General features: G+C 40.9%; 1 long non-coding RNA gene and 1 pseudogene across 1 annotated transcript, besides 8 other annotated features; one reads left to right on the plus strand and one right to left on the minus strand.

Moving 5' to 3' along the window:
* Positions 1 to 27,070: 27,070 nt before the first annotated feature.
* Positions 27,071 to 197,849, minus strand: LOC124900610 (uncharacterized). The gene is made up of 4 exons (XR_001742671.2): positions 197,756 to 197,849; positions 102,475 to 102,567; positions 31,098 to 31,221; positions 27,071 to 27,176 (listed from the first exon to the last, which is right to left on the minus strand). It is a non-coding gene; the product is annotated as an uncharacterized LOC124900610 (long non-coding RNA).
* Positions 71,216 to 71,744: an enhancer, noted in NCBI's record as "OCT4-NANOG hESC enhancer chr5:61306801-61307329 (GRCh37/hg19 assembly coordinates)". NCBI's record gives its function as "activates a minimal SCP1, AML or CMV promoter by ChIP-STARR-seq in naive H9 embryonic stem cells {active_cell/tissue: H9 hESC(naive)}" and the evidence as "EXISTENCE:reporter gene assay evidence [ECO:0000049][PMID:30033119]".
* Positions 103,423 to 103,968: an enhancer, noted in NCBI's record as "OCT4-NANOG hESC enhancer chr5:61339008-61339553 (GRCh37/hg19 assembly coordinates)". NCBI's record gives its function as "activates a minimal SCP1, AML or CMV promoter by ChIP-STARR-seq in naive H9 embryonic stem cells {active_cell/tissue: H9 hESC(naive)}" and the evidence as "EXISTENCE:reporter gene assay evidence [ECO:0000049][PMID:30033119]".
* Positions 103,969 to 104,513: an enhancer, noted in NCBI's record as "OCT4-NANOG hESC enhancer chr5:61339554-61340098 (GRCh37/hg19 assembly coordinates)". NCBI's record gives its function as "activates a minimal SCP1, AML or CMV promoter by ChIP-STARR-seq in naive and primed H9 embryonic stem cells {active_cell/tissue: H9 hESC(naive and primed)}" and the evidence as "EXISTENCE:reporter gene assay evidence [ECO:0000049][PMID:30033119]".
* Positions 134,887 to 135,854: an enhancer, noted in NCBI's record as "OCT4-NANOG hESC enhancer chr5:61370472-61371439 (GRCh37/hg19 assembly coordinates)". NCBI's record gives its function as "activates a minimal SCP1, AML or CMV promoter by ChIP-STARR-seq in naive H9 embryonic stem cells {active_cell/tissue: H9 hESC(naive)}" and the evidence as "EXISTENCE:reporter gene assay evidence [ECO:0000049][PMID:30033119]".
* RN7SKP157 (RN7SK pseudogene 157) lies at positions 206,907 to 207,188 on the plus strand (annotated as a pseudogene).
* Positions 221,641 to 222,141: an enhancer, noted in NCBI's record as "H3K4me1 hESC enhancer chr5:61457226-61457726 (GRCh37/hg19 assembly coordinates)". NCBI's record gives its function as "activates a minimal SCP1, AML or CMV promoter by ChIP-STARR-seq in naive and primed H9 embryonic stem cells {active_cell/tissue: H9 hESC(naive and primed)}" and the evidence as "EXISTENCE:reporter gene assay evidence [ECO:0000049][PMID:30033119]".
* Positions 222,142 to 222,642: an enhancer, noted in NCBI's record as "H3K4me1 hESC enhancer chr5:61457727-61458227 (GRCh37/hg19 assembly coordinates)". NCBI's record gives its function as "activates a minimal SCP1, AML or CMV promoter by ChIP-STARR-seq in naive and primed H9 embryonic stem cells {active_cell/tissue: H9 hESC(naive and primed)}" and the evidence as "EXISTENCE:reporter gene assay evidence [ECO:0000049][PMID:30033119]".
* Positions 222,693 to 223,193: an enhancer, noted in NCBI's record as "H3K4me1 hESC enhancer chr5:61458278-61458778 (GRCh37/hg19 assembly coordinates)". NCBI's record gives its function as "activates a minimal SCP1, AML or CMV promoter by ChIP-STARR-seq in naive H9 embryonic stem cells {active_cell/tissue: H9 hESC(naive)}" and the evidence as "EXISTENCE:reporter gene assay evidence [ECO:0000049][PMID:30033119]".
* Positions 283,717 to 283,866: a silencer, noted in NCBI's record as "silent region_16050". NCBI's record gives its function as "represses an Ori minimal core promoter by ATAC-STARR-seq in GM12878 lymphoblastoid cells {active_cell/tissue: GM12878}" and the evidence as "EXISTENCE:reporter gene assay evidence [ECO:0000049][PMID:35858748]".

Here is a 288,358-nt window from a genome sequence, read left to right on the forward strand (position 1 = left end):
TCAAAAGAGAAATCCAATAGGCCAAAAGAGAAAATCTGATGAATAATGAAGCACAAAGAAAGGAGAAGCTGAGAAAATGGTTTCATGGAGGAGCTCAGTATAAGAAGGGGAAATGCACAGCAAATGATGGTGGATGACAGATACAATTCTTTCTCTGGCTACTTTCACCTTTCTTTGAGATTTTTGTTTCTCTCATTCTACTTACATTCACCCTTCCTCTCATTGTGATTTCTGTCTTTTCAGTGGATTTTGAATAATCTGATCTTGAATCTCTTAAATATGACTATATCAGTAGCTCCTTTGTAGCAACTTTGTGTGTGTGCACATATAAAAGAAAATCCTATGGCATCTCAAAAGGTAATGACTGGATTCATTCAATTAGAGTCAAGAACACTGTGTTTCTCCTTTGGGAATTTCTCTGGCAGCCCCAGTGACAAAGCAAAGGGAGCAATGGGTGAGATGAAATTCCTTCTTTTGCTAAACCACAAGGGCCCTAGCTTGCCATTTCACAAGGCATTGCCTTTTCCACTCATCAGAGTAAGGCAACAGCCCCCAGAGCAATCTTGTAATTATACACAGCTTTGCTCTTACAAGGTGATATGCAGATTGAGCTCATTTATCAACTCTTCACTTATCAAGGATGATTATTTTAAAGACAGTAAAATTTGCTGCCTTTTAAAAACATGGGGGATAGTTTCTCCACTGATAGTTTCTTCTGAATAAAATTATATTGGAATATACAACTCAGCCTCTAGGCAGAAATAAGTGCTTTTCACCAGCTCTGTCTTTGTCATCCTGGAGCACAGCTATCATTTGTTTTTAGTGTGTTCTTGTAGATGAGCCACCCCTGCTCATCATTTCAGCACTGGAATCCTTTGGAATGTTCAATCTCCTGAATTTCAAATGCACTGGAAAGCCCACTGCTCATCTCCTTACAGGGAAAGTGAAGCCAAAAACAATGTATCTGCATGGAGCTGTAGAGATTATGGGCTTCCAGATGTATGTGGACTCCTGATGCCTCAGTTCCTCCACAGCTCTCGCCTATGCCCCTGCCTCTTTCAGATGGACTGCAAACTAAAGCCCCTCCTGTCAGACCTGGGACCTAGGCTCAGCCATGGCTGCTGGCTTCCAATATTGGCCTCCTATGGGGCCCTCTTTTGCAGAACAGCTCAAAATAATGCAGTGTTCCCAAGGAGCTCTGGGTTCCTGGCATGCTCTGGACTCCTGGTTGCTCACCTTCTACCCCTACCTACCACACTGGTACAGCACCAGCAACAGGCTTCAGGTTGAGGCCTTCTTCTTAGTTTTGACAATTCCCCATCACTGATGCCCCTGTAAGATGAGACAATTATTGAACCCCCCATTGGCAGGAAACTGGGATGCTGTGTCATCCTCCTGCCAGTCTTCAGGGCTGGGGTCCTGCCACTTAAATACAGATTCTCTAGAGAACAATAGCCCACCCTCTTGGCTACTGAACCTCAATTGCCATAAGAGGAAAAATAGCACACACTAGACCCTGAGCTAAGCTGGGATTTGTTCTCTTATAGCAGAGAGTCTCATACATGTTGGCTTTAATCTTCAACCTCTTAAAAACATAAATTGCAGTCAAGTGATATCGTATATTTATTTAATTTAGATAATTCAAGTATGCATCCTCTCTCAAAAATTAAAAAATATAAAATATTTCTCACATATGATTTTATATACTTTATTTAATCTATATATTTTGTTTACTCTCTATATTATACATTTATAAATATATATTATGATACAATGCAAATCCCAGGCACAGGGCCAATCACTGATAAATAGCAGGCGATCTCTTTGGACTGTCAAACCAGCCATGTCAGAACCGCACTCCACTTCGTTAGCCTGAACCACCAGGCAAATGGGTCCCCAAGTCCCTGCTCAGCCCTCTTCCTACCAAATGCCTAATACTAAGGATGCATGATGCCTGAGTTGCCAGAAGCTTTGTCAGCTGACAGTATACCAACAGGGCCATCATCTTATTCATAACACCGAGTACAGTGAAGCACACTTAGAGCAGCTGGTTTGGACACCACTTGTTTGTACTGGCCCTGGAAAGAGAGAAATATTTAGCATTTTGCCACTAACCACAAAGAGGCACTATTTGAATACTATACTTGGGAAAGGAAGAATATTCATGACTGTCATTTTCCACCCCTTTCTGGATTCTCATCCCAGCTGTACCTATAACTAATTCTCAGGAGCTAGAGCAAATCATCTAACTCTTCCAGGCCTAGGTTTCCTTATCTGCATAATAAGATGGTTGAGCCACTTGTTCTTTCTTGTTCCTTCCAACTCTGACGTTTTGTAGTTTCTTACACACTCACACAAACACACACACACACACACAAAGATTTTTCCCATCAGACACCTGGTTCCTGTAGTTTCCCTAAAGTAGAGCTTGAAACTTGCTAAAGAGCCCCAGAGCATGACTTGATGGAATGTCTTCCAGCCCAGACTTGGTGGTTTGTCCACATCAGAGCCTTAGGTGTTATCTGATATGTACCTGTGAAATCAGGGGGCTTCCTCACTGTAGGGAGATCCTGCCCAGGATGAAAGCTATGGTGGTCACATTGGGGAAGATGACCTCTTTCCTGTCAAGGGCAATGGCATGGTTATTATTAATATCTTTCTTTAATTTGTTTCACATCTTTTTGCACAAAGCCAAAATAAAGAAGGAAGGGAGGAAGGGAGAGAGGAAGGAAGGGAAAGGAAAGGAAGGGAAGGGAAGGGGAGGGAAGGCGAGGAAAGGGGAGGGGAGGGGAGGGGAGGGAAGGGGAGGGGAGGGGAGGGAAGGGGAGGGAAGGGGAGGGGAGGGGAGGGGAGGGGAGGGGAGGGAGAAGGAAGGGTGGACAAGCAGGCCCAAAAGAAGAGTAAATCTTATTGAAAGTCAATTTGAATTTCTTTCTGGGTATAAGACAGCTTCACAAATGGAAAAATTATTATCTATGAGTACAACTTTTCCACTTTAAGAGAGTCAGACAACTTAAGGCCAGAGACTCTGCACAGCAAACAGCTCCTGCATCCAGGCTTTCTGTCCCAGTAACTCCTATCCAGGTGATTTGAATGAATCTGAAGGCAAAATTTGATTGGATCATTTACTTGCTTTTCTGCATCCAAGCCACTCTGGTACTTCTCCAACTTCTCTGAACTAATGCATCTCATCAAGCCGACTTGATGTGCTGCTCTGCCCAGCCTTCAGCAGAACATCTCCTGGGACTATCTAAAAGCAGATTACCCTCTTGCTCCTTTTGAATTTGCATCAAGATGAAATCCAGTTCAAGGAAACAGCAAAGGCAGCCTTAAACAGGGAAAGCAAAGGAGATTTTGCAAGACAGCAAACAGCTCTCTGAAGACCAGAGAGAAAGAAGAGGGAATTGACTTCTGCTTTGGTTGACATTAATTGACTTCCCAGGAGTCTATAAGACCAACTGATCATCTTCTGCCCATAACATCCAGTCCAGGTGTAATTTCCCCCATAAGGTCTCTTTGGATGCCTACCTTCTTCCCCATCCTCTTGGAGACTGGAAATATTCTTTCTCTCTCCCCTCCTTCACACTCTCAGAGCACTTAATATTCCCTACTGTGTAGACTTACTAGTATTATAATATCCCCCTTCTAGATGGTAAGTTCCTTTAAGGGCAGAGATTACTTGAGAATCTGAATATAACTTAGAACTAAATATCATTTATGTAGTTATATAGCAGCTATAGATATAGAAATATGTTCCACTGTGCCTGAGCACAGTAGGGACTGGATAACTATTTGGCAAAATAAAAATGAAAGAATAAATAATAAATTCATTGAGCCTGTTTTTGACCCCCTTGCTCTTCTCTCATCATATGAGCTTTTATTTTCCTTAAAGAGATAATTTACCAAAGAGGAAAAGAAAAAAGTCTAAAATAAGGGATCTACAACTTCTCAGCCCATTTTTGACCAAGCCTGGGAGTGGTCTCACTGTCAATTTCTTGCTTTTCCTCCTCTGCTCATCTTTGCATTTGAGAAGGCAAATACAACAAGCAGGAAAGGGACAAGCTTACCTCCCTCCCTTGCATGCTCTTTGCAGCAATTACCCTCTTGCGAAAATCTCTCCACTGGCAGATTAGAAGTTCAAAAAGCCTCGCCTCATTGCTGACCTGAATAGAATTGTGGCAGCTGATAAGGCCAGGCAGCTCTGGGGTCTGCAACTGGAGGCTGGCTAGGGAAGGGTCAGGAGCCACCTCTGCTTCCCCAGCATCCCTGGGCACACAGTCTGGTGGATTATTGACAATGCTGAGTGATGTGGATGGCATTTATTAGTTTTCAATAGCTGCTATAAAATGAACTTCACGCCATCTGCAAAATTAGGATTCAGAAGCAGCCCTGGATATTAAAATATTTGTGGCTGCTTCTGCTATTATATAAGATTTTACATTTTATAGACTCCCTGTGGGACTCAAAGTGTAAATTAAGATACATATTTAGAAGGCAGTAAATAAACTTACGGAAGCAGCAGTACAATTAATGAATGGACAAAAAACTGCATATGGGAGGAAAAATAGTTATTCTACATAGAGTCAAAAGCTAAATGGGATTTAAACATTCTCCTGACACCATCGTTAAGACATAAATATCAAAAATAATATACTAGAATTTATAAGGAAGATTTTTTAGCAAAGTGAATAAACAACTCTATGTATAACAGAGAGATCCAGAGAGTAATAGGCTTCCTCTTCCTTACCATCCCACTGGACTCTGGAACTTGTCTAATTATTCAAAAGCCTTCTATAATATTATCTCCAACAGAGCAAATGTTTTGATCAAACAGATTCCATGGAAAGCATTCCAAGGCCTTATTCTAACGTCACCCAATTTTCTAGGATAATTACCATATTGTGTCACTTTCTCTTTACCCAACATTCCTAATGAAGACACAATCACAGTATGATTCAAAGATGTAATGGCAAATCACAGTCAATCACTATTAGTTTCCTAGGCATCCCGGTTTGACTTGCAGATCCCTCGTGGGCAGGACCATCACCCTTTTGAATGAGGGGTGCTCATTGTGGTGTTGGCCCTGGGGTAAGACCAGCTGCAGAGGGACAAGTCCCTGCCTCTGGTAGGATTTTAAAAAAGAAAAAAGAATAACAGTAGTTTTAGTATTTGTCTAGAAAGTTCTCTCCAACATTCCTTCCATGTGCCCTTTGAGGTAGCACAGGTAACACAGAGGAAAGCTGGTCTCTCATCTCCTCTAGCAATGCAATAGTGTGTTAGCCCATGTTCATCCATGATGGCTGTGATCATGTCTGATGCCTCAAAACAAATGTGTGTTAGGGTGCCCATCCCCATGAGACCAGCCTCACAATCAAGACCAGGAGCCCAACTGGCAGGGAAACAGGCAACAGTGGGTTACAAGAGAATAACTGATTCCATGGATATTTTCATGCTGTGGCTGCCCAGGACGAGGCCACCACCCATGCCCTCACTCTCTCTCCCAATCCGCTCTTTCCTTCTGGCCACACTTCCATTCCACATCAATCAAGCCCCAGCCTCAGGAGGCTGGCCTCTCCTGATTCGCCTCTGAAATGCTACTGGTACTAATGGCAGTTGGAGCCTTAGGAAACCATTCCCTGAAGTATCACTCAACTGAAACGTAATCCAGAGATAGAAATGGTTCTGGCCTGCTGCTTTGTATTAGAACAAAAATAATCATGGTAATAGCTTGCATTCTCCTTGATACCTTTCATTCAATAATGTCAAGCAATTTGTACGCAAGTAATTAAGAAAACACTCCTTTGTGGTAAGTTACTAATTTAGCTCCCATTTTAAAGAGAGACAGAAAGAGACTTAATGATTTTCCCCATGGGAGACCAGAGTAGGTAGCAGAAGCATTGGGTATGCAGTGATTTGTGGCATAAGATCTCTCATGTTCGTCTCTAATCCCCAATATTGGGCTCACAAAATTGCTTCGGAGCGGGAGTTGGTCTTGAGTCTCTAGGGTGGTGTTGTGTTCTATTCAAGAGCTGCCTGGTTTTGCTGTGGGGGCAGTTGCATTTCATAGCTGTTGGTGCATATTTTTGTACTCTCCTTTCATCACATGATGTATATCATTCCCCTCGCTGGCATTTCCAATCACTGAGAGCAGCAGAACCAAGGAATGAATTGGAGCACTGTAATTTTTCCCCTTCATTGATTTGCGGGGAGGAAGAGAGGGGCTGGGGAGGGGAATGGGTAAGGTGAAATGTTCTTTCAAATCTCCCACCCGCATCACAATTCTGTGTTTCTTGTACCTCAGGACTGTTCATTCAGGCTCCCCCATCTTCCCATTCCACCAGCCTCTGTCAGGCTCCCAACAGGCCAAAACTGCTTTGGTCCTCAGACCACTGGGGGCATTGGCCCAGAGGGCACCATGCAACCCCGGACCCGGCTGCTGCCTGCCTGCCTGCCTGCCTGCCTGCCCCTTCCTGCTCATAAACTTGGCTGTTTGTCAGAAAGAAGTTTAGAAGTTTAGATTTAGGGTAGGAAATGACATTTCATATTAGAAATAGCATTATTTGGTGGTGGTGGTCATTATATGTAATTATCCTTTTCATGTTGATATGCCACGTATTTTGAGCCTGTTGTTACTGGAAGATATGCCATTAAACGCCTATTTCATTCATATGAAATTTAAGCAGACAAAGGGAAAAGGACAATTACTAGATTGCTTTTAAATGCATTTTTTTACTCCAAGGCCAACCAAGAACTTGGAGAAAATTGGGTGGAGGTATAAAAATCCTTTTGTGAAGTAGACAGAACTTGGAGAGGGAAGATGGAATTTATAGTTGCTATTAAAATGGTTGTTGGTGTTCTTGAAGGTAACTATGAGCTCTGTTCTTAAATAACCTCGATAATTATAGCACTAATTAGCACAGGTAGGCACACATGAAAGTGTAAGTGTAACATGCAAATAGATAAATATACTGGCAACTGTATCGATAAAGCACTCTGCAAACATAAACTGCTATATAAATGGGAATTAATTACATAAGTAGGCATACAGGATGGGATGGTTATTCACATAACTGCAAAGATAAACAGTATGCACAAACAGGCAATGCATGCTTTTGAGAACGAAGCTTCTCCACACCTCCCATCTCCCCAGCCTCCCTTAGTAGTAAGTAAACTGTCAGGGAAAACGGAGGCTCTGGCCCTCTGTGGTCCAGTCTGATAGCCAGTGGTCACATGTACCTGAAGAGCCCTTCAAATTTTGCAAGTCCCAAATGAAATATGCAGGAGTTTAAAATAGACAACAGATTTGGGGTGGCTATTTGGTGTGGGACAGGGAAAAGAATGTAGACTACCTCATTAATAATTTTTATATTGATTACAAATGGAAATGATAATATTTTAGATATCTTGGGTTAAACAAAGTCGATTATTAAAATAGATTTTACCTGTTTCTTTTTACTTTTTTAATATGGCTACTAGAAAATTTACAATTATGTTTGTGGCTTACAGTACATTTTTATTGGACAACATGCTCTGGATTCATGAACTTAAGTCTGTGGGAGCTATAGAAGAAGTCAAAGATAAGGAGCACCAATCAGCTCCCTAGGCTATGTTCTGCCTTGTAATCTCCTGCCTGTGAAATATAAGGGAGGCTAAACGAAGGCTGTTTCTCCATGCTGCGAAGGTTGGTGGTGAACAAAATGGTCAGGCAATCCTCATCAGCCTGGGACGTGCAACTTTTGGCACCACACACATACTAAAATAAAGCAGCCAGGGGCATGACTGGCTATTTGGGCTTCTTACCTGGGCAGGTGGAAGAAAGAAAACTTCAGGTTTATCATGCCTGCATTTTGGCAGACTCCTGTCTGACTGTTAGGCATGCCAGCTGTTAGTTATTCATGAGCAGAGAACGGGGTTGGGGCAGATGTAAGGGAGACTTACTTGGGAGTGGGAGATGGAAATGCTGGTTCAGTGTAGTTGCTGGAGGAGGTCTGCCTCAGAAGCCACCATACACTGGCCTTGCAGGGCACCTATTTGTCCCAAATGAAGAGGACTTACAAGAATACATTTATGTGTCACCTGACACAGTGTTTAATTGTTAGATAAATGTTGGTAATTGTGAAGCAAACTCTAGTTATGGTGCTAACTATAACTCAGGTTATCGTGCTCTAGTCCTCTTTGAGTGGGTTATTGAAAGCACTTGAATTCTTATCTGCATGTTATTTGCATAAACTCATGTAGTAAGTTCAAAAGGCTGTAACTCCAAGAAAGCACAATTCAAGTAGATTAACTTAATTAGAACAATACCCTACAATTGAGTGCAAATCTCATATTCGAAGATCAATGCATTTGAAGAATATAACAGATTTGTAAACCACTGGATCCCATTCCAACTCATACACCACGATACACAACCTGCACAGAGCTGACAACAGGTGCCCTTTTTCTGACATCATGTCTCCTGTGGGCCATCAGGCACAGAAGAATATTTTTAAATGGTCTACCTTTCTCAGAAATGTTTATCTTCCAAGGCAGTTAATGTTCATCCAGTCCAATCTCTCCCTGATCCTGAGTGACCAGTGAGGGATCTAAGCCCAGAGAGAAAATCAATTTGTCCAAGATGACATAACCACCAGAGGCTGGCCCAGGACCAGAAAATGTCCCCTGGCCAGGCCCGCTTCTAATAATGGTGATGCGGGGGCTGGAATGGAACACTAGAGAAGGTTCACACACCCCAGGGATAGCCATCCAAATGTCACAACTCCCATTCTCCTCCCTCAACAATATACCTTCCTAACATCCCAGCAGGCCAGGTTAAATGCTATAAATCTTGCATTTCGCGGGGTATTCAGAATGTGATCCAGCCACAGGGGCATTGCAGGTGGCCCTGTAGATTCCTGTCCCCATGTGAGAGACACAGCCAGAAGAGTGCCAGAGTGAGGTCCTCCAAAGTGCAGCCCGAGCAGGACCCTGGCATCTAGCATTGAAGGAGGTTTCTTCTCTGGTCCTGACTCGCAGTCCTGCACGTCTTTCTGTCTTGCAATACACCCTTCCATACAATTCAGTGCACAGATGACTCTATTTTATTCTGATACTAATTATTATTCCTGACAAGGGAAAGAGTTCTTGGATCTCAGAAAAGAGCAAAAAAAAAAAAAAAAAGAGTAAGTTCTGATTCCCTTGGTGCATTCAGGTCTCAGTGCTTCCCTACATCTTCTCCTCTGTCACCGTGCAACCACATGCACATGCACACAGACACACACACGCACACACCTGGATGACCCTATAAGTAGGGTCAAGAATCCTCCAAGAGGCACAGGAATCACTCTTTCCTGCCATTTGTTTGTTTGTTTGTTTGTTTGGATTACCCAAAACTATACTGATTTGCATGTTGTTTTCATAAATTTGCATAGCACATTCAAGAGGCCCTCTCTCTTCAGCATCCCACACTGCTGTGGAAATGTGGCCAGTTTTCCCTGTGTTGCAAAGGCATACAAAGAAAAGCTTTATTTCTGCAAACATTTATTACAATGAAGCTTTTAAATGCTACAGAATATAGAAGGACTTTCTTTTAATTAAAGTACCAGTGTGAGGAGTTTTTATAAAGCCATCCTTTTCTTACTGTGGTCATTGGGCAGCTTGGCAGCATGAGAGTGGGTGGCCAAGGGAGGTGCAGAATGTCCTGCTCTGGGAGGGATGCATTTAAATGATCCATCTGGAACAGTCTCTAGAAATCATCTCAGCCCTGTCTGTCCTCTGAGCCTCTGAAATCCCGCTTGCCCTGTGGTTTGTGCCCCAGAACTCCCACGGTAATGTTGCCAGCAATGCTGGGCACCCCTGCCCATCTGGCTTGGCTCAGGGCTTCCTGGTCCACAAGTGAGGCTTGGAAAACTGTGTGAACTGTTGATGTGCCTTTTAGGTTTCATTTTTGGAATAATAAACACACTGTGCAGGACCACCTGATTCCAATCATTCAAAAGAAGTGGGAAAAAGGTTTTTTTTCAGCCTCATACATGAATGTGATATTATAACTCTTGTTGAAAATACGTCATATGTGTACAGCCCTCATAGTCTCTCCCATAACAGCCTTGCCTGTGTGCAGTCCTTCCCTCCCTACTCCTGCCTAATAAGTCATCCATTCACCTTTGCTGTGTTCCTCTTACCTTTTAACAATGGACATTGAATAGAAAGTCAAGAGAAAGGGGTAGAGGTTATACAACCCAATTCCTCATAGTTCTCCAGCTCTTGCACAAGGAATGGCCAAAAAAAGAAATGGAAGAGGCCTAGCATACTGCCTCACGCCTGTAATCCTAGCACTTTGGAAGGCTGAGGCAGGAAGGAAGATCACTTGAGCCCAGGAGTTCAAGACCAGGGAGGCAACATAGGGAGGTGCTGTCTCTACAAATAATAAAAGAAAAATGGCTGAGCACAGCGGCACATGCCTGTAGTCCCAGCTTCTCCAGAGGCCGAGATGGGAGGATCACTTGAGCCTGGGAGGTAGAGGCTTCAGCGAGCCATAATTGCCACTGCATGCCAGCCTGGGTGACAGAGCGAGATTCTGTCTCAAAAAGTAATAATAATAATTGAAGAAATGAAAGGTTTACCGACAGAAAGAGGGAAAGAACTGAAAAGAGAAGAAAAACAAAGAGACTGACCTTCCCCCAGGCCATGGCTATGGGAGTTGATATGGCTTGAGGTCATGAATCATGGTTTATTTCCAGTGGAGGACTGGGTAGACCACAGGCCTTCAAGCTGCCCTGGGAAACTCCTGGCACTGCCATTGAATGGCTGTGTGATCTTGGCCAACTTGTTTAGTCTTTCAATCTGAATTTCTGGATCTCTAAAGCTGGGATGATAATACTGCAACACCTCTGTTTACTCCACAGAGTAACAGAAAGGATTAATTTATTTAATGTGTTATTTTTGACAGAAACCTATGTTGGGCTTTCATGAGACTGCTTCCTTCATCCTTTACACTACTTATCACAAAGTAGCTATAAAAGGAGCTTGAATTCCAGTACATTTTTTGTTTCTTTTTTTAAAAAGTCAATCCACAAATATTTCTGGACATTCTACCGTGTGTTCAACCTGCACCATATAAACTGTGATATACAAAGGTACCAAATGTCCCCCATTCTAGGCGCCCCCAGGCCCAACTGCCCTCCTCCATGGCCGGCTGCTAAGGTCCCAGCAGGCTTCAAGGCTGAGACCATTGTGAGCAAACGTTAAGAGTGGCTCGCTCATGTTCAAGTCATTCACGTAAATTTTTTTTTTTTTTTTTTGAGACTGAGTCTCACTCCATGGCCCAGGCTGGAGTACAGTGGTGCAATCTCGGCTCACTGCAACCTCCGCCTCCCAGGTTCAAGCCATTCTCATGCCTTAGCCTCCCGAGTAGCTAGGATTACAGGCATGCATCTCGCATGCCCGGCTAATATTTGTATTTTTAGTAGAGACAGGGTTTCACCATGTTGGCCAGGCTGGTCTCAAACCTGACCTCAAGTGATCCGCCTGAATCCATCTCGCAAAGTGCTGGGATTACAGGCATGAGCCACCACGCCCCACCTCAAGTCATTCACGTGAATTTTTAATCTTTGTGAATGCACGCAAATCCATACAAATTTCAAGATAACATTTTCAATACCTAGACTATGATTCAAGTGATCTTGCCTGGTCTCCAACCATCACCATCCATGTGACCAGATTCAGTGAACACTTCTCTGCTCTCATCTTATTTGGCTGCTCAACCAATTTGTCCACTTCCTCTTTCCTGGAACACTCTCTTGGCTTTTCTCACACTGCTCTCACCCTTTCTTCACCTCAATGCATTTTTCCTTTTTCTCTCTCCTCTCTTGTCTTTACCCACCCCCACCCTCAGTTTTACATTGCTCATCACAAAGTAACTGTAAAAGGAGCTTGAACTTGAGTCTATCCTCTGAAGAGTTGATACTCCTCAGGGCTTAGTCCTACCCTCCTTCCTCCCTCCCTCCTTCCCTCCCTCCTTTCCACTCTTTCTCCTTCCCTTCTTTTCCTGTCTATACTTTTCCCCTATGTAATCTCATCATTTCCAATGTTTAATTCCATGATATACTAATGAGTGCCCAGTTTATAACTTCAGCTCATACTTCTCAGAGATCCATATTTACATATTCAACCACCTAGTTGACGTTCTTCACCTATCTCAGAAATTTCTCAGATTTAACATTTTTAACATTTTCAAAATAGAAACCTTGGTTTCTGATTCCCAAACCTGCCTTTGCTCCTCCACATATCTTCCATATACATCCACCCAGCACCCGGCACCAAACCATGGGATCACGTTTTGTTCTCCATTTCCCTCCACACCCAGCATCCGATCTATCAGCAAGTCCTTTCAAGTCAACCTGAAACATGTGTCATGAATCTGCCTCTCTCCCCCACTGCCATGCCAGTCCAAACCACCATCATTTCTCACCTGCTCCACTTTAACACTTCCCAACTTGTGTCTCTACTTGCACTGTGCCCCCCAACACAACTCAGTCCACTCTCCACACAGCAGGACTGTAAGTTATAACACAAATCAGATCAACATCAAATATAAATTGAATCGTGCCATTCCCCTGCTTCAAACTTTTAATGGCTTTCTAGTTCATGTGAATAAAATATAGTGTCTTTACCATAAGCTCAGCATGATCTAGTCTCCACCTATCTCCCCCACCTTATCTCATGCCAAGCTTTCCCCTTAATCAGTGATTTCTAGCCACACTGATCTTCTCTTAGTTCCCCAAACACATCCAACTCATTACTGATTCACGATCTTTGTATGCAGTAGTTTTTCCTACCTGTAGCCCTTCCTCCTTAAATTAGAATGCCATATCCTCAAGAGGCCTTCTCATAGAACCCTATCTGAAGACAATATCCCTCACACTTTCCTTACTTTCTGCATTGGCTCATTGTTTCTTTATTAAGCTTGTCATAAATTTAATTGTTTTTATTGAACAAGGTTCTGATAAAACTTGTTTCTTCTGTGTCTTTCAGTAAAATGTGAGCCCCATGAAGGCAAGAATGAATCATGTCTAACTTGTTCCCCATTATTGTATCCACACTGCTTAGCACGGAGGGAATGAATGAAGTAATGAAGATCAGATAATATTATCAAAAGTTTTCATAAGCCTGTTCCTCAAGCTGCAATACCAGTTTGGGACATACTTTAGCCATCTATTCCTGTGGAAACTTCTAAATAGCTGTCCTTGGTAGATGCAAGTCTCTTACACACCATAGTCTTACTGACGAAAATTAGATACCCTGGAAAATTACTAAAGTTGAAATGACACATGATTTCTAATTTGACTTTTCCAGGGAAACAGTGTTCTCAAATAGCTTTTCATAGAGCTAACCATTAGCCCAACATTTAACTAACTGAAACAGAATAACTATTGTCTAAACCAGGATACTTCTAAGAGTAAAAAGGTTTACTTTTCACTTTAAATAATTTAGGAACCATAGGTGTAAATTAAGACTATTCCAGGCAAATCAGGACAAGCCCTAACATTTAAAAATATTCTCTTTGACTATGTGGTTTATTCTTCCTAGAGCTTGCAATTAAACAAGTTAATATACTGGCAAATGATAAAATTATATTCAGATAATATGGCCTAATAACCTATTCCACAAAGTTCCTGCCTTTTTCTCCACAATGATGATCTATTTTGTATGACAACAAATCACCAGGTAAGGCAACACATTTTTAAATATGTTGGGATCCAAAAGAGTCTCTTTAGGGAGAATTTGATAGGCATCTTTGAGGGAATATTTGAAAGAGATTTGCAGTCCCTTGACAAATAACTTTTTGATAAATCAATAAATATCAAATATTTAGTAAATATTTAGTAATATTTAGTAAATTTAGTCAAAAACCAGAACCACAATGCAGTTCTCCTGATTCCCAGTTCAGTATGCAGTGATGTACAAATAAAATTCAGAATACAGTATCTTTAGAACAAAAATAATAGTTAATATTTACTGAGCCCTTATCATATGCTATATCTAATGTAAAATACACCTTACATTTCTAGGAAAATGAGTACTCAGAACAATATTCAGGGGTACCTAGTATTAATCTCATTTTGCATATAAGGGCCCAAAGTTTCAGAGGTTTTAACTAATTGCCTAAGATCACAAAATAGCGGCAAAGCCAAGATCACCCCCCAGATATGCCCTTCTCCAAAGCCCAGATTCTTAGCCATTGTTTACCTCTAAGACTGTTTATATTCCTGACTTCCTTTTCTGTTGCATTTCAGAGGTCTGGCTGCCATTCACACTGGGGTGCTCTTCTTCCACTTGGCAGGGTGCTACTTTACGTGCTATGATGGAACATTAACAAGGGTGTCTTTGACAAGTGCCCAGGGATTGCTACCGGTTGAGGCCTGCCTGTCTTGTACCTGCCTAGAGGCAATGAACCACACAGTGTTACAGCTGAAAGGGATCTTGGATATTCCCTGGTTCCACCTCCTGATTTTACACATGAGAAAATGAGAGAAGTGAATGGACTTGCCCAAGGTCACATAGCCTTGTAGTCAAAAGCCAGAACCACAATGCAGTTCTCCTGATGCCCAGTTCAGTGTGCAGTGATGTAGAAATAAAATTCAGAATACAGTATCTTTAGAACAATGATCTCATGTAAATATTTTATAGACTGTATGGTACATCTCATGTAAATATTTTATAGACTGTATGGTACATAATATACATTTAGGAAAACAGTGTAAATATTTTGTAGGCTGTGACATAATTGTCAAGTTTGGGATTAAATCCATGGTCCCAAAGCAATGCAGCACATGTATGGTACAAAACAATATGCTGGGGTCTGAGCAGCTGTCCCTAAACTGTGTTTGCATTTCCTAGAGTGGCAGAATTCAAACTGCATAGCCAGCTCTGAATTTGCACAACTGCTAGGGGAGTGCGGCCTGTGGAAAAAGAGCTAAGCAAAGGGATTGCACATCCCTAGGAGTTTCAGACTACCAAGAGGGTAAAGCCCTGGTCACACTAAAGGACCCAGATTGAAAAAGCAAGCTGTGGCCAGATATCCCAGTCCACTCTGGGATGCTGTAGTCTCACCAGTGGCCAGCTAGAGGCTGCTCCTTTAACCCAGTGTGAAAGTAAAGGTAACCATGCTGCAGCATTGGAGAAAGACCCAATGGCTCAGAACTGCTTGGGAGTATTCTTCTTTTCATCTTTTTTTAAATTTTTGTGGGCGCATAGTATTTGTCTATATTTACAGAGTACATGAGATGTTTTGATACAGGCATGTAATGTGAAACAATCACATCATGGAGACCAGGGTATCCATCCCCTCAAGCATTTATCCTTTGCATTACAAAAAATCCATTTACATTCTTTTAGTTATTTTTAAATGTACACTTAAGTTATTATTGACTGTAGTTGCCCTGTTGTGCTATTAAGTGGTAGGTCTTATTCATACTTTCTAACTGTCTTTTTGTACCTATTAACCATCCCCACCTCCCCACCCATTCTCCACTACTCTTGCCAGCCTCTGATAACCATCAGAAATTCTTGCCTAGACCAATGTCCTGGAGATTTTCCACAATGTTTACTGTAGAAGTTTCATAGTTTGAAGTCTTAGCTTTAAGTCTTTAATCCATTTTGATTTGAGTTTTCTACATGGCAAGAGATAGAGGTCTAGTTTCATTCTTCTGCATGTGGATATCCAGTTTTCCAACTACCATTTATTGAAGAGACTGTCTTTTCCCCAGTGAATGTTCTTGGCACTTTTACCGAAAATGGATTCACTGTAGGTGTGTGGATTTGTTCCAGGGTTCTCTATTCTGTTCTGTTGGTCTAAGTCTCTGTTTTTATGGCTAATGCATAAAAACATTTGGTTACTATAGCTCTGTAGTATAATTTTAAGTCAGGTAATGTGATTGCTCCAGTTCTGTTCTTTTTGCTCAGGATAATTTCAGCTATTCTCGGTCTTTTACGGTTCCATATGAATTTTAGGATTGTTATTTCTATTTCTGTGAGGAATGTCATTGGTATTTTGATAGGAATTGCAGTGAATCTGTAATAAAACCCATATATGACAGACTACAGCTAGTATCATACCAAATGGGGAAAAATTGAAAGCCTTTCCTCTAAGATCTGGAACACTACAAGGATGCTCACTGTTACCACTGCTATTCAACATAGTACTGGAAGTCCTATGCTTTGGGTAGTATGTGTTTCCACAACACAGCTATTTTGAATTCTGTCTGAAAGGTCACATATCTCTGTTTCTCCAGGATTAGTCACTGGTGCCTTATTTAATTTATTCAGGGAGGACATGTTTTCCCTGGATGCTAGTAGATGTTTTTGGTGTCTAGGCATTGAAGAGTTAGGTATTTAATGTAGTCTTCGCCGTCTGGAATTGTTTGTACCCAGTCTTCTTGGGAAGGCTTTCCAGGTATTTGAAAACACTTGGGTGTTGTGATCTAAGCTGTATCTGCCTTAGGTGGAACCCTAAGTCCAGTAATGCTGTGGTTCTTGCAGACTCGTAGAGGTACCTCCTTGGTAGTCTTAGACAAGATCTGGAGAATTCTCTGGATTACCAGACTCTTGTTCTCTTCCCTTACTTTCTCTCAGACAAATGAGGTCTCTTTCTTTTTTCTAAGCCACCTGAAGCTGGGGGTGGAGTAACACAAGCACCCCTGTGGCCATCAACACTATGACTGTGCTGGGTCAGACCTGTAGCCACCACAGTACTGGGTCTCACCCAAGGCCTGCTATAACCACTGCCTGGCTACTGCCTTTGTTTGCTGCAGGCCCTGGGACTCTCCAATCGGCAGGTGGCAAAGCCAGCCAGGCTTGTGTTCTTCCCTTCATGGCAGCAAGGTCCTGCAAGCCCTGGGTGGGTCCAGAAGTGCTGTCTAGAAGTCAGGGTCTAGAGTCAAAAATCTTAGACGTGTACCTGGTGTTCCAAAAGCAATGGCAACAAAAGCCAAAATTGACAAATGGGATCTAATTAAACTAAAGAGTTTCTGCACAGCAAAAGAAACTATCATCAGAGTGAAGAGGCAACCTACACAATGGGAGAAAATTTTTGCAATCTATCCATCTGACAAAGGGCTAATATCCAGAATCTACAAAGAACTTAAACAAATTTACAAGAAAAAAACAAACAACCCCATCAAAAAGTGGGCAAAGGATATGAACAGACACTTCTCTAAGAAGACATTTATGCAGCCAACAAACATATGAAAAAAAGCTCATCATCACTGGTCATTACTGAAATGCAAATCAAAACTACAATGAGATACCATCTCATGCCAGTTAGAATGGCGATCATTAAAAAGTCAGGAAACAACAGATGCTGGAGAGGATGTGGAGAAATAGGAATGCTTTTACACTGTTGGCAGGAGTGTAAATTAGTTCAACCATTGTGGAAGACAGTGTGGAGATTCCTCAAGGATCTAGAACCAGAAATACCATTTGACCCAGCAATTCTATTACTGGGCATATACCCAAAAGATTATAAATCATTCTACTATAAAGACACATGCACACAATATGTTTATTACAGCACTATTCACAACAGCAAAGACTTGGAACCAACCCAAATGTCCATCAATGATAGACTGGATTAAGAAAATGTGGCACATATACACCATGGAATACTATGCAGCCACAAAAAATGATGAGGTCATGTCCTTTGTAGGACATGATGAAGCTGGAAACCATCATTCTCAGCAAACTAACACAAGAACAGAAAACCAAACACCACATGTTCTCACTCATAAGTGGGAGTTGAACAATGAGAACACATGGACACAGGGAGGGCAACATCACACACTGGGGCCTGTCTTGGGGTGGGGAGCTAGGGGAGGGATAGCATTAGGAGAAATACCTAATGTAGGTGATGGATTGATGGGTGCAGCAAACCACCATGGCACGTGTATACCTATGTAACAAACCTGCACGTTCTGCACATGTATCCCAGAACTTAAAATATAATTAAAAAATTTTAAAAAGAGGTGTACCTTGTATTCTATTGCATTGCAGCTGAGCTGGCACTCAAACCACGAGACACAGTCCTTCCCACTTTTCTCTCCTCTTTCCAAAGGCAGAGGAGCCTCACCCCATAGCCACCACCACCACAGGCCACAGGGAGTACTGCCAGACTACCGCCTATGTTCCCTTAAGACCCAAGGGCTCTTCAGTCAGCTTGTGGTAAATACTGCCTGGCCTGGGACTCACCCTTCAGGGCAGTGGGTCCCCTCTGGTCCAGGGCAGGTCCAGAAATGCCATCCAAGAGCCAATCCTGGAATCAGGGACCCCAAGAATCTACTTGGTACTCTACTCCCCTGTGTTTGTGTTGGTACCTAAGGTGTAAGGCAAAGTTGCGTTTACTTTTCCTCATGCTTTTCTCAAGCGTAAGGAGTTTCACCCCATAGTCACCAAAGCTGGTAATGTGCTGAGTCTCACCTGAAGCCAACAAGTCTCAGAGGCTCACCCAAGGCCTTCAACGTAGTACATGGGAATCGCTGCTGGTTATTCAGGACCCAAGGTTTCTTCAGTTAGCAAGGGATGAATGTTGCCAGGACTGGGTCCTTTCCTTCAAGGCAGCATGTTTCCTTCTGGCTCAGGGTGTGTCTAGAAATGTCATCAATGAGCTAGGTCCTGGAACGGGGGCCTCATGACTCTGAGCAGTGCCCTATCCTGCTGTGGCTGAGCTGGTATCCAAGATGCAGGACAAAGTCCTCCCCACTCTTCCCTCGTCTCCTCAACCAGAAGGAAGGGACCTTTTTTGGAGTCACAAGCTGTGCAGCCTGGGGTTAGGGAAGGGGTAATGCCAGCATTCCCTTAGCCACCCCAGCTGGTGTGTCAGTAGGTTGTTTGCCCCCACCGTCCCCCAGTCCACTGTCTCTGGGCCTAGTTCAGCACTAGGACTTACTCAACAGTTACAGTCCTTGTGGGCCAGACTGCTTTCAAGTTTACTTAAAGACCCAGAGTACTTGATTCCTTGGTGGCAAGGTTTGTGGGAAATGGAATTCTGACCACTGTGATCCACAATTCCCCTCCGGCTAGGGCTGCTTTAAATGCTCCCCCCATGGGTGGGCATCAGCTGAGTTTGGACCAGTTTTCCTTTCTGCTCTAACAGGGCTGCATTAACTTCAGTGCCTCACAATTGCTTTGCTCCCCCTCCATTAATGTCCAGAGATGTTCTCTGAACCACCCTGTCACTGCTGAGTGGGAGCGAGGAGGGAGTGGTATCAGTGATTTAGGACTGTTTTTTCTACCATTTCAGTGCCTCTTTCAATGATGTGAACTTAAAACCAGGTACTAGGAGGGCTCACCTGATTTTTGGTTCTTATGAAGGTGATTTTTCACATAGATAGTTGTTAACTTGGTGCCCTTGCTGTGGGGATGATCAGTGGAGCTTTCTATTCTGCCATCTTGCTCTGCCTCTCTCCTGCTGACAGTATTCTTACTCTGGAAGAAATCCCCTTGCCTTACTTGTCCTTTACCCAGATCTTCTTTCTCCCTCATTCCTACTGCACTGGCCATTTCTCCATTGTTATAATGTTGGAGGGAAGTGGCCAAAAAGCATAGACAAATGGCCTTCAACAAAGAAAACAGTGTTTTATTGCTGTTAACAATTTGCAACTGAGTTCATCCTAGAACGGTAAAATGTATATCAAAAGAAACAGTAGAAACTTTTAATGACTGACAACCAGTCCGTCTCCTCCCCAAGTCCATATCATACTTCCTTCCTTGACTCTCACATTATTTCAACTTTTAACCATTGAAAGGGTATTCCTGCGGCCTGCACCCTACCCAGCTCCTGGTTCCCCATCTCCTTCTACTCTCAGCTGAGTCTTCCAAACACTCCCCTAAGAAACACCAGCCAATCTCAGGCTGTGAAACAAGCTGGTCCTTTCCCATCAGACATGGGAAGTCCACGTAGAACACACAGAGCCCAATGACATAAGCCCATCTTGCTGCTAATCCCCAAGTTTTAACCCCAGTCCATGCTGGTGGCTTGGCCTCTGCCCTCTTCCTGAGACCAAGGTCCTGCCTCCTACTCTTACTTCAGGAACCAAGCCCCTGTCTTGGTCTTTATGACTGGGTCTCTCTTGATAAACCATCATCAGGAACAGATCTAGGAATTTTTAGAGGCCTTAAGCACTCCAAATAGCATGTAATTCCTTCACTTTTCCATCCAATTTAAAATTCAAAATAAAAAATATTATATCATAAAGTTTTTGAAATGACAGAAAATTTACATAAATACTGATGTTAAAATAGCTTCTTCCTAGAGTTTCTGTCTCTCTTTGTGTATGTAAATATGTGCGTGCATGCACCAATGCTCTGCTGGGGCCTGACTGGGGCCCAGCTTCACCAGTCCTCATCCCTAACTCATAGTTTTCTTTTTCTTTCTAAACCCCAGAAACAAGGTCAAGCCTTGTGGCAGTTGACAGCAAGCATGCCTCCTGACTTGCCTCCTGTGACAGAGACTGGGCTATTCGAAACATATGCTTCCCTTCTGTCATATTCAGTTGTAAGTGGAAAGTGGCTGTCTGTCCCAGGATGCTTGCCTCCAGCTGTGGCCATGTAACTAGTTCTCCCCATCAGAATATGTGAATGCCATGTGTCTCTTCCAGGCCAAATATATAAAAGCAGGCGCACTTTCTCTGTTCTCTCTTTCTTCTTCCACTGGTTACATAAAGACAATAAGAAGGCCTTGGAGGGTAAGGGAGCCATAGATGGAGTGTCTTGCTCCCCAAATCATCCCATGTAGGAAAGCTTTAGCTGATGAGGAGAACCCAATTTGCTCTGAGATGTGGGAAGTGAACATCTATTGTGTTTGAGCCATTACCTACTTGAGGGTGCATTTGTTACAACACTTTAGCCTACCCTTACACTATCTAAATCTACACCTATCACCTGCTTTTAGACTTCTTTTTGCTTTGCTCCACAGTAATTACTTCTCAGAGTGTTGTACAAGCAGTACCGCCTTTGGAATCAGGCAAATCTGGTCCAGAGGTTTTGCTACTTCCAAGGAATATGACCTTGAGTAAATCACTTAATCTCTACAAATATAGACTTTAATCTCTAATATGAACATAATGACATAAATTTAAGTGAAGAACAAATAATGTATAATATAAAGTATATAAAGAGCCTATCAAAATGCCTACGTGATAGATACATAACAAATAGAGTTCTCTCCTCCCCCTTTCATTGGTCACTCCCATTAAATGAGGCCAATCTCCCAAACATCTACTGCCTTCCCAGATAACCACTTGTTGCTATTGGGATAATTATCTCCCTCTTTCTGATAAAACTTAGCCCATCAGTTTCAAGAAAGATGGAAATTAATGTATTAACAGATTTAAGATAATGTTCTCCAATCACCTTCCAGGCCTCAGTTGTCTTCCTCTCTCTCATGGCCTGACCATTTGCTTCAGGGTAATGAACCATGATTTTTGACAATACAGATATGATTCAACAAACATCTTAATATCAATTTGGGTGACAGCAGGGCTGTTGCCTGAAATGACAGATTTGAGGAATGGATCTGCCTCAGGTAAGTGGCACTGAGCTATGAACAGAAAATATCTCTGATGGTGCAGCATAACATGTAAAGAAGACTGCCACAACTGAGTTTTTCCCTTGTGCAACTGCTTCACTAACTTCAACTAGGGGGATCCTCATTAGTTGCTGAAGATCCCAATCCCCTTTGAGAAAGAAGTTTGTATATCTTTCTTGCAGTCTCCCGCACTGTGACTTGCCCAAAGGAATTACTAGTCCATAGAAGAGTCAGTTTCCAAATGAGAAAGAGGGAGAATTTGAAAACCCAGCCAAGCTTCTGATGCCATCATTTCTCACTACCACGTGGTGTGTTCCTGTTGATGATGGGGCCTGCACTGTGCCACAAAACACTCATTCCTTCAGCAGGGATACACTTGCTGGTCTAGACATCTGCACAAACAGATTAGCACCACACTCTGGTGGAAAAATACTCAACTAATAGTATTTGGGTCAATAGAGAAGTCTGGCCTTGGTTTTATATTACACCAGAACCAACTCACCCTCACCAAAAGAAGAGGAGGGTGAGGGAGAGAAGTTCTTATATTGAGCTAGTTTTCCTGTCTAGGCTACCTCCATCCTCCTAATAACATCTTTATTGGCGTCACTGGTTAATAGTATTGCCTGCTGGCCTCGTGTGCCTGTGTATCAGTGTATTCCCTCTCAGATCCAAAGTTACCCTCATTACCTGCTTAACAATAATGTAGCTGGACTCCGTGAATATTTCTCCCTCACTAAGCAAAACAACTTACCTTTCTCAGAAGAGGGCCCTGGAGAGACATTGGATCAGAAAATGTTTCTCCTCCTCGTTCTGGTGTCCTTTCTTGAGGCTCATGCAGCATGCATTTTTTTTTTTACAAATCCAGTTCCCATAGCATGCAGTTTCTGTAGCACCCAGCTCTTGCAGCACATAGCTTCAGCAACACTCTACTCCTACAGCATGCTATGGTCAGCAGCATATGGTAGCCAGTAGCACACACCACCTTCCTATGGGGAGCTTTCTTCCATAACCTCCCTTGGGTGGCTTCAGAGTGGAGTGATGGCAGTGGAGTGCTAGTACCTTCCCATTAAATGCTTCCCCAGGCATTTCAGAGACTATTTCTCAATGAGTGATGTGGTCTAGGCATCTTCCCTTAGAGGATTTAGCCCAGAACCCTGCAGAGTAGCTTTGCCATGAGTTCTAAGGCACAGTACCTCAGTGAACTTCTATACCATTCAATGAACCTGAGCTCTGCCCTCACCAATGAAGTCTGGATATCAGCTTTGTGGGGAAGAGGTGCCTCTCTCTGGGGCACTGTACCCCAGCTCTAGGAATAGTGGCTACTCCATATATGTTACTCTTGTATTCCTCAGCATTCTTTTTACCTCTTATTAACTAGACCCTCATTTCTCCAATCCTCTCTTGATAATTCTTTATATTGAATTTTCATTATTCAAATTACTGTATGTTTTATGTCTCAGGATTAGACCCTGATGGATATAAAATTGGTTCTAGGAATAGTTCCAACAGATAGGCCAGAAAAGATGGGATTTGGGTATTTATTTGGTCATGTCCTCAGACTTGAGTGCAGTAGTGAGCTCTTTGCCAAGGGAAATGGAATGTTAAGTAAAATGCAGCATGCAGTGAAATCATAACTAGTTAAATTAACACCTATGGTTGACTGGGATGGAGTGCCCATTAAAACAAGTGCCTTGGGAGCTCAGCTGGCTGCTACATTTGACCATAATGGCAGCAACGATGACTACAAGGACTGTGGTGCAGGATGGATATTTTTAAGTGTGCTTGAGTGCTTACAGAAAGAAAACAACAAACTCAGATTCTTTAAGCCCCAGTTCAAGTTAAAATCTGAGAACTAGAAAGCCTTCATGATATAATCCTTGAAGCCATGGTACTAACAGTAATGAAAGACAAACAAAATTTAGTTGTTCATGTTACTTAATTACAACAAGAATTCATAGTCTCACCAAGTGTCTCATGAAAGTCAGGGCATCTAATGAGAAAGATGGGACATGGAACTTGGAATAGGGATATCTGCTTGGACCCAGATGAAACTGACAATCCTGAACTCCCAAGTCCCTTCAGCCACCCTTATCAGTGGAAGTAGCTTGCCCTCTGGTGTTTGAGAAAACTAGCCTTTCTTTGCTTAAAATCATGTGCTAACTTCACTTGAGGCAGATGTCTTGGAAAGGGATCCTCATTCTCTTCAAGACCCACCACAGACCCCCTCATTGTCATTAGACCCACAACTGGGGTTAAATCTCAGCATGTTCCAGGGGCACAGATCCACACTGTGACCCATGAAGAAATAGTTTACACACCAAAATAATTACAATAATGTTCAATAATATATGGGAATGTATTAAAAAACATGTGTGGGTATGCATTATAAGGATGTTTGACCAGGAGGATGGAATACCCCACTAAAACAGGTTAAATTCATTGATATGACTGAATTTGCTAAAGATTCCAGATTTATAATGTGTCTTTTTGTGCTGAAAGTAGGTATAACACCTTGCTTCATTGGTTAACTGAAATATGGGATCAGCAGTGCCCTACAGTTGATAATATTGAGATGCCAGAGCTGCCCCAGTGTGATGTAGAAGAGGGAATTCAAACACTTAGGGAGATAGGAATGTTAAGTACCATTTATCATGCATACCCACTCCCAACTATATTCCACAAGAAGGCCAAGGGAGCACTTTCTTCACTAACAATGAGAAATAAATTAGTAAGGGGAGCATCCACATCATTGAAAAGCTGTATGGTTTTTCTGTCCTGTAGGCTAGGTATGACTGTGTGGATGCCATCATTGAGATGAGTTCCTTGATTTCAATAGGGATGATGAGATCCTGGGGTAGCAACTGCCAAAGACGAATTGGGTCCATCTTCCTTAAAGGGCTGCAGAGACACAATAGTAATCAGAATGTTTTGACCCACAAAGATCTTTGGACATAGCTAGTTATAACAACGTCCTGAGGAAGGAAATAGATGAGAAGTCTATTAGGTTATTGCTTGAGCTATGTAACTGGAAAAAAATCTAAGTCTGGCACCCAAAAACTTGATTGTAATGCCAAAATGGTGAGTCACAGCCTTACTCCCAGATTACATAGCTAATTCAGCTCACAAACCCAGAGCCCCTTGATTGAAGGAGAAGCTAGATCCCCTTGAAGGACTCTTTGCCATTACCACAAATATATACCATAAATCTTCCTACAAGCCTTCCCCCAAAAGATTGCTGCCATTTGCCAGAGTGATTACTCACCGGGAAAAGTCAATACCCAGACCTTTCAGGGACTGCTAGATACTAGCGTTGATCTGATGCTAATTCTTGGGGACCCAAAATGCCACCATGTCTCTGTAAGTGAGGCCTTGCTGTGGTCAGGTGACAGATGGAGTCTAAGCTCCAATCTGACCCACTTGTAGGCCCCACAGTGTGGTTGTTTTTCCAGGTCCTTAGTGTATAATTAGGGAAGGCATATTTGTCAACTATGAAAAACTCTACCTAGGTTCTCTTATCCATGACATGAAGGCCATAATACTGAAGGGTTAAGAGGAAACCCTTGAAACTTTGCCTTCCTCCCAAGAGAGTAAACCAGAAGTAATGCTGTATCCCTGGGAAAGGTGCAGAGATGAACACCACCATTAAAAACTTGAAAGAAGCAGAAGTGGTGGTACCCAACATATCCCCACACTTTGGCCCGTGTAAGTCAGACAAAACATGAAGAAAGACCGTGGACTATTGTTCACTTAACCGGGTGGTGACCCTAATTGCAACTGTTATCTAAAACCTACTTTTTATTATTCATATAAAAATATTATTATTATTCAAAATGTAATATATTTGCTTGAACAAACCAATTCAGACTCTGGCACTTGATACACAGCTATTGACCTTTCTATTTTTTCCTCAGATGTTGCATGTGATGCCTGGAGGTATGCCAGCTATTTTGAAATCCTGAAGATAAAAGCAACAATAAGGAAAGCAGAACAGGAAGGTTAACAGAGCCTGGGTTTTTGATCATGTCATTTATCCACCATACTAGCCCTGATTGGCTCAACCCCTCAACTTCTCATTGAGAAATAAACCTATTACTTATATATAGTTGTTTTCTGTTACTTGATGGTGAATGCAATTATAACTGACACAAAACTTCAAGAACAGAAGGCAAAAAGAGATTTCTCAAACTAAAAGGAAGATGGCTTGGCAATTTGCAGGTTCTATCAGTATAAGAGACACACACTTAGCTCCTTCCTACAGCTCCAGAAAGATAGAAAGATCTCCAGAAGAATACTTCCCCTATTAATCCCAAACGTGACAAGGATTCTTGACTCAAGTACTTAACACAGAAGCAGCTAAGCTATTTGCCTTTAAGAGGCTATGAGGTTTTGACGAGGAATGCATTAGCCAGATGACAATTACTTATGGAATACTTAGGTGGCCAGTATAGACTGAGGACCAGAAAACCTTCGCCGATGTTCCACACTGCCTGGGACCCACGGGGTCTTAAATGTCCACTGAGAAGGGAGGGAGCTCCAATAGGGATGGAATTTTCTGTCAGAGGAGTAGGATGAGGGCTCAAATTCATAATTAGAAAACTAAAGACATGTTATGTTTATTGCACAGCTGAACATGTGGAATAAAATTCATAACTATTATGACCATAAAGTAAAAATATAAATTCCTATTTATCTTTAATTCCCATTTCTGACAAAATGCTTCTAGTATTTTTCTGTTTGACATGATCAAGAAATCATTAAAATATAGTCCTCAGAATCCTAGAAATTAAGCTTTATATGGAGCACATGAAACTACCAAGCCTTACAGAAATTTTAACTTTAAAAAGATCTTTTCTACAGCCTCCTATATCCCCCAAACTTGTCACTCAGCACAAGCTGCAAGGAGATAAGTTATGAGATCTTAGTATTCTACTCTTCACCTGTAAGAATTCTGAAATAAACCATAACACAGTCGCATCTTACTTTTATATATCAGTATAATTTAAATATGTATTTATGCCAACAAACTACATATGTTATTCAGAAGTCACTTGAATACACTTCAAAATTGAGAGAGGCAGACATTTGTATTTCATGATTGTGTACCTAAATGCACACAGGCATCAGTTCTCTCTCTGAAGAATGAGTAGAAATTCCACAGGTCTTGGCAGCTTCATCTTTTGGGGGTTACCATTCCCTCCCCTGCCTCGGGTGAGTAAGACCTTTTCTGGTTTCTGTAGTGTAGTCAACTCTTGTTTGTATCCAGAATTAACTAGTTTGTGGATTAACCATGGGGAAAAAATTATAACTAGTAGATTAATTTTTAAAATGCAGCAATGTATGTCAACAAAAATATCTACATTTTAAAAGAGGCCAACTGCTTGAAACTACATACTAACAATGCAGGGCCACTCCTATCCCAGCCAACTGTAAACAGTCTTATCTGCTTGAAACCCCATGTTTACATCCTGCATATGGAAGGAAGAAGTACAAAGTCTTACCAGCAGTCTTGAGAATTCTGGTCAGTTTTAAACACATTGGTGCACAGTCCCTTTCTTTTAACTTTTTAGGGCAGCCAGAGGGTTCTTAGCCTGCTCCTCAAATGTTATATGATTTTAGTCTAGGATTAGAGAGAAAGAAGGGAGGTATGCTTTTCAGAACAAAACTCAAATTTTTTTGCAAAAAATCCAGGACCTGAAGCTTTTAATTTAGTGCAGGCACATGGAGGGACCAAGGTTGCAAAGAGCGAGGGGGCACATGAAGAATGGGAAGGAAAAGCCACTGAAGGAGCCGACATTAAGAAGTTGGGTAATTTAACTTCAGAGCTGTGTGGTTTGACGGTGATGCATGTGACCTGGGGTGTGAGACACTGAGGGATGACAAGATGGTGAGGTCGCCTTGTGGAGAGGAGGTGAGTGATCGCAGCAGTGCAGGGTAGAGGCTGCTAGCAAAATATGAACACGCTAGGGCTGCACTTTATCACCTAGACCATCTGCTGGATGCTTTAGGAAGCGGAGGACCATTTGCTAAGTGACAAACTGATGTCACTTTATTCTAATATTCAACAAAAGAAGAACTCCGCCAAGCAGCAGACAGTAACAACAGACTATTTTGCCACTTTTCATCAAGCAATTTGTGTGATGTTTTGAGTCCCTTAAGTATTATTCTTGCATTATGTTTATACTTTGATAATATCTGTAGAACAGGAAATGTGTCCCTAAATATTAGATGTCATTTTAAGTAAATTGTCGTTCATTAAATCCATTGTTGACACTGTTTTGCCTGAGTTTGCTTAGCTGCTTCTGAGGCTTCTCCATAACTCCTCCCACCTTTCTTGCTCTTATCCTCTCATGCACATTATCATAAACACCCAACAACTGATAGACCATGAGTACATCTCACAACGGTGCCCGTGACTTTGACTTCACATTAGAGCTGGGCATCTGGAGCTTCAGACTGGTGGTCTGCACATCTCAAAACAGAAGCCAAGTCCTTAGAAATTCCACAGGACTTGTACATGCTGTATTTTTTGTCTTTGAGAAATATATGCTTACTCTGCTATAAATGAAGAATATTGCTTCAGAAGAAGACGGCTTTTCCTCTGTATTCTGATTGATATTACTGTTGACCACACATATTTTTACACCACATATACACACACACACACACACACACTTCCACACTTCTAAATGGTCATTTCTTTTTTTTTTTTTTTTCAGATGGAGTCTCACTCTGTTGCCCAGGCTGGAGTGCAGTGATGTGATCTCGGCTCACTGCAAGCTCTGCCTCCCGGGTTCACGCAATTCTCCTGCCTCAGCCTCCTGAGCAGCTGGGACTGCAGGTGCCCGCCACCACGCCCAGCTAATTTTTTGCATTTTTAGTAGAGACGGGGTTTCCCTGTGTTAACCAGGATGTTCTCGATCTCCTGACCTCGTGATCCACCTTCCTTGGCCTCCCAAAGTGCTGGAATTACAGGTGTGAGCCACCGCGCCTGGCCTCTAAATGGTAATTTCTTATGCAAGATGCTTTGCCCTGACCTTCTCTACTTTTACTATTGTCTTTGTCACTGAAACATCTATGTGTAGCTTATAATAGCAGATTTACAAGTGATTTAAAGATAAACTGTTATGTTTAAGCAAATGCACACTCTTTTTCTTAAAATTTAGATTTCTAGTTCTCAAGCAAATTGGTACAACTGTCAGAGCTTGTTGAGATTAATGCAATTAAAAACTTCCTGCAGACAGGCTATTCAAACATACTGCTTTGAGACAGACTCCTAGCTGTGTGGGCTACTGGACACTTGTGCTTTCTTATGGAAAGCTCCATGATGGAGCCACACTGCACCTGCACCACACAGCCCAACAACATCATGGTAATACCATGGTGAAGACAGCAGAGATCGGCCTTGGGAAAAATGCTGCTAAAACTATATTTACTGATTATTGAGAAAAGACACCCAGAGCCACCTCCCACCAAGCACCCCTAGCTCAGGCTGAGAATCCCTGCAAATGCCACCCAGTCCCAAGACAGCCTCCTCTGACCTGCTGAGAAAAACCACAGGACTTATTGATTTCTGAATGATCAATCAAGTTCCTTGATATCAGGAGAAATATTGTTTTAACAGTTCCTGGACTTCATTCTAGTGGGTTGTGGAAAGCCTACTTTTTCAAAGATAGCCCTTCTAACTTAACCAACACCTTATACCCTTGTATCTATAGGTCTTCTACAACCTGGCCAGGCCAGAGCCTGGGGTCTGAACAGATCTACAGATAATTCCTGTGTTCTACCGACTACACACTAGACTGTGAGTTCCTTGAGTTCAAGGACTGGTTTATTCATCTTTGTAGTCAGACACAAATATTTTATATGTGTATACTATAAAATATAGCGTATGTATATGGTATATAGTAGATTCTCAATAAGTATTTGCACAAGTTAAATGTTGACTCTCTTGGCAAGAACTTTATACCTGGGAATTATGGTTGAGCAATTAAGTTAGAAGTGACTTGTAACAATATATCAATTTTAATTCATCCAACGTTAGTTGTGTTCAAATTTGTGTGTTATAACCTGGGTATATAGTATGATTAAAATTAGCTTTGGTCCTAAACACTATAATTCATTTGAGGAATGTGTCATCTTACCAAGTCAAATTCATGGACATTGTAGTAAGTAGTAAATATGAGTACCACAAGTGTGAGCAACATGAGGGAGGGACACTTAGCTATTGAGACCAAATAAATGCCATTTGGGTGAGTCAGAAAGTGCTGGTGAAGTGTGCTTCATTATGAATATCATTTGCATGAAGATCCTGCAATATGTCATCTAAAATTCCCCAATTCCGATTTTGAAACACTAATAATAGCTAATATTCTTTGAGTCCATTCTACAAGCCAGGCATCATACTAGGCTGCTTTGGGAGCACATGTTACTAACCCCCCAGAGAATCCCTATGAAGGAGATATTATCACCATTTTCATTTTACAGATGGAGAAGGTAGGTAACGGAGGGATTAATGAACACGCCCAGTGTTACATAGCTAGCAAGTGGCTGAGCTGGAATTTAAATTTAGTGACCTAACTCCCTTACCAATGTGCTCATAGTTACTAGGTGGGCCTAGTAACACAGCTCTGCAATATCCTTGAATAGCCTGGCTTCCTCAGGCTTTTGATTTCATTTACAAGATTGAGATTATTGAGTGATGAGTTATAGGACTGGTAAAAAGCTGAATTCCAACAGTCTCACATATGGAATGTCTTAGCTTTAGAAGAAGTAGGAATATGGGAAGATAGGGTGATGGTAACTTCTACAAAGTGCTTTCAGCTGAAAGCCTGAATAGGTCTCCTACTCCCTCTGCTTCTGCCTACTTCCAGAGAAACCTCTTAGCTTAAGAACTACAGGGATCAGTAAAAAGATAAAACTCTTCCGAATTGGCCACAAGTGTGGGTCTGTTTCAGGACCAAGATCTGGTCTGTATTCCGTTGCTTATCAGTAATCCTCTAAAGTGGATTTACCCTAACTGCGGTTGTTTGGTACCTCGTTCTCTGTGCTAGATACTTATCTGGGGGGAAGAGATCCTCAACAACACTATTCTTTATTGCACAGGTCAGCAAACTTTCCTATAAAGAACTCTATAGTAAATATTCTAGGCATCGTAGTCCATGAGGTCTCTGTCATAACTACTCAACTCTGCAGTTACAGAGCAAAAGCAGCCATAGACAATTTGTAAACAAACGAGCATGAGGGCTGGGTTCTAATGAAACTTCATGAATGAAAACCGCATTTTGAATATCATATACTTTTCAGGTGTTCTGAATTACTACTCTTTTTTTGGATTTTTCTCCAGCCATTCAAAAATGTAAAAGCCATTCTTAGCATGTTGGCCATACCAACCATCCCAAGGTTTCAGAATACCAGCAACTTATTTGCACACATGGGAACCCCTCTTTGCAAAGTCTACTCAGCTCTCCCAAAGGCCATATAACCCATCTTGAGGCACAGTGTTTGGCACATAGGACATGTTGGAGGAGGAGGAACTTACCATCACTCTTCTTTCTGTGCTACAGTGAGCATCTCTATTAGAGGGGACATCCTGGACTGAGGTTAGCAGAGTAGTTTGTGGTAGGAAGAAATGCTCCCCGCACCAATCACTGTAGTCAGTATCCCTGAAAAGTAGGAATCACAGGTTGCTCATCTGTCAGATTAGGTTTCCATGAATCACAGATTATATTAATGAGCATCTTTGCAAAAGCTCCCTGTACTATTTGCCAAGAAATAATCTTCACCCTGACAATAGCAATTAGCAATAAATGTTCTTTCTCCTTCCTTTTAAAAAATTGGGGTTTGAAACTGATGTTTTATAGGTTAGTTATCTTTTTCTGAAAACAAAGGTGGATGCGGGTGATCTATATGTTCATCTCAAGTTTTCCCTTACAGTCTCTGAGAACTCCAGCCTATGTTTTCAGGTGGTTGTGAAGAAGAAGGAAGCTTCTTGTTTCTCCTTTCTTAGTAAAAGCCGAAGAGATAAGATTCAAAAGCATTAGAGAGAGGCTATTAACTATGTTGGTGCCTGCCCACAGGTCCATCCTTACCAACTTAGGGCATGAAACCAGCTGATTTTCAACTGCCAGGACTGACCTCTTTTTGTCTGAGGGGTCCTTGGCACCCTGGCACACTGGTACTGAAGCATTTTGTCCACCACTGCAGCAGACTAGAAATGCTAGAGAATCATTGCCCTCCCAGAAACAGCCCTCGACCGACTAGCAGGGATTGATGTATAAATATCCCAACTTCCTCACTCCTTAGATGGGATAATGCTGAGGCCAATGTCTTACACTGGCACCCAGGGTAAAGTTTCCATTGCCCCGGATAACTGGATTGATAGTGCACCCTTTATAACCCTATAATCAGCCTACTAGTTGGTTGTGAAATGTGGCCAAGGACAGTGGCTCCCTCAGTCCACTTCACGACATCCCAACATACGAGGGGAAGGAGGAACCAACAAATCCCAAACATCCAGAAAACCTTCTAGAGAAGGACGTATATTCTGCACAAAACCCACAAGGCCCGACACAATCTCAGCCTCCATGTCCTCTCTAACCTCACCTCCTCTGGCTCTTTACTTGGATGGCTCCATTCCAGCCATTCTGTCTTCTTGGCTGTTCCCAAAATATGCATGGCATAGTCCTGCCCCAAGGCTTTTGTTCTTGCTGTTGCCCTGTCTAGAACACCCTACCCCAGGTATCAGCATGGCTCCCTCCCTCACCTCCTTCCACAAGACTTTGTTCCAGTGTTACCCTCTTACTGAGGCCTTCCTGGACCACCTATGCAAAATTGCCACCATCCCACCCTAACACCCCCATTCCCCGGCTCAGCTTCATTTTTCTCCACAGCACTTACTGCTGTCCAGCTTGGCCTGCCCCAGGCTTGTCTCAGAAATTTGGTAGGCAGTGAGAAGAGCTTATATTTAGTGGGTTGCTTTTTGTTTTTAACTTTCACTAATTCTACACTATTTTTGCTTCAGGCTTTTAATTGCCTATTTAACTCAATACATTTATACACAGAGAAATTACCTTGAAACTGTTCTAGGAGGTTCTTTACAGGAAAGTTTAGACTCCAATAGAACCATTGACTTTTGTAACCTGTGTTTGAGTCCCAGCCACTTAGTAATGTGTGGACTTGAGCAAGTTCCTGACCCTCAGTTTCTGTATCTTTAAAATGGGGGCACTAATACCCACTTTGCAGTATTTTTGTAAAGATTAAATGAGATACAATAGTAAAGTGTGCTTAGCAAGTGGGCACATAGCAGGCACCCACTCAATGGCAGCTATTTTTATTATTGTTTAAAGTCATTTTGAAAAGGTGGCCCTGGCCTTTGAAACTCTGCTGTCTCTTGAAGATCATCACGGGACACAGCAGAGAGTTCAAATCTCTTCTCAAATCCTAAAGTCTTGACAAGAACCACTGAGCATTCTTTTACCTCTAAAAAACTATCAACCTAGGTGTCCAATAACAGATGACTGCATAAAAACCTGTGGGATAAATACACAGTGGAATACTCTTCAGCCATTAAAAAAAAAAAGGAATGAAATCCTGTCATTCCACAGCAACGTGGATGGAACTGGAGGATATTATGTTAAGTGAAATAAGCCAGGAACAAAAAGTTAAACACTGCATGTTCTCACTCATATGTGGAAGCTGAAAAAAAGTTGATCTCATACAAGTGAAAAGTAGAACAGAGGATACTAGGGGCTGGGAAGAGTAGAGGAAGGAAGGGATAAGGAGAGACTTATTAAAGGATACAAAATTACAGATAGGAAGAGTAAGTTTCAGGGTTCCATAGCATGGTAGGATGACTGTAGTTAACAATAATATATTAGATGGTTTCTAAACACTAAAAGGAGGATACTGAATGTCCCCAACACAAAAAAATGATAAATGTTTGAGATGATAGATATGCTAATTACCCTGATCTGATCACTATACATTATATGATCGAAACATTACTATGCTACATACCCCATGAATAATAGCACAATTATTATATTTCAATTAAAAAATTTAAAAAATTTTAAAAGATTATCAATACACTTGTGATAAAGAGAGTCATGCAAAATAGGGCAACATCCAGGGTTAAATTCTGTGGTGTGGATCCTCATGGGCTGCCAAGTAGCTCAGCAGAGGGGAAGCTTGAGAGAGCTGGACCACCCACAGAAGATGTCAAACAAGAGGGAGGAATTGCTTTGGGTCTTAAAAGATGGGCCAGACTTCATGGCAAAGAACAGTGTGGATAACATTCCAACTGAGGCAGAAGTGAGCATAATGAACTCAGGACAGGCAGTGTGGGGGTCAAGGATGCAGGGACCCCAAGGTTGAACCCATAGGACTGGGGAGGACCCAGAAGGTCAGAAATAGGAGTTTGTGACCAACCGAGAGGTGATTTGAGGTCAAAATCCATTTGAATAATGCGAGTCAGATAGCTGAAAAGGACCCAATTTGCCATCTGCCATTGTATCAAGGAATTTTTGGCCTTTCAAGCACCAAACTCTCCCTCTTTTGCCCTTTACTTCCCACATCCACTTTCTCTTTCCCTCTCCCACCCCCAGCCGCCGCGGAGCCTATATTGAAACAATGTGTACTGATTTGGTAAGATTCATTTATTTCCCCGTTTTTATTCGTCAGAAATACTGAGTTGTCCATTATGGCTTTGGGTAAACATGAGATGACCAGTGTTTTTGTACCAAGCTAATATACTTGTAACCAGGAGCCTCTAGGAGGCTGCACAGAACCCACCTCAGAGTTGTCCCACCAAAGGGTGAGGAAATTGGAATATTTATCTACCTGCTTTCCTCTGTCATTTGTGAGGGCTGCTTCTAAGGGTGTTCACTTCTGGCCTTTTCCAGGTGAGCTGAGAAAGTTCCCAACCTGTGAATGCTCGATGGAAGTTGCAGGCGTCTGTAGAAGAAAGCTGCTGCCTTGTAAGGGAGTGGTGAAAGCCAAGCAATATGAACAGGACATCAGAAGCTCCTACTATTCCTGGTGTCTCTAACAATTTGACTTTTCCCAGCATTGTCACCTTGGAGCCACAGTAATGTCCCATCAGAAGAGCTCAATCAGAGGAACACCAATGCAAACTCACAAGCGGTACTGCCAAGCTCAGAAGGAACCTTTAAGTCTGGACTGCTCCCCACTCCATGTTCCTGCTTAGCCTTCAGGTCTTTCTGTTGCTTGCTTTCTGTGGCTTCTTGTTTGTTGACACTCCTGAAGCCGTGCTTCCTTTTTAAATGGCATTTTAACACCAATGTCCCCAGATAGCCATGGTACTCCCCTCGGCTGGAATATGCAGGGTGTATGGGGTGGAAAATTGTTGCAACTTAAATTAGAAGCATGAAAACAATGCAGGAAAATTCCATCTGAGGCTGTGTCTCTTGCTTAGTAGAAATCTCAGCTTTCAGAAGAACTGATGCTCGTTTTGGTGAGCCAGTGGTGGCAAAGGTTTCACTCTGATTTCACTTTCATTGCCTTTGGAAGGTCTTAGTCAGCATCTTGCCTCTGCTCAAAGACTCAAACCAAGAGTGCGATGAGGGTTAACTGCACAGTGTCATATTTGTGTCACGACAGATCGATGAGCTCATGGTTAATTCGTTGACTGTCTGTTTCAAGCAGCCCTTTGGTTCATCTGTTCCACTCTACCAGCCAGGCTCTGCCTTGCTTCTCCTACGACAGTTACTTGGACTCTGGTTTCAACTGCTGATCATGATAAGGATTCTAGTACAGAGGATTCTCTGGCTGTTCCATATGCATTCGTTATTATTATTCAATCACATTACTGTTTATTTTTACTCTCCACTTACTTAACTCAGATGAATTGGGAGAGGTTGGTAGAGCATCCTCAAAGTTACTTCCATCCCCACCTATCGCCCTTTCTTGGCTAGGCAAGTGATCTTTGATATCTAATTTATACCATTAAATACATGAAAGTAGAAAAATGAAATAAAACCAGTATTTATATCTTCCATTCAATATTCTACCTACAAGAATTTAAAAAGTCTGAAACACAAATGTATCTAAGAGACAACTATACTATTTTGAAATGTCTTTATAATTTAATAAATTATGGGCTTCAGTAGCTTAACTGAGATATACACTCCTCCCTAATTCCTTCTATTTCCTATATGTCCTGTCCCAGAAATGCCACCCCAATGATACTACTATGTTCGATTCCCCACATGCTTTGTCTGCATGTTACCGAAGTCTTCAAGTCACTTCCTCTAACTTGAATACCTACTCCCAATTTGACTCCTCATTGTGGCCTCCTCGTTCACAACACTTCTACCTAATCTCTAGGTAGGCAACACAGAAGAGAGGTTGAAGATGTGCATTGGACTGAGATAAAACTTAGGTTAGACAGCACTAGGTTCAAATCACAGCTTTGCTGTTTGTTAGCTGCATGACCTTAAACCAGTTACTGAAAACGCTGAGCCTCAGTTTTTTCATCTATAAAATGAGACCAAATGACCCATTTATTTATTTACTATTTCCTATCTCCTAATCTCCATGCACATTCCAAAGGAGTTCTAATGTTTTCCATCTTTGGCATTAAATCAAAGATCTTACTTATTTTAGTTGTGAATGTAAACAAAAAGTTAATATCATAAAATAGGTGCTCTGACAGTCATCACTTAAGAGGAATTTGTATACTTCATGCTAAAAAGAATCAGTTTCCAAAGCAAATGCTGGTCTTCTTACTGATCATGTGCCTTGTCTTTACTTATTCTAGAAATCCCAATCAATTGACGGTTTAAGAATAAAATGTTCTACAACTTACATGGAATATATATATATACATACACACACACACACACACACATACATATATGCACGTATGTGTGTGTGTGTGTATATATATATATATATATTCATATATTCCTACTTCACAGAACTAGTCAAGACCACAAGAGGTTCAGTATCTACAAGCAATACTAGAAAAACTTGGGTAGGCCAGTCCATTCACTAGGATACCATACAGCCAGCAAAGGAGGAAGAGACCTGTTTGTTTCGGAAACTCCTGCTCCCTAAGGAACTACCAAGTCGAGGTGAAGGGAAGAACCACAGTTGTGTGTAGCAATAGCATGGTAATGAATCTAGCCTTTGACACTGACCCCAAGTTTGTGGACTAGCTGAGGTTATGAGCCCCTCTGGGTTCCTTCTTGAGCCCGGTTCTGGGTTTTCCTACCATAAAGGTCTTCAGAGCAGCCATTGCATCACCTGACACTATTTTTCATGGAGGCCCTAATCTGTAGTCAGAGATGCAACAACTCCACCATCTATTGGGGCCCTATTGGGTGCAACGAGTTGTACAGGTGCTTATGTAAAATTATGGTTCTCATCATTTTCACATCATGGTCTATGTAGAAAGTGGCAATATTTTCACAGCACTCTGGTATAAATGGATGAAGCTGCCTGGCTGGGGAAGACTGGCTCAGAGTTCCAGCCACTCTAGGCAGGAGTTTTGAAGGCTGAAAGGACAACATCTCAACTCACCTTCTTCTCTTGTACAATAAAAAAGTGTGTCATGGTTCTGATAGAGTACCTTATTTACTCCCCACAGTAACACTTGGAGGCAAACGTTATTATCTATGAGTTGCTTCTCAAGTTCACACATTTAGTAAATGGTAAAGCCAGGATATGAATCTGGATCTGCTTGATTCCAAGCTGCATTGCATCTACCATGAATTGACCTGCTTTTATAGCTGCCAGTGCTGACCTGGGCAGTCTTGGAGATGTAGATGATGGTCTTGGTAAAATGGGGGAGGACATGGGTTTTGAGAGTCAGGCTAGTTCCTAGGTCAGGCATCAAGGAGACCTTAGCCAAAAAGTAAATGCCACTGCTTTTTATGGAGGGCCACGGTCTTTCAGGGGCAGAAAGAAAACAAATAAAAGAACAGATATCCAATGTTACAATTCTTTGTCCCCGATTACTCAGTATTGCCCAGAGGTCATTAGAGTGACTTCATCTAATGCCCATGTCAAAACAACATGTGCCATCACCTGTCAACCAGCGTCCTAATATCCCAGCATCCCAGATACCTTGATAATCTTCTAGCTCAGAACAACTGAAAAAAAAAAAGTGTATTGGTAAAAACTTGCAGCCACTGGTGTGTTTAACCTTGGATGTGTTTGAGAATAATCTGGTATGCTTCTGCTTCTGGTTTTATAATTTTTTTAACCCAAAGTATAGACATTCAGCTTTAATTGGCAACAAAAAAGTAATGGACCTCACCCACATTCTCCCCCAGCCAGCTGAAAAGAGAATACCAAATATTAGATCTTTTTATTTGACTTCTGGGATTATTTATGCATAGTATAATTACCATGATGTATGATCCTGAGTCTTTTAAGGGCACCTCTCCCGTAGCCATAATTTCTTTCCTCCTTGTGGCTCGGGTACAGCTAACACAATTAACTGGGCACTGACTGGTGCTCCCTAGGGCGATTTCAATCCCTGCCTGGCTTCATTCCCTGTTGTAGAGCTTGACAGGGCCATTCATATGTGACTTGGAGTGAGACTCTCTTCACTTACACTTCTTCAGGGGGTAACTGAATTTCTTCTGGAGCAGGTTTGCTGGTTATGTAGAGAGATATGGGTAAGGCACAAGCAAGTGCACATTTCTCTCTGAACTTTAAAAAAAGCCATAGATTTCAAAAGAAAATGTGCTATTATTATTAATTTTTAGATGGAGTGAGACTCTTTCACCCAGGCTGGAGTGCAGTGGTGCGATCTTGGCTCACTGCAACCTCTGCCTCCAGGGTTCAAGCAATTCTCCTGCCTCAGCCTCCCAAGTAGCTGGGATTACAGGCTTGCACCACCATGCCCAGCTAATTTTTTTTTTTGTATTTTTAGTAGAGATAGAGTTTCACCATGTTGGCCAGGCTGGTCTCGAACTCCTGACCTCAGGTGATCCGCCCACCTTGGCCTCTCAAAGTGCTGGGATTACAGGTGTGAGCCACTGTGCCTGGCCAAAAATGTGTCTTTTAATCCCTCTACAGCTAGTCTCCCTTTTAGTAAATAACTGGCATTTAAAATGAACCGTTATTGAACATGCCTTTGAAACCCTTTTGTAATTGTTAATAAGAACTTCTCCTCAGAAGATAAGTCCCATTGTGAGTATTTAAGCAGAAGTAATTTTTAGTCAAAATAGGCAATTATTTTTATTTCCTCTTAAGCTTTGCTCACCAGAAGCAAAATGGACATTATGCCAAAATGCATTGGTAAGCACCATAGTCAGTTTCAGGCTTTGAGCACTCCTGTCAGAATCTGTTTATGGGAAAGTGGTCCAGAGAACATTATGGAGACCACCTGTCAGCACCTGCCAGTGCAGAGAGCAGGCGATGAAGTTCGAAGGATCCCAGCACCCACCTTCACCATAACCAGTTAGTTGGCACCAAAGGGAAAATTATATCAGTAACAAAACTGAACCAGAAAAAGGAAAATACAGGTACTGATGAATAACTCAAAAAGAAATATATCAAGAAAACTATCAAAGTTTACTGAGAAATATAAACAAAGGCTTAAATGTAAATACTGGACATAGTATTTCTAAGTGGTAAGACTGAATAGAGCAAAAATGTCAATTCTTTCCTCTTTCATATTTACATTTATGTAATTTTAATTAAAATAGCAATAATGTAATAGTATTAAGAGGTAAAAAAATAAAAATAGCAATCAGATCGATGGGGTAGGGGTTTACAGGAGAGACAGAGTTTAACAAAACTATACCAAAGTTTATTCAGAGAAATAGCTGAGAAAATGTGAAAGTGAACTATTCTGTCTCATCCAGTGTCAAATCGGCTAACGAAGTCACAACAATCAAAACTATGCGGGGCCAACGCAAGATGGGACAGAGAGAGTAGACTTGTATAGACAGCCCTAAAACTGAAGTCAATGTAAGACAACTTTTCAATAACGGTGTTGTGAGAATTGGCTATTTTTTTAAAAATTCAAATTCTATCTTCACATCTTACCATACACCAGAATAAATTTCACCTATAAAAACATTAAAAAGAAAATATACATGAGCATTTGACTGATAAATTGAGGACTTCTAATGCAAAAAAAAAGTATAAACAAGCATATTATTTTGACTATATACAAATTTTAAAATTTTACAGGTCTAAGTCTCTCCTCATTACCATGCTACTGTACCTAAAGTTCTATTCTTTATTTTAGAATAAGGCATATTTTTAGAATAAGAACAAGAACGCAGGAGTGTTCTGTTAAAACATAAAACCTTCAAGAGTTAGAGAAGCAACACCATGAGGTGGTATCAGTTGTTAATGTATTGAAGCACTTCTAACTGACAAAGAGCAACCTATTCCCAGACCCTTCCAGCACTTTCTCTATGCCATCTAACCCACAACAGTCCTTCCCCCAGCTCCCCCTGAATACCCCAAGAGCCAGCAACTAAAGGAGTAACACCTGGTACAAAAGGGCCATCCAAACACAGAGCCTCCACCAGTGTCCATTCTGATTCATCCATGCCTGTGCCAAGTCAATTGTTAGACCTTTAGACTATCACCTCTGCTAAGAGATATTCAAAATGGAGCCACTATCAAGGTTTGGTTGATGTAGTAACTGCCATGTTGGAAAGAAGGTAGGGCCCTGAGAGCAGAGGTAAAACGTAGATACACTTTGGCCGGGCACAGTGGCTCACGCCTGTAATCCTAGCACTTTGGGAGGCCGAGGTGGGCAGATTGCCTGAGCTCAGGAGTTCGAGACCAGCCTGGGCAACACAGTGAAACCCCGTCACTACTAAAAATACAAAAAATTAGCCAGGCGTGGTCGCATGTGCCTGTAGTCCCAGTCGCGTGCGCCTGTAGTCCCAGTCGCGTGCGCCTGTAGTCCCAGTCACGTGCACCTGTAGTCCCAGTCACGTGCGCCTGTACTCAGGAGGCTGAGGCAGGAGAATTGCTTGAACCTGGTGGGTGAAGGTTGCAATGGGCCGAGATTGGACCACTGCACTCCAGCCTAGGTGAAAGAGCAAGGTCTCCAAAAAAAAAAAAAAAAAAAAAAAAAAAGTAGATACATTTTGATGAGTGTCTGGAGAAAAAGCAGGTCTCAGCCAGAGACTTCTAGGAGTGAGGGAGGCATCCAAAGAGCAACCAGGTAGTTCAGGATTTGTAGGAAAGCCTGCAGAAAAGGAAAACATTGTGAAAAAGGAATGCTAAAAAATTCTGAGGATAGACTCCTCCAATTTCATCGTTTTACCAATGGCTAACAAGGTAACTGGGTCAACTTATAGCTTCCTACTCCAGCATTTCATTCCGGGTCAATTAAAATTTCAACAAGTCTGGAGGCCATAGTCTTTTTGGAAAGTGTGCCTTTGGAAAAAGACACAAAGTGTGGAGCCTGACCTCACCCCAGTTTGTAGGGAGAGGAGAGAGGGCAGGTAGCAGGTGCATGGGCACCAGGAACGCTAAATGTATGCCCTGCTTGGCACAGGGCACCCTGCACAGAGAAAACTGTCCCACCAAAATGCCAATATCACTCCCACTGAGAAGCATGGTGAAGGAAGTTTGATACTATTTTGGCTTTATACACCTTGATGGCTGAGGTTTGGCATTTCTTTTTTGTTGGGGTAAGGGAGAAGCATTCCTTTAATACAAAATAATAGAGTTTGAAAAGTTGGTTTTTTTTTTTAAGTAAAAGCATTTTTTTTTTACTTTCTTTGGTGTTGAAAGAAAAAGATTCCAATAATGACATTTTGTGCCAAGAGTCATTAGACTAAAGTATCTGCCTGAAGCAAAATTTTATGGCCAAGTTATGAACCTGCAAACAGAACCTTAACTATTGTGATAGGAGCTGACTGTGGTCATAAAAATGAATTTGTTAAATAAAATACGTTTATAATTCACTAGGCTTGGAATCAGGTAAGTGGGAAGAAACCTCCAGTGAGCCGTTATGATTTTGCAAAATAGTCAAAAGAACAGTTCACTCCGTAGGCAGGTAGAGGAGTGCGTGCCCTATTGTCATTATTACAGTGTGTGATTTCATTTATTCATGGGGTGCCAGGGATGCGTGGCCCTTACGAGCGGCTAAAACACAGTGGACAAAAGCAAGAAAATGAAATGAAATCCTGGTCTTAAAGAGACTACAATTGAAATGTGTGAGCCAGTCCAGTTTGGTGGATGACAAGAAACATTGGGAGAACATTAATGTAATGAGCTTTTGCAGATCCTAGTGGGGTTTAGTAATGAGTTCGAAAGAGGACAGAAAGGGGAGGATATAGATTCATTTGGAATGTGAAAGAAAACAAGCCTGGCCACGAAGTAAGAATCTCACTGGGGCATAAAGACTAGAACCAAACAAAAGAAGGGAAAAGGTTTCATGTTGGACGCAGAGCATAGAATTCAAATGCTCTTTTATTACAGGAAAAAAAATCTTGCCTAGTGTAGAAGAAAAGCTAACTCTGGCTTTTCCCAGAAATGGATGGCCCATATAATCACCATCAATAAGTGAAATGAGGATCAAACTCAGGGGAAAAGGGCATAGAAAAGAGAATCAAAACTTAGGGAAGTTTGTGCTCCAAACAAGCCCAGATATTTCTAGTTTCAGCATGTTTAATATCAAAGCAGATATAAAAAAGGAAAGAGAAAGTTATGGACTGATGGTATCCCCCCAAATTCATATGTTGAAGCATTAACCCCAAGACCTCCGAATGTGACTGTATTCAGAGATAGGGCCTTTAAACAGGTGGCTGAGTTAAAATGAGGAAGTTAGGGCGGGCTCTAATCCGACTACTGGTGTCCTTCTAAGTAAAGGAGAGTAGATCATGCAAAGAGACACCGGGAATGGGGAAGACCACGTGAAGACATGGTGAGAGGGCAGCCGTCTCCCAGCCAAGGAGAGAGGCCTCAGGAGAAACCAGCCCTGTGGATGCCTTGATCTCAGGCTTCTAGCTTTAAGAACTTTGAGAAAATAAATATCTGCTGTTTAGGTCACCCAGTCTGTGGTATTTTGTTAGGGCAATCCTAGCAAACTAAGAGAGAGAGAGAAATTTGTAAAAAGAAATTCATGTTAATAGTAGGGCTTAAAGATGACAGAGAAACAGAGCTCTATGACCTTAGAAACCACCATTTTACAAGAGGGAAAACTGAAGACCAAATTACTACGCAAAGTCATCATCAGTTGTTTGCTGTAACACCAACATTAGAACTCAGGTCTCCTGACAGTGAATCCTGAGCTCTTGTCACTCACCCTCATGGCCTTGGCCCCGTCATGGACTTGATGGGGACAGGGCTGAGAGCTGTTGCACTTTGGGTCTCCTCTACCCATTCTCCTGCTATGAGCAGGGCAATTTTTCTAAAACCCAAATATCACCTTGAAATATTCTCACTCATAGCAGCCCCCCTTTGCCCTGAAGTTCAAGTTCAAATTCCTCCACAGACCTACACCTCTTCCCAGAAGTCATTATTTTGGGTCCCCAAGCAGGGCAGTGCTGGCTCTTCCATCTAGACCTCTTATTGCCATTCTTCGGTCTGGAACACTCCTTACCCTCCCTTACCCCTCAACCCTCCATTCTTGGGATGATAAGCTCCTATTCATTTTTCACCCTTCAGCTCTTCTGTAGTGATTACTCCGTCCAAGAGCCCTAACTCTGGATTCACTGCTCTTCTAAAATTCTCCCTGAATTTCCCCCAGGTAGTGCTTATCCCATACTGCAGTTGAGACTCCAGTAGACAATAGGCTGGACAAGGGCAAACCCAGGCTTGTTTCATGCTTAACAAATATAAGTTGAGAGAATTATGTGTTATACATGTTTTGGAGATGTTAGATTTGCACTGCCTCAAGTTTCAGCAGGCATTTGTTAATCTGGCTAGCCCTTGTATCCTTGTAGATGCTTACTAAATACCAGTTGAATGAATGAAAAACAAGTTAATGCAATATGTTTTATCAGAGGTGGGGTGCAGGTGGGAGGATAGTGCAGCATATTCTAGCTGCCTCACACTTCACCAATAATTTGTTAACCTGACCCATTTTGCCCATCCTCATCCAAAAAACTGTGAGGCCACAGAACATAGGATGATGAGGGTCCTTGAAGGTCATCCAAGACATGGGCCTGCTCAGAAGGGGGTTGAAAACTCCAGGGAAAAGGTGGGAGACAAACAGCCTCTGGAAGAGATGTTTAAGGACATGTCTAGCCCCTGGCCATGTCAAGCTGTACTGACAACATCCTCTGGAGGCTCAGGGACAGGGAGCAGCAGCAGAGGTGGCCATTCACAAACAGGCTTCAAATCTAGCCAAGCCCTGAGGCGCAGAAAAGTTAGGTGACTTCCAGAAGGTCATGAAGCTAGCAAGGTAAGAGGGTGAGGACTGGGATTTGAACCCAGAAAGTGTGGCTCCAGGGTCCATGCTACTAACTGCTACGTTACATGGTAGGATGGATTTCCTGAATTATTGCTACCAATAAGAAATGGTGGTTGGGGGTCCTAGACTCAGACTTCCCCACTGGAGTTGCTGAGCTATTGCCCTGCCTTCTTGCACACTGGACATGCTGGAAAAGTCCAGCAAGCCCTTTCAGAAGGAAAGATTTTTCTTTCTGCAGGTCTGGATTCCTACCAGTGGAATGTCACCCGTCAGAATAGGCAGGTGGCAAATTTAAGCAATTAGTGAAAATCAGGACTCACAGTCTTAAGAATAATTAATGTTGTCTTCTAATCTCTTTCCTCTGGGGAAACTTTGCATGTTGCTTAAAAGAAATGTCATCTACGCCTCACTGTTCCCAGAACCTGACTGTGAATAGCAGCACTTTTATTTCAGAGCTCTGCAAAAGCATCGTTTAAAGGGTCTTTCCCTCAATTACCAGCCAAGTCCACACATTTCCCAGCAGATATGATACTAGGTAGGCCACTGTAATGGTAGAACAGCCAGGAATGGTCAGAAGAGTGCTTTCAAAGTGACAGGAAGCTTCCTGTTCCTATCACCCCATAGTGCCCCCACAGCCAGATGATACATAAAGGACAGTGATGGGGCCCAACAGAAGAATGTAGCACAAATTTCTTGAGGAAACACAAAGAACTTCATGCAAAGGACAGCTCATGGCATGCAGCAAAGGGTGGGAAGAATTTCACAGATGAAGAGGGGCAGAGATTGTAGAAAGAGGAAACAGCAAGAACAAAGGAAAAGAGGTAAAAATGCAGGGAATGGACAAGGAAGAGACAATTTGCTGTAGTGTTGGGTTTTCCAAGTTGAGAGTAGGAGGAAAAGAACTGCAAAAGTAACCTGTAGCTATTTTTCAGTAAACTTTAACATGAGCCAAAGAAATGGGTTTAATTTGGAAGGCATTGGAGAACCACTGAAAGTTTTAGAGGAGAGACTGGACAGAGTGTTATCATCTCAAAACAAGAAGGCATCTTAGAGATGATCCAACTCCCTCATTTTACTGTTGAGGAAACACAGAAGAGAGGAGACTTAGCCAAGGCACACCCAGAACTAGAGGCAAGGCCTCTTGATCACAGTCTAGTGGTCTCTATACTAACTACCTCCTCTTTGCCAATCCTTTAATCAAGTCTGATTGTGTGGTGTCTAAGTGGTGTTAGTTGGGATGACTTTCTATTTGTTTGTTTGTTTGTTTGTTTTTGAGACAAGGTCTCCCTCTCTCACCTAGGCTGAAGTACAGTGACACAATCTTGGCTGACTACAGCCTCGACCTCTCAGGCTGAAGCGATCCTCCCACCTCAGCCTCCTAAGTAGCTGGAACCACAGACGTGCTACCATGCCCAGCTAATTTTTATATTTTTTTGTAAAGACGGGGTTTATGCTGTGTTGCCCAGGCTGGTCTCAAATTCTTGAATTCAAGTGATCCTCCCACCTTGGCCTCCCAAAGTGCTAGAATTACAGGCGTGAGCTACCATGCTTGGCCTGGTTTTTTTTTGTTGTTGTTTTTATTGTACTCCTGCCTCCATCCATCACTGTACCTCATGAAAAGGGCTTGTCACACGTTTGGAGACAGCAAGAAAACTGCCATATCTTGAGTGCTTAGCATGTCCCAGGCCTTGAGCTAAATGCCTTGCATAAATGTTAATCCTCATGGCATCCCTATAATATATTATTATCTACATAATCATTGCTCACACATTTTGCCAGATATCTCACAGCCAGAAAGATGTGAGGCCAGGATTCCACCCTAGTTCTTTCTCCCCATACCAAGCTCCTTCCACGATGCTAAACGTATGTCCCACATCAGCATGTGGTTATGCCCAGGGCTCCTTGAAAACCCTTGAAATCAAAATCAGTAGACATAATTCTATGTTTCCCACAACTGAACACCAGTTGTGCCCATCTCCGACCAGAGTGGCTGCGGCAGAGTGGTGATCTGTGGCTCCCTCTTCCCTACAACATCCTGGTGAGTACACCCTGGTGATCTGAGCCTTACTCTGATCCATTCAAGCAGCAAGGCTTTTGCCAGATACAATTTACCTCCCACACTTCTGGGTATAAAGAGATTTCATCATAGGCACATTTTAACTTGAGAGAAATCAACTATGCATGCTGGGCCAAACCAAAAATTTGAATGAGGAAGGGAAGGAAGGAGAGACAAAGAGAGAATGAGATTTCTTTCTATAATTCTACTCACTGGTGGGACTGAGAGGGAAGGTAGCAAATTGCAATCCTTCAGGAAGTCTTGGTCCTGGGGTGCTTTTCATAGTGACAGCACGTCACCATATGGAGTTAATTTGAGCATTTAAAAAGATCTTTTTCATACAATATAACCCCTCAATTCAAGCCAACTTCACCGATGCTGAACAGAAGTAGGCTGTTCCAATGCTGGAAGAAACACCAGTTACGTTTTACATATCCACAACATGGTACCTTTCGAAAAAATTTTCAAGGGTAATTTGTGCTATATGACATTTGTTTTGCATTCTGCCTTTAAACCTAACTTAAATTCACTCTGTGTTTAAATGATCATGGAGAGCTCCAACCTGCTTCTCTCATCCCTCCATATAAATTCTCACTTTTTGCTCTCAAAGTCCAAAGCTACAAGGTGTGTGTGGTGGTAGGAAAGTGAGAGTTGGTGAAGGGTTGGCCAGGGTTCAGGATATATGGGTTTTTAAATGGAAAGACGGAAGGAATACCATTCTAGCACCATTCTTCATTTATTCTACTAGCATTCTTTTAGCAGTCTATTTAAGAGCCAGATTCTCTGCTAGCAACTAGATGGAAAGCTGTGACCTTCTGAAAGACTTAGTAAGTTTTATCATAGAAGGAAGTACAAAGTACTTGTTTCTCTACCTCAAAAAATGGGGTGCTGCAGGCTACATTAGCATTTTTCTCACAATACTCTTCATCAGGCAATTAAATTCATTTTAGTCTTAAGTACATTAAAACTATGGAAGATATTACTGAAGAACATGAACTTTGCTCTATGGTATTGTAAGTGCCATCTCAAGTAACTCTAGTGTTGAAATAGCTTTAGAAAAAAAGAAAAAACTCTTGCATTCTTCACATGCTCATTTGTATGAACTGAATGTGTTCTTCCAAAATGCATATTTTGAAGCCCTAACCTCCATGTGATGTTATTTGGAGATGGGGCCTTTGGGAGGCAATTAGGTTTAAATGAGGTCATGAGGGTGGGGCTCCCATGATGGGATTAGTGCCCTTATGAGCAGAGGGAGACACCTAAGTATACTCATGTTTGTTCTCTCTCTCTGTCATGTGAAGACACAGTGAGAAGATGGTTGTCTGCAAGGCAGGAAGAGGGTCCTCACCAGGAAATGAATCTGTCAACACTTTTATCTTAAACTTCTCAGCCTCCAGAACTGTTAGAAATAAATGTGTGTTGCTTAAGCTACCCAGTCTATGGTATTTTGTTACAGCAACCTGAGCTGACTAAGCTATCACTAAATTGAGGGTCTTCCAAAATCTCATGTACTGTGGGGATTGAGGGAGATTGGATCTTAAATTATTGATGCCGGAAACAGGCATTTGAGGGTTATAAGTAGGATTTGAGGGTAGAAATTGAAATTTGTCTTTGGACAAATGATGCTTTGTTTGAAAAGAACCAACTGGATGGTCTGTGGACTAGTCAGTTTCCCTACAGAAGAGAGGTGACACATAGACTCACATTACCAATCTCTCCACTGAAATTCTCTTCCTGATATCTAGCTCTGAACTTCTTTCCTGCCCTCTCCTACTTCTCTTACAGGCTGAATGTGAGTAGTCAGCTAAGTCACAAGGGGGTTCTTGTCCACCTTCTCTGAAAGTCCTCCTTGAGTGGGTCATCACCTTACTTTGGAAGGTTCGGATAAATTTTTATTTTGTACTTATTACAGTACAGAGAGGTCCCATCACCCAGCTTCCCCCAATAGTAGGATATTACACAACTGTGGCATATGAACAAATCCAGGACATTAATACTATCAGCATAATATACTTTACTAGAGTATAGATTGGGTTCTTACTCAACTTGTTATTTCAGCTTAAATATTTAAGGCCAAGATAGTTTGGGCAAGGACCTTCTACCTCATCATGAGCCTGACAGGAGGAAGGAGCCTCCAAGGCCTGGGCAAGTCAGCAGAGACTTGCCACTAAGGCCATGGAGACAGCATGAAGGATTCAGGGTCTGAGGACATACACAGGATACCATGATCCCACATAGCAGTAGAGCAGATACGGCATTTCTGCAATGACATTATGCCTCCACTTCAGGAGAGCACTGCAAAGGAATTATGAGGAACAGACAACAATCACAATTATGGCCTCTTCCCTCCTCCATAAGGTGCATCTGAATCTGCTTCAGGGACATAAAGAACTTAACAGCTGACCAGAAGATGGGCACAAACCTTCCTAGGAGTTCTCTGACAAGCCTTGGGAAAAGAAGGAGGTGTAACAAAACGAAGCATCTTGTGTTGAAATCAGAATAATATCTTCATACTGCCCCTGAGGTCCCCTCGTCCTCTCTCCCCACCAAAATGTCAGAAATCTGAATTTCAGGATAACATACAGCTTTTCCACTTCCTCCTCTTCTACCCCATGCATGAAATGAGATGATTTCTCCTCTCTGGGGAAATTGATGAGCCCTAAAAGAAAGATGTATATTTACTGGCATTTGGTGCCTCCAATAAAATGGCTGGGTCTCTTTCCTATCATCCTGGAGAAGCCATCACTTTATAAGTCCCACATTCACAACGAAAACTTCTAATCAGCTTTTAAGTTCCTTGTTGTTAAATGCATACAAATATCCAAGGACCTTTCAGTATTTAAGGAAAGCTTCTAATATGAAAGATAGAACCTGAAACAACCAGAATAGCCTTGTGACTTTCACAAAAAAGTCAAGGTGGGCAGAAAAGGAAAGCTTGCAGAAGCTGCAATCGATATATTTGAGACAATGAGAAGATAACACATTCATGAAATGGGATACTCAAAAGTCTGAGAATAAGAAAGAGTTTTGGGAAGTTAAAAAATGTTACAGAAGAAATTAAAAATCTGTAGATGGACTGAAAAACAAAGTTGAGAAAATCTCCAAAAAATTAGTATAAAAAAAAGCAAGACTTGGAAAATAAGTGACAAGATAAGAAAATTAAATCAATTCAAGTCCAAAATTCTCCATGTTACTCTCTTGCCCCAAACCCTCCAATGGTTTCCCATCTTACTAATGTAAAAGCCAAACTCTTGCACTCACAATGTCACACATGATTTGGTGCCCATCACTTTCTGATCTCATCTGGTGACTCTGTCCCCACTCACTTCACTGCAGCCTCACTCAAGAGCTCCTGTTAGGTGTGCTCCCACCTCAAGGTACTTGCAACTGAGTGTTTCCTCTGGCTGGAATATTCTTCTAACAGCCAGGAAGAAGGAGGAGAGGTCCTTGGGAATCCACAATTCTGCTGCAAGTAGACCATCAGGGCTGAACACCCCAGGCTGACACCTCAGCTAGAAGACCATAAGCAAAGTGACCTGGGCATAAACTACATCTCTCAGAGGCTCCTGGATGTTTCACCTGGGAATGAAAAAGTAAGCTGCAATCAAGAGGACAAAACAAGTGATTAAAAGTGAACTTAACCTCTGAGTAAGTGACAGACAGTACTGCCTCTCTTATTTTGCTATCTGTTCTTTTAACTTTTCACCTAAGAAAATATTAGGCATCCTATTCTCCAAGTCAGAAAGCACTGATAGCCTCTGTCTACCAAAATAATTGTATAAACTCTTCTCTTTCTAGCATTCAATGTCCTCATAAAGTGCACTCAATCTCCCTTTCTTGCCTTCTTGCCAACAGCTCTCCTGTCTTACACTTGTCTAGTTCCTGCACTCTGAGCATCCCTGCACACCTGCGTTTTTCTACCTCATACCTCCACTCTCCTGGAAAGTTTCTTCCTGGAAAGTCCTCCTGCCCACATCTACCACAATTCTATATTAATTGTCAAGGCTCATCTCAATGCCATTAATCCTTCCCTGGTCTCACCAATCAGACGTGACTTCTCCTTCCTTTGAACTTCACTTGAATATCCCTTTTGGAAGTTATATGACTTCAACCTACATTTTAGTTATGTTTGTCATGTCTTAGACTTCCCTCTAGACTGTGAGTTATTTGAAAAATGAGGGTGAAGCTTGATCACTTTTACCACTTCAGAGTGATGCCACACAATGCTTTGCCCTAAGTGGGCAATTGAAGATTCCTAGAAAAAGGTTCATTTTGTCTGGGTCATTTGAAAGACAATCTCCAACCATGCCTTTCCTTCTTGAATGTTTGGAAGCATCACCCATTCACTGTGAACATAGTACTTGTGTCCAGTTGTATGCTGGACCAGAAATAAGCTAGAGTTAAAAGTCAGAATATTTCATTCAAACATCCCTATTCCCAAATTCCCTTGAAATACTAAAAAACTGAATGACGCTGGACTTTGCCTCATAGCGACCATCAGAAAGGGCAAATGTACAGCTATCATCTATGGATGGGCATGCCTTCCACAGCCTCCACAGTCCTCTGGGCCTGCCTCTGTGACTCATGTCTCCCACTGAGCCCTCCAGGTGTTTGAATTTTGCGAGCCCTGGTCTAAATCATGTTTGGCCTTTGCCATTTTAAAAGAATCTAGCACTTGATGTTGCTCAGAACAGAAATCCTACATGTAAAACTTTGCAAGTCATTAAAAAAATACACTCCTCTGAACACTAACACTGAGAATCCTGAATGATTTCCTGATGTACTTCTTCCTTCTGAAAAGGTGTCTCCAAGCACCTTTAGAAATTGTAAATCAGCAGCACACGATGGCAGCATGAAAGTCACTTCAAGGAATATAAAAATAAAACAAAACTGTAACTTGAAAATGTCAAACCCTCATTAAAATACTAGAAATGTCATTTAATAAAGGAGGCTTGGAGGTTCACATGGTTAAACTGAGATACTGCAGAAACTTATACCCAAATTTTTAACACATAATCAAGAGAAAAAACTGAACTGGGAACTGTAAGGAAAATTATTTTGCCATATGTACCCCAAAATGTAGTAAATAAACAATGAGCAGAGATATGTTTTTATTCTTGCATACAACAGCAGGTCCCCAGAGCTGTGCTACAATTCAGCAGTGTGTATTGTATTGAGAAAAAGAACTCACTTTATTAAGCAGCAAGAACAAAATCCTCCACAAATGTCTTCTCTAATAGAAATCACCTTCACTGCTAATTTGGAATTTGGAGCAATAGCCTTTTATTAAACTATTTACAAACAGCATTTTATACCTCAGAATATATCATCATAAATCAAGCACAAACTATTGCATTAGCCTCAAATAGACTCAGTTAGAGAACCTCAATAGAGATTTTAAATGCCCGTCCTTCCAATTTTACCCATAGTACCTTGCAATGCAACTTAATTTTGGTATTGAGGCTTTCATAAAAGTTCTATCTTTACTAACTCAAATAACGCTATTACAAAATTTAAATGAAAAACAAACCATGGCAAGGGGAAAAAATTAATAGGGATAGTCAAGGGACTGCAGATACATCTTCAAGTGAAAATAGAAAACAGATGAAAAGTCAATAAAGAAGTGAGACAGAAAAGGAGGTTTCTGAGTTTAAGCAGCAAAGCAAGTGAATTTTCACCACCATGGCCTACCAGCTTGAATAAACAGAACAGAGATTATGTAAGAAACATAAACATGAGGGAGTAGCAGGAGGGCATTCAAAACAAAATAGGCATGTATCATTGAATTTTGCAATTATCTTTGAGTGCATATTTCTATCCAGGTGGTATGACTTAACGGATAAGAGCATAGCCTTTGGAGTGGGGTTTCCCGGCGACAGAGGACAAGTTACCCTTTGTTCCTCTGTATCCTTATCTGTAAATTGAACATAACAGCACCTACATCACGGGGCTGTTGTGGAGTTAAAGGAGTTAATGCACCCAACACACTTAGGGAGATGTGGTTACACTACAACCTTTGGATTGAACCAAGTCACAAAACAAAAATTCAATACTGTTAAGCAAAGACATAAAAAGATCTTCCAAGAAACAACAAAAAACAAAAACAAAAACAACTAAATGAACCACTTTAAGCCGTGATTCAGTTGATCTAAATCTATTAGGTCAGAATAAAACCAGAAACTTCAAAATGTTTTCCAAACTAATGTAGCACAATTGTTTCATTAGGATCAGTCCCTGGGAGAGAAATGAGATGGAGAAAGGAGCAAAGTCAAATGATTCATTTGTTATGAATAACAAACTGCTAGTCCCGTTTCAGTGTCTCCACTTTTCACATTCCTAAGTGTTGTTCTCAGCCTCCACATTTTGGCTTTTCCATTCAGCATCTGCCATAGCCATTCTCACTAGGGCTATTTTTACCCTTTGCTCACCTTGGATGACAATGGCTCAGAGGTGACAGCAGAAAATTTGTGATCAGAGGAGATGGGACTTGAAGGCCAAAGCAGTTTTCATAAACCACTTACTGGGGATGAAGATGTCAGGCCAGGCTTGTTAAGCAAAACCAGAGGTTTCTGATCAGAAGCAAGAGGATTAACCAAATCTAACACCCACACAGACAACAAAGATCAGAGACAGCTGAGTCAGATGTCAGACAAACAGACAACAGCCAGAAGGGAAGCAAAACAGGTGCCAAAAATTTCAGGCAATCCTGGAACGATAGCGCATACCTGTGGTCCTGGCTATTCAGGAGGCTGAGGCAGGAGGATTGCTTGAGCCCAGGAGTTCGAGACCTGCGTAGGCAACATGGTGATACTTCCATCTCTTTAAATAAATAAATAAATAAATAAATAAATAAATAAGATAATCCTTTTTTAAAAAGTTCCAGGCAGTCAGTCAAGAATCAGGATGTTCAGAATAGGGCTGGTATATAGTAGGAGTTCAATAAACAATAAATTAATGACCACGAATAAATGAATAAGAAAAAGACTCATGGAAAAGCAAGCAGTAGGACAGGTATAAGGGTAGAGGGGTGTAGTGAGCAGAGAAGACCTTGACAGCAAAAACTTGTTCGTCTCTCTGAGAGCTGCAAGGAGCCTTCTTTGAGACTAGAGAGGGTAATCTAGTGTGGCTAGCTAAATGCAAGTGTGAGCACACACAGGTGCACCTTGCTTGCTTCAGTAAGGAGTAATGAGCAGAAGAAATGGACTGCAGCTTATGACCTACAACCCCTCTTAAACCAAACAGCTCCTTTCTGCCTCCTTTTCTTCTTCTCTTTTTCAAGTGCTCTTTCATTCATGGGACTCTAAGCAGACTTTGGTAACTCCATCTCTGATGTTTCCAGCCTGGTCTCACAGGAAGCACACGCCACAGTTTGATATTCTCCAGGGCCAAAATTCTTCTGGAGTTTACCTGATTGCATTCCTGGGTTTGTTTAGGACAAAGGAAGGAAAGAAGGGAAAGGGAAAAGAAGGGTAATACGTATGTTTTTACAGATTTAAGTTGAGCTTTGTTGAGGGAGAAGAACCGAGACTGTGTATACAAGAAACATTGCTGTTCCTCCTCATCTAGTCTGTCAGTATCCCTCACCGGATATTTTTTAGAATAGGGTAGTGGATAGGCGGTGCTCCAAGATCTCCCCTTAGCACTGAGCTACTCACTTCTCCAGCTGCTGGGAATACCGACTGCGGAGAGTTTGCTGGAAACTGCCTTTGCCACAGGGCCATGCTCCACTCCAGGGAGCCACCCACAGCCAATGACTAGATGATGCGAGGATACATAGGCCCCACCCTCTTGTTTCAATTCAAGACATCTGTGGATGCTGTCCCATCTCCAGCATGCACCAGACAACTGGCTGAGACTCAGTGGCAACAGCATTGCAATTGCACTTGAGCTTGTCCCTCTACCAATCCTGACTTCCTCAAATCCCTACAGGAAGTGTACAATTCTCTGCCTCTGAGTCTGTTCCAAGGAAACCCAGTCTAAGACAAAGCACACCCTGTTTGGGGACACATGTCATATAAATTACATTCAAGGGGGAAAATATACTGACCATATGTGTTTCTTACACCAGCCACTCACTGGCTAGGAATGATGTCAAGAGACGGTTAGCCATCTCTTGGAATGCTTCTCAGCAGCAGTCTTACACTTGGAAAAAATAGACTCGTTCCTTTCCCCATGGGCAAGAATAGATAACAAAAGAAAATAAGCTATCAAAACAAGGGCAAAGTTGCTACCTAGAAATATTTTATGATTTCCCGCATTGCTATGTAATTGGGATGTTCTCTCATTAAATATAGAATAACATATAGTCCCTTATTGAATCCAAACAATTTCAGTAACATTATACCCTCAAAAACTCAGCATAAGTAGTTTATGTAAAGCAGTGGAAAGCTGGGATTTAACGACTATCTTGGGGCTTGGTAAAACTGTGTGGTGTTATTTGGATGATTGTGTCCAGGAATAATTGTTTCATTCATATTGAATACCAGGAAGGCTTTAGGAATTAAATAATTTATATTGAATTAAGTTAAATAATCTAGCCAACAAACCTAATGAATCATGAACTGCATTCTGATTGGTGGAGAAGAGACATTAGCCCCCAGAGAGTAGCTGCTTTCTCTGCATAACCATCCAGGCATACTACACATAAATTTGCAAGTTGGCCAATATAGTTGTAAAAGATGAACTGAGTGTACAAGATAGATACGGAATTCCCTGGAGCCTGAGCTGACCAGTGCAGACTTGGTGGTGAATACTAAAAAAATTATTATAGAAACAATTTAAAGTTAACCCTCAAATTTATGAAATCAATGCAAGTTATGCTGCTTGAGAAATTAACTGTGCTGTTCATTGTAAGACTACTAATTGCTATTAGGGAAAAGTGTGCTTTCAAAGCAATATACATAACGTAGGAATGTTAGATTGGCTTTTGTCAAAATATTGAGCATCTGTTTAAAAAACATAGTCAAGAATAAGACTAGGGAACATCCTATGAAATATACATATGTAAAGTCTCCTTTTATTTGCTGTATCCATTTTAAATAGGAAACAAGGGGTTACTTATCTTCAGGGGATCTTGAAGAACATCTCACAAAAGCTCAAGAATGAATAATGAAACACATTAAGAACCAGGTTCTTAACATGTTTTCAATTAAAAACTAAGTGGTTACATGAGCTCTGCATGATGCATAAGTGGAGATATGATCATTGTCATTATTTTATAAGTTGAATTTTCCAAGGTTTGTCCTTCTGAAGCTTTTTATTTCTTCTTGGAGGTTGTTTTCTCTGAGGAAAATAGAGCATCTGTACCACTGAGTTTGTGGCTATATGGTCTGGGGACACCTTCCTTGGCACCAACAACCAAGACCTATAAAGAAGCACTCTCCCTTATATTTCATTCTATTTTTTTTCTAGAGAGTTGAAATGATGAATAAAAACAATCAAGCATAATATTTACTAATCACTATGTTTACTAAAAGAATATATAACTTGAACAAAGTTTTTAGACATAAAAAGTATTCGGGCCTTTCTAATCTTTATCTAATGGTAGCAATCACTAGGTTTCCTAACCCTGATTTTTTTTCTTGAGGGCAGAACATGACGTTCCGAGTTTTTTAGTATCTAAAAGCTATTACTGTGCATGTCCACAGACTAGACTCTAGGCTTGTAGGCCACTTTTTTTACTGCTCTTTCTTTTTTAATAGAAGCCTTTACCTACTTCTCTACCATTTATCCACAGAATGACTATAATCACGCTTCCAAATGCCTGGCCCAAAGTCCAGGCTATTTCATGTTTAACAATATCTACATCTGTTTTCAGCACACATTTTTCTAATTTCATAGAGTGGATACATTTATCAGAAATTGGGTATGACAGATACATCGCCACAGGGGAAAAAATTTGAGGATGTTTCTGAAAACCACACTTAAGAAATCAGAAAAGCATTTAACATTATTTACTTAGAAACACATTCTAATAAATGTTAGTGATATTACATACTAAAATACTGCACAGTACAGAATCAGGAACTGTTGTAATTACCAGTGTCATGTGGGCAAAGAGAAAAAAAATTTCATCTCACAGGAATGCAAAGAAAAAAAGGCATTTAGTAATGGTTGCTTTGAACAGCTCTTTCTCCTGAGCTTTTCATTCCCACATTCTGGCATCTTTCTAGACAGCCTTAGAAGAGGTAACTACTTTGCAATTCTAATACTTTAGTAGTGCAGCCAAAAAATGATGTCTGTGTTCAAATGGAACCTCTACCATTCACTAGCAATGGGACTTTGGGCAAGTCGTTGTGACTCACTTGCTTCATGAAATCTTCTGCAACCTGACATTGTCTTATTTATTGGTTAATTTGCTTTATTACCTCTCTCTTTTACTAAAATGTGTGTCATTTTTGTTCCCAGCTTTATTCCAAGCACCTATAATGCGCATAGCAGGCACTAAAATCTTTGTTGAATGAATGAAGTTAATAAACCTCCCTAGGCCTCAGTATCTTCATCTGTGAAAGGAAGAAAAATAATACCAGCTACCTTAGATGGAGGAGGCAAGAATTAAGTGAGATAGCTGTACAGAAAAAAGCACAGTGCCTGGTTGACTTTTATTTGGCAAAGGCAAAGCATTCTCTTCCCTAGCTTGCTTTCTCCCCCACTGTAGTGCAAGCTGACCTCATGGGTATGTTTATAATAGTGATCCTCACCCACACCAGACCCTTCTTATGAAAGATATTTTATATAACATCCCCTGTACTATTCCACTATGCCGGTTTATCCCTAGATGGCAAAGAGTCATAAAAAATAAGAGCTAAACAAGGTGAAAGGAAGGACATCAGAACCAGCAAATAACATCAGAAAAAAAAATAAGATCCCATGGGAGGATTACAGCATGGAAGCAGGGAAAGTTATCGTAGCCCCGTGACCAGGAGGTTAGCTCCTAAGTTTTCTTGCTGCCTGGGATGCCTATAGCATAAGCTGTCATCAAACCTAACACCTCCAAATTCAGTGTGTACTCACTGACTCACAAAATGTTAGATATAAAGGGAAATCTGCAGATCATTTGGTTTAACCCCTTTGTTTTATCCACAAAGAAACGGAGCCCCAGTGAGAGTAGATAAGAAGCGCAAGTCTTCCAGTTCACCAGATCTCATCTTAGCAATACAATTAATGATGAATCCATTGAACCAAGGATACTATATTTTATTTGCACATAATTATTGAAATGAAATTTTGTGTTTGTGTTTTTAAACAGTGGTATCCTCATTATCTAAAACATGATACCTTCACACCAACGAAGGACACCAAGCAGAATGGTTCTTGAGAATCTACAAACTGCTAATAAATAAGATATTTCAAGAACATTAGGTGACTTAGCCATAGAGGGAAATTTCATTAAACAAAAAGCAGAGGGCTTCTTCTAAAATAGAATGGTCTACCTATTGACCATAGAAGATGTAATGCTGTTTGTTGAACAAAATATGCATATCTTGGAAAAATATTTTCTCCCCCAACATTCTTTCTCGCAGCCTCCCATTTTGTGCTATAACAGATGTACTTTAATCTTGTAAAAGGATATAAGTGATGAAGTCCTCAACAACATTATAAAATGACCACTTATTTACTGTGTACCATGTAGCAGGCACGCTGCTAACATGCTCATTATATACCAGTGCTTCTCTATCCTGGCTACACATTAGAATCACCTGGGAACTTAGCTTAACAGCAACAAAAGGGCACCCTAATGTGTAGCCAATGGTTGAGAAATGCTGATATACACCATCTCGGTAGAGGTATACTATTATTATACTCGTTCTTCAGATAAGAAAACTGAGATACACAGTCTAGCTATCTTGCCAAAGGTCGCACATTAACTGCCCAAGGTGCAGTCTTAACCCAGAGCAGCTGAGCAGATCCAACTATTTATTTAATAGATACTGCTATTTGCCATCACTGTGATTAATGAATGAAGACAGAGCCTAGGTTGAATAGCCACTTATTCAATAAGTCTGTTTTTAATATATATATAAATTCCCAGCCCCTCCAAAAAAGGTCTTTCAACCTGTGTTTTAAAAACAATTTTCGGCCGGGCGCGGTGGCTCACGCCTGTAATCCCAGCACTTTGGGAGGCCGAGGCGGGTGGATCATGAGGTCAGGAGATCGAGACCATCCTGGCTAACAAGGTGAAACCCCGTCTCTACTAAAAATACAAAAAATTAGCCGGGCGCGGTGGCGGGCGCCTGTAGTCCCAGCTACTCGGGAGGCTGAGGCAGGAGAATGGCGTGAACCCGGGAAGCGGAGCTTGCAGTGAGCCGAGATTGCGCCACTGCAGTCCGCAGTCCGGCCTGGGCGACAGAGCGAGACTCCGTCTCAAAAAAAAAAAAATAAAATAAAAATAAAAACAATTTTCTATTTCTTCATCTTCCAAATAGCTTTGCCCAGCATATATATTTACATATATATAAAATATCAAATGTCTTTTTGCATTTAATTTTTAAATTGAGGTAAAACTTACATAACATAAAATTCACCATTTTAAAGTGTATAATTCGGTGGCTTTTAGTACATTCATAATGTTGTGCGACCATCACCACGTCGTTTTCATCCAACTGCCATATGGTGATATCGCTCCCCTAAAATATTTTCAGCAACCCAAAGCCTGAAAACTCACTGTAAAAATTCATGGTTTAGAATCTTAAAAGTAATTATGGTTTCAAGAATATCTATTAACATTGTGAAAACTTGTATAGCTATTTGCTGTTAGCAGATCTAATCTTAAGGAAGCCTGTCTTTTGAGAACAACCCTCTACGTTCTGCCAGTTCCCATAAATCTTAAGGATAACTAAATAAGAATGGTGTGGCAAAAAGACACTTTCAAAATGGTGGTCCATACAATCAGAAAGGTATATGTATATATGTGTAGTGATGTGATTTTTTTTATCAATAAGTTTATTATGTATAAGCTCATTTTGTGGGTCCTATGTCTACACCAAGCAACATAAGCCTCTACACTTGCCTTCTATTTCCACACATCCCATAAACGGTCAGTGATTAGACACTTGACCCTGAAAAATATTAAAAGTTTGATCACTTCTTGGTCCATGCCATGTAGCAAACTTAAAAGTTCCCTGCCCACATTCTCCTTATTCTCTTCATGGAAGGTGCTAGGGAAACCTTCCTTCTCTTCAGTCTTGAATAAAAACTGGTTAGATGTTTTCCCATCTATTACATGTGTCCCATGGTCAGTGGCAACTAGACCTAGTGCTTCCAAGTGTAGTCTAAATTTCTTATGTAGACCCATAGAATTACCATATGCTAGCTAATCTGGTCATTTTTTTCCCTAAAAACATCATATCAATGACATGTGCCCCACTTGTATCTTGGACTTCCCAAGCATCATAGCATGGACATCAGTTTGGAGTCAAGTAGAATCAAGCTTGAATTCCAATTTCTCCATTCATTAGTTGAATGACCATAGGAAAATGATCTTTGTGTAAGTCTCAGACTTCTCACCTTAAAATGGGGTTGTAATTTCTACTTTATTTGATTATTGGAAAAATTGAGTTAATTTTTGGAAATTGGAAAAATTGACTTAATATATATTTGTTATGTACTTTTAAGGTTAACTTTTTTAAGCCTTTGTCAACTAACACTTTTTAAGAATTTGTTAATTTGTACTTATATAGATGTCTGACATTGAGAGGAAATGGGTGTGGTTGTGAGTGTGTCATTTATTGGTCTTTCAAAATATATTTCCCCCTTGCTAACCTCAACCAGATTTCCATTTGTAGAATTGCTTCTCTGGTATTGTGCAAGGGGTTGGTGAGTTGGTAAATGATGATGCTATCCCCCACTTGGAATCTATAGAGGCCAGATCCTGCCAGGCAGCCAGGAACTGGGCTGGTTGACTTTCAACATGACCAAGCAGATATTCTATTAGAGGATTTAATTTCTGAGCATGAGTGGAAAAGATGGCTGAATTTACCTATTCCTCATGGTAACAAAATTCCTGCCTGCTGCAACTAAAATTATTGGTGTCTCCATTTGTATGCCAGGAAAGAGTGTTGGACCTACAATCATCACACAAAAAAAAATTATTTGGTTTAGGATGGCCTGAAGCTATCTCTGAAACAATCCTTGTGGCAAGAAAGACAGGATGGTCTTTACTGGTTTAGATTAATCAGAGCCCTTTTCTGATGCTGGGGGAGGGGTACATTTCTCCTAACACAAGATTATTCATCATGGTGAAGGGATAAAATAATTGTTGAGGAACTCTCACAGTATCTACCATAGTACACCTTTGCTATCCAACATGCATAAAGACACTCCTTCTCATGCAAAAACTTTTTAAAGTGCTTGTGCATAGTTGAAACACTGTCACTCCTTGTCTAAAAGAAGACAATCCAAAAATCTAATACAGTTATTACATTCAGTTCCCATGTCCCACACCTCTGGATGATGTGCCATCTATTCTGTCAATCCAGATGTGACTTCAATGTGGATTGAAAAAGTTGTCCACCCTCAACACATGCAATATAAAGTGGTGGAGAAGAATAACAGCAATAAAAACTCACATTTGGAGCGGGGGAAGATATTGGGAAGCAATTCACGTGGTCATTAATTCATAGCACATATCAAATCCTGCTGAGACTCCTTGCTTGGACAGTAAAGTGAGAACCCAATATATGTCTTGAATATCTGTAATTAATGGAGTTTACAAGGTCACCTAATCTTGACACTCAGATCTGCTAAGATGAACTCCCTTGACTCTCATCTTTCATGGCCACATCAAAGAGGTACCTATTTTGGAAGTTATACCATTTTAGCAGCTTATTTCTTATTGGTTACATTTCTGGGGCCCAAGGAAAAAGTAAAAATAGTCACTAGCTGTTGTTACCCAAGTTTGAGATTTCTTTGGCAATATGGCTTTCTTAAAAATTTAGTAGGCTTCTGTCTTTTTGCTCCCAGTAAATTCTATGAATCTATATACAAAGAGGTCACATTTCAAGTCCAGGAAGCCTGTCTCTTGATAACAACCCTCTAGGTTCTGCCAGTTCCCATAAACCCATAAACCATGCCATTGTGCAGCATAATGACCATTAAATAACCTAAAACAATCAGATAATGAAAGTCAGATGGCCAAGGGCCATACTTGACCCTTCTATCTATGGTCAACTCTGCTCATTGCTTTTGTTTCTTTACATTGGCACACAATTGCCTGGAATACATGAGATGTGAGTAGAATTGGAGCCCAGACTAGAGAGAATGGTAGAATAAAAGACTGAGCATATCCCCCTCTATCAGTCAGTTTATGGGTACATCTTTGTCACTGCAGTTTATTTTTCTACCATGTACTTGGGCATTTGGGGGAATGTTTTTCACAGAAATGTGGTCATATAAAGCAGGTAGAACCAGGCAGCTAATGAAAATGACTACACAGTTCAGTAGGCCCACAAATGTATATGGTAGAAATAATCAAGAATTATTCAGTCTTTTAAAATTTGCTCTTACAAAGTCTCCTCAACAACAAAGTAAGTTTTCTATACTTTCAATGTATTGTCCTGGAATCCTTAGAGAAACCTCAGGAAGCTAGGCATGCAAGTTTTTTAAAAGTTGTTAATATCTGGTGCTTGAGATGGGTAAGCAATGAGTCAGTGATCATTTGAGGGACTGTATATTCTAAATGTTAATATTACTTGGGAAGGTTACTTTGTGTAGGTCATAGATAAAAGAACAAATCAGTTGGCCTTTTGGAAAAAGGAAGGTAAGAGAAGATATGTCTTGTGTATCTGTAATTAATGGAGTTTACAAATGGCTCAATCTGCTTCCTACCTGAGTCCAGGGCTTGGGGTGCATAATGATAAATGGCTGAAAGGACAATTTTAGCCAATGGCAACTTCAACATGATACAGAGGCCTATTATTGCTTTTAAAAAATTTGCAAAGAATTTAACACTTATCTGGCTTTGAGTACTATTTCTTGGTGGATGGAGGAAGGAGGTCCTGAGCAATGAGCATATCTATTACTTTCTTATCATGAAAGCTCTAGGCATCTATTTGCTGGTGATGAAATGCCTCTGCCATGATTAAGACTGTAGAATTATTAAACCACCCTGAGTCACAAAGATGATTTAGAAATGAGCCTAGGAAGAGTTGTCTAACCAGATGTTTCACAGAGGCAGTGAGATCCAGCCAGGTACACACTTACCCAGCCTTGACCTCTTTGGAATCGGCATCACTTCCCCATTAAACAAATCCTTTCACTCTCTTATTGATTTGCTTTCCAAAATACTTTCCTTTTATTTTCAACTTAGTTCTCATTTTTCGTGAAGCACATGCACACAGAATTTAAAGATACACGTTTCTACAAGACAATCACTATGATCACTCTTCCGGGATTTTTCACCCTCATTACCAAAGAACGTGCTTATATTATACTATCATTTCTTAATTTTTCCATTTTAGACATTATCTATTCACTTCCCCTGTTTCTCACCACCCCCCTCCTCCTCCCCTCTCACCCATGTGCCTTTTCATGCCTCAACACTCCCATCAGTGCTACAGAGCTGTACCACTATTTTGGTTGAAACAGTTTAACAATCACATTATTAAAACATTCACATTATTATAACTATAAAACTTCTGAGCCTTGATTTCTTTATTCTGCATAACTTTCTAACCTCCAGGAAATCAGTAACTATCTTTGTGTGTGTGTATGTGTGCTCACTCAAGTTTTCTATGTATTTACCAGTAAATCAACCCCAAACTCTCTCCAGGAATCTGAGCCTCTCCCAGAATGTTCAAATGCAGCAGATCATCAACCAATTTCATCTTGAAAAGGTCTCTCCCAGCACCTCCTGACTTGCTGCTACCCTGACTTGTTGTCCTCTTATGCCTCGGGCAGTTTTCCTTGGAATTTCTCTCCATGGCAATTGTGAAGATTTCCTTTGTCTCTTTTTCATGTTGGTCTTCTGTTTCTTGGAGCCTATCTCTTCTATCTCAACTTGCTCCCTCATTTTAGTGTTATGCCTTCTCTAGTACCCTCTTAGAAAATTGATGCATGTGAGGAAAATCGAGGCCTTGCACATCCAAAAATGTCTTTATCCTACCTTCATCCTTGATCAATGGTTTGTCTGGATATGTAATTTTCTATCTGGAATTCTTTCCCCTCTGAATTGTAAAGGTATTTCTCCATTTTCTGCTAGTTTCCAGTGTGACTATTGAGAATTCTGAAGCCAATCTAATTCTTAATCTTTTGTAAATAAATTATTTTCCTTTCCTGAAAGCTTTTATCTGTTTTTATCCTCAGTGTTCTGAAATTTTGCAAAAACATGCTTTACTACGGGTCTCGTGTTGGGCACTAGATGTATTCTTTTGATTTGGAAAATTATGTCCTCAATTCTTGGAAATATTCTAAAATTAAAAAAAAAACTTCCCTTTATTTTATTTCTTTCTTTCTAGAATTCCTGTTATTGGGATTTGGACATCCTGAAATAATATTCTGAATGTCTTTTAATTTCTCTTCAATCTTTTCTATTTTTGAAAACTTTCTAGGAGACCTAATTTTATCTGTTATCCTTCTATTGAGTTTTTATTCCTACTGTCATATTTTTTATTTTTAAGAATTCATTTTTGTTCTTTAATTTTTCATTTTTTACCTTGTTTTTCTAGTTTCATAGATACAATATCTTCTTTTAACTTTCTGAAGAGATTAGATATTGTTTCAGGTTTCCAAAACTATGCATGGTCTCTATCCTACAAGTTTCTTTTCTCTAGTGATTTTTGGCCTCTATCATTCACATTACAGACAGTCCTTCTTATGCTCCTTGTGTGTCCTTACATTTAAGGGTTGAGCACAAAAGAGTGATTTAAAGGCACAGCACATGCAAGGGCGACTGTTGGTGGTAGGCCTTCTTATGTGTAGGCTGTTCTGGCTCTGCATTTTTTGGTGAGCCCTCATGTCAGTCTCTTTTCCCTGGACTGGCTGGATTTCCCAGAGAATAATGTTCCAGCATATAAATTCAGTGTTGTCAGTTTGCAATCTCTAGTCTGTATAAAAGTCTGTAGCACAGTGTCAGGCACAAAGCAAACACACAACCAAACATGTTAGACCAGTCTTTTCCCTCACTACCTTAGCACTGTTTTGAAGATGGGACAGTTCCACCAGGTACAGAGAGGCAACAACCAGAAACAGGGACTCTTCCAGACCCTTGCAGAGTGAGATTTCTTCTCTATGGAGCAGGAATGTTGAAGGAATTATTCTCCCTTTTTGAGTTGAATTCTGTAATATCAGGTTTTTTATTTTACAAACATGATCCATATCTTATACCATCCTCTCCACATACTAATTTTTAACAATCTCTTCCACTTTTGGCCTTTACTGTGATCGTCTTTTGGTATTTGCCTTCTTCTTCCATCTCTTGAGTTTGTGATTTCCATTTGAAAAACTCTCTAGCCTTCTTTGGGGAGAGCACCATAAAAATAGAGTTGTAAGTAGTAAATGATAGGTCCCACTGACAATGTCTGTCTGATCTAAAGTGTCAATCCATTTAACAGATGCATTCAGCTATTATACATCCAGAAGATTTCAACAGTGTCAAGGTTTCTGGGGCTAATCTTACTTTTCAGAGCAAGTGTGAAAGTTGGAGTAAAGGATTATCTGGGGGCTGGGTGCGGTGGCTCACGCCTGTAATCCCAGCATTTTGGGAGGCTGAGGTGGGCAGATCATGAGGTCAGGAGTTCGAGACCAGCCTGGCCAATACAGTGAAACCCTGTCTCTACTAAAAATACAAAAATTAGCCGGGCATGGTGTGGCATGTGCCTGTAGTCCCAGCTACTCAGGAGGCTGATGCAGAAGAATTGCTTGAACCTAGGAGGCGGAGGTTGCAGTGAGCCGAGATCGTGCCACTGCCCTCCAGCCTGGGCGACAGAGGGAGACTCTGTTGTAAAAAAAAAAAAAAAAAAAAAGAAAAAAAAGGATTATCTGGGGAATCCAGCCAGCCCTGTAAAGCCTTTATACTAACTGGATTGATATTATTTTGAGAGAAATGGCCCAACAAAATGAAATTCAACATCAGACTCTATAAACCAAAGGGCATCATTATCCTAAATATTCTAATGCTGTGTGAAATCTAAAGATTTCTTAATCAAGATTATCATTCTTTTTTAAGTCTCCCATTCACCTGTCACTGAGAAGTCAACTCAAGCTTAAAATTATATACCTGGGTACAAAGTTTGTGTACACTTAATAGTTGTGCTGAAAAGTTATAATTATGCTGTTCTACCAGTCTTAAATATCTAGCTAGTGACCTTACAACCCAATTTACTTTGCCTGACATCCCCAGTGTCTGTCTCTGTTAAACCTACTCTGATTTCTCTGTTTGAAGAAGTTCAAACGAAATTGTTCTTTCAACAGTATGTTTCACACAATGTACATTGTCATCCAATAAACATACATTCAACAAACACTTATTGAGTGCCTCCACAGGCCAAGCACTGTGACAGACACTATAGCTCCAACAGTGAGCAAAAAAGGAAGAACCAAAATTGCTGTCTTTATGAGCTATCCAGTCTAGGGAAAGACAAGCTTTAGTCAAACACTCACAAAACAAAACATATCATTACAAAAAGTATGTAGCTGCTCAAGGGTGTATCATAAAGGAACCTGACTTAGGTTAGAAGAAGATCATAAAGGCAGAATTGGGGATGTCATCTAAGGAGATATAGGTGTTCACTAGGCTAAGGGAAGGAGAGGGGACTGAAGGAAATACTAGTTCAGAGCCAAATACCATGCTGTGCTGGAGGCAAGCTTGGCAGTTTCAAAGAACCAAAGAAAGAACAGTGTAGCTATAACACAGAATCAGAAAGAAAGTCCTATGAGACAGGAATCTAGTCATGGTCAGGTGGTCACCAAGCAGGACTTTCTGAGTCAAAGAAAGGATTTGGGTCCTATCCTAAAGGCAACAGGAAGTCATTAAAGAGTTTTTGCAGGTAGTGGTGCAAGATTAAAGCATACATTTTGCAGAGATTCCTCTGGCTTGTTGAGACAAGATTGAAGAGTGAATGCAAAGAGGTTGGTTAGTGAGCTACTGCTGTACTCCAAAGAAAAATGCTAAGTGATAATAGGAGCTGGGGGAAGCCCAATGGCAAGGATAGAGCCAATGAAGAGGGCGAAAGGGAGGCGGCATCTGTGTTATTGTGTTGGAGAACCAAATGGGTGCCATTCCCATTCCTGAGGTAGGAAACGCAAAAAGACAACATTTGCTTTTGGATGGGCTGAGTTCGAAGTATCTTTAAGACATTCCTTGGTTTTGATTGACATTTTGATAGATGAATCCAGAACTCAGATACATTTGGGACATAGATAGAAATCTGAGAAACATGCCACCATGAGCAAGGAAGAGATTGGTTAATTCAATGTTTCTCCAGGCATAAGAAATGCCTGCATCAGAATCTCCTGGTGCTCTCTGGTTTAAATGCAGATTTCGGAGAATATCTCAGAATTATGGAATTGTTGTTGGTGGAAGTAGAGCCCAAGAAATCTTTATTTTTTGACAAGTGCCCCAAAGTGATTTCTCAAATACTCTATATTTAAGATCCACTGGCCAGGAACAGAAATGGACCCTGAGGAGCTCCAAGATTTACTGGCTCAGTAAAAGAGGATGCCCCTGCGAAGAAGTATTCACTGGGTTTTATCCTCCTTACTTATTTTTCTTTTTAAAAGTAAAACATGGGTTTCTCTTTAGAGCTGATTAACTGTCTAGATTAATCTCACAATTCACATAAAATTAAAACTCCATCTCCCTGAAGTCCACACAACAGTCATCTCTGTGTCGGGTAACTTGTACTGGTCACCTCAGCTCAGGATCTTGTCCTTTGTCTCACACACTCCCTCCCCTCCCTCTCCTGGGCACTGACCTTTGGGCTCATCCCTTTTCCTAGAAAGACAGCATTTCCAGTGAGCAAAATGTCACATTACCTTTGCTGAACAGGACATTTCAAATAAAATATTAGCAATAACAATTACCTCTAAGCCACTAATCCCTCTGAAGCTACTTTAAACCACCAAAGGATTTAAGGCAATTCCCTGAAAATATCTCAGGCTTAATAGATTATGGTGCTGGGCAATGAAATATATTGGCTCACATGGCCTTAACTTGCATTCTGTGGCATTTTCAACTATAAAAGAAAGTCAAGACACAAACTGTTTCAACTATTATTTAATGTAAAAAAAATCAGGTCATGGAAATATAAATAATAATAATAATCCCACAGCACACATCACATTGTGGGTAAGGATATTTCCATGACTAGAGTATCATTGGCAAGAGAAGCCACTAGAAAACAAAATAAGTATTCAAATATTTATTTCCCCAGGCAGGCTGGCAGTTTGCTATGGCCCACATATACAAGAGAACTCCAAAAGAATGCTTTCCCCAGCGGTGCTGCAGGGACAGAGATTAGAGTGGGGTATTATTGCAAATGATATGCTTTCTAGGGGGAAAAAATGTGGTATGGGAGACACTGCTTATAGAGTGATTTGTGTGTATTCATTTTTTTACTCATTTACAAATAGTTATTGCATGCCCACTATTACCAGGAACTACGCTAGGAACTGGGAATTAAAAGGGAAACAAGAAACAGTGCCTGACTTCCAGAAGCCCACGTTCTAGAAGAGGAGACAGACAAGTGAACAGAAAATAGTGCAACAGGAGAAGAGTGATGAAAAGTCTAAGAAGAGGGACATGAGACCATGGAGGAGGGGCATGGGAAAGCCAGGAAAGGCTTCCCAGAGAAAGTGAAATCTAGACCAAGGTTTCTCAATCTCAACCCCATTGCTACTCAGGGAAAGATAATTCTTTGTGGTAGGAGTCTTTGATGTGAGGGGCATTATAAGATGTTTAGCAACATCCCTGGCCTCTACCGACTACATGCCAGTAGCAACCACCCCACCCTCACTCAGCTGTGACCACACAAAATGTCTCTGGACACGGCCAAATGTCCTCTGAGGGATGACATCAGCCCCAGTTGAGAAACACTGATCTAGACCAAGACTAAAGAGGAAAAGAGGAAACTGGAGTTATCTATGAAAATTAGGTTATGGAGAGGACGGTTAGGGAGGCATGTCAAACAGAGACAAGAGCATACACAAAACCCAGAAGCAAAGATGACATGGTGAGACTATAGAACTGGAAGACACTCGCCAGGGAGGAGAAGCAAAAATGGAGCTGGAAGGTTGGGGAGCCCTGTCCTGCTATGGACTTTGACTTTACCTTGACAGCAGCGGGTGCCAATGAAGAGTTGTAAGTGAAGAGGATGAAGGAGGGTTTGATTGGTTGTCAGGGGTGAGAGAGGGAGAAGTCAAGTAGGACACCTTAGTTTTTACGTGAGTAATACTAAGGGGTTATCTGTTGAGATGATGACGGTAGGAGAAGGAGCAACAGCAGGGGATGGGCAGAGGAGACGAAGTTAAGCTCATGAGAGGGACTAAGGCCATCGAATTGGAGATCCCCAGATACACAGGTTGTTGCTTCAGAGCAAAGTATGCCCGTAGATACAGCATATAAAAAGCATGTGGGTGGGGTGCAGTGGCACACGCCTGTAATCCCAGCATTTTGGGAGGCTGAAGCAGATGGATCACTTGACATCAGGAGTTCAAGACCAGCATGGCCAACATGGTGAAACCCGTCTCTACTAAAAATACAAAAAAGAAATAGCTGGGGGTGGCGGTGGGCACCTGTAATCCCAACTACTCGGGAGGCTGAGGCAGGAGAATCGCTTGAACCTGGGAGGTGGAGGTTGCAGTGAGCCGAGATCACACCAATGGATGAAACAGCCCAGGGAGGGTGGCTGCAGGGTGAGAAAAGAAGAGAATCAGGACACAACTCTGAAAAGTGTCCACATTGGAAGGACGCTCAGTCCTCACACGCAGCCTCTTGGGCCCAAAGGAGTCTTGGACCAAGCTGGGAAGTTGGTCAATCTTGCCTCTGGCGTCTAAAGGCTCTTATTCCCAACCCACTCCATCCCCATTAACACATCCTGACAGTCTTCCTTCCCCGTGCCTAGCACAGTCATGCCTACACCTTTCTGTGCAGCTGAAAGCCCACCCAACAGCCATATTCTAGCCTATAACAGGTCCATGGTCTCTGTCATTTTGGTGTTCAGGAAGCCTAAGTAAACGACATAGCAATAGAATGTTAGAAATGGCGATTAATCCCAGTTCTGCCTTTTGGGAGACGATTAAACCAAGGTTGATAAAGTGAAGAGATTTGCCTTTGGTTCCTAGGCCGTCCTGACTAGTGTCCTTGTCCAGACCTCCTGGCTGCACATCCACCATGCTGCCCAGTGTCCTAGGAAAGTCTCTTTTGATCCACTGAGCCAGGCATAAAAAATGACACATTTGTGTGCTTACACTTTCAAAAAAGAGGCTAAAGGCATTGCAAAAGCCCAGAACCACATCCCCTTGTGGAAGTGCTTCTGCAATCCATTGATCATGGCCCACCTGATGTTCATTTTCTTGGCAGCGTAACATACAAATTAGTATCTCTTGCTACTTATTCTCCAAGGAGAAACTGAATCCAGCGTTTTGTGTTCTCATCACTCACCATGTAGTAAGAGACAGGGTAGATGGTTTAGCTACATTATGTCCTTACATGACAGATGGGCAGCATACATCTTTCCTTGTGTAAAAATGTCACTGCAGCTACAGATATAGTTGGTGGCTGAAAATGGAAAGTGATGCAGATTAGCTTTAACCTTAGAGGACAGACAGGCTATTGAGCGAAATACACGGACCCACATTCGAACAGCAAAGGTCTACCAGCCTGACAAGCAACTGATAAGCAACAGGGGGAAAGTCAGAGCTAAGAATCAGGAGTATTTCCAGGTGGCTGATGTTCAATTTACTCTAATTTTTATTTACCCTAAAGAAATGGGCTTGAAAAGGGAAGGGAGTGCAACTTTTATAACTTTGTATTTAAAACAGGTGGGAGAGACTACAAATGGTTAAAAAACAATTCCACAATAAACCAAAATATATTCCTTAATGATTTTCTAATATAATTTTAAAATATTATAAAGTCCCAAGAAATTTCCCTTCCCCACCAACATAAAAGTAGATACACAGCGCTTTCATATAGTAGGCGATATATTTTGAGTGATAATAATAATGAAGTATCAGTTTTATTCTACTGCTAACAATTAAGGAAATGTAAAAGAAACATTGCACAGACTGGCACTCTCTGGGAAATAACAGGATCTGAATGGAACAAAAAAGACAGGAGGAATGAAGCCAACTAAAAAATTTTTCTACTTTCCTTTGTAAGTACCTGCCTTTTGGTCATTTTCAGTGTTATTTTAAAACAATAATAATTCACATTCACGCTAATATGATTAAGCATTAACATCCTAAAGACAAGGTTTACTCACCTTATGCAGATAATTTCTAGAGAAACTCCACCCAGGGGTGACATTTAATGGTTTGGCAGTGTTATTTCACAATTTTCACTCACATTTTATTGCTTCTTAAAATAACTTGACATATAAAAAGAAGTACTAAATAAATTGCTTCTAAAAAGAACTTGAAATATAAGATATTATTAAATAAAATATAAAAAGCACTAATCCTCCAAGTTTTGAAAGAGACATGAACAGAGAGGGAGAAATAAATAGCATGCCTAAACAAGAAGAAAATATTTAATCGTACTAGAAAAGAAAACCTGAAAACTAAAGCAAGAGCCTAGCAATACACTTTGTGGTGTATTGGTAGAACACATTTATTTGGGCATGGTTTAAAGATGACCACAGTCACTGCTGATGCAGGTTGGGCAACAGGAGCACTCCAGCACACCACTGGAGAAAGACTCAGACACCAAGAGGCAGAGCCAGGTTTCAACCCAGGCAGTCTGACCTAAAAGCCCACACTCACAACTACAGTAGGATGGAAAGATCTGCAAGATACTTGGGAATTCAGGTTAACAGGACTGGGTGAAGAATTAAATAAGGGTGATGAAGAAAGATAGTAATGGAAGAAGAGAGGAGAGGCTGCAGTGATTCCCAGATTCACGATTTAGATCGCAGAGTGGATGGTAGTGTCATTAGGCAAGAAAGGAAGTATAAGCTCTAATTCCCAAAGGCTTTCAGGTATCTTAATAAATACAACCACAATTTTTTAAAAAGATAGCTTTTAAGATGCCAGTGACTTACCACTTGAAGTCTGCACTTGCATTGCTTAGTCACTCATGACTATTGACAATGGTCTCACTTTTTGCAATCTCCAATGTATTTTTGTCACATTTTTGCTCTGTAATGAGTGTTTCCCATTACCCAGCTATTGGGGAAGTCAGCTTCAGATCACTGTAACGATGAGGCGGCTCTCCCTCCCTCCTATGAAGCCAGACTGTCTCCGACATTTCTGGATGACCAAAGGAGGTGGATAACAGGAGTATACACAGGGAAGCAGGCAGGAGCAGGGATGTGAGAATGGAAGTAATCTTCTTTGTCCTGCTCCCATCAACTGGAACAATTGGCTTAACCTTTCTAAACAGGAGTTTCCTCTTCAGTAAAACAGGGGTCTTAATCCTTTCCCCACAGGGAGTTGTGAGAGAGAACAGCACAGTGGAGAACCATTCGGTATGCGCTCTGTTCCAGGGTCAGGGATGACATTTGCCAGAGAAGGTAAGCCAGTGGTTCCCAACCAGTGTGCTGTGTCATATCTGTAAGCTTTAAATCTTCCCTGGTGCTCTGCCAAGTCTTAATCTGGGTATAAAATTGCCTTTTGCTGCAACTCACTATCTGAGCAGACATTCAGGCAGCTAACTACCTGATGGGGCATTTTGCTGAGTGGGTTGTGATGCAAGATGTAGAACTGGGAACAATTTTGCTGCACATTAGACTAGGTATGAGGGAAGGCAAGTCAGCACCAAAAGGAAGGTGATGTCCTGGAAGATGTAAAAGCATGGCTCCGTGAATGGAGAGGTATATATAATCATTAGGGCGCTTCTACTCAAAGAGTAACATTCTGCTCAGGAGAAAACTTTCAAATTAAGGCCACAAAATTCTGGGTGCCAAAAAAAAAAAGAAACACCTCTGGGTATCTTACAGACTTTGGGAAATACTGTTACACATTAGCAACTACTGCATTTTAAATATTACCAACTTTTTCCATTTCATTTTGAGTCTTTCATCTCTTCAGTTCATTGCCCCAGATTCCAATATTTGTAAGTGTACCTTCAACAAAGAGATGGGGCATCACTGTAGGAAGTACTTGCCCCCAGTCACACAGCCCTTAAGTAGCAGAAATGCCATTTCAGCTATGTCTGTCTGACTCTTAACCAGTGTTATTGTTTTTGTTTGTGTGTTTGTTTGTTTTTCTCAGCAATCCCACATGTAAAAAGGGATAGACCGTTTCTCTTGCTGCACAGTGCCTGGAGTTGAGATCCCCTGGACTCTTGGTTCATTCTCTCTAGAGGGCAAATCTGTTTTTTTCTGGACTGTGCCTTTAGGATCTAGCCATGGTATGGTGGGAAGATGTGAAATCTGAACAAAACATGTGTTCTGCCATTTGCTAAGTTTCCTGCCTTAGTTTCCTGGGCCACATACTATGTTTTTCTGCTTTCTTTTCTCCCAATACACATAAAACTCTGTGTGCATTGTCTACAGGTAAATCCTTCCTTGTACCTTCAGAAGGTGTCTCTTCATTCTTTACAATATATTTCATATATTTATATTTTTGCTATATTTATTTATAATGTTTTATAGTACATTAAACAGATTTCATTATAACACAGAAGCTCCACAAATTATCAATGGTCCCATTAGTTACTTGAATGTCATGACCAAATATTAAAGGAATAGATAACAATTGGCTTCTGTCTGGATTCTTTGTACAATTATTTTCTTTTACCCAGCTGATTATATGTATGTATGTGTTTTTAAAAATCAAATACCTCCAAAAGGTTTATGAAAAACAGCAGTCCTCTGCCCTACCCTATCTTACTTTCCATCCATCCCCCAGAGAAAACTCCTTCAATTTCATCCTATGTCAGGAACCTCTATATTTCCAAAATGTATATTTACCACTTTTATAAAGGTTAGTTGTTATTTTTCATCTCCCGTTACAGTAGAGGAGGTTTAGCATACACGCTCTCTCTCCGGTCACCACCTTGCCTCTCTCCCACTTTCCCAAAATAATTATCTACCAATTTAGAATAAATCAAGCATTAGTGTTGCCGGAATTTTGCCTATGTATATATTTTTCACTACAGAGTCAAGTATGCTATGACCGTATTTACTTTCTTGATCATCTTTTTGTTCTTCCTGAAAATTCTAATTGCCCTATTTGTTCACTGCACTACCAGGCATTTACATTCTCATTATGGAATTCTAATCCTGGAGTGCTCTGTCATCCCTGTTTATTTTGAGTTAGTTGCTCTTTAGACGGGTGCTTTCCAGTCAAATTTTCTGAGATGATGGAAATTTCTGTATCTGTACTGTCTGGTGTGATAGCCACTAACCATGTGTAGCTATCAAGTACTTGAAATGTAACAACTACAAGTAGCCATTGGATTTTTCATTTTTTTAAAACTTTAATTGGAACATTTAATTCATTTACATTTGATTTAATTTTTTAAATGTTTGAGTTAAAGTATTTCCTCTTGGTATTTGTTTTCTATTTATCCCATTTATTCTTTGCTTCTCTATTTTTTCTTTGCTGACTTCTTCTAGGTGAATTGATTATGTTTTAGTATCCATTATATTTTTTCTATTGACTTCTTTTATAGAGCTTTTCCTAATTTTATAGTGGATGATCCAGAAATTACAGTATGTATCGTTAAGTCATTAAAGTCTACCTTCAAACAGTATTGTCCTGCTTCGTGAACAGTGTAGAACTTAACAACAGTATGGCCCTCCACAAAGCATATTACTTATTTTTGCTTTAAGCAATCAAAAGTCTTTTAAAGCAATTTACAATTTTATGCAAACACACACAGACACACAAAGTTCTTTTAAAAAAAAAAGCCTTTATGAATATCCTAAATAGTTCCTTTCAGTGATCTTCATTCATTCCTAGAGGTTTGGGGTTCCCTCTCTGAGACCACTGTATTTTCCTAGTCTTGTATGTGTGCGGTGGGGATTGATGATAAACACCTCACTGTGGTATTCTTTGCATGAACTGGGGAAGAGATTGTGAGGACTGACCCTCTATAAACTAAATTTGAACCTATCTCCCTATTTTTGGCCCTATACCTGATGATGTGCTGAAGCCAGTGCTCGCCAGCCCACGTGAACCAATCCTGCACATTTCTTCCCAGTCCCTCATTCAGTGATACCACGTTGGTAGCTCAAAACAGGACACGGTGGTTGTGCTACCACCACGGAAATCAGTAAATACCATTCATAAAGCCTCCCTCCCTCCTTTCCTTCTTTCCTTCCTTCCTTCCTTCCTTCCTTCCTTCCTTCCTTCCGTCTTTCCTTCCTTCCTTCCTTCCCTCCTCCAAGCTGGTTATAAAACATTTACCAGTGGCTAGGCACAGTGGCTCACACCTGTAATCCCAGTACACTTTGAAAGGCCAAGGAAGGTGATTCACCTGAGGTCAGGAGTTCGAGACCAGCCTGGTCAACATGGTGAAACCCCATCTCTACTCAAAATACAAAAATTAGCCAGGCATGGTGGTGTGTGCCTGTAATCTCAGCTACTCGGGAGGCTGGGGCAGGAGAATCACTTGAACCAGGTAGGCGAAGGTTGTAGTGAGCCAAGATCTCGCCATTGCACTCCAGCCTGGGTGACAGAGCAAGACTTTGTCTCAAAAAAAAATTAAATAGTTACCAGCACACCACTGCCTACACCTCACACTCCCCTCTCTACTGTGCCTAATATGACCACACTGTCAGGAGGGAGAATGAATATCTCTGGCCTGTGACTCCCTTGTGATCCAAAACATGCTTCAGACTCTGGCTTCCCTTGCCCTACCATATTTGGCCCCCTCCTCTGTGTGCTGGGGGCTCATGTTCCCTTTTTCTTTGCCCTTGTGTGTTTATATACTTTTTATTGCCTTGAGAGGGGCAAGTGGAGTACATGTAGCTAATCTATCATCTTTAACCAAAAGCCCTATCTCTGTCTTTAAAAGTGGGCATTTCAAAGAAATCAAGCAACTTTAAGAACCCAAGAAGGCTTAATAATAGAATCAGGCCTAACAAAAATTCTAATAATCTCCATGTTGGTCCAGATTACATTTTAATCTTATTCTTAAGCAAAAAATTGAAAACTATAGCTATTTCTTGTCCCTAATGAGAAACAAATTAAGAAGAAAACTGGTGTTTCCCTATGGAATGAGCCATTTAGTTGTCAACAATTTGATTCAAGGCAACATTTATTGAGTGATGACCATGTGCTATACAATATGCCAGATGCAAGAGGGAAAGGAAAGAACAAGACAGAGACAGACACCCCAGCACTCAGAGAACTTACAGTGCAGCAAGGGAGGTAATCGAGTCATCTAAAACACTTAAACACATGTGACACATGCTAGAAGAGGAGAAGTACTGTCTATCCTAAGAGCGTACAGCAATGAGATGTAACGTCATCTCTAGGTCAAAGAAGACTGCTCAAAGAAAATGCGGTTCCTACCGAGACTCGAGGGATGAGGAACTGCACATCATTTGTGGCTGCAAACAACAGGCACCACAGTTTGTTTAAACAAAGATAAAATTTATTAAAGAATATTAAGTAGCCTACACAATATGCAGGAAGGTCAGAGAACCAGGCTGAAGGCTATGAAGCCATAAATAATGCCCAAATTAAACCATCAGACCACTCCAGTAAGGACCTTCCGCTGCAGTGGCTGCTGCTGGCCCAGGCTCCCTACACGAATACTGAGCAGGGCTGTGGCACTTCTCACGCTAGGCTGTTGCCAATGCTGCTTCTAAAAGATGATGCCCCCCTGGCCAGAATGGCCTTTTATTTCTTCACGTTATCTTCTTGCAAATGTAAATGCCAGACAAGGTGCTTTTCTTGTCAGATTTGACTTACCGTGAGTATGCCCTAGTTTCACTGGAGGCCAAGAAATTGAGTTTGTCCTCCATCTGTTTTGAATTATAGAAATCATAAGATGGGAAACTCCAAAACACAGAATGTTGAAAGGTGCTTAGTGTCCCAAATGCATGAAAAATGTCAATCTCAAAATGTTACCATCCCTGGTTTTGTATACTGCTTGGATTTGATCAATGTGTGGCTGGTTGTTATTTCATTGTGTCAGTATATTTGAGGTCTCGCACAGAATCACAGATCTTAAAACTGCGAGGACCTTCCAGCTGTCTGAGCACCCAACTTCTAGAAGGCAAATTGTTATTTATTCCTATAGCAACAAGGGAGGCGAGTGCATCTGTGGGAGGTCGTGTGCCCTGTCTAAGCTCACAGCCAGTAAGTGGCAGAGCCAAGACCAGAACTCATCTCCTGGATGTTCACTGTCTTCTATCTGGTGGTTTGGCACCCTTGGGTGATAGGCAGTGGATGTACACAGGGTTATAAGGACAGCTGGAGCAAGCAAAGTGCAAAACCAGTAGCTTAGACTAGGGTGGTTTCAGTGGAGATGAATCAAGGCACCCAGATGTGAGAGAGATGTAGGAGATAAAAATGGCAGGACTTTGCAATGTGACAAGTGATGGACAGGAAAGGGTAAAGGTTGGCCCCAGTATTGGGCTAAGTGGGTGGTGATGCCTTTTACTTTGATAGGTAACAGAAGTCCAGAGTGGGAGTGGAGGGTGGGCAGAGCAGGTGAGGATGAAGAAAATGATGTGTTCAGTTTGAGACATGTCAAATTTGAGGGACCAAACGTACAGCCACATGAAGATGTGAAGGCAAGAGGCTTGGGCTGGTGATACTGACATTTTGGCATTGTCAACACTTTTAAGGTAATCAAAGCAGGGGAGTGGATAAAGTCACCCAGGGAGACAGCGTCACTGGAAATGAGAAGAGGAACCAGGACATAACCCCGAGGACTAGCAGAATATAAAGGATTGGTGAAGGAAAAAAATGAACATGAAGGAGACAAAGGGGAGTGATCACAGGAGGAGAAAAAGGAGTAGAAATCAAAGAGTAGGCAGAGCAACAAAGAGCATGGTTACATCCCCTTTTCTTGAGATTTTTAACAAGTGTTCAGGATGGGATATGACGTGTCTTCTTACAGTAAGTGGTTATGGTGTATGGGACTGGATATTCTCATGAGGCTGTGCTTTAGGTCTTCAGAGCTATATTTTTAAACCTAATGTTGATATGTGGCTCAATGACCATGTGGTGGTTTGTTTAGCTTCGTTTGGCTTTGCTTTGGGTTTCAATTTTTATTTCAGTTCAGTTAGTTTATTGGTTCCCCCCACCCCAACCCAGAAAATAAATTTTATCCCCATGGCACAAGTTGGTGCTGGCTGTTTCTGATGAATACCAACTAATAGACAAGAAAAATGACACTTAGAGAAGGTATGTGGCTCTGGGGCTCTGTAGGGGCAGAATTAAACTTTGAAAGGGTTTTATACTTTTTGAAAGATTGGAAAGGCCAACAAATCAGCAGGATTGGCTTGACTCCCAGTTTTATCCATGGCTTATGTGAACTGAGAAGAGTTGCTCAACTTTTGTGTAACTCAGTGCCTCACTTTGCAAAATGAAAATAATAGAACTATGTTCTCTTGGTTTAATGAGATAATGTCCACAAATATGAGTTCCTTACAGCCAAATGGAAAAAATATAACAACAAAGTTTTATGATCGCTATCCTTGGAACTGGGGTCTTTATTACAGATCTGTATAAAATACAAAAGTAATAATCCCATGTTATTAGGTTATGTGAGCCAAAGACTGGATATTCAGGGTCAGAGTGAGCTATTTCCCATCTGTCAGACACATTAGGAAGTTCAATTAGAATATGGTCTATACACTAGGAGTATAAGAACTCTGACCTTTTTAAGCAGCTACACATAGAGCACAGAATGTGATATAGCTTATATTCTGACTGTATAATTACATGAAATTTAACATCTCTCACTGTTTTCATGATTGAAGAGGGTGCTAGAATTTTCCAAGCCATAATTTCAAGCTAACACAAACATTAGAGTTGCATGTTTTACTGCACTTTGGGGGACCGTTTCTAGGCTGAGTATTTAGTAAGAAGCATTTGGAAGTGTCTGGTCTTGCAGATCCCAGAGGAGTTTACAGTGTTCTTTCCTGACTTTCTCACCCTGGCACACTATTGCATTTCATATTGATTAATATTAGTAATATCTTATTAATACAATTTTCTTTTACATTATGCCTTTATCCAAAGGGTCATACACACTAGATCAGCAAGTCTCATAATGGCTGGAAGAAAGAGAAACTATATTCTTGATTTATTTGAATAAAGAAAATGAGACAGTGTGAAGACAAGTTCCTGGTATATGTCTTTGAATAAGCACCATCTTGCTGGTTTCTTTACAAAGGAGGAGGCATCTCATAGTGAGAAAAGGATTCAGTAATAGGAGTCTAGAGACTTGACCCCTCATTCTGGCTTGGCCACTGGCTGGCCAAGTTCCAACGGGTCCAAGCCAGACAGATTCATGTAAGTGCTGTGGACAGGTGAAAAAAGGTGATGCCCCTTCAAACCTAGACCCTTTAAATTATTGTCCAAAAGAATGAGCACTAGGTATGGGAAAAGGTAGGAGAAAAATGCACATACTCTAGTGATCATATCAAGATTGTACAGTTTCCTGGTTCCATCCTCCCAGAAGGTGGTTTTGTTACCCTCTGCTTGACCTCACATGTGCCTCTCGAGGTTATCACACCCCAAACTCATCTTCACATTCCTTCACGCAACCATGCAGAGTTCTGGCCAGCATGATTCCCTACACTGGGATACGAGGGCAGTACAGTCTCCCATGGTCTGCAAGGAAAGTTGGAAACCACCAAACTAAACTATCTCTACGTGAATCCAGCTCTCACATTTTAGAATTCTGCTTGAGTATGTTAAGGAACTCAGGGTGGACAGAAGAAAGACAGGAAATAAGTGGAAAGCTACCTAGTGGGTAATACTTCCCCAATCTTTAGTCTGTCTTGGTTGGTGATTGCCTGGAGTCATCCTCTGGCAGGGAGGGGTGAGAAGTGGGTGATGCCCCTCCTCAAAGCCAAGGGAAGAAGAAAAACAGAAAGAAAATTACTCAGACCATCTGAGAGCCTGGGCTTGACCCGCTCTACATTAGGACTGTTCATCTCCACCTGAAACCTGTGGGGCTGCAGAACACTCTAAGCTGCTAGGGTAGAAAATGAAAAGGCCAGAGGATGAATGGCAGCACTCTCATGACCCATGATGGCAAGGATACATGTGTTTCCCCCGCACAGTGTAGACACTGTGGAAGGTGCCTGGGCTTGGGCCATTTTATTGGTGCTGTGGCCTGAATGTGTATGTCCCTAAAATTCCTATGTGGAAACTTAATCCCCAATGCAATGGTAGTAAAAGGTAGGCCTTTAGGAAGTGATTAGGTCTGGAGGGCTCTTCTCTCATGAATGGGATTAGTGCGTGATATGGTTTGAATATTTGTCCCCTCCAAATCTCATGCTGAAATGTAATCCTCAGTGTTGGAGGTGGGGCCTGGCCAGAGGTGTTTGGGTCACAGGGGCAGATCCTTCATGAATGGCTTAGTGCCATCTTCTTGGTGATGAGTGAGTTCACATGAGGTCTGGTTGTTTAAAACTGTGTGGCACCTCCCCCGCTCCCCCACCCCCGCTTTCTCCTGCTCTCCCCATGTGATACACTGGCTCCCATTTTCCTTCCACCATGATTTTAAGTTTCCTGAGAAGCAGGAAGCAGATTGTAAGTTTCCTGAGAACCAGAAGCAGATGCTGATGCCTAGCTTCCTGTACGGCCTGCAGCATCATGAGCCAATTAAACCTCTTTTCTTTATAAATTACCCAGGCTCGCATACTTCTTTATAGCAGTAAAAGAACAGCCTAACACAGTGCCCTTATAAAAGAGCTTCAGAGAGCTTGTTTGTCCCTTTTTGCCCTTCCGCAATGTGAAGACACATAGAAGACATTATCTGTGTAAAATAGACCCTCACCAGACACCAAATCTACTGGCACCTTGATCTTGGACTTCCAGCCTCCAGACTTGTAAGAAATAAATTTCTGGTGTTTATAAATTACCCACTCTAAGGTGTTTTGTTATAGCAGCAGGAATGAACTAAGACAATTGGTATCCCTCAAAAGGACCCTATAAGCAAGACACTACAGACTGAGCCACCGTGGTTTCCAATACTGCCATCAATAATTACTCCCATCTCTGTGAGTACTTCCAGTCAAGAGATGAAGTCTCTTTCCCCTCTCCTTGAATCTGAACTGGCCTTGTGACTTGCTCTGACCAATAATAGAATGTGTTAGAGATGATGCTGTTTCAGACCTAGGCTTTGTCCTTACGAAACCTGGTAGCTCCCGTTTTTGCTGTCTTGGAAGCAAGTTACCACACTACACAAAAGCTCAGGCTGTACTGCTAAAGAATGAGGGGCCACATGGAGAGAACCTGGAGGATGAGAGGCCATTTTGCATGTTTGCCCTCAGCCAGGCTCCCAGCAGAATAGAGCTGCCTGAGTGACATCACCCTGCACCAGCAGAAACACTACCCAAGCCCAATTAACCCACAGAATTGGGAGAAATAATAAATCGTTGGTTTTTCTTGATTTATTTGAATAAGAAAATGAGACAGTGTGAAGACAAGTTCCTGGTGTATGTCCTTTGAAGAAGCATCATCTTGCTGGTTTCTTTACAAAGGAGAAGGCATTTCATATTGAGAAAAGGATGCAGGAATAGGAGTCTAGAGACTTGACCCCTCACTCTGGCTTGGCCACTGGCTGGCCAAGTTCCCGAGGGTACCAACCCAGGCAGATGCAGGATGGTTTTATGCCATTAAGTTTTGGTTGCTTTGTTTCACAGCAATAGATAAGTGAAACAATCAATATCAAGAGTCCAACAGCAACAGGAAAAGAGCCCAAGTCATATCTCCCCTTCTATGGGACTAGACAAAGGGAAGACCCTGTAGGACATACTGTGTAACTGATATTCATGAGAGTGTCAGTTTCCTAAGAGGTACATGTTCTGCCACCAGAACTATAGTGATATCTGAGCATTATGTTAAAATAACAGCATAATGGTAGTGACAACAAATACTTCTACAGCATTTATTATACACCAGGCACTGCTCTGAACTCTTTACATGTATTTTCTCTCTTAATTCACAAGCAACCCTGTAGGAAAAGCTCTATTATCATTTCCATTTTACAGATTAGAAAGCTGAGGCATGGGGAGATTAAATGATTTTTAATCTTTAGAGACTAAAAGACACAATCAGTATGTGGTAGGATAGACTTTCCAGTTCCAAAAACTATACTCACAACTACAAAATAATGTTGTCTCTCATAAGGACCTAAGTGTTTAATAAACATGACTAATTTACTTAAATAACACAGGATAAAATTTTCAAATTTCAATGCAAAATCCAGCTGCACATTAAAAGAAGAAAAACATCATAAACAAATAGGGTTTATTCTAGGCTAAATAATTGAATTATATACATTGTATTCATTTTCTATGGCTGCTGTCAGAAACTAGCACAAATATGGTGGCTTAAAACAACACATATTTTTTTTCTTTTATAGTTTGGGAGACCTGAAGCCTGGAATATGTTTCACTGGGCCAAAATCAATGTGTTAGCAGGGCTGCACCCTCTGGAGGCTCTTGCTTTTTCAGCCTCTAAAACTGCATTCCTTGGTTCACAGCCCCTTCCTTCATCTTCAAAGCCAGGATCATAGTATCTTGCTTAAGTTGTCATATTGCCTCCTTCTCCTTCTCTACACTATGGTATGAGCCACTGTGGTATAGTGGGTCCTCTTCCTTCTTCTTATTCCTCCTTCTCCTCCTCCTCTTCCTTCTCCTTCTTTCCTTTTTTCTTCTTCATCTTTCTCTGCCTCTCTTTTATAAGGACACATAATTACATCTAGCGCCCATCTAGGGCCTGGTAAATTATCCAAAATAATCCACCTATCTTTATATTCTGAACTTAATCACATATGCAAAGTTTCACATGAAGTAACATTCACAGGTTCCAAGAATTAGGATGTGGATATCTTTAGGAGACATTATTCAGCTTGCCACAAATATTAACATTATTAATATAATTTACCACATTAATAAGTCTAAGGAGAAAAAAATTCCTTTATCTACATAGACATTGAAAAAAGCATGGAATAAATTTCAACATCCATTCTTGATTTTTAAAAGTGATTAACACAATGGGTTAGACATATGTTATCCTTATTATGTTTTATCACTGTTAGCCCAAAGGCCAGTGTCATCTTTAATGGGAAAGCCAAGGACATTTCCATTCCCAAATGTCAGGAATAGCTTGTTTGACCACCATTATACCTAATACACCTTAATATTGTTTGGGAGGGACTGGTGAACATAGACGAAAGAAAAGGCTTAAATACTAAAAATTGGAAAAGAAGAGGAAAAAGTATTATTATAAGTATATGATTCTCCACCAGGAAAACTCAAGAGAAGCAACTGGAAAATTATTTGAGAAAATGAAAAATGTTGAGAGGTACAAAACTAATGTAGAGAAATAAGTAGCCTTTATATGTACAAACAATATCAATTAGAAGAAATAAAGGAAAAAAGGCCTTATTAGAATAGCAACAAACAAGAAATGACTATGATCTGTATAAAAACACTTCATGTGCTCCTAAGAGGCACGAAAGAAAAATTGAAAAATAAAAAGACAAGCCATGTTCCTGGAAAGGAAGATTTCACATCATAATGATGTCAAATTTCCCGAAGGTATCCAATAAATATAATGCAGTCTCAGTAAAATTACTGACAGGGTGGTTTTTGCAAGCTAGACAAGGTGGTGTTAAAGTTCAAATGGAAAAGCAAACAAATAAGAATACTCAAAGACATGTTTTAAGTTATTGGTTTCATTAAACAGATTATAAAGCTACAATAATAAGAGGACTGATGTAGTTTAGATCTGTGTCCCCACCCAAATCTCATGTTGAATTGTAATCCCCAGTGTTGGTGGAGCCTGGTAGGAGGTGACTGGATCATAGGGGTGGATTCCTCATTAATGGTTTAGCACCAACCCCTTGATGCTGTCTTCATGGTAGTGAGTGAGCTCTTGTGAGATCTCATTGTTTAAAATTGTGTGGCACTTCTCCTTGAAGAGGTCCTTCAAATCCCTTATAAGTTGTATTCCTAGGTATTTTATTCTCTTAGTAGCAATTGTGAATGGGAGTTCACTCATGATTTGGCTCTCTGTTTGTCTATTGTTGGTGTATAGGAATGCTTGTGATTTTTACACATTGATTTTGTATCCTGAGACTTTGCCGAAGTTGCTTATCAGCTTAAGGAGATTTTGGGTTGAGACAATGGGGTTTTCTAAATATGCAATCATGTCATCTACAAACACAGACAATTTGACTTCCTCTCTTGAATACCCTTTATTTGAATACCCTTTATTTCTTTCCCTTGCCTGATTGCCCTGGCCAGAACTTTCAATACTATGTTGAATAGGAGGGTGAGAGAGGGCATCCTTGTCTTGTGCCGGTTTTCAAAGGGAATGCTTCCAGTTTTTGCCCATTGAGTATAATATTGGCTGTGGGTTTGTCATAAATAGCTCGTATTATTTTGAGATCCATTCCATTGATACCTAGTTTATTGAGAGTTTTGAGCATGAAGGGGTGTTGAATTTTATCAAAGACCTTTTCTGCATCTATCGAAATAATCATGTGTTTTTTTTCCATTGGTTCTGATTATGTGATGAATTACGTTTATTGATTTGCATATGTTGAACCAGCCTTGCATCCCAGGGATGAAGCCAACTTGATCGTGGTAGATAAGCTCTTTGATGTGCTGCTGGATTCAGTTTGCCAGTATTTTATTGAGGATTTTCTCATCGATGTTCATCAGGGATATTGGCCTGAAATTTTCTTTTTTTGTTGAGTCTTTGCCAGGTTTTGGTATCAGGATGACGCTGGTCTTATAAAATGAGTTAGAGAGGATTCCCTCTTTTTCTACTGCTTGGAATAGTTTCAGAAGGAATGGTACCAGCTCCTCTTTGTACCTCTGGTAGAATTTGGCTGTGAATCCATCTGGTCCTGGACTTTTTTTGGTTGGTAAGCTATTAATTACTGCCTCAATTTCAGAACTTGTTATTGGTCTGTTCAGGGATTCGACTTGTTCCTCGTTTAGACTTGGCAGTGTGTATGTATCCAGGAATGTATCCATTTCTTCTAGATTTTCTAGTCTATTTACATAGAGCTGTGTATAGTATTCTCTGATGGTAGTTTGTATTTCTGTGGGATCAGTGGTGATATCCCCTTTATCATTTTTTATTGCATCTATTTGATTCTTCTCTCTTTTCTTCTTTATTAGTCTGGCTAGCAGTCTATCTTGTTAATGTTTTCAAAAAAACCAGCTCCTGGACTCATTGATTTTTTTGAAGGGTTTTTCGTGTCTCTAGCTCCTTAAGTTCTGCTCTGATCTTAGTTATTTCTTGTCTTCTGCTAGCTTCTGAATTTGTTTGCTCTTGCTTCTCTGGTTCTTTTCATTGTGATATTAGGGTGTTGATTTTAGATCTTTCCTGCTTTCTCCTGTGGGCATTTAGTGCTATAAATTTTCCTGTATACACTGCTGTAAATATGTCCCAGAGATTCTGGTACGTTGTGTCTTTGTTCTCATTGGTTTCAAAGAACTTATTTATTTCTGTCTTAATTTTGTTATTGACCCAGTAGTCATTCAGGAGCAGGTTGTTCAGTTTCCGTGTAATTGTGAGGTTTTCAGTGAGTTTCCTAATCCTGAGTTCTAATTTGATTGCATTGTGGTCTGACAGACTGTTTGTTATGATTTCTGTTCTTTTGCATTTGCTGAGGAGTGTTTTACTTCCACCTATGTGGTCAATTTTAGAATAACTGTGATGTAGTGCTGAGAAGAATGTATATTCTGTGGATTTGGGGTAGAGAGTTCTGTAGATGTCTATTAGGTTCGCTTGGTCCAGAGCTGAGTTCAAGTCCTGAATATCCTTGCTAATTTTCTGTTTCGTTGATCTAATATTGACAGTGGGGTGTTAAAGTCTCCCACTATTGTTGTGTGGGAGTCCAAGTCTCTTTGTAGGTCTCTAAGAACTTGCTTTATGAATCTGGATGCTCCTGTATTGGCTGCATATATATTTAGGATAGTTAGCTCTTCTTGTTGCATTGATCCCTTTACCATTATGTAATGCCCTCTTTGTCTTTTTTTAGCTTTGTTGGTTTAAAGTCTGTTTTATCAGAGACTAGCATTGGAACCCCTGCTTTTTTTTTTTGCTTTCCAGTTGCTTGGTAAATATTCCTCCATCCCTTTATTTTGAGCCTATGTGTGTCTTTGCATGTTAGATGGGTCTCCTGAATACAGCACACCAGGGGACTTGACTCTATCCAATTTGCCAGTCTGTGTCTTTCAGTTGGGGCATTTAGCCCGTTTACATTTAAGGTTAATATTGTTATGTGTGAATTTCATCTTGTCATTATGATGCTAGCTGGTTGTTTTGACCGTTAGTTGATGCAGTTTCTTCATAGTGTCGATGGTCTTTACAATTTGATGTGTTTTTGCAGTGACTGGTACCAGTTTCCATTTCCATATTTAGTGCTTCCTTCAGGAGCACAGGCCTGAAGGCAGGCCTGGTGGTGACAAAATCTCTCAGCATTTGCTTGTCTGTAAAGGATTTTATTTCTCCTTTGCTTATGAAGCTTAATTTGGCTGGACATGAAATTCTGGGTTGAAAATTCTTTTCTTTAAGAATGTTAAATATTGGTCCCCACTCTCTTGTGGCTTGTAGGGTTTCTGCAGAGAGATCCACCATTAGTCTCATGGGCTTCCCTTTGTGGGTAACCCGACATTTCTCTCTGGCTGCCCTTAACATTGTTTCCTTGATTTCAACCTTCATGAATCTGATGATTATGTGTCTTGGGGTTGCTCTTCTAGAGGAGTATCTTTGTGGCATTCTCTGTATTTCCTGTATTTGAATGTTGGCCTGTCTTGCTAGGTTGGGGAAGTTCTCCTGGATAATATCCTGAAGAGTGTTTTCCAACTTGGTTCCATTTTCCCTGTCACTTTCAGATACACCAATCAAATGTAGGTTTGGCCTTTTCACATAGTCCCATATTTCTTGGAGGCTTTGTTCGTCCCTCTTTATTCTTTTTTCTCTAATCTTGTCGTCTCGCTTTATTTCATTGTTAATCTTCAATCATTGATACCCTTTCTTCTGCTTGAAGGATTTGGCTATTGATACTTGTGTATGCTTCATGAAGTTCTCATGCTATGTTTTTCAGCTCATCAGGTGATTTATGTTCTTCTCCAAACTGGTTATTCCAGTTAGCGATTTGTCTAACCTTTTTTCAAGGTTCTTAGCTTCCTTGCATTGGGTTAGAACATGCTCCTTGACCTCAGAGGAGTTTGTTATTACCCACCTTCTGAAGCCTACTTCTGACAGTCCGTCAAACTCATTCTCCCTCCAGTTTTGTTCACTTGCTGGCGAGGAGTTGTGATTTTTTGGAGGAGAAGAGGTGTTCCGGTTTTTGGAATTTTCATCCTTTTTGCACTGGTTTTTCCTCATCTTCGTGGATTTATCTACCTTTGGTCTTTGATGTTGGTGACCTTCGGATGGGGTTTCTGTGTGGTTGTTCTTTTTGTTGATGTTGATGTTATTCCTTTCTGTTTGTTAGTTTTCCCTCTAACAGGCCCCTCAGCTGCAGTTCTGCTGGAGTTTGCTGGAGGTCCACTCCAGACCCTGTTTGCCTGCGTATCACTAGCAGATGCTGCAGAACAGCAAAGATTTCTGCCTGTTCCTTCCTCTGGAAGCTTCTTCCCAGAGGGGCACCCACCAGATGACAGCCGGAGCTCTCCTGTATGAGGTGTCTGTCAACCCCTGCTGGGAGGTGTCTCCCAGTCAGGAGGCATGGGGGTCAGGGACCCACTTGAGGAGGCAGTCTGTCCCTTAACAGAGCTTGAGCACTGTGCTGGGAGATCCACTGCTCTCTTCAGAACCAGCAGGCAGGAACTTTTTTTTTTAATTTTATTATTATTATACTTTAAGTTTTAGGGTACACGTGCACAATGTGCAGGTTTGTTACATATGTATACATGTGCCATGTTGGTGTGCTGCACCCATTAACTCATCATTTAGCAACAGGTATATCTAGTAATGCTATCCACCCCCCCCAACCACCCCACAACAGTCCCCAGTGTGTGATGTTCCCCTTCCTGTGTCCATGTGTTCTCATTGTTCAATTCCCACCTATGAGTGAGAACATGCAGTGTTTGGTTTTTTGTCCTTGCGATAGTTTGCTGAGAATGATGGTTTCCAGTTTCATCCATGTCCCTACAAAGGACATAAACTCATCATTTTTTATGGCTGCATAGTATTCCATGGTGTATATGTGCCACATTTTCTTAATCCAGTCTATCGTTGTTGGACATTTGGGTTGGTTCCAAGTCTTTGCTATTGTGAATAGTGCTGCAATAAACATACGTGTGCATGTGTCTTTATAGCAGCATGATTTATAATCCTTTGGGTATATACCCAGTAATGGGATGGCTGGGTCAAATGGTATTTCAAAAGCCAAAATTGACAAATGGGATCTAATTAAACTAAAGAGCTTCTGTACAGCAAAAGAAACTACCATCAGAGTGAACAGGCAACCTACAGAATGGGAGAACATTTTTGCAACCTACTCATCTGACAAAGGGCTAATATCCAGAATCTACAATGAACTCAAACAAATTTACAAGAAAAAAACAAACCCATCAAAAAGTGGGCAAAGGATATGAACAGACACTTCTCAAAAGAAGACACGTATGCAGCCAAAAAACACATGAAAAAATGCTCATCATCACTGGCCATCAGAGAAATGCAAATCAAAACCACAATGAGATACCATCTCACACCAGTTAGAATGGCGATCATTAAAAAGTCAGGAAACAACAGGTGCTGGAGAGGATGTGGAGGAAAAAGGAACACTTTTACACTGTTGGTGGGAGTGTAAACTAGTTCAACCATTGTGGAAGTCAGTGTGGCAATTCCTCAGGGATCTAGAACTAGGCAGGAACTTTTAAGTCTGCTGAAGCTGCACCCACAGTTGCCTCTTCCCCCAGGTGCTCTCAAGATCATTTTTTATTTATCGGTCAGGTAAAGAACAAATCGCTTAATGGTGTACAATGTTGGTGAGAGTGTGAAAAACAGGCATTCCCATACGTTTTTTATTGGAGTGTAAATTGGTACAAACTCTACAGAGTATACATTGGCAGAATATGTCAAAAGAATACACTCACATACCCTTGCTTTAGTATACTACCTCCAATAATTTATTCCACAGATATATGACACATGCAAAATGATGTATATACAAGAGAACTAATTGTAGAATTGCTTGTAAAAGCCAAAAGATTGGTAATTACCTATCAATAGATAAATGGTTAAGTAAAATATGTAATTCCACAAAGATGTATTGCTAAGATATATTGTTTTTTAAAAGGTACTTACTAGTGTATATGGGAAGATATTGTTTGAATGTTTAAAAGCCATTGTAAAAGATGTTTTTATGTATTTATTTGAATATATTTATTATATCTCTAGAATGATGCACAAGAAACTGTTAATTTTGGTTGTTTGGGGAGTTATCTCTGGGTGGCTTAGGATAAGGGTGAAAGGGAGAATTTATACCTTTTGAATTTTGAAAATATATTATAAAAAACTGTTTTAGACATCAATTTTTAAAAATAAAAGTATAGTTAAATGAGATCCTCAGCTTCAATTACAGTTTAGAAACTCGTATAAATCAAATTGAACTGGGAATCTTTCTCCTGAATGTTTCAGTTTTCAGTCGTGGCTTCATCTTTCCAGGTTCTACCTTTGAGCTTGAGAAAGCACACTCTGGTGTGTCATCTTCAACCTTTGCTGGCTTTTTTTGAACCAGCCCATGGAGCAGATCCTTTGCATACAGCGGAGGAGACCTCTATGTGGGTCTCTTCCATTTACCTCCCATCTCTGCTAGTTTCCTGGCTCTTCCTTTCTTTGTTGGTATTAAAATCTTCAAGTTTATTAATAACTCAAATCGTTTTGTCTTAGAATTTTTAACTCCTGCAGCTTCCTTCACAGCCCCCAATATCTCATATCTGTCTACTCCTGCTAATCCTAGAAAAGGGCTTAGATTGCCTTTGCCCTGTCTCCAAGAACCCAAGTTTCCTGCATCTGCCAGAGCAAGAGAAAGACTACAGTGATTAGCAACTTTTCACGTACCTGTGGATTCTCCCAAGACAAGCCCATCCCCATCCCCAAGAATAATTGCTTTCAAGCTCATCATGGTCTCCCTTCTTTCTTCCAGAAAGATGCCTTGGGATTATGTCTCCTTTTTCCCAGACAAACTTTTAAAACATAATCAAAATATAACTAGGTTTTAAGATAGACTTAAGGTAACAAAGCCTGACTTATACATATGTGCTAGAGTTAATTACAGTAGTCCCCACTTATTGGTGGTTCGCTTTCCACAATTTCTGTTACCCTAGGGTCAACAGGAGTCTGAAAATATTAAATGGAAAATTCCAGAAATACACAATTCATAAATTTTAAACTGCATGCTGTTCTAAGTAACATAATGAACTCTTGAGACATCCTGCTCTATCCTGCCTGGGATGTGAGTCATCCATTTGTCCATCAGATCCACACTGTCTGTGCTACCATTAGTCATCTTCATTGTCTGCTCCTGACATCCAACCATTGACATAATCATGGTCAATGATACGGGATCACCCAAGGCAGGTGATCCTCCTTCTGACATATGGTCAGAAGGTCAGTAGTAGCCTAACACTATGTCACAATGGCTACATCATTCACCTCACTTCATCTCACCATGTAATCTTTTCATCATCTCACATCATCACAAGAAGGGAGAGTACAGTACAGTGATACTTCTGAGAGAAAGAAAGAGAGACCACATTCACATAACTTTTATTACAGTACATTGTTACACTTGTTCTGTTACTATTAGTTATTGTTATTAATCTCTTACTGTGCCTAATTTATAAGTTAAGCTTTATGATAGGTATGTATAGGAAAAAACATAGTAAATATTGGGTTTCGTACTATCTGAGGTTTCAAGCATACAATGGGGGTCTTGGAACATATCCCCCTCAGGTAAGGCGGAACTACTGCACATATGTTATCATTTTGAGGGAAAACAGAAAGCTTCTCCACTCTCAAAAAGAACATTTTCCACACTGTTGTCCTAAATCCTAAAATTCTGCCATTATTCATGCACTCTATTGTGTTAGCATTTCCTTCTCTCTGAGGGCACTGTACTTTAACAGGAGTTGCATACTAGGTTCCCAAATGCATTAGTATGAGTGAGTTTATCAATCCTTTTTTTTTTTTTTGGACAAGTGATCAGATGGTTTCAAAGTACAATAACAGACAGTATTTGTTGTCTATTAACTGTCTATTGCTGCATAATGAATTATCCCACATCTTAGCAACCAAAATAGCTATACTTATCTCAGTTTCTGTGGGTTAGGAGCTGTGTGTGGCTTAATTGTCCTTTAGGTTTTCTTGTATGCTACAATCAAGGTCTTGGCTAAGATACAGGTTTCTCAAGGCTCAATTAGGGAAGGATCCACTTCCAAGCTCACGTAGTTGTTGGCTGGATTCAGTTTCTCCAGGTTATTGGGCTGACAGTGTCAGTTCCTCTCTGGCTGTTGGCCAGAGACACATTCATTTCCTCTCCAACAAGGCAGCTTGCTTCATTAAATCATGCAAGATGAAGACAAGAAAGAGATTCTGCCTGTGTGGAAGTCACCATTTTACAACTTAATCATGAAAGTAACATCCACTGGTTAAAATCAAATCACTCAGGGGGAAAGGATTACACAGAACATAAATACCAGGAGGCGGGAGTCATTGGCCACCATCTTGGAAGTTGGTCTACCATACACATTTGATTTACTCAGTACTCACCTACTCATGATAGGATGCTAGAGGTACAGAGTTCCCAGGTGTGAGCAATTCTCAATCTTCTGTGAGGAAACCTATTTTAGAGAAAATCCACAAGCCTCCTTTATTCAATACAATTTCTACTCTTCCCTTATGGAAGAGCCCTACCCCTCATTGACTAAGAGGTAATAATGTGGGGAAGTCTTTGTTCTTCCATTATCCCTATCCTATCTCTGGTAAAAGGTACTAATAAGCAGCAAAATCACTCTAAAATTAACAAGTCAAAGAAAGTAGAAAATAAGGGCTGAATAATCTATTGCCTTGATCATCAACCCTTAAATAGTCTACATTGACTGCAATACATATTAACCCTTCAAAGAAATGACTGAGAGCCAACCAGACCATCTCAGCCCTGCCCAAAGAAACAATACTGTGAGAAAGAAAACAAATAAATAACAAATTGGTGATTTTCATCATCATCAAGTCCTTTATCACATACATACCTAGCTACTAGTGGCACAGACTGTTAAATTTTGAAAGTCAAAATTAAATCTTCGGATCAATCTTCATTCTAGCCAAAAATAATATGTTGTAATTCAGGACTTCCTCTAAGTTTTTATCATTCAAGGTAACACACCCATCAGAAAAATAAGTTGTTGATGTTGTTTCTGATACTTTAATAATTTTAATCAACAGTTTTTCTTTAGATAACAAAAGCCATGCCTCAGATGGGAGTATCAAAAATTTAAAATATATCATATTTGTACTTCAACCCATATAATTTTTAAACTTCTCTGTGTAAATGACATAATCTTCTAAAGTCTTTCTTTTTCTCTACATGTGTTATAACAAGACTGGAATTAGGGTGTTTGTTAATCCTTTTCCCCTAGAAGTCACAAAATGTTCACATACTCTCTTTTTTATTTTTATTATTATACTTTAAGTTCTGGGGTACATGTGCAGAACGTGCAGGTTTGTTACATAGGTATACATGTGCCGTGGTGGTTTGCTGCACCCATCAACCCGTCATCTACATTAGGTATTTCTCCTAATGCTATCCCTCCCCTAGTCCCCCACCCCCGACAGGTCCCAGTGTGTGATGTTCCCCTCCCTGTGTCCATGTGTTCTCATTGTTCAACTCCCACTTACGATTGAGAACATGCAGTGTTTGGTTTTCTGTTCTTGTGATAGTTTGCTGAGAATGATGGTTTCCAGCTTCATCCATGTCCCTACAAAGGACATGAACTCATCTTTTTTATGGCTGCATACTATTCCTTGGTGTATATGTGCCACATAGTCTTTATCCAGTCTATCACTGATGGACATTTGGGTTGGTTCCAAGTCTTTGCCATTGTGAATAGTGCCACAATAAACATACATGTGCATGTGTCTTTATAGTAGAATGATTTATAATCCTTTGGGTATACACTCAGTAACAGAATTGCTGGGTCAAATGGTATTTCTAGTTCTAGATCCTTGAGGAATCACCACACTGTCTTCCACAATGGTTGAACTAATTTACACTCCCACCAACAGTGTAAAAGCATTCCTATTTCTCCACATCCTCTCCAGCATCTGTTGTTTCCTGACTTCAATGATCATCATTGTAACTGGCATGACATGGTATCTCATTGTGGTTTTGATTTGCATTTCTCTAATGACCAGTGATGAAGAGCATTTTTTCATATGTTTGTTGGCCGCTCAAATGTCTTCTTTTGAGAAGTGTCTGTTCATGTCCTTGGCCCACTTTTTGATGGGGTTGGTTTTTTTTCTTGTAAATTTACTTAAGTTCCTTGTAGATTCTGGATATTAGCCCTTTGTCAGATGGATAGATTGTAAAAATTTTCTCCCATTGTGTAGGTTGCCTATTCACTCTGATGATAGTTTGTTTTGCTGTGCAGAAGCTCTTTAGTTTAATTAGATCCCATTTGTCAATTCTGACTTTTGTTGCCATTGCTTTTGGTGTTTTAGTCGTGAAGTCTTTGCCCATGCCTATGTCCTGAATGGTATGGCTCAGGTTTTCTTCTAGGATTTTTATGGTCCTAGGTCTTACATTTAAGTCTTTAATCCATCTTGACCAGATTTTTATATAAGGTGTAAGGAAGGGGTCCAGTGTCAATTTTCTGCATATGACTAGCCACTTTTCCCAACACCATTTATTAAATAGGGAATATTTTCCCCACTGCTTTTTTGTGTCAGGTTTGTCAAAGATCAGATGGTTGTAGATGTGTGGTGTTATTTCTGAAGCCTCTGTTCTGTTCCATTGGTCTATATATCTGTTTTGGTACCAGTACCATTCTGTTTTGGTTACTATAGCCTTGTAGTATAGTTTGAAGTCAGGTAGCATGATGCCTCCAACTTTGTTCTTTTTGCTTAGGACTGACTTGGCTATGTGGGCTCTTTTTTGGTTCCATATGAAGTTTAAAGTAGTTTTTGCAATTCTGTGAAGAAAGCCACTGGCAGCTTGATGGGGATAGCATCGAATCTATAAATTACTTTGGGCAGTATGGCCATTTTCACGATATTGATTCTTCCTATCCATGAGTGTGGAATGTTTTTCCATTTGTTTGTGTCCTCTCTTATTTCCTTGAGCAGTGGTTTGTAGTTCTCCTTGAAGAGGTCCTTCAAATCCCTTGTAAGTTGTATATTTTATTCTCTTAGTAGCAATTGTGAATGGGAGTTCACTCATGATTTGGCTCTCTGTTTGTCTATTATTGGTGTATAGGAATGCTTGTGATTTTTGCACATTGATTTTGTATCCTGAGACTTTGCTGAAGTTGCTTATCAGCTTAAGGAGATTTTAAGCTGCGACAGTGGGGTTTTCTAAACATGCAATCATGTCATCTGCAAACAGAGACAATTTGACTTCCTCTCTTCCTATTTGAATACCCTTTATTTCTTTCTCTTGCCTGATTGCCCTGGCCAGAACTTCCAATACTATGCTGAATAGGAGGGTGAGAGAGGGCGTCCTTGTCTTGTGCCGGTTTTCAAAGGGAATGCTTCCAGTTTTTGCCCATTGAATATAATATTGGCTGTGAGTTTGTCATAAATAGCTCTTATTATTTTGAGATCCATTCCATTGATACCTAGTTTATTGACAGTTTTGAGCATGAAGGAGTGTTGAATTTTATTGAAGGCCTCTTCTGCATCTATTGAAATAATCATGTGGTTTTTGTCATTGGTTCTGTTTATGTGATAGATTGCATTTATTGATTTGCATGTGTTGAACCAGCCTTGCACCTCAGAAATGAAGCCAACTTGATTGTGGTGGATAAGCTCTTTGATGTGCTGCTGGATTTGGTTTGCCAGTATTTTATTGAGGATTTTCTCATCGATATTCATCAGGGATATTGGCCTGAAATTTTTTTGTTGTTGCTGTGTCTCTGCCAGGTTTTGGTATCAGGATGATGCTGGCCTCATAAAGTGAGTTAGGGAGGATTCCCTCTTTTTCTATTGTTTGGAATAGTTTCAGAAGGAATGGTACCAGCTCCTCTTTGTACCTCTGGTAGAATTTGGCTGTGAATCCATCTGGTCCTGGACTTTTTTTGGTTGGTAGGCTATTAATTATTGCTTCAATTCCAGATCTTGTTATTGGTCTATTCAGGGATTCGACTTGTTCCTGATTTAGACTTGGCAGTGTGTATGTATCCAGGAATGTATCCATTTCTTCTAGATTTTCTAGTCTTTTTACATAGAGGTGTGTATAGTATTCTCTGATGATAGTTTGTATTTCTGTGGGATCAGTGGTGATATCCCCTTTATCATTTTTTATTGTGTCTATTTGATTCTTCTCTCATTTCTTATTTATCAGTCTGGCTAACACTCTATCCATTTTGTTGATCTTTTCAAAAACCGGCTCCTAGATTCATTGATTTTTTGAAGGGTTTTTCATGTCTCTATCTCCTTCAATTCTGCTCTGATCTTAGTTATTTCTTGTCTTCTGCTAGCTTTTGAATTTGTTTGCTCTTGCTTCTCTAGTTCTTTTCATTGTTATGTTAAGGTGTCAATTTTAGATCTTTCCTGCTTTCTCTTGTGGGCATTTAGTGCTATAAATGTCTCTCTACACACTGCTTTAAATATGTCATAGAGATTCTGGTACACTGTGTCTTCGTTCTCATTGGTTTCAAAGAACAACTTTATTTCTGCCTTCATTTCGTTATTTACGCAGTAGTCATTCAGGAGCAGGTTGTCCTGTTTCCATGTAGTTGTGCGGTTTTGAGTGAGTTTCCTAATCCTGGGTTCTTATTTGATTGCACTGTGGTCTGAGAGACTGTTTGTTATGATTTCTGTTCTTTTGCATTTGCTGAGGAGTGTTTTACTTCCAATTATGTGGCCAATTTTAGGAAAAGTGTGATGAGGTGCTAAGAAGAATGTATATTCTGTTGATTTGGGGTAGAGAGTTCTGTGGATGTCTATTAGGTCTGCTTCGTCCAGAGGTGAGTTCAAGTCCTGAATATCCTTGTTAATTTTCTGTCTCGTTGATCTGTCTAGTATTGACAGTGGGGTGTTAAATCTCCAACTATTACTGTGTGGTAGTCTAAATCTCTTTGTAGGTCTCTAAGAACTCACTTTATGAATCTTCGTGTTCCTATATTGAGTGCATATATATTTAGGATAGTTAGCTCTTCTTGCTGCATTGATCTCTTTACCATTATGTAATGCCCTTGTCTCTTTTGGTCTTTGTTGGTTTAAAGTCTGTTTTATCAGAGATTAGGATTGCAACTCCTGATTTTTTTGCTTCCCATTTGCTTGGTGAGTATTCCTCCATCCCTTTATTTTGAGCCTATGTGTGTCTTTGCATGTTAGATGGGTCTCCTGAATACAGTACACCATGGGTCTTGACTCTTTATCCAATTTGCCAGTCTGTGTGTTTTAACTGGGGCATTTAGCCCATTTACATTTAAAGTTAATATTGTTATGTGTGAATTTCATCCTGTCATTATGATGCTAGCTGGTTGTTTTGCCCATTAGTTGATGCAGTTTCTTCATAGCGTCGATAGTCTTTACAATTTGGTATGTTTTTGCGGTGGCTGGATCTGGTTGTTTCGTTCCATATTTAGGGCTTCCTTCAGGAGCACAGGCCTGAAGGCAGGCCTGGTGGTGACAAAATCTCTCAGTGTTTGCTCATCTATAAAGGATTTTATTTCTCCTTCACTTATGAAGCTTAATATGGCTGGATAAAAAATTCTGGGTTGAAAATTCTTTTCTTTAAGGATGTTGAATATTGGCCCCCACTCTCTTCTGGCTTGCAGGGTTTCTGCAGAGAGATCTGCTATTAGTCTGATGGGCTTCTCTTTGTGGGTAACCTGACATTTCTCTCTGGCTGCCCTTAACATTTTTTCCTTCATTTCAACCTTCGTGAATCTAATGATTACGTGTCTTGGGGTTGCTCTTCTAGAGGAGTATCTTTGTGGCATTCTCTGTATTTCCTGAATTTGAATGTTGGCCTGTCTTGCCAGGTTGGGGAAGTTCTGGATAATATCCTGAAGAGTGTTTTCCAACTTGGTTCCATTTTCCCTGTCACTTTCAGGTACACCAGTCAAATGCAGATTTGGTCTTTTTGCATAGTCTCATATTTCTCGGGGCTTTGTTCGTCTCTCTTTATTCTTTTTTCTCTAATCTTGTCTTTCCGCTTTATTTCATTAAATTGATCTTCAATCACTGATATCGTTTCTTCTGCTTGATGGATTTGCCTATTGATAATTGTGTATGCTTCATGAAGTTCTTGTGCTGTATTTTTCAGCTCCATCAGGTCATTTATGGTCTTCTCTAAACTGGTTATTCTAGTTAGCAATTCGTCTAACCTTTTTTCCAGGTTCTTAGCTTCCTTGCATTGGGTTAGAACACGCTCCTTTACCTCAGAGGAGTTTGTTATTACCCACCTTCTGAAGCCTACTTCTGTCAATTCAATTAATCAAACTCATTCTCCATCCAGTTTTGTTCCCTTGCTGGCAAGCAATTGTGATCATTTGGAGGAGAAAAGGTGTTCTGGTTTTTGGAATTTTCAGCGTTTTTGTGCTGGTTTCTCCCCATCTTTGTGGATTTATCTACCTTTGGTCTTTGATGTTGGTGACCTTCAGATGGGGTCTTTGAGTGAACGTGGTATTCTTTCTGTTTGTTAGTTTTCCTTCTAATATTCAGGCCCCTCTGCCCCAGGTCTGCTGGAGTTTACTGGAAGTCCACTCTTGACCCTGTTTGCCTGGGTATCACCAGTGGAGGCTGCAGAACAGCAAAGATTGCTGCCTGTTCCTTCCTCTGGAAGCCTCGTCCCAGAGGGGCACCTGCCAGATGCCAGCCAGAGGTCTCCTGTATGAGGTATCTGTCAGCCCCTACTGGGAGGTGTCTCCCAGTCAAGATACACGGGGGTCAGGGACCTACTTGAGGAGGCAGTCTGTCCATTATCAGAGCTTGAACGCTGTGCTAGGAGAACCACTGCTCTCTTCAGAGCCATAAGGCAGGGATGTTTAGGTCCGCTGATGCTGTGCCCACAGCTGCCCCTTCCCCCAGGTGCTCTGTCCCAGGGAGATGGGGGTTTTATCTATAAGTCCCTGACTGTGGCTGCTGCCTTTTTTTCAGAAATGCCCTGCCCATAGAGGAGAAATCTGGCAGTCTGGCCACAGCAGTCTTGCTGAGCTGCAGTGGGCTCTGCCCAGTTCCAACTTCCTGACTGCTTTGTTCATACTGTGAGCATAAAACCACCTACTCAAGCCTCAGCAATGGCGGATGCCCCTCCCCCCACCAGGCTTGAGCATCCCAGGTAGATCTCAGACTATTTTTGTGCTGGCAGTGAGAATTTCAAGCCAGTGAATCTTAGTTTGCTGGACTCCATGGGGGTAGGACCCACCGAACCAGACTACTTGGCTCCCTGGCTTCAGCACCCCTTTCCAGGAGAGTGAACAGTTCTGTCTTGCTGCTGTTCCAGGTGCCACTGGGGTATGGAAAAAAAAAAACAAACCCTCCTGCACCTAGTTTGGTGTCTGCCCAAATGGCTGCCCAGCTTTGTGCTTGAAAGCCAGGGCCCTGGTGGGGTAAGCACCAGAGGGAATCTCCTGGTCTGCGGGTTGCAAAGACCATAGGAAAAGTGCAGTATCTGGGCCGGAGTGTGCATGGTTCCTCAGGCTCAGTCTCTCACGGCTTCCCTTGGGTAGGGGAGAAAATTCTTCCTCCCTTTGTGCTTCCTGGCTGAGGTGACACACCACCCTGCTTTGGCTCACCCTCTGTGGGCTGCACCCACAGTCCAACCAGTCCCAATGAGATGAACCTGGTACCTCAGTTGGAAATGCAGAAATCACTGCCTTCTGCATCAATCTCACCGGGAGCCTCAGACCAGAGCTGTTCCTGTTGGGCCATCTTGCCAGCAATCCCCCACATACTCTCTCTTGCTAGAGGCATACAGTATTATCTTTACTTTTCAGATGAGGAGATAACTAGCTAGTTAAGTGCCTGGAGCAGAGCCATACAGTGAGTGAGGGAGAGAGAAAGGAGGAATTCCATCTGAGTTCAGAACCCAAGGTGTGGGCAGAGATAGGCTGGCTGGCTAACCCAGCCAGCACAGATAAAAACTCAATAAAGGCAGTGTTCATTTTGGATAGCAAAAGTTGTGTCTTGGGGAAATAATTGGACCTACATGATTTCTGCTTCTCCTCTTTGTAGCTTCTGATCATTTCTCCTTCATTCTAATGCTTGGATAACTTGCAATGAGCTCAAATCTTTTAGCTTCAGGTCATCTTTCCACACCCATTACCCCCACATTAGCTCCCTATCACCAAAAGTGTGGCTCTACGTTACCATCCAATAGATGTTTTTGTCCCACAGTCTGATCCCCCAAAGATGTATTATTATTCTAAAAAAGTTATATCAGCCCATTCCAAATTCTATTGAAAGCTGACCCCCAGGTCCCTCAAGCCAAACCACACAAAAAGATTGTTGCAAAACAGTAGCTGCTATTGCCTCCACATTCAGGAGAAAGAGGGGAACAGTATGTTTTAAAACATCAAACCTGGGCACTGCATAAGGTGTGATGGTGTGATCTCATCTAAATAGCTCTCAATTTAACTTGTGACAAGATGAAAATTCAGGAGATTCTTTTCATTTCCCAAAGATATACTTATTCTTTGAGGACATATTCATGGTTTGCTTTTCCATAATCATTTCTGACATATTACTTATCAGACTCCAAGTTCCCTCAAAGAAGGGAATTAAATAGTCAGTCTCTATTAGAAATGCTATGAACGACCAAACAATTTTAAGAGCCTTTCTCTAGATATCACAAAAAAATACGCTATAGAATCATTGCTTCACAGTTTAGAAACTTACAAACTCTAATTATTAACATAACTGAATACATAAATAAGACAATGATTACAAATCAATTATTATCTGTATAAAACAAAAGTTGTGCTATTCCTTGCACATAGACAGCATCTTTTAGTAATAAGAAAAGATCATTTCTATTCACTTTCACACAAAGGTGCACACACACAGACCCAAACACTTACAAATCTCAAGCGGATTGAACAAAAACTCCTTATAGAAACTCTTCAACATACTTTTGCAGAGACACCTCTAAATTGAAACTATGGTTTTATATAGATACCACCTAGTGGCCCAGAAATAAGGTATCCACCAAAAGAGTTATACTAAGAAATAGAGAACAAGTTGTATAATCTAAGTGGTACTAAGAAATAGAGAATACACCATTTGCAGCATTATCAAATCTGTCTTTACCTGAGTAACTCTTCCCTGCCCTGATATTTTCTGCATTCCAGAAGGAAACAGAGAAAAACTGTAGTCTTGTCTCTTAGCAGTTCATTTTACAAAACAGGGGCTCCTCCCCCATTATGTGAAGATAATTTGTGGCAAAGCTAGTTGTAGCCCAGCTCTCCTAGTGTTTTTGTGAACATTTGTGGGACCTAGATTAGGAGGGAATCTTTGTCCAGTGTCATCTTCTCAATGAGGCCAACTTCACAACACTTACATCTAATGCCCCAACATCTAACATCCTATATTTTGCTGTTCTTTCTCTTGCTTTCCATAGCACTTATCTTCTATTAAGCTGGATAATTAACTCATTTATTTGGTTTATTATTTACTGTTTGCCTCTCCCACTAGAATCTAAGACCCACAAGAACAGGGATCTTAGTCTGCTTTCTCTACACATATATCCTGAGTGTCTGGAACAGTACCTGGAAATATCGGCCCCCAGTAAATGCTTGGTGACAGAATAAATGGAAGATGATTTGCAAATGACTTACATTTAGCAGTTCTTATCTTCTAGCTTCTGGTTTGAAACCAAGCACCATGGTCCAGGGTAAAGAAAAGATAATACTGCTGCCACTCTAACTCACTGCTTGCATCTCTTGAAAAAAACTGTAAACTCTTTGATGGGTTAAAATCACTCAACCGAGGGGAAAGTGGAAGGTACACAGAAAAAGTGAGGAAGGAAGTAGCCAGGCAGAGAGGGAGAAGAGAGTCAAATCTAGCTCTCCTACTCCTTATTCCTGCCAGGGGTGAGCTATCTGTACTTCCTATTACTTGGTTGTTTTCCCTTAAGATAAAGAATGTTCGCTTTTGAGAAACCTGTTAGTAGCAACAATCACTATTTTAAAAAATAATTAAAAAAAATAGTAGAACCAAAGAAAAAGTGATGGTGGGGGCTTAAAGGCAGGTAGACATTTTTTTTTCCAATATTTTTCTGTAAATGTGGAGAAGGATAAGCAAGAAATATTAAAATAAATATGAAAGTGAATAAGGTAACATTCTCTTATGGGTGTAGTAATATGAGGTAGACCTGAATAGGCATTTATGATTCCTCAATTTGTGTATCATTTATAGGGTTTTAGAAACATGATCAGGCCAGGCGCAGTGGCTCACACCTGTAATCCCAAAACTTTGTGAGGCACAGGCAGGTGGATCACTTGAGCCCAGGAGTTCCAGACCAGCCAGGGCAACATGGCAAGACCACATCTCTACAGAAAATACAAAAATTATCAGGGCACAGTGGCACATGCCTGTAGCCTAGCTATTCGGGGAGCTGAGGTGGGAGGATCACTTGACCCCAACGAGGTCAATGCTGCAGTGAGCCATGATCATGCCACTGCACTCCAGCCTGGGTGACAGAGTGAGACCTTGTTTCAAAAAATAATAAGAAAAATAAAAACATGATTATGTGTTTTTTTCTTCTTTTATTAAAATAACAAAGATTAGCAAATGCCTCAAATAATATCAAATACAAACTACCCCTTCCTTGCCATGTCCAGTACAGTGCCAACCACAAGTAAGCACTTAGAGTTTGTAGTTGTAATTACTATGAATGAGTTAATAAAGAATAAAAAAACTGTAGGAGAACATAGAAAAAAGGAGAATGTTAAGTAAATGCACTGAGATTCAACTGGGAAATGCAAAGGAAAACAAGAAGAAGGGGAAGAAGTAGGGTGAATTACAGAAATGAGAGGCAAATAAAAGATTATCCAGCAGTTCTTGTTCAAATAGTTCGAAAGACTAAATCCTTCAAACATCACTCTCTATGTGGAGATAATCCTTGAAAGGATGATAAGTGAGCAAGAAAAATGGGGTGAGCCTAGAAAATTCTTTCAAAGCTCAAAAGCCAAATTTTATGGAAGAAAAATCATTTGATGTAGATGGTCTGGGACTTTTTATTAAGTGCTGACAAGAGCTGTTGCCCTTACAGCTAACAACACTCAGTCCATGATTTATTCAAAGAGCTGGTGCAGCAGAGACACCAGCAACATGCACTCCAGGCTGCCCAGCACAGACTCTCAGTCCACACTGGAGGACTACCTCCAGCGCTAATATCATCGTTTATCATTTCCTCCTCACTGAGCTGCCTCCTTGGCTGTAGGGCTAGCAGTGGCTAGGATTAGTCAGCTATCTTGCTTTTGAAAATCTGTAGTTCAAGGTAAAAAGACACGCGCTTTGCAGCTACCTGTGCACAAAGGTGCTAATCTAAAATGACACAGGCTTTCCAGCCACCAAACAACTTTCTGCAGGGAACCCAGGGGCTATCTTGGTCCTGCGAAGGAGAAGGTTACCTGCTAAGTCACTGTGCAATGATCAATTCTCAGTTGTTCCCTAATCTTCCTGAACTTGGCCCTGACCTTTTACCTTATCCAGTCACTTTTAAAGGACAGTTAGAAAATGAGCAGAAAATTGGAGGTAGTACTTCTAGGCCTCAGATGAGCCAATCTTTACTTTTATTTACTCCAAGAACTACTGGTTCTGTGGTTATTTCTTTTCCTTTGTTAAAAAAAAAAAGCACAATATCACTTGTGTGTACTTTTAACTGAAAAACCCAATCGTTTATTTTTCTTCTAACTCTCAGAAATGCATCTTGTGTGTGAATAAATCTGAGCTCTGATCTGACCTTTATCTTTACAATATAACACGAGTACAATAATAATTTATAGGCCTCAGTCCTAAGTGTGACATTTCAATGAGCTGGGTAAATATCATTACCTGAAGCCAGCAGCAGCAAGGATGCAGACCAAGAGGTAGCTGGGTGAGTACATTTTCCAGAAGAGGATCATGAATTTGATGGTAGGTACAGTCCTGAAACCAGCAAAGATTTCACTCTTCAGAGTTGTGTTCCTTAACAATTGACAACGGTAAAAACAAAATCCAAGTTGGGGGTGCAGGAGAAAAGGTTTTCATTTAGCTAAGGAACAAGAAAATCTCTATTCCTAGTTAAGTCAGGTTGATTGACTACTGAACAGCCCAGATGCATGAATAATTGTCCAGGCTTTTCTGCCCTTCTCTGTGCTTGTCTAGGGAAGGTCAAGGAAGCCAGACTTGTTATAAATGGAACAGAATCCCCCAGGGATTTGGGGGTTAGAAAAGGGAAAAATTGAGCAAGAAGGAGCAAGGAAATGGATTGATGGTTCTGCCTGTCTTCAAAGCCCAACAAATATGTAAATCATGGAACATATTTGGCATCCAATCTCACTCTACTCTGGGAAGGCAAAGGTATCCATGGCCATGAGTAAAATTCTTAGTTGCCAAGAGAGCCAAATGCTCTTTCTTCCTACCTTCCCAAATTCCCATCACTACTTGGGTCTAACTTTTTTAGACAATGTATCTTGCAGAGATTTCATGAATAGCCTGAACAGGTATTCATGAAACTTCTCTGAAAAGCAAAGCTTCTAGACTTACAAGAAACGTCTCTGAAAAGCAAAGCTTCTAGACTTATAAGAAATCCCTCATTTATACTTGCAAGAGGTTGCTTACCTGTCCAAAAAAAAAAAAAAAAAAAAAAAATTGTAAGTGCACCCTCTTGGCACAGCTAGCACTCTTCAGATTCTTTTTCATGCAGAAGAAAGTGTGGAAACCTTTCAGCTAGCTGAAACTATTTAACAGCTACATATATATTTTTTTCTCCTACGTTTGCCTATTTTCATTGGATCACAAGAGCCACAGCTACACACCCACACTGCCCACTTCTTGTCAGTTTATTCTGTCCGCAGCATAGAATGACATTTTCCATGTAACTCATCAAAATGAAAAACAGAAAGCAAATTCACAAAATAACCAAAACTCTATTTGAAAAAGAATGAAAAAAAAAAAAAAAGATTGGCTCTGATAGAATTTCACACTTTAATAAGAAAATAAGGAAATTGCTCTCCCAGGGACTAAACCATTTTTATGTTGTAGAAAAACACCCTGGGTTCAGAGGTTTTCTCCTCTAGGCAATCTCTGCCCCCCACAGTTTCAAACATCATGCCTTGCTAAGTTTCAGCAATATCTTGGCCAAGTTCTCCTTTGTATTGGAAGAAAAAGTTTGTTTTTTTGTGAAATGCATTCATACACTTGTCTTGCCCACAACCCATAGATTAAATACACACACATATCACTTGCTGAGAGTTCCAGCTGTTTAGATTTTCACCCAAACATGTGAATAAAAACCGCAGGCAAAACAAGTACTGTCTCTCATACCTTTTAGGGATTAACAAATAGCCCTTACCCTGCTGATGCCCGTTCTTAATTGGACTATGCTGTGAGGAGCAATTAAGCCTAAATGGCCACTTGCTGAGAGCTGGTGAAAGAAATGCTGCAGCTTGAGGCATTTGCATTCTCCAAATAGAGCACATATGCTTTGCTTTGGTGCCCATAAAGAAAGGAGATTTACTTATTTTTTTAGTGCTTTTAAAAGTGAAAAGGGCCATTGTTTCATGCACAACGTGGAAATTATTCAAGGAAATTTTTTAGACATATATAATTTTTGCAACTTTTGTGCAAATCAGAGAAGCAGAGATGGAAGCTTTGTTCCTCTGTAAAACAGGGCAGCAACTGTGCAAGAAAGGCTTCTTCCCTCCCTCCAATCCACTGTGTGTCTCTATCAGGCGTGCAAAGGACAGATCAGTACCAGCAAAATGAAGCAGAAAATGACACAATTCCCTGGACATCAACAAGCCATCACCTGAATGGTATGTAACTGGGGAAGAGAAGTTCTATTAAAAAATATTCAGAGACATTATCTTTTCAAGACATTTCCCTCTTGAAAATGGAGAACAAAAATAAATAGATTAAAATAGGACTGACCTGTCCCTTTCAGCACAGAAAGGTAATTGCTAGCACTCCCCAAGACATTCTTCTACCGCACAGACATGAATTGCTGGCCTCGGCTACTGATATTTGTATTGTTTCTATTATCGTATGGACAAGGGGACAAAGGAGATAAGTTTGAATTTTCTCCTGAGTTACATGAAGAACCATTGAAAAGATTTCATTGTTGGCCGGGCACAGTGGCTCACACCTGTAATCCCAACACTTTGGGAGGCCCAGGTGAGCAGATCACTTGAGGTCAGGAGTTCAAGGCCAGCCTGACCAACATGGTGAAGCCCCATCTCTACTAAGAATACAAAAATTAGCCAGGTGTGGTGGTGGCCTCCTGTAATTCCAGCTACTCAGGAGACTGATGCAGGAGAACTGCTGGAACCCAGGAGGCAGAGGTTGCAGTGAGCCAAGATTGTGCCACTGCACTCCAGCCTGGGCGACAGAGCGAGACTCCATCTCAAAAAAAAAAAAAAAAAAAAAAAATTCATTGTTGCTGTTGCTTTTCATGTAGAAAAGAAAAGCAGATTAATTGCTTTTGTAAATGTTATATTCATCATTATTAAAAAAAAATAAAAAAAATAAAAACCTTAAGTGAACAAGGGGAAAAAAAAAAGAAGAAAAAAAATTACAAAGTCATCTACCCCAAAAGATCCATCATTTATCATTCTGTGAACACCATCTCAAACATCTCTGTATGTACATATATAAATAGAAGAAACAGGGATATTTCATCAAAACCAGAATCATTGTATAAAAGCTACATATTTTTTAAGTGTTCAGTTTTATTTTGCTTCATTTTAACACAAAGAAAACCCGGTAATCATTCAACAGGTTATTCTTGCCAACAGCACAGATAAAGCCAATTAAATGAGATAGTGGTAGTGCAGTAGAGAAAGAGTTTAATAATCACAGGGCCAGCCAAGTCTAAGGGCAGGAGTTATTACTCAAATCAGCTCTCTCCAAAGGTTTAGAGGCTAGGGTTTTTCAAGGACAGTTTCGTGGGCAGGGGCTTAGGAATGGGGAATGTTGATTTCTTTGGTTGAGGTGAAATCATAGGGGGTTGAAGCTGTCTTCTTGTGCTGAGTCAATTCCTGGGTGGGAGTCACAATAGCAGATCAGCCAGTTTCTTGGTATGGGTTACCAGTCCAAGTGGCACCAGCTGTTCCAACAAAATGTAGGGTTTGGAAAATACCTCAAACACCAATCTTAGGTTTAACAACAGTGATGTTATCTATAGGAGCAATTGGAGAGGTTATAAATCTTGTGACCTCTAGCTACATGACTCCTGAACCATAATTCTAACCTTGTGATTAATTTGTTAATTTTACAAAGGCAGTTTTTGTCCCTGAGCAAGGAGGAGTTTAGTTTCAGGAAGGGGCTGTTTTCATCTTTGTTTTAAAGTTTAAACTATAAAATAAATTCTTCCTATAGTTAGCTTGACCTACACCCAGGGATGAATAAGGGCAGCTTGGAGGTTAGAAGCAAGATGGAGTGAGTTAGGTTAGGTTTCTCTCATTGTTATAATTTTTGCAAAGGTGGTTTCAACCCTATAATAATACTGATAAACTGCTGAACTTCAGAATAATTTTTCTCCCCAACAAATTATTCTAAAAGGAACATTGTTTATTTACCATTTTCAAGTGAATTAATTCAGACTTTTATAATGATCAAAAGGCAGTGAGTTCACCTTTCTTCTCTGAACACATGCATAGCAATGACAGATGAAAAATTTTTTAACTTTTATTTTAGGTTCAGGGGTACTTCATGTGCAGGTTTGTTATACAGGTAAATCGCATGTTGCAGGGGTTTGGTGTACAGAATATTTCATCATCCAGATAATAAGCATAGTACCCAATACATAGGTTTTCAATCCTCACTCTTCTACCACCCTCCACCCTCAAGTAGGACCCAGTGTCTGTTGTTTTCATCTTTGTGTCTATGTGTACTCAATGATCAGCTCCCACTTATAAGTGAAAACAGGCAGTATATGCTTTTCTGTTTCTGCATTGGTTTGCTTAGGATAATGGCCTCCAGCTCCATCCATGTTCCTTCAAAGGACATGATCTCATTCTTTTTCATGGCAGTATAGTATTCCACGGTTTGTATCTAACACATTTTCTTTATCTAGCCTAGTATTAATTGGCATCTAGGTTGATTTTATGTCTTTGCTATTGATAGTAGTGCTGCAATAAACATGTATGTGCATGAATCTTTATGTTAGAATGTATATTCCTTTGGGCATATACCCAATAATGGGATTGCAGAGTGGAATGGAAATTTTGTTTCAAGTTCTTTCAGAGATCACCAAACTTCTTTCCACAGTAGCTGAACTAATATTCATTCCCACTAGCAGTATGTAAGTGTTACCTTTTCTCCACAGCCTTGCCAGCATCTGTTATTTTTAGACTTTCTAATAATTGTCATTCTGACTAGTGTGAGATGGTGTCTGGTAGTTTTAATTTCCATTGCTCTAATAATTAGTGATATTGAGCATTTTTTTCATATGCTTCTTGGCTGTTGTTCTTCTAAAACATGTCTGTTTATGCCCTTTGCCAACTTTTTGATGGGGTTGTTTTTTTTCTTATAAATTTGTTTCAGTTCCTTATAGATTGTGGATATCAGACCATTATCGGATGCATAGTTTGCAAATATATTCTCTCATTCTGTATCCTGTCTGTTCCCTCTATTGATAGTTTCTTTTGCTGTGCAGAAGCTCTATAGTTTCATTAGATCCCGTTTGTCAATTTTTGGTTTTGTTGCAATTGGTTTTGGTGTCTTTGTCATGAAATCTTTGCATGATCCTATGTCCAGAATAGTATTGCCTAGGTTATCTTCCAGGGATTTTATCACTTTTGGTTTTACATTTAAGTCTTTAATCCATCTTGAGTTGATTTTTTTTTTATCATGTAAGGAAGAGGTCCAATTTCAATCTTCTGCATATGGCTAAGCACTTACCCCAGCACCAATTATTGAGTAGGGAGTCTTTTCCCCATTGCATGTTTTTGTTGACTTTGTTGAACATCAGATGGCTGTAGGTGTGAGGCATTATTTCTGGGCTCTCTATTCTGTTCCATTGGTCTATGTGTCTGTTTTTATACCAGTAACATGCTGTTCTGGTTACTGTAACCTCGGAGTATAGTTTGAAGTTGGGTAATGTAATGCCTCCAGCTTTGTTCTTTTTGCTTAGGATTGCCTTGACTGTCCAGTCTCTTTTTTGGTTCCATATAAATTTTAAAATACTTTTTTCAAGTTCTGTGAAGAATCTCAGTGGTAGTTTAATTAGAATAGCATTAAATGTATAAATTGCTTTGGGAAGTATGGCCATTTTAACAATATTGACCCTACCTATTCATGAGCATGGACTGTTTTTCCATTTGCTTGTGTCATCTCTGATTTCTTTGAGCGGTGTTTTGTAATTCTTGTAGAAATCCATCACCTCCCTGGTCAGCTGTATTTCCAGGTATTTTAGTCTATTTGTGGCAATTGTGAATAGAATCGCATTCTTGATCTTGCACTCAGCTTGGATGTTGTTGGTGTATAGGAATGCTACTCATTATTGAACATGGATTTTGTGTCCTGAAACTTGGCTGAAGTTGTTTATCAGGTAAAGGAGCTTTTAGGCAGACATTATGGGGCTTTCCAGGTATAGAATTATATCATCTGCAAGCAGGGATAGTTTGACTTCCTCTCTTCTGATTTGGATGCCCTCTATTTCTTTCTCTTGCCTGATTGCTCTGGCAAGGACTTCCAGTACTATGTTGAATAGTAGTGGTGAGTCTTGTTCCAGTTTTCAGGGGAATCCTTTTAGCTTTTCCCCATTCGGTATGATGCTGGCTGTGCGTTTGTCATAGATAGCTCTTACTATTTTGAAGTATGTTTCTTCAATGCCTAGTTTGTTAGGAGTTTTTAACATGAAGGGATGTTGAATGTTATCAAAAGCCTTTTCTACATCTACTGAGACAATCATGTGGTTTTTGTTTTCAGTTCTTTTTATGTGGTGAATCGCATTGATTGATTTGCGTATGTTGAACCAACCTCACGTCCCAGGAATAAAACCTACTTGATCATGGTAGATTAGCTTTTTGATGTGCTGCTAGATTTAGTTTGCTGGTATTTTCTTGAGGATGTTTGCATTTATGTTCATCAAGGATACCGGCCTAAAGCTTTCCTTTTTTGTTACATCTCTGACAGGTTTTGGTATCAGGATGATGTTGGCCTTATAGAATAAGTCATAGAGGAGTCCCTCCTCCTCAATTGTTTGAAATAGTTTTAGTAGGAATGGTACCAGCTCTTCTTTACACATCTGGTAAAATTCAGCTGTGACTCCATCTGGTCTCAGACTCTTTTTGGTTGGCATGCTTTGTATTACTGATTCAATTTTGAAACTCGTTATTGGTCTGTTAACACATTCCAAAATTTCTTCCTGGTTCAGTCTTCAGAGGTTGTTATGTGTCTAGAGATTCATTCATTTCTTCTAGGTTCTGTAGCTTGTGTGCATAGAGGTGTTCAGAATAGTCTCTGAGGTTTTTTGTATTTCTGTGGGGTGAGTGGAAGCATCTTCTTTGTCATTTCTGATTGTGTTCATTTGGATATTCTCTTTTTTCTTTATTAGTCAAACTTGTGATCTATCTAGCTTATTTTTTCAAAAAATCAGCTCCTGGATTTGTTGATTTTTTTTGGTATGGTTTTTGGATCTCATTCAGCTTTGATTTTGGTTATTTCTTGTCTTCTGCTAGCTTTGGGGTTGGACTGCTGTTGGTTCTCTAGTTCCTCTAGTTGTGATGTTAGGTTGCTAATTTGAAGCCTTTTTAGCTGTTTGGTATGTGCTTTTCATGCTATAAACTTCCCTCTTAACACTGCCTTAATCATGTCTCAGAGATGCTGGTATGTTGTATCTTTGTTCTCACTAATTTTAAAGAATTTCTTGAATGTTCTCTGAATTTCAGTCATTCAGAAGCAGGTTGTTTAATTTCCATGTAATTATATGGTTTTGAGCAATTTTCTTAGTATTGATTTTTATTTTTGTTGTGCTGTGTTACAAGAGCATGGTTGATATAATTTTGTTTTGTTTTTTTTTTGAATTTGCTGAATATTGTTTTAGATCCAATTGTGTGGTCAGTTATAGAGTATATGCCATGTGCAGGTAAGAAGAATATATATTCTGGGTGGAGTGCAGTGGCTCACACCTGAAATCCCAGCACTTTGGGAGGCTGAAGCAGGCAGACCACTTGAGGTCAGGAGTTTAAGACCAGCCTGGCAAACATGGCAAAACTCTGTCTCCACTAAAAAATACAAGAATTAGCTGGGTGTGATGGCACATGCCTGTAATCCCAGCTACTTGGGTGGCTAGGGCATGAGAATCACTTGAACCTGGGAGGCAGAGGTTGCAGTGACCAAAATCATGCCACTGCACTCCAGCCTGGGCGACAGAGTGAGACTCTGCCTCAAAAAAAAAAGAAAAAAAGAAAAATAGAAAGAAAACAACAACAACAACAAAAAAAAAACAGTGTATATTCTACTGTTTTGGGGTGGAGTGTTCTGTAGATGTCTATTAGGTTTATTTGGTCAAATGTCAAGTTCAGGTCCTGAGTATCTTTGTTACTTTTCTGCCTCATTGGTCTGTCTAATACTGTCATTGGGATGTTGAGGTCTCCCATTATTATTGTGTGGTTATCTGTCTCTTTGTAGGTCTCTAAGAATTTGCATTATGGGTACAATTTAGGATTCATATATTTAGGATAGTTAAATCTTCTTGTTGAATCAAGCCCTTTACCATTATGTTATGCCCTTCTTTGTCTTTCTTAATCTTTGTTGGTTTAAAGCCTGTTTTGTCTGAAATTAGAATAACAACCCCTGCTTTTATCTGTTTTCCATTTGCTTGGAAGATTTTTCTCCATCCCTTTATTTTGAACCTATGGGTGTCATTGCATGTGAGATGAGTCTTTCAAGACAGCATACCATTGGGTCTTTCTTCTTCATCCAACTTGTTGCTCTGTGCCTTTTAATTGGGGCATTTACCCATTTACATTCAAAGTTAGTATTGAAATGTGCAAATTAGTTCTTGTCATCCTGTTGTTAGCTGGTTATTATGCAGACTTGTTTAGGTGGTTGTTTTATAATGTCACTGATTAGTACTTAAGTGTGTTTCTGTAGTGGCTACTAATGGTCTTTCCTTTCCATGTTTAGCACTCCCTTCAAGACTTCTTGTAAGGTAGGTCTGCTGGTAACAAAATCCCTTAGCATTTGCTTGTCTGAAAAGGATCTTATTTCTTTGTTTATGATGCTTAGTTTGGCTGGATATGATATTGTTGGTTAGAAATTCTTTTCCTGACAAATGCTGAATATAGGCCTTCAATCTCTTCTGGCTTGTAGTGTTTCTGCTGAAAGGTCCACTGTGAACCTGATGAGGTTCCCTTGTAGGTGACCTGCCCTTCTCTCTAGTTGCCTTTAACACTTTTTCTTTCATTTTGACCTTGTAGACTCTGGTGACTATGTGTCTTGGGGATGGTTGTCTTATACGGTGTCTCACAGAGGTTCTCTATATTTCCTGAATTTGAATGTTAGCCTCTCTAGCAAGGGTGGAGAAATTTTCATAAACAGTATCCTCAAATATGTTTTCTAAGGTTCATGCTTTCTTTCCCTGTCTTTCAGGGATGCCAACGAGTCATAGATTTGGTCTCTTTACATAATCCCATATTTCTCAGAGGTTTTGTTCATTCTTCTTTATTGTTTTCTCTTTATGTTTGTCTGACTGAGTTATATCAGGCAGCTGGTCTTTAGGCTTTGAGATTCTTTCCTCAGCTTTGTTGACTCTGCTGTTAATATATGCAATTGTATTCTGAAATTCTTGAAGTGAGTTTTAAGGTTTTATCACCTCAGTTTGGTTCTTTCCTAAAATAGCCATTTCTTCTTTCATCTCCTGTATCATTTTATTGTGTTCCTAAGAATCCTTGGATTGGATTTCAACTTTCTCCTAAATGTGGATGATCTTCTTTCCTATCCATGTTGTGAAATCTATTTCTGTCGTTTTAGCCATTTCAGCCCAGTTAACAGTTATTGCTTAGGAACTAGTGTGGTCATTTGGAGGTAGGAAGAGAACTTTTGGAGTTGCCAGAGTTCTTGTGCTGATTCTTTCTCATCTGTGTGGGCTGATGTTCCTTCAGTCATTGAAGTTGCTCTTCTTTAGATCTTTTTAAATCTTTTATCTTCTTTGATGTCCTTGGGGTCTTGATTGTGATATAAGATAGCTTCTGTCGACTGCTTCATTTCTGGCAGGTTTTAGAAGGTGAAGGCTCAGCTCAGCACTCCTGAGCTGTATGTTCTAACACTCAAGGGCTGGTATCAGGCCCCTGGCTTTGTTCTCTGGCCCCTCGAGGTTGGGAACCTGCTGCACTGGAGGGGCTGAGGTGTTCCTGAACCACTGGCCACAACACTCCAAAGGGTAGTACCAACCAAAATGCTTCATTGGGCAGTAGCAGCAGGAGCCATGCTCATCAGCTCATGCCAGCAGCAGAAACAGCACAGTGGGGTACATGCTTGTCAGCTGAGGCAGGTCACTGGGGGGCCCAGGGCTGGCAACCTCCATGCACATGTTCACTGTATTGGTGGGGGAACAAGGCAGGGAGTGAGCCCACTGGTGTCCCTGCACATGTTCACACCAGTGGTGGTGGCAGCACAGGAGGAGGGGGCTGTGGGGCTGCTGGTGTCCATGCGTGTGTTCACACTGGCAATGGGGGAACAGAAGTGTGACAATGAGTAGGGGGAGGTGGGTGTACTCACACTGGCAGTAATGGCATGATAAAGTGCACATTTACCCATGTACCAGTGGGGAGGGGGCACGAGGTCCATCTGTGCATGTGAACACTGGCAAAGCAATGGGGTGTGGCCATGGGCAGTAAGTGCCAGCAAATTGGCACGAGGGAGGCTACAATGAGGGGTGGGTGTGGGTGGGCCGGTGTGTGTCAGTGAGGGCCACTCTGCTGGAGCTCTCTGATGGTCAGGCATTTTCCATCAGTGGAGGACCTATGAGGGGGGCCCTGGGAGGTACCCCAGTTGGGTGTCTGAAACTGCACTGCAAGCAGGCCAAGCCGGAGTCCCAGGAGAGGCCAGCAGACAGAAGAGCACTCATGTCAGACTGGCCCCATCTCACAGGCAAGATCAACCTGCTCTGTTCAAGTCCAACAGTTCTCCCAAGGCTAGAGTCTTCTAGGGGAGCAAAGTGAGCCTTGGGGGATGGGCATCACTGGCCATGCACCCCTACAGACATTCCTGATGGGCTCCACACAGGCTGGAGTCCTGCCCCTACTACCTCTCTAAGCAGCTCTCTCTGCCAGCTCAAGAGTCCATGGGAGTTATGGGGTCTCTTGCTGCCAGGATTCCAGAGGTCCATGGTGAGAGTGGGCTGCTCCATGCCTGCTCAATTCACTCCTTCCCTAGGAGTCGTTGGGGGCCAGGAATGAATCCTGGTGCACAATAGCCCCATGTAGGGTTGCCATCTTCCCCTTCTTCAGCCCAGCATCTGCGTCTTCCCTTTGTCCACTATCAATGCCTTCCTTCTGAGACCTGTTCAGAGGGTACTAGTCTTCCCAATGTCCCAGTCCCTCAGTGGCAGATGTTCCGCATAGCTATATCTAGTCAGCCATCTTGCCTTGACAGATCAACAAATTATTTTAATATTTAAGACTTGCCTATTTGTTGTGGAAGGGGCTTTCCTGTGCATTGTAGGCATTGGGAGGAAAACTTTTCCTCTACCTACTTAGGTTCAACTATTCAGGAGTCTGCATATTCAGTGACAATAGATAGACTCACAAGAGAAAACTAGGTTTATTTATAGATGCACCCAGGAGCACTCAATAAACAGTAATTCACTGCATAGCCAGAAGTAAAAGCTTATATACCAGCTTAACAAAAAGGGAGGGGAGCTTCCACAGTGAAGTATGGAAGGTTCTATTGGGCTTTTAAATTTTTTTTAATTTTTAATTCTTATGGGTACATAACATGTGTATATATTTATGGGTTACATATGATATTTTGATACAGGCAGACAATATGTAATAATTACATCAGGGTAAATGGAGTATCCATCACCTCAAGAATTTATCATTTCTTTGTGTTGCAAACATTCCAATTATACCTTTTTAGTTATTTTAAAATGTACAATAATTATTGTTGACTGTAGTCACCCTGTTGTGGCACCACATACTTGATCTTATTCATTCTATCTAACTGTATTTCATACTCATTAATCATCTCTGCTCCCCTTGCTCCCTACTACCCTTACCAGCCTCTGGTAGCCATATTTCTACTCTCTATCTCTATGAGTTCGATTGTTTAAATTTTGCATCCCACAAATGAATGAGAACATGCAAAGTTTGTCGTTCTGTGCCAGGCTTAATTCACTTAACATTATTTCACGTAATAGTTCCATCCATGTTGTTGCAAATGACAGGATCTCATTCCTTTGTATGGCTGAATAGTACTCCATTGTGTATATGTACCACATTTTCTTTATCGATTCATCTGTTGATGGACACTTAGGTTACTTCCAAATCTTAGCTATGTAAACAGTGTGGCAATAAACATGGGACAGCAGATATCTCTTTGATATACTGATTTCCTTTCCTTTGGATAAATACCCAGTAGTGGAGTTGCTGGATCATATGGCCATTCTATGTTTAGTTTCTTGAGGAACTTCCATACTGTTCTCCATAGAAGCTGTACTAATTTACATTCCTACCAACAGTGTACGAGCATTCCCTTTACTCCACATCCTTGCCAGCATTTGTTATTGCCTATCTTCTGTGGGGGAAAAAAGCCATTGTTAGTGAGTTGAGATAATATCTCACTGCAGTTTTGGTTTGCATTTCTCTGAGGATCAGTGATGTTGTGTACCTTTTATATGTCTGTTTGCCATTTGTATGTCTTCTTCTAAGAAGTGTCTATTCAGATCTTTTGCAAATGTGTTAATCAGATTATTAGATTTTTTCCTACTGAGTTGTCTGAGCTCCTTATATACTCTGGTTATTAATCCTTTGTCAGATGGATAGTTTGCAAATTTTTTTCCTATTATGTGGTTGTCAGTTCACTTTGTTCATTGTTTCCTTTGCTGTGCAGAAGGTTTTAAACTTTATGTAATCTTATTTGTTCATTTTTGTTTTGGTTGCCTGTGCTTTTGGGGTATTATTCAAAAAATCTTTGCCCAAACCAATGTGCTAGAGAGTTTCCCAATTTTTTCTTTATGTTGTTTCATAGTCTTCAAGTCTTAGATTTAAGTCTTTAATCCATTTTTTTATTTGATTTTGTATATGATGAGAGATAGGGCCACATAATTTCATTCTTCTGCATATGCATATCCAGTTTTCCCAGTACCACTTATTTAAGAGACTATCCTTTCTACAATGTATGTTCTTGGCACCTTTGTCAAAAATGAGTTCACTGTAGATGTATGGATTTATTTTTGCGTTCTCTATTCTGTTCTATTGGTTTATGTATCTGTTTCTATGCCAGTACCATGCTGTTTTGGTTACTATAGCTCTGTAGCACAACTGGAAGTCAGGTAATATGATTCCTCTAGCCTTATGCTTTTAGCTCAGCATAGGTTTCACTATTCTGGGTCTTTTGTGGTTTGATGTAAATTTTAGGATTTTTTTCTATTTCTGTGAAGAATGTTATTGGTATTTTGATAGGGATTGCCTTAAATCTGTAGATTGCTACAAGTAGTATGGGCATTTTAATAATATTGGTTCTTCCCATCCATGAACATGGAATATCATTGCATTTTTTGTGTCCTCTTCAATTTCTTGCATCATTATTTTCATTGCAGAGATCTTTCACTTCTTTGGTTAAGTTTATTCCTAGTTATCATATTTTATTTGTACCTATTGTAAATGGGATTCGTTTCTTTATTTTTTTCCAGATTGTTCAATGTTGGCATACAGAAATGCTGCTGCTTTTTGAATACTGATTTCGCATCCTGCAACTTTACTGAATTTGTTTATTAGCTCTAATAGTTTTTTGGTGGAGTCTTTAGATTTTTCCTAATATAATGTCATATCATCTGTAAACAAGGATAATTTGACTTCTTCCTTTCCAATTCAGATACCCTTTCTTTTTCTCATCTGATTGCTCTAGCTGGGACTTACAGTACTGTGTTGAATAACAGTGGTGACAGTAAGCATCTTTGTTGTGTTCCAGATCTTGGAGGAAAGGCTTTTAGTTTTTCCCCATTCAGTATGATACTAGCTGGGGGTCTGTTGTACATGGCTTTTCTTGTGTTGAGGTATGTTCCCTCTATACCCAGATTTTTAGTGTTTTTATCATGAAGGGATGTTGAATTTTACCAAATGCTTTGTCAGCATCAATTGAAATGATCATATCATTTTTGTCTTTCATTTATTGATATGATGTGTCAAATTGATTGATTTGCATATATTGAACCATCCTTGCACCCCTTGGATAAATCCCACTTAGTCATGACTAATGATCTTTTTAATGTGTTGTCAAGTTCAGTTTGCTAGTATTTTGTTGAGGATTTTTGCATCAATATTCATTAGAGAAGTTGGCCTATAGCTTTTTTTTTTTAATGTTTCTTTGTCTGGTTTTGGTATCAGAGTAGTACTGGCCTCATAGAATGAATTTGAAGGTGTTCCCTACCCCTCTATGTTTTGGGATAATTTGGGTAGAATTACTATTAGCTCTTCTTTAAATGTCTGGCAAAATTCAGCAGTGAAGCCATTAGGTCACAGGCTTTACTTTGCTGGGAGACTTTTTATTACAGCTTTTATATCTATTCAGATATTGATCCATTCAGATATTGGATTTCTTCATGGTTCAATCTTGGTAGTTGTATGTTTCCAGAAATTTATCCATTTCTTCAAGATTTTCCAATTTATCGACATACAGTTGCTCATAGTAGTTGCCAATGGTCCTTTGAATTTCTGTGGTATCAGCTGTAATGTCTCCTTTTTTAGCTCTGATTTTATTTATCTGAGTCTTCTTTCTTTTTTTTTTAGGTAGTCTGGCTAAAAGTTGTTGATTTTATGTTTCCAAATAACCAACTTTTTGTTTCATTGATGTTTTGTATTATTTTTTGTTTCAATTTTATTTACTTTTCATCTGATATTTATTATTTCTTTTCTTCTGCTAATTTCAGTTTCGGTTTGCTCTTGCTTTCCTAATTCTTTAAGAAGCATCATTGGGCTGTTTATTTGAAGTATTTTTAGGTTTTTTGTTTTTTTGGTTTTTTTTTTTTTTTTTGGTTTGGTTTGGTTTTTCTTGTAGGTGCTTATTGCCACAAACTTTCCTCTTAGTATTGCTTTTGCTGTGTCTCATAGGTTTTGGTATATTGTATTTGGGGTTTCATTTTTTTTTGAGACTTTTTAAATTTTCTTCTTAATTTCTTCATTGACCTGCTATTCGTTCTGGAGCATATTGTTTAATTTCCATGTGTTTGTACAGTTTCCAAAATTTCTCTTATAATTAATTTCTGGTTTCATTCCATTGTAGTCAGAGAAGATACTTGATATAATTACAGTTCTTTTGAATTTTTTAAGACTTGTTTTGTGGCCTAACATACGATATATTCTTGAGAATAATCCATGTCCTGAGAAGACGTACATTCTGTAGCTGTTGGATAAAATGTTCTGTAAATATCTATTAGATCCATTTGGTCTATAGTGCAGATTACGTTCAATGTTCCTTTGTTGATTTTCTGCCTGGCTGATCTGTCCATTGCTGAAAGTGGGGTGTAGAAGTCTCCAGCTATTATTGTATTGGAGTCTATCTCTGTCTTTAGCTCTAATAATATTTGCCTTAGATATCTGGGTGTTCCAGTATTGGGTGCATATATATTTATAATTGTTATATTCTCTTGCTGAATTGACCCCTTCATCATTATATAACGACCTTCTTTGTCTCTTTTTATACTTTTTGTCTTAAAACCTATTTTGTCTGATATAAGTATAGCTACTCCTGCTTTTTTCTGTTTCCATTTGCATAAAGTATCTTTTTCTTTTAGTCTATGTGTGTCTTTCTAGGTGAAGTGTGTTTCTTGTAGACGACAGATCAATGGGTCTTATTTTTTAATCTATTCAGGCACTCTGTGTCTTTTGATTGGGGAATTTGGTCTATTTATATTCAATGTTACTGCTTATAAGTAAGGACTTACTGCTGCCATTTTGTTATTTATTTCCTAATTGTTTTTTGGTCTCTTCCTTTCTTCTTCTTTTCTGTCTTCCTTTGTCAAGGTGGTTTTCTCCAATGGTATGTTTTAATTTCTCATTTTTTATTTATTTGTTATCTGTTGTAGGTTTTTAGATTTGAGGCTACCAAGAGGTTTGCAAATAACATCTTATAACCCATTATTTTAAACTCTGTTGGGCTTTCTGATGCTAATCGCAGCTGAGTTTTCACTTTCAGTGCTAAGGATAAGTTCTCTCACAAACAGGCAACTTCCTCTGAGAGGGGCCAATGGCAGTTATATTTTCAGGAGGCTCTGCTTCATGTTTCTGTAGCTACTGAATGTTCAGATGTTTTCATGTAACATGATTATCATGCCACTTTGGTGGGGCTGTTAATCCCTTCATAGGATTTTTAGCTGCATCTCTGGCCTCTACCCACTAGACACTAGTAGAAACACCATCTTCCCTCAGCGTAACAACTAAAATGTCTCCAGCGAGGCCAAATGTCCCCTGGGGAAGGTGGAGCAAAATTGTCTCTGATTAAGAACCACTACTCTGAGATTTTTAAAAGTAGAATTAAGGAGAGAAAACACTGATAGATTGAAACCATAATTCTCAATCATACAATTTAATTCTGAACAATTATCTCTTGACTCCATGCCACGAAAAATGAAAAAAACTGATGCTTTTGATCCCTTCCACATTCCTTACCTCCAACTCCCAAAACTGGTTACCCATTATTTTTATATTTTCAAGATTTTAAACCCTTACATTTTATTCTGTAACTCTAATTCCAACAATTAGTAACCTAATAAAATAAATTCAGGTTCACCCCGTGTATTAGTATGATCTCGCATTGCTATAAAGAAATACCTAAGACTGGATAATTTATTTTTTAAAAAGAGGTTTAATTTGCTTTTGGTTCTGCCAGCTGTACAGGAAGCATAGCAACATCTGCTTCTAGGGAAGCCTCAGGAAGCTTCCAATTGTAGCAGAAGGCAAAGGGGGAGCTGTGAAATCACATGGTGAAAGAAGGCACAAGAGAGCAAAGGGGGAGGTGCTACACATTTTTAAAAGACCAGATCTCATGAGCACTCACTCACTATCACAAGGACAGCACTACGAGGGATGACGTTAAGCCATTCATGAGAAATCCATCCCCATGATCCAATCACCTCCCACTAGTCCCCACCATCAACATTAGGGGTTACATTTCAATATGAGATTTGAGTGGGGTCACAGATCCAAACTATATCACTGCATGTCCTTTACCACACTTCTCTATTTATTGCTGTGTTCATGAAGCCGATGTTCAATGGGATGTGTCCTGCTATCTCAGAGTTAGAAAAGCCTCCAAATTGTACAACAATATGAAATACTCCCACATTCTAAAGAGAATTACTGTACCAAGGAACCCAGATACTCCCTCTAGCACTGACAAGAGAGATGGCAGTTCCAGCCCTGCCCCAGTCTCTTGCTCCAGTCTACATATGCCAAAGATAAAGAACTCAAGGAAGATTGTGGGATCAGCTAGGAGGATTGTATTGTGCTCTTTCTCCTCAACACTCAGCCCCAGATACACACATAAGCAGGAAGCCAAAGTAGGGGATGATGCAAGAATCATAGATAGATATTTGTGATGCCTGAAAAAATCTGAAACAAGCCTCTTATTCCCTTTTGAGCATCTACTTCTACTGTGCACTTGCTGATCTTCTGCTCTGGGTCTAACTGAGGTTGAGAAAAAGAGATCTGGAAAAAGAAAGCAAGGCAGAAAGCTCAGGTGGTGCTGCAGCAACTTGTACTCCAGAGATTTAAGTAGCAAGATTCATGAGTTTTCTAGGAGTCAGCCCATGAAGTAGTCAGTTTGTGCCATCTCAGTAGTACCCTGTCTAAAGGGACAGCCTGCCAGGCAAAAGAATTCCAGAAGCAAGAGGCTGTGGAGTAGACCACCAGAGGTAGTAGCTCAGCTGAAATCAGAAGAGGTCTTGCCAGAGCATCATTTGTCTGTGCAGGAGGAGGTCCTTAAAGGACCTTCCCCAAAAATCCACACATGCACCTCTCCAGAATGCCAGCATGTGGACCTCAGTCACACAGAGTGAATCAAAGGCAATAGCAACCTAAAAGACATCCAAAGCCACTGCCTAAGTGATGTTCACCCCATTTCCTCCATCTTTCCTTCTCACCACAACACACTAGAGGAGAAAGAGACTCAGAAAAAAAGAATGTACAAGGGAAGGAAGACACAAGAAGGAAAAGGAAAGAAGGAAAAAGAACCTTTGCCATGAGTGCCAAACCTTAGAGTAAGAAGAAAGAAAATGAGAGTTAAATTGAATATATGAGATTGAAGAAACTCCACGGGATTTTGGATAATTGAAGTTATTGGAAAAGTGGTAGGATCAGACCAAGATATTCTTAAAAGAACAAGAAAGAAAGATTTGACTGGGACAGTTGAAGACAGTTTTGAAGAATGTGAGGAAAGATTTTGTCCTTGGAAATTGCAAGCTCAAACTAGTCAATAATCTGGTTATATTTATTTTGTATCATCTCTTGATCCACTGGATTTCTTTTTTCTGAGGACTTCTATGTACTCCATTGCCTAAGTACTTGCATTGCTGAGATATCTGTTGCCTTCACGTTTGAACTTGCATGGTTAATAAATTAATTCATAACACTTTGTTTTCTTCAGAACATTGCTGGCATTTCTTCACCATCTTTTGGCATTGAACACTGCTGTGAAGAAGCCTGACGTCAGCCAGACTTTCCCCTTATTTGTGGTATAATTTCTTTTCTTCATACCACATAAATCTTTATCTTGTATTCAGTAACTTTTCAGGATATGACTTGGTGTTCATTGTGTTCTATCGATCTTTACTGGCTCATGCTGTTACCCTTCATTGTGCTGATTCAACTTTTTATTGCAAGAAATGTCATCTTTTATATAATTGAAATCATTTCTGTTCCATCTGTTTCATTCTCTTTCTCAGAAATGTCAACTCATTCATATTGGATTTCCTTTGTGTTTCTTCCATATCCAGTACTTTGTCTATAATCTTTGTATGTCTTTGTTTTTTTTCCATTTCATTTTGGGTGTTGTCAAACCTGCTGCTATATACATAACTGTATTATCAGTCAAATTTATTCTTTCTGTATTGTTTTTCCTTCTATTTGTCTTAGTTCATTGCCCATCTTTTTCTCTTGCCTTTCCATTTTTCTCTGAATCTTTCTATTTCTTCGTTGAAATATTTTTCTCTGGCTATAATTTTTGTTATGGACAATTTCTTTGAGACTCTATAGAAAAACTTATCTGTACCTTTTCTTTAATTCTATAGGCAATTCCTCTTGTGGCATGCTTTACAACCAGCCTTTTAAAATTTGTTTATCTCCTTCCCATTCCATTCTTTTTTCTTCTCCTTGGTATAATTATAATTATCATAACAATAATAATTATTATTTGGCAGAGTCTCTCCATAGGGCTCCATTCTTTGAATGGCTTGCTGGTTCATGCGTGATTTTGCTGAAGAAAATGTGGTGTGGGTGACATGCTAAATCTTCCTATCCTGTGCCTTGGGCACTGCTCCCCTAAGTTTTACACCGACAGAAACTTCTAATGGACATTGCTCTCTTTACTTCACCTCTGAGGATTTCCCTCAACCTAAAGTTTAGAGCGTCCATTGAAGCTTTTTAAAGAGAAGAATACTGACAACTGTATCTGGAAATGAGTGACCTAAGAGGCAAGGTACAGAATGTAGAAGAGGAATGAAGGCAGGGAAAATAATGACTTTAGTGACTATCAGTTTTAGTGTGCCATCCCCATCCCTAACATATCTCAGCAACACATAAAACTGCATTCTCATACAAAGTTTTAGCCTTTTTTTAGGAATAAAAAAGAGTGAAATGAAAGCATTACACTGAGGAATTCATACATATAGACAATGCTCTCTGTCTGCCCACAGCACAGCTCAGTCACTGCATCAAAGATTGGAGGAGTAGAAGCAGTATACATGTAGCAGGCTTAGAAGAAAGCCAACCAAACTAGGCCCCTCTGCAGATGACATCAGAGGCATCCTATTGCTTAATATTGGCTAATGCAGTTCAAAGCATTCCCCAGATCTCCCTCCCCAATTTGTACCTCTGACTTTTCTTCAACTTATAAGAAATCGAATGGGTGGAATTTTCCATGCCAGTTTATACTTCCTAGAAGTACACTTAGAAAGGTTGGGGTCAGGCAGAGGAGGGAGAATTATATGCCATGCTTCTCATGGCCAGTTTTCCATTTCATAAATACGTTGGAATTAGGAGGATGGAGGGACATTATAACTTCCTCAATGGAAATGAAACATTTCACTTATTGAATGCCATTTCTTATCCAAGATTCAAAAATTCCTAAAAGTCAAAGTCGCTAGGACAATGATAAGATGATGAAGATCATCATGTCCAATAATTCAGTTTATCAATAACCCAAGGAAAGGTAAGAACCCAGACCAACTAGGATCCCTAGGCTTATGTTCTACTACATCAGATGCTATTCCTTGCCTACAGGAAAATATGAATACATGAAAGAACAAGCTACTATCCTTATTAAAGGATAGGAAAAACACATTAGCAGAGGAGCCCTTCCTGAATTTTCAGGAAAGGAAAGCCCATGGCTATTGCAGCTTGCTTCAATCAGGTATTTTTCAGAGGAGTAGAGCTTGGCAGAGTGACTGTGATCTTCTCATGCAGAGGTGTGGGCAGCCCAGTTCACCTCCTCAGCTGCTTTAAGCTGAGCTGGGCCCACCTCAAATGTTACTCCTTCTAGGAATCTTCTCAGATGCACCAAGCTGTGATTAATTCTGTGTCCCTGAAACCAAGTAGCCTGTTGTTTACACCTGTACAGCAGCCTATGTCAGTGCTTGCCTAAGCACTATTTATGCATCTAGTGACATGATTATGTTAATCACTGAAAGGCAAGAGTCAGGCCAGTTTTTCAATGGCTATTTAACATATCATATAATGCACACTAGTGAAGTGCTAGACTGTATTCCACTTCTAAGACTTCTTGACCGTTTCTTTGCCATGGACACATTTGGCAGTCTGATGAAGCTATGAACCCCTTCTCATAATGATGTGTTTAAATCAACAAAATAAAAACATAGGACAACAGAGTAAACTAATTTTTAAAAATACAGTTATCAAAATATTTTTTGTGATTCAGCAATGTGTTTTCTTTAGCAACATGTTAAATAACATGTTTACACATTAACATGTTACATAAACCTAGCAACAGGTTTAATAACATAATTTCTTTTTTATTATTATTATACTTTAAGTTCTAGGGTACATGTGCACAACCTGCAGGTTTGTTACATATGTATACATGTGCCATGTTGGTGTGCTGCACCCATTAACTCGTCATTTACATTAGGTATATCTCCTAATGCTATCCCTCCCTAATAACATGATTTCTAAGAAGCATGGAATGTAAATAATTTTTCAAGATATTTGCAACAATAATAATGTATATGAAAAGAATTGATTTCTATCGTTGACAAGATTACAGGTACTGCTAATACTACCGTGGGTTTTTTTTTTTCTTTGCTTACATTTATAACTGAAAGATCTGATAAATTTTGGTTAGAGACTAGTGAATATAGACATGTCATTTTTCCCCTCCAAGTTCATTGACCCCCCTCCCTGAATTCTCTCCATGAGCCTTGGATTAAGAACCCTGGGTGTACTACAAAACCACCAGTCCCAATTCAGAATGCTGGGAATGTATCTTTCTGCTGAAACATCAATCTGCTGGAGGGGAGGTGTCCCCAGCAGCTAGGCAGAAGTTTCTCATTGTAGGAAGAAGCAGAGAAAGCTTGGTTGGGCTTCCAGGAGGCTGGAGTCTGAAGCAAGAATGGGGTTTCGAGGGCAAGAGCTAGGAATAGCCGAGTGCAAAAGGGAAAAATGAACTGAGAATGAAGAATGAACCTAGGCTGGCAAAAAAGTCTGGTGATGATGATGGTAAAGGGATTTTTTCCTATTGCTCACATTTCTTTCTCCTTTTTTTCCTGTTTTTCTTTTGATCCCTCTGTTTCTCCTTGCAGTAGCAAGAACAGGAGGTAGGGCAAAAGATTCTTACAGAGGTTTCCCTCTTGTAGCCCTGAAAAAGTATAGCAAGTCCTTCTCTTGGAATAATTCAAAAGAAATGACATAAAGCATAGACAATGATTTGGTCAGAGTTGTGTATCACAGATGTATTTAAAGTTATGAAATATTTATATATAATTAAAACGTAATCAATGAGGAAATGACAGTGAATTGAGGTAGCACACAACACAACGAAGATCAGATTGTCAAATAAGACTCACACACATCAGAGATCTTACTCAGTACCAAGCTTTACTAGTAATTTCAAGGATGCGTACAATAAGGAGACATAGGTTACAGCAGGGAGAGGTCTAGAAGCCCTGGTGGCACTCCCTGGGTCTCTTCTTCCTGCATCTGAGGTACTCTGGCCCAAGACAATTGATGAGGCCTCTAAGAATGGTATCAGCCACCTTACTTACCCAGAAGGGGCTGCTTAGTTCAGGAACATCTGAAACATCTCTATTTTATACTCAGATATTTACATAATTTACATCACATTTTCCTGAGAGCCATGCCCCATAAATTTGTAGATTCTAGGCTTGTCTACCTAAGAAATCCTATACACCAAAGCACATTCTGTTAAAAGCATTCCATGGATAAGGACTTTCCTGCTAGCAAAAAACATGTAGTTGGCCAGGAGGTCTGTCATCAGTGTCTTTACAAGATTAAACCAGTTTACTTGCCTTCTTTCTTACCTCGGAACATACTGCCACCCCAGCAAAGGAAACAAATGGATCACAGACCTGCTGCTTCCAAAGTATATAAAACTATATCTGGGTATAGAGGCATAAAAGTTTATATGACATAGGATAATACTCTTGAAATAGTAATCAATGACAAGAGCATAATAAGCTATAGTATTTGCATTATCTTAACTATGAAAAAATATTACAGAAAAACTGAAAGATTATATGCTAGAAAAATTGTAATGATTATTTCTGGGTCTACAGATTGTGGATGATTATTTTGTTTTTTATATTTTCTGCAAGAACTATGTGTTACTTTCACTGACTTTTTTTGTTATTTGTTTGTTTGTTTGTTTGTTTGTTTGAATTAAAGCCTACAGGAGAATCTATGTAGCATGCTGGACAGAAAACTCAAATCAGTTTGAAAGCAAACCGATTTGAGTTCAAACTCTGGCTTAGCTGCTCACTGCTATGAGATCTTGGGCAAACAGCCTGTTTCCTCAGCTATAAAGTGGGAAACATAAGACTCACCTCTCAGGGTTGTTGTGCATCCCAAGTAGATACAACCACCACAGATGTTATGCACCTCCTTAGATACCCTCTGCCTGGTAGCCTCCCAAGCCACACTGCTTCAATGGGGACCCAGCAGTTACTTGCCCTTGGAAAGCCTCCCCCTGGGCTACAGCTGCACAACTGGGCCAAGTAGCCACATGCCAGGAATTGCTCAATTGTGCTGCCATTTTCAGATTTGAATGAAACACACCACTACAGGGCCTGGGATCTCATGTTCCAGCAGCTGCAAAAGTGCAAGAGAATTAACCTTCAGTCAGACAAACTTTGACCCATACGAAAAAGGAGATGGGAAGGATACAGCAATGTCCCGACCTTCCACACTCTAATCAACTACTCTGAGACATGAGTCTGTAGACTCTTCCTGGAAAAGCCCACACAATCTTGCATCACCCCTGTGGTGTGTCCTGCCCCAGTTCTCTATGGCGATTACAAAGCACTCATCAGTACAGAACTCTGCATTGCTTCTCATCTTCTCTCCCTCACTTTACGTTTGTTTTTTATTTTTTTATACTTTTGCTGCCTTGGGTTTGTACTTTCCAAATAAATCATCAGGGCTTTATTTATTGCCTCAGGTTCTGCTTAGCTTTCTGGGAAACCTGATCTAAGACAGAAGATAATTTATATAAAGTGCTCAGCATATAAGTGCTCAGAATAGTAAACATATGTATAAACATAGGAGAAGGGTGTGTGTGCACACACAGGTTCTAGATAATACATGAGCTAGTCCTGTTGTATTTTTGGGGAAGCTTTATAAATGCCCCTGTACAATAAGATTTAAACAAAGTAACTCCTGCTTTTCGTTAACACATTTTTAAGTGTTACTATAGCTTTATTTGGAATATATATTATAAATGGCATTTTTATGATTATAATAATAATTTTACTTATGTAAAGATCCTCTAACATTTTCGCATGTGCTAATGAAGAGTGGGAATTAGAGTGGAAGTGGACTAACTCATTCATAGGTTATAGACTAAACCTTGTGTGTGGTCCAGGGATGACCACAAGTCCTGAGGCACTCATGAGAACTGTCATGGAGTGGATGTATGGCATGCTGACACACAACACACAGGAAGGCTGGAAAAGCAGAGCAACAAGGGCAGGCTGGGCAAGGCCACCTGGGGCCTGAGGAAATCGATCCAGATCTATGCCTGGTGCTCTGAAAACATCTGTGGAGGCTGGTAGAGGGAGCAGAATCTACCTCTCTCCCCTAGGACATCAAAACCCCAGCCAAGTTGAACGGGATTCCAGTCTCAGTTTATATAGTACAGTACCAGAGAGGGGAACTGAGACAGTAACCCACTCTTTAACAGGAAGCCACCATTCCTGAGCTCAAGGTGCTCTGTAATGTCCCTCCAGCCACCACCTACCAGGTCTCAAGCAGCACATCTAACCACAGAGCTCAGTGGTCTGAGGCTGGTAAGATACATTCCCTACTTGTCTGGATTAACTCAGAGTAGGGGTTAGTTTGCAGACAGAAGGTATATAATGATTCAGGTAAGACATCCAAGAGCCACAGAGGGCAACAAACAGACCCATGGCAGGTGACAGAAGCCAGCACAACTGCTGAAGGGGATGAGGAAAGCCAGAGGCCTCAGTATATCCATGATCAACTAACCTAGGATGCCTACATCCCTCAGGTCATGCATAAGATAGAGCAACCCTAAGCAAGGACCCTGAGCTGAGCCTCCAAGGGCATTGGGTCCTAACCCATGCTAGTGCCAACTTTCCACAGGGACATGTTAAACCCAAATCTTACTGAATTCTTGTCCAAAATAAACCTCTTAGGAAACTGTGGCTTAGAATCCCATTTTTTAAACAAAGTGTCTATGGATTCTTCATTTTTTTCATGCAGAAGCAGTATATTATAGAACAAAACTTTAGCCTCTCTCCCACTCCCAACAAATACTTCAAAACTCAGTATCATTTGCATCTTTTCACATCAGGATATCATCCATCTCATAGCTTAACATGATGAGATGATGCTGGAGGACATTATTATTTCATGTTTCTATTCTGAGAAAGATGTCTCTCTTCAACTTAACTACTAGCTGACAAAAATAATGTTGAACATCTGCAAGAGATAAAACAACTTGAATCCAATTTCCTTTCACATAGATTAACAGCCCCATTCTCCTGTCACTTATGTAGCATATAACTCAATTCTTTGCAATATTTAAATGAGAGGCTAGTTTTTCAGGTCTGTCATGTAGATGACATAAATTTTTTATTTTGTCCCTTCCACTGATATAGTGGATATATGAGACCCTGTCAGAATGTGGCAGCTTAGAAAAGAGGAGTCACACATTAGAAGACAGAAAGACCAATAAAAGGCAGAAGCTGTAAGAAAATCTCCTCTTTTAAGAATACACATAAGTAAATCACACCAAGGAGATAAGCCCTGTTGGGAAATGTGACTTTCAAATAGAACTTAAGTCACCTTCATGGATCAAGGAGTTAATGATCTATAATTTGTACGTAGTTCAACAGTCATGATGCTGAAACACAGATGTACAGATGTAACAATTAGGACCTTTTTTTAAAAAATATGAGATGGAGTCTCGCTCTGCTGCCCAGGCTGGAGTGCAGTGGTATGATCTCGGCTCACTGCAAGCTCCGCCTCCCAGGTTCACACCATTCTCCTGCCTCAGCCTCCCAAGTAGCTGGGACTACAGGTGCCCGCCACCACACCTGGCTAATTTTTTGTATTTTTAGTAGAGACGGGATTTCACCATGTTAGCTAGGATGGTCTCGATCTCCTGGCCTCGTGATCCGCCTGCCTCGGCCTCACAAAGTGCTGGGATTACAGGCGTGAGCCACCACGCCTGGCCAGGACTTTTTTTAAAAGTGGTTTTATTGATTCAAGTAACTGAAAAGTTCAAGGGTCATCCTAGCCTTAGGTAATGGCTGATCAACGGCTCATTCGAAGTTACCAAGATCTAGTTCTTTATCTTTTGGCTCCATTTAACTTTGTGTTGTTTCATTCTCAGACAGGTTTTCTCAAATGGGAGAGAGTTGGCTACAACAGCTCCAGGCTCATATAACAAGTAAGGCGAGTCAGCTTGTTGGGCCATTTTTCTGGGTCAGGTTAGGAAAACATTAAACAGTCTAGGTGCTTAACGCAGAGGGAATTTAATTCAGAAAATTGGTTATACAGGTGATAGAGAAACTGAAAATGAAAAAGGAAGGAATAGAGAAATTAGACATAGTATAGGAAGCCACTATCACTCTTGGAGCTGGAAACAAAAGGAGAAGGTGGTATGATTGGAACCCAGAAGAATCTAGAACCATGACAAGTCTGTTACACAGAAGCTAATCATAAAGGGGAAATAGCCACTGATGGAGACACTGCTGCAGATAGAAGAGAACGGGGAAACTACCAGTCTCTTCTGACTGCCTCCCATTGGACAAGCCTAGCTGGAAGCCAGCTGGCAAGGCAGCCCAGGATATATACTTGCCTATAACGTAGAGCAGGCAATAGATCTGAGAGCGAGAAGGCAAGTGACCAAACAAAGATTTAAATATAAATGATTGTATTTCTCTGTCATAATTACCTTCAACCATAATCTGTTGAATTTCCTTTCCCCGATAAACAAAGGATTCCTTAACAACATCTTGGGCAGATTCCCTTAACTTACTGATCAGTTTCAGTTTTTAAACCTCTGTCCAGTGCCTGGGCAGAGTTAGCAGAATTAGCACACTGCTGGGGCTGAGTTTGGCTCGGCCAGTTGGGAGCCACTGAGACCATGGGGAATTTAGGCAGGTGAGATCCCACTTCTTGTTGGATGCACCACTGGAGCTGAAGGGAACTTCAGTCCTGTGTGCAACCAGGGGGGCGGAGAACTGTCCACCTGGGAGGCTGGTGTGAGTCACATGCTGGAACAGTGGGGAACTGTAGATCTGTGAAAACCCAGGCCCAGGAGAGGGGTAGCTCTTGGCCTAAGTACCCCTGGGGCCACAGCAGGGGAACTTTTTATATGTATATGGTGAGAATGATAATTCTCAACTGGTGTAGACAAGCGTGAGTTGGCAGCACAGGGGTGAGGAGATGGCACATGTAATCAGGAGATTGATCCATACAAGGGACTAAGCAAATGAACATACTAAGGATAGTGGGAGACAGGATTCTCACTATCTTCAAATATGGAAAAGGGAAAAGCCAGAACAAACCATGTGATGAGGGATTGAAATTAGAAGTAGCTATATAGAGAGATAGAAAACTGTAGAAATAACTACAGATGTGTGTGTGTGTGTGTGTGTGTGTGTGTGTGTGTGCATACATACATGCATTTATTTCTAGCTCCCTGTCTGTTGAGAAGGCCTAGAAGCAACACTTCATAACAATGAGTGCAACTAGCCCTCTGGTCTTGGTTTTTAAATACTATTATCCACTAAAAGGAACCAATGGTCTTGGAAAAAATGGCTAATTCCAGGACTGGGACAAGCAAAGTACAAGATAAGCCTCAGACACCTTGTGCCAGAATATAATGAAGTTTTCAAAGCATGATAGGGACATATTAAAAGGATATAGTAGTCAAACTAAAGGTGCTATCACTGGCCAAATCTGGAACAAATTGGGCATTAAAATAAATAATGATAGTATTGGACTATACCACATTGAATAAAATAACAATCTATGGATCCATACAAGTATAAATACATATATACATTAGCAAATGGGGTAAAGAAAAAAGTCTGCCTTTTAGTAGATTGTCAACTAGTAAATGTAGAAGAAATGATGGAATTAGAAAATTGTTATTTGGTAACTAGTATAGTAATAATTGGTTTAGGCAAAATTCATCAATGAATGCTTAAAGAAGTGTGTGAAAATCTGAAGAGGAACAGGCTATTTACTTAGTCTCAGAGCACCCCACAAAACACTGGTTAATTTTACAACAGAAAATCTAGCAGATAGTATCTTTAACCAAGTGAAAGAAAGTTAACATCACCAGCAATAGAACAAATCATCATCATGTGTATCCTGTCACTTCTGTGGTATTTCTGGAAAAAATTCATTATGCTAATCTAATCCTGAGGAAACATCAGACAAACCCAAATTTAGGGACATTCTACAAAGTAACGGGCTTGGATAATTCAAAAATATCAAGGCCTTGAAGGGCAAGGGAAGACTGAAGAACTGTCTCAAGTTGAAATAAATTAAAAGAAATGATGACTAGATGCAACACAAGATTCTAGTTTGGATTCTCAACCTGTAAAGAATATTGTTGTAAAAATGGGTAGAATTTTAATGGGATCTCTGAATTATATGGTGGTATAAAATCAGTGTTGTTCTCCTGATTTTGATGGGTATACTGTGGCTTCATCAGAGGATGTCTTTTGTTTAATAAATACATACTGAAGTGTTTAGGGGTAATGGATCATTTCTCTGCTACCCAATCTCAAGTGGTTAAGGGGAAAAAAAAAGTACATGCATGTGTGTATGTGTGTAAAGAAAAAGAGAGAAAGAGAATGAATGATAAGACAAATGTGTAGAATGTTAACAACGGAGGAATCTGGATGAAAGATACACAGAAGTTCTCTATACCACTTTTGCAACTATTCATCCTTCTCTATGTTATACTTTTTAAAGGATTCTATAGTAAAATTGCCAGACTCCTAATCCTGGCATTACAGATATTCTGTTGTTATACCCACAGCTTACTCTTTCGCCGGGTGCCTACATGTCTTCAAGGGGCTGAGCTTCAGTGACTTCATGTGGCAGCCACACTGGTATGCAGGAGCAGGCCCCTGCTTTGTGGGACCTAAATCTTACACAGTTTGGGGAATACCTTAAGAAAAAGAATATAAAATTGCAAATTCAAAATTGGCTATGAAAGTGAATATTTATTTAGAAGGGGCTCAAACAACTGAAGGACACTGAAACTCAAACTGCATTTGTAGCACAATAAATCTGTGTCTGCTGAAATGGTGAGATGGGCCAACTCCACTGTCTTAGGAGCTGTCCACCTGGAAGGAGCACGGGCTGAGCAAATGTGACTAGCTCTACGCTGGGCCTTTAAATGGAAATGCTCCTTCTCTTTCTCTATTGCTTGGAACTTTCTCACCAAGAGAGTAAAAACTACAGAGGTTTGGGTTTGGGCCTGGGGAAGAAAACGCCAAGAAGACTACTCAGCCTAACTCTAGTGTTGTTAAGTCACGAAAGCCTGCCTCCAGCCTTAGCAAATAGACTAGAAAAAGTACAGTCTTATTACAGGCTGAATAGAAATAAAATGCAATGAGAAGCAAGTAAAAGGCTACCATATGGCCCAGTCTGGCTCTCCAGGGGACCATATCAGTTTTTGGTTGAACATCTTATGGTAATAAAGATTATGCATTGGCCTGGCCTTTTCGTCTATGTCTTTGAAAGCTCATGGGGTAGGGGTGGGGGCCAAGGGGAAGTTGTGTGTTGCCCGAAAAGCTCTCCATCTCTTTCCATTAGCCACATAGCATCCCATAAATATCTACTTCCCATACTAGCCTGTGTGCCAAGACTGGGAAAATGGATGTCAATACCCCTTCCTCTCCAACCCTCCCTCTTATGTGGCAGCAACAAACCAACAGAGGTCTTCATTCTTACTAAGAGGGTATGTTGTTTGTACTTAGCTGGGCATGAAGGAAATAAACAGAACTGAAAAACAGAAAAAATGTAATTCGATAGTTGGACTGGAAATACTGCTCCCTCCACTAGGCATTTCACCAAGATGAAACTTGCTTCACTTTTATAACACAACCCATCAAGGAACTGAGAGAGCTCATAATATTATCCATCATGCTATGGTAGTGTCCTTGGATGCTACAAAGGAACACACATGGGTAGATTGCCAATTTGTTATTTTTAGTTCTTGAAAAATTTGACTATGGGGGGAAATTTCAAGAAAATCACCCAGTCCCCAGCCTGTATATACAGCACTTAAAGCACATCTATCAGTAAGAACCGCCAATTACAGCTGCAGGCATTTGCGGGTGACCAAAGGATATTTGCCGGCCTTCTCTCATCCATTCTCTCACGTGGGCTTGTAGAAGAGATTTTATAGGAGTGTGGAGCCTGGCGGCTATGAGGAACACACTTTCTACCTCAAACCTCTGCATTTGTTCCCCTCTGGTGAAAGCATTCATCTCCCTGGTTTTCACAGGGCTGGCTCCTTCTCATGCTGCAGAACTCACCTCAGATTGCACCTCCATGAAAGAGTCTTTTCCATCGCCATATGGGAAGTTGTGCCCATCCCCGACAATCACCCTGTCACCTCACCCTGTCAGTCCAGCTTTATAACTTACCACCATGCATGGCGGTTTACTGTCTGTTGTGTTTATTTGTCCCATTCATCACTGTATTTCAGCCCAGCACAGGGCCAGGCACATAGTGGGTGCTTGATACCTTGTTAATTCAACAGCCATGAAAAAAGAGAAAAGCAGAGGAAAACAGAGATCCCCCAGATGGGTGGATGAAGAGTCAGGTACGTCATTTCTTTCAATAAGTTTTTTTCATACTGTTGGAAACTTTTCAAAATGTTGGAAACTTTTCAAACTGTTGGAATTTTTAAAGGGACTTATGATTCAAGAATGAATTCCAAAATAATTCTCAAAATGAGAGGGCACAGTTTCAACTTACTCATTCTCTCTCCAATTTGTTCAACTAATGTGAAATCTCCATGCACACACACACACACAAAAGAGTTGAGAGAGGATCAAAAACACTTTGCCCTGGTGCCTAAGAGGCTCAGTCAATTGTCAATAAGAACTCATGATGGACAATCTGTGGTGGAAAAGTTGAACTCATAATACAGAACTTCTGCCCAACTCCAGATACTCAAATCAACACCTGCTATGTGGCAGACATGCTGCTAAACACTCTAACCCTAACTCAATTTTAATTCTGATAACCATAATGAGTGACTGAAGCAAAGTCTCAATCAATCAAGGTTTATTAAGCTAGCTTTAGGCCGAGTCCAGGAAAGACACTAGCCACAGACACATCTGTGGCTGTTTTTCTGAAAAGGTTTTCAGGAGGTTTAGTATTTATACATTTCCTTAAAGAGGGGAAGATATGTAGGAAGAGGGATAGGTAGCCAGTAAGGCAAACAGTTACATTCTTGTGAGACTAGTTATTGCCCAGAATTTACATAAAATAAGGTGAATGTTTGAAGAGAAAAAAGGGAGTAAAGGAAGAATCAATTATGCCAACATCTCTGGGTAGGGGAAGGAATGACTGATCTCATCTTGTTTTTGTTCTGCACCTGGGGAAATAAGCTTGTAATGCACACTATCAGTGTGGAAACAAATGGACTTTAGTTTTAGGAGCTAGACTTAGATTTAAACCTAAAGTTACAATTGGCATATCCTTGTTTAGGGGCGGGGCGGTGGGGCCAACAACAAATATACTTATGAATGATTTGTGGGGGCAGTCCTTTGTAGATGACTGAGGCCTTTTACCTTTCTGTGGGGATCTGGCTAATGAATAATGCTAGTAACAGCTATTCATTTGGAAGAGGATATTGCATAACTCAGCCTCCAGGATCAACCTCCCCTTTTGCATAAGGAGTCTAGGGGTCCTGGGATTTTTTTTACTGTCCTTTACAATTCCATTCTAGATTTTGCACATGGATTGTTAGAACTGACACCTACAATTCTGAGACTAGAGTTTAAAGTGATAGAATCCTGGGACTAGAGGCTACAATATACAATACAAAGGCCCTTTATTAAACAAGTATCTGCTCAACTCTGGAAGACTTGAGCAGGGAGTTATGAGACAGGTTACTTCAGGTTCTGGACACACTAACCTAAATGGAAACGGGCTACCCCGAGCAGTGGTCACTCCAGTTGGGTCTCAATGGGATGATCAGCTGATCTGAGGTTACAGTAGAGGGAGAGGGCTCCCTCAGGATATGAGGCCTCTAAACTCAGATTAGGACTTCCCAAGCCAGGGGAAGGCAATTACAAATCCAGATCCAAAAATTCATAACCAACAGGGGTGCAGGAGGACAAAGAACTACATCAAGATCCAACCTCTCCATGATCTCTGTTTAAGGACCTATGTCCTCTTGTTCCCCTTCCTAAAATCTCATTTTGTATGTTATGTGGGTTCACAATACTCAGACAAGCTTTTGGATAACTGCTTGTTTTGGAGGCTTCACTACCCTAATTTTTTTTTGTTTTATACAGCACACTTACACTTTTATCCAAAAGGCCTAAAAACCATTGTTGCTTTAGAACTGTTGACAAAAAAAAAATCAAACTCCATAAAATATTTAAAAAGGTTTATTCTAAGACAATATAAGTGACCATGGCCCAGGGAACAGTCTGAAGAGGCCCTGAGAAAGTGTGCCTGAGGTGGTCAGGTTACATTTTGGTTTTATACATTTTAGGGAGAGTGAAGTTACAGGCAAAGACATAAACCAGTACATGTAAGGAATACATTGCTTCAACCCAGGAAGGCAGGACATCTCAAAGTGGACGCTTATAAGTCATAGGTGGATTGAAAGATTTTTTGATTGGCAACTGGTTGAGAGAGTTGAGCTTTGTCCAAAGACTTGAAGTCAGTAGAAAAAAAAAAATGCTTGAGTTAAGGTGTGCTGTGGAAGCCAAGGTTCTTATTATGTCGATGAAGCCTCCAGGTAGCAACCCTGAGAGAGAATAAATGGTAAATGTTTCTCTTAAACCTTAAAAGGTGTCAGACTCTTGGTTTATCTCTCCTAGATCCCAAAAAGTCCTGGCTGTATCAATGGGGATTCTCTGCAGATGTAAATTTCCCCCATAAAAGACAACTGTGGGGTCATTTCAGAATATGTCAAAGAAATACATTTGGGGGTAAAATATTTTGATTTCCTTCAAGGTCTGCTATCTGTCATATGATGATATACCAGAGTCATGTTGGAATTTGATATCTTATTGCCACAATGTGTGTTTTGTCAGTCTTAAGATCTCTATTTTAATGTTAATGTTGGTCAGTTGTGCCTAAACTCCAAAAGGGAGGGGGGATAAGGAGGGGTGTCTGACCTCCCTTCCTGTCATGATGGGTGATTCAGTTTTCCTGGTTTCTCTTGGGTCCCCTTGGCCCAGAGGGGGTCCGTTTAGTCAGTTGTTGGGGGAGGGGAAGGCAGAGCTTAGGATTTTATTTTTGGTTTACATAACCTAGAGCCGCAACAGAAAATTCATATAATAAATGAGATAACCTGACTGTCACTAAAACTTTACTACATCTCCAGATATATTATCCTGGTCCCAAAGATGGGGATATGACACTAAAAACTGCCAATGCAGAGAGCAGTGTACTACTTATCGTGTGTGTGTGTGTGTGTGTGTGTGTGTGTGTGTGTATGCAGAGGAAGGCAGCACAATAATGATAACAATCACTGAGATCCATTTTAAAAGGCACAGCCACAGTCTCAGGTGAGGTGCATTAAGATGCAGATTACTCTCTACAGGGGGTACAGTGCTACTAGCTATAGCTGAAACCAAGTTCTTATTATCTCATTACACCTTTGTTTCTTACTGCCTTGGTTGCAGGAACTCTAGCTAAACACATTGGGGCATCTGTTATTACCCCATGGAAAGTTAGAATGCTGTGGGAACCTAGGGTGTGCTTGAGAAGGTCATACTTTTTTAAAAGCTGCTGCTGCTGCCAATGTCCAAAACTTTACCTTATGACACCCAGATTTGTACAACACATTATTCAGAACAGTCCTTTAGCAAGAGAGCAGCAGTCTCCATTCTGCAAACTCTGTTGCTAGAATTTTCCATATCAATAAAGTTCCTAGTAGAAATCTCTGCCTTGGAACTCAGGACCCACCATCAATGAGAAAGCTTGCAATTATGAGGTATTCAGGCAAATACTAGATTTTAATTGCATTTAGTCAATAACATAAAATAAATCAATTAAATATTATTTGATCAATAATAGGTAATTTCCATTTTAGATTTAAATTTGATCAGTAATAGGTATTTAATCAATAATGGGGCAAAAATCTGTGGCCTAAACAAACTTTGTATACTGATTATTTACACAGCTTAAATTCACTGGTGAATTAGCAACTATCCATTTACTCCATCTTATGAATAACTGGGCTCAAATAAGATCTAGAAGTTTGATGAAAACACCATTGCAAAATTATAACTGAGACAGTGAAAGAGATCTGACCTAACCAACTCCATCTTGCTTCTAACCTCCAAGCTGTCTTTGTTCATTCCTGGGTGTAGGGCTGAACTAACTTTGGGAGGAACTTAGTTTATAGTTTAGCTTTGAAACAAAGATGATAACAGCCCTTTCCCAAAACAAAACCCCTTCCTGCCTGGGGACTAGACTGCCTTTGTTGGACTGACAAATTGGCTAGAAGATTAGAAGTTATGGTTTAGGAGTCATACAGCTAGAAGCTACAAGATTCTGACCCTCCCCAAATTGCTCCTGGCGATAACATCACTATTGCAAAACCTAAGATCAGTGTTTGAGATATTTTGCAGACCCTACACTCGATGGATCAGCTGGCACCCAGATCAGTAAACTGGCTCATCTGCTCTTGTGGCCCCCAACCAGGAACTGACTCAGCCCAAGAGGACAGCTTCGACTCCTTAATTTCATCTCCAACCTGACCAATTAGGACTCCTGATTCACTGGCTCCCCTCTACCCACCAAATTATCCTTAAAAACTTCAATCCCCAAACTCTTGGGGAGACTGATTTGAGTAATGATAGAACTCTGGTCTCCTGCACAGCTGGCTCTGCGTGAATTACCCTTTCTCTTTTAAAATTCCCCTGTCCTAATAAATAGGCTCTGTCTAGGCAGCAGGCAAGGTGAACCCGTTGGATGGTTACATTGATGTCTAAGTTAACCTTAAGGAAAGTTAAACAGCTGTAGTAGAAATATTACATTTCCTAACAAACTCTCAAGTGTTTCTAAACAAATTTATTTTCCCTTTCTACTTTTTTCTCTTTATTATTTCATATAAATATTTTTGGTGGTGAATACCTTTGTAATTTAGTCTTTTGTTACAAAATATTCAGATGGGTCCATGACTGAATTTGAGGAATAATTAACATTCCCCAGAGATGATTCAAAGGACTTTGTGGCACCCCTTCTGAAAGATAAAATGGGAACATCTTTATTAGTGGAAGAATATTTGCATCTTGTTAGGCAAAAGCATAGAGTTGTTATTGTTGTTCTAAAGGGTATATACGGATGTTAAGCAGCTAAAGGAATAGCTGTGACAAAAATCCAGCTATTATATTATTGCATATAATATATATGTATTAGTGTTGTTGTTGTTACCACTACTGTTATTATTATTACTATTATTATTATTTGAGCTCCACATCCACATTTCTGTACTGAGGTGGAGACTGCAAGCTACATTTCTCCTTCATCAGAGCTCCATGTTTGATCCTGCCAATAGCAGTACTAGTGTTACAGCAGGTATCTAGCCAGGCATAAGCAACCCCCACCAGAGATGTCAGGTGGCCATCAGGTGATGGTCAGGCGGTTGTTACACTATTTCCCAGCACCAGGGAAAAGCAGTCTCCCAATATAGAAAAAACCTGAAACTGGTGATTAGCAGCTTCCTAGTAAGATCTCAGGAGCTGGGCAAGTGGGCTCAGGCATGCACACTAAGAGGCAAAATGGCAAAGTTTAACCGGTACATCACCTTCTAGGTACATGCAGCTGGTAAGGAAAGAACGCCTCAAGTAAGCATCCATACAACTCCAGTAAACACACTGCGCATGCTCCCCTCCCAGGTGCTAGCAGGCCACTGTGCATGCAGACGGCCCACCCCATGAGAGCAACCAGGGGAGAAGGGATGCAAGTCCCCAGAAATATGCCAACATATAAAACCCCAAGTCAAAGGTCAAATAGTGCACTTGATCTCTCAAGTCACCCACTTGGCACTCTTCCAAGTGTACTTTATTTCCTTTCCTTCCTGCTCTAAAGCTTTTTAATAAACTTTCACTCCTGCTGTAAAACTTTTCTCCATCTTTCATTTTGCCTTATGCTCCTTGGTCAAATTCTTTCTTCTGAGACAAGAACTGAGGTTGCTGCAAACCCGTATGGATTCACCATCAGTAACATACTTTGATGCCACGTTGCTCAGATATTCCCCCTAAGCGCTAACATACTTTAGTGCCACGTGACTCAGGTACATTCCGCTGCTAACATTAGGGAGGAATTGGAAGGCAGGAGGCACTTGCTCATCCCTGCTTGCCCACTGGCTGTTCCTGCCAGCATTGCTCTGTCTGTCACCCTGCACCCCGGGCAGCAGAGGTTCGCTCCAGCTGCAGTTGTTTTCAGTTTTTTGCTTCTTCCCATACTTCCAGAATCAGCCTCATCACACCCCACTCAGTGGTGCCAGCAGCAACAGGGCAGAGCCACTGCTTCAGAGATCTGCACCCCAGCTACCTAGTGCCCCCCCTCTGAGCCCTTGAGATGTAGACAGCTGCCAGACAGCTTCACCTCTGAGGCCCTGAACTAAAGCAGCAGCCCCCTCCTCAGAGGTGAAGTCTCAACTCTGCAGGGCCTCTCCTCAAAGTTCTAGGTTCTGATAACCGCAAACATCTCCCTTCTTGCGATCATTATCTCTGAATACATCAGTGTCCTCTTTCATGTTTTTTCAATACTGTAACAACTGTTAACCACTTTCTTATATTACATTTTCTCCCCTAAAATAGCTAGTGTGGTTTCTACTAAAAAAGGGTCATCTTTTTGACTGACCCTTGAATGTAATAGGTGTCTGCTAGGGGGAACAAAGACGAGGAGGCCATAAAGATTGCTTGTGATCAAATAACTTTAGGAAGCACTGAGTTAAGCAAAGTTTACAAAGGTTTCTCTGCAACAAGTCTCACCAGGGCCTGTGCATATGCTACTGGGCATTGTAAATTTCCAATGAGAAACATTTCTCAAACTTAATTAAGCAAGGAATCCATTTAGTGTGAAATATGTTATGAGATTAATGTTTCACAGAGCAACAGTCAGAAATGCTGGACTCAAGTAATAGGTCCTCGAAAAACTTCCAGAAAAACTTGCCTATTACCATTAGGAAAACACACGATATCTTACATTATCCTATAAAATAGAAGGTACTTCCTTTAAAACAGACAGAAAAACCTGGTGGACCCACTATGATACATTCATTCCAGGCTAGGTCTCTGCAGACATAGCAAAGTGGAGAATAGAGGCAATTCTTTTAAAAAGAAAGTGCCAACATTTTAGTGAATATTCCAGATAGAAAGCTAAAAATTTGATCTTAAAGTATAGTGCTACACTCTGATAACAGTTTCAACTTAAGGATTAATATTTAATTTTCTTTATATTAATTTATTATTGCTAACTTCTTATTATGGGAATTCTATCCAGTCCTCTTATCAAGTTAACCATAGCATTAATCATCCAATCTCCTATAATTATGAGTTTCACAGGCTGAGAAAATGCCATTCTCCTTTTTGTAAGTCAAACACACAAAGGTTTACATGTTTAACATCAAAAGCAACTTGAGGCACAAAGGATCATTATACAAAGCCCTTTGTTGCCAGGTCCAGAGCCAAAATTAAGTAGGAAGTATAAGAAATAGTTCAGTGAATGTGGACATTGGGAAGAGGACTACTCATTGTCCTCTCTCATACCTGCATTCTTATCATAACTCTCTCCTTCTTCCACATTCATTCAAGGCGTTGGGGCTCAGAAATCAATACCCCAACAATACGGCATTTTGACATGCTAAACTGAAGATGAACCTTCAAGGTCTCTCTGACCTCCTCTCAAATCCTGTATCTCAATCCTCTGTCTCTCCCAGATCCCAGAATGAAGTTATTTCTGAAATTCCCTTATCTGCCTAAAGTGCAGAACTGCCAAAGAAGAAAATAATCACCTCTGGTCCTTTCCCTGAGAGTTCATTAACCGAATTTGTGTTGCAGAAGAAAGACCAAAGTCTGTCAACACACCTGGATAGACTTTTGTCACAAACCATTGTCTGCTTTGCAGGCCCAAGAGACTTTGTTCCAGGCCACTGTATGTTCTTCAAGCCCACTGAATTCTCCTAAAGATCATTTACAATCTCCTTAAAATCATTCACATTTCCTTATTTCCCTTTTCCCTAAGAAAAAGAGTATATAACCATCTGTACCCCTATTGCATGGTGGAGTAATCACTCTGATTTTCCCTTCATGCATGTTGATAAATATGTATACCTTTTCTCCTATTAATCTGCCTTTTGTGAGTTGATTTTCCAGCAAACTTTCAGAGGGCAAAGGGGAATTTTTCCCTTGGGCCCTACAGAGGCCCATTTTACAGACCCAACTCAGGTGGCATTTCCACTGTGAAACCCTCTCCAACTGCTCTGGTCCATTAAGCTCTTCCTTTTCGGAACTCTGGTGGTGTTTATTGTTTACACCCCTGATTTGAGCACGTTATAAATGCCTTTACATTGTTGTTTACTTATAGACATAAATGCCATGTCTCCACATTAACATAGACACTTTTATAGCAGGGACCATGGTATATGTCTACAGCAACTACATCACCTGAACAACATCTGAAAAGATATTTGTTTCTAGTTTTCAAATATATCCATATGAAAAATAATATACACTTAATGCATAGCATTCACAGAGAAGGAAGAAATTAACATGGAATCCAGATTTCCGGGTCCTCAGTGGGTTATGAAGTTTATAGGAACACCTGTTTTAGAAGAATTTCATGCCTTCTTCGTAATAAGTGCTGAGTAGATGGAAGTTGATGATAATGATTATTATAGAATTGGAATAGTTGGGATTCCCTGTGGGATCGCAAATGGAACCAGCTAAAGGTATGCTCATTAGAACAGTATTTATTAAGTTCCAGTCATAGAAAGTATTGACAGAATTGTGACATGGAAAGAGCACTGATTCGGAATCAGAACTTGATTCTTTAAAACCTCCACTTACTCGTGTGGCCTTGAACAAGTACTTTACTTTCCTCGGCATCAATTTCTCTATTTATAAAACAAAGATAATAATGACCTCAAGCAGTTACTGTGGTGATTACATAAAATAAAGTGTTGGTTCATTACACATTTGACATATAGTAAGAGCTTAATAACTGGTAGTAGTAGCTGTTGCTAATATTTGTAGAGAAAGCTTGCACCCAGGTGAGTAGAGTGGACAATCACCTATCCAAAGTGAAGTTATTCACCTGCCTATTCCAGTGTTTAAATTCCAAACCAGAATTCATTCCCATGGGTTTAAGGATTATTCCCTATTAAAATGTCCAACACATTAATCTTCTATCTACTATCAGTGTTTACTGCTTCGTAGGAATTTATCACCCCGAGAGCTAACCTTGATTCACTCTTTTTTTTTTTTTTTTGAGATGGAGTCTTGCTCTGTTGCCCAGGCTGGAGCGCAGTGACTCCCTCTTGGCTCACTGCAGCCTCCGCCTCCCAGGTTCAAGAGATTCTTCTGTCTCAGCCTCCCAAGTAGCTGGGATTATAGGCATCCACCACCATGCCCAGCTAATTTTTGTATTTTTAGTAGAGACAGGTTTTCACCAATGTTGGCCAGGCTGGTCTCGAATGCCTGATCTCAGGTGACCCATCCGCCTCAGGCTCCCAAAGTGCTGGGATTACAGGCATGAGTCACCACACCTGGCCCTTGATTCACTCTTGTAGCCATGTACTAAGGCATTACTATGTCCCAGATCCTCTGCAGGACAAGAGGGAGATGAATAAAATGCTCATAAGTCTTTCTCTTGGTTGGTGGAAGTCTCACTGTGCACTTGCTTGAGAGAAAGTAGAGAAGACGAAGGGGAATGAAAGGCCCAGCAAGGCAACTAAACTGCTGAAAGGAGGGGCTGAAGGATTCCCGCGAGGGCCCTGTCTAATCTACCATGTGGCCTAGAAACTGCCCTGGCTGACTTAGAAGGTGAGAAAACAATGTATAAAAAAGATTTAGATGAATTATAAGGTATTTTAAAGCAAACTAATATCTGGCTTTATTGTCCAGAATTGTGGATGGTTTTGAATTCGTCAACAAGCTGTGCAGCCTCTGCCTGCAGCACATGGAACAGCGAGGCCAGAAGGAATGTGGGGACAGACATTTTGGCTTCCAGATGTCTTCTAGCTGTACAGGCACATCAGAAATTTGGGGTATCCCCTCCTCAATATGGTGAAATTTTCTTCTGAACAATAAAAAAATGGCTTGCTACATGAATTTTTTTTTTTAGTAAAAGCTAAATAGTAGACCTATTTTTTTAAATGAACTGCTTTAGCAATTACTCTAAATGATGCTAATCATTTGCATGCAAACAATAATTAGATAATTAAGCAAGCTGGGATGGACCTGTATTTGGCCCCACTTTCCCATCCATTTGTTTTGCATTTCTGTATATTTGAAAAAATACACAAGTGGATATCTTTAAAACAGTCTATAATTCAGATTTTCACTAGTGCACTCTGACTTTAATCCCCAATTCATCCAAATTAGTAAGGCTTAACCATAGTTTCTCAAAGCCTTTGGGATCTTACTTCAGTGTATCCACATCATTTTCTCCTGAATTATCTGGATTCATCCCCAAGTCCACCGTATAACTACAGTCCTCTTCCCTGCCCCCACTTCACTCAGGCTGCAGTTACATATTAAGAAATTTGGTACCACTGCTCCTACCCAAAGCCATTTCCTCCTTTCACCCAGAAGCTAATCAAGTTACGGCCTCAAATTAGAGTTAATCGCCTGATATATTTTATAATTTATGAGAGTGTTACATCTGATGTGAAGTAATCAAGTTTTATGATCTATGACTGCATTTGTGGTTTATTGACTCAGAGTTTGGGTATTTCGCTTCTAAAAATGGATTTAATATGGCCAGATTAGTTGGCCCTTTCTGCGAAGGCCATCCTGAGTCACTCCCCAATAGTCACAGAGTTCCTCCTAATCCCTTAAATATCCCCTCAATATTAAGGCTGATCCAGAGCTGCATGTGTGCTTCATCAGAATAATAACAGCAACAATTCCTCCTATTTGTATAATGCTTAATATTTTTCAAAGCACTGTTGTTAAATGTCATCCCCTCCCAAACCGGGTCCAGTGATAGGAAACTGAGAAGAATCTCATTTTCCTCATTAAAATAAAGTAAAAAAATGTTAATATCAGAGGAAATGGAGCTGCCAGTCCCTTGGTTCCACATTCATTAGTAGACTCCTGCTAAAAGTTGCTGAGCTTCCCATTGTGCCGAGCAGTCGTGGATGGTCACATCAGTCTTCTTCCCTCTCCTCGGTTGCTCCAGAGAGTCCCACTGCTTTCTCTTTAGCTCTCCCTCACTGATGGAGGGGTCATCTGTCTGGGGCAGGTGATGAGAAGCATCATGTCGGCTGCCTCTCCTCAAGCGGCCCCTGCCAGCTGTGATCAGTGTTACCAGGCAAAGCCCTCTCAACTGCCCTCTGAATCTGAAATCCTCCTTTGGGTTTTTCCTGTGCTCAGTGCAATCAGTCCAGAGACGTTAGGCCCTCGAAGTTGGCATAGACACAGTCATGATTTTTCACCTGCTAAGTGGCTCTGGGACTTTTTCCAGTCCTCAAGATCTAACAAACCGCACTCTGCAATCACAGCTTTGCTGAAGTTCCGCCACCAGCAAAAGAAGTCAGAACAGGCTCGCCTAGTAGGAGCAGAGCCCACTGGGCTGCTGGGAAGCCTAGCAGAGACAGCAGGAAGCAGGGCAGCTCCTGAAAGGCTGGAGCAGCATTCTACTGGCGTTCACATTTGTTCCATTCTGGACATTACACTGTGTGTGTGACCGTGGCCCAGCTCCAGAGACTTAAAGTGGAGCACACATCTATGTGTTTTTGTGTTTTCCATCTTACTATCCCTAATCCAAGTTTCTTTAAGCTGTGACAATGCTTTAAAAATCTAAGCATTGTTTCAAGACGGTGCTACTCTATGAGATGCCTTTACAGAAGAGCTTTAACCTTATATGTCTTGCTCTCTTCCCTCTACAGCACCATTGGTGCACCTAAAATGTACCTGGGTGCCTTAACAATAGCATGAGCAATTGCCCACTCATCAGATTTCTGGCAGGAGATGTGGTAATCACTAGTGTCAATAGCAAAAGCCTTCTAGCTATCTGCCTTTCAGGTACATGGTGGGGCATACTTAACTGTTTGCTCTGATGTTAGGCATAGCATGGACCTACTTGGTTCAATAAAGAGACAGCAGAAGTGATGTGTGTCATTTCCAAGGGAAAGTCTCACAGCCAGACAATACTTTATCAGCCTGGGCCTGGGTGACTATGAGGAGCAGAGCCTCTGCCCACTGACAATGGACACATCCCATGAATAGGAAAGACACACATATTGTGTTATGCCACTAAGAGCTTTGAGCTGTTAGTTATTGCAGCATAAACTGACCTAACCTGACTACTATCTGGGTGGAGGAGGGACCAACAGGATCTGAAAACCAGCGCCCATCAACTCAGGCAGATGGTTCAGCATTGCAGGAATTTACCTGACCTCCATTGAAGAGGGGGTACAAATGAGCTCAGCAACCCTAATCTGACCAGACAAAGCAGCGGACAGTCACTGCTACCACTATTGCCACACGTCAAAATAATATGCAAAATGTGTGGCTTGCTGTCAAGATAATTCCATTTCCTGAAAGTCTCTCTCGTTTTGGAGCGGGCATACGTTACACATTTTCTTCACTATATTTTTCAGAAACAAAGGAAGAGAAAAAAGGATCCTGCCAAACAGCATTTATATTTAGCATGCACCATATGCACATGTGCGTTACAGAGTACAAAGACATGTGGCAGTCCCGCCAGATTGAAGTCAGCAGGATAGAGAGCAGGAGATATAATATACAAGTGCGAGACTCTCAGTAGCATAAATGGAGGCATTTCTGAGAACAAAATGGCTCTTTGTGTCTTGACTTCACAAGATTCTTCAGTAGCCACTTCAGAATATTCTAGGGGAGCCTAATCTTTAGATGCAAGGCCATGAGTGAAAGGAGGGCTTGGTGGGCAAAAGGTCTTTGAAGTGGAGTGCAGTTACTTAGGGCCCCTGCAGGTTCTTGCTAATCCACTTTACTACATCCTCCACTACAGAGCTCCATTTGGAACAGGAGGTTTTCTCCTCAGAGTCAAGGAGGGAGAAAATATTTTGAGGGAAAGATGGTGTCTACCAGCATCAAAGTCACGCTTAGGAAAACCGAGCACTTCGTGATTACGAAGGGAGCATGAGAATGAACTGCTCAGGCCCTGAAGGGGGAACTGAATCTAGGACACTGCAAATAAGGTAGGAAAAGCAAGCATGTGAATACACAACTGTGTGTGGGAGGGTATTATTGCCATCCCATCAGCTTTAAACCAGCGGGTGAGTGAGAGAAGGAAAGGCCACTGCCCACTCCTGGGTGCCACAAGGAAGGGTTTTCCCTGAACATGTGAATGGCTGTTCATGGCCCTTTACTCACACCACCCCTAGTGAGTTGGGGTGATTTATCAGGTTGCTGTATTTGGGAGGAAAACTGGCATGCTTAGCTCAGCAACACCATTCCTCCTCCTGGCCTGCCCCAGCCCAGCAGTATGGTGACTTGGGTGGGTAAGTCTGCCTATCAGTCTTGTTTCATAGCCATAAAGTCGCATCCTACCATCTCATAGAGGTAATATTTTGGTTCCAGATCTGCCTCTCCTATTCCTCAAATGATTGTTATTCCTTTTCTATTTTTTCTTCTTTAAATTATTCAGAATCATTGGTGGGTAACAGGTGAGACTAAGTGGATTTTCCCACCACTACCAACACACGCACCCCCAAATGGAGTAACCAAGGTGGATTATTTCTTTCCAGGGCCTTAGTCCTGTTAATGGTGCATGTTTTGTGGTCAGAACTCAGCTATTCAAAGGTTACATCTTAGTGAAAACATGGCATGTTCTTGTTACAATCTGAATATTTGTGTCCCCCCACCTAAAATATATTGTTGAAATCTTAAGCCCAAAGTGGATGTCTTTGGGAGGTGATTAGGTCATGAGGGCAGAGCGGTCATAGATATAATTAGTGTCCTTATAAAAGATGTCTAAGGGATCTTATTTCCTCCTTCTACCACGTGAGGACACAGCAAGAAGGTGCCATCTGGCAGAAAGTGAGCCCTCACCAGACATCAAATCTGCTGGTTACCTTGATCTTGAACTTCCTCTAGAACTATAAGAAATAAATTTATGTTGTTTAACAATTTCCCATTCTAAGGGGTTTTGCTTTAGCAGCCTGAACAAGTTAAGACAGTTCTAAAGCAAAATTATCTACTCTTAGCTTTGGGGTGTTTTTTCAGTTTTAAGTATAAGAGTTATACCCATTTACATCTGATCTATAGGGTCTCTAATGAGCCTCTACCGAAAAAAAAAGACTCCACCCCAGATCACCATCACAGATCAGACTTACATATAGACATGTGTGGGCTTATCCAATGCAGATCAGGTAAAAACAACTTCCTGAGAGAATATATCGCGACAGAAGAAGAGAAGTTAGAGCCAGCAATCGATCCTGATTGCGGATGGTGAGTGCTGTTCTTCCAAAACATACAGTGGCTGATATTGGAACACTTCTAGAAATAGCCTGCCTGGAGGCTTAGATTCACATTAGCAGAAAGGGGCTATGTGTGCAACTTTAAAGAATATATTAATTTCTGTAGTTTGGGAAGGGGGATCCTAAGATACCTTGATCTGGAGCTTCCTACAGCTGAGCATAGCACATAGGAAGCATTTTTTCATCTCAATTTGCAAATAGAATAATAAGAATCTCCAGCCTTGAGGCATAGTAAGTATGATCCGCTTTCACAGACATAGAGATTTCCAGTTCCATTGATATCTAGATGGTAGACTGGCACTATCCAAAGTGATGGGCAGAGGTGTATTTAGCCCAGAGAAGCACTCTGTGGAAGAGTGACTCCTGAAGTTATGGAGTTGCAGCCCACCTAGACTGCATCATGCAACAGCCAGAGGTCATCTGTGGAGATATGAGAGCCTCCCTGGGGAGTCCCAGAAGAACCTGGGACGACAGCACTTCCTGTCCCAGTTCCTGTATTCCTTGGAACCAGCCCAGTGGCACAACCTTAGCCTTTTGTAACAGTTTATAGGAAATTCACTGGTATCTATTTAGATCCAGTTTAATGATTCCTTCTCTACTGATATTTTTCTCCCTTATACATTTTATTCCATCTTTGCTAAGAGTGGCCCACCTGCGCCACCCCCATGTTTGACTCACATGGTCTATAAAGCAGAAACCAAAACCACAAAGAGTCACCCCTTCCCCTCCCGCAGCCCTCTTTCCCCCACCTCCTCCATGCATCTCTCAACCCCAGAGGTGAAGCAGCATACGTATCTACTCAAAAGATAAACCATTTCAGGTCACACATTCATTCTTGTTCATACCTTTATAGAGGACTGACCTAAGAGAAAATATAATAAGCTCTTGCCCACATTATGAGAATTTAGAGACCCCAGTAAAAGCACCACTCACAACGCTTCCTTCCCCTTTACAAATGCCTAAAATTCGACTGCAAAAGAATCATTCATTTGGCCTTAAGCTTGATCCCCTAGTAGAATGCAAACAAGAGAATATGTATGGCAGAGACAACTGATAGCCTACCCAATATCCATTCTTTTCCACCTTCACATAACAAACTCCCAGTTTTATTCTGGATGGCAAGGTGCCCACATAACAAAACTAGGAAACCAGCCTCCTTTACAGCCATGGATGTCACATGACACAGTTCTGACCCATGTAGAAAGAATTCTTAAGAAGGGCTTCTAGAAAAACTCTTTAGGGTGGGCCGACTTAGCTGACCTCCTCCCTTTCCAACCTTCCTGCTTTCTCATGCATGAAATATAGATATAATGGTAGGAGCAGGGATAGTCATCTTATGGCCACAAGGGAAAGGTCAAGGCCATTAGAGACCTTGAGCCACTGTACCACAGCCATCAGCTATTAGTTCCCAAACCTCTCATTACATGAGAAAAATAAACCCTCATATACTGTGAAGTCCTCTTAGTTACGTCTCTTTTATTAGTAGTAACCGAATGCAATTTATGAGATGCATACGTAAAGCATTACCAGAAGCAAGTTTCACCCTTCAGTGAGTAAATTTATCAAATCTTTTCCTTTAAGAAGAAAATATCCAAAGTAAAGGTTGGAAGGAGAAAGGAACTAGGCAGTAAATGCAATGGGTAAACTCTCCCCCTTCACATCCTTGGTAAATACTCAAATTAAGGCAGAATATTATTAGAATAAAAAAAGCAAGGTAAACATAAAATTACAGAACATGAATATACCCTCAAGGAAGCAAAAAATAGCCATGCAAATATACATTAAAGATAGGCCGGGTGCAGTGGCTCATACCTGTAATCCCAGCACTTTGGGAGGCCGAGGCGGGTGGATCACTTGAAGTCAGGAGTTCGAGACCAGCCTGGACAACATGGCAAAACTCTGTCTCTACTAAAAATACAAAATTAGCCAGGCGTGGTGGCACTCGCCTATAATCGCAGCTACTTAGGAGGCTGAGGCATGAAAATCGCTTGAACCCAGGATGTGGAGGTTGCAGTGAGCCAAGATCATGCCACTGCATTCACACTTGGGTGACAGAAGGAGACTCTGTCTCAAAAAAACATTAAAGGAAATTAAGAGGAGTAAGCCTCCTAGGCAAAATGACACGGATTCCTCCAACCCATCTATACTGCTTCTGCCAACCCTTTTTCAAGGAGACAGGAAAGGGTTTTCAATCTCCAAGGAATCTTCCTTAGTCAATAATAGAACCTTTCTATATCCTATTATTTTAAAACCTTTCATCCTTGTATTTTTTAGTTGGCTGTTCTTATTATCAAATTATTCAAAACAGAGTTTTATTTGGCCATTTGGCCAGAATCCTCAAACTCTTGGTGATTTCTTGCGGCATTTGACCTGAAGTTACGTGGCCATTTAATATCATCACCATAATCCTCTCAAAAGCACATTTTTGGCTGGCTGTAGTGGCACACCTGGAATCCCAACACTTTGGGAGGCCAAGGCAGGAGGATCACTTGAGCCCAGGAGTTTGAAACCAGTCTCGGCAACATAGCAAAATCCTGTTTCTACAAAAAATAATAATAAAAAATTAGCCCAGGGTTGTGGCACATGCCTTTAGTCCCACCTACTCGGGAGGCCGAGGCAGGAGGATCACTTAAGTCCAGGAATTTGAGGTTACAGTGAGCTATAATTGCACCAGATGGTGAATTTCAGTCCTGGTGCCAGAGTGAAACCCAGCCTCAAAAAAGAAAAAAAAGTAGTGAGGGGGCAATTTTTTTAAGGTAAACTTCCTTTAATCTACATCCAAGGTCATTTCCTCTGATCAATCTATGCCTTACCTTTTTTTTTTTTTTTTTTTGAGACAGAGTCTCGCTCTGTCGCCCAGGCTGGAGTGCAGTGGCGCAATCTCCGCTCACTGCAAGCTCCGCCTCCCGGGTTGACACCATTCTCCTGCCTCCGCCTCCCAAGTAGCTGGGACTACAGGTGCCCCCCACTATGCCCGGCTAATTTTTTTGTATTTTTAGTAGAGACGGGGTTTCACCGTGTTAGCCAACATGGTCTCCATCTCCTGACCTCGTGATCCGCCTGTCTCAGCCTCCCAAACTGCTGGGATTACAGGCATGAGCCGCCGCGCCCGGCCCTTTTTTTTTTTTTTTTTTTTTCTGATGCTGATTCTGAGTTAGGTTCCAGCTATTAGACGTATAGTAAAATAACCATTAGGCACAAAACAACCCAGGTACATATTTCCGCCCTTCTCACGCTGGAAGCCAAAAATAACACCCAAGTAGAATTTATACTTTGTAGCTGAAAAACAAGTCTATTCCTGAGAGGAATATTTGGCTAAGTGAGTATGGTCAACACTCCAATAAAGATCATTGGTTAGATCTATGGATTATCCATTTAATGAATTAAAAACCAAATCCTCAATTAATTTAATTTAATTCAAAATACTTTGGTTAGCATATATACACACTTTTGTTGAGTTTATTCCTATGTGTGAAATTTCTGGGCTATCAGATATGCATACATTAAATATTAGATACTAATAACAGGTTTCCAAGTATTTATACCAGTTTACATTCCCACAGCAACAGTAATAAATTTTTAGTTGCTCTATAGCCTCATCAATAATTGGGATGGTCACTGATTTTTTTGTTCGCTTGTTTTGCTTTGTTTTAGTACTTCTGGTGAACATGTTGTGGTCTCATAGTTTTAATTTGTGATTATGTTACACACTTTTTTAGTGTGTAATGATGTAAAACACCTTTTTCTTATGCTCATTCAGCATTAAGGTATCTCCTTAATACCTGTTCAGTCTTTTTCCATGTTCAATCTTTTTCCATTTTCCTATTAGATCACATATCTTTTCCTCTTTTATTTTAGGAGTTCTTTTGATATTCTAGAAATGAGTCCTTTGCAGTATATATGTATTGCAATTATCTTCTATTCTGTGGCTTGCATTTTTATGTCCTTAGTGATGCCTTTTGATGAACAGAGGTTCTTGATTTTAATGAAGAGCAATTTGTCAAATTTTTTCTTTCATGGTTACTGCATATTGTCCTAAGAAATATTTGCCTATCCACTAAGACCATGAAGATTTTCTCCTATGTTTTCCTTTAAAAGCTTAATTTTTTAGCTTTCACTTTCAAGTCTATGATTGACTTGGAATTAATTTTGTGCACAATGTGTGGTAGTGGGTCAATTTTCTTTTTTTCCTATATAAACATCTAATTTTCTCAACATCCTTTATTATAAACACATTCTTTTCTCCCACAGAATTGCAGTGGCACCTTTGTCCTAATCAACTGACTGTATATGTATGGGTCTGTTCTGCACTCTGTGTGCTCTTCTTTTGGTCTATTTGTCCATTCTTGTATCATACCACACTGTCTTAATTACTGTCGTTTATTAACACGTCTTGAAATCTGGTAGTATATATATCCTTCAACTTTGTTCTTTGTCAAGTATGTCTTTGCTATTCTTGACTCTGAGTTTCCTATAAACTTTAGAATCAGTTTTTCAAGTTCCTCAACCAAACCTTCTGAAATTTTGATAGGGATTGTACTGGATCTATAAATTAATATAGTAAAAACTGACATGCTAACAATATTGAATTGTCAAACCCACAAACATAGTATAACCCTGAATTTATTTAGGCTTATTTATCTCAGTATATTTTGTAGTTTTTTGTAGCAGTCTAACATATCTTTTATTTGACTAATTTCTAATGATTTGATATTTTTATTTTATTATAAATTAAATAATTCCTAATTAAAATAGTTAATTATCTGTTGTCAGCATAAATACAACTGACCTCTATATATTGACTTTAGTAAATTCACTTATTAATTGCCATAGTTTATCTGTACTCTTTTGTTTCCTATATGCAAATTGTGTAATCTACAAATAATGACAATTTCATTATTTCCTCTCTCATCCTTATGCATTTTACACCTACTTTTAGGTATTTTTATTGACTAGACTCTCTAGTAAAATATTGAAAAGAAGTGATGATATTATGCATCGTTATCTCATTCCTGATCTCACAGGAAAAGCTTTCAATACTTCACCATTAAATATTATATTTACTGTAGATACTTTGTAGATACCTTATCATCAGATTAATTATATAGTTGTACCACAAACACAGTCACAGAACTGTTCAGCACATCAGTATTCTTTAGAACCAAAAACTAGAAGCAAACTGAGGACTCATCAACAGTAGAATGGACAGATAAATGTGATATATCCATACAATAGAATACTATACAGCAATATAAAAGGATTCTGTACCCAACAGAATCAATGGTGATTCTTACAGACATAATGCTCAGTGAAAGGATGTGTGTACCTGCTTCATGTAAACCAGCGTCCTTCTGAACCAGGGCACAGCTGTCCTCCTGGGATTCCCCATAGTCCCTAGATCCCTTTGCCTTCTTATTCTCTTTCCCCATGTATTCTTCTTTCTTGGTTTACTCCCCTCTCTTAGTGGCCCATGTTCTTCAATAGTTTTCTTAGAAAATACGTGTGGAAATTACATTTTTTTAGATCTTACATATATGAAATGTATTTATTCTATATTTTTATGTGATTGGTAGTTGGGCAGGATATAGAATTCTAGATTGGAAATCATTTTGAAGGCATTATCCCAACAGGGTTGCTTCTGAGACATCAGAAGAAATTCTGATTCCTGATACTTTGTACATGACCTATTTGTTTTCCTCTTCTCTGGAGATATTTAAGATTCTCTCCTTACCCTCAGTGCACTGAATTTCCCAGTAATATGTCCCTTGCAATCTGGAAGAGCCTACCTAGCACATCCTACAATAGGCAACATAGAGCAAATAGCGTAAATTAGAATTTCAGCACAGATTTTTGCCACCCTCTACAGGTATTTAGGAATATACCAACTTCTGATTTTTACTGCATTTTTACTAGTCTTGTTTCTTTTGATCATTTCCTGGTTGTAGTAGCTTCTAAGCCCCCTTTCCTTCCTCACAAATCATTGAATTGCAAGGAAAGAAAAACTTTGCAATTACTTTTCACTCCTGCTTTTATTTCCCACAATGTGTTTTCTGTCCAAGTGGTTGTTCCATTTTCTTCCTTTTATCATGTTTTTTAGGGAATTTGGGGAGAGGATGTTACATTAGTTAGGACTCAGTTGCAAGAGGTAGAAATCCAGCTTGAGCTAGCTTGAGCCAAAAAACAGAGAGGGAGGAATTTACTAGGAGGATATATAATCAAGCCACAGGAAATACAGATTCTGTTGGGCTTTAGAAACAACTAGACCAGGGGCTGAACATCATCTAAATCAAGTATCTACCTCCTGTCTCTGATTTTCTCTGATATCTTTATTATTTTCTCTTGAAGTTTTATCTACATAACAAAAAAATATGGTCACTAATAACTCCAGAGTTCTACAACTAATGACTTTGACTAGCAAAGCACAACTTAGGTGCCCAGTTTTAGATCAATTGACTATAGACAGGGAATTAGGGTCACAGCACAATAATGCCAACATGTAGATAGTAGGGAAGGAGGACAGTCCCTAATTACAGGTGCTGGTGCTCAGCAGGCAATCCCATAGATGTTTCTTATAATAAACCTTCTTTTCAAGATGTAGGATATAGATGTTGAGATGATGCTTACTGAAGAAGTATCACGCTTCTCTGAGATACTGTGGCCAAATCCTCCATGTGACTAAATGATATTTTGGCATCCAGATCCTACTGGACACAATGCATAGAGAATAGACATCCCAGGCCAGGAACTAGGTTAAATCACTAATATCTGTTTTCCAAATTCATATTGAAAACTCAGTAAATATTATATTTGTGATAGTAAGTGCCCTACTTAGTAAAGACTAGATACAAACATACAGATTTACCTTAATGGACTTGATTAGTAACTAACCAATACCCAAATCCGCAGATAATTTCCCCCCAAACTTCTGTTTCACTGGTTGTGTAGAGTTGACTCAAAAGGCCCGGATAGAAAAGAATGTCTATTCCTTAGTGGACACTGAGCTCCCTGAATATGTTATAATTTCATGCAGGACAACAGAGACCTTCAAAAACTTTAACTCCAACATTAATAAAAGCAGAAGGAATACGATTTTGTGTCACACTTCTTTTACTCATTGTAATTGGAATGCTGGGTTCTTAGATCTTTCTGAATTCTTTTCTGCTTCTCTTAGCATTTCACTCACCTTTTGCTTTGTTCTTGATTCTCTTTTAAATATTGCTTTCTCTTTTTCACTGCTAGCTCTCTTCAACTTTTTGTTGAGATGGTTATCTAAGTGAAAAACAGAATTTCTTCTAAAGAAAGCAAAACTCCAACTTGCAGTTGTGAAAAGTATTTTACACTATTTTTGTATAATTACTTTCGTTTTCTGTAGTGGAGCAGCTGAGAAAAATTGCTCTAATTGTGTAATTTTCTGCAACTACTCTGGGACAAAAATCTTGGTAATTGGATTTTTTTAACTAACAAGTTGTCACAATTGGATAGTTCTTAAACTATTTTGTGCTTATGCTTCAGAAATTTTCAGTGGATGTACAGTATATTTTAAATGTTTTGCATCAGCTCGTGGTCTCAAATTTGATTTATTTTAACTTCAAATTTTAAAATAGATTGACAACTCTGATTATACATTGTCTTCACTAAACGGACCTTTGCTAAGTTTCCTAGCATGTTCGTCCCCACCCCACACTCTCCTGTTGCCATGGGAGCAGAAATCCTGGCATGTGCAGCTCCAGCTCCCGAGTGGCTCTGTTTCCCAGAGTGCTTTGCTGTTACTATGGAAATGACTGCCCATTAATCTTGCTGTCCTTTTACTACCAAAGCACCTTTAACTGTCTCAAGCAATCAAGTGATGTTACCTACAGCAGGGAAAGGAAGGAGAAGACTGCTTCCCATTCTACAACTGCAGCACTGATTTTAATCAAGATTTAATCAGGGAGCAGAGAGAACTAAAGCTACTCTAACAGCTCTTTTAAAAATATACAAAGCAGGATCCTTCTTGATACGCAGACAGGTGCCCTTGTTCATTCCCTTGTTTGAGACCTCTGAGAAAACATACTATGTATTTTTAAAGCTACATTTGTGTTTCATAGATATTGCAAAACAGCACAATGGAATCAGAACAAGTGGCCACACATTTTTACTGATGAAAAGAATGTAATGCTTACTACAAATTTTCTGAAGAATGTGTTTTTAGGAATAGTCATGAAAACTACCCCCAAAAAATCGCCCTGCTGACTTAAATGAAACCTTATCATCCTATGGAACTTGAGGAGCAGTAAACATGAGTCAAGAGAAAATTAGTTAATGAGTTAAAGATACTTTTATAAACTTTGCATTTTTCTTCTATTACAGGTTAGGCATCTATGAAATTTTAAATTTGACTGTATGGTAATTTGTGCAAAATGAAAGTAGGACTTACTGGTAATTCTAGAAGAATTTTCCAAGTCACCAGAAAGAGTATTGAAAACAAATCTTGGCTGGCCCACCCTGAATCTGAGAGTATCACTGGAAAGATTAGACTGGTTCCGAAACATGACAGATGCCCAATAGCTGATTTTGGAAAATAGGAATATTTAAGTGGTATCAATATATGGGGCATGTGGGGGAAGGATCTAGTTGATGCCTGCAGCACAAAAAGAGGCTGCTTTTGCTCTGAAAATAATCAAATGGTATTGATGTTGGGTGAAGAAGAGGGAAAAATCTTGGTGGGGAAATCAACACAAAAGACCAGGAGTATCCCTACCTTTCTAAAGAGCCATAGAAGGCCAGGTACAGTGGCTCATGCCTGTAATCCCAGCACTTTGGGAGGCCGAGGCATGGATCACTTGAGGCCAGGAGATCGAGAGCAGACTGGCCAACATGGTGAAACACAGTCTCTACTAAAAATACAAAAATTAGCTAGGCATGGTGGCAGGCACCTGTAATCCCAGCTACTCTGGAGGCTGAGACAGGAGAATTGCTTGAACCCAGCAGGTGGAGGTTGCAGTGAGCCGAGATGGCACCATTGCACTCCAGCCTGGGTGGCAGAGCGAGACTCTGCTTCAAAATAAAATAAAATAAAAAGCCACAGAAGAGGAGTGATCATGACTTTGAGCAATCTACACAAGGTTGCCTATTGCTTTGGCCCTCTGCCCTGCTGGAAGGAAGAAAGGGAGGGAAGGAGAGAGAAGGGAAGAAAGGAGGGAGGGAGGACAGGAAGGAAGGAAGAAAGAAAGAAAGGGAGGGAGAAACAGAGAAGGGAAGGAGAGAGGGAAAGAAGGAAGGAAGGGAGGAAAGGAGGAAATTTTAGGAGATTTGTTCAAATGTCTGATAGGAAAGAATGTATGTCCATAAGCTCACCACTTATACAAAGGTTAGGAAAGTTTTCCCAGAATAACAGATCATGGAGATAGATTAAAATGAGAGGGGAAAAAAATCAGATTGGTTTAAAACCATCAAAAAAATGTAAAGTGGAAGCTTTTAGCATTTGAACATCATACTATCATCAATCAGCAGCCTGATTGGTTAAGCCTGAGTGCTCTGTCATCCCCTCAATGGTATGTTTCCACTCCGTTTTGGATTAGTTCTAGGATTGCTGTGACAAAGTACCACAAACAGGGTGTCTTACAACAACAGAAATTTATTGGTTCACAGTTCTGGAAGTTAGAAGTCTGAAATCCAGATATGCACAGGGCCGTGCTGCCTCTGAAACCTGTAGGAGAGAATCCTTCCTTGCTCCTTTAGTTGATGATATTGCCAGCAGCCAATGGCATTGCTTGGCATGGAGATGTATCACTCCAATATCTGCCCCCATTATCGCATGGCTGACTTCTCTCGTGTTTCTCCACATCTGCTTCCCTCTGTGTATTCTTGTGTCCAAATTTCCTTCTACCAAAAAATACACCAGTCACATGGGATTAAAAGCCCATCCTTCTACAAAAAACTCAAACAAATTTACAAGAAAAAAACAAACAACCCCATCAACAAGTGGGTTAAGGATATAAACAGGCACTTTTCAAAAGAAGACATTTATGCAGCCAACAGACACATGAAAAAATGCTCACCATCACTGGCCATCAGAGAAATGCAAATCAAAACCACAAGGAGATACCATCTCACACCAGTTAGAGTGGTGATCATTAAAAAGTCAGGAAACAGGTGCTGGAGAGGATGTGGAGAAATAGGAACACTTTTACACTGTTGATGGGACTGTAAACTAGTTCAACCATTGTGGAAGACAGTATGGCGATTCCTCAAGGATCTAAAACTAGAAATACCATTTGACCCAGCCATCCCATTACTGGGTATATACCCAAAGGATTATAAATCATGCTGCTATAAAGACACATGCACACGTATGTTTATTGTGGCACTATTCACAATAGCAAAGACTTGGAACCAACCCAAATGTCCAACAATGATAGACTGGATTAAGAAAATGTGGCACATATACACCATGGAATACTATGCAGCCATAAAAAATGATGAGTTCATGTCCTTTGTAGGGACATGGGTGAAGCTGGAAACCATCATTCTCAGCAAACTATCGCAAGGTGAAAAAACCAAACACTGCATGTTCTCACTCATAGGTGGGAATTGAACAATGAGAACACTTGGACACAGGAAGGGGAACACCACTCACCGGGGCCTGTTATGGGGTGGGGGGAGGGGGCAGGGATAGAATTACTAGATATACCTAATGCTAAATGACGAGTTAATGGGTGCAGCACACCAACATGGCACATGTATACATATGTAACTAACCTGCACGCTGTGCACATGTACCCTAGAACTTAAAGTATAATAAATATATATAATATATAAAAAATTGTAAAAAGCCCATCCTACTCCAACATGATCTTAGCTTCACTAACCACATCAGTAACCACCCTATTTCCAAATAAGATCAAATTCTGAGGTACAGGTGATTGGACTTCAGTATATCTTTTAGGGGGGCACAATTCATGCCATAATACCTTATCTCATAAAGATTATCAGGAGAGTTATACAGAAAAATTAGCGAACAATTATAAAAGTCAGCTATCGGGTATCTTAATTACTTTTTGTCACCTGAATTCCTTCAGTTTGTTGGGGTACAAGTTAATAGAGTCATGTTTATTAAAGCTTAATTTAGTCTCACATCCAGGAGTCTACCCATGACATGACGATGATGATGGTGATGATGATGATGGGGATGGTGAGGATGGTAATCACGGTGGCAGCTAACGCTTACTGAGTGCTCATTATGAGCCAGGTGGTATTCTAAATTCTTTATCTGTATTAATTCATTTATTCCTTATGACCACCCATGAGGAAGTTTCCTATTATTTTCCCCATTTTACAGATGAGGAAAGTGAAGCACAGAGAGGTTAGATGAAGCAGGTCAGCCCGCAGAAATTCCACTACAGCATCTCTATAAGTATAGCCTCCTACTCTGAAGACCTCAATATGATCACACTGTGATACGGTTTGGCTCTGTATCCCCACCCAAATCTCACCTTGGATTGTAATAATCTCCACTTGTCAAGGGTGGGACCACGTGGAGACAACTGAATCATGGGGGGCAGTTTCACCCATGCTGTTCTCATGATAGTGAGTGAGTTCTCACGAGATCTGATGGTTTTATAAGGGGCTTCCCCCCTTAGCTCAGCACACATTTTCTCTCCTGCTGTCCTGTGAAGAGGTAGTGTCCACCATGATTGTAAGTTTCCTCAGACCTCCCCAGCCATGCAGAACTGAGTCAATTAAACCTCTTTTCTTTATCAATTACCCAGTCTTGGGTATTTCTTCATAGCACCATGAAAACAGACTATTACACACTGAAACCTAGAGCTTCCTGACTTAGAGAACAATTTTCACCCACACAACCCCCTAAAATTAATGCAGGATGGAACTACCTAGATGGTCTTTTATATCTTTACATCAGCCCCCATTTCCCTTCCTATATGAAAATGAATATGTACACACCTGCCTACATGTGAGGCAATACACAAGGCATCTTGACTTACACAGGCTGAACCTCAAATGCTATCTCAATGTTATTTTTATACCTGTAGAATGGATCCACTTCATACTAAGTTTAGATATAGGAGTGTGAATTCCTTCCCCAATAGGAAAAAAAAAATTTTGAAGTTACTAGCCTAGGAACAATACATTTAAAAGTGTGTATTGTTGTGGATTATTTAGATCTTGAAGAGCCAGAGTGATTTACAGCAATTAAGATATCAAGAGAGACAGATATCATTCTCTTGAGATTTCTTGGATGAATTAGAGGAGCATCCTGATTTCACTTGTTTGTCTGTCCGTGTATTTAATTAGTTCCACCAGGCAACAAAACAAATGCTTTATTGTATACTCATCAGATCTTCAATGTCCTAGGATGACTTTATGTAAAAACAGCCATCTTGAAAAATACAAAATAACATAAATGCACTTGTCTGAGCCTGAATGTTAGGAACAGAAACCCATGTGTAATGTAAACATTTTTTCATAAAATTTAAAAGTTTAACATCATGTGCATTCAATCATAATTAAAAAACAAGTAAGTTGATAAATTATGCAGAAAGCCACCAAATATCCAGAAAGATCAGCCAGAAAGGAATATCAACCATGAGACCCAACCTCCTTTTCCTCTTTTACCCTCAAACTTGGTCTTTTAGGAAAAGGAGGCTGATTGACCAGTAGCGATCTCAACCTTAACTTGACCCATCTCTTTCCCTGGCATCTTACAAATTATGGTAGCAATAAATAAGTATCCACACTTGCTCATATTCTCTCTCTCTCTCTCTCACTCTCCCTCTCTCTCTCTCTCACACACACACACGCACACACAAAATAACCAAACACACCTGCCCCTGTACAAATACCCTGTTGTAGACTCACGCATGTAGACGAGTATATTTTCAGGTAACAACGAAAAAAAATGGTGCTCCTGAACTTAACTTGGAAATAATGTCCACGATTGCAATTGCAGATAATCTTAGACAGCTAAAAAACTGGAAATTGAAAACAATTCATCAATTTCTCAGACCAGGCCTGAATAAATCTCTATAAACCTAAGTAATGTTTAGTCTCATCTTCAAGGGTTTGATGCCTGAATTTCCTTTTTATCCATAAAATGATAGTCTTGTTAAATTAAGACTATCTTTTTTTTTTTTTTTTGAGACGTGTTCTCACTCTGTCACCCAAGTTGGAGTGCAGTGGTACAACCTCAGCTCACCGCAGTCTCAACCTCCCCAGGCTCAGGTGATTCTCCCACCTCAGCCTCCCAAGTAACTGGGACTACAAGGTGTGTGCCACCACACCCAGCTAAATCTCCACCCTTCTTAATGGGGAAAACCATCATACAGCATTTCTGGGTTGGAAGCCCCTTATAGATCCCTCCTTGTCCCTTCCCTTCCACCTTTATCTCTCACCACACAGCCTGCAAATAATAAAGTTTCTCAATTACCTCAAATTTCTAATTGACCTCAAGTAGCCCAGCCCTAATCTAACTTTACTCATCTCCTATTCAAAGGTTCCCATTCCATATAATAAATACACAATCTCTCAGAGTAAATTATAAACATTTCATGCTTAAAAGTGATGGCAGTCAGAATCAAGAACCTTAATGGAAGGGCAAAATATGGAAGAAAGTCATTAGATTATAGAGAAAGAGAAAACCATCTTTTCCCTATCATTTTTCATTTTTTCATCTAAAGCAGGATTTCTCAAATAATCCTCTACAGTATTTTAAATAATGCTAATATATATCAGAATTTCAACTTTTAGAGATAGAAAACCCCACTACAGTGGCTTAAATGAATAAGGAATTTATTATCTCAATATTTTTTAAATTTATTTTTCTTTTTTTTTAAGAGACAAGGTCACCCGGGCTGGAGTGCCATGGTGTGAGTATAACTCACTGCAGCCTCGAACTCCTGGGCTCAAGTCATCTTCCCACCTTGGCCTCCCAAGGCACTGGGATTACAGATGCATGTCACCACACCCAGCTATTGTCTCAATGAACAAGAAGCCCTGGGGCAGTCAACACAGGCAAGGCAAGACTTGTACAGGGTTGCAGTGCTGCAATCATCACCCTGATTTCACCCAACATTCTGCTCCAACCTTCTTGTAGCAGACGATTTTGGTGTCCCATATCTGTAATTTCAGCCACAGTTGTAGTGGACAGTTTCATGTGAGCTCATGACAGAATCTCGTTTCAAAAATAAGCCACATGGCTTTTTAGTTTCTGCCTCAGGCCTTTCTCCAACTCTGAGAGGAACTTCTTAATCTTCATGCATGCACTATGTGCAGGGAGGTAAAGTCCCCAGGAGCAACCAACAGTCAAAGAGAAGCAAGTGGACTGGCAATTTTAGGGGGAATTCTGTATGTGTCTTGGGGGTCCTGGTAGAACCTAATCCCATTAGTTACAGCATTGACCTCAATGAATGCACCCTGATATTGGCTTTTCCTCCCTTTCTGCCTCACTCTATTTGCTCACATTTGCTTCTGGGATTACCTCCCAAATAAACTACCTGAACTCGAAGTTCTTTTCTCAGGCTCTGTTTCTGAGGGAACAGGAAATAAATTGCTACTGAAATTGGCCCCAGAGAGGCAGAGTTTGAGGACTGGAATTCTTGAACTGGATCGTTCACAGGTGTATAGCCACAGGACCCAATGCTAGTGGTAAGTGGGGTAGAAATAAGCTGTAGCAGAGTGTAACCTGCCAATTATGAAAAGTCTCACCTTTTGTGTATTGGAATAAGAACCAGGTGGAAGGGAAAGTATTTGGTGATGCAGAAGCCCTACATTTAAATGGTGTGGGGGCAGTGGTAATAACTAGGATTGTGGAGTTGGCTGGGTTTTGTTACCTGCCTTGGAAGCCTTAGAGAAAGATAATGACAGATTTGAGAGGCCAATTACTAACTTAGGGCTTGCTGAAAAAAGTCAGAAGGCCTCCATGGCAGCACTTTAAGGGTTCATCTGCTGCAACTGGATGGTTCATTAAGCTAAAATCAGGTTCAGGTTTTATCATATGGGTTCAGCATTGACAGGTCTTCCATGCTAATGTCAGGGTCCTGAGAGAGAAGTGGGACTCTGGGACCTTGGATGGGGACATTGGAGCACCTGAAAAACATGGCACCTCCCCACCAGATTCCCCTGAAATCAAGCGTCTCTGCCCCTTGCTAGAGGAAAGCAATTGCACCTTGCCTGGAGAATATGCAAAGCTTTGCCTGGGATGAATGCTTTGCAAAATTATGTTTGTCCTCCTTAAGATGAGCCCATGCCTCCCCTCACTGCTTCTGGACCAATAACTGGTCACACAGCCCCAGCAGAGAAATAGTCTCAGCTGTGGGAAGAAACAGCTTGCTCATCAAGAGAACTGCAAGACCACCTGGAGCCAGGGGAACACGTGTGAGAAGGGAACTTAAGATTTTCAGGGAGGGGCAGCGAAGAAAAGGAGAGGGGTCTGAATATAAAACTGAAAGAGAGGTTATAGACACAGGAGCACTCTTACTATGCCTTTATTTTTTTTTAGAGGTGGGGAGCAATGAGATTTTTTTTTTTTAAACAGTCTGGCTCTATCACTCAGGTTGGAGTGCTGTGGTGTGATCTTGGCTCCCTGCAGCCTCAACCTCCCTGGGCTCCTGCCATCCTCCCACCTCAGTCTCCCAAGTAGCTGGGACTACAGGCATGCATCACCATGCCCAGCTAATTTTTAAATTTTTGTAGAAGTGGGGTTTCGCCATGTTGCCCAGGCTGGTCTCCAACTCCTGAGCTCAACCAGTCTACCACCTCAGCCTCCCAAAGTGCTGGGATTACAGGTGTGAGCCATCATGCCCGGTCATGCCTTTGATCTTAATATACCACTGAGTTGGCCCTTAAAGCTTAGAGATGATATGACCTGTAAGTAAAATGAAATGCCAAAACTGCCTTTCAGAGTATTGAGGAAGGTGTTAGTTCTGTCCCTCTAAAGAACCCTGACTAATACAGATTCTGGTACCAGGAGTGGTTCTAGAAGAACAGAATATTAAGGATGGAGTTCTTTCATTGGTTTTGGAGTTTCTGGAGTTGGCTGCTTAATATGATTAGACCCAAAAATGCTAAGAACTCTACTACTTTTTTGTTTGTTTGTTTGTTTTTGAGATGGACTCTCGCCCTGTCACCCAGGCTGGAGTGTAATGGTGTGATCGTGGCTCACTGTAAACCCTGCCTCCTGGGTTCAAACCATTCTTCTGCCTCAGCCTCCCAGGTAGCTGGGATAACAGGCACCTGCCACCATGCCCAGCTAATTTTTGTATTTTTAATAGAGATAGGATTTCACCATGTTGGCCAGGCTGGTCTCAAACTCCTGACCTCGTTATCCGCCCGCCTCAGCCTCCCAAAGTGCTGGGATTACTACAGGTGTGAGCCACTGTGCCCGGCCCAGGACTCTACTTCTAATAGTTGGCATAAACTGTCTAGGAAGTTATGCAAAATAAATGCATTTGACATTCCTGATTCCCTGCTTGTGAGAGGCAAGGAGTTTAGTGACTCTATACATAATACTTTTGACCATATGTGGAGAACCAAAGAACATAATGAAGATGGTTGGTTGCTCCTAAGTTCAGTGGACAAAGTGACGAAAGAAAATTATGAACTCAGGGATTCTGTCTCCTGGCTTCAGAAGCAGATACTGAGCCTCAAATCTGCTAAGATTGCCTTGAGTGAGAGTCTTATCTCCTGTAGAGAAAAAGCTGGAATTGTGGAAAAACAGATACAAGCTCTTATGTGAGTGGCTGACCTGCAACAAAAGGTGCATGCACAGCCTCACCAGCTGTCTACTTGTTAAGGGCACTGATTAGAAAAGAATGGGACCCTGCAACTGGAATGGGGACATGTGGGAGGATCATGATGAAGCTGGGGACACTGAGTATGTCAACTCTGATGGTCTTTTTGCCAGAAGGAACAGCTTCCCTATCCCCAGTAGTGGCAACATCCCCTCCCTGACCCATGCTGCCATCAGCCTTTCCAACTTTCAGGAAATAAACCCTGTGCTGCCTGAGGCAACAGTGATGGCCTCCCCTGAGGTAGTTGCCAGGCAAAATAATGTTGATTCTCCTCAGGAGCCACCACCAACACCCCCATTTGCTTCTAGACCTATAACTAGACTAAAGTCCTGGTGGGCCCCTAGAGGTGAGGTTAAGTGTGACCCATGAGGAGATCTGCCACACTCGAAAAGAACTGTTTGAGTTCTCTATATAAACAGCAATCTGGAGAACAGGCATGGGAACAGATATTAAGGGTATGAGATAATGGTGGAAGGAATATAGAGTTGGATCAGGCTGAATTTATTTGGGCCCGCTAAGTAGGGACTCTGCTTTTAATGTTGCAGCTTGGGGAGTTAAAAAAGGTTCTAATAGTTTATTTACTTGGTTAGCTGAAACATGGATTAAAAGATGGCCCATTGTGAGCAAGCTGGAAATGCCTGATCTCCCTTGGTTTAATGTAGAAGAAGAGACCCAAAGGCTTAGGGAGATCGGGGTGGTAGAGTGGATTAGTCACTTTAGGCCTATTCATCCCAGCTGGGAGGGTCCAGAAGCTATATCCTTGACCAATGCCTTGTGAAGTAGATTTGTGAGGGCAGCACCTGCATCTTTGAAGAGCCCTGTGATTGCTCTTCTCTGTATGTCAGATCTAACAGTGGAAACCACAGTCACTCAACTACACAACTTAAATACAGTGGGAATAATTGAGTCGCGAGGTGGCAGGGGCCATGTGGCAGCACTCAACAGTCAAAGGCAAGGTGGGCATACCTACTGTAATGGACAGCAGAGGCAAAGCAGCAATCAGAATAGTCTGACTCGTGTAGAGCTGTGGCATTGTGTAGAGCTGTGGCATTGGCTAATTAATCACAGTGTTCCTAGAAGTGAAATTGATAGACAGCCTACTGCATTCCGACTTAATTTATACAAACAGAAAACTTATAGGTCAAATGGACAAAAGAATAATTTGAATTATAAAACCAGAGAACCACAGTCCCTCAATCAGTTTCCAGACTTGAGCCAGGTTACAGACCCAGAAGCCCTTGAATAAAGGGGAAGCGGGTCCCCTTGAGGAAGGACCCTACTACATTACTGACAATTTGTGCTGTGAATCTTTCTCCCATCTTTCCCCACGGAAACCTCCGGCCTTTTACCAAGGTAACTGTGCACTGGAGAAAGAAATGATCAGACATTTCAGGGACTACTGAACACTGGCTCTGAGCTGATGTTAATTCCAGGAAATCCAAAATGTCATGGTAGTCCTCCAGTTAAAGTAGGGGCTTATGGAGGTCAGGTAATTGATGGAGTTTTAGCTCAGGTCTGACTTACAGTGGGTCCAGCAGGTCTCTGGTCTCATCCTGTGGTAATTTCCCCAGTGCCAGAATGCATAATCGGCATAGACATACTTAGCAGCTGGCAGAACTGCCACATTGGCTCCCTGACTGGTTGGTTGAGGGCTACTATAGTGGGAAAGGTCAAATGAAAGCCATTAAGGTTGCCTCTACCTACAAAAATAGTAAATGAAAAACAATATCGCATCCCTGGAAGGACTGCAGAGATTAGTGCCCATCAAGGGCCTGAAAGACTCAGGGGTGGTGAGTCCCACCACATCCCCATTCAACTCTCCCATTTGGCCTGTGCAGAAGAAAAATGGATCTTGGAGGATGACAGTGGATTATTGTAGGCTTAACCAAGTGGTGACTCCAATTGCAGCTGCTGTACCAGATGTAGTTTCCTTGCTTGAGCAAATTAACATATCTCATGGTACCTGGTATGCAGCATTGACTTGGCAAATGCCTTTTTCTCCATTCCTGTCCATAAGGCCCACCAGAAGCAATTTGCCTTCAGCTGGCAAGGCCAACAATATACCTTTACTGTCCTACCTCAGGGGTATATCAGCTCTCCAGCTTTGTGTCATAATCTTATTCGGAGAGACCTTGGTTGCTTTTTGCTTCTGTAAGATATCACACTGATCTATTACATTGATGACATTATGCTGATTGGATCTGGTGAGCAAGAAGTAGCAAACACACTGGACTTATTAGTGACATATTTGAGTGGCAGATGATGGGAAATAAATCTGACTAAAATTCAGGGACCTTCTACCTCAGTAAAATTTCTAGGGGTCCAGTGATGTGGGGCCTGTTAAGATATTCCTTCTAAGGTGAAGAGTATGTTGCTGCATTTGACCCCTCCTACAACCAAGAAAGAGGCACAACACCTAGTGGGCCTATTTAGACTTTGGAGGCAACATTCCTCACTGGGCCATGTTACTCTGCCTATTTATTGAGTGACCTGAAAGGCTGCCTGTTTTGAGTGGGGTCCAGAACAGGAGAAGGCTCTGCAACAGGTCCAGGCTACTGTGCAAGCCACTCTGCCACTTGGGCCATATGACCCAGCAGATCCAATGGTGCTTGAGGTTTCAGTGACAGATAGGTATGCTGTTTGGAGCCTTTGGCGGGTCCCCCATAGGTGAATCACAGCAGAGGCTTCTGGGATTTTGGAGCAAGGCCCTGCCATTTTCTGCAGATAACTACTCTTCTTTTGAGAGACAGCTCTTGGCCTGTTACTGGGCTTTGGTGGAAACTGAACATTTAACTATGGGTCATCAAGTCACCATGCAGTCTGAACTGCCTATCATGAACTGGGTGATTTCTGACCCATCTAGCCATAAAGTGAGTCATGCACAGCAGCATTCTATCACCAAATGGAAGTGGTATATACGTGATCGGGCTTGAGCAGATCCTGAAGGCACAAGTAAGTTACATGAGGAAAGGGCTCAAATGCCCAAGGTCTCCACTCCTGCCACCCTTCCTTCTCTCCCCCAGCCTGCACCAATGGCCTCGTGGGGAGTTCCCTATGATCAGCTGACAGAGGAAGAGAAGACTAGGGCCTGGTTCACAGGTGATTCTGCATGATAGGCAAGCACCACCCGAAAGTGGTCGGCTGCAGTACTACAGCCCCTTTCTAGTACATCCCTGAAGGACAGTGGTGAAAGGAAATCTTCCCAGTGGGCAGAATTTCAACCAGTGCACCTGGCTGTGCACTTTGCAAGGAAGGAGAAATGGCCAGATGTGTGATTATAAACTGATTCATGGGGTGTAGCCAATGGTTTGGCTGTATGGTCAGGGACTTGGAAGAAGCATGATTGGAAAACTGGTTACACAGAAATTTGGGGAAGAGGTATGTGGCTGGACTTCTCTGAGTGGCCAAAAACTGTGAAGATATTTGTATCCCATGTGAGTGCTCACCAATGGTTGACCTCAGCAGAGGAAGATTTTAATAATCAAGTCGATAGGATGACCTGTACTGTGGACGCCACTCAGCCTTTTTCCCCAGCCACCCCTGTCATCGCACAATGGGCCCATGAACAAAGTGGCCATGGTGGCAGGGGCGGAGGTTATGCCTGGGCTCAGCAACATGGACTTCACTTACCAAGGCTGACCTGGCTACAGCCACTGATGAGTGCCCAATTTGCCAGCAGCAGAGACCAATACTAAGCACTCGATATGGCAGCATTCCTTGGGGTGATCAGCTACCTGGTGGCAGGTTGATTATATTGGACCTCTTCCATCAATGAAAGGGCAGAGGTTTGTCCTCACTGGAATAGACGCTTACTCTGGATGTGGGTTTGCCTATCCAGCACACAATGCTTCTGCCGAAACTACCATCAGTGGACTCACAGAATGCCTTATCCACCGTCATGGTATTCCACACAGCATTGCCTCTGACCAAGGCACTCACTTTATGGCTAAAGAAGTGTGGCAGTGGGCTCATGCTCATGGAATTCACTGGTGTTACCTTGTTCCCCATCATCCTGAAGCAGCTGGATTGATAGAATGGTGGAATGGCCTTTTGGAGTCACGATTATAACGCCAATTAGGTGACAATACTTTGCAGGGCTGGGCTAGAATTCTCCAGAAGGCCATGTATGCTCTGAATCAGCGTCCAATGTATGGTACTGTTTCTCCCATAGCCAGGATTCACGGGTCCAGGAATCAAGGGGTAGAAGTAAAAGTGGCATCACTCACCGTCACCCCTAGTGATCCACTAGCAAAATTTTGCTTCCTGTTTCCACGACATTACGTTCTGCTGGCCTAGAGGTCTTAGTTCCACAGGGAGGAACACTGCCCCCAGGAGACACAACAATGATTCCATTAAACTGGAAGTTAAGATTGCCACCTGAACACTTTGGGCTCCTCTTACCTTTAAGTCAACAGGCTAAGAAGGGTGTTACAGTGTTGGCTGGGGTGACTGACCCAACTATCAAGATGAAATCAGTCTACTACTCATGACAGATGTAAGGAAGAGCATGCATGGAATACAGGAGACTCATTGGGGCATCTCTTAATATTACCATGTCCTGTGATTGAGGGCAATGGGAAACTACAACAGCCCAATCCAGGCAGGACTACAAATCGCCCAGACCCCTCAGGAATGAAGGTTTGGGTCACTCCACCAGGAAAAAAACCATGACCTGCTGAGGTGTTTGCTGAAGGCAAAGGGAATACAGAATGGGTAGTAGAAGAAGGTAGTCATCAATACCAGCTATGACCACGTGACCAGCTGCAGAAACGAGGACTGTAACTGTCATGAGTATTTCCTCCTTCTTTTGTTAAAAACATGTTTGTGTATATATACCTTTGCACTAAGAAAATATCTTCATTTTATTTCATTTTCCTTTATCATGTGGCGTAAGATTTATTTACTTCACATCAGCATTTAAGTATTGGTAACTTTATATAACAGTATTTAGGTTGGAGATTGGTGCATTTCTGGATGTATGAAGGATAGTTGTATCATGTTAGGCATAATTATGACCTTATTATTGTCTTTATTTGAAGATTGTGATCTCAGGAGATATGCATGGGTTCAAGTTGACAAGGGGTGGACTTGTGATGGTTAATACTGTCAACTTGATTGGATTGAAGGATGCAAAATACTGATCCTGGCTGTGTCTGTGAGGGTGTTGCCAAAGGATATTAACATTTGAGTCAGTGGACTGGGGAAGGCAGACCCACCCTTAATCTGGTGGGCACAATCTAATCGGCTGCCAGCGAATATAAAGCAGGCAGAAAAACTTGAAGAGGTGAGACTGGCCTAGCCTCCCAGCCTACATCTTTCTCCCATGCTGGATGCTTCCTGCCCTCAAACATCGGGCTCCAGGTTCTTCAGTTTTGAGACTCAGACTGGCTCTCCTTGCTCCTCAAGCTTGCAGACAGCCTATTGTGGGACCTTGTGATCGTGTAAGTTAAAACTTAATAAATTCATATATATGCATAGATATTCTATTAGAGAACCCAGACTAATATAGTGGCATACCCAAACATTTCACTTTGAGGAATGATGAATAAAGGGATGATAAATATAGAGTCTGAGCTGGCAGTGGCACCAGGGAACATTAACGAAGTGTGGACTCTCAGAGGTCAGGTGGTAAATGGAGTCCTAACCTAAGTGAATTTTATACTGCGTCCCACGAGTCCAAGGACCCAGCCCATGGCTCTTCCCCAGATCCTGAGTACATAATTAGTATAGATATCTTAGCAGCTACAGAACCTTATATTGGCTTCATGACTTGTGGAATAAGAGTAACTATGGCAGGAAAGGCCAGAAGGATGCCCCTGATATTGCCCTCCAAATGAAAATAGTAAATTAGAAGCAATCCCACACCTTAGGGTGAGTTACAGAAGTTAGTGCCACCCTCAATGTCTTGAGACATTCCACCCTGGAAGGAGAAGAGATTTGCTCTTAGCAGAAATAAAACCTACTCTATATGTGTTTGCCTTCCCTACCCACTATCAAGGGCTTTTAGAATTCCCGATTTACCTCTTCACACCATTGCCTTTGATGAAAGGACACATTTTCTAGCAAAGGATGTGTGTCAGCGAGAAGGGTATGTGACTGTAACATCCGTGTATCCTACCATAAACCACCTCACCCAGAAGCAGCAGATCTGATAGAATGTTTGAACAGACTATTAAAACATTCGAATAAGATGTCCGTCCAGAGACAAAACCCTCTAGGTTGGAGAGCTCTCTCGGATGCACCGAACCAACCACTGATACACGGTGCTGCATCTACCATCGCTAAAATACACAGTGTGATGGTTAATATTGAGTGTCAACTTGATTGGATTGAAGGATGCAAAGTATTGTTCCTGCGTGTGTCTGTGAGGGTGTTGCTAAAGGAGATTAACATTTGAGTCAGTGGACTGGGAGAGGCAGACCCACCCTCAATCTGGGTGGGCACCACCTAATCAGCTGCCAGCATGGCTAGAATAAAAGCAGGCAGAGGAACATGGAAGGACTAGACTAGTTAAGTCTTCTGGCCTCCATCTTTCTCCCGTGCTGGATGCCTCCTGCCCTCAAACATCAGACATCAGGTTTTTCAGCTTTTGGACTTGTGGATCCACACTAGAGGTTTGCCAGGGGCTCTCGAACCTTTGACCACAGACTCAAGGCTGTACCATCAGCTTCCTTACTTTTGAGGTTTTGGGACTCAGACTGGCTTCCTTGCTCCTCAGCTGGCCTATTGTGGGACTTTACCTTGTGATCATGTGAGTCAATACTCCTTTATAAACTCATATATATACATACATATATATATACACACATATATACACATATATATACACATATGTATATATATATGGGAGTTTGTTGTAAATTTTATATATATATATATATATATATATATATATATATATATATATAGGACTTTATTAATATCTCCTATTAGTTCTCCTCTAGAGAAGCCTAATATACACAGGCTCAGGGATGAAGAGATGGAAGTAAAATTGGCCCTTCTCACCATTGCTCCCAGTAATTCACTTAATTCACTTAATATTTGTGCTTCCCAGTCCTACAACTTAGGTTCTACTGGACTAGAGGTCCTGGTTGCCAGTGGGGCTACCCTCGCACTGGGGAACCTGATAAGGATTCCAGTGAACCGAAAACCAAAACTGCCACCTGATCACTCTGGGCTTCATGCTTGAGGACCAGCAGCCAAAAGAAGGACTCATTCTGGTGGGGGAAATCTTCCTTGATCATCAGGAGGAACTAGGGTTGCTGCTCCCTAATAGGGGCAGGGAGGAGCATGCCTGGAACTCAGGAAATTCACTGAGGTGTCTCTTGGTGTTTCCATTGCTAATGATAATGGTGAACCAGAAATTGCAGCAATCATGGCCTCACAAGGGCATGGTAAGCAGGGAGTAAGACCTGCAGGGATAAGTGTCTCAGTTACTGTATCACACAAGCAATCTAAAGCAGCAAAAGTGATGGCCAAGGGTAGAGGAAATCTAAAATGGGTGGAGAAGCAAGATGATAAATATCAACTATAGCCTGGAGACCAGCTTGGAGCTGTAGGTACCATGGCTTGTTCTGCTAATTTTCTGATAGTGTCTTTATGAGATTGTGGCCATCCATGATCTTGAAGACATGGTGGTAGAATTAATGGGCTTTAAGTAGGGCTCAAGCAGATATGAGAGGGGAATACAACAGTCAGGATGTCTGAAATTTCTTTCAAGCAGTGCCTTGAAGAATCAGTGATCCACAGAATGTACTTTGGGAAATGCTATTTTTTACTAGAATTTTAGATGATTTTGTTTTATTAAAAGATGTATCTTTAAGCTAACCATAGGCAGACCCTTTCATTTTTATTGTCAGAATTTTCAAAAATAGAAGAAAAGAGAGAGCAAAGAGAAAAATTTTGAAAATAGCAAAAATTCACTGCCAAAATTATTGTCCCACTGTGAGCACTCAGTAAACTTGAATAACTGCATCAGTATATCTAGAAGCCACATTGCTGGCAAAATATTAGTGTCCACATTTTGAAAACAAACTTGCTCTGGCCTAGTAGAATATTATCATTTAGAACCTAGTGTTTTCTTAGAAAGTGTTGCTATATTTTTAGTCATTACAGGGATTACTCTACAGTGATGGGACCACTTAGCTGAAAAGCCTAGCTTTCTCCGGTGAATTCTAACAGTTGAAGAGATCACCATGACTAAAGGGATTGCAAGGATGTCTGTCTTTCACTTAAGATTTCTATGTCTCAGAATAATTTAGCTTTAGCTTGTAAATACAAGCTTGCTTCATAAAGGTAGATTGAAAAGATATATGCATTTGTTCAAGTACAGAGCCAAAGACTTCTGAAAAGGGGGCAATAAAAGAAAAAGGACAGTGCAGTCTCTCTTTCTCTCTCAACTTTAAAAACCTCCATAGCAACAATATATGTATGACTGTCACTAGTCTTCATATTGCTCTGACTCAGAGCTTAGTGGTTTAGTAATTGTGAGTTGTTTTCAGAACATTACTTCTTCATTTGGCTTTTCTGGCATCAAACTGTATGACATGTATCCATAAATATATTCATCTATCTGTGTCATTTTTCAGTTTTGCTTTCTTCCTAGATGTTAACTCCCTAATTTTTTCCTATTCCTTGCTCATAATAAATTCCAGAGCAGTGCAATATATTACATCTTCCACACAACTTAGAATTCACTGTTTCGTATCTGTCATTTGAAGATAATCAGGATCTTTCACTACAAAATGACTAAACAGTGTATCCTGAAACAAGTAAATGATAGATTTCTTCTCAAGATGCAAAGAGAAAAGTGTTGAAAACTCAACATTTAAAACAGTGCTTGAAAAGTAACAGTAATTAAATGTCTATGTACAGATGATAGTTGGCTCATCCTACCTAATTTGCTCTGAACTCAGTAATATTCTTAAAACCACTGTTATGTTGGTCCATTACTTGGTCCAGTTTCATTTTACCAGCCAATAGTAGTAATGATGATGATGATAGCAGCTAGAGTTTATTGAATATTTATCATGTGTCAGGCCTGGGACCAAGTAGTTTGCACATATATCTGCAATCAGCCACTTCTCTTCATCCGCACACCTCAGTCCAAGCCACCACTGTCTATAGCTCCGACTACTGGAGTAACTTCCTAATTAGTTCCCCTGCTTTCATTCTTTTCTCTCTTTTTTTTTTTTTTTTTTTTTTTTTTTGAGACAGGGTCTCATGCTGTTGCCCAGGCTGAACTGCAGTGGTTCAATCACAGCTTACTGCAGCCTTGACTTCCCCAGGCCCAGGTGATCCTCCCACCTTAGCCTTCAGAGTAGCTGGGAATACAGGCACAAGCCACCACACCCGGCTAATTTTTGTATTGTTTGTAGAAATGGGGTCTCACCATGTTGCCCAGGCTGATCTAAAACTCCTGGGCTCAAGCAATCCACCCACCTCAGCCTTCCAAAGTACTGGGATTACAGGCATGAGCCACCTCATGCCTGGCCCTCATTCTTCACTCTTTACAATTCATGCCCACACAACATGAATCTGCAATGATCTTTTATAAAGTATTTTACAGCACATCCGTCTCCTGCTTAAAATGCTTTTAAAGGCCTCTCACTGTACTTAAAACCCATTCCAAACCTACTTACCATGACTTTCAAAGCCATATCTGCCCACCCACACTGGCATTCCTCAGACACATGGAATTCATCACCACCCTGGCTGTGGCACTAACTACCTCCTCTGCCCTGATCTTCACATCTGAAATGTTACTGCAAAGGGGCACTCCATGATGACCCAGTCTAATCTAGTCCCCAGTCACTTTCAATGACATCATTTATATTGAATGCTCTACGTACCACTCATCAGCATCTGATACTGTATTCTGTTTTTCTATTTGCTCATTGTCTGACTCCTTCCCCTAGGATATTTGTTCTGTGAGAATAGAGATCCATCTGTCCTATTCACCATTAGCCCAGTACCCAGTGCATAATAGGCCTTCCATAAATATGTGCTGAGTGAATAAATGAATGCATGAGCAACATTCTAAGCCAAGAACATTATACGAAGAGGTGAGGAACATTATATTTAGATATGAAGAAAACAAGCCTTAGAAAGACTAGGCAGGCTGTGAAAGTACAAAGCTTCTATGTGTAAAAGCAGGATTTTACATTCTACTTTTGGATAGGCAAGTTGATAGTAGGGCATAGGTGGGGTAGGACAGATAAGCAAGCCATTGATCTGTATTGTAAATGGAGGAAAAAAGTTGACTTATACCCTCTAGAGTCCTCTCTGGCAAAGACAACATCATCAGGCACAGAAATGGCACCGATGCCTAAAGGGAAAGGAAACATTCCTATGGTGGGGCATCTTCAGTGCTTTTTACCTGGTGACAGTGTCAAAAGGGTCTCTCATCTTAAGAAAGGCTGGCCCATATTTAAAAAGGCTCTGGAGCAATGATCCTTCTTCTCTGAGGAATCAGAGACAACCTTGAGAATCTGAGTAAAATTAAGCACTCTTTCTCTGGGGGTATGGGAAAAAAAGCCATTTTATATAGAGTTTCAGAAGATCTCAAATCCAAAATGTAGTTCTGATACAGAAAGTTTTCTTTTGTTTCTCTGCAACATTAGAAGGTGATTTTTGGCCCACTCTTCTGGGAAGGACAAGCAGACACCCCCTGCTCCCTGAAGGGGATTGAGCAATGATAATGTCCTAAAGGCTGAGCCTTCCCTAACCTTAAAGATAAGGAAGCCAGCTCTCAATGTCCCCTAACTTGGGCTCAGGTTTAAAGTATCATCCAGACCCTAACTGATGAATTCTTCATTCTTTTATTCAACAAATGTTTGTGAGCATCTACCATGTGATAGGTGCTGTACTGGGTTCAGAGGCTATGAGACAGCAAGGTGTGGCCCTTGCTTTCAAGGAACTCACATACCCATAGGGAAGGCAGATACACAAACAAGCAATTTCATTCCAGAGCACCACGGAACTACCTGCTACTCTCATTGCAGGAGGCAGTAAGTGAGTGTCATTTAATCATCAGTAGAGTAAGAGAAATCCAAATCATCAGCCTTCTTCTGACCAAAGAGTTTCTAGGTAAGGTACATAAAACACATTTTCAGATACACTTTTTAGGTTTTGTTATATGACACGCCCGACTTAGTCTGATTATACAGACCATCTGGAAACTGCACTGCCGTTGGACTCAAAGGCCGACTTCTGAAAAAGTGGGAATCAGGCTTGATGAAACTGCCTGGAACATTTTGATCTTATCTATTTTTGAGCTGCAGAAGTTACATCTTACTAAAAACTGAGAGGCACCTGGGACTTTGGGAGAGGAGAATCTTTTTTTAGCTAACAGCACTTTTATTCCAATGTTTATGGTATAAATGTATAAACAGTTTATACTGTTCCGCCACATTCCTTCTGTTTAGCCTCCACAAATTAGGAAAGGGTAGCATGAACTAAAGAATAAAATGTTGTGAAGATACATAGGAGAGGCTCCTAAACCAAGGTTTGAGGGACCAGAGAAACCCACTTGAAGGATAAACAGGGGTTGGCCGGATTTTTTAGCAGAAAGTGGTAGTGATACAGGTTGTATCCAGGCAGAGAAGAGCATGTACAAAGGCATGGAGTCAAGAAAATATTCCAGATTCTGCAGTCCACCTCTGCATTGGTGCAATAGTCTTTCATCCGGGCAATAACATTGGTTGAGCTTATAAATTTCCAAATAGCTCATCTAGTACCCAGTAGATACATCTTCTGTCTTACCTTCATCTGCAACATAAATAAATGCTGTAAAATCTCATTAGAGTGTAACCTCAAATTGTCTTCTTATTTTAAGACTAAAGTTTAGAAATAAAATCTTCTCAAGTTAAAAGATAACAAAAATGCTCTGAGGGAGGCTGAGCTTCCTTGACTGTCTAATAGGTTATGGATTCAGGGTGTTTATGTTCAAGTACTTAATGCTTACTCATTAAGAGCTTAGCATCATTCTTCTGTTGATATCAGCCCAACCACGATTTTAAACACTGCTCTGGTAGGGTTTGCAGCAAATTCAAATTGCCACACTTTCCAGCCAATTCTGGCTCTTAAGTAATCCAATAGCAAGCTATGAGGAAGTCACCTCACTTATTCTCTGCCTATAACAGTAGCTGCTATGATTGTCTAAGCACATTTCTTATGCCAGAAATTATATTACATACGTATCTCATTTAATCCTTACAATAACTCTGTGCCATGGGAATCATTTTGCCTATGGTGCAGATGAGAAAACTGAAGCTCAAAGACATCAAGTAACTTACCCAAGGTCACACAGCTGGACAGTGGCAGAATTTGACATCTATTCTCTTAATTACTGTTCTCTAAGACTTCCAGTAATGTGTTCTGATTACATGTTTACACTGACTCTCATGGATCACCAAAAAAAAGAAAGTTTCTGAACATTACTACTAGGTGTTCCCTTTACTGGAATAACTTAAGAAAAGAGATCTCACTTATATACACATTTTGAAAAGTCAAACTCATAAAAGCTGAGTAGAATGGTGTTTACCTGGTCCAGGGGTTTGGTGTGGGGGATGAGTTGTGAGATCTTGGTCAAAAGACACAAAATTTCAGCTAGACAAGAAGAAAAAACTCAAGAGATCTATTGTATGACATGGTGACTATAGTTTATAATAATACATTGCATACTTGAAAATCACTGAGAGTAGATATTAACTGTTCTCATCACAAAAAATGTTAATTAGCTCAAAGTAGCCATTCTACAATGTGTAACCATCCTGCTATACACCAAAAATATATATAGTTTTATTTGTCCATTTAAAAAATAAATTTTAAAATATATAAATAAAAAACATTTTGAAGGCAAAAAGAACACTGCAAGTTCAAAATTAAATTGTGTGACTAGGTTACAGTGATCCTTGTCATAGATTGTGGATTTCAATAAGTCCATGGGTGAAAATCACTCTTACTCCTTTTAGAAAATAAGACCGTGTTACAAACAAAGGCTCATTCATTAAAACTGCTGGCATCTAGGTTTAAAAGAGAAACTTAATCTTTTGTAACCTAGGAATGCACAATACAGAAGAAGTGCTGGCCTTGGACTCCTCTGGATGAACTTTTTGTTCCACCCTAATCTCCCAACACCTGTGCTATCTCCTGTTCACCTTCCATGGTCCTGGTCCTCAGAAACTTTTTTTTTTTAATATACTTTAAGTTTTAGGGTCCAGGGGCCTTTGGCTGAGGTGCTCTGTCATCTCACTCACTGCTTGCCTTCCAGATCCCTTCCACCCTAAAGGACCCACCTTGAAAACCACCGCTTCAGTCAAGTGCTCCTTATGGCCTCAACTCATGATAAGTGTTCCCTCCTCTGACTTCCTAAAATATTAATTATTTGTGACTGTGGTTTCCTTCTTACTGTATTGTGTGTAAGTCATGTCCTTTGTCTTCCATGGCACTGTGAGGGCCTTGAAGACAGAATCCAGGTACTTACTCCTTTGCATCCACAGCTCTGTTATTTGACACAGGACTGGTCACATCATAATTTCTCAATAAGTACTCCTTGCTTTAAATTGAACATTTATTTTCCTTGACACCTTCCTTGGATCACAATAAGCTCTTTAAGGCTAGGAATGGGTCTCCTTTATGTTTACTAATGCTTTACACTGCAGAGATTCAATGAGTGTCCAGCAAAAGTTAAATCACAAACTTACAGTGGAGGCTCAACCTAGCTTCTTAACATAAGGATTTCCATTGTATGTTCAAATTAATTCCTTTTAATTAAAATAATAACAATGATAATTTGTATACACTGCAAAATGAATGGAAGAAATTATACCAAACTATGAATAATCATTCTCTCTGGTGACAGAATTGTGGGTAATTTATTTTGTTTGTTTTTTTTCTATATTTTTATATAGCTATACTTTAAATTTTTCTACAATAACTAGGCACTACTTATAATTGGAATAAATAACATTAAAATATTTAAAAACCTAAGTCAACTAAAAAGATTTCAAAAACTTAAAAAGATTCTGTTGCCCTCCCGATGTCATTGCCTTTTGTTTGGGGAAGTTCAACTTCACAGGGCTCTTCATTCAGTTCAACTACTAATGGTGCACAACAATTTTCTCTTGAGTACTTTACACATCGCTTTATTGTCCTTTCTCCTTGGTGACTAGTATCCAGCACCTCTTGAATTCCTTCAAATTCTACTGTGCTAGAGAAAGGAAAGTCACCTGAATCAAATGTGTCACTTTCAAATTGGACAATTTTGCAAATAGATTACTGATGCAGAGCTGAATATATCAAACATATCGAATGACACTTCTGTCCAAGGCAACGGGCTTTCCAAGTTGATGAATGCAGCAACTAAAGTTGACACTAAAATGAGTTGGATAATTTTAAAAGCAAAACAAAGATTAAAATAAGAGATGTGGGTGTCCAGAAAATATCAAGAACAAATAAGTTTGCAGTGTTTGTTATTGTCGGGGTAAGCTTGCTGTCGTTGTTATTGTTGTGGTTACTGTTTATCATTAACAATGATGAATAACATTATTTAACTTTTCTTGCAAAGTGCTTTTCTATCTCTTTTGGTAAGTGTAATTTCTATTATGAGAGGAGAAAAGTCAGGGCTAATGTATGTCACCACAGGCTGTAAAGTACTCTTCTAATATTCATTATATTTGTAGCTTAAATGTCCCACTTCACCAGCTAAGTCACAAAATAAGGTCATATTTCTTTGCATATCCTAGCCATAGCACCTTTAGGCTCCCAAATCCCCACAAGGAAAGGAAGTCAAAACTTTCTGTAGGTTTTCTCCAACCCAAGTAATTTCTGGGACTCTGGAGCAGTCTACTACATGTTCTGCTAATCAATCTGCTAAAGTGACCCTTTTACCCACTCTGGCTTCCTAATCCTGGCATACCAGACCTCTATGCCTAATGCTCCCATCTTGGAACTTACTCCTGTGGGCTGCTCACGCTGTGCAGATTTCATCCAAACATGGACTCTGATTGCTCCCTGATTTCCATAAAAACACAGTTAAGTCAGTGGCGTTAGCCAAAGATAAAGTGAAAGTTTGGCATTTAGAGAACTCAGTGCTAAAAATGAGTTACTCTTCCTCTGCTGTTGGCCCTCTTAGAGTTCACAAACCCTACAGCCAATTTTAGAGTCCCTACCTTGCTCTCAAATAACTCCATGTAACAACATGATCGATTCATCTTGTACTTTTCTTTCCACTACCATTGATCAGACTCGCTTGACCACTTTATCCCATAGTCATGAGATCCTAAATCCTCTGGTCCAGATGGTGAAAAATGGCAGTTTTCTTCCCCAAATTCAAGACCCACCTTTTTCCCCAAGCATGACTGAGAGCAGAAACAGCCAGGACCTTCAGAGGAATCATTCACACCACTCACAGGTTGAAATTCAACTTTCATGGCATAAACAGGGCTATTACAATACAAACAATGCATTTCCCAAAGTCTAGGTTGTTCATTCTTAATTAACTCTTATGGCAGACAAAATGCTATAATCGATAGTTCCATTTCCTATTACTGGGCACGCAAGAAGATAGCATTTCCCAGACTTCCTTACAGTCAGGTCAGCACTATTTCTTCAGTCTGTTTGATGGCTTAAAAGTGTGGTCTTCTTGGCTGAAATAGTAAACCAACCTTGTGCAACCCTCCAGCTCTTTTCCTCTGCCACAGTGATCAGAGAAATTACATTTTCCAAATGTAAATGGTCTGGATGCTGAAGTCACTTTCTGTGAGGGAGCCACCCTAGAGAGCTAAAGTCACCTTGGATATGACAGGGGCTAAAAATAAAAATTCACTGAGTCTTACTATTTAATAGTCAGTGGTCAGTGTGCTGGGTATGAAGACATGGGGTGCAAAGACAGACATGCATTCTGCCCTCATGATCTTAAGAATGTTTGTTGTTGGATGCAAGGAGTTTGCAATTTGTCTTAAGAACAACCATGAGAGCTTGAAGGATTTCAAGCAAGGATGTTTTATTAGTTGGGGTTCTCCAAAGAAAGCCTATGGTGTAGTTCAAAGATCTGAGAACCTGAAAGCCAATGGTGTAGATTTCAGCCTGAGTCTACAGGCCTGAGAAGCAGGAAGGCCAAGCGTGGGAGATCAGGGTTCTATTCAAACAGTCAAGCAGAAAGAGAGAGAGAGAGAAAGTGAATTCTCCCTTCTTCCATCCTTTCGTTCTCTTCAGGCCCTCAAGGGATTGGATGATGCCCACCCACTTTGGGGAGGGAAATCAGCTTTACTCAATCTACTGATTCAAATGCTAATCTCTTCCAGAAACACCTTCACAGACACACCCCAAAATAAAGTTTAACTAGATATGTGGACATCTTGTTGAGAGGTGAAGCTGGCTGGGCTTCTGAGTCGGGTGGGGACTTGGAGAACTTTTCTGTCTAGCTAAAGGATTGTAAACACAGCAATCAGTGCTCCATGTCTAGCTAAAGGTTTGTAAACACACCAATCAGCACTCTGTAAAAACGCACCAATCAGTGCTCTGTGTCTAGATAAAGGTTTGTAAACGCACCAACCAGCACTCTGTAAAAACAGACCAATCAGCACTCTGTAAAATGGACCAATCAGCAGGACGTGGACCAGGCTAAATAAGGGAATAAAAGTTGGCCACCCGAGCCAGCAGCGGCAACCCACTCGGGTCCCCTTCCACACTGTGGAAGCTTTGTTCTTTCGCTCTTCACAATAAATCTTGCTGCTGCTCACTCTCTGGGTCCACACTACCTTTATGAGCTGTAACACTCACTGCAAAGGTCTGCGGCTTCACTCCTCAAGTCAGCAAGACCACGATCCCACCAGAAGGAAGAAACTCCGGATACATATGAACATCAGAGGAACAAACTCCGGACACACCATCTTTAAGAACTGTAACACTCACCTCGAGGGTCCGTGGCTTCATTCTTGAAGTCAGCGAGACCAAGAACCCACCAGAAGGAACCAATTCCGGACACATTGTGATCCAGTTAAGTGGACACATAAAATTAACTCTCACAAATATACCATGATCCAATATTCTTCTTGGAAAGATCTCTGTAAAAGACATGTGAGAAATACAGGCAAGAGAGAAAGACTAGAGGTAGTGACCCAGGGCAGAGCTGGTGATGGCCTGTACTGTGGTGGCCGTGAAATGAATGCAGATCGGTGTCGCTCTGGGAGTGAACAGAAACAGATGGGTGCGATGAGTACCATCCCCACACACAGGAACATTTTAATTTCTGTTAAATATTTTTTGGAAGACTGATTTATAGAAATTTGTACCCATTTTTACAATTTACAAAAAATTTCAAAATTACCTAAAAATAGCCTTTATTCTTAATTGGTACCCTGGCGCTCTGGCAGCATGTGGCCCCAGTGAGGACGGCATTGTGTGTGCAGTGTCACCTGCCACATACTTCCTTCTTCACAAGGTAGGGAAACCCCTGCCTCTGACATGAGAAAACCTAAAAACTCAAAATGGTGTGAAGATGTGAAGAACGGCATGCTGCGCTATCAAGGATTGTGATGATCTTAAAAGAGAAAAAACTATCAATTCTCTTCCTTTCCCCACGTCTGTTGTATCAAACCCAAAGTCCTTTATCTCTTCTAGCAAACCAACCACAGCTCTCCACCTTAGCCCGTTATCCTTCTCCAAAATATCCATGTAATAGGTTTCCTTTGGCCTCATGGGAGGAGTCAGACTCAGACCTCAATGCCTGTGATACAGAGGAGGTTCAGGATCCACTTCTCACCTGTAATTCCCTCACCTTGTCCTCACGGTCTCAGGATAGCTGAGTCTCCCCATCTCCTGCCTCTTATCACACCAGCACACCTCGGTCTTTCTCATTACACAGTAACTGTATTTAAGTATGTTTCTGAATTAACTTGTTTTTGAAATGTTACTTTGTTTTCTTTCTCTTTTCTAAATAGTATATAAAATAGGATCATAGAAAGTAAAATATACAGTTACCTTTAAGGTTTACTTTGCGATATTTTATTCCTTAATTACTTTTTAATTTTGACATTAAAGATAGAAATGACCTATGGTTTAACAGTTAGGAATTGATTAGGAAATTTTTAGAAAAGCACCAAAGTAGAGCAGAACACTAACAAACCACACATGTTCTTCATTACCTCATAGTCAGATAGGGTGTATTTTAGGCCAGAGTTCAGGACAAGCTTAAGGCTCATTGTTTCTACTTCCGTATTTGTCCATGCTGCATTTCTGTGGCCCATCTCTGATTTCAGCCACAGCTGTGGTGGACGGTCCCTACTGTGGTGGACAGTTCCCACGATGATAGAGAGTTCCCACTCTGGTAGTCAGTCCCCATTGTGATGGTGAGTCCCCACTGCGGTGGACAGTCCCCACTGTGGTGGACAGTTCCCACTCTGGTGGTCAGTCCACACTATGATGGTCAGTCCCCACTGTGGTGGCCAGTCCCCAATGTGGTGGTCAGTCCCCACTGTGGTGGCCAGTCCCCACTGTGGTGGTCAGTCCCCAATGTGGTGTTCAGTCCCCACTGTGGTGGTCAGTTCCCACTGTGGTGGTCAGTCCCCACTGTGGTGCACAGTTCCCACTCTGGTGGTCAGTCCACACTATGATGGTCAGTCTCCACTGTGGTGGTCAGTTCCCAATCTGGTGGACAGTCCCCACTGTGATGGTCAGTCCCCACTGTGGTGGTCAGTCCCCACTTTGGTGGTCAGTTCCCACTATCATAATCAGTCCCCACTATGATGGTCAGTCCCCACTGTGGTGGTCAGTCCATACTATAATGGCATGTCCCCAGTGTGGTGGTCAGTTCCCCCTGAGGTAGTCAGTCCCCACAGTGATGGTCAGTCACCACTGTGGTGGACAGTTCCTGCTATGATGGTCAGTTCCCACTGTGGTGGGCAGGCCCTGCTGTGATGAACGGTGCTTACTGTGGTGGATGGTCCCTGCTGTGGTGGGTGGTTTTCACCATGGTGAATGGTTTCTGCCAGACACCAGACTCACCTCACCCTGGTAGCATCCCATCTCAACACACCATGTGTATATCTTTCATCTTTTTGCTTCAGGGCCTTGTGCAATGCCTTGGGAACCGTTCAGCCTCACAACCCATGTGAGCCTTGGGTGAATGTCTCTAGAGACAACCTGCAACCCGTAAGAGACAGGAGCTGGTGGATACATTCCTCAGCCACCCATCCTGTAAGTGGACAGTTCCAGGAGGCATAAGCTTCTCAGAGGCCCCGGGGGTATTGTGTGGGAAATCTCAGTAACGCATACTCATATTGGCTTTTCATCCTTCCCTCTATCACTCCCCCTACTCCCTTGCTGCTGTTTCTGACAACTATTCCTTCACTCAAGTCCTTCACTCAGGTTCTGTTTTTCCAGGGAACCCAAATTAATACAGTTGACTTGTTTTTAAGAATAAAGGTCACTAACAGAGGAAGTGGTGATTTTAGGAGGTATAATCCACAGGGTTTAGTGAGTGATTGGCTTGGAAGGGGAAAGGTGTGGGAAAGGAAGAACAAAATGCAGTGCCCCATCATCCATATCGATTATCATCCTACAGTATAGGCAGTTCCTAATCACCTATGCTCAGCTATTCTGCACTCCTCATGTATAAAGGCTGACCAGCCCCGGGCAGGGTGCTAAAGAACGTAAGACCATTTACCTTCTAGGTACTGCTAGAGGTCTCCATACCCTCCATCCTCACCTTCCCAATTGCCATTGCAGAAATTCAAGGACCATCTTAAAAGTTCTGTATCCAGCTCTTTACTTGGCTTCTGAGAAGTTCTAGTGATACCAAGGGAAGAGAGAAGGGAAAGGAAAAAGACTGGGGGCAGGGTAGAGAGGAAAGCAAGAGGAGGAAAGAGAAAGAAAAGGGAAAAAAGTGGAGAAGATCAGGATGGAGGGGAGAAGGGGAGTAAGCAGCTATGAGAACTTTTGTGCCCCTCAGCACTTCAGATCCTGTCATCCCCTGTGCTTTTCTGACCAGCCTCCTCACCCCTGAAAATGCACAACATGTTTCAAAGATTTTTCCTGCCAGTGAAGACAGGGGAATGTCAAGGATCAATCAGCTCCCTCCTGTGTTGGTTTAACTTTTCATTTTCATTTACATACTAGGGTCAAAAACAAAGTCAATGCCAGTATGATTTGATAAACTAGAACCTACGTTGACCTTATGTTGGAGGTAAGGGGAGATTTGAAATAATAAATAATATAGTCAGAATTGGAACCATTGGGTGGGAAAGAAAAAGCCATTTAGAGATAGTCTAGTGACCCATGAAAACATCAAATGTTCCTTAGCACAATAATGCCAGGGGTTATTGGTTTTGAAATGGAAAAGGTCAAAGTCATGCCAACAAGAAAAATATGATTTATTCATATGGGACTAAACTGTGTGGACATCAAAAAAAATCAATGCTAGGCTTGGTAAGTTGAGCTGGATTCTTAGGAAAACTAGTAAGGAAGCTCTTGCTCATGAGAAAGCTAACCTGGAACTGGGGTACCCTCAATGCAGAGGACAGGAGCCAACACCCCAACCCTGAGCAGTTAACGACCAAATGAAGAAGAGATGCCATTTGCATCCAACCAAAGCCTGAGGCTCTCAACTGTGCCAGACACAAAGGCAACTGAGGGGGATACAGCTGAAAGCTCTTCTGCTGTGTGGGGTGGGATAAAATTGCCCAGATGGGGTTGTTGGGGGCACCGGCCTTGGAAATTCCAAAGAGAAAGCTCTCTGGGAAGGAAGAATGACTTAGGGGAGAGAAACAGCATCCAAAGGCCATCTACAGGTCCTTCCATTACATGGTACAAAAGACGGATTAAGTTACTACCTCTCTTCCTCCCACAATTGTGCTGGGCTTTGGAGATCCGCACTGCTCTTCGAGAAAGGGCCATTCTATGCCTCTATCACAGCTTGAATTGTGTTGGTCTGGAAAGGCCTGGCAGATGCTCTGGTGGAGACAGTGCTGGAGGGCATCAGCCCCTCTTGTGCATTCCTAAGCCAGATCTCCAGTTCACAGCAGCAGTGGCAGGGCCTCCACTAGCCATTCTAGAGCCTTGGTGCAAACTAAAAAGCAGCACCTTGATTTTTATGGACAGCTGAGCCAACAAAAACAGGTGTCTTTATTGGGTAAATAAGGCACCCTCCTTGTTCTACCAGACACGTGCCAAGGCACACAGCTTGGGGAGCACATTACAGGCTAGATGTTAGCTTCTACTTGCTCCCTTTGTCCAGGGCCTTTATGCAAAGCACAGATAGCACAGCGTGGGGGCCCTGAGCAACGGAGGGATTCAGGTTACCACAGCATCCCCATCCTACACTCAAGCACAAGAGGAGAGAAAAAGGGAGCCTGCGGAGGCAGAGAAGGACCAGCCCGCAGCATCACCATTGCTCAGGGCCCTGACTGATATTCCGGATTGTACTCAAAGGGTACACATTTGAGTACACCTTTGAGCCTCACCTGCCTTTCAGAGAAACAAGCACAAGTACCAGGCACACCACTGGAGAAGTTTAAGTGTGTGCTGGAGAAAATGGAGAGTGGACCCGAGAAGGCAGGACATGTAGAGGAAGTGAACTCATGAGGGAGGATGGAGCAGGGAGCATAGACGCCTGTGGAAAGGAGTCCCCTGTGGGGACCAAGGGGTGGCACATCAGGGTTCACCTTCACCTCACTCTGCTCTGCTTGTGCCCTTCCCAAAACCTGCTCTCATCTCAGCACAGGGGTGAGGTGGGAAACAAGGGAGAGGCCTGGGCTACTGTGGAAAAGCAAGTAAAATCCCAAGGGGTGGATAAAGACAAAAATGATAATGTTTAATTAACAAAATATATATTTTTTCATTTTTAAAGAAATCCCAAGAGGTGGGAGCAGAAAGGGAAAGAGCTTCCCAGGGCCCTCAAGCTGGCTGAGACACAGAGCGGTAGGAATACTCCAGAGCCTAAGTCTGCAGGTCCCCATCACACGTTCCTCTCTTTTCTCTAGACATGTTGGGGTTAGGTGGACTTTTAGGAACCAGCTGGTGAACAACCACCATTCTAAACACTCTTTCTATTAAAAAAAAATCACTAACCTCAAATTTGATTCCTACTGCAGTTGTAAAAGCTTGGAGGAGAGGATTGAGCTGAATGTGCATACAGCCTGTGGCATTACCTGGGAAGTTTTAAAAATCAATTTCATGAGTACTCATCAACTCGTCATTTTTCTCTCCTCCATAAAAGTAAAAACAAGCCAAAAAGAAGGGCAGTAACTTAAACTAGTAGAGTTCCGTGTAAAGATGAGTTTCCTCTACATATGCAAATTTTAAGAATGCTGATAAGTTAGAAAATGACTAAGTTCTTTTTTTTTTTTTTTTTTGCTTTTCAAGGGGAAAATGGGATTCCTTTAGCTATTAGCTGAAACATAGCTAAAATATATTTACAAAATTTAATATTTATAAATAATTTTTCAGGAATGTACTTTCTGAGCAAGGTACAAAAGCCAAGCGTTCCTGGGTGTAGCTCATCTGGAGGAACATTGATCACTTCCCGAGACAGCACAGAGGGAAGATTGCATCTGACTTCTGTGTTTAGATGACAGAGAACTTTCCCTTGACTTTTTTTTTTTTGACAAGTCTGGGCCAAAATGTGGAGAAGCTCATTGTGTGAGTCTGGATTACCTGACGATGAGCATTCCTCATAGTGTTTATCTGACAATTTGTACCACACTTTTATATAACAGGATCTGTGCAAGGTGACAGATTACAAAGCAAGTAAGACCTACCCTCAAGAAACTACCATCTAATCAAGGAGTCAGCCTTTTAAAAATAATAATAATTACAGAGCCTCTCAGTAAGATCATTTCTAAAGGTACAAAATAGACCAGTACTGTATGAGTTGTCATGTTTTGGGCTACAAACAGGAGAAAACCTGACTGAGAAAGCCTTAAATGATAAAAATTTATTATTTTATCTAAAAGAAGTCCAGAGGTCGGCTAGGTGAGGTGGTTTATGCCTGTAATCCAAGCGTTTTGTGAGGCTGAGGCAAGAGGATGGCTTGATGCCAGGAGTTTTGAGACCAACCAGGGCAACATAGTGAGACCCCCAACTCTACAAGAAATGAAAACAATTAGCTGGATGCATGCCTGTAGTCCTGGCTACTCAAGAGGCAGAGATGGGAGGATTGCTTGAGTCCAGGAGTTGGAGGCTGCAGTGAGCTATGACTGCACCTACAGTCTAGCCTGGGCAACAGAGCAAGACCCTGTCTCAAAAAAAAAAAAAAAAAAAAGAAGAAGAAAAAGAGGCAGCCCAAAGGTAGAAAGATTTTAAGGTAGGCTAATTCAGTGACTCAACAACACATCAAAAATGTAGATTATTGGCTGGGCATGGTGGCTTATGCCTGTAATCCCAGCACTTTGGGAGGCCAAGGCAGGCGGATCATGAGGTCAAGAGATCAAGACCATCCTGGCCAACATGGTGAAACCCTGTCTCTACTAAAAATACAAAAATTAGCTGGGCGTGGTGGTGTGTGCCTGTAGTCCCAGCTATTCAGGAGGCTGAGGCAGGAGAATTGCTTGAATCCGGGAGGCAGAGGTTGCAGTGAGCCGAGATTGCGCCACTGCTCTCCAGCCTGGCGACAGAGCAAGACTCCGTCTCAAAAAAAAAAAAAAAAAAAATCTAGATTAGTTCTATTTTTCCACTAGACCATTCTCAAGCATGTTGAATATTGTCTTCATGGTTGACTCTAATTGTCACAAGATTGCTGCCACAGCTCTGGACGTCACAGCCTCATGCAGCAGCAGAAAAAGAATGGTTTCTCTTAACATGCCTTTCTTTTAACAAGAGAGAAAAACTCTTCCAGAGTCCCCCAGCAAACTTCCCCTCAAGGTTCATTGGCCAGAACTGTATCTCAAGCCCATGCCTAACTGAATTACTTAGAGGAGGAACTTTGATTCCCTGATAAACTTAAACCAATGATGAAGCATCACCTCTTAGAACTAAGACGGGATCATTCCCGGGGCACAAAGCTACAGATTTTATCAGGAAGGAAGTAGAAAAGAAAAAGGAGGAGGAGGAGGAGCAAGAAGCAGAAATTAGAATGGCTTTTGGGAAGACACTCAACAGGTATATACCACAAGTGGCCTAGAGGGCAGAGTAACCATTTCTCCCTGGAGGCATCAGAAAAAGCTTCCCAGAATAATGAAAATGAACACTATAGGCCAAGTATCAATGACAAACATAGGCACAACCCTGTGCCTCCACATAAAAGAACCAGTCCAACCAAATCCAGGCCCTCTTTTTCTTCATGGCTCAGTGAAGAACTGTATCTATGTCTCTTATCTCAAAGAAGCAGCTGGTGCTGTCAATCCCATCTAGGCTAATCCAACATTGACTGAGTAGCCTTAATCCATCATTGACTGAGTAGCCTTCTGCAGCTTGCAGCAATGGCCCCACCTCAAATTCTTCTACAGAGAGTGATGTTAAATTGTTTTCTTTTTAACATAGAGCTATTAATAATGACCCATAAGGGTTTTTTTTAACCTTATACAAAATTCAATACTCTAATTGTTGAAAAAAGGCAATAAAGAAGAATAAAAAGGCCAAAAAACCCACAATGATATCAGAGTGAACATTTGGTGATGCTATCTTTGACCCTTCTTTAGAGAAACGTGAGCTCCTCGGAGGGCAAAATAACCCAGGGCTCCCTGAGCCTACTGAGTGCTGAGGAAGAGCCAATCAGAAAAAATAAATAAAATCCACACAAAGTCCTCATGCTGTTCCACTTGAATAGAAAATGATACAGAGATGAGAATAGAGAAAGCACATGGCAAAGCCTAGTAACCTCCAGCCCCACTAAACAGAAAATGCAGAGATTCACCACAGGGCAACTCCATATAGCCACTCTGGATGCCATTTTGCTAATTGTGTTTGCTATGACACCAAGCACCGCTTAGCTGGGCTCCCAGAGTGTCTCCATAATGCAATCACTTGCCAGGAGCGAGAGTGATTTTTATTTGATATCCATACAAAGCAGAAGCAAATGAATTACCATAATGAGAAGCAACATAATGATGTGGAGATGTACAAACTGCCATTGTGTTTAATAACAACAAAGCCTTCCCTTTTGAATTAGATTTGCAGAAAGATTCTTATTGAAGCATCATTGTACTGAAACCAAGTTGTTTGGAAAACACACACACACACACACACACACACACACACACACTCGAAAGCATTTCAGCCCTATGATTACTGGAAAGGTTGTTAGGAGAATTTTTTTTCTTCAATTTTTATTCTCAGTAAAATCAACTTAGTTTTAGCACTACCCAGCTGCAATTTGTGAAGTAAATGGCAAAGCTAAATGTGCCGAAACCCAACATGTTCCCTGAGCAACAAAGGGATTGAAGGCAAATGTTACAGTGTTATTGACAACACTAGTAATGCTTGTATAAGCATCTGCTTCATAAAGGGGAGAAAAACCTACGTTATAAACAAAAGGAGTTTCCAAATGAGCCCTACCTCCTGAAATTCTGGCTTGAATTTGAATTTTCACTTCGTTTAGAACAAACTTCCTCTTTTTAACTTTTCCGTCCAAAATAAAAAATTCTCTGATTTACATTCTGGAAACTTCCCCATAACCAACTCCTCTATGTTTTCTTCTCTCTCTTAAATGATTGCCTATATTTTCTGGTATTTACCCTTTGTCCACCATTTGATTTCCAACAATAGATGAAGACACCACTGAATAAACATGCCATTAATTTAAACCTGTTTCCATGATTATCATGAGCAACTTGTCGTCTTCTCAGACTGAGAGTCCACTGTGTGATTAGCATGTGTCTCACTCCCACCCAGTCCCACCCTAGGCCTTTCAATGTCACCATTTATATCTATTCAAATACAACATCCTGGTTTCACTGATGCACAAACCCAGAGCCAAACTGTGGCCTGCATTAGATTGAACTACACTTGGGAAAAATCTGAAGTGGAAAATTAACAGAGCTAGAAGTCAGGAGCCTTAGGCCCTGGGTCCAACCCATCACTGTCTGTGATGGTAGGTCATAAATTTCTTTGTGTATGTCTTAGTTTTCCCAGCTGTAAAATAGGCGTAATATCTGCTCCATCCATGGAAGTGTCTTGAGAATCACATCATAGAGGTGGTCTCAAGAATCAAATCATATTCAAGTGTTTTTTCATCTGTTATTACTATGCTCATGAGAGAAAAGAAATCTTTTAGTAAACCCAAAATCATCCAGAGAATCATATCATTTCTAATGATCTATATTTTGGTTTTTGTCATTTTATCATCCAACAAATATTCATTGAGTTCCTGTTTGATCCAAGGTATAAGCCTCAGTTCTGTTGAAATATGTATATATCATGATGTCTGAAGGAGGCTATAAACAGAGAGAGAAGGAACACCCATAGAAAAAAAACCAGCTAGAAATAGAGTCCACACCTAAATAACAAATGGGAGGCAGAATAACATAGTGATTTAAGGCGCAGGCCTTAATATCATACTTTCTGGGTCTAAATCCTAGTTCAGTCGTGCTAGGATGACATGAATAGCAATGTGAACATGAGCAAGTTACTTCACCTATTTATGCTTCAGTTTCCTCATCTGTAAAATGGCGATAATAATAGTATTTATCTAATAAGCTTGTTGTGGGGAGTAAATGTGTTAATATACTTTGTTCTGTCATTCTTAGAACAAACAATGCCTGGCACATACATAGGACATACTTAATGTTAGCTGAAAATATAGAAAACACCTTGAGGTACAATAACTGAGAGGGAAAGAGAGCACTAAAGGTCAAGAGTGGCTCAGGATTCCTGATCTAGGATTTGAAGGTTAGAAAGTGGGGGAACTGTAACCAGTTTCTCCAGATGGGGTAGGAGCTTGTCTCTGTGTACCTCTTCATGGCCAAAAACTGGAGTGGGCAAAGAGGCCATATTTCAAAGCTGCCTGCAGATTTTCTGTTTCTCTAGAGACTGAGGTTTGAATTTACCTTTGAAAGCATATTGCCTTTTTTGGAGGGAAAAAAACACTTAATGAGCTTTTGGGTCCTACAAAGATGTCTGAATATATTATTACTGAAATTACGAAGTTCTTGACGATCAGCAGCTAAGCTGCCTTGCGCAATAATGCTGAGACCATCTAGTCAGGCTTGCATGAAATGCACAGGACTCTACCTATAGACAACTAGAGAGGAAGGGAGGGAGAAAGGGGGGCAGGGACAGAGTGAGAAACTACCTTAGTCAAAAAGTGTGGGCACTTAGGCCTCAGGAGAGGCTAGGAACTGAGATTCTGCTCTTCTCTCCTCAGCTTCCAGTCTCCATGCCTTAAACAGCATGAGCATCTCTCGGTGGCCACTGGAATTCTGAAGTGAAAATAAACTTTAGACCCAGGACAGCTACTTCATCTGATGTTCTGCTAAGGAAATGGGAATCTACTCCAGACTTGAAGGGTCAGCAGGTTTGGGTAGGCTTGCTGAGAAAGCTACATCCATCTGCAATGTAGCTCTCCTCCAAGTGGTTTCCAAGGTTAATTTCTTGCACAGATTTTGCCTTACACTTAGCACCTAATCCCCAGGAAAGATCTGGCTCCACTATATAAAGATATTTTTTATTGTGGGTAGAATTTGTCCGAGCATATTACATTTATGGAGGGAGAGGGGCCAGGGAGACTAGGCATGAGAGTAATAGAAGAAGCTTTCCTTGACCCCATCTTTTGGGAGCTCGTGGGCTGTAACCTGAACTCCAGATAGGGAAGAGACACTAAACTTCTGTCTTCAGGAGCGTAGGTACCAGGCCCCTGCAAAAAGGCTGCAGACTAGGAGCCAAGGAGAGAAACTGAATCAGGATTCTGTAGGAGACCTTGGCCTCTGGGCTCCAGAAAGATTCATATCTAGTATCCAAAGTTAAGAGGGAAGAGGAGAACTGTATTTTAATTTCTTCTGAGATCCTTTACTTTTCAGTGCAGTATTTGTTTTTAATCATGAGGTATTTTCTAGACTATATTTTGGGCCAAGCAGAAAAGGGGATGAGGAAGGGAACAGAGCAGTCACCTAGGAAAACCAAGGTCAAGAAGATGACAGTATTCATTAGGAAGAGAATAGTTGACTGGGTCTGGCCCCAGTGCTATAACCCTTGGTTAGGAAGCTTTACATTAAAAATACTGTACTTTGGTTAGCACATGTCCTTTGCAAACACATGTTAAATGGAAGTCAGTATACATTATCCCTAAGCAGAGGAATGAGGACACCCCTCCCAGGGAAGGCAGGGCTGGGCCCTGAGAAAGGCTGTTCCCAGGGTTTGCTCTTAGCCCCCTATCCTCCCACTCTCCTGGGCAATCTTATCCTCTCATAGCTTCCAGTTCCATCAACATGATGGTGACTCAACTCTCCAGCTTTGAACCTCTCTCCAGAGCTGCATTGCTCTTTTAGTCTCTTGACTTGGAAGTTCCATAAATACCTCAATGCTCCTATTGATTCTGCTGCCTAAATCTCTCTCACACCCACTCCACTTCTCTCCACCCCCACTTCCCTCTGCTAGCCAGGTCGCCATTTCTCTCTACAAGATTATCAGTTCCAAATTTGATCTTTTCCAATTCATCTTCCAAACAATGGAGGAGTTGTTCATAAAGTAGAAGGTGCATCAGGTCACTGTCCCCTTCAATACTGTCCCATTTCCTAAAAGGTGAAGTCCACATGCCTTTAAAAGGCCTATGTGAACCCCTGTGACCTGATCCCTGCATGCACCTCCACTCTAAGGCCTTGCCATCCCCCTTCTCCTGCTCCCTACACCCTTCTCCACCACACACACATACATTTCACTCCAATCAAACTGAACTTATCATGTTCATGTTCTCTCTCCCTCTAGCTTTTTACATATCCTGTTTCTTCTTCCTGGAAGATCCTAGGCAAAGCATCTGTTCACCCGGCTAACACTCCTCCTCGTTCCTCAGATGCCAGCTAAAACATCACTTCCACCAGGAAGCCTTCCAACACCACCCAGAGTCTGTCTTGTCATCAAGCAGCACACACGTGCATCCCCTTACTGCACTGATCACTCATTTTTGTAATGACATTTGATTCCTAGGAAAGAAGAACCAGTGACAGACACTAAACAACAGACAGGACTTGAGGACGGATGGGATGACTGTAGAGAGAATTGTTGAACCTTCCCATTTCCTATTTTGTTTCCTTTTCCATCCCCCACACTATTTCAGGGAAATCTGTCATTATTGCCTAACTCAGATTTCATGTCCATCAGAAGATAAGATCTACTTTATAAGCACTGTTCCTATCATGCCAGGCAATTGGCAAGAAGCTACAGAGAATGGAGCCTCTACTTGGTTTTTATTGCAGAACAGCACATTCCTGGAGACCATGTCATAAAGTGGATCATTGAAAAGCAAATTACATTTTCCCATAGGAACAATGTTATAATTAGAGGTTGTATTCCTGAAAAAGGACTTGGCTTCATGTAAATAGTAGACATGAACAAAAATATTTCACAAAAGCAAAGATTCAGTAGCTATAAATCCATATAATTGTTTAAAATAATAAAATTTTCTCCAAGTATTATAAACCAGGCAGGATTAGAGGGGCATGTGTTGATTATTGAGGGACTCCAATGTACCATAAAGTGTACATTAAAATACAACTATTGTGTCATAAATTAGAATCTGGAACTAACTTTAATATAGACATTACACACTTAATTAACAATGGGAAGGCAGTGCAGTACCATGGTTAAAATGCAGCCTTGGGTACCAGGAGATCAAAACTGCAGGTTTGCCTTCTAGACTAGTGAGCTCTGTGAGGGCAGAGGCTACACCTGCCCAGGGTAGGGACAATGCCTGCACACAGCATGGTTCAAAATAGTTTTTACAATGAACAGCCCAGGTTTGAGTTGCCACTTTGGGCAAGTAAATCACCTTCTCTGGGTCTATGTCTCTTTGTTGGTAAAACAAAGAAGCTGAACTGTGAAGCCTCTGAGGTCCCTCCCAATTCCAAAATTCTAAGACTGCCATTTTGTTGTCTTGGAATTCAGAAGTTCCTGGATGTGGTTAACTGTCACTTTGGGGAAACTCAGTGAATAAAGCCTCCAGTATTCACATCCTTGTTCAGTCCCCACAAACATTCTGGGCTTTACCATGTGAATGGATTTAGCTAATAGGACTTTACCAAGCAAGATAAAGTAGAGGCTTAAAAAGTACTTGCACACTAGGGCTTGTTCCCGTGGAGCACTCTCAGCCCCAGGTGCCATTCTGTGAGAAGGCCAAGCCTCATGGGAAGGCCAAAGGGAGGAGAACCAAGGCATTCTTGTGAACAGCCCCAGCTAAGCTCCCAACCTACTGCCAGCACCAACTGAGAGTCATATGAGTAAGGATTTTAGACATTGTAAACCAGGTGAGCCTTTAGATGACAGCAGCCCCAGCTGACACCATGTGGAGTAGAAGAACCTCCCAACTGAGCCTAGTCAGCCAATAGGTAATGAAAGGTAATAAAATAACTGTTTAAAAGCACTACATCTGGGGTGGTTCATTGTGCAGCAGTAACTAACTGAAACACTTAAATGACTTAAATGGTTTTCGACTTTTGCAAAAAAATGAACTTTCCAAGGAATACTGAATAAAGTCTGTTTTTCTCTGTGTTAATTTTCCTATACCGAGAAATATTTAAAATATTTTAACTATCTTTAAATAGACTCAAAATTCTGTAGTAGTGTTCAATAAATATTTGTAGAAGATAAAGATGTTTCCTCTTCCTGAAAAATATTTTTCCTCTTTACCTTCTCTTGAGAAAGTAGAGTTGTTCAAATGCACAATCAAATAAAGGTCACAAGGAAATAATATGTGCTATTCAGTCATTCTACTTGACACTTTGTCGACAGCTCTCAGAACATTCCCTCACTACTGATAATCCACAAAAGCAATTATCAAGCAAAGCAAAGACTTTAAAATAAGAGTGTAACAGAGTATCTGGTAAGGCAGAATTTTGTTTTTTCCTGATAAAGAAATTGTTGACATTCAGAGCTAGGGAGAAGTAGGCAAATGTGTATGATACTATGGGCTTTCTTAAATAAAAGGGAGGCGTCTTGGTACTTTGGGGCTGCTAAAACAAAACACCAAAGCCTGGGTGGCTTATAAACAATAGAAATTTATTTCTCACAGTTATGGAGGCTGGGAAGTCCAAGATCAAGGCATTGGCAGATTTGGTATCTGGTGAGGGCCTATTTCTCACATGGTGAAAGGGGCAAGGCAGCTCTCTGGGGCCTCTTTTATAAGGGGACGAATCCCATCCATGAGGGTTTTACCCTCCTGACCTCATCACCTCCCAAAGGGCCCCACCTTCTAAGACCTTCACTTTGTGGGTTAAAATGTCAACATATTAATGTTAGCAGGAGACATAAACATCCAGACCATAGCAGGATGAGACCCCCAACCTCCCTCTAGGAGATTCAAAGTCATTAAAACCCGTCAGGATATACCTGATCAAGGATCAGTGGCAAACACAATGAGACTACTCAACTAAAATCAACATGGGAATAGAAAGAGACTGAGTCAGGGGCCATCCCCTGTATGAAGTCAGTCAGTCAAAGGAAGAGTGGCTCTGGACACCTATATTGTGCTCTGAGAAAGTGACTGGGTGGGTGAATTTTTTTTTCAATCCGTGAAGTTGAAGTGCCTGCTCAAATTTGATGTGAAATTCCCCTGACCAGTCATGGATGAGAGGTGGAGAATGATCTTTCCTCAGACCTTGAAGGACTAAGCTGGGAGAGAGACTCCACTGGAGCTCCAGGCATCAGCCACTTCCCCTAGACATTGCCACACTGAGATCTCAGGAACGATGAGTCAAGGGGCCCTTTGACTACTCTGGTTTCTCTGTGTCTGCATTTTTGTGATGCATTAACCCAAGCAGAAGCAAATTTCCAGTGGCAGTTATAACACGCTCTCACCCATAGGATCACATCTGAGCTCTAGATATAACAGCAAAGATCCAGCCTTAGAAAATCAAGGCTCCTAAAGATTATCATAGAAGGGTGAAGCCAGGGAAGCGGGACATTCTGATGGATGAGGCAGCTTAAGACATTTAATAGGAATCCTAAAAACAGATGTGGTCTGATTGCATATCAAGCAGGTAAAGCAGATTGTGTCCATTTGGGGCACTTCAAAACATCTCTCAGAATATCTAAGATGGGCATAAGACATAGGTGATATTTAGTGAATGTTTCTATGTGCCAAGCACTGTTCTAGGTTTTTAAATATATTATTCATTTAATTCTCACAAATAATTATGAGATATGTATTTTACAGAAAGAAAGCTGAGGCAAAAAAAGTAACATAACTTTCTCCAGGTTACCAACTACTTAGCAGTGAAGCCAGAATTCAGACCCAACCATGCCCTGAAATACTAATCCATGTTTCCTCTCTCTTGACATCCCAAAGGTTGCTGCTTTGCCCCACTGAATTTTAGAGCAGAGGTCCCCAACCTTTTTGGCACCAGGGACTGGTTTCGTGGAAGACAACTTTTCCATAGACGGGGGAGAAGGAGATGGTTTTGGGATGAAATTGTTCCACCTCACATCATCAGGCATTAGTCTCATAAGGAGCATGCAACCTACATCCCTTGCATGTGCAGTTCACAATAAAGTTCGGGCTCCCATGAGAATCAGAATCTCCCCTGATCTGACAAGAGGCGGAGCTCAGGCGGTAATGCTCACTCCCCTACCGCTCACCTCCTGCTCTGTGGCCCAGTTCCTAACAGGCCATAGACCGGTATAGGTCCATGGCCTGGAGGTTGGGGACCCCTGTTTTAGAGGGCATATCACTAAGGAAGCTTTCAATGGACAAGAAGGTGAGGGAGAACCGTCTATAGCTAATGCTCTTTAACAGTTATCTCAGGGACCTGCTTTCTCTGTATCTTCCATTATCATTTAATTACTATACTAAATAATCCTACCAAGTGAGGATAAAGTCTGTTTTTAGCACCAAACCAAGCCAAGGACCATAAACCACCTGTCAACACCCTCACTAGAACTTGTCATGATATCACACGGAAGATGAAATCAGTGCTTTTGGTGTGTAGTCCTGCTGTGTAGACAGAGCTCAGAACTCCAGCTTTCCAGTTTCTCCCGGCCTGATTCATTTTGCCTAGCTCTCTGAATGTAGTTCCCGACATGCTTTGGGCCTTGCATGTATATTGTTATTATCAATTAGTGGCAGTATTTGCTATTGATATAGCACTTCATATCTGTAAGTCCCGTCCTTTGGGTCTTTGTGCATGGCTGGTCTTTACAGCCACAGATATGTTTGCACTGACATCACCTTCCCAGGATTATTCCTATGGGTTCAATGATTTGCTTATGGCAATTGCAGAGGAACGTGTTACAGAATACAAGATGAGCAATAAAGAGGAAAGAGAGGAAGGGTATAGCCTAGCTGTTTAGGGTCCGGTGAAAAGCTCAGAGAGCCAAGCAACTTGATTTTACTTGCTTCTATTTACAATCATAAAAGTATTATTATTAATGATGCTGTTTTACATTTTATAGCTCCTTTTCAACTTGAATGATCCCAAAGGGTTTTGCAAACTACATGTGCGTAGTTTCACTGTCTTCACATGGCCATTGCTCTCTCTTCCCTCTCAAGAAGCCTCTTACTAACAACAGCAGAAGCAGCGATGTTAGCAATAGTCAACAGAAAAAGGTAAAATGTAGGCATTATAATTTCCCCCTACTCTGCTTAGCGTTAGAAAGGAGCTAATCTTTGCCCCAGGATCCATTCTATTTTCTAGGCAGAAAAAGGTGGTGTCGTTGGCTCAGCATCCATTGGTGAAGGCTGAGTTCCTGCCTATTTGCACCACCAGGGACAATTAGAGCAAAATGAAACTGCAAACATCAATAGGGGTAAGGCTGAAAAGAATTCCAGCTAGATCTTAAGATTTGCTCCTGTTTGTTACAGTGAAATATGGATTTTAATGCCCTAAAGACACTAAAACCATAATGCCAACTCTAAGAATGTGAAACACAACAGAAACAGAGGGTAAGGTCTAAAGTATGAAATTTGGAAGAGATGAAGAGAAGGTTGAAATAGAAAAACACGGATGTGTGTGCTGTGGAAGCAGAAAAGTCTCAAGACTAATAGCCACATTAACAACACTGAGCGAGCATCAAATTCCAAAGCCCCCAAGCCCCAAGCCCCAGAAGCCCAAGAACCTTGCTGAGAGCATGCGGTCTTTGGGGCCTGCTTCTCATTTGTTATTAAGCCTGGCTCTCTCTGCGGAGCCAGAATCCATTTCTTGAGAATCATGATCATCTGCTTGAATTAGAAGAAGGTTTTTACTTACCTGGAAATTCTAAAGGCTGTATTTGGTTCAGAGGAGAAGTTCAAGAAATATGGGTTTCTTTATTCTTTTCTCCACCTTAAAAAAAAAAAATCAATGGGTTAGATTCCACACAGTAGTGCTGTACTTTATTCCTAATTATTTTAATTATTTAATAAGTATTTTTATTCCACTTACCACAAGCCAGACACTGTTCTAAGTGCTTAGCAATATCACTCATTTAATTGTCATAACAACCCGGAGAGATAGGGACTACTCTTTTACAGATGAGGTAACTGAGGCACAGAGAAGTTAAGTAATTTGCTTAAGGTCACACAGCTAATGAATGCTGAAGCCAAGATTCAAATTCAGGGAATCTGACTTGTCTCCATGTTTTTACCACCGTGCAATGCTGCCCTTCTTATATATGGCAAATTATGCTTGCAATTTATGAGGGGCAGTTTTCAGTAAAATACCAAGAAAATATTATCAAAACAAAAGGCAATGAGAACCTACAATTTAAGTAAATGGATGTGCCTACATATATTTTTATAGATTGCTTCCATCAAAATCTTGTATAATAAAGCATTACCTTATTAACCTTAAATTCTAGATTCTTTCCTCCTAAAGGAAGGAGTCATGCATTCATAAGCAGTGCTTCATTTTTGTCCTCACAAATGCTTTCTGGCTTCAAAGTATTGGAGATCTCGGGGAAAAGAAGAGTTTGGTCTACACAGGAGGGTAATGAGAACTTGGGTTCAAATCCTGGCTTTGCCACTCATTTGTATGGCTTTGAGCAAAATTCTTAATTTTTTTGTGCCTCAATTTCCTGGTCTGTAAAATAGGTGTGATAATGTCACCTACCTCGTAGGTTGTTGTGAGAATTAGCTTAGATAATATGTGCAAAATACTTAGAGAGCCTGGCGTAGAATGAGTATTCTGTAAAACCGACCATTACATTGGGAAATTTGGCAGTAGAATATAATGAGAAGTAAATAGAAGACTTAAAACTCATAGAGCCAGTCTCTCCTTTCTGTTAGTTCTCTGGGCAAACCTGTATGTGGCTCCTATATCTATGAGGGTAGCAGCAGAGCCCGCTCAGCTTTGAGATATTACCTGCAGTTTCATTTCTGAAATCCTCGCCCCTGACCCCAGAGGGCCAAGCTCAGCCAAGCCCAACCCCTGCACCCCTCCCTGTGCATTGTACAGGCTCAGCACGGGGCTACACTCACCGCAGGGCGCCAGAGGCCGATCTGCTACTTAGGCTGCCAGTATGGCAACTGTGAGGGGCTGTTGGCTTGGTCTGGAAAAGTGGGAGGGAACAGAGTATGGGCAGGAATCAGCCAGTGGGACCCGGGTATCTGGGAGGAGTTGCACTAGTCCTGCCCAGGGACTGCACCTGTGGTGTGTCTGCCCCTCTGGGGAGCCGGTGATAAAACCCAGCTTGACTCTGAGGCTCTGAGAATTGCTGTTTCCACTTTTGGTTGCCTGCTTATCATTTCCTTTTGCTTTTTAATTACATAGATGATGTATTCTTGTTGAGGAAATAGATGCAGTAACAGTGGAAAAGATGCAGTAATACAGTGAAAGCAAGCCCTTCCTTACCCCTCTCCTTTATCACACTTTCCAAAAAACCCAGTTAGCATTATGGAGAATTCCTTATCATTCCAGACTTTTGTATGCCTTTGCTTACACACATACACACACACATACACACACACACACACACACACACAATGTCCTCTTCTTACACAAAAAAGTAAATGGAGGGATCATACAGTTTTACAGATTTTTGCCTCTTGTTTTTTCTTTTAACTTAATATCTACCACAGAAGCCTTTCCAAGACAGAATACACAACTCATTTTTACAAACTGCATACTCCTCCATTGCACTGAATTCCTAATTTTACTTAACCATTGCCCTCATAATAGTCCTTTTGGTTTTTGTTGTTATTGCCGTAGTTTGGTTTTGTATTATCCATAGCACTCAATGCTCCTGTGAAAATCTTCATATATATGTACAAGTATTTCTACAGGAATCATTCCTAGAAATACAATTGCCAGGCCATACATGTATGTACTTTTAAAAAAATATTTTCATAGCTGCTCCAAATTGAGAAGAACCATTTCCTAAATAAAATGTAAACTCTTGTTAGAATTGCTGTCAAAATGAAAAAGATGACTGACAAAAATTTTACATTTCAAAGACAGAACATTGATGAAAATCTCTTTGTTTTAAAGATGATGGTTTTCTTATTTTAAATAAAATCTTTTTAAATTCATAAGGCATATACTATTAAGATATACCATGAGGCAAACCACATTTTGTAAATGAAAGCTTAGGAGATCAGTCAAAGAAAGACAAAAGGAACCAGTTCCAATGTCTGTTGCTCAATATTGGTGTCTGTTCAAACGTTAGCATTGTCAGCCTCATATTTCTCTGCGGTGGTTTTCAGTTACTCTAAAAGGCTGTTTAAGCACCCAACTGACTTGAATCAGATTTTCTGGGCCTGTGGCTTGGGCAACTGAGTTTAGAATGTTCCCAGGTGATTCTAAAGTACAATGATGCTGAGAACCACAGCTACAGAGCTTGCTAATTTTAAAATTTCTGAATTTTTAGCAAAAAAAGTAATGCAGCCATTCAGTGGCATTGCAATAATAAATGAACACTTAAAAGGAAGTTATAAGTGTAGAATTTTCTGAATTTTAAATTGATTAAATTTACAAAAAGAAATGCATTTCTAATATTTTTTTATTTTGTTGAATTAATCATCATGTGAAACAGTTACTCACGACTAGGAGTATTTGCAAAAGGCAGATGTATGGCTCTAGAGAAACCAAATAATAGGATAAGCTGGAATATGGAAGAAGGGATAAAAGGACAACAGATGGAACCAGGCAGGGTTAATACATATAGTGTAAATGAAGTAGAAGTTTTTGAAGCCCAAAGTCATGGAAGAAGTCTTTAGAAGGCCAGAGCTTTCCTAGCTTCAGTTTTTAGGAATACATCGGCACTGCCCAATAAAAGGCAGATAACAAGCCTCAGTAAATTATTATTATTATGGTGATAGTGAAACCACATCATAAGCGATGAAAAAATAATAAAAGAAGAGATTATCAGCACAGGAGGAGGTCAGGCCTGCAGCCAGCACCAGTTCATGTCAAAGCCAGCAACAATTCATAAAGTCGTAAAAGGTAATTGTGGAATAGGGACTTGGGAAAGACAATTACAGAATTAAAACCCAGGCCCTCTCCTGCATAGGGTACGGATGGATGAGGTGTCCTTTACCTTTTTCTGCCACTAGAATCTTTGTGTCAAATGAAAGTCAACTACTTTACACCCACAAAGAAGACTATGTCAAAGTGTGCAGTATAATTATGTAATTTTATAACAGCTAATGAACACTCAATATTTCAAGTCAGTTTGACGATAGCCTGCCACTGTCTCTCACAATTCCTAGGTGATTCAATGTTTAGCACTCTGTTTTCTAATTTTCTTACAATACTATGTTCTAAACTTCCACCCCTTTTGTTAAGACTAGAGTATGGGTATGATGCTTGGAAAACTCGTTCCATTAAAAATCCAGAGGTGAAGTCCATCACATTTAAAGAGTGGAACAGCACTTGGAATCCTAAAACTAGAAAACAACATTCAAGACAAGAAAGTAGATGATAACCCCCTGGGTTTCAGAATCCCTGCTGCTGCATCAGGTCCAGGTCCCAGGGCTACAAGAAGGGACAAATGAGGAGCTTATCAAAGCCATTCAATTGAATTTGAAGAATTGGCCCATAACCTGACAAAGGATTTTGTGTGATAGTAAATAAAATAACATAAAATAGTAACATCCGACCAGGCGCGGTGGCTCACGTGTGTAATCCCAGCACTTTGGGAGGCCGAGGTGGGCAGATCTTTTGAGGCGAGGAGTTTGAGACCAGCCTGGCCAAGAGGGCAAAACTCTGTCTCTACTGAAAAAAAAAAAAAAAATACAAAAATTAACCAGGCATGGTGGTGTGAACCTGTAGCCCCAGCTCCTTAAGAGGCTGAGGCAGGAGAATCTCTTGTACCCCGGGGGTCAGAGGTTGCAGTGAGCCAAGATCACACCACTGCACTCCAGCCTGGGTGACAGAGCGAGACAAAAACAAAAGAAAAAGTAGCATTCAACCTCCAGCTATGACTTTCCAAGACCACCTAGACAGTGGCAGAAGCCCCTGACTAGGAGATAGAACACTCCTGCTTAAATTTCCTTCAAGCACATGTGTTGTGTATTGGCCTTGACATCAGGATGTCAACATAGTAATTTCAATGGTGAAATCATACTTATTGGTTTCCCTGGGGTGTTGTTAAAATCTCATGGGCTTCTGTACCCATCGTAAAACAAAATTCAGATTCACTGTTTTTTTAATAAATATATATTAAATCACTTTGCTATTATCTCAGAAGCAAAATAAGAATAGGGCAAGAATGTGATAATCCTACCACAAAAAGGCTGAGAATTCCTGAATTCGGAACAGTAAGCTATCATTTCAGAGAGCACGAAGGTTAGACTTCTTCAACGGAGAAAGCTGCCTAGAAGGATGTACGTAGAAAGAAATGCAGAGAGTAAAGCTACACAGGGACCTGCTTTAGGGAAAGAAACAAGGTGACTTGCAGGAGGAAGAAAAGTATCATGGAAGAAGCAGAGAGCTTTAAAGGTAAAAACAAAGGTGATTCTGACGCATAAAAGCAGGAGGGAGCCCATAGCACACATGTAGTAAAAGTCTGTTAGAACATTTACTAAGAAACAGAGAAAAGAAAACAAGGCAGGGAAATGTCACATGGCATACATTCCAGACAATTTAGCTATGCTATTTTCGTCTCGATTTTTCATTTTTAATTCAAGGGACTTCAGCTTCATTGTGGTGAGACCTAAAGAGAAATTAAACTGACATTTGGATCAAAAAAATTGTAACAAACATGCACACAGAGATGGTTTCTGTCCCCTAACCAGTGCTCCATACTGGCTTCAGCCATGAGGCCGCTATGGCTCTACAGTTGTTTGCAAAGAGTTGCTGGACTACTGCCCCACAAAGACAATGGGTTTTGATTCGTTGTTTTTCAGTTGTTTGTTTCTGTATTTTGGCTAGCCATAAGGCTGATTCGTATATTTACCAACATTAAGATCTGGATTGAATTTCCACCTCCATCCTCACTCAGTCTTTCAGCATTTCAATATGCCCACGTGTGCTGGCCACCTTTCAGGTGAGAGCCTATCTGTTAAGTACAAACCTTTCTGACTTTCAAGCCAGATTCTCGTTCAAGTTTTTTGCAGGCTGAAAATGGTAATTAAAATATGAGTTAGGGGAAAGAATGGGAAGAAGGCAGGCTGCTCAGGATTTGCATTTTGCCCATCTCCCTTTAGTGTCAAATACTATACATTTACAAACCTCTTCTGTCTGTCTGGATGAGGAGGGAAAGAGCAGCTATACATTACCAACCTGGACCAATTAAGAGTAGCACAGAAGTAAACTGCTGGGCAGATGAGAACAGCTGGGCCGAACATAATGTACTTCCTTTCTCACCTTGTGTGGGTTGCCCTTCCGGGGTCCTTGTATTTCAGGAATGGTGGAGTCCCGCATGTTGATCCCTACTTGGTTGCTAGCACAGCCAGCCAGTTTTTAATGGGGAAAGACGCAAGAGGGACTCACAACTATTTCAGCCTTTTCCTCAAAGTGAACATTCTTTTTTTTCTTTCCTTCTGCATTATTGTGCCACGGTACTTTAAACTTTTCCCATCATTAAGCCTTCTGAGTGAAATTTTGAACTGATTAATGTGGCATTTTCCACTAAACTGTTTCAGGAAATGTTGCACCTTACCAGTGGGATGCTTTTGAATAATGTAATCTCCTTAGTATAATTAAAACTAAGTTCTGAAGTTACTACCTTTTCTCCCTGGAGGCACTCATCAAAATGTCAAGTGTTCCTTCTAGTAGAACTGCAAACCCATAGTACAAACAAATATATTACCCACTGCTCCTCGCTAGCAAGAGGCCCTTGCTGGATTTTTTTTTTTTTTTTTTTTTTTGTCACTTCATTTCGAACCTGTGCAAGCAGCATAAGAAATATGATCACCAAAAGCCACTGGACCCTCGTACCCTGAGCCGTGTTCTATACCAGCTGCCTGGTTTGCATTTACTAATATTCCTTTTGAATACTTGTCTTCAACAGATGAACTTTTTGTTGTCGCGTTGTTATTTATGCATAGAAAACAGCGTGGATCTAAAAGTCATTTGTTCTCCTAGAGCTTTCTATTTAGTTTAAAAGGAAAAAAAAAAAAAAATCAGGAATGCAACGCCCTCTTCTGGCTGAGAAGCATTTAGATAACTATGCAGACCTGAGCGGCATTTTGACCAAGTTTTTAAAGACTGCTTGGTATATAGTGAGTGATAAATGAATAATCGGCATTATTGTCAAAGTTTGCAACATTATTCCCCCTCGGGACAGGACAAGGTCTGGCCTCAGAGGGCCAGTCCCAGCTGCCCAGCTTTTAGGAGCTCTGGAGGAATTAAGTGAGTGGACCATTCCCCAGCTAAGCAGAAAGGTGATAAGAAACGGTATCAAGAGTCCCGTCCCTCTCTGGAACAAACATTCAATCCAAGACAAGGGTAAGTTCATTCTAAAGGCTTAGGAGATTTGTTTTTGAGTAGATGTCAGAGAAAGCCTATATTCCTTGCTAATTACTGGCTTTCTCTAGAAAAATCAGAAAGGGTATCAAAGGTTTCCAAATGCAAGCCTATTATTTTCTTATGAATGTAACCACCCTAATTATTTTGCTTTCCCGAGATCATATTAGAGTCTACCCTGGAACCTACATCTGCCTTTGAGGAGCCCTATCCCCAAATAAGGTGGCCCTGCCAGTCTCCATCTGGGAAGGAGGTGGAAGGAAGTGACAAAGGAAAGCGCAGGCATTTGGAGACAGAAGGAGCCCAGCAGGACTTTGAAAGAAAAATATTCAGTGCTGGAACATGCTTCTTACCAAGTAATGTTTTCACTCTCTAGAAAACATGCTTCTTTCCAGTCTGAAGGCCAGGCTGGCTGCCACTTCTCTCCGCCTGCCAACTAGTCATTAGCAAACAATGAGCAACCCAGTGACTACAAAAGAAAAAGGAAATAGGCATGCAGCAGCACAAGGTAATGACTGCTGAGTGTCTGGAGGATAAAGTATCCAAGTATCAGGCTGGAGGCTGCCCTCTTCATGGGGAGCTTCAGGATGAGGGAAAAAGGGAGGTGGGGCACAGCTGAGGAATACAGTCTGCGGCTGGCTAGGGAGGAGCCTCGAGATGGGTATACTTGGGGAGGCTTGGGACACATTCACCCAGGGATGTGTGCAGCTGAGGGCGTGCACAGCTGTGGTCATGGCTGGCACAGGATATTTCCTCTACCTAGCCCATGGTGGGAATGTTTGGAGTGAATAATTCAAGAAAGTCATTTCCAGAACACCCAAGTTGAAGGTCTTTGAGTGACAAGTATCAGAAACTCTCTTTAACTTGAGCAAAAACAGGAATTTATCAGAAAGAATCCTGAAGTGCCTCATAGAACCAAAGGACAGGAATTATGCAGGGGCTGGGCTGCTTGTGTATCTGGAGTCAGGAACTAAAAAGCAGTTAAGAAACCAGCCCTTACTGCCTGCCTCACCCCCATCCTCCAGCGCCACATGGTTTCTCGACTCTCTCCTTGCACTGTTCCACTTTTGTGTCCTCACTCTAGCATCTGCTTAATGTTTATATGATCAAACATGGTGGCCACAGCCCCAGAGTTTAATTGTCCTCAGTTCAAATATGGCATAAAACTGAATAAACTATTCATTCCAATTCCAAATTTCCAAGAGAGACCATTTGCTCCACACTATTTAGGTTCCTCTGTTTTCTAAGCAACCATGTGATATAATTTGGCTGTGTCCCCACCCAAATCTCACCTTGAATTGTAGCTCCCGTAATTCCCACATGTCGTGGGAGGGACCCAGTGGGAGATAACTGAATCATGGGAGTGGGTCTTTCCCGTGCTGTTCTCATGAGAGTGAATACATCTCATGAGCTCTGATGGTTTTGTAAAGGGGAGTTGCCCTGCACATGCTCTCTTGCCTGCTGCCATGTAAGATGTGACTTTGCTCCTCCTTGCCTTCCATCATGATTGTGAGGCCTCCTCATGTGGAACTGTGAGTCAACTCAACCTATTTCCTTTATAAATTACCCAGTCTCTGGTATGTCTTTATTAGCAGCGCGAGAACAGACTCATACACCATGATAAGGTAAACTCATGTGCTATGGCATGGCAATGGGGATTCATCCCTATGCATGGGAGACAGTTCTCAGAGAAGGTGTTATGGACTGGGAAGAAGGTCCAATAATAAACACACACACTCACATTGACTCTCAATGATCTTGAAGCACAGCTGAAATGGTTTTATGAAATGGCAAAATAAGGAGAAATTTTTTGGAAAAAAAAATTCTTAGAACATTTTCTGTTTCTGAAGACTTTCAAAGGTAGGGGGAGAGAAAAGGGTACCAAATCGTATTTTATGTATAGTAGAAAAGATAACTAATTTGGAAGCTAGAAGATCTGACAATTGCTCCTGGTTCCACCAAACTGGCTATGTGAACAAGTTATATAACCTCTTACCATAGTGTTCTCATTTACAAATAAGAAATAACAGTAGTTGCCCTGTGTATGTCATAGGGCTATTTTGTAAGAGGGGATGTACTGTACTGCAGTACCTACAGAGGCATGGGGATGAAGCAGAGTTTTGGTGTTCCATGGCTAATAATTACAGGTCACATAGAGATTCAGGGTTATATTACTCCTGGATGCAAGAAAGAAAAACAATGGAATTGCACCAATCACCATCAGCCTTACCTGCAGGACTCTGGAGGAATTCAGCTGTAAATTCTTAGCTAAAATCTGACAGAGCTAGAACACTCGCTGAGGAAGCACTTACAATTAATAATAAAAATGATGCAGAGAATATTCTCAGTGAGTGAAATAAGGAAGCACCCACTGTTGTTCACTGGGTCAGAAACGTGGCAGATCCAGGACTGGCTTGTTGGGCATGACCCTTTGTTCAGCAGAGTGATTCAGTGGGGCTTAAGTGATGTTTTACTAAATTAAGTCAAGGCTGAGTACTCCCCACCACCCACCAATGGATGTGGAGGGGCAGGGGCAGGGTGGCATCTGCCCAGCCCCTGGGAATTCAGCTGACCTGCTGGCTTGGTGTCCCCTTCCTCCCTCAATCTTCCTCATGCATCCCTTCTTGACATTGCACCCTCAAAGAAGATGACCTTCCCAGCAAAATGATTGTTCTTCTGGCAAGCATGTCTGCCCAAGTTTGTTGTGAAGATATAATAAGGTAATGGATATAAAAATGCTTTAAAAACTGAACTCACTACACAAATGTAAGTTATTATAATTATTATGATTAACAATGTCATAAAAGGAAACCATTAAATCAGTCACACAAATTGGCACATGTACTCAGTACCTAAAAGTAATCAAGCAGGGAGCCTAAAAGCAATTTGATAATCTTCTCCTTTTAAGTTCCTTTTCATTAAGCTTTTGCAGGTTTGTGCATCTATAAAATCAGAAGATATATTTGGCTTCAGGCTACTGCTTTCTCAGCTTAATGAAGGAATGTCTTCTTTGATTATTTCTTATCCCAAATCCTTGAAAGGGAAAACATATGTCCATCTCTGGGACACACACCATGCTATCTACCAACTGTTCGAGAGAAATGTCAAATCAGAGCTGGCTTCTGGTTTCTTCTTTGAGATTCTTTGCATCCATGATGGGGAATGGAATTGTTGAGGAGGTGAGAGACATAGAAAGAGATACAGAAAGATAAGGACAGACAGAGATACAGAAAGAGACAGGGACTGTTCTGTTTTCAACAGGCCATCTTAGCTACTCAACAGAGAGTAAATAAAGGAACAACAGCCATTCCTGCAGCTGAGTATGACTAGGGGTGCTGAAGTACAATTATATTATATTCAAAAATAAATACATAAGCAGCACCTAAGAACCACATTCAGGTAGCAGTACAACCTGAGGTTCTAGGTCAAAGATAGCCATCTTTTTGTAGCAAAAAGACTGAAATTCAAATTGGAGGACTACAGTACAGGACATGGAGCCTCTTCCAGTCAATTCACGTGGGGTAAAGGTTCAAAGTGGAAGAATTTGCTGTAATTTGTGTAGTAAGGTAAATCCTTTGACAACCCACAAAATTTATCTTTCATGAAATAAAAGATGATGGAAATGAATAGAGGAAAACATAATTTGTTACTGCCTATAAAGGGGATATAAAGACTAGAAAAATGAAAGGTGAACAGCATTCCACATGTTTGCCAGTTCCTAAGTGTAAATTTGCAAGTTCAAAGCTCAAGAGATCTTTTCCCTTCGATTTTGTGCTTATAATTAGGCTATGCTTATCGATAGAATTTTGTGTTTATCCTAAAATGATGGCCTTCCATTCAAGATCACTAGATTCATAGTCATGGGCATTTTAGACCTTACATCCAAAAAATATAACTCTTCTTAAGATAAACAGGGATGACAAATAAGTAGAAAAGCAATCTTATAGAATTCGCTTTTGAGAAATAAAAACTCCTAATTTACTATACTTTTTAATTAGGTTTTAAATATTAAGATCACTACTCTTTTCCTTAATTTCCTTATGGCGTATAAGGATAAAGCTCTTAGCTCGTTCTCAAAGTAGTAGTGGGAAAGTGATGGTGTTTGGAGTGAGAAGATCTGAGTTTAAGTTCTAGCTGTATCTAATTGTGTGTGACTTTGGAAAGTCACATAATGCTTCAAGGTATATGAAATGGGAGTGATGATACATTCCATACTTAATACGTCAAGGAGGGAATGTGTATAATAGCTAAGAATATGTATTTTAAAGAGTATAGAGTATGCAAAGGCCCACACAGGTACTAAGCCAATTTTAAAGATTACAGAATTACAATTAGAAGGAATCTTAATATTATCCTGTCCTAAAGTTTTTAAACATTTTAAGATGAAGATCTTGTCTTAGTTCAGCTGCTACAACAAAATAGCATAGACTGGGTGGATTATAAACAACAGAAATTTATTTCTCACAGTTCTGGAGCCTGGACATCTGAGATTAAGCTGTCAGCATGCTCAGATTCTGGTGAGAGCCCCCATTCAGTTTGCAAATTGCTGTCTTCTCATTGTATCTTTAAGTAGCAGAAAGAGAGTTAGAGAGCTCTCGGGGGTTCCTTTTATAGGGCACTAATCCTATTCATGATGACACCATCCTCATGACCTCTATACCTCTCAAAGCCCTTCCTCAAAATATCATCACATGGGAGGTTAGGATTTCAACATATAAATTTGGGAGGGACACAAACATTTCATCCATAACAGACCTTTTCTCCAAATGAAATCATATACAACAAATTAAAGCCAGAGCTGTTCTGTTAAAGCAAGGAAGGAGGAAGTACCACACCCCAGCTCGATATAACACAATGGGCCCCATCCCCACAGCCCACTTCTACCACTGGGAGAGGGGAAGATGTAGCTTAAGTACTATTCAGTGCACAAAATTTAAAACTCACTGATCTATTACAACCTCCTTAAATTACAGTTGAGGAAACTGAGGTCACAGAGTGGTTACAATCACCTCTACTATGAAATAGGTTTCTAAAACACCAATGAGCTTATTATACATGATTGATATATAGGGGAATTATGTCAGTAAAATATACAAGTCATGTTAGTTTATACATGGTTTTTCTTGGACAAGGAGAGCCAGACTATCAGGAGGAAATAAAAGGAAAAGCCCTCAACTCAGCTGCTGTACAGGGAGAAACCCTGTTAGCTGTTAAAAATGAATACATGAAAATAAGTACCTGCATGGTTCTCAGCTTGTAGTAGGATGTACTTTCTCCTATGCCCACCTTAATAGCAGCCCCACCAGCTCAGAGCTCCACTTCCATCTGTATCATCTCAGTGCCCCAATCAGCATTTCCATTCTATTGTTTCTGTGCTTTTTAAAATATCCCCTAAGCCTGGCGCTATGGCTCACACCTGTAATCCCAGCACTTTGGCAGGCTGAGGCAGGCAGATCACTTGAGCCCAGGAGTTCAAGACCAGCCTGGGCAACATGCCAAAACCCTGTCTCCACTAAAAATACAAAAATTAGCTGGGGGTGGTGGCGCATGCCTGTAGTCAGGAGGCTACTCGGGAGGATGAGATGGGAGGATCATTTGAGCCCAGGATGCAGAGGCTGCAGTAAACTGGGATGGCACCACTGTACTCCAGCCTGGGTGACAGAGTGAGACCCTGTCTCCAAAAAGATAATACATAAAATAAAATATCCCCAATGCAATCTCTAAACATGCTGAATTCCTGAGTTTTGCCAAGAATCTTCAAAGGTACTGTATTAGTCAGCTCAGGTCACCATAACAAAATACCACAGACTGGGGGGCTTAACCAACTGAAATTTATTTTCTCACACTTCTGGCAGCTGGAAGTGCAAGATCAAGGTGCCAGTAGGTTTGCCGTCTGGTGAGGCCTCCCTTCCTGGCTCACAGATGGCCCCCTTCTCCCTGTGTCCTCACATGACTTTTTCTCTGTGCCAACCTGTTGAGTGTTTCTTCCTCTTTTTTGTAAGAATATGAGTCCTATTATATTAAGGCCTAAGGCCCCACCGTTATGACCTTATTTAACTTTAATTACCTCCTTAAATGCTCCATCTCCAAATACAGTCACATTGACCGTTAGGACTTCAACGTATGAATGGGGGTGGGGAGGACAATTCATTCCATAACATTATCAATTATGTTTTTGTCAGTGTTCTTGTTAGTGTTGCATAGGTTTTAAGTGGTCTATCCCTCACCCTATTTTTCCCTTTGGGTTGCAAAGATATTTTTTAAATGCCCAGTGTTGCTAAATATATGGGGAAATGGTCACTTTCTCTTACACATCTGGCGATAGAATAAACCAAAATTGGCACAACCCTTATAGATGGAAACTTAATAATACATATCAAAAGCCTTACAATTTTGCATATCCCTTAACTCAAACACCCCATTTATCCTCAAGAAACTCCAAATTGTAATTTCCAGAATATTTGCCATAACATCAAATTTTGAAAAATTGGAAGTACTCAACCAGGCATGGTGACTCACACCTGTAATCCCAACATTTTGGGTGGCCACGGCAGATCACTTGAGCCCAGGAGTTTGAGACCAGCCTGAGCAACATGCCAAAACCCAGTCTCTACAATACAAAAATTAGCCAGGCATGGTGGCACATACCTGTAGTCCCAGCTACTCGGAGGCTGAGGTGGGAGGATCCTTTGAGCTCGGGAGGTCAAGGCTGCAGTGAGCTGTGATCGCTGCCATTGAACTCCAGCCTGAGCGACAGAGGAAGACTCTGTCTCAAAAATAAATAAATAATAAATAATTTAAACATTGGAAGTACTCTAAATGTTTAACGACAAAGGTACTGGTACATCACATGATAAGATTCTATAAAAATATTAATGTAGAATGTGGAACATGGAAACATATTTAATATAGTAAATGAATAAAAATTATGTAAAAGATAGCCCATATGACCTTGTTTTTACTAAAATATTGTAAGTTATAAACAGAAGAAACATTTTTTAAAATTACCTCTAGGTGGTAAGATTAAGGTTGATATTTATTTTATTTTTCTCTTTACTTTTATTTCCCACAATGAACAAGCATCACGTTTGTAAAAAGTGTATATGTGTGCATGTGTGTGTTTTCATGTGTGTGCGTGTGTATGTGTGCATGTGCGTGTGAGTGTGTTTATCTTTAAACCGCAGGAGAAATCAAAGCTGTAAGGGAAATTAGAACCTTAATCTAAAGTGATCAGATGCATCCATCACCCATTTCTTAGAATCCTCTGCATTATATGAATTCCCTGAAGAATCTTTTCCTTCTTTCAGATGAGAAAGCAACAAAGAGATTACTACGACAATAAAAATCTGTTTCTAGACAAAGAGTCTTTTGTTAAACAACCAATCCACTCTGCCTTCCCTGACTCTCCACCCCACTCCCTACCAAAAATAAGGAAAGAAAGAACCAACAATACAGCTTAACAGTAACACTTGCCTAACAATATTTTACACTGTTTTCCATAAGTTTACAAACTTGGGAGACCGAGGAACATCCTTGGGACTGTTCTGAATGGTGATTTTAAAAATCAGCATTGTTCTTGTCAAGTAAAGATAGCCTTTCCTTGGGAGACTTGAACAGTTCCTTCACAGTGGTTCAAGTCTCCGAGACAAATATGTATCTAGGCCTGTGGTGGAGAGTATTTGCCAGTGAGAATATCAATGCCCAGGTACACACGCAGTATGTGTTTTGCTGCAAATGTTTTCCCAGTAAACAATAATGCAGCCATCAAAAGAAAGGAATGCTAATCTTAAATCAATTAAATTCAAACAAAAATGCTTCCTTTGGGTATAGTTGCTTTTTGGTAAGCATACTAATTTTGGAGACTTGCATTATTTACTTACAAATTGTTTTTGAAGTTATCTGTGGTATTGAGAGGTTGAAGTCAACTGGTCTCTCCTATAGCTCCTTCCCAGGCCATGAATTATTGAGGGCAAAATTTAATGGGGCCATTATTGTTCAACATTTGCTCTAGTTGATATGCATTCATATTCATTTACTGCTGCATAATAAAGCATTCTTATGTAATTTTTATTAATTTTTATTGACATAAAAGGGGATGCCCAGGAATCAGAAACAGGTGGTTCTGTGGGTCCCCCTTCCAGTTCATATTAGGGCCACCAGACAGAAGGAAATATATCAAGATCAGCTGCTGACCAGGCTATTGGTCTGGGCAGGAGAATGGACTCCGGACTCTGAGTGCTGTCCAAAAGGAGGAATATTCAGCATGACTTCATCAAAGATGCGCCTCTGACCCTGAGCAGCCTCAGTCCCTAGAGCCACATGGGAAGGGAGGGATAGCAGAGCCTGAGTCCCTGGCAACCCAGCTCAGTCAAAGGGAGGATCTGTAGCCTACAGAGGAGGGAAGTGTTGGATTACTTCCAAGAAAAGAAAAATCTCGCACAGATGACAGCTATAACCTGGCATCTTAAACAAACAGATCCAAGTGGTACATGGATCCCTGCAAACAGCTGCTCGCCTGCCAATGCTTGAGTCACTTAACATCCAGTATCATTGTTTTAGATTTGCTGTCATTGTTTTTTTTGTTGTCTGGGGTGAGTTATTGGACTGAAAACAATTTGGATATTGTCTCCCTCCATGGGGTTCTGCAGCCAAAAAGAGATTAATGAAAAGCAGGAGTTTGGGGCAAGTGATTCCGACATATCCTTTCTCAGAGCAATACAAATGACAAGGCTGTTACTTGGGGAAACAACAGGCCACAAGAGTGATTTCACTGTCTCTGATGGGGAAGGGTGGGCATAAACATTAAGCACAGTTCATGACATTGGGGAATGACTGATGATAGAATGTTACAGTCTTGTTTCCTCACAAGGATTTCTCAATGTTTGTAGAAGCTGTGTTTTCATACAGCCTAGGAGGCATCAAAGCAACTTAGTAGTAGTCCTTGACATTGACAGAGTATTTTAAATGTTACCAAACACTTCAACACACATTATCATAAGTGTGCCCCAAACTTACACACTAGATAGGAGGGCAAGTACTTCTATTTTACTAATGATAATAAGAAGTATAGAAAAGTAAAGGACTTGCCCCAGTTTACCCAGCCAGGAATGTTACTTCCAATACACACCATGCCCACTCATAGAATGGAAGGCAGGACGAACGTCCATTTATTTATTTTTAACCGACTATTTAATGAGCACGTTATACCTTAGTTTCCTTTTCTATACAATGGGATTATTAATAATAATGCAACAACAAGTTATTGTTTAAAAGTAAGGGTTGCATGACTGAAACCTGGCAACATTTTGTAAAGCCTATCAGGATACATTAGAAGCTGTAGGTAATGCTTTAGCCTGTTTTGTAAAGACTCACATGAATCCAACAAGAACAGCAATCACCAACTGAAAATTGACCCCCCCCCCCCCCCCACACACACACACACATAGACACTCAATTTTCAGCCACAGTCTTAATTTGAAGAGCTTCAACTTCATTTTAAGGGAAGAGAAGTCTCATCTTAATAATCCTGGATTTATCTTTGTAAACATTTTTGTAAACCTTGGTAAAAATTATTTCCAAATAGCAATACTAACTTACATTTGTGGATTGCATTAGCATTAATCATGTGCTTTTATTTTTTACTTTTTAAAACTTTTATTTCAGGTTGAGGGGCAAATGTGCAGGTTTGTCATACAGGTAAACTCATATCATGGGGGTTTATTGTACAGATAATTTCATCACCCAAGTACTAAGCCTAGTACCCAATAGTTAATTTTTCTGATCCTCTCCCTCTTCCCACTCTCCACCCACAGGTAGGTCTCAGTGTCTGTTGTTCCACCTTTTGTGTCCATGTGTTCTCATCATTTAGCTCCCACTTATAAATGAGAACATGCGATATTTTGTTTTCTGTTCCTGTGTTAGCTTGCTAAAGATAATGGCCTCCAGCTCCATCTGTGTTCCTGCAAAGAACATGATCTCATTCTTCTTATGGATGCATAGTATTCCATGATGTATATGTACCACATTGTATTAGTCTGTTTCCATGCTGCTGATAAAGACTTACCCGAGACTGGGCAATTTACAAAAGAAAGAGGTTTAATTGGACTCACAGTTCCATGTGGCTGGGGAGACCTCATAATCATGGCAGAAGGCAAGGAGAAGCAAGTCATATCTTACATGGAGGGCAGCAGGCAAAGAGAGCTTGTGCAGGGAAACTCCTTTTATAATACCATCAGATCTCATGCAACTTATTCATTATCACGAGAACAGCATGTGAAAGACCCGCCCCATAATTCAATCATCTCCCACCGGGTCCCTCCCGCAACACATGGGAATTATGGGAGCTACAAGATGAAATTCGGGTGGGGACACAGAGCCAAACCATATCACACATTATCTCTATTCAGTCTACCATTGATGGGCATTTAGGTTGATTCCATATCTTGGCTATTGTGAATAGTGCTGCAATGAACATGTGCATGCATGTGTCTTTATGACAGAACAGTTTATATTCTTTTGGGTATATATCCAGTAATGGAATTGCTGGGTGGAATGTTTTTAGCTCTTTGAGGAATTGCCACACTGCTTTCCACAATAGCTGAGCTAATTTACACTCCCACCAACAGTGTATAAGCATTCCATTTTCTCTGAAATCTCACCAGCATCTGTTATTTTTTGACTTTGTATTAATAGCCATTCTGACTGGTGTGAGATGGCATCTCATTGTAGTTTTGATTTGTATTTCTCTATTGATCAGTGATACTGAGCTTTTTATCACATGCTTGTTGGCCACATGTATGTCTTCTTTTGAAAAGTGCCTGTTCATGTCTTTTGCCCATTTTTTAATGGGGTTGTTTGTTTTTTTCTTGTAAATTTGCTTTAATGTACATGATTTAACTTGATCCTTATCCTACCTTGAAGGTAGTTAGAGATGAACATTCTTACTACCTGCCACTAGAGCCCTATTGGAAAAGTGAGCACACTAAGGCTAAGGGAGATAAGTATGGCACTTGGAACACACATTACTCTTTTGGTTGGCAAACCTGGGTGGGCAACTAGCAGGCCCACCGCTTGCTGGTGTAAAGGTCTTGGAGGAAATTTCTGATTATCTCTGAGCCTCCAAGGAAAAATTAGTGGACTTACAAATGGGGCCAGTTGCGTACCTGCTGTCTCTCAGCCCTGCATCCACCCTTATCTATTCTGTTGCTGTATGGGCCTGGAGCTAGAAACCTACATCCCTTATTTCCCAGGCTCCCTGGCCTCTTACTTTCTATAAGTCTGCAATATTAGAGGGAGGGAGCAGGGGTGAAGATGTCCATCTTTCTTGCCCTGGCTGCAGGTTTGGAGGTGACTGCCTCCCTTCTGTGATTCTGACTCCTGCAGTGGGCTCCTCTCCATGGATCCAGCCCAGCAGCAAGTAATGTCCCTGGATTCTAGTAAATTTACCTCCTCCCTTCTCTTCCCCAACCCTGGAAGTGAGACTGATTCCTGAAGTAACTAATTTTCTGGGTGTGACCTCTTCTTTTTAATTGCTCTCCCAGCACCTAATCCTTCCACTTGCTCTTATAGCCCATCCAAAACATGTGTAACCAATTTCTTGCATTAAACTTCTTCAGTGTGAAATATCTAGAGTCAGCTCAGTTTTTCTAAATGCACCCTGACAAATACACAGAAGAAGCTAACACAAGAACTGCCACAGAGTTAGTGTGTAAACATCTAAATAATTCCAAATAAAAGGTTTTGCCATGTTGTATTGAGAACCAAAAGTATAATTCACTCTCCCATTGCCCTACCATTGGAGCTTTGTGTTAGGTGTGATCACCATGTGAGAATTGTCTTCAATCACAAAATGCTTCCAAATATCAAGAAGTTTAAGATTTTTATTAATGATGCATGTACCGATTTAATGTAATTTCCAAAACAAGGATGACAAAAATACTGACCTACCTCATAGAGCTGGTTGGAACAACAAATTAGCTCTCATAAAAACACTTCAACCACCTAAAGTACCTCATAAAAGTTTATTATGAGTAGTAATACTAACAGTTAAACATATAATGATAGGCATCAAATGGGCACGCTCCACAAGCTGATGGTGTTTTAAATTCTCTTTACGATCTCACACTTGTTTAGCAGTTCATATGTTGAAAGCTCTTCACAGCTGTAAATTAGTTAATCCCCATGACACTCACTCCTGCAAGATAGGTCAGTATTATTTTCTATTTCTATGGCAACAAATCCTATGTAAATGCCTAATGATAGAAGGTGGAGATGAGAAACAGGAAAGGTTAAGTGACTTGTTCAAGGCCACACATCAAGTAGGTGGCAGGGTTGACTTTAAAATACAGAAGTGCTGACCCCAAAAGTCACTCAAGTCCACCTGGTCAACACAGAGGGGATCATTGACATTCATTTGCTTAGAAATTCATTCAAACAGAAAATATTAATATGGTCTACATCTGGGAACAAAATATGAACAATTATAATTTGTAGCTGTATAGTTAAGTCCACTGGTGAGAGGCAGTAGTAGGCAGGGTAGCATGAATTCTGAAGACATACTTCATATTCATATCCCAGCCAGCCTCTGCCACATACTTGCTGTGCAAACTTGGGCAAGTTATTTCACTTCTCTGAACCTGTTTCAGATCCTAATAATGGTAAAATGAAGCTAATAACAGGATCATCCTTATATGCTATGGGAAGATTTAATGTAAAGCACTTAGAGCACAGCCAAGTAGATAATAAGCATGCAATAAGTGTCAGCTATTATTAGATAGGTAGATCATATTACAGAAGAAATATTGATTGCTTTCCAACAATGTATCAAGTACAGAGATGCCTAAGACACAATCCCTGTCCTCAAAGAGCTTTCAGTACAATAGGTTTGTGAAATGTATAACTTGCCACAGCATATAAGGGGGATGAGTGACATGGGACTGTGAGTGTTAAAACAAGACCACAAGTTTCCAAGGCAGATTATGTGACTCCTCGATTCTCTGATAGTGTGAATTTGGTGTGCTCCTGCCTTCACCTGTCCCTTGGTTTCTGTTTCCATTTAATCAATTTTATTTACATTTTTGTAAAGAGAAAGAACATAATAGTCACTAAAAGATTCCACCTGCTAGAGAGTATCACAGGTGCTCAGAGGGAAGCAGTAATTTCTGGATGAAGTGTTTAGGCAAGAGATGGTGCTTGAATTTCATCTTAAAAGATAAGTCTGATTTTAAAACCCCAAGAGAGCTGTGAGAGGGTGAGTGTAGGGAGTGGATGGGTGGACAGAAATGATGGGATACCAGAGTTTGAAGAAGGAAGAATGGAAAGATGTTTATTGAACAGCTACTATGATCCAGCAACATGTTAGCCCCTTAAATTACCTAAACAAAGGTCACATAACTGGTAAGTGGCTGATATGGTTTGGCTGTGTCCCAACCCAATTCATCTTGAATTGTAGCTCCCTCAATTCCCACATGTTGTGGGAGGGAACCAGTGGGAGGTAATTGAATCATGTGGGTGGGTCTTTCCCATGTTATTCTCATAATAGTGAATAAATTTCACAAAATCTGATGGTTTTATAAAGGGAAGTATCCCCACACAAATTATCTTCTCTTGTCTGCTGCCACATGAGATGTGGCTTTCACCTTCTGCCATGATTGTGAGGCCTCCCCAGCCACATGGAACTGTGAGTCCATTAAACCTTTTACTCTTGTAAATTGCCCAATCTTGGGTATGTCTTTATCAGCAATGTGAAAACAGACTATTACAGTAAATGAGTACCAGTAGAGTGGGGCACTGCTGAAAAGATACCCGAAAATGTGGAAGCGACTTTGGAACTGGGTAAAAGGCAGAGATTGAAACAGTTTGGAGGGCTCAGAAGGAGACAGGAAAATGTGGGAAAGTTTGGAATTCCCTAGAGACTGTTGAATGGCTTTGACCAAAATGCTCATAATGATATAAACAATGAAATCCAGGCTGAGGTTGTCTCAGATGGAGATGAGAAACCTGTTAAGAACTGGAGCAAAGGTGACTCTTGTTATGTTTTAGCAAAGAACTGGCGGCATTTTGCCCCCACCCTAAAGATTTGTGGAACTTTGAACTTGAGAGACATGATTTAGGGGATCTGGTGGGAGAAATTTCTAAGCAGCAAAGTATTCAAGAGGTGACTTGGGTGCTGTTAAAGGCATTCCATTTTAAAAGGGAAACAGAGCATAAAAGTTCAGAAAATTTGCAGCCTGACAATGCTATAGAAAAGAAAATCCCATTTTCTGAGGAGAAATTAAAGCCAGCTGCAGAAAATTTGCTTAAGTAATGTGGAGCCAAATGTTAATCATCAAGACAATAGGGAAAATGTCTCCAGGGCATGACAGAGACCTTTGTGGCAGCCCCTCCCATCACAGGCCCAGAAGCCTAGGAGGAAAAAATGGTTTCGTGGGCCAGGTCCAGGGTCCCCCTGCTGTGTGCAGCCTAGGGACTTGGTGCCCTGCATCCCAGCCACTCTTGCCATGGCTAAAAGGGGCCAAGGTACAGCTCAGGCCATTGCTTCAGAAGGTGCAAGTCCCAAGCCTTGGCAGCTTCCATCTGGTGTTGAGCCTGTGGGTACACAGAAGTCAAGAATTGAAGTTTGGGAACCTCTGCCTAGATTTCAGAGGATGTATGGAAACACCTGGATGCCCAGGCAGAAGTTTGCTGTAGGAGCAGGGCCCTCATAGAGAACCTCTGCTAGAGCAATGCAGAAGGGAAATGTGGGGTTGGGAGCATCCAGACAGAGTTCCTGCTGGGGCACCATCTAGTGGAGCTGTGAGAAGAGGGCCACCATCCTCCAGACCCTAGAATGGTAGATGCACCAACAGCTTTCACCAGACGCCTGGAAAAGCTGCAGACACTCAATGCCAGCCTGTGAAAGCAGCCGGGAGGGAGGCTGTACCCTGCAAAGCCACAGGGGCAGAGCTGCCCAAGACCATGGAAACCCATCTCTTGCATCAGCGTGACCTGGATGTGAGACCTGGAGTCAAAGGAGATCATTTTGGAGCTTTAAGATTTGACTGCCCCACTGGATTTTGGACTTGCATGGGGCCTTTAGCCCCTTTGTTTTGGCCAGTTTCTCCCATTTGGAATGGGTGTATTCATCCAATGCCAGTATCCTCATTTTATCTAGGAAGTAGCTAACTTGTTTTTTATTTTACTGGCTCATAGGTGGAAGGGACGTGCCTTGTCTCAAATAAGACTTTGGACTGTGGACTTTTGAGTTAATGCTGAAATGAGTTAAGACTTTGGAGGACTGTTGGGAAGTCATGATTTGTTTTGAAATGTGAGGACATGGGATGTGGGAAGGGCCAGGGGTGGAATGATATGGTTTGGCTGTGTCCCCACCCAAATCTCATCTTGAGTTGTAGCTCCCACAATTTCCAAGTGTTGTGGGAGCGAACCGGTGGGAGGTAATTGAATCATGGGGGTGGGTCTTTCCCATGCTAATCTCATGATAGTAAGTCTCACAGGATCTGATGGTTTTATAAAGGGGAGCTTCCCCACACAAGTTCTCTTCTCTTGTCTGCTGCCATGTGAGATGTGCCTTTCACCTTCCACCATGATTTTGAGGCCTCCCCAGCCACGTGGAACTGTGAGTCCATTAAAACTCTTCCTTTTGTAAATTGCCTAGTCTTGGGTATGTCTTTATCAGCAACATGAAAATGGACTAATCCAGTGGCTCAGCTAGGACTCAAATCGATTCACCTATTCAATCTTTGAGGCCACAGAAAAAAACACTGACATTTTTTATTTTATTTTATTTTATTTTGGAGATGGAGTCTCGCTCTGTCGCCCAGGGTGGAGTGCAGTGGCACGATCTCAGCTCACTGCAACCTCTGCCTCCCGGGTTCAAGCAACTTTCCTGCCTCAGCCTCCCAAGTAGCTGGGACTACAGGCACACACCACCATGCCCAGCTAAGTTTTTTGTATTTTAGTAGAGACAGGGTTTCGCCATGTTGCCCAGGCTATTCTCGGATTCCTGAACTCAGGCAATCCACCCGCCTCAGCCTCTCGAAGTGCTGGGATTACAGGCATGAGCCACCGCACCCAGCAACATTGATAATTTTTTATGAGGGGAGAAAGTGACACGAAGTGGAACTTTTGGAAGATTACTCTGGGCATAGTATTTAGACAGAATTGAATAAACAGTCTGGGAAAAGGCAGATAAGGCAGTTTACAGTATGTAAGAGAGATGAAAACTATAATAGAATCATGATATAAGACAGGAAGGGAAAGAATGGGTGGGGGGGCTGCTCAGTGATTCTCAGCTCTAGCTGTATAACAGCATCACCTGGAGATATTTGAAAAACCACTAATGCTTAAGCTCATTGACTATTGTATATACCAGAGGTGGGAGGTAAAGTACGATTTAAAACTTAACTAAAAAAAAAAAAACTAAATAGAAAAAGTCAAATGAAAACCAGGGGACTTTCTACACATGTATACCAGAACTTAAAGTATAATAATAAAAAAGGGGGGACTAACAACAGTTTTTTTTAGAAACTAGGTCTCACTCTGTTGCTCAGGCTGGAGTGCAATGAGACAATCATAGTTCACTGCAGCCTTGATCTTCTGGACTCAAGTGATCCTCTCACTTCAGCCACTGAAGTGGCTGGGATTACAGGGATGCATCACCAAGCCTGGTAAACTTTTTATTTTTTGTAGAGATGGGATCTTACTATGTTGCCCAGACTGGTCTCAAAGCCTTTGGGATCAAGTGGTCCTCCCACCTTAGCATCCCAAAGTGTTGGGATTACAGGTGTGAGCCATTGTGCCCAACCCATTTTACTTTTTATATCTATGAATTTGACTACTTTAGATACCTCATATAAGTGGAATTATACAGTATTTGTCTATTTATAGCTGGTTTATTTCACTTCACATAGTGTCCTCAAAGTTCATCATGTTGTAGCTTTTTTTAAGGCTGCAGAGAATTCCATTGTATATATATATATATATATACACCACATTTTGTTTATTGATTCATACACTGATGGATATTTGGGTTGTTTCCACCTCTTGGCTATTTTCAAAAGTGCTTCTATGAACATGAATGTACAAATATGTCTTTAAGACCCTGCTTTCAATCCTTCTGGGTATACACCCAGAGTTAGGATTGCTAGTAGTTCTATTTTCAATTTTTTGAGTAACTACCATACTGTTTTCCATAGCAGTTGCATCATTTTACAATCTGATCAACAGTGCACAAGGGTTGCAACTTCTCCATATTCTCACCACTTGTTATTTTTTGTTTTATGTAGCCACTCTAATGAGTGTGACTAAGGACATTTTTTAAAGATGTAAGTACAAAGATAATCTCTAAAACAAAAATATACATCATACTGAATATTAAAGTAATTTAAAAATCTAAAATGAATGAAAACAAATTGTGTAGGTAAACACAGCTAATGTAACATAACAAACATAAGAATAATGTCACAAGCTCTTTAGGGTATCACTTTGCCAGCCAGAAACCTCTGTGGCTGGTGGTGCCTCTACTTGGGTTTTGCTTGTGCCCACTGGGCTCATTCCCCCAACTCAACCTGGCAGGCTGTGCTTGGTTCCTACTACCAACCCAGATGCCACATCTGCCAAGGGTGAGCCAGTTGAGAAGCAGCAAAGGGTGTGGGAGCGAGTGAGCAAGCACGGGATCTGACCACTGCGCACAGCCAGGCATGCTGGTTGCTGTGATGGGGTGGACAGCTTCAGGCACCAGCACAGGTGCTGGCTCTGTGCGAGGCTGCAGCTGGACCAGATGTACCACACATGGCTTCTGCTGTGTGCACCCACGCCTGGAAAAGGGGAACTCAGTGGCACCTGGAAGCCTGGAGATGCCAGGAACCACAGAGCCCCAAAGAGGGTGTCACAGCTCTGGCTCAGGGATGCCCTAGGTCCGGGCTTCCCAAAGGGCCATAGCTCTTCTCTTCTTGTCATCCACAACATGGTGAGCAGGGGGCATGTTTCAGCCCTGTTTCCGTTACAGCTTTCAGTCCCACCATTCGGCAGGTCACAAGTTCTTATCCCACATCCAGGAAGAATGAGGTACAATTGGAGGGTGAGCAAAGCAGAGAGAAGCTTCACTGAGTGACAGAACAGCTCTCAGGAGACCCAAAGAGGGTAGCTCCTTTCCACAGGCAGATCACCCTGACAAGTGTCCAGCTCTCAGCAGAGAGGAGACCCACAGTGGATAGCTACTTTCTGCAGGCAGATCATCCTGAAGAGTCAAGGAGATGAGAAGTGGGTACCTCCTTGCCACAGCTGGTAGTCCAATGTTTGTGTGAGTCTGGCTGAGTCTGGGGTTTTTATGGGCTCAGAAGGGAGAAAGTGCATGCTTATTCGTCCATCAGTGGCCATATGCGGGCCCAGAAAAAGCACCATAAGTTCTCATTCCAGGTGCAGACTCTACCAGGAACTGGCAGCCCAGCCCCGAGGCTTCAGGTCAGCCCTGGCTTGAAGGTGGGGTTTCACTGGGTACCCACCCCTTTCCACCCAGGAACCTGTCTGCACCCACCATCAACATGCCATCCACAGCACCAAGGCTATTTGCACCAAGGGGTGCCTGCAGGCCCACACTGAGCTGCCTTCAGCACCCCTGACCCCATGCTTGTTGGTGTCCAAAGTCTGGAGGGGGCCAAGGCGGTGGCAGCTGGATTGTGTGTCAGTGCTGCCCTGAGCATGTGCACACCTGGCCAGGTTGTGACAGCACCCAGGCTCAGCCACAGCTTTGCTCCAAAATTAGAGTTGGCACTGGGAGTGGGGAGAGGCCAGGGAGCAGGAGCATGCACTTCTGAGCTTGCAGGGGCAGAGGGTGCTTCCCAGACCCCTGAAAGCACAGGGATGCCCGAGTTCAGAGCCACAGCTGGGCAGCTCTGCTGCACCCAGGAGCACAGGGTTTCCGCCCTGCCAACTTGGTAGGGGGCAGGGATCCCACCTGTTCCTAGCCCCTGCTGGCTCCATAGAGCACACAGTCCTGGCCATGCCTCCCCTGCTGCAGCTGGCGTCTTCGCAGCAGCCATTCCAGATGGGCCGCCACTGCCATCAATAATAACATAAAATAATGTGACAGAGTTAAAACTGACACATCATCTTTGTCAATAAATATGCATAGACTTAACTCACTTGCTAAAAGATTTTCTATTTGGCTCACAAACAAGACTCAACTATATGCTTTAAACCAGAAACACAATTAATACAAAGTAATTTAGAAAGACTAAAAGCAAAGGAATAGGCAAAGATTTTTCCAGACAAATGGAAGCAATAAAAAAGCATGGATTGCAATCCTGATACCATCCCATATATCCCTGGTGGGAAAGCAAACTGTATTGTATCTATGTTAAATTCCTGATTTTTGCCATGGTATTGTAGTTATGAAAGAGGATGTTCTTATTCTCAGGAAGTACAAACTGAAGAATATTTAGTAGTGATAGATTCTCAAGGGGTTTAGAAAAAATTGAGAGTTATTGAGAATGATACAGTAAATGGTGCAAAATGTAAACAATTGGTGAATCAAGTGTCTGTGTGAGTTATTTGTACCTTTCTTGCAACTTTTCAGTAAGTTTGAATTTTTATCAAAACAAAAAGTTTTTTTTTTAAAAAAAAAAAAAAAGCCCAGATCTAACTTCCCGGAAATTCTAACTCTCAGCCTCAAAATGGAGCCAAGATCTATGGTATTTTTTAAAGCTCTACAGGTGATTGTAATATGCAACAAGTTGAGAGCCACTGGACTAGTCAGTCGATGGGACTTAGTTACTGATTGAATGTGTGTGGCCCAGAAAGGAAGACACCAAGGAAGACTGTGGAAGGCTAGAAAATGGCCCTCAAAGATATCCAGGTCCTTCTCCCTGGAGCCTGTGAATGCTACTCCATGACAAAAAGGACTTCGCAGCTGCGATAGTTAAGGATCCTTGAGATGGGGAGATTATCCCTGATTATCCAGGTAGTGTCCTTATAAAAGGAAGGCAGAGGGAAATTCTGACCACAGAAGAGGAAGTAGGAGATGTGACAATGGAGGCAAGAGGCTGGAATGATGCAACCATGAGCCAAAGAATACTGGCACCTGCCAGAAACTGGAAGAAGCCAGACACAGATTCTCTCTTGGAGGCTTTAGAAGAAACTAGCCCTTGACTTTACACCTTAATTGTAGTCCTGTAAAACTCATTTCTGACTTTTGGCCTCTAGAGCAGAAAATAAATTTGTGTTGTTTAAAGTCACTAAGTGTACAGTAATTTGTTACCACAGCAATAGAAAACTAATACAGACTTAAATGTTTTAGAGATAAAGAGGAAAAAGTGGGGTTCAAAACTGAAGAGAAGTGTGACTTTTCTTATTCATGAGGGTAAGTTTTGTTCCATTCATTTTCCAAACCCTGGAAAAGAACAGGAAAGTGGGTAATTGTCTTAGTCACTTAAGGATGCTACAACAAAGTGCCATAGACTGAGTGACTTATAAATAACACAAATTTATTTTCTGTTCTGGAGAATGTCACAGCTCTGGAGGATGGAAGTCCGAGATCAGAGTACCATCATGACTGGGTTCTGATAAAGGCTCTCTTCTGGGTTGCAGATCACCTGTTTCTCATTGTATCCTTACATGGCAGAAAGAGAAGAAGAAAGCTCTCTGAAGTCTCTTTTATAAGAGCACCAATCCCATAGATGAGGGCTCCACCCTCATGGCCTATGTCACTCCCAAAGGCTTCATTTTCTAATACTATCACTTTGAGGGTTAGGATTTCAACATATGAAATTTGGAGGGGGACACAATCATTCAATCTATTGCATTGACAGATGAGAGATTTCAACAAATTTCTGGAAAATAGAAAGTATGGAAGCCTGCTGATAGATGAAACAGAAACATGAAACCAACAGCCCAAAACATCTGATTGAGGGGGTTGCAGAGAAGGTGGAACCTGATCTGCTCAAGTAGCCTTTGTAGGGCTCCAAGCTTAGAGCAGTCACGTAAGACAGGGGGAATATTGGAAGTCAGAGGCTATCAGAAGGCTTCTTAGAATGTCTATACACAAAACATTTGTATTAGGGAATGCCATATCCCTTTCCTTTCCCATCTTGCTACAGGCAGCCCAGCTTTTATCTCCAAAAAAATTCAGGAAAGCTCCTATTTAAGGAAATTGAACAAACTATTGACTGGAAGAAGCAATGGTTCTGTGTTGGATGTTTTGCTCAGAAGCGTCTCTCTCACTGTGACCTGAGGAGGGGCTCCCAGCCTGTTCATCCCAGAGCTAAGCCTGACAGTGATATACCCCAGTATATTTATGCATGGCCATCAGGCGCAAGATCTTTCTCCAGAGGACAGAGGAAATCCATATTAGCTTCTTAATCTTTTACTTTTAAATATAAATGAGCAATATAAGTCCATTAAAACCGAGGGAGGAAGGCAACAGAAACAATAATCAAAAGATGTTTGAGAAATGTGCGGTTCAGTCGTGAAACATTCTATGACTTTAAGCAATTGTTGCAAAGTAAGGCAAGAGAAACCTTTTGACCTTGATGCTACAACAATTCTATCTTGAGTAACCCAGAGGACATTTCATTAGGCTATTACAGAAGAAAACACAATCCTAACATACAACTTGGCTCTGCAGTGAACAATATTCACGTAGGTATGATAATGTAAATGCTGATTTTTGGTTTTCAATCCATAGCAAAAACTCATGAGAGTTAATTATGGTTTCAGAACAAATGTAAATGTTAACCATCTTGACAATGTAAAAGTTAGACAAGGCTGAGATGAGGTGGGAATTTGCAGGGGAGGCGTGGCATAGAGATATTCAGTAAAGAGGAAAAAATAGAGATATAAATATGGTGCCTAATATTGCAATGTTATCCAATAAAATCACTCAAAAATAACAATGTAAAGGTCAAATACTGCAAAGATGGAAAGGTGGGGTGTAATATAAATGAGTTAAGTCCTCATCTTTCATGACCGAGAGTCAACATATATTGTCAAAATTTTTTTAAAAATCAAGAAATGGAAGTCATTATTTAGAAGTTTGGACGTAATCATTAGAAGGCTTGAACATAAAAGAGGTTGCTTCTGGAGAATGGGACTGCAATGGAGAAAGAAGGATTGAAAGATTGTTTCTTTTCATTATAAATTCTTCTGTTCTCTGTGATTTTCTTTTTTACCAAATGCATATATTTCTCTAATAAACATAAGTTTTCAAAATGATAAAGTATTAAGCACATAGATCTTTGATTATTGGCAGTCTAGAGTTATACTCCAGATGATTCTGTGTCTTACATAACTTTAGGATCATTATTTAAGGACTGATCATAGTAATAGACTATTATATGCATAGAAGGACTGATCATAGTAATAGACTATTATATGCATAGACTCTGTAGTTAATCACGGTTAATAAAGAAGGCATAGGAAAGAAAGAGGAGGTGGACGGGAAAAAATAACAGGGGAGTCAAGATAGAAAAGGTATTGAGAGAATCAAGTTGCTGAGGTCAGAGTTAGAGTGGAGCTGGTGAGTCGTCTAGGTGGAGATTCCAACAGGTGGTAGAGATTTGGGCAGTCAAAGCCCAGAGGTAATGGTTTGGGGCCTCATTCACATAGACAGGAAACTCTTAAAGTGATGGCAGCCACAGGCTCTGCTCTAGTCCCCTTTGACTTTTTCCCCAAAGACACTTCCTCCTGGTGCTCTGTAGCACTGCCCACCCACCTCCACACACACAGATATCACCTGTCTCTAAAAGCCCTACCAAAGTGCAAGGCCTTCCCAAGTCCCAGCTGCTTGAAGCCTTTTTAGCAATCCCAGTCCTTACCCATCACCCCTTTGCTGTACTTCATCGGGCTCAACATTTCCACACTTGACCCCAGTTGGTACCATGTGCTTTACTAGATGTCTGAGGGTCCTAATCCCTTCTCCCCAACTAGATCATGAACTTTTTTTACAGGAAGATGCTCTGACATCTGACTTTTGTCTCTCCTAGAGAACTGAGCATGGTGTTGGACTTCAAATAAGCAATTACACTTCCAGTTGTAGCACAAAGTAAGGCATGAAGTTCTCATTTTAGCTGAAACAAGCTTCCCTACCTTGGAGCAAACTGTGATGCGAGGAACTTAGCACACTTCATTTGTCTGGTTTGTAACCCAGTAGTGACTGACAGAACCCCACACAATGCCAGTCACCCTTTATTCTCAGAGGCAGGCAGTCTGGAGTGACAAGGGTTGGAGGTCTGAGGGAGAAAAAGCAAAGTGTCCTGGCTGCCTCTTGTTCCAGCAGATACTACCCCTCCTGAAGAGCAGATGCATCCAGATGGCAGGCGCAAGTTCATAATGCACAGGTCAGAGGCGGGCAGTCTACCCAACATAGCCTCTGTCACTAAAAGAACAGGGATCCTGTGGGAAGTACACATACAGGACTTGACTGAACATTCCCTAGAGAGAGGAAGACAGTTTGCCATCCCCCACTGTCCATGCTTCGACCATTCTTCCCCCATACTCTCTAGATAGATGCTGCTGCCTGAAATATGAGTTCTTCCAATTATTTTAGTATCTATGCCAAGGTCACTTTCTATTACTCATTTTAGCAAACTTCTTTAAAGCTTAGGTCAAGATCTCTGCTCTCAAAGGAAGCATGTCAACATTTCTTCCCCTTGTTACCCTTCACATCGTGGCAACCACTCACAACATGCGTTTATCTGAAAAGCCCAGGCAACCAACATGTTCAGACAAGCTGAACAGAACACTCTACTGTGTTCAGGAGAATGGAGTTTGGGGCATGCCCTGTGGCCCTGAAAATAACAATGGTCCTGCTATGAAGATATATTTACCTTGAAAGCTTTGTCCCTCAAGTGTATAGAAATACAGATTTGCTCACACTCCTGACTTAACTGCCTTTTCTCCCTTGTTCATGACAGAATTCTCAAAGGACGGGACACTCCTAGTGCGCCCGAATGAGAACAAATCTATCACTCACTCTTCCCCGACTTCTTTCAATTTGACAGTGAAGTCTGAATCAAAGGGAACACTTCCATGGCAATAAAGAAAAAACCAAGAGTCAAGTAGCAGTGAATGATTAAATCACACGTTTTAACCATTCCTTCTGTGCCACAACACTTTTCCCTAGAGCACCCTTATAATTGTGCTACAGCACCATTTATTATTTACAATTGCCTTATTTTCTTCTGAGGTCAGGCTTTGTTTAAAAGTCCATTCAAGGCTGGTTGTACTGCAAGTAAGGTTCAGTTGAAGCTTCCATGTAATCTGCTATATGTCAAATGTCATTATGTTAGAAGCCCCCAAGCCAGCACATCAGAAAATATATTCACCTAAATTCAAAGAAGCTGCAATATCTCTTAATAGAACTTTAGTATCCACAAGGACATGTCAAAGAGAAAGAAAAGAGGGTCCCACAGTTTACTCTGCTGTCTGGTGTCTGTGGCACTTGTCTCTGGCACGAGAATATTTATGTATACTTTGTGGGAGTCTTGCTAATTGTAATTATGATTGCTTACTACAGTTTCCAAGGTAACAGTTGTCACTGCAATGCTTCACTGCCAACTCAATTTCCATTCTCCTGCTGATATAACAAATATTATGTGACATTTTAACTGAAAATATCTGTAAATGGGTGTCTGAGTGTGGTGTGTTTCTTAAAAAGGGAAGGAAAACAATTATTAGCTTTTCATTATTCATCTCAGTGGCACGTTTGATCAGTAATTACTTCAATTTTATATTTAGAAAGGAATGGACCAGGGTCCCATGAGGTCTTGGATTTGGAGGCTCTGGGTTCCTATCCTGCCTGTCCCTGTTGTTGCCTGGTGATCTGAATTCTGTAGCCAGGAGCTTGACCAGAAACTGAGGCTCAGTAAAGAAGCCCCTCAGCGGTGTCCCTGCCCCGCCCCTTCCTTTCCCAGGGTGCACTTCTCCCATATAAGGGGTGGGGACTGAAGGAGGAAAGACGAAGCAGGTGCTCTCCACTGTGGCTGCCTTCTGTGCCCCCCACTCCCACAAACAGCAGAATCATCCAGATAGCAGGTCAGAAGTGCCTCGTGAGCAGGAGGTGTTCCTGCAAGCTGTTCTGATCATGACTAGATGAAGGAACTTTTCCTCAGCCCCACAGTGCCACCTCCGGTCAGAGACCCTGCAGGGATCCCACCTCTGGCCACTCTGAGATCACTTCCTGCCATGGCAGGATTTGTACATCTGGTATAGGTAATGCATACATATACTATACCTGCATTTAGTATGAATGTCCACACAATGCCAAGAGCTCAGACCGCCTTTGGTAGGGCATCACACCAGAGCCACAGCTCTGAGCCAGCCTCTGCGGGTTTCTAGTTTCTCCATAGGAATTTCACAACCCTGCTTCCTTACAGGCTGAATTCCTCACCTACCACCTGGCCTTGACCTGGCTTCCAGATCCTACTAGCAGAACTTACCTACGTAGGATGCAGAGCGGCTGCCCACCTCTGGCAGTTATGTATGTTCTGACTCCTGACCCCCACCCCAGGAACTCTCATAGTCACCTGCCCATCTTAAACTGTGCCTTCTAATTCCTCAAAGACATAGAACCAGAAATACCATTTGACCCAGCAATCCCATTGCTGGGTATATACCCAAAGGAATATAAATCATTCTATTATAAAGATACATACATGCGTATGTTCACTGCAGCACTATTCACAATAGCAAAGACATGAAATCAACTGAAATACCCATTAATGATAAACTGGATAAAGAAGATGTGGTATATATGCACCATGGAATACTAGGAAGCCATAAAAAGGAATGAGATCATCTTTTTTGCAGGGACGTGGATGGAGCTTGAAGCCATTATCCTCAACAAACTAACATAGGAACAGAAAAACCAAACACTGCATGTTCTCACTTATAAGTAGGAGCTGAACAATAAGAACACATGGATACAGGGAGGGGAACAACACACACTGGGGCCTGGCGGGGTCATAGGGGCAGCAAGTGAGAGCATCAGGATAAATAGGTAATGCTTGCGGGCTTAATACCTAGGTGATTTAATACATAGGTGATTGGTCAATAGGTGCAGCAAACTACCATGGCACATGTTTACCTATGTAACAAACCTGCACGTCCTGCACATGTATCCCAGAACTTAGAATAAAATTGAATTTAATTTTTTAAAAAACTGTGCCCTCTTTCTATCTAATTCTCTTTGCTTTATTTCACCTCTCCTGGAGGTTCAATTCTCTTTGCTTTGTTTCACCTCTCCTGCAGGTCAGAAACCATACCTTTCACCTTTTTTCTAACCTCTCATAAGACATAGTAAGAATTAAATAAGTAATTGATCCATTAAATGTTAATAAACATTCAATATGCATATATGAAACCGTTCAGTGGAAAAGCTGAGTTTGAGCATCTTCAAGCCTTCATGTACTTCTCTTGTTCCTCTATAATATCATATTATAAAATGGTTCTTAATGTAGTGATTCACAACCATGGGAGAGCAGAAAATCTCTGTGGAGTTTATTAAAAATAGAAATGATACAAAATCTGAACTGGTTAACTAGTTCTGTGAACATATTAAAAATTATTGTTAGTTTTATTAGGTGTGATGCTATCAGCATACTTATGTTTTTTAAAAGACTCCTTTATCATTTCGCAATGGAGGTTGAAACATTTCTTTTAAAAACTATATCTGCAGTTTGCTTTTAAATAATCCCTCGGGGTGAATAGAGTGAGAGACAGTACTGGTGAAACAAGCTTAGATGAGTTGGTGATTTTTAAAACTGGGCGATGAAACATAGTGGTTCATTGTACTATATTCTTTAGTTAGGTTTGAAATTTTTCATGGTAAAAAGTATTTATAATACATGAAGTAAATATAGCAAAGTATTAATAATTATTAAATCTAGGTGAGATTTTGTAATCTCCCAAAGTTAAGAAACTATTCCATACTTTAATGTATGTTTGAAAATTATAGAAAATTTTTTTTTGCTTTTTTAAAAATTTTACTTTAAGTTCTGGTATACATGTGAAGAATGTGTAGGTTTGTTAAATAGACATACTTGTGCCATGGTGGCTTGCTGCACCTATTGACCCATCATCTAGGTTTTAAGCCCCACATGCATTAGTTGTTTGTCCCTCCCCTTGCCCCCCACCCCCCGACAGGACCCCGTATGTGATGTTCCCCTCCCTGTGTCTATGTGTTCTCATTGTTCAACTCCCACTTATGAGTGAGAACATGTGGTATTTGGTTTTCTGCTCCTGTGTTAGTTTGCTGAGAATGATGGTTTCCGGCTTCATCCATGTCCCTGCAAAGGACACGAACTCATTCTTTTTTATGGCTGCATAGTATTCCATGGTGTATATGTGCCACATTTTCTTTATCCAGTCTATCACTGATGGACATTTGGGTTGGTTCCAAGTCTTTGCTATTGTAAATAGTGCTGCAATAAACATACATGTGCATGTGTGTTTATAGTAGAATGATTTATATTCCTTTGGGTATATACCCAGCAATGGGATTGCTGAGTCAAATGGTATTTCTGGTTCTAGATCCCTGAGGAATCACCACACTGTCTTCCACAATGGTTGAACTAATTTTCATTCCCACCAACAGTGTAAAAGCATTCCTATTTCTCCACATCCTCGCCAGCATCTGTTGTTTCCTGACTTTATGACTGCCATTCTAACTGGTATGAAATGATATCTCATTGTGGTTTTGATTTGCATTTCTCTAATGTTTTAAAAATAAAGAAGATACAAATTCCCCAACCCTTAACCCTTCTTGCCCTTTCTAGACCCAAATCTCTACAGGTATAGGCAGGTATATTTTTAAAGCATCAAGAGCTAGGCACCTCTACTAGATCTTTGTTAGTGTAATTTTAGTTACTGATACTACTTAAATGCAATACATCTATGTTTCTTGTAAAAAGATTTTATAATTTTAATATTTAATTAACTTGGACAAGTTTTACCCCACTTTCATTCATACCCTGTTGATACTAATTTAAAAGGATTTATTGTGTATTACATGTTTATTCTTCCTTGGGATGATATTTCACAGTCTACTTAAAAAATAATGCCTTGTTGATTTTTCTATCATATTGAATGAAAAGTTAATAGAAATACACAGAGATGATTGACTTCAGGAAAGGATACTTTCTGGATACATTAGTAGGATGACTTCATAATATATTGCTCTAAATATATTTTCCTGGAGCAGGGAGATAAATGATAATTATCCACTTAATCTTAATATACTTGTATTAGTTTCCTGTTGCTGCTATGACAACTTAGTGGTTTAAAACAATAGAAACTTCTTGTCTTACGCTTCTAGTAGTCAGAACTCTGAAATGGATTTTACAAGGCTAAAACCAAGGTGTCCGTGATGCTGCTTTCCTTACAGAAGCTCTCTTTCCACAGCATCTAGACACTGTCCATATACCTTGGCTCACGGCAACATCACTCTGATCTCTGCTTCCATTGTCACCTCTCCTATTACTCTGGTCTCCTACATCCCTCAGATAAGGACCTTTGTGATTAACCAGGGTCCCTATCTTAAGATCCTTAGCTTAATCACCTCTGCAAAGTTCCTTTTGCCATGTAAGATAATATATTCACAGAAATTAATATATTAACATCTTTGGGAAGGCCACTGTTTTGTCTACCACAATACTCTTATTTTTCCCTTCTGAATTCAGTGCATTAGATAGCTATTGCTGCAATAATGTCGTGTAACAAACTACTCCAAAACTCAGTGGCTTATGGCAGCAAGCATATATTTTTCTCACTTGTGGGTCACAGGTTAGCTGGGATGGCTCTGCTTCAGGCTGAGAGTGGGGTGGCTTGGCTGTAGGGTTAAGATTGGATTTATGTATGTTCCACATATTTCAACTGGGGGTCCAGAATGAGGCAGCAGAGAATATCAGGGGCATGATTTTTTCTGCACAATGTTAAGCATGCAAGAGGACAAGCCAAGTCTCGTGTGCACATTTAAAGCCTCTGCTTGCATTCCATTTACTCAAATTCCACTGGTCAAATCACATGGCCAAACCAAAAGTCAGTGAAGTAGGGAAGTAGACTTCACCCCAAGGGAGAGAGGTAAGAGGGTGAATATTTGCTGAAGAGGAATTCAATTTCCTATTCCTTAGGTGTAATAGTAGCCAGCTTGGAGCTTCTCACTGATTATATACCTTCCAAATGTTTCGCCCTTTGACAGGTCACTGAAATAAGTGCAAAACCTCTCATTGTGACTTTTTAAAGGCAACATACATTGGAATGTCTCCAGAATTCTCACTTATCTAGGACATAGATAAAAACCAGGAAGTAGTCAAGAAAGGTTACTGAGCATCACCTAAGTAGCTAAACTAAGGTATGTAGATAACTCATAAAAGAACTCTTTAGAGCTGACCTACATCTATAAACTATTTACTCTTATTTTACACGCAATTCCAACAATGTTGATTGCTTCATCTCTAAGTTCACAATAAAATCACACATACACACACATACAAACACATATACACACAAACACACACACACACCCCTAACAGATACCAACAAGGAAAACATACATTATAGAGACTTAATCTTTGCTTAAAACACACACACAAGAGAATGCAATTATTATTTGCTATAGGGATAAATAATCAGTTCCACATAGCTCAATAAATCTTAAGGTTCTCACGAATTACATCACAATCTAAGAATAATTGAGCTAAAGAGTGGAATGCATGGGGTCAGGGAATCTTGCCCACCTTGTTCGCCACTGTTTTCCCATTGTCTGGGACAGTGCTTTGCACAGAGTATGCATTTACTAGATATATGTAGAATTAACATTTATAAAGTTGAAATTTTTATTGTTTATTAAATTCTATTTCAGATGGCAGAAAAGGACTCTGTGTGTATGTGAATCAACATGAGCTAAGCTGAGAATGAGGAAGTCAGGGAAGTATTTATTGTTTGATTTTTGTTTTTTGTTTTTTTGAGACAGAGTCTCACTCTGTTGCCCAGGTTGGAGTGCAGTGGCACAATCTCCGCCCACTGCAGCCTCCGCCTCCCAGGTTCAAGAGATCCTCCTGCCTCAGCCTCCAGAGCAGCTGGGACGACAGGCACATGCCACCACGCCCGGCTAATTTTTGTATTTTTAGTAGAGACGGAGTTTCACATGTTGGTCAGGCTGGTCTCGAACTCCTGACCTCAAGTGATCCACCCACCTTGGCCTCCCAAAGTGTTGGGATTACAGGCATGAGCCACCGCGCCCAGCTGGGAGTATTTATAGAAAGGCTACAGAGATGTTTTCTGAAACCCAAAGGCAGAAGAGCGGGTGGGGAGCCAGAGGATGCTCTGCCCATGTCGTGCCTCTGCCTCACTATTCACATCTACCTGATTCTTAGCCCAGGCAACAGGGAGGGTGCAAGACATAAACCTCACATCTTCAGTAATTTTATATTTTGGGACATGACATATGCAGAGACTAGCTAACTCTCTCCAGGTTTCCCTCCAATTCCCAGCAGAGAGAATTTTCTCCACCCCTGTTCCAATAAATGAACCAACAGGCAAGCAAAAAAACATAGCTACCAAGAGCCTGTGGTAGACAGACTCTAAGATGGCTCCTGCCTCCTGGTTTTCACACCCTTTTGTGACAACCCCCACCATGAGTGTGGGCTGGACTTACTGACTCCCTTGTAATTAATAAAATAGAGAGAAATGATAACATGTTACTTCTAAGATTAGATTATTAAAAGCCTATGGCTTTCCTCTGAGGCACATGCACTCTGTTGAATCACTTGCTCTGGGGGCACTCCGCACCTTATCATGACACAGCCCTGTGCAAAGGCCCATGTGACAAGGGATCAAGGGCTGCCAACAACCACGTGAGCAAGCTTGGCAGTGGCTCTTCACTCCACCTTACCCCAGTTGAACCTTTAGACGAGACCACAGCCCCAGCCAAAAACTTGACTGCAACTTTATGAGAGTCCTTGAGCCAGAGACAAAAAGCTAAGCCATCCCTAGATCCTGATTCACAAAAACTAAGAGATAATAAATGTTTGTTATTTTAAGCTTTGAAGATTTAAAATAATTTGTTATGCAAAGTAAGTTTCTCCAAAGAAAGGTGAGTTATTAGTGAGCTAGGTGGACACTGTAAAGTATGTCTACTAAAAGTCTGTAACACATTTTCAAATATCTCTACCCCAAATCACTAAAAAAAAAGTTTTATACTTTAAAAGCAAATCCCCTGGCCATATAGAAAGCTTAGCTGTCCAGAATAAAGAATTTCTTAAAGTTCTACACAACCACAGTTTTACCATACAAATTCTGAAATGCTCATAGGCACACCAGTCTTGTCATTTGGCAGCTTCCTCCTGGGTGAATTATCCAGGCCTCTAATGTTTCCTCCTTTACCTCCATGCTACTTTTCTTTTCACTCTTTCAATATTCATTATCATTCCACTCAGACTGCTGGCAAAGGAGGATACTGTGATACACAAACAGGTTGAGTTTGCTGCATAGCCAAAGCTCTGATGGAAGGCTTCAAAGGGTTGCAAAGTGAAAATAATTGCCCAAAAGATTTTTAGTGTTACATGTTGGTTTTGTTTTCCAAAATGTATTACATTTGCAATTATTATGGGTAATTAGAAATTCTATATTCAGGTTTTTAATTCCAGCACTGGTCAAACCTGGAGCTTAAAGCTTTAGTGAGCACTTTATATTTGCAAGACACATTGGAGATGTAACTGTGAAGATATACAGTCCTTGCTCTCAGAAAACTGAAAATATGTGAAAGGAAAAGATTTAAATACATAAAACAAATTTAGAACAATAAATACAAGGTAAAAATCAAAGTGTAATTGATGTTCAGAGAAGTAAGAAGTCTACATGGAACTAGAGTAATCAGAGGAAGATTTAGGAGGTGGTAATACCTGAGTTGAGTATGAAGGGTAGGGAGAATTTAGAAGAAAATAAAGGGATAGAGTACTACGTACAAGATAAAGAACACAGAGAAAGAAAACATTTCTCAAATCTCACGTAGATTTCTACTTGCATGAATCTATTATTTTAAGCCTAAATAGTGTCCAATATAAAAAAATGTAATTGTGTCCAGTAGCCATGATCCTTTAGGCCTGGGGTTAGTTAAGAGGACAGACATGAACAACACAGGGAACGAGGAATGGATGTCTCCTTTCAGGCTCCAAAACTGGCATGCCAAACAAGTGTTATAGGAGGAAGAAAAAAACCTTTGCCTACTGTCATGGTTCACAACACTCTGCCAATTTCAACCTCCTCCCACCTGTCAACACTCAGTAGTATTACTAGGAGGAGTGAGCCATTACTCTCTTCTCCCCTCGTTTTGCACCTATCTGGCTTCTGGCCTCCAATCCGTTTGTGGTATCTTGGGATTCTTGCAACACTCTTGCCAGGAGCATTGACAGGGCCTCCATGAAGGGTGCATTAGAACACTATTCAAAGATACCTGGTGGAAGGAATTTGAGGGGGCTAAAATCCAACCCAGCCCCTGGGAGGGGCTGCAATCATGAAGAAGGGGTGTCTATTGTAATTCATCTGCCAAGAGAAGTCATTTCTTTTGCAGTTTGCATAAAGGCACCTATATACCAGCAGTAGCCTTGAGCACTGCCAAATCTAAGCTAGACATTTTTAGGCCAGTGCTTTCCACCGGGTCCTCCCCTCTTGTCCACCATCAACTGATCTGACAAATAATGGAATAACAGGAATCCTATATACCAACTAGGGTGTATCTGACCAGTTTTCCCTAAGACGATGAGGAAATGAAAGTTATTTTCAGGCAGCTCTGTTTGCTGAAGGAAATGCAGGATGTCAGAAGACTGCAATAGGAGGCTGAAAAAGATTTGTTTCCAGACCCTAAGCCCAGAATGGCATCCTCCATTCTGACTGATACCATCAACAAACAGTACTTACTGTACCAGTTGAATCAAATCACTTGGTCTACGAACTAAAGGTTTAGTTATCCTTGAGTGTAAGTGCTCCATTCAAGCTCCCCAGGTACAGGCTGATCTCACACAAAGCTCTCTTGTTACAACTCATTGACTAAGACCTAGTCAGCCACAAAAGAAAAATGACTAAAAGATTTTAAAGAAGGATTATTTCAAAGTTTGTAAAGGGAGAAATCATTTAATATCTCAATGGGCTTCAATGGTCAGGTCTTTTTGAAATCAACATCTAACATCATGATAATGATAAATCTTTTTTTCAAAAAATGCCTTTTCGGCACAAACTGAGCGACCACTTCATGAACAATTGGGCACCCAAATAATTGGAAATATTTCAGAAAAGCAAATGAAGCAAAAGAGATCATGGAAAGCCGGGAATATGTGGATGCAATTTTGAGTCCAAATGAACATGCAGTGTCATATACAAAATAATCAGTGAGATGTGAAAACTGATGTGGATCCCTTTGATTTGAATCAACAGGGTGTGAAGGACTCTTATTATTAAAGAAAAACCTTGGTGCCAGCTCACCCTTGCCCAGATCCAGACATCCACCATCCTAGCTCTCGAAGTGCCAAAGCCCAGGGCTAAGCTATAACCCATCAGGAGTCTTGAAAGCAGTTTTCGGGCCAGCACTTTTTGGCTGACTAATGCTCAATAGCCTTCCTCTTGTCATTCTTCTTCTGAAAAATTTTCCTCCCCATTAGCAATGTTAAAAGTCCTTTGCAATATAGCGCATCTGATTTCAAGAAGAGAGGTGGCCTATATTTACAGACTAAATCCAGTGAAACTGGAACATTGTCATATGGAAAAGCTATACAGCCATTCTTTCCAGAAAACTACCCAAGGGCAAGAAAGAGCAGTGTTCTTCCTACCCCAAAGAAGGAACCAAAAACCATCTTTCCAGAACCCCAAGGGGCCCTAAAGATCTTCTCCAGTGGTTTCCAAACTTTGTTCAGCCAAGTGTCAAAGTACTGAGAGAGGCTACAAATGAAGAAAAGGGTGGCTTCATGGAGAGACAATGGAAAGCCTTTTTAAACAAATAATTACTTGAGGCTTTCTTCAATGACACCTTAAAATTAACAGAAGAAAATCTGAAAAACTCTGTAGTGTAGCAGGATTATATCTTGGAATCTTAATCTGTGTGTAGGTTCTGTATTCCTTTCTGCTTTCTCAACAATACTCAAGGCCACTGTTCTCTCTTCTAGCCAAAACAGTGCTAGCCTGAGAATGGTACTTTAAAAAGCCTACGCATAAACCTTTACCATGTAAAGACTGGATGGAATAAGGGGAAGGGTGGAAGGGAGAGCAGTGTGCAGTGGATACATTTAAGTTAAAAAAGAAGGAGGAGCCAGGCGCGGCATGGTGACTCATGCCTGTGATCCCAGCTCTTTGGGAGGCTGAGGCAAGCAGATCACTTGAGCCAAAGAGTTTGAGACAAGCCTGGGAAACATGGCGAAACCCCGTCTCTACTGAAAACAAAATTAGCTGGGCATGGTGGCACATGCTTGTAGTCCCAGCTACACAGGAGGCTGAGGTGGGAGGATCACCTGAGCCCAAGAAGTCACAGCTGCAGTGAGCTGTGATCATGCCACTGCACTCCAGCGTGGGAGACAAGAGTGAGACCCTGACTCAAAACCTCAAAAGAAAGAAGGAGGAGGACTCCCAGAAGTCCTCCAAGTGAGAAAGAGAAAAAAGGACTGTCTGTCTGAAGACTGAAGAGAGGAGTGGAGGCATCTCAAGGCAAGTTGCTCCAGTAATTGAGGACAATCATCTTCCAGAATTGAAGGAGGAGGGCTTGGACATCACGTGTTCTACCAAGTCTCAATCACAAAGGTGTGATTGAAAATTAGAAGGGAAAACTTGCCCCCTGACCAAGGTGGCAACAGAATAGAACAGAAGCATTTGTAAAGTCTCCTCTGAGCCAAAGTAGAGGTGTACATGTTGCCCCTCTTCCAGTTAAGCCCACCTTAGAAGAATGCATTGGAGATCCCTGTGCTACACTAAAGAAATGGCAGAATGAGCCAGAGGTAAAAACACACATTTAGATAACTGATTGAGGAATTAACCCAATTCTTTTTTACCTTACAGTTCAAAGAACACACGCAGATGAAGAAATTTTCTCTGTAATTACTGTTTATTTCCTATACTTACAATGAAATCCTATGCTGACTTTCAACATGCTTAATGATATTCATATTCTATCTGATGAATAAACTTCCAATGAAATGAGATATGTTTCTTAACAGAACCTGTTATTGACTGAAGAGCAATGCATGGGCATGTGAGAAGAGCAGCAAATCTGTGACAAACAATACTGTGGGAGCAGTAAAATGCATCAAAACCATTGCACAATCTGACTAGAATAGTAGACATTGTGTTCACCAAGAATGCCTTGACAAAGCATCTGGCTCTTGATCTTCTTGCTATGTGCAATGAGCCGGTAAAAATGAGGCAGATACTTTCAACCAACCAATATCCCAGGAGTGACTTAACCAGCTCTCACTGAGAAGATATAATTATTGATATTTCACCAAGAGTTGCATGAAAATGCCCTGAACCTCCTCTTGGGCAGCACTGACATAGCTCATACAACTGAAAAGTCTGCAGATATATATATCCAGATATTTATGAGCTTGAGTTTTTGAAATATTAAGAGAAATTGCTTGGACACCAAAACTGATATACCATGCTACGTTCCTACCACTCACCTTGATCCTCCACAGTTGAGAGACTGATTGTGAAAGACTCACTCATTAGCCGAGAATCAGGTAGAAATCATTTTTATTTTTCTCCACAGTTTATAATTTAAAATTTTTATGTTAAAACAGACAGATTTATTATAGAATTTTAAATTCACATGAATTTCTGACATAAAAATATAAGAACTGTTCCAATTTTCTCTGGGGATGAGGCTGGAATATGGCCCCATACTTCCAGAGATATCAATTCAATGTCTACACTACTAGGGACACTTAACGGGGAAAATTGAGAAGCACCTCCTTATCATAAGTGAAATAACTCAGCAACAGAAAAACAAATACTGCATGTTCTCACAAGTGGGAACTAAACAATGGGTACACGTGGACACAAAGATAGAAATAGTAGACACCTGGGACTCCAAAAGGGGGGAGGGTGAGAGGAGGGGTGAGGATTGAAAAATTACCTATTGAGCACAATGTTCACTATTTGGGTTTTGGGTTCACTAGAAGCCCAATCCTCACCATTACACAATATATCCTGTAACAAACCTGCATATGTACCCCCTGAATCTAAAATTTAAAAAAAAAAGAAGAAGAAGAAGATGCACTAGCCTGGAGTCCATATACGGAGAAGCCTAGTAGGTATAAAACACTCAGTTTTCATAACTGTTCATGGCGGGAAAAGCAATGCAACATTTAGAAGCCCTTGCAATAGACATAGTTACTGAAGCGGCATCACATAGCATTTTGGAAAAGACAGTAATGTGGACAACACACATGTCCATGCAATATATCTCAACTTTTGTCAAACAACAAATGGACCCTGTTAGAAAAAAAAAAAAAAATGTAGTCTGGAATTCATGCTATCTAAATCTGCTAAAAACAAAATAATTAGTCAAGAGGATATTTTAACTGAACATGGTTCACAGTTGTTTTTTTCTTTTTTCTTTTTTTGTTTTTTTTTTTTTTTTTTTGAGACAAGGTCTCACTCTGTCACCTGGACTGGAGTGCAGTGGCTCAATCTCGACTCACTGCAACCTCCGCCTCCCGGGTTCAAACAATTCTCCTGCCTCAGCTTCCCAAATAGTTTGGATTACAGGCACGTACCACTATCACCCAGCCAATTTTTCTATTTTTAGGAAAGATGAGGTTTTACTATGTTGGCCAGGCTAGTCTTGAACTCCTAACCTCAAATGATCCACCCACCTAGGCCTCCCAAAATGCTGGGATTACAATTGTGAGCCACCGCACCCGGCCAACTGAACATGTTTTAGAAGATGGCAATATTAGCCTCATCTCTAGATCCTTAATCACTTAGTCATTATGTTTTCCTTATCTGTGTTATTTCTCTTGATGTGGTATCTTTCCCTGCCTGAGACAACCCAGTCAAAAAGCATCATGGAAAGATTATCCATTCCTTAGCCCAGCGAGCCCTAGCCCCACCTTCTCCCTCCAGTTTCAGAATGAGTTCTGCAATCTTATCCTTTCATACGCCACCCCTATCTACCCTTCTCTAACTGGTATCTATCTCACTGCATCAGTTATGTATGTTATAATCAACCTCATATCTCAGTAGAAAATTTTTAAATAATGCAGAGAAAATTATTTTGAAATGAAATGAAAACTTTAGTAATTTGATTTGCAGGAAACGAAGAACAAAGTGTCACAACCTGAGTGCTTTTAAATAAGTCATAATTAATTACGCATGCATCTATGTTCGGATGCTCAATTTATGACTAATTATGCAGAAAATGTAATTGCATGCTGAAGTATTCAATCGTGCCTTCTCTCACTCTTATTTGCACCAGGCAAGGGTTGTGGTTTCTTGTTGTTGTTGTTGTTGTTGTTGTTGTTGTTGTTGTTGTTGTTAATGGTACGTATCACTTATTGAAATTGTTGAAATGTTGTCAAGACGGAAATAATCATGTGATCTCTCCTATAATGTAGTTGTTTCTGTTGAGAAAACTGCAGAAAGATCTAAAATTGTCTCCTAACTTATTTTTCAAAAAAAAAAATGTATGCACTTCTCTTTTCTTTTGTCCTCTACTGAAATACACTTGCTAAGAAATCACATTAGGCATATCCTGCCAGCTTCGTTTCTCCTATAGATTTGCAATACAGACTTTTTATTTTCTTGGAAAAGTCATAAAGCTCAAAGGAATCATGAATGACCGTCACATTTATGTCATCCTAGACAGGCTTCTTTTTAATGATACTAAAGGGAATGTGTAACCTTTTCTCCATCTTAAGATGCCTAATAAAGTGACTATCAAGGAAGCAAAGGAAATAAAACCAAATTTAAAACTTCCTCCTAATGAGTCATGGGAATAATAGCATTTGTGAATATTTTCTCACTGAAGAGAAAAAGAGAGAGAGAGAACACAAGGAGGCAAAAAACTGGAAAAACTCTTATAATATTTAACAAGATAATATTTAATATTTACAATATTTAACAAAATAACAGCTACATTATTGTGTTTTTCAGAAACTCTTAATGAAGCTTCACTACATACAGTTGGCTTTTCCTCTTTCTCTGCATAAGCCAAATAAATGTCAGAGCCCTCTGTGGCCTGATCTCAGAGAGGTGTCACCTAAAAGAGACACTGCCCAGCCACCGAAAGCAAAAGGCACTCCAGCCTCTGCATGCCTCTGAAGAGCCTGTGTCCAGTATTAGCAGAGCTCACCCATCCACAGCTCTCACCTTCCAAGCTCATGGAAGCCTATGCCTCCCAGGCCCCCATGGGCAGGCCCATCATGAGCCCCAGTGCAGGCAATGGGCTGCAAGTAAAAGTCTCTTCCTGGCAGAAGCCTGGAGCAATGGTTGTGAGGTCTCCATGCCCTCTCCTCTCCTGCCATTCTTATGACAGTAGAATCATGAGATCGAAGCAGCTGGGGCCACCAAGTCACTACATGGAGGACACCTGCACTGGAGAGTCACTCCAGACTCTGAGCAAGAAATGAAATTGGGTTGTGCTAAGTCTCAGAGATTTAGGAGTGGTTCGCTACTTGCAAGGGGCAGAACCTACCCTATCTTGACTTGCAAGCATTAGAAGAAATGCAATTCTTACTCTCTGAAGCACTTCCAGAACCCTCTATTTGCCCCCCTCTAAATATTCTCCCAGCCTACCTGCTTCCGAGCCTCTCCCTCTTTCAGCCTTCCCACCAAGCCCAGCAATCAGGACTCTGGACTATTTTCCCCCCTTGCCTCCCTGCTCTCTAATCCAGTCTGTCTCCTGATTCTACATCACAAAAGCCCAAGAGCTGGGTTGACAAAAGTCAAACTGTTTAGTGGGCTGAGGATAAGAATAAACTGAGCTTTCAAGGGGGAAAAACATCCCTTTGGGACAGGCAAAGCAGGGTGAAAGAAATGGAAACACTCACTTGCTGAAAAATGCTGTCCCCAACATATTTGGTTTTGTCCCAAAAACAAGTGTGTCAGGATTCACGCTTTAGTGACTTATTCTTCCCTGCCTAGCCCATTGCAGCTACTAATACATGTTTTACTTTTGAGCATCAGTGCTATTATTCTTTGACCTCCATTTTCCAGCATCATCAGAGGCACTCGCCATAGCCATCATCTATCTATGTGCATCAGCCTCTAGACTTGTGTAATATACAACCTGCATCCTATAGGCACCACCTCCATGGCACTCGTAACATGATATCAAAAGAGCCAGAAAAGCAAAACTCACATAATAGCAGTTAGCATAAAGGACTATCCAAACTATTATGTAAGACTTTTATTTAGTTGTTCAACAATGCTATTAATAAAATCCACCAATATTAGCCCCAAAGTTTACAAACGTTGTATCAGTAGGTGGGGTGGTGACAAGAAGATGTATAAGACATGGTCTTGAACCTCAAAAAGGTTGTCTCTACAAAGAGAGACAGGACACATTCATAAAAAGACAGATCTCAGCAGAGGATAACATTGAACACAGGCAAAATAGATGGAATTTATAACATGTTATGGTTAAGGTAGGCTGAAGCGATTAAGGAAAACAATGGAAGAGGTGGGTATTGAGCTAGAACCCAATAGATGTAGGCAGATCAGAAAAAAAAAAAAAGAAATGAGAAACCCATCTTTACATGTCAGGGAGGAGTGACAGTGTGTGCTGACAGGACTGAAAAAGGAGACTATTTGTCATTGTGTGGGACCAAACTATTTCCAAAGCCACTCAAAACAAACTGAAAGGGATGTGACTCTCATATTTCACAGGAATGTTTGATAGTCACAGTTTCACACCTCAGAAAGAGCACTTCTTCATCTCCCTGATCAAAATCATCTAATCAACACTCATCTAAGTGAGGGTGTAAACAGTGCATTATGCAGATATGGTCCCTGCCCTCCAAGGGATTACAATCTAAATCGTCAAACCTGGCTCCAACAAGCATATAGACGTAATTAACATAGATAAGGATGAAGAATGCATTTTCTACAAGCCTCACTGCCATCAGACAGAACAATTTGTAGTCATCACTGATCTGAGCTGAATTCAAATTAGTGACCCAAAGGCTCCACTGTCTGGGTGTTATTTTCAATCTCCTTAGCTATCCAATCTCCAGAAGTTTCATTTTTCATTCTTACTGTGCAGTCATCATCAACTACCAAAGGGAAAGACTGCAATCCAGACACACTAAAAATAGCATTCTTGCCTTCTGAAAGCCAGACTTAGATTTATGACAGTTTTAAAATTTGGTTCTTCATCTTAAAAGTTCAACATTCCGCAAGAACTGTGTGAAGTAATACCTACCTGGTCTTTAGAGCATGAAACCCCATAACTTGATGCAGTGGGAGAGCAGGCCTTTATGTAATCCATTTACATTAGGGAGAGATAGCATTTTCTTTGGGTTGACAGGTTGACAAGCCTTCATGTGTTTTCCACTTAATCAGCAGAATCATTAAAGCACTGAGGGTTTTGATGGTCTCAGTAAAAAACATCTATTTCTGTAGAACCTATCACTATAAATAATTTAACAAACATACCCCCCACCAAAAAAAAGCACTACAAAAAGAAGAATTATTTTGTACTTAAATCATAGACCACTCTGAAGTTGAGACAAAGGGAGCCCAGGTTTAAAATGAGGGCAGGCGCCGGGCGCAGTGGCTCACGCTTGTTATCCCAGTACTCCAGCCTGGGCAACAAGAGCGAAACTCCATCTCAAAAAATAAAAATAAATAAAAAGAAAAAAATAAAATGATGGCAGGATGATGTCCAACAATAAATCATAAAGCTAAAATGAAAAGCAGGTTACAGAAAAGTATAATTCAATTTCTGCTTGAGGGTGTGTGTGTGTGTGTTTACATTTATATTTCCATTATACTGGGAGAATTATATCAATATAAACCGTTAACATTATTAATCAGAGAGATGACTTGTGGTAGAGGGAACTTTCATTTCTCTGTATTTTTGCAATAATCTTGTCTTATCAGAAAAAGGTATTTCCATTTAGGAAATATATACATACATCTAGACTATACATAGGTACATAAATTTATACCAGTGCAAATCAAGCTGAATTTCCCATCTCCTTCTGACTGGCAGGATATAGTGATTGTTGTCAAGAATGAACTGACATTAGCCCAGGAATCTATGCTGGGAACCTAATCTCATTCAGGAAAGTAGAAGCAATCAACTAAGACTGGGGCTAAAAGAAAACTAATCTGGTTATAGGATGTGTCTCCAGAGGGTGACCAGCAGGCCACATTATAATGATAAGGGAGAACCAATACCCACAGGATCTTATTTGTGGCCTAGAATTTGGCAGTAGCAGTCTTGGGACAATAGCGTACACTGGTTTCTAGATGTATAGGAGCATCTTGTTGTGGGAATGAAAAGGAGAGGTGTTCATCTGGGTGAAATAGGACCTCAGCCACCTGGGGAGAGAGGGAAGGCAAGGGTTGGCAGCAAGACCACCCCTGGACAAAAAGCCGATCTCAGGGCAGGTCTCTGATGTCAACAGAGAATTGGAGTAACAACCAGGAACCAGAGCAGAATCCTAGCCGGGCATAGTGATAGGTGGTGCAGGGAGAAACAAAGAGGCTGCAGTTAGGTAGGCACACCTTACTCCAAGGCCCACAGGATCATTCCAAATTCTATGTTCTATTACTAGTGAGAAAATGGGTGCCTTTTTTAGCCCCCAGCATGACTCTCAGTGGTTCAGGGGCTGAGCTATAAGCTAAAAGTTTTTAGTATCTAAATTAGGGTACCACTGACCAGGCACAATCAATACCAGCAGTTGAGATAACGTTTCTCACAAAATTAAGATAATGTTTCCTCTAATACTCACCAGTTAAAATATAGATAAGTCTAGTCCCAAAAGTAGGTTTTCTGAAAACTTACATAATATCTGAGTACCGAAGCCAGGATTGCCTGTTCAGTAGCTGTGAGCCTTTGAGGTCCAGAGTTAACATAAAAGAAGACAAAAAGAAGTCTGTTTTACTAAATCTTAGAAGATTTTATTGATACCCTGATATCCATCTGGAAATCAAAGCAACTGGCATATGAACTTTCCAAGCAGTTTCACAAAAAACATTCAGAATAAGGACTCTATATGAAAGAGGGAAACTGGCTGGGTGCAGTGGCTTACACCTGGAATCCCAGCACCTTGGGAGGCCAAGGCAGGAGGATTGCTTGAGGCCAGGAGTTTGAGACCAGCCTAGGCAACATGGCAAGACTCCATCTCTAAAAAAAAAAAAAAAAAAAAAAAAAAAAATTAGTTGGACATGATGGTGCATGCCTGTGATCCCAGCTACTCGAGAGGTTAAGGCAGGAGGATCACTTGAGCCCAGAAGCTTGAGGCTGCAATGAGCCATATTTGTGACACTGCACTCCAGCCTAGGTGGCAAAGCAAGACTCTGTCTCAAAAAAAAAAGGAAAGAAAAGAAAAGAGAAAAGAAAGAGAAAAACGATCCGTCCTCATCTAGTGGCTGTGATCTAGTGGTTGCTCAGGTTGTCCAGCTCCTTCCTACCTTCCCCCTAAAAATTTTCAGCGTCTTGAGACATCAAGCTAAATGGACTGGCATTTTAGTCTCTATCTTTTCCAGAATCAAGAGATCAAAGAGATTTGTTAAAGGACACAAAATTCCAGCTAGCTAGGAGGAATACGTTCTAGTGTTCTACAGCACTGTAGGATGACTAGAGTTAACAGAAATATATAGATTCAAATAGCTAGAAAGAGGATATTGAATGTTCCCAACACAAAGATGATAAAAATTTGCAGTGATGTATATGCTAATTATCCTAATCTGTTCACTATACATGGTATGTATCAAAGCATCACTATTTACGCCATGAATATGTACAATTACTATTTGTCAAATAAACTAAAAAATTTTTTGAATTAGATCAAAAATATAGATCCCATACATAAACCAGGGAAAAAGGAAAGGTAGAATATTCTAAGACTAGAAGCACTTCAAAGAGTCTGTATGAAACTGTATTTCCTGGGTAGGGAAATGCTGGATGCTGCAGGGTTAGCCTTAGCAGTGCTGAAGGGTCACTCATTTTGGGACTCCTCTACAGAGCATTGCTGCTAAAGGCAGGAGTTCAAAATAGACTCAATTCCAGTGAAAATTATTATCAATGCAGGCTTGTTTCATTTAAAGGTTCTTAATTTCAAAATATTACATTTGTTTCAGTGATGCCCTGATTTTCAAGATAGGCATTTCAAGCAGTGACTTTGGAAAAGTAAAATGGGGCCAGGCACAGTGGCTCACGCCTATAATCCCAGCACTTTGGGAGGCCAAGGTGGGTGAATCACTTGAGGTCAGGAGTTCGAGACCAGCTTGGCCAACATAGTGAAACCCTGTCTCTCCTAAAAATACAAAAATTAGCCATGCATGGTGGCATGCACCTGTAATCCCAGCTACTCGGGAGGCTGAGGCAGGAGAATTGCTTGATCCCGGGAGGCAGAGGTTGCAGTGAGCCAAGATCGCGCCATTGCACTCCAGTCTGGGTGACAGAGCGAGACTCCATCTCAAAAAGAAAAAAATAAAGGAAGGAAGGAAGGAAAGAAAGAAAGAAGAAAGAAAGAAAGAAAAAGAAAGAAAGAAGAAAGAAAGAAAGAAAGAAAGAAAGAAAGAAAGAAAGAAAGAAAGAAAGAAAGAAAGAAAGAAAGAAAGAAAATAGAAAAAGGGTGTTTCTCCCCTTCCCAATTCACAGGGGAATAAAAGTCATTAAGTGAATGGACCGAATTTTCCCAGTTTTAAGACTTTTTTTCCTCCTCAATGTTTCTCAGATTTTTGGTAACTCTTGTCAATGAAGGCTAGATCCATGGCAGACTGTTCTACGGGAGTTGGAGCCACAGAGGAGACATGGTCCCTGTCAGAAATGTCACTCCATCCTGGGTGGAGAGGGAGTGAGTGGGAGGGGGGATGTGTGTGAGGGTTATGGGAGGACTAGGGGTGCAGGTAGAGGGAGGAGAAATACCCTGCCTTCTCCCTCCCACTCTGCCTGCCATCTCCTGCCTTGGCCTCCCATTGGCCAAACTCAGCAGGAACCTGGGAAACCAGAGCCTGCAGGGATCCACCTCCTGAGCACAGAGCAGGAAGGGGCAATAAATAGATCTGAAAGCAGAGAGACCAAGGACCGCAACTATAGCATATGATTTAGGGAGAATTCACAGATTAATTATGATACATTGACAACATTACTATTTCTGGGTAGTGTCCACTGTGCTCCCATAACATCCAGGTGTTCCTGCACCTGGAGAAGTCTGAGCATGATTGCTGGGTTTCTTAGCAGTCCAAGGCAGAGAATGATGTATCATGGTGGTTTCAAACTGTGTCCCATAGACCCAGAGCTTCCATGGAGCTTTCCCCAGTGTCTGCTCTGCAGATGGAGTGTACTGCGTACGTGGGGCTCCAGCCTCCATCTCTGCTTCTGGCATGTGAAGTTGCTACTAAGAATTGTCTCAATGATTGCAGCTCATTTTTTCCTACAGTTTCTTACGATGTCAAGTTACTCTACCACATTTATAGACTACACATAGATACAGCCCACTCCAGCTTAGAGTGGGTGCACATATGTAGCTATGTTTGGAATTTCAAATACTTTTTCCCAAAATAATATCAAGGTAGTTAGAACCTCAGACCAGCCTACACAATCCCGCTTAACTATAATGTACCTGAAATAAGATTCTATGCTAACAATAACTAAATTAGAAACTTGGCACCACTTATAACAAAATTTCAACAGAAAAATGTATTCCTGTTCCCATCTGAAATGCAGGAAATACATCTTATCTCCTTACAGTAAGATCTGAGACTCCCCTTCCTCACACCATAACTACATTCCAGGGAAGGAAAGAGAGTGTCTTTGCCATTTATGAGCTACTGCTGGTGTTCACTTTAGAAAAATGAGGTTAACATTTTCTATTCTCTGTGGAGGGGCAGGGCTGGGCCCAATGAAGATAAATGAGGGAAGGTTGAAAAAGAGTTTTCTTTTTCTTTTTTGAGACAGCATCTTACTTTGTTGCCCAGGCTGGAGGGCAGTGGCACAATCACTGCTCATTGCAGCCTTGATCTCCCTGGGCTCAGGTGATCATCCCACCTCAGCCTCCTGAGTAGCTGGGACCACAGGCACACTCTACCAAGCCTGGCTAATTTTTATCTTTTATTTTTAGTTTTTTGTTAGAGATGGGGTTTTGCTGTTGCTCAGGCTGGTCTTGAACTCCTGGGCTCAAGTGATTTGCTCACCTCAGCCTCCCAAAGTGCTAAGATTACAGGCATGAGCCACTGTATCTGGCCCTTGATGGGTTTTTTATTTGGGATTTTTTTTAGGACAGTTTGCTTCTCTTGGTTTTTTTCCAGTTTTATTGAGGTATGTTGACAAATAAAAAATTGTATGTGTTTAAGATGTACAATGTGGGTTTTAACATAGCTGTATGCTTATGTAATGATTTCTATAATTAAGCTAATTGACATATCCATCATTTGACATAGTTAACAATTTGTATGTGTGTGTGGTAAGAACACTTAAGATCTGCTCTCTTAGCAAATATCAAATATATAATAGATTATTATTAACTATAGTTAACATGCTGTACATGAGATCTCTAGAAAATATTCGTCTTATACTTGAAAGTTTGCACCCTTTGACCAACATCTCACCCTTTCCCCCACCATTCTGCTAGCCCCTGGCAACCACCATTCTGCTTTCTGTTACTCTAAGTTTAACTTTTTTAGATTCCACATATAAGCGATATTATGCAATATCTGTATCTATTGTGTCTGACTTATTTCACTTAGCATGATGTCTTTCAAGTTCATCCACATTATCCCAAAGGGCAGGGTTTTCTTCTTTTTTAAAGCTGAATAATATGCCATTCTTATAGGGGACTAGACAGAAAGAGATCATAATTTCTTTATCCATTAATCCTTCAATGGACACTGACACGGTTTGGCTCAGTGTCCCCACCCAAATCTCATAGTGAATTATAATCCCCACAAGTTGGAGGGGAAGCCTGGGCAGGGGGTGATTGGATCATGGGGGTGGATTTCCCCCTTGCTGTTCTCATGATGGTGAGTAAGTTCTCACAAGATCTGATGGTTTAAAAGTGTGTGGCACTTCTCTGTTTTCTCACTCCCTCTCTCCTGCTCTGCCATGATAAGAAGTGCTTGCTTCCCCTTTGCCCTCTACCAGGACCGTAAGTTTCCTGAGGCCTCCCAGTCATGCTTCCTGTTAAGCCTGTGGAATTATGAGTCAATTAAACCTCTTGTCTTCATCAATTACCCAGTCTCAGGTAGTTCTTTATAGCAGTGTGAAAATGGACTAATACAGACACTTATGTTGTTTCCATATCTTGGGTACTATAATAATGCTGCAATGAATGTGGAAGGACAGATATCTCTTCAAGATACTGATTTCATTTCCTTCATATATATACCCAGAAGTGGGATTATCTGGATATATGGCAATTCTGCTTTTAATTTTTTGAAGAACCTCTATACTGTTTTCCATAATGGCTGTACCAATTTACATTCCGACCAACAGTGTGCAAAGATTCCCTTTTCCCCACATCCTCACCAACATTTGTTATCTCTTGGCCTTTTGATAATAGCTAACCTAACAGGTATGAGGTGATATTTTATTGTGGTTTTAATTTGTATTTCCCTGATGTTGAGCACCTTTCCATGTAACTGTTGTTCATTTGTATGTCTTCTTTAGAAAAAGTGTATATTGAGGTCTTTTGACTATTTCCTATTTGGGTTAGTGGTTTTTTGCTCTTGAGTTGTATGGGTTCCTTATATTTTGGATATTATCCTTTCTCAAAAATATGATGTGATGATTAATTTTAGTTGTCAACTTGACTAAATTAAATGATACCTAGATTGCTGATAAAGCATTATTTATGGGTGTGTCTGTGAGGGTGATTCCAGAAGAGATTGACATGTGATCCAGTGGACTGAGTGGGTAAGATCCATCCTCAGTGTGGGCAGACACCACCCAATTAGCTGAAGACCCGGATAGAACAAAAAACAAAAACAAAAACAAAAACAAAAAAACAAAAAAAAAACAACAGAGGAAATGTTAATTTGCCCTCTCTCTCCTGGAGCTGAGAAACCCATCTTCTCCTGTCCTTGGACATCAGAACTTCAGGCTTTTCAGCCTTTGAGCTTCACTACTTGCACCAGTGGTCCCCCACTCAGGCCTTCAGCCTTGATCTGAGAGTTACACCATCAGCTTCCATGGTTCTGAGGCCTTCAGACTTGGACTGAGTTGAACAACCAGCCTCCCTGATTCCTCAGCTTGCAGACAGCTTATCAAGGAACTTAGCCTTCATAATCACGGGAGCTAATTCCTCTAATAATTCCCCTCTCCTCTATCTATCTATCTATATCCTATTGGTTCTGCCCCTCCGGAGAACCCTGACTAATATACATAGTTTACAAATATTTTTCCCATTCCATAGGTTGCTTTTTCATTTTATTATTATGGTTTTTTTTTGCTGTACAGATGCTTTTTAGTTTTAAATAGTCCCACTTGTTTAATTTTGCTTTTGTTGCATGTGGTTTTGGTGTCATACAAAAAAAAAATCATTGCCAAAACCAAGATCAAGGAGCCTTTTTCTATATATTGTCTTCTAGAATCTTTATGGTTTCAGGTCTTAAATTTAAGTCTTTAGTCTATTTTGAGTTGATTTTTGTGTATGGTATAAGATACATGTCCAATTTCATTCTTTTGCATGTGGATATCCAGTTTTCCCAATACCATTTATAGTATAGTTTGGATATGTGTCTCCTCTAAATCTCATGTTGAAATGTAATCCCTTGATTACATTGAGGTAGAAACTTCTGGGAGGTGATTGGATCATGGGGGACTGAATCCTTCATGAATGGCTTGAGTCACCCCCATGGTGATAAGTGAGCTCTTGCTCTGAGTTTACATGAGATATGGTCATTTAAAAGTATGTGGCACCTCCCCCAACCCATTCTCTTTCTTGCACCTGCTTTTGCCATGTGACATACTTGTTCCCCCTTGGCCTTCCACTATGATTGTAAGCTTCCTGAGGCCTCCCCAAAAGCAGATGCCAACACTATGCTTTCTGTACAGCCTGCAGAACTGTGAACCAATTAAACCTCTTTTCTTACAAATGACCCAGTCTCAGGTATTTCTTTATAGCAAGGAAGAATGGTCTAATACAGAAAATAGGTACCAGGAGTGAGGTATTGCTACAAAGACACCTAAAAATGTGGAAGAAACTTTGGAACTGGGTAACAGCTAGAGGTTGGAAGAGTTTGAAGGGCTCAGAAGAAGACAGGAAGATGAAGGAAGTTTTGCAACTTCTTAGAGACTGGTTACATGGTTGTGGCCAAAATGCTGGTAGTGATATGAACAGTGAAGTCCAGGCTGATGAGGTCTCAGATGGAAATGAGGAACTTATTGGAAACTGCAGCAAAGCAAAGATCACCTCTGTTATTCCTTAGCAAAAAACTTGGCTGTATTGTGTCCATGCCCTAGGGATCTGTGGAAGTTTGAACTAAAGAGTGATGACTTAGGGAAGAAATTTATAAACAGCAAAGCTTCAAGATGTGGCCTAGATTCTTTTAACAACCTCTGCTCAGATGCAGGAGCAAAGAAATGACTGTAAGTTGGAATTTATATTTAAAAGGGAAGCAGAGGGTAAAGGTTTGGAAAGTCTGCAGCCTGGCCATGTGACAGAGAAAGAAAACGTTTTTTGGGGAGAGGAATTCAAGCAGGCTGTGGAGCAAATATTTGCTAGAGATATTTGCATAATTAAAAAGGGACCAAGTGCTCATAGCCAAGACAATAGAGAAAAGGTCTCAAAGACATTTCAGAGACATTTGTGGCAGTCCCTTCCATCACAGGCCCAGAGGCCTAGGGGGAAAGAATGTTTTCATGGTCAGGCCCTGGGCCCTACTACTCTGCATAGCCTCAGGACATTACTCCCTGAATCCAAGCTGTTCCAGCACCATCTGTGTCTCAAAGGAGCCCAGGTACAGCTCAGGCTGTCCCTGGGGAGAATGGAAGCCTTGCTGACTTCCATGCATAGGTAAGCCTGTAGTCACACAGAGTACAAGAGTGAATAATGTTTGTCAGCCTCCTGCTAGTTTCAGAGGCTATATGAGAAAACCTGGATGTTCAGGCAGAAGCCTGCTACAGAGCCCCCACAGAGGAACCTCAACTAGAGAAGTGCAGAAGAGAAATGTGGGGTTGGAACTTCCACACAGAGTCCTCACTGGGGCACTGCCTAGTGGAACTCTGAGAAGGGAACTACCAGCCTTTAGACCCCAGAACTGTAGAGCCACAGGAAGCTTTCACCCTGTGCCTGGAAAAGCCACAGTGCTCAGCAACCTGTAGAAGAAGACATGGGGGCTGAACCCTGCAAAGCCACAGAAGCAGAGCTGCCCAAGGCCTTGGGAGCCCATCCTTCACACCAGTGTGCCCTGGATGCACACCATGGAGTCAAAGGAGATTATTTTGGAGCCTTAAGATTTAAGGACTGCCCAATTTCTCTTTTTGAAATGGACATGTTTACCCAATGCCTATACCCCTCATTGTATCTTGGAAGTAACTAACTTAGTTTGATTTTACAGGCTTATAGGTGGAAGGAACTCATTTCCTAGACAAGACTTGGGACATTGGACTTTGAACTTTTGAGTGATGCTTAAACAAGTTGAGACTTTTGGGGGTCTATTGAGAAGGAATAATTGTATTTTGAAATGTGAGGAGAACATGAGATTTGAGGAACCAAGGTCAGAATGATATAGTTTGAATACGTGTCCCCTGTAAATCTCATGTTGAAATGTAATCCTCAATGTTGGAGGTGGGACCTGGTGGAAGGTAACTGGATCATAGGGTTGGTGGATCCCTCATGAATGGCTTTGGCCATCCCCTTGGTAATAAGTGAGTTCTTGCTCCAAGTTCACAGAGATCTGGCCATTTAAAAGTGTGTGGCACCTCCCGCCCACCCACTCTCTCTCTCTTGCTCCTGCTTTTGCCATGTGATATGCCTGTTCACCCTTTGCCTTCTGCCGTGATTGTAAGCTTCCTGAGGGCTCCCCAGGAGCAGATGCTGGCACTATGCTTCCTGTACAGTCTGCAGAACTGTGAGCCAGTTAAACCTCTTTTCTTATAAATGATCTAGTCTCAGTTATTTCTTTATAACAATGCAAGAATAGCCTAATACACATTTGTCAATAATTCTTGTATCCATTCATAAAAAGATTATCTTTTCCCATTATGGATTCTTGGCACCTTTGTCAAAGATTAGTTAAACATATATGCATGTGTTTGCCTTCTTCTAGTTTAACCCACGATGGAATTAACTCCTTTTCTTTTTTCCTATCAGCCCCAGAAATGGGCCTACCCACTTCCCCTTCTGAGGGTTTTGACTACTAGTATACTAGATGGCTATGGCTGCCATAACAAAATGCCACAGATGGATGGGTTAAACAATAGAAATGGAGGCTGGAAGTCCAAGATCAAGGTGCCTGCAGCTTTAGTTTCCTCTGAGGCCTCTCTCCTTGGCTGGCAGATGGCCTTCCTCTTGTGGCTTCTTCACATGGTCTTTCTTCTGTGCATGCACACCCCTTGTGTCTCTCATGCATCCAGATGTTCTCTTCCTATAAGAACATCAGTCAGATTGGCTTAGGACCCACCTGGAAGCCTCATTTTAACTTAACCACATCTTGAATAGCCTTATCCCCCAAAACAGTCACATTCTGAGGTACCGGGGGTGAGGGCTTTAGCACAGAAATGTGGTGAGGGACACAATTCAGCCCATAACAGGCAGTAATGAGAAGGAAGTGGGCAGAGTATTTATGTCCTCACACACTGTACTAGGCCACAAGGTCCTTTTGGATGATTAATAAACACACTGGCACACACACAAACTTGGCATTTGCCACTTAAAATCCACTTGCCCTTTACTCGGTTCCTAGTTCTCTGGACTCAGAGATTCTGGGAAAATGTCTGAGAGAGAGGGAGAGAGAGAGCCAGAGAGAGACAGAGAGAGAGAGAGAGAGCAGAGATACAGTAGTGCCCTGGGCCCCTTCTGTACTTTGACTAATACTTTAATCTTAATTCCTTCTCTCCCAACTTCACTGGAGGCCACCACCTGTATTTAACTGGTAGTAGCTAAACTCAGGTTCCTCATGAGGCCAGAAAAAGTCCATATAAAGCTGATTTCTCACCCTTCTTCTTGCTTGTTGGTGACTCAAGAAGCAATTATATCACACTTTTGGACTGACTGACAAAGAAATGGTATCAGGCCATTCTGAATGACAACCCTTCAATTCTGAAGAAACTGACCCAACTAACCAGGTTCAGATAGTAATTCGGGGCGGGGGGGAGGGCAATTTGATTTCCCCTTCCAGGCATCACTCTAGACCAAGTCCAGATGCCAAAGCCCAAACCCTCAATAACTGCACTAGAGCCAAGAAGAGCCTGGAACTTGGTGACAACCTCTGAGTCTGCATAGCCAACAGTGACTGGAATGTTACTGTTGCATAACAGGATGTTAGAATGAAGCTATCCTTGCCTCTGAGTCTACTAAAGCACCAGTATGACAGATATCAGGATATCAAATGTGGTCAAGTTCCCTCATCCCCAAACGCAGAATGAAGGAGGACCTCATTAAATGTGCAACAGTTAATTTTTTGTCAGCTTGGATAGGCTACAGTACCCAGATAGTTGGTCAAACAGTACTCTAGATGTTTCAGTGAAATTATTTTTTAGATGAGATTAACTTTTTTTTTTTTTTTTTTTTTTTTTCTGGAGGCAGAGTCTCACTCTGTTGTATAGGCTGGAGTGCAGCGGCACAATCACTGCTCACTGGAGCCTCGACCCCTTGGGCTCAAGTGATCCTCCTACCTCAGCCCCCCAGAGTAGCTGGGACTACAGGCATGTGCCACCACGCCCAGCTAATTTTTGTATTTTTTGTAGAGATGGGGTCTCACCATGTTGCTCAGGCTGGTCTCAAACTCCTGGGCTCAAATGATCCTCCCACCTCAGCCTCCCAAAGTGCTGGGATTAAAGGTGTGTGTCACCGCACCCAGCTGAGATTGACATTTAAATCACTAGACTTTGAGGACAGCAGATTACCCTTGTGAACCCCAAATATCTGAGACAGTTCTCAGTCAACTGAGGAAGTTTATTTTGCCAAAGTTAAGGACATGCACCTGTGACACAGCCTCAGGAGGTCCTGGCAACATGTGCCCAAGGTGGTCCTGGCAACATGTGCCCAAGGTGGTCCTGGCAACATGTGCCCAAGGTGGTCGGGGCCCAGCTTTGTTTTATGCATTTTAGGGAGACATGAGACATCAATCAACATATGTAAGAAGTACATTGGTTCTGTCCTAAAAGGCAGGAGAACTCGAAGCATGAACAGGGCCTCCAGGTCATAGGTAGCTAAGAGACAACAGTTGCATTCTTTTTCGTTTCTGATTAGCCTTTCCAAAGGAGGCACTGAGATATGCATTTATCTCAGTGAGCAGAGGGATGACTTTGAGTTCTGTCTGTCCTTTGTCCACAAGGAAATTCCTTGTGAGGGAGGTATGTAGCTTTTTTATCTTAGTGGCTTCTTTTTTTGGAATAGAATGGGAGGCACATTTGCCCTAAGCAGTTCCCAGCTCGGTTTTTCCCTTTGGCTTAGTGATTTTGGGGTCCCGGGATTTATTTTCCTTCCATACCCTTAATAATGTGGGTTGGCCTCATCCAATCAGTTGAAGGCTTTAATTTAAAAAAAAAACATAAAAAAGATTGACCTTCCCTGAGCAAGAAGAATTCTGCCAGCAGACCACCTTTGGACTTGAACTGCAATTTTTCCATCAGCCTCTAGCCTACCAGCCTATTCCTATCCGATCAGATTTTGAACTCACCAAGTCTCCACAAATATGTGAGCCAATTCTTTAAATTCTCTCTCTCTCTCTTTCTCTCTGTGTGTGTGTGTGTGTGTGTGTGTGTGTGTGTGTGTGTGTGTGTGTGTGTTCTGTTTCTCTGGAAAACCCTTGCTAATACAAGACTCATCAATAAAATCACAGATACAGAGGGGAAGAGAAAAGACTCATCAATGAAATCACAGATACAGAGGGGAAGAGAAGAGAGTTTCACAAAAGGACTTGTTTGAGGCCAGGTGCAGTGGCTTATGCCTATAATCCCAGCACCTTGGGAAGCCAAGGCGGGAGGATCACTTGAGGTCAGGAGTTCAAGACCAGCTTGGCCAACATGGTGAAACCCCATCTCTATTAAAAATACAAAAATTAGCCAGGTGCGGTGGTGCACACCTGTAGTCCCAGCTACTCTGGGAGTCTGAGAAAGGAGAATTGCTTGAACCTGGCAGGCAGAGGTTGCAGTGAGCCGAGACTGTGCCACTGCACTCCAGCCTGGGTGACAGAGTGAGACTCTGTCTCAAGAAGAGAAAAAAAAGAGATTTCTTTAAAGAGAGAAGTTACCTGGTTGTGAGTCCCAGCTCCCCCTTTAGGGGAGGGGTGAGAAGTACTACCCTGCATCCCAGGTAAAGTGAGAAAGGTATCAAGGGAACCTCTCAGAGGCTCTGAAATGTGTTCTCTGAGTTGGCCCGGTGCCTAACTTTGTACAGCTAAAGTGGACTATAAACCTGTTTCTTGTCCAACAGAGCCACCTGTAGGGGTGAAGAGACCTCAGGAAAAGGCTGGAGACTTAGCACCTTATGTCCAGACACCAAGGGAAAGGGTCACTAGAAATCATTTGAAAGAAAAATGCTTCTTCCTAGGTAAAGAGAACTGGAGGAGAGAGACGCCCAGTAGCACACCTCTGAGAAGTCCACAAAGGAGAGAAAAGAATCAGCAGTGATCATCTATCAGGCCTAAATGGGGATGCCAGCTTCAGATACCCACTGGGCCCAGAGCCAAGAGCCACCCAGCCAGATAAGAACTTTGCTATGCCTGCGTCTTCCCACCTTTCCTGAGTTTCCATTGCCTGAAGTACAAAGTGGGGACCAGGGAGAAGGTAGAAAGCTGAACAACCACACCCCTTTCCCACTGAGGACTTCTAGGAAGAAACAAGCTTATCTGATGAAAAAAGGGGGGAGGGAAAAGCATCAGGCAGGCTTAAAGTTTTGATAACACTAACCTGGACATTCCCACTGTAAAGTAAATCTCTAGTTATGACTTAAAGAAGTTCCAAGATTATCTATTACTTAAGAGTGAATAGAAAAATCATGGGGTGGGTAGCTTCAACCAAGATTATGGAAAGATAATTCCCCACTGAACAAAGTTTAAAGAAGCAGTAGGAGGGAAAAAAAATAAGTTGTGTTATGATCACAACCACACATCACGCTTGTGCAGCATGCCAGCTACATTTGCTTGGCCCAGCTGGTGTAACTCTTGTAACAACCGTCCTTAGATCTCATCCTGTTTGAATGACAAGTGATTGAGATGATTGCTTTTGCTTTTGGAAAAATCCCCAAAGAGGAAAATGCCACCCATGTGTTTTGGAGAGAAGAAACTTGATCAAATACTAACAACAGGACCTGGTCTACTAGCAGAGGTAGGAACTTCTAGGACTCACAGCTTTTTATACCTCCTTTCAGTCTTTGCTAACTTAAACCATCACAGTGTCACACTAATGTCATAAATGATACATGACTTTTTACATGGAAGAGAAAGTAAGATCCATCCAGTTCCAAAAGGACACCAGATTTCTGTTATCCTTATCCTCAGTGTTTCATTACAGCTTCTGTAATGAAACAGTGAGAACCAATGAGGTTTGGAACTTCAAAGAAGAGATAGAAGTTGAAGATAGCATGAAGGAGATTAGACCTATCCCAGCAATGATGCATTAGGGAGAGGAAAAGGAAGAAGAAGTGAGACAAATCTCAAAAAAAGGTGATGGCCAAGCAAAGCAATCCCCCAGCCACCTGTCACTTAGCTTCAGGCAGCTGCTGGTGAGGGAAAACCGCTGTGTACAGGAGGGACCTACATAGGTTGTACAAGTCAAGGCTGCTTGTAGCTTGTAGTGTCTACCATGCTTAACTTTGATTACCTGTACTCAAGATAGAGTAAAACAGCAATGCCCTGCAACCTAAATCACTCTACTCAAACTGACAGAAAGATAAGCTTCATTACAGTAGCAAAAAGACAAATTTTTTACATAGCCGAGTTATTATAGCACATTCTGATCAGGATAGCTTTAAATCTATACGTGTACATTTCTTGCCGAGTATGTTATTTAATAAGGACTAAAGTTAAATTGAAAGCAAAAGCATAGTGAGTTTGTTGAAGTATTTATCTTATGTTCCTGACTGAAGAGATAAATTTAGTAGTTGTTTCTCAGGTAACTAAACTTTGCTGTCTGGTTTAGTTTTTCATGTATTTAATTTGCCTTTAAACCTGGATTCCTGCAAAGTTTCATAACTGCTTTAAAATATGGGCTTTATTAGAGATGTGAAAACTGAGAATGCAGTCATATTTTCTCCTTATTAATTCATCACGCAATAGCAAAGTGGGGAATGGAGATTTAGAACACTTAGATATCCAAACTGGAAAGACACAAAGCCAAGTAACTAGGTCTTTATATGACCCTGAACATAATTCAGGTTCTACAAAGAAAAACTTGATTCCCTTATACTCAAAATCCTTTGGTTTTATAGTTGAATAGTGTAATATTTTACTTTTTAAAAATGATCATCTTTTGTGTAAGGATTTTCAAAGCTTCGTTTTTGCTTTCTTGCTCACTGGTTATTGTTTTCGGGAGGCAGGGGGTTGTTTTTAAATCTCACTTCAAGAGATGTCCTTGGATGGGGTTGGTAAATGAATGCTGCATACCCCCACTTTAAAGAAGTGCGTGAGTATCTGAGGAAGCTACAGTCAATTCGTCAGGCTGACACAAATTCCAGGAAATCAGGCTAAGTCATCATCAGCATCACTTACTACTGACTATGTATTGAGAGGAAACGAATTTATAACCTAGGTAAGCAAATAGCTATGCAACACAATGCAGAATGGAGAAAAACCACAGGAGTGATGAAGAAGGCTTGAGGTCAGAGGCGCCTCAGAAGTCTGACTTAACAAAAGACTTCCAACTTCAAACTTAAGTCTGATTTTCATCTTTAAGTGCCACTGGGTAATTCTCTGAACATAATTTCCTCATCAATAAAATATTGAAAATTACTTAAGATTAAATGAGAGAAGAATGTGCCTAGCACATAGTAGATGCTGTATAAATGTTGGTCTCCTCTACATACCATGGGACCACGTGCTGGAACACATGGTTGGCTCTTTATACTTAACAAAGAGGAACTAACTAGTTCATGTTAGTGACACTCAGCATAGAGCTCACACTGCAGCCATACATCCCTCCTCTGGAGTGTAGCAGCTGGCTGCATCTCCCAGTTGAAACCTGCCAACTGCTGAGTGTTGGCAACTACAATGGAGAAAAGACAATGGAGACCACATCTCCCAAAAAGCACCTTTTTCCAGGTAAGTCTGTGTTTCCATGGACTCCACAAGGACAGTTTACAGATATCCAAATGGGTAAAAAGTATGAGACAAAAATGTAAAACCTTGCTATTAAAAAATGCAAATTAAAGGAGCCACTTCTCTTTGTTTTTCAAAGTAGCAAAGACTTCAAAACTATTAAGTGCTAGCAGAGATGAAGTAGAACACTGACTCTCATGGATTACTTGCGGGAATAGGGTGAAGCAAATATAATTATTTGTCTGGGCTTTTAGAGAAGCAGATGCTAAGACTAGATTAAGCTTCACACAAGAATTTTATCAGAGGAAATGCCCATGTGAGAAAAAATGGAGAGGGAGCCAAGGAAGGCTGAGAGAACCATCAGACCACAATGTAGTCTGACTTCAAGGGAAGGGAGGAAGGTTGAATGTAAGTGTCTTCGATTGCCTGGCAATCTCAGGAAGGCTCAGCAGGGCAATGGGGAAGCCCTTCAGCCAATGGCAGCCACCAGCAGAGTCCCAGGTACAGGTCTGCCTTAGTATCCCTTCCATGCTAGGGCACTGGCTGACAGCAGCCTGTGGGAAGAGTGGCCTTGGATAGGCCCTTAGTCAATTACACTCTTGCGTTTGGAGGACTTCGAGGTTCATTCCCATGGCCACCACAGTGACCTTTTGGTAAACAAATTTAGCAAGGTATATTAAAAGGTTTAAAAATAATTTTACTTTTTTTTTTTTTGAGGCGGACTCTCACTCTGTCACCCAGGCTGGAGTGCAGTGGTGTGATCTCAGCTCACTGCATGCTCCGCCTCCTGGGTTCACACCATTCTCCTGCCTCAGCCTCACGAGTAGCTGAGACTACAGGTGCCCGCCACCACGCCTGGCTAATTTTTTTTTTTGTATTTTTAGTAGAGACGGGGTTTCACCGTGTTAGCCAGGATGGTCTCGATCTCCTGACCACGTGATCCGCCCGCCTCGGCCTCCCAAAGTGCTGAGATTACAGGCATGAGCCACTGCACCCGGCCCACTTTATTTAATCTAGAAGTCTACCTCTTGAAATCTATCCTAAGGAAATACCCTTAAATGGGAAAAATAACTTGAGTTACAAAGCTGTTCATTAAAAGTATTTATAATAGCAAAAAATCACAAGCTAAACATCACTTCCAGTTAATCATGGCAGTTTGTACTTCATCCATTTCACTCGTTTACTTCAGCTGCCCACCCCTATAGGCCTTCAAGTTTGTGAGTCCTATGATAGTGATAAAGGTGATATACGTGTTGTTTTCAAACCCACTGGTTAGCAGACCTTAGTCCTGCTGAACTTATTCATGACTCCAGGACTTGAAGGAGTGTTCTATATCTCAATCCAGGAAGTAGTTCCCAAAACTGTACACATAAGTAAAAATTCACCAAATGTGCATTTAGGATTAAAGTACTTCATGCACTTTACTAGATGAGACTTAACCTCAAAAAGAAGGAAAAGAAGAAATCAAAGGACATGGCTGCTTAAATTTTCCTGCTTCATGACATAACTCTCTCAAATGCAAACACACATACCTGTTCATCTGACATAGGACTTAACCAGATTGCAGAGACAAACCAACCGCGGGACAAGAGGGGTGCTCCCAGCTGCACCACCACACACCTCCCTTTGTCCTTGTCCTCCTACTCATCATGACTATTTTCTTCTTTCAACTTTATCCTCCGCAGCTTCCACTACCTTAATCCTGTCACTGTCACTGGTGCCGTTCATTCCAAATCTCAATCCGTAGACACTCATCACTACTGTCTTCACCATTTGTACAGGGGGCCTGTTAGTATCTTACTGTCCTCTGCTTTCTTTATCAATTAAAAAAAAATTTCTTCAAATCCAGAAAGGACTTGGGTGACATCGTTGGATTTTTTTCTACAATAACTATAAGCATATTATAACTAAATCTTACTTACTGTTTAAATTAAAGCTGCAATCTGTCACTTGCTTGATGCATAACATCTGCCCCTCAGAGATGACAAAATCAATTTGAATCCAAATAAGAACAAACTTTCACTCAACCATGGTATATGTATTCTGTGACCCCCATCAGGACACAATACAATTCTGGATTCAGATATCCAGCTTTTGTAACTTAGAAACCAATTATGACTTTGAATAATTCATTAATCCGGAGTTACATTAATTGGACGGTGTGGTGGCAGGTTGCTGATCCCACTCTTATATTATGTATTCAATAATATGTATTAAGCAAATATATATTGTTGGTAGATACTGTGAGTTCCTACTCAATATCCATTCTTCCCTTCTTCCATACTAGCAGAACCCTTATTTTATTCTGGGTGGCAACATGCCTCGGCTCAACCAATAAGTCAATATTGTTACACATATTCGTGACCATCTTGTTCCACTTTGCTAGACACTAAATATCCCAATCTCCATTTGCAGCTAGAAATGGCCAAGGACCCAGTTATGGCCAAGAAGATGTAAGGGGAAGTTTACTGGGGAACTTCTAAGAAGGCTTTACTTTCCTAATAAAAAGGACAGATGCAGCTAGCACCATCCTTCCCTCTCTCTTCCTTAATGCAGATGTAATGTGTGAAGCTGCAGCAGAAATCTCGAGATAATGAAGCCACAAGCAAGAGAATGAAAGGCCATCACATTGAAGATGGCAGAAGGGAAGGTGAGATCCGTTTCTGAGCTCAGAAGCGCAGGATTAAATTAGTAAGTCTCAGGAGTATGAAGGGCCTGTCAGTGTTCTGTAGGCAGTGAAATAGAGAACTGATAAAAAATGAATACTAGGAATCCCCAAGTGTTTTGAGACCCTAGATGAGGCTAATACTTATTTAGAGCAGAACCACGCTCTCATACAAATATGGTAACGGTATAAGTTGCCATAATTTTTTGGAGAGAAATTTAGCATTATCTATCAGCATTTTAAAAGCACAGATCTTTTTTTTTTTTTTTTTTTTTTTTTTTTTTTTTTTTTTTTGAGACAGGGTCTCTCTCTGTTGCCCAGGCTGGAGTTCAGTGATGTGATCTTGGCCTCCAACTCCTGGGCCCAGGCAATCTTCCCATCTCAGCTTACCGAGTAGCTGGGACTACAGGCATGCAAAACCACACTCAGCTAATATTTGTATTTTTTGTAGAGACAAGGTCTTGCTCTGTTGCCCAGGCTGGTCTCAAACCCCTAAGCTCGAGTGACCCACCTGCCTCAGCCTCCCAAAGTACTGGGATTATAGTACAAAGGACAGATCCTTCAAACTAGCAAACCCATTACTGGGAAATTATCCTACAGAAAAACACAGGTGCAAAAAGATACACACAGGGGTTATTTATTGCAGCATTGTTTGAAGTAGCAAAAAATTAGAAGCAACCTAAATATAAAATTAGAAAAATAAATTAAAGTACGTACATTCGTAAAAGGAAATACTGTGCAGCTGTTCAAGAAAGAATAATATAGTATGCATGTAATGACACGGAAAGATGTCCAGAGATACTCTTAGGGGGGAAAAAAAAGAGCAATTTTTCTTAAAACTTTAAAATGCTGGCCAGGCTTGGTGGCCTGTAATCTCAGCACTTTGGGAGGCCAAGGTGGGCAGATCATTTGAGGTCTGGAGTTCAAGACCAGCCTGACCAACATGGTGAAACCCTGTCTCTACTAAAACTACAAAAAAAAATTAGCCAGCCGTGGTGGCGGGTGCCTGTAGTCCCTGCTACTCAGGAGGCTGAGGCAGGAGAATCTTGAGCCCAGTAGGCAGAGGCTGCAGTGAGCTGAGATAGCACCACTGCACTCCAGTCTGGGCAACAGAGAAAGACTCCATTTCAAAAAAATTAAATGCTACACATGGTTGTTGGTATATATATGCACATAAAAAGTCTGAAAGAGAGAAGCCAAACAGATGAAATGGACACAGTATGTTTTCTAACTTGCTTTTTCTAACAACTATTATTGGTGTGACAATATTAACCAAAAGCAAACAATAGGAATAATTCAAGGCTGAGGTTCATCACTGGTGACCAGGGGATATAAAATTGCAGATTTAAAGTAGCTCCAAAACAACCGAGCTTCCAAAGTTTTGGTAGGGGAAGCAAGTGAATGCCAAAGTATTATAAAGAGGAAGGAAAGAGACGAATTAAGACTTAAAGTCATTATCAAGATAAAAACAGGTTCAGAAAATGTAATCTGAATTTATGGCCCCTGAACCCACTACTGCTGCCTCTGGAAGCTTCATTCCCTGTGGCCAGTGCCAGCTCCACCAGTGGGTTCCCGGTGGCCTCTGCTTCCATGCATTTCTAACTTCCGATGCCAAGTCTGGTGCAGATGTGTCAGGCTGGGGGATCCTGCAGCCAAGGAAGACAAGGAAATCGTATTGGAAGAGAAGAAAGGAAGTTCTGAGCCTAATTCCCTGGAACTGGAACAAATGTGAACAATGAAAAAGTCCGAAGAGGGAACACGCTTGTGGTTCATGGAGCGAACAGAGTAACAGTGTCAAAGTCCTCCCTCAGATGTGCACCACAGCCTGTTTTTAACATGAGGCTAGTTCCCCATTTACCCCACCAGAGTCCATTCTATTTCTATCTGCTTTTCTACCTGAGTTTCTCCTTTGTGGCAAGACCGTATGTTCTTGAAATTTGTCCTCTGACCTCTGCCCCCAAACAACATATAGCTTCATTTGAGGGTTTCTAAGAGACTTTTGCTAAAGATTTCAGAGGATAACAAGATAATAAATGCTACTGATCTGTTGTTTGTCAGTAGAATGAGCCTGCCTCACCTTTTTGGTAGTGTTTTTGCTCATATTAACACATCTCTCTTAGACTTTGATTATGAAGTCAGCTGCTAAAAGCCAATCTATCCATCTTTCTATTGCTGGTCCAGTTTCTAACTTCCCCTTCAAGCCATCTTTTCTCTAGCCTCAGCCCTTCTGGTTTGAGTTACAACATTAACACCAATGGGGAGAATTGGCTTATATACAGACTCATTAAGTTTCAGAGCAAGCTTCAGACCTGTCCCTCCCATCTCACTGTCTTCTTAATTCAAAGTCATTTCCTAAGAAACGTCATCGAAGGTAAGAAAAGTATAGTTGGTCACCAACGTGAATGTAGAGGTTTTAGAGAATAGAAGCAAGCGGCTGAATACAAAAGTGGTTCTGCAAGTCAGCTGACAGCAGTGATGAGCTTAAGGTCAAAAGAGATGTTGCTAAGAAATTGCGATAAAGAGACACTGGTCTTAATGTGGCAGAGAAACAACGCCTCCTCCATCACTGGGTGAGGAAAGGAAATGACCTCAAATGATACAGTTTTGAGGAGGTGATATCAAAAAGTAAAAACAAAGTATATCCATCAAAGTTTTTAGTTTCAATACACATTAATCAACTCTGGGGTAATTTGCATAGAAAAGGAATTTATTAAAAGATAATTGGTAATTCACATAATCTCCCACAAAGTTGGAGAATCTGACGTGAAGCCACACTTCCAGAAACAATGTTCTCAATCTCACTGCACACAATTGGTTCTGGGAAGACTCCAGTGCCCCAGTGCCGTATATTTTACCTGGCTGTCCCTGCCAACACCAAACACACCAGACACACTGCTGAACCATCCTGGATGCCATGAGGGCCAATCTCCAAGGACACTTCCGGCCCCTCAACCCACTGCTGCTGCCTCTGGAAACTACATTTGCTGCTGTCAGCACTAGCTCCACCTAATGGGTTCCTGGTGGCTCTGCTTCCGTGCAGCTCTAGCTTCCAATGCAAAGTCTGGTGCAGACGCATCTGGCTGGGGGAACTTGCAACACGAGCCCATACCCTAGATCCAAGGGACACTGGGAAGATACCATCCAGCGTTTTTAGCTTCTACAGTAGACAGTGGGCCAAAGGTAAAAAACATCCACACCAGAGGTCAAAAAGAATGTGTGGACGGGTTGAAAGTATCAGAGTTGGTTGACACTGGCAGAGGAGTCCCGTAAGATTGAGTGAAAAGGAACAGTAAAGTCAGATCCTGAGCCCTAGGATAGGTAAGGAGTTGAGCTGAATGTGGAGAGAGAGAGATAAGAAGGGAATAATTTTTTCTAACCTTTATTTAAAAAGCGTTTTCTGATTAAAGAAAATAAATGTTCATTATAAATAAAAGTGCTAAAAAGTTCAAAAAAGCAAGTGAAAGTGATCCATAATCCACCAACCTCATCTTATTGCTGTTACCATTTTAACTATTTTCTACATATTTTTCTGTGACTATACAGGTCATAATCTACATAATATTTTCCTTGTGTTTTTTCACAAATTATGATTTTTATGACTACTTAAAATTCCATTATCTGGCTGCACCATCATTTTTGTCATATCACATATTTTTCCTTAAATTTTTAGAAGTAAAATAAGTAGGTTAAAAGGAGTCTAAATATTGACACATATTGTCTCCTTACTGCAAAAATAGTATGCATTTCTCATGATATATTTTTGAATATTTCATTTCTCTAAAATTTCACTAATACTATGTATAATCACTTTTTAACTCTTCATAGGTAAAAAATTATCCCATTTTTATTTTGTATTTATTTGATCATAAGTAAGGCTTTATGACTTTTACCACATACATATATAAATTGTCATGTCTTTTCCTCTTTCTCCTTTCGAAAATACATTTCTGGCTGGGTGCAATGGCTCACATTTGTAATCCTAGCACTTTGGGAGGCCAAGGCAGGAAGATCACTTGAGACCAGCCTGGGTGACATGGTGAGACCCCATCCCTACAAATTAAACAATTACCCAGGCACAGCAATGTGCACCTGTAGTCCTAGCTACTTGGGAGGCTGAAGCAGGAGGATCTCTTGAGCCCAGGGTTCAAGGCTGCAGTGAGCTATGATAGCACCACAACACTCCAGCCTGGGTGACAGAGAAACACTGTCTCTAAAAAGAAAAAAAAAAGCGAATACATTTCTTTTTTATTGATTTATAAGATTTCTTGGTATAGTAAGAATATAAATCCTTTGTCAAGTAGGTTTAAAATTTTTTTTAAGTTTTCATTTATCTTGCTGGTTTTTTCTCACATACAGAAGTTTAAGACGTTTATGTAATCAAATATTTTTATTTACATTGTCTACCTTTAGATTTGTGCATTATCTTTTGCAGGATAACATTTTTTAAACAAAATTAGGGCCTTAAATCACAGGGAAAAGGGAAACAAATCAGCTTGTCCCTCAACTTTGCACATTTTACATTTTTCAGGAAATGGTCCATTCTTCCAGTTGCTCGGAAAAAAAAACCCCTAGAGTCAAAACTGGTATCTGTTTCCTTCACCACACACCTCCAGCCTTCAGATCTGCCTTTAAGACATATATGCAGAATCTGACCACTTCCCCACCCAGGCACTACCACCCAGGTGCTAAGCTCGCTTATTTCTCACTGCAGCTTTCTAATTTATCTCCCTGTTTTCTCCCTGGAAACAGGGAGATAAATTTGACCCTTTAAAATAAAAATCAAATTACCCTACTCCTCTGCTCAAACCCTCAAACCCATTCCTGCCTTGGGATATTTCATAACGTTTTCCTGCCCCAAATATCCAAATGCCTCACTCCCTCACTCTATTTAGGATCTCTGCTCAAACACCCTTCCTCAAAGGCCTTCCCTGAGTATCCTATTTCAAACAGCGCCTCACTGTCTCTGCCATCACTCGGTCCCCTACTCCCTGCTTTGCATTTCACCATAGCATTTATTATCACCAGAGCCATGCACTTGTCATGTGTTTGTTGATCTGTCCCTCCTGTCCTTCCTAGAATGGAAGCTCTTCAAAGACAAGGGATGCACCCTCAGGACCTAGCATGGGGCTTAGCACTTAGCAGACGCTCAGTAAATATTTGTAATGAATGAAAGTAAATATTTGTCGTAGTTTGAGTTCTTTAAAACAGACCCCAAGGCAAGGGTAAGTGTGCAAATGATTTACCGTGGAACTGGGAAGGGAGTGAGGAAGCAGTGAAGGCCCAGCCTCAGCCCAATCCCACGTGGAGCTGTAGCCTGTCACCCAGAGGCAAGGGAGCCGAGCGTTATACCCGCTCAGCAGTCAGTCACTGGCCACCTGGCAGGTATAAATTCTCAGCTTGCCTCTCAGCTCCAATAGCTCAAGAGAAAGCCTCTAAAGAAGGAAACAAATACCAGCCAGTAGCAGCAAAACTATGAAAGCTGGAGAAAGGGATTCAAGATGTCCACTACAATACTGAATTAATGTGTGAATGTGTAAATGAATGAATGAAGAAGGAATATGTTTAAATATTTGTAAGTTTGATAGTGGAGACAGCTGGACTAATGAAAGGCAGGTGTAAGAAGCATGAATTTGATCCCAAGTGCCAGTGTGTACTTTCCTGAGCAGCGGGACCACACTGGGCTAAGCTTCCCCCTGCATCTTTGCTTCAAAACAAGGTTGGACTAACACTAGGCCACTGGATCTGCTGGGGACAGCATATGATGGGACAACTAGCAGAGCATGCCAGAAGGCTCTGCTCAAATTCTCAGCCACATACATTATCAATTAAAGATCCATTTGGATCTGTGGATTTCAACTAAAAGGACAAGTCAGTTGAATGGGGAGGAGCTAACTACAACCTTTTCCTCAAATTCTGCCTTGCCCCTTAAGAAACATCAGAATATTGGGGAACAGACAAATGTAATTTGTGAAATGTCCCCCCAGAAGTTAGCTAGGCACCCTACCCTTACCCTAATGATCAATAAGCTTCTCCTTTAGAATTTTAATTCTTCTTGAAATAACCAGATCCTAGAGACTCTGATTCAAAAACTGTTGTGTGAGTCCTGAGTATGCGTGTGAAATAACCAGATCCTAGACAGTGTGATTCAAAAACTTTGTGTGTGTCATGTTAAAAGTTGCCCAGACTCTTCTGAGTACATAGCCAGGGTTAAGAAGTTGGGCTTAGTCTTCCAATCACTCCTACTAGGAACACATTATTTCAGTAAGACAATCCGAATCTCTCCCCCTTCACATAAGCAAAGATACTGAAGGAAGGCAAGAATTTCCTCCTCAATTTTTAATTATGAAAAAAAAAATTTTTGAGACAGGGTCTCACTCTGTCACCCAGGCTGGAGTGCAGTGGTGTGATCATAGCCACTGCAGCCTTGATCTCCTGGGCTTGAGCAATCCTCCCGCCTCAGCCTCCCAAGAAGCTGGGACTATAAGCAAACGCCACCATACCCCGCTAATTTTGTGTGTGTGCATGGCAGGAGAGAGACGAGGTGTCACCATGTTGCCCAAGCTAGTTTCAAACTCCTGGCCTCAAGTGGTCCTCCTGCCTTGGTCCCCAAAGTGCTGGGATTACAGACATGAGCCACCACACCTGGTCATGAAAATTTTTATTTATACAAAAATGTTGGAAGAATGGGTATTATAAACACACATATGCCCTTCCGCTAGATTCAGTAATTGCTAATATTTTGTGTGTCACTTATTTACCTTATTCATATACATACATACACATGCTCATGCATGCATGCATATGGATAAATCAATATGTGCACACACATATTGCTGAGCCATTTGAAATAAGTTGCAGACAGCATGATCCTTTATCACTGAATATTTTCAGTGAGTATTCTGAAAACTAGAACCTTCTCCTTGATAACCACAATATCAGCATCATAGTATATCTGTCTGAGTTCAATCAGGAGACAGAAAACACACAGTTATTTGAAAGAGGAAGTTTAAAATAATTATTAGGCTAGGCATGGTGGCTCACATCTGTAGTCCTAGCACTTTAGGAGGCCAAGGGAGGAGAATTACTTGAGCCCAGGAGTTTGAGACCAGCCTAGGGAACACTGTGAAGCCCCATCTCTACAAAACATTTTTTTTAATTAGCTGGGCATGGTGGCACATGCCTGTAGTCCCAGCTATTCGGGAGGCTGGGACAGGAGGATTGCTTGAGCCTGGGAGGTTGAGGCTGCAATGAGCCATGATCACCCACTGCATTCTCCATCCTGGGCTGAAGAGCCTGCCTCAAAACAAACAAAAGAATTATTAAGGGGCCAGGCATGATGATTCAAGGCTGTAATCCCAGCACCTTGGGAGGTTGAGGCAGGAGGATCATGAGGCCGAAGTGAGCTACAATCGTGCCACTGCACTCCAGCCTCCTGGCCAACAGAATGATACCTTGTCATTTAAACATATATAGATAGATTAGATAGATAGATAGATAGATAGATAGAGATATAATTGAAAAGTAATTATAAAGATGTCGGGCCAGGCACGGTGGCTCACGCCTGTAATCCCAGCACTTTGGGAGCCCGAGGCGGGCAGATCATAAGGTCAGGAGTTCGAGACCAACCTGACCAACATGGTGAAAACCCGTCTCTGCTAAAAAAAAAAAAAAATACAAAAATTAGCTGGGCATGGTGGTGGGGGCCTGTAGTCCTAGCTACTCAGGAGGCTGAGGCAGGAGAATCGCTTGAACCCTGGGGGTGGAGGTTGCAGTGAGCTGAGATCGTGCCATTGCACTCCAGCCTGGGTGATAGAGCGAAACTCCATCTCAACTTAAAAAAAAAAAGATGTCAAGATAACTCTACTGAATCCACTAGAGCTGAGTGAGAGTACCCAGGGAAGGACCAGCTTGGAAGAGGGATGCAAACACGCCTGGGTTCAGACCTCATTGGAGAAGGCATGGTTGCAGCCAATAGATAGTGGAGAAGTCTGCTGGGTTTTCTGGGCCAGATCTAGTCCGCAGTCGCCAGGAAAGCAGAAAATAACCCACCTCCCTCTCCCATACAAACACACACACACCCAGAGCCAAGGCTGGAGGGCAGGTTTGCAGACAAAGTCAGAACGGCTCCACACACACAAGGTTGGAGCACACAGTGTTGTTGGGAGTCACATCAAAGGAGTTCACCTGGTCTGGACTGAGGCTGGAAGGTCAGGATCTGGCATGCAGCTGCGGCAGTGTACCACCAGATGTACCCAGACACACATGCACCACTGACCAATTGGACAGCTGGAGCAAAAAAAGCAAAACATAGCACTCCAAAAGGAGGAAACAAAGCCCCCTTCCTCCCACAGTATCCCTCCTGTGCCCTCTATTGACAAAGTTAACATCATGCTAATAAAGAAGAAATACTTGGAGAGTCCAGTCCATTATTGTAGAGCAGTACTGAAGTGTGAATTGGAGCTGAGGCAATTGATAGTTGACACACACACATAATAAAATTAATAATTCCCTGACGATGGCTATTCTCAGTCCAGATTCAAATTTCTCCAATTGTGCCAAACACATCTTGTATAGTTTTATGAGGTTTTTTAACCAAGATCCAATCAAGTCCTTTTAGTCTCATTTGATTCAGAGCAGTCCCTCCCAACGTTTCTGTTTTAATGACATTGATCTTTAGAAGAAATTAATTGACTGATTGAGTTTCATTCTAGATTTGTCTGTTTGTTCCTGGTGTTAATTTTCTGTCCCCTGAATTTCTTGTAAACTGGAAGTTAAATCAAAGGTTTGACTACAGCCAGGTGAAATGTGTTTAAGAAGAATACTTCATGAGTTACACTGTGCACCTCACATTGTAACACATCAGGGACAGAGGGAGTGTTGGCTTCCCATTATTAAGGCAAGGAACTTGATCTCAGTTAAAGTAGTGATGGCCAGATACCTCCACTGTAATGGCGTGGTCTTCCTTTTGCAATTAGCAAGCAATCTGTGGGGTGTTATTTTGATGCTTTGAGAATATACTGTCCCCCAACCATCTTTCGGTTAATGGTTTTAGCATTTAATTTGTCATTAGGAAGTGCAAAATGGACACATTTTTTAATTCAATCTTTTCTTTTATATTTTTTAGCTGGCATTCTTCTGTAAAAAGAAGCTTTCCTTCATCAACTGTAAATAAACTAAACTTTTTCCCAAAAAAGAGAAGAAAAATGCATTATTAGTTATTTTCAGAATAAAGAAAAGAAAGTTTTGATTAGAGAAGAAGGGGAATCATTTTGTTGCAAGAGCTTAGGAGTGGTAGGCATGTCCTAGGATGACAGGACAGCCCGGGTTCCGGGGAGACCCATGAGAGCGGGATGCTGGAGGTTGGAGGGAAACTGGGATAAGCCATCTGTTTTGCAATCACCTGCCAAGGGCTTGGAGTAGAAACCCCTCCTCCCCTCCATTTGCCACTCAGTTATCTTTCCAGTCACCATTGGCATGTGGGCTGCAGAATGCTGATGCTGATTTCAGATAAGTGAACATGCTTCATTTACAACCAATACAGAAATACTGAGTGGCTACAGGACAAAAGAGGCTACATGGACTGCTCTGTGTGAAAGTGCTCAGAAAATGTAGTACAGTAAACAAAAATGAGGCATTACTGTATATTTTTGCTCTTACAAATAGTTATTTCCTCAGTAGTTTAATAATTTAATGAAAAAAAAGTTTTTGAATCACCATCTCATTTAAAATTTGAGATCCTTGGCCAGGCATGGTGGCTCACGCCTATAATCCCAGCACTCTGGGAGGCCGAGGCGGGTGGATTGCCTGAGGTCAGGAGTTCGAGACCAGCCTGGCCAACATAATGAAACCTCGTCTCTACTAAAGACACAAAAATTAGCCAGGCGTGGTGGCACGTGCCTGTAATCCCAACTACTTGGGAAGCTGAGGAGGGAGAACTGCCTGAACCTGGGAGGTGGAGGTTGTGGTGAACTGAGTTGGCACCACTGCACTCCAGCCTGGGCAACAGAGCAAGACTCCATCTTAAAATAAAATAAAATAAAATAAAGTAAAATAAAATGTGAGATCCTCAACTAAAAACCCAAGAATCTGAACCTAATTCTATGTTCCTGACACATTTGCTTAAAGCTGGGATGTCTTCCACATGATTACCTTATTCAAATTTATATCTCTAGAGCTTCACAAAATACATTATCTAAACAGGAAAGCAATATAGTGTCATGTAAAAGAGTATTGGGCTGAGACTTATAACCTGGATTCTGGCACTAACCACAGTTAGAGCCATGGACGAGTTAGTTACCCTCGCCCAGATTCAGCTTCTTCATCTCTAGAATGAAAGGAATAATTCCCCAGGGTTGTAGAAAGTAAGCATGGGGGCCAAGCATGGTGGCTCACACCTGTAATCCCAGCACTTTGGGAGGCCAAGGCCGGCAGATCATTTGAGGTCTGGAGTTCGAGACCAGCCTGACCAACATGGTGAAACCCCGTCTCCCAGGAGGCAGAGGTTGCAGTGAGCCAAGATGGTGTCACTGCACTCCAGCCTGGGCAGCAGAGCAAGACTGCATCTCAAAAAAAAAAAAAAAGAAATTAAGCATCGGTTTTAGGGGCAGAAAAACACAGGTTTGAAGCCTTAGGTTTCCTCATTCTTGATACGTGATCTTAGCAAATAAACTAAAATTCTGAGAGCTTCGATTTACCTTTTTTTTTTTTTGAAGAGATACAAAATTTACTTTTTTTAAATGCCTTCATTACAAGTCTGGAGAAGTTCCTTTTTCCACCTAAAGAATTCACCACTATAAGCAATGATGCAAGTCCATTTATTTAAAGAGAACATTTTAAAACAGTAAAAGATTATATCCATAGGCATTTTCCAGTTTCAAAGGAGTGATACAATCTTCAGGCAGCCAGAGAGCTAGTGAAGTTGCCTCACCCTCCAAAATGTATAGCTTAATTTCTAAACGTAAGAGGGAAGGATAAAGTTTATGTAGAACAGGGGAAAAACTATTCTCAAATGACATTCCTGGATGAATCCCCACATCTTCCAAAGGAGAAAATGTTGAGTTTTTCTTTCTTTTTGGCCTTTCGGATGTTTCCCCAATGTATTACTGTGATGCCCTTTCATGTTTTTCAGAAAGGTGAATGAAAACTTTCTTTGAATATAGCATAATATTAGGGTGTGACCTCCTGTATCTAAACTCACTGGTTCATATGTGATTGAACTTTGAATGAGAATACCCCATGGACATTCGTTCATACTTCTTGATGCCACAAGAAGAGAGAGGATAAAGGAGCTCAAAGAAATCCAGCAGCCCTCTGGTTACAGGACAGCAGTTCCCAGATGTCATTCATAAGGCTGGGGCTGAAGATAATTCACAGAAGGCACTTGTCTAATTCTGACCTGGCGTCGGTGTTCAGAAGAGGCAACAGACACATTAACAAAACCACAAATCAACAAAAAGGTAGGAGGAGCCCTTCTAACACACCAGAGACCATCATTGCTTCAGATGAAGGGAAAATATTTATTGCATTAGTGATTCATTGTTGTGTGATGAATTATACCAAAACTTAGTGGCTTAAAACAATAAATGTTTATTTTACTCAGTGTCTGTGAGTCATCTTAGCAGGGTAGTTTCTGGTCCAGGGTGTCTCATGAGGTTGTAGTCAAGATATCATCCAGGGCTACAGCCATCTGAAGGCTTGACTGGGGCTGGATCCACTTCTCCCCCAACTCCAAAAAAAAAAAAAAAAAAAAAAAAAAAGCCAAAAGAGAATAAAGCAGAAGCAGCAATGTCTTTTATGATCCAGTCTTGGAAGTCATACTTTGTCACTTCTGCAACAGTACTCATTAAAAGCAAATTACTAAGTCCAACCCACCTTCAAGGGGAGGTGAACTGGCTCTACCTTTTAAAGCAAAGAGTGTCAATTTGGAGGCACTTATTTAAATTGCGGCATAAAAACACTTAACATAAAATTTACCACCTTACCATTTTCAAGTGTACAGTTCAGTCATGCTAAGTATATTCACACTGTTGTACAACAGATCTCCAGAACATTTTCATCTTGCAAAACTGAAATTCTATACCCATTTTAAAAGTCTCCATTTCCTCCTCCATCCAGTCCCTGGTAACCATCATTATACTTTCTGTTTCTGTGAATTTGCCTACTTTACCTGCCTCATGTAAGTGGAATCATGCGGTATTTGTCTTTTTGTGACTGGCTTATTTCACTTAGCATAATGTCCTATAGGACATATTGTAGCAATGTGACAGGATTTCCTTCCTTTTTAAGGCTGATTTATATTCCATTGTACTTATATACCACATTTTGTCTATCCGTTCATCTGTCAATAGACATTTGGGTTGCTTCCACCTCTTGGCTACTGTGAATAGTGCTACTATGAACATGGGTGTACAAATATCTCCTCAAGATACTGCTTTTGATTCTTTCTTGGGTATACACCCATTCGTAGGATTGCTGGATCATACAGTAGTTCTATTTTTAATTTTTTGAGCAACCACCACTGTTGTCCACAGTGGCTATAGCATTTTACATTCTCACCAACACTACACAAAGTTTCTAATTTCTCTACATCCTTGTCACTATTATTTTCTGTTTCTTCATAGCAGCCACTAAATTGATTTCAGGTGATATCTCATTGTGGTTTTTTTTTTGATTTGCATTTATCTAATAATTAGTGATATTTAGCATCTTTTCATATGCTCATTGGCCACCAGTACATCATCTTTGGGAAAATGTCTATTCAAGTCATTTACCTGTTTTTAAATCAGGTAATTTGTTGATTTGTTGTTGAACCATGGAGACATATTTTTAAACCACAACACCTATCTTGCAGATTGTGGTGAGAACTAAAAGATTTATGTAAGCAGATCATATTACCTGTCACGTAGTAGGCACTCAAAAATTATTACTTGTCTTCTTAGGGTTGTTATGTTAAATAATGTTATGTTAATAACATATGTAAAACTGCTTCTTAAATTATAAAGTGCTATGCAAATGTGAGTTAATACTACAAAGCTGTATACAAAATATTTGAATATTTTTCTGAGGTTCTCCATACTTAAATATATAAATCTTTCCATCTCTAGACTTTATTCTGTTTTTTAGCTGTAATCCCTTTTTTCCATTTTACTTCAAGTTTTATCAAAAAAAAGAATAGCAGCCAAAATAGAACAAGTAAAGATGGAGAAACAATAACTAATTTCACTAAAGCAAAGTCAGAGTAAGATCTATTTAAAAATAAAATGTGAAGAAAAGCTGCAATGGATTACACTATTGAAAAATCCTAAGAGAACCAGAACTGCCGTTCCTTCAGAGAATGTGAGTGATGTTGAAAGATTAATAACGTTTGGATAACATTAATTACAGTGATGTTATAAACTCTGGTATTCCAGTTGCCATAACAACCCGCTATATGTTGGTTTTCTAATGACATTTCGAACAAGTGCTGAGGCGAACTGCATCACTTCAGAACTTTGATTGCTGTCACTCAGTGATTTTAAAATTGAATTGTTTTGTTCTTAAAGAGTCAGAATATGTCACTGTCTTCAGAAATATTCTCAAAATTATGGAGAAGAAGTGATACACATTCCTATACAATTATAGAGCACTCAAGAAAAAGAAATGTATTTTGTTTTTAATACAAAATTAACAGGTTTTTTTTTCATAGGGAATAGAAAAAAACAGAAAGGAGAAAGATTATGCTTCATGCTTCTCAGAAGACTTTGTTCCCTTGCAGAATTATTTGACAATAAAATTCTTCTAGAAAAACTCACTTTTCTTGGTTATATTTCTCTCATCTCCATTCTCTCCTTTCTCTTCACCTCCCTGTTTCTTTCTTCCAATGAATTCTTTTAGAAGCCATGGATTCTGGCCAAGGTAGATGCAACACTTTGGAGTTAGTGAGATGAGGTCATTCCTCCATCCAGCTTTCTGCTTTCTGATCTCTCTTCCCTCTACTGACCAACCCGTTGCCCAATGGATATAATAAAAGAAAGACTACTTGCCACTGGCTTATATTATATTGGATTTTAATATTCCCAAGAGAATGTGTTAAATATATATTGTGCCACTGACCAGAAGCAAAGCATGATTGTAACAGACATGCTTCTAAGTATTTGCTCAGCCCACAGCCTACTCTGCTCCTGCTGCCCAAGGGGCATCCCACCCACCCACCCACAAATATGGATCGTTTGATTTAAATCGGAGGTGAGCACCAGAACCAACTCATCCATATGCATTGAGTTGGACAAACACATTCTTTCTTTTTCTCCTCTTTTCCCTCTTTCCTCTCCCTCTCTACAAATTCAGCTAAGGTGAATGCTAACCATTTGCAATGGTGTTTAAAGCAGAACAGTGGTGTTCTGTGGCAGAACTCTGTGCTACAGGACTCTGAAGGGAGAGTGTGCCCACTGCCTCCCCACCCACCCCTCTTGCCCACCCCCACCACAGTTCCAGCAGCATCTCAGTCTATACAGTGCATCTTAGGCAGTGGGGGTGGCATCATTCCATGTAAAGCATATTCTATGCTCTATAAACCCTGAGCCCAATGCAATGCCATCTTAAGTAGGCCCAGGTCTGCCCCTTGCCCAGATGTGCCATCAGCACCCTTTCAACACTCTCTCCCCTCCCCTTTTCTCTATACTTAAAACTCCCTCTACCCCACCCAGATATCCAAAGGTGTTGATCCTACCCTCCCAAAGCTCCCACTGTAGCTAGCTCCTCAGAGGCCTCTCAGGGAAGAGCGAAGTGAGCTAATCAACCCAGCCTAGGCTTCTGTTGACCCAGAACCAATTCAAGATGAAGGCCATGCCTTAGACAGCAGCTGCCAGGGAAATACATGACTTATACAATGACATCAGCTGAAATTCACAAAGGTCATTGCATTTAACTCATTCCTCACCCAAGGTGATGCAAACATGCTAACCCTTTTCCTCCCAGTCTTCTCTGGATGATCTTCTCCACTTGATTTTACTGGGATGTACATGAACAAGCTAGAGGAGCAGCCTGTGCCTGTTATCCTCTCCTCCCCACTGCTGAAGTCACTCTCCACCCTTCTCATCCTACTCTCTTGCTGGGGACACTGGACTGTATGAGTTTCATCAATGGACTCCCTTGCCCTTTGACCTCCAGTTGGGTTCTGCCAATTAGAGATCCTTAATAGGAGATAAGAGGGAGGGAGAAGGAGTGGAGGCTGGGGTATTTATGCCTCTGGCTTGATCCCTGAAGTATTGTCTTGCAGTCATCTCTATGTGATTCTCTCCACCCAGGTTCCAGTAACTGATCACTCCTCATATCATTTCTGGTGAGGAGTCGTAACTGAACTCAGTGGTGCTACACTGTCCTTTATGGATTCCATAAACACTGCTCATCCTTTGTAAACAGTCCCTTCATTAAACCTCCCTCCAATTGTTCTAATGCAAATGGCCCAACACATTCCTCCTGGGATCCTGAAATGATTCCTTAAATGATGTGGTCTATCCTATCTCCCCTTCCTGCCTACAATGGCCTTGGGCTCCGTCCTAACTCTGCTGCCTTTAAGATTGGTCTACCCTAAACTACATCCACATAACCCCAAGATTGTCTCTTCATGCCTAACCCACAAAGAGAGGTGATAGGAGTTAGGCTGAGGAGTGGGGATAGGGAAAGACAAGGCTCAGCATGGTCCCTGATAACCTCGTAGCTTCCAGGCAGATGAAGTGCAGGGTGGAGGCAGGCTGCTCTGAGCCCAGCTGGTCGGTGCTCAATCAGAAAGGATATGGGTTGAGCTCAGAAAGCCTGAGAGCAGTGGCACTCTGGAGCAGATCAGAAGCCAAGACTCTAAGAACAACATGCAAATCTGTGTAGGGAACATCAGAGGCTCCTGCCCAGGTCTGAGCAAGTGCAGACAGACAGGCTGGTTGTCAGGAGGCACTGATTGACAGGGGAGAGGAGTGAATCAAATATGAAGCAAAGCAATAATCAATTAGCTCAGTCTGCAGATAGAAATAGATTCCTACAGATAGGAATTTAAGTCAGAGTTGCAAGGGGATTTAGAAATCACACACTTCAATCACTTCACTTTTAGATGAGGACTACCAGACTGTAGACACAGGGGTGATGAGTGCAGAACAAAGACAAACACCCAGAACTTCTCACTTCTAGATTAAGGATTTACCTGTGAAACCCATGCCTCTAAAAAGACAGGTGGATTCTACTTTTTTAATATTTTTAAACCAGAATAGCTTTGGATGAAAACATGATGTTATGACCTTGATATTTTTATATCAAGTATATTTTCAACTGGTCACTAGAAAAAAAAAAATAGATGTAGTAAAAAGAATCTACACAGGATCAAACTGATAATAGCTAAAATGATATATGTTAACTTTGATATTGACAAAAAACTGACTGAAGAATCTCATTGTGTTGGTAAGTCTCAAAACTACAAAAGTGAACCCTTTTAAAATTGCACTTTATAGAAATAACACAAAATAAAACTGACAAAGGCGAAAGCTTTACACAGAAAAAATTGTAATTGACTTTAAAAATTGACAAAAGAATCAAATCTTCTTGTCAAAAATTATACCTGCAAAATCTAGCCCAGGAAAATTAGGTTTGGTAGAAAATGACTACAAAAGAAACCTCAAAATTGCTGATTGGAAAAGTTGGAAAGATTTAATACGGACACAAAATGGGATCACTGAATAAAGTCTAAATTATTTCAGTAAAATAAAAATACTGAAAATTATTTAATGGCACAGGAAGAAATTTGATCAAAGAATTACATTAATTCAAGACAGTTGCTTCTAGAAAATAATTTCTTGATAATATTTCCAGAAATGTTGGAATAATTCTGATGAAAACGTTTGTTTTCATTCAATAAAAAATGTCCTCAGGGTCAAAACAACTGAGAGAGAAGTACCTGATGTGGGACTTCTCAGGTAGCCCCCACTCTTGGGCCTTCCAGTTTTACACTTACCAAGTTTAAAGAAATCTAAGATCTCTTTCCAGGATCCTAACAACTTGCCTAGATCAAAATAACATGTACTTCAGTGAATGATTTCAGCTGGTTGATAAAATCAAAGTTTACCAGAAGGCATGAAAGTTCAGAGATCCCCTTACCATTTCAAAGGGGGTTTGTACTTTAAAATCAATCTACATGTCACCTCACACCCATTATGATGGCCACTATTTAAAAAGAAAACAGAAAATAGCAAGCGTTAGCACCAATGTGGAGAAATTAGAGCCCTTGTGCACTGTTGGTGGAATATAAAATGATCCTGCCATTATGGAAAACAATATGGAGGTTCCTCAAAAAATTAAAGCTAGGATTACCATATAATCTAGTGATATGGTTTGGCTCTGTGTCCCCACCCAAATCTCATGTGGAATTGTAATCCCCACATGTTGAAGGTGGGGCCTGGCGGGAGGTGATTGGATCACGGGGGTGGTTTCTAATGGTTTCGCATCATCCCTCTAGTATTGTCTCATGACAGAGTTCTCATGAGATCTGCTTTTTAAAAGTGTGTAGCACGTCCTCCTTCGCTCTGTCTCTCTCTCCTGCCACCATGTGAAGATGTGCCTGCTTCCCCTTCACCTTCTGCTGTGATTGTAAGTTTCCTGAGGTCTCCCAGTCATGTTTCCTGTACAGCCTGCAGAAACTGTGAGTCAATTAAACCACTTTTCTTCATAAATTACCCAGTCTCAGGTAGTTCTTTATAGGAATGTGAGAATGGACTAATACATCCAGCAATCCCACTTCTGGGCATATATCCAAAAAAGAATTGAAAGCAGTATCTTGAAGAGATATTTGTACACGCGTGTTCATAGCAGCACTATTCACAATAGCTAAGAGCCGAAACCAACCCAAATGCTCATTAACAGATGAATGGATAAACAAAAGAGTGTGTTTCTTTAAATGTGATTTTATGCTGGGATCATAGAGAACCCTGGATTTTATGCAAATGAGTGGGAAAAAAATTAACCCAATACAAAAAAGTAGGTTTATACTGATCATACAGGACAACACCTTTCAAGATTGTAAAAAGTTAAAACTTTTCTCTCTTTACATCACCTGTAATAATGACACCCCAAAAAGATTTTTCTCTATGTATCCTTAGTTTTGCACAATCCCCTGGCCCCAGTGCTGTATCCCCATATCCCAGTTGAGAAGAATATGCCAATATTTAAGGCCACACAATAGGGTCAGCACATCAAGCTTCAGGACTTACAGCCTCCATAAAAGAGAAAATTCTCCTTTCTCATGCCACTCTCTCAAAGCCAGGGTTCCTGAAGAAAGGATTTCTGGTGTTATTACACAAAGGAGATCCTGGAAATTAAGGTTTGCCATGGGTTATGTCCAGTACTGGAATAAACACAGAATTATGGAGGTACCTTCCTCTGTCTTCTTTGCAAACTCCTCGTTGCAGCTCCTGCCTTGCAAACCCCTCTGTCTTCCTTGCGAACCCCTCATTGTAGTTCAGAACTCTGCTTTGGCATCGCCTCCTGGTAAAGCCCCTGCTGCGTCCACCCTTCCAGCCACACTTCCTCACTCTCCTCTGCACCACTTTGGTGCTGCAGGAGTTACACTTTCTGTTGCAAAGATCAAGTAGTCTCGGGTGACCTCTGGTGATGTGGGTGATTGGAAAGATACTTAAGGCAATAAGGAAGCACGGGTATGACACTAGGCAGGTTGCAGTCCAGCCTCCCAGAGCCCTGGGATGTCAGTAAGGGCTCCCCTTTGAGTCAGTAATGGTAGCACCCCCTTGAGAAGAGGGACCTTTGGCCCCTGACTCCTGACGGTGCCATACTCACAATTCCACTTCTCTCCTTCACCTCTCTGTGCTTCCGCTTCTCACCAGTTCAGCTGTTACCTCCACTTTTGTTTCTTTCTAATTCTACTCTGGTTCTGTAGTTGAGTTTCTCACAGTGGAAACTACCTGTGCTCTCACTGGTTGGGTCAGTGAGTTGCCTCCACTATTGGGCAGAATTCTGCTATTAGGCCTCCCAGAGCCCATTGGTAAACCTAAGATTGTAAAAATGTAAAACTTTTCTCTCCTCAACGTCATCTGTAATAATGAAACCCCAAAAATATTTACTCTATGTATCCTGTAGTTTTGCACAATTTTGTGGTTACCTTTGGCCAAGTTACAGATTCTTGATCAGTTCGATCATGGTTACTTACCAGGGTCACAAGACAGAAAGTCAACAACTTATGGAAAAAGAACACTCTTTGCTGCTTTGCTCAGAAGGTAATATGTACAAACTTGCATTATTGCATATATCACAATACAGCTTGTTTCTGCATAGCCCAGTCCCCTACAAGACTATAACCGTGAGGCCAGTGGTATTTCCTATATTTGCATGTTCAGCATGTAGCATAGTGCCTGGTACATGGTAGATTCTCAATAAAGCTCTGTTGAAGTTAATTGAAATGAAAGTAAAATCAAAATACCTGAATTCTAATTCTAATTTTGCTATTTCTTTGCTATCTGAACTAAGATAAGTTACTTAACCTTTCTGAACCTCCCTTTCTTCTTAAGTAAAAAGACATAGTTGTGGTAAATATTAAGTAAGATGTGGACATACCTAGCACAGTTTTGTGTGTGTGTGTGTATGTGTGCGTGTGTATACATATATATATATTTAAACATATATATATATTTCAACATATATATATATATATTTAAACTGTCTCTTTGTTATACCACTGCCATGTATTGTAATTACATTCAAATAGATCTTCTCTTAAACAGAGAGTAAGTTTTAAGGACAGGGTCTGTGTCTTATTAACCTTTGCACCTCCATACCACCACCCAAATTTCTGCTTTTGGTGGGTATTTAAGATAATTAATGGCATGAAGCGCCAATGGATTTATAAACTGTATGCGCTTAAAATCTCCATATATTAACATTTTTAACAATTTTTTAAAAGCAGGAAATATTAAGCATGACAAATTACGGTCAACCCGAGTTTCAATAACTCTGGGTGCCTAGCAATCTTCTAAGAGTCAAACGAAAGCAATGTTGCCTAGGTTGCAGTTTTCCAGTGTGTGTCTCCACCTACTGTATTTACTGGAAAGCTGCTGAAGCGTTCCTTCTAATCTTGAGGTTTTCAAGCGTCTATCTCTGGGACAAGCAAAGCTCTGCATTGGGCACCACAGTCTAGCACATGTTTTCAGGCACCACTAGAGGGCAGGCTAACGCTAACTTCGGGGACTACTAAGCAAGGGCTTTAGTCTCGAAAAAATGGGTAAACGCACCACTTGTTTCTTGGGTCTGTTTCTAAATGGAAAAGTACATGTGGGCATGTCCAGATTTGTATTTCGTGTTCCCTTGATTCGTTATTTAATCCTTCGGCTCACCTTTCCTTTTGTTTTCTATTTCCTCCTTCAAGTTCTTTCTCCTCTGGAGTGTAACAAATAAACCTTTTTCCCCCCCCCCCGTCAAAGCCTTAACCCATAAAAATAAATAAAGACGAAGGAACAGAAGGAAACACTGCATAATTTAGTTAGTGAAAGTTGGACAGCTGAGGTTTCCTTTGGGTTTATTCTAAAATAAAGGATTTTTTAAAGGTTCAACTTGCCTAATTTTTCATACTTTGGGCAGCTTGCCAAGATGGGAAGGGAAGGGGATTTGCAGAAAGAAGAAAACAGAGAGAGAGAGAGAGAGAGAGAGAGAGTGTGTGTGTGTGTGTGTGTGTGTGTGTGTGTGTGTGTGTGTGTGCGCGCGCGCGCGCCCTCGCGCACGCGCATAGCGGGGCGCGTTTCTGGGTGTAGGGGATGTTTATAGGGATGGAGGAAGGAAATGAAAAGCAGATGTTGAGGAGTTGGATGGTCACAGAAAGAACACTGGCCTGCAAGTATTACTGGGCCACCATGAGCAGTGCTGGGACACAGCTCCACTGGACAGCCACCCCTTTCTGTAACCTGAGAGCAGCTACCCTACTCACACCTCAGTCTCCTCATCAAGCATGTGAGAAATTTGTACTAGATGATCTTCTGGTTCAAATATGAGCCTGTGTTGAGTGAGAGAAAACATGGGGGTTAGAAACACAGGATGAATATTTGTGGAGAATCTGAGAATGACAAACAGAAAGCAAGCAAGCCAACAAATACACCATGAAGCTGGAAGAGTCTTCCAGCTGACCCAAGTGTAGAAACAGTTGCCCCATTTAGAATATTTGGAACATTTTCCCTCCCATTATCAGGGCTCTAACACCGGGCTGCCCTCTGTTCTACCCTCTGGGAAGTCCAAGGGAAAAAGGTACCAAAGCAGACAAGCAAGGATAGAGACGGTGGTGGCATTGCAGGCTAGTCTGCATTGCGGCTATAGAACAAAAATTTCCAACCCAAAATGATAAGCTAATAAAATTATAAACACAAACTTCCTCTAGCCAGTTAAAACAATGGTTCAAAGAAATACACACCCCTGGGGATCGTACTGCTATTCTTCCATAGTTAGTGGAAGTTCAGTGTTGGTTTTTCATGACTTTTGGAGGCCACTAACTTTCCATTTCACCTGCACAGTTTCAATTACTTTAATCGTATAGCTCTTTAATAATCAGCCTGGCTATGAGTTGGAAGCTTTAACTGCTCTCTGACAATAAGTAGTAGCTAATTAATTGCTACTTATGAACTTTCTATTTTTTTATCTTAATACTTCTGAGAGTCCTTTCCAGATAATCACTAGAGAATAAGGAGTTTTTACCCCCATGTGGCTATTCCTCTAAAACTAGCTATATTTAACTAGCTCTAAAATAGATGCGAACGATTGTTACTTTGCGTGCAACAAATACACAGGAAGAATTCGAAGAATTGTATTTTCAATTTGTTACATCTGCAATTTCAAGTAACCACCACTAGGGGGTGGTGCTAAATACTTAAATGGTAATTCTCAGTCTGAGTTCAAAAATGCAGATGTCTAGGTCTTGGAGAATCAGGATCTTCTGAGTAAGAGATTAGGAAATCTTCCCCTTTTTTATTATTATACTTTAAGTTCTGGGGTACATGTGCAGAACGTGCAGGCTTGTTACATAGGTATACACATGCCTTGGTGGTTTGCTGCACCCATCAACCCGTCATCTACATTAGGTGTTTCTCCTAATGCTATCCCTCCCCTAGCCACCCACCCCCCAACAGGCCCCAGTGTGTGATGTTCCCCTCCCTATGTCCATGTGTTCTCATTGTTCAACTCCCACTTATGAGTGAGAACGTGTGGTGTTTGATTTTCTGTTCTTGTGTTAGTTTGCTGAGAATGATGGTTGCCAGCTTCATCCATGTCCCTGCAAAGGACATGAACTCATCCTTTTTTATAGCTGTATGGTATTCCGTGGTGTATATGTGCCACATTTTCTTTATCCAGTCTATCACTGATGGGCATTTGGGTTGGTTCCAAGTCTTTGCTATTGTGAACAGTGCTGTAATTAACATATGTGTGCATGTGTCTTTATAGTAGAATGATTTATAATCCTTTGGGTATATACCCAGAATTGGATTGCTGGGTCAAATGGTATTTCTGGTTCTAGATCCTTGAGGAATCACCACACTGTCTTCCACAATGATTGAACTAATTTACACTCCCACCAACAGTGTAAAAGCATTCGTATTTCTCCACAACCTCTCCAGCATCTGTTGTTTCCCGACTTTTTAATGATTTCCATTCTAACTGGCATAAGATGGTATCTCATTGTGGTTTTGATTTATATTTCTCTAATGACGAGTGATGATGAGTTTTTTTTCATATGTTTGTTGGCTGCATAAATGTCTTCTTTTGAGAAGTGTCTGTTCATATCCTTGGCCCACTTTTTGATGGGGTTTTTTTTTTTCGTGTAAATTTGTTTAAGTTCTTTGTAGATTCTGGATCTTAGCCCTTTGTCACATGGATAGATTACAAAAGTTTTCTCCCACTCTGTAGGTTGCCTGATCAGTCTGATGATAGTTTCTTTGGCTGTGCAGGAGCTCTTTAGTTTAATTAGATCCCATTTGTCAATTTTGGCTTTTGTTGCCATTGCTTTTGGTGTTTTAGTCATGAAGTCTTTGCCCATGCCTATGTCCTGAATGGTATTGCCTAGGTTTTCTTCCAGGTTTTTTATGGTTTTAGGTCTTATGTTTAAGTCTTTAATCCATCTTGAGTTAATTTTTGTATAAGATGTAAGGAAGGGGTCCAGTTTCAGTTTTCTGCATATGGCTAGCCAGTTTTCCCAACACCATTTATTAAATAGGGAATCCTTTCCCCGTTTCTTGTTTCTGTCAGGTTTGTCAAAGATCCGATGGTTGTAGATGTGTGGTGTTATTTCTGAGGCCTCTGTTCTGTTCCATTGGTCTATATCTCTGTTTTGGTACCAGTATCATGCTGTTTTGGTTACTATAGCCTTGTAGTATAGTTTGAAGTCAGGTAGCATGCTGCCTCCAGCTTTGTTCTTTTTGCTTAGGATTGTCTTGGCTATGCGGGCTCTTTTTTGGTTCCATATGAAATTTAAAGTAGTTTTTTTCCAATTCTGTGAAGAAAGTCAATGGTAGCTTGATGGAGATAGCATTGAATCTATACATTACTTTGGGCACTATGGCCATTTTCATGATATTGATTCTTCCTATCCATGAGCATGGAATGTTTTTCCATTTGTTTGTGTCCTCTCTTATTTCCTTGAGCAGTGATTTGTAGTTTTACTTGAAGAAGTCCTTCACATCCCTTGTGAGTTGGATTCCTAGGTATTTTATTCTCTTTGTGGCAGTTGTGAATGGGAGTTTACTCATGATTTGGCTCTCTGTTTGTCTATTATTGGTGTATAGGAAAGCTTGTGACTTTTGCACATTGATTTTGTATCCTGAGACTTTGCTGAAGTTGCTTATCAGCTTAAGGAGATTTTGGGCTGAGACGATGGGGTTTTCTAAATATACAATCATGTCATCTGCAAACAGAGACAATTTGACTTCCTTTCTTCCTATTTGAATACCCTTTATTTCTTTCTCTTGCCTGATTGCCCTGGCCAGAACTTCCAATACTATGTTGAATAGGAGTGGTGACAGAGGGCATCCTTTTCTTGTGCCAGTTTTCAAAGGGAATGCTTCCAGTTTTTGCCCATTCAGTATGATATTGGCTATGAGTTTGTCATAAATAGCTCTTATTATTTTGAGATACGTTCCATCAATACCTAAAGAGATTTTTAAGGGGTGGTGAATTTTATCGAAGGACTTTTCTGCATCTATTGAGATAATCATGTGGTTTTTTTCATTGGTTCTGTTTATGTGATGGATTACGTTTATTGATTTGTATATGTTGAACTAGCCTTGCATCCCAGGGATGAAGCCAACTTGATCGTGGTGGATAAGCTTTTTGACGTGCTGCTGGATTTGGTTTGCCAGTATTTTACTGAGGATTTTTATATCAATGTTCATCAGGTATATTGGTTTGAAATTTTTTTGCTGTTGTTTTGTCTCTGCCAGGTGTTGGTATCAGGATGATGCTGGCCTCATAAATGAGTTAAGGAGGATTTCCTCTTTTTCTATTGTTTGGAATAGTTTCAGAAGGAATGGTACCAGCTCCTCCCTGTACCTCTGGTAGAATTCAGCTGTGAATCCGTCTGGTCCTGGACTTTTTTTGGTTGGTAGACTATTAATTACTGCCTCAATTTCAGAACTTGTTATTGGTCTATTCAGGGATTTGACTTCTTCCTGGGTTAGACTTGGGAGAGTGTACGTATCCAGGAATTTATCCATTTCTTCTAGATTTTCTAGTTTCTTTGC

This window comes from Homo sapiens, chromosome 5 (genome assembly GCF_000001405.40).
Source record: "Homo sapiens chromosome 5, GRCh38.p14 Primary Assembly".
NCBI classification, from domain to species: Eukaryota; Metazoa; Chordata; class Mammalia; order Primates; family Hominidae; genus Homo; species Homo sapiens.